The sequence below is a fragment of the Barbatula barbatula genome (assembly GCF_947034865.1).
Source record: "Barbatula barbatula genome assembly, chromosome: 17".
Classification (NCBI taxonomy): domain Eukaryota; kingdom Metazoa; phylum Chordata; class Actinopteri; order Cypriniformes; family Nemacheilidae; genus Barbatula; species Barbatula barbatula.
The window spans coordinates 21382459-21670816 of record NC_136780.1 but is presented as its reverse complement, the minus strand read 5'-3'; the positions used below and the strand labels follow the sequence as shown (position 1 = coordinate 21670816).

At 41.6% G+C, this 288358-nt stretch overlaps 2 protein-coding genes across 2 annotated transcripts; both read right to left on the bottom strand.

The window, feature by feature from the left end:
• Positions 1-110073: 110073 nt before the first annotated feature.
• LOC306907050 (putative nuclease HARBI1) lies at positions 110074-252112 on the bottom strand (the record flags this gene model as incomplete). The annotated part of the gene is made up of 3 exons (XM_079478876.1): positions 110074-110157; positions 110230-110399; positions 251122-252112. 3 exons carry the CDS (start codon positions 252110-252112, stop codon positions 110074-110076), a joined length of 1245 nt encoding a protein of 414 aa, XP_079335002.1.
• A 1459-nt stretch (positions 252113-253571) lies between these two features.
• On the bottom strand, positions 253572-255159 carry LOC306907037 (uncharacterized protein). The gene is made up of 6 exons (XM_079478864.1): positions 254980-255159; positions 254844-254889; positions 254576-254667; positions 254341-254451; positions 253989-254256; positions 253572-253863 (listed from the first exon to the last, which is right to left on the bottom strand). Exons 1-6 carry the CDS (start codon positions 255105-255107, stop codon positions 253648-253650), a joined length of 861 nt encoding a protein of 286 aa, XP_079334990.1. The 5' UTR covers positions 255108-255159; the 3' UTR covers positions 253572-253647.
• Between the last annotated feature and the right edge of the window lie 33199 nt (positions 255160-288358).

Genomic DNA, 288358 nt, shown 5'->3' with positions numbered 1-288358 from the left:
TATAATGGGGATGAACATGCAAGGAACGGATAGAAAGGCAGTAATAAAATTTGTTGTGAAGAACTCACATGAGGAAGAAAGAAATGAGACTGTAGCTGAGCTATTATCGGTACAACAAAAGAATGGAGTAGTAGAAATAGATTACACCATGTTAAAACCAGAAGATATGATAGAAAGAGCCACAGGGTATGGAGAAAATAATTTGTGGCTGGAATGGATAATTACCACAGCCAGAGAACAGAGAATAGATGATTGTGTAGGATGTGCTAATGCAAGACCCCATTTATATACTGAACCAGCACCGTTGTACCAAAACGATAAATGGGGGTATGAGTGTATGCTGGCACTGACAAGAATGGCCAGTCCAAAAATTGTAGTACACTAGCAGCAATATTCCCACCAATAACCAACCGTTCAAAGACAGGTCCATTTACACCACAGAAAGCAAATTATACATGTTATGATATTACACGTCAATCACCAACCATCAACCTGGGGGAGATAAACAAGGAGTGGTGTGATCAGATAATAGTAGATAATTGGACAAAAATAGGAACCTGGGCTAGAGCTGGATTGTATTATTATTGTGGCGATCGAAGATTGTTTACTAGGACACCCGAGGGAGGAAAGGGAGTGTGTGCTATGGTAAGATTGGGAGCCCCGATAACCCTGATAGGTGACAGAGCAGTCAGAACGGAAACCATGAATTCAGCAACTTTGGCTAGAAGACGTAGGAGACACATCCTCAAAAAGAGAGCGACAGATTCAATTATTGATTTATCATTGAATAGTCCAACGTATATCGACGCGATTGGAATTCCACGAGGAGTGCCAAATGAATATAAACTAGCAGACCAAGTGGCAGCAGGTTTTGAGAATATACCAATAATAGCTGCTATTTTTCCAGTCACCCCAAACAAGAATGTAGATAGGATTAATTATGTGCATTATAATGTGATGAGGTTAGCAAATATGACAAGGGATGCCGTTGATGGTTTAGCAGAGCAACTAGCGCCAACTTCCCTGATGGCCATCCAGAACCGTATGGCTCTGGACATGCTGCTGGCAGAGAAGGGAGGCGTGTGTTTTATGTTTGGTGATCTTTGTTGTACTTACATCCCTAATAATACCGCTCCAGACGGATCAGTGACCAGGGCATTGGAAGGATTGAAAACTTTGTCTATAGAAATGAAAGAACACTCTGGAGTTGACAGTCCGATTGGGGACTGGCTAGATAAGGCGCTGGGTAAATGGAAATCACTAATGATGTCAATTGTTGTATCAATAGCTGTGTTCGTGGGAATTTTGGTAACCTGTGGATGTTGTTGTATTCCCTGTATCAGATCATTATGTAATCGATTAATCGTAGCGGCTATAGAGGGAAAAGATCTCGCTCCTCCCCCTTACAGTATGCCATTGCTGTCTGGCGACCAATTGATAGACGATGATGAGGGTGATGACAACGATGAATGCAATTATGTGTGACCTTTTTTTTAAAGGTCAAGAGAGGGACTGTGGGGATTTTAATGTGTTTTAGAAGTGCTATTACATTTAATATGTTTCATATGCATTATTACTTTTATTCATTCATATGCTTCCTATGCAGTATTATTCCATATGCATCCTTACTTTTAGAAGTATTTTATTATTCTATTACTTGCGTACAATAACCCTTAACCTCAAATAATGTGTTGAAGTTAACCAAGAAAGAAGAAGTGGGGCGTGGGTGTCAAGAGCATGCAAAAGATAAGAGGAAGTTGCAGGAGACTGCTGAGGTCTCAGAATATATGCATGCAACTGAAAAAGATAAATATGCTCACACACACACATATTACATTGTCTGACCTTTTAAACTATGTTGTTGCTGGGCAGAATTGGGCTGTGTAGGTTGTCATTTAATGTTTTGCAGGCATTCTGAGAACGATGGGGTGAGAGCTGATTGGACTAATACCAGGCAACACGTCACCGGTCCACAGAGAAGATAGACGGCGTGAAATAACTATAAATATGATGCGGAACTGTTTTCCGGGGTTGTTTTCTGTAAAGACGCTTTGTCTAAGGCAACCCAACAGCTGTTGTATTTTTGAATCTTCTGATCAATAAACTTCAAGATTTACTTAGACTGGCCTCCCTCCAATTTTGAACACGCAGGGACACTTTAGAATGTCCTACATAAATGAATTAAAAGATCCGCAAATAACGGCCGGCACGAGACTCTAAAGGTGCGGATATAGATCGTCCGCATGCTTTCCGCATGACGCACATTTTGTCATCAGAGAGGTCCGCATCTGTCCGCGCGTACCGAATGCATACCACAATGGCGCCGTTCTGCGCATGCGTCAAACTCGTTCGTCCGCACCTTTGCGTGGCAGCGTGGGCGTCTGTGCGCTAGACGGAGGAGGAAAAAGAGGTATACCCAGGCATTAAGCGACAATGAGAATTGGATCAACAAGTATAAATGTAGAATAAGGCAGAAGTATCAAACATTGATGCAAATGTAAACTATATTATTCAACGAGGTTTCCTTTGTTTTAGAAAATTGCTCACTACACTCCAATTCTGCTTATTAATAAAATATAACTTTAAATAGATTGTTTAAGAAGAAGAAAGACATTTACTTCAATGCCTTAAGGTTCGATAAAACAAGGCAAATATTATTTATTTTTTACTTGAACATGCCTTCAATAAGACCATCAGATTTTATAAACAAACCTTAAAATTAACATATCCTTTCCAAGTGACACAATATATTGCATAACAGAAATTCATGAAATTAGTAACACAGATCCAGTATAATCAATATTATTGTGACTAACAGTGACTAACGTATAAACAGTGACAGTGACTAACGTATAAAGATTTTTTGGTAACTATTATTCTAAATAAGAATTAGAAAAAAACTTACCAGTTGCCGTTCACGAAGAGTTTTAATGAGTCTGTCTGAAACCTGAATTGATTAAAAAAAAAAATTGAAAGGTGTTACATTTAAATTTAGTCTTTTACCAGATGCTTTTATGCAAAGCGACTTGCAAATGAGGAACATTGAAAGCAATTCAAATGATTATACAATTGTTCAGTATATTGACATTTAGAGCAATAGTAATTGCTCACTTCTGCCAGGAAATGCAAGACGCTAATTCACAGAAATATGACTATTTAGAGGTTTCCTTACATATAAAAATTTATTCAATACACATGAACATCTTGATGTGTTTTCTTTGTTAAAGAAATAGTTCACCAGAAAAACCTATTTTTTGTTCTCTATAAAACACACAAAAAAGATCAATCTTATAAAACAAAGAACAAGTAAATCTAAAATATCAAACCTGATACAAGAAGAATTTGCAGAGACATCATGTGTTCTGTTTTAAGTGGATGTTTGATGAGTTGTTGGGAGAGAATATCAGCATCTGTCTTTGCTAAATCCTAAATCCAGATATTATCTTTGCATAATGGACTGACACATCTTGCAGTACTTACCTGAAGCAAGAACCACCGGACCGGATGAATACAGAGTGACGTTAATCACGCAGAGATCCGACTGTTGCCATTGGCAACTCAGTAATATACAACAAGGCATATATTATTTTTAATAAATGACCTTCAATCATTTTATTATGGAAACAACCCTCTATCTTATATAATACAGACCTAAATAAAATAAGTAAAATATATATTTTTCTTATTTTATTTTTTTTAATAAGGTTTTCGATATAGCCTAAAAAAAGAAATAAAAACACTATGACAGAAATGTTACAGTGTCATTTGCGAGGGAAATATAAATCAGCAGATGAATGATCTGTCCCAGATCAAACGTTAGGCTTACAGTTATACACCCTGTATTCATTAAAACAAGTAGTTGTTTAACATCTGTCTTTGCTGACTACAGTGCCGTATGTTCCAAATATTTTAGGTATTTTTGTAAATATAGTAGCCTAAATGTAGCCTATTCCAAGCCTGTGTCTGCTTTTATGTACTGTATCTCAAACAGCACGCAACTCTCGAAACGCACACAACCAAAAAAAATCATTTCTAATTGTTTATTTACAACACCTATTTTATTGATCATTTTCTGGCCTAAACTGTTAAGCAATAGCAATATATGTTATGTGGTCAGAAACAGAAGACCCAAGAGCTAGGTTGGTTCAATGGTGAGGTTTTAATGTTCAACAGAAATGCCAGACTCAATAGCTGCGCAAAAAACAGAACATAAATACTCTCCCGAGGAGGTAAGAATCAAAAGAGAAAAATTGCAACACAAAAATAATCCAAATGTCTCAGGGAACAATTCCCCTTAGATGCAGGAACCTCCGAGGAGGAGACTAGTACAGAGTCCAGTGAAGAGACCGACCTCAACAGATTGCTGGAGGCAAGGCAAGGCAAGGCAAGGCAAGGCAAGGCAAGGCAAGGCAAGGCAAGGCAAGGCAAGGCAAGGCAAGGCAAGGCAAGGCAAGGCAAGGCAAGGCAAGGCAAGGCAAGGCAAGGCAAGGCAAGGCAAGGCAAGGCAAGGCAAGGCAAGGCAAGGCTGCTCTATAAAACAAGACAGGGTAAATACAATGCCAGCAGACAAGAGCTTACTCACACAATAATCCGAGAAGAAACAGAAGAAACAAACGCTAGAAGTAGACAGACTAATCAAGACAAGACAAGACAAGAAACAGGTGTCACTGCAAAACAGCGCGAGCGCTGATTGTGACGAGCGACAGGTGATAACAGGGCTAATAAAAGAGTAGATGTTAATGCTACAGAGTGTATCAAAGAGAGATGAAATATAAATATGTATAAATGTGTGTGTAAATGGGTGAATGAGAGCGTTTGTGTAAAGGGAGAGACAGGGAGGATACCCAGATCCTGACAATATATATATATATATATATGTGTGTGTGTGTGTGGTTCGCAATCTATGTCTCAATTATTATTATCGTATATCCTAGGCTAGTTTTACATATATCATCTAAAAAATGACAAAAAAGCACTTAAATCATTCATCATATTGGTCAGACCAAGATGGCGACGCGTGAACATCGCGAGGCTCAGCGTCTCTCCAGTTTTAGCATTTATATAGTGTATTTCTTGCTCATCTCGGGTCTGTTCGTCCAGAACAGTTGTGCATTTACATCGTACACCCGGCAGGAGCTTTTGGATATCAGTTTACACATGTCCGGAAGTTGTATCAGCAAGATTCAACTCGTCCCTGAGATCGTCAGAACAACCGATGCTACACGGCCAGGCGGAAGTGCTCGTCGGCGGCGTCAAGATCGTAAACAAAGGCGGGGGAAGCGCGGAGGTCTAGGAGCTAGGCTAAAGCTAACACCACACCGGCTCTCTTTACCCAGCATTTTCCTTGCTAATGTTTAATCATTAGTGAACAAAATGGACGAGATTAGACTCCGCATCACCAACAGCAAAAGACTTTTGAACTGCAATATCATAATCTTCACGGAAACATGGCTACACAGCGGTATAACGGACAACGCTATTGAGTTAGCGGGCTACAACACACACCGGGCGGATAGAACGGCAGAGGAATCCGGTAAGACAAGAGGAGGTGGATTGTGCCCATCCCAAAACATTCGAACCCGACATGCCTTTACGACTACCGCCCTGTAGCACTCACACCAATTGTTATGAAATGCTTTGAGCGGCTGGTCCTGGCACACCTAAAGGTCTCCCTACCACCCACACTGGACCCATACCAATTTGCCTATCGCAACAATAGGAGCACGGATGATGCAGTGTCCATGGCGCTGCACTCTGTGCTCACACATCTGGACAATAAGGACACTTACGCACGCATGTTGTTTGTAGACTTCAGTTCTGCTTTCAATACCGTTATCCCTTCCAAGCTAATCGTCAAACTTGGAAACCTAGGCATTAACAACTCTACCTGCAATTGGATTATGGACTTCCTGACGAACAGGCCTCAGCTTGTTAGGTTAGGCCACATCTGCTCCACCACCACCACCCTCAACACTGGTGTACCACAGGGCTGCGTACTGAGCCCCTTTCTCTACACCCTTTTCACACTCGACTGCAGGCCTGTGAACGGATCTAACTCCTTCGTCAAGTTTGCAGACGATACAACAGTGATTGGTCTCATCAGCAACAACGATGAGACTGCATACAGGGAAGAGGTCCGGCACCTGGCCACATGGTGCTCAGACAACAACCTGCTCCTTAACACCTCCAAGACAAAGGAGATCATCGTGGACTTCAGGAAGGCGAAAGGAGGCACACAACGACCCCGGACCTCGGAGGACCTGTCCTGGACCACCAACACCTCATGCCTGGTCAAGAAGGCTCACCAGCGTCTCTTCTTTCTGAGGACACTGAAGAACTGTCTTCAACTATCCTGGTGAACTTCTATCGCTGCACGATAGGGAGCATCCTGACCAACTGTGTCAAAGTCTGGTACGGGATCTGTTCTGTTGCTGAGCGCAAGGCACTGCAGCGGGTGGTGAAAACAGCCCAGCGCATCACAGGGACTACACTTTCTGCCATTGAGGACATCCAGAAGAAACGCTGTCTGCGTCGAGCTCGCAGCATTCTCAAGGACTCCTCTCATCCCGCTCATAGACTGTTTACTCTCCTGCCTTCCGGTAGGCGCTTCCGGTGCCTCCGAACAAGAACCAGCAGACTAAGAAACAGCTTTTTTCCCAGAGCTGTTTCATTATTGAACTCTGCACCCCACTGATTCCACTACCTCTCATACCTTTAACTCCAATGCTGCTACAACATTGTTTACATTGCACTACAGGGCTGCATGCATGACTGAACTGTACACACCAGTACTTCATGTTATCTGCTCTACTGGACTGTTTACACACGCACAGCATCATTTGCACTCTATACTGCTCACTTGCACACCAGGAATATTTAACTGAATGCTCATGTGCACTAATGGACCACTTCCATAACTGCACCAACCTATCTACTGCACTGTAACTATTAACTGCATCTACTCTTCTATTGGACTGTAATTCGATTAACTGCATCTACTCATCTATTGCACGGTAACTTCTATAACTGCATCAACTAATCTACTGCACTGTAACTCTATTAACTGCATCTACTCATCTATTGCACTGTAACTTTAATAACTGCATTAACTAATCTACTGCACTGTAATTCTATTAACTGCATCTACTCATCTATTGCACTGTAATTCTATTAACTGCATCTACTCATCTATTGCACTGTAACTTTAATAACTGCATTAACTAATCTACTGCACTGTAACTCTATTAACTGCATCTACTCATCAACTGCACTGTAACTTTAATAACTGCATTAATTAATAGAATCTTCTCTTCGCTCTCTCAACGGAGGCAGTCGCATTTTCTCTTGCTCCAGTCCTCCCCTTTACTTTTCCTGCTGACCTTGTGTCTCGTCTCGTATCATCTATTGAGAGATTTTCTCTGCACTGCTCTACAACTGAAATTATGGATCTGATCAAATGGTCTCTCAACGCTATTGACACGATCTTCTCGACGAGAAGCTTGGGTTCGGGGGAACCTGCCTGCCCTGACGGAACGTTTGCAGCTGGCTACACGATGGACGCCTGGGAGAGATGGCGGATCGTGTGTCTGGCTCCTCTTTCCGTGGAGGACATTGAAGATGTCTACCTATTCGGAACCATGATAACAGGTATTATGCTGATTGGATTAGGCTGTGCCGTTTGTTATCGAGAAATTAAGAAAACGGTAACAGCTCTCAAAAGTCTCACAAGGCTGCCCGTTATGATGGAAGTCATGGGAAGAGCGGTCGGCTCTGGAAATGAGACTATTAACCGCAATATGGATTCTATCACGGAGAAGCTCACGACTTTGCAAAGAAAATTTGATATTCTTGGAGACCAAATTGGACAAAATGGACAAAGGGAGTAGCCGTGTAAATGGAATGCGGTTGCTCGCCCAAAGACCAAACAATCAATCTTATCTCTTTCGACCCCCGTATCAGCCTTGGCCAAGGCTGCTGCTGAAATTCAACCCTGAGTGGAGCAGTACGGAGAGACGCTCTTGCGTCCCTCCCCCATTCTACTGAAACACCTGCACAGACTCTTACACACAGACTTTTACACACAGACACAAACATAGGCCGCACCCAGATCCAATGCCTTCGTCGCTTTGACCCGCCAGCCTGACAAGTGGGTCTGCATGCGGCGCCATCATGGCAGCAGAATCAGATGCTGCTTGTCGGAACTGGATTACCAATCCCTGTTGCAAGTCTTGTCTTTGGTGTATTGTGTACATGTTTTTCTCCCCACCTTCCCCATGTTATGCTTTATCTTCTTCTAAAAATACATTTCGTTGCACTGTACTTGTATGTGTGTATGACAATAAATTGAATCAAATCAAAAATCAAACTAATCTACTGCTCTGTAACCTATTAACTGCATTAACTCATATACTGCACTGTAACTTTAATAACTGCATCAACTCGTATATTCCACCGTAACTTTAATAACTGCATTAACTCATCCACTGCACTGTAACTTCAACAACTGCATTAACTCACCTATTTCACTGCAACTTTAATAGCCAATGTCAATAATTTATGCATACCTAAGTCACTTGCACTATCCATCCATCCATCAATTTTCTATCGCTTATCCGGGGTCGGGTCGCGGGGGCAGCAGTCTAAGCAGAGATGCCCAGACATCCCTCACCCTAGACACTTCCTCTAGCTCTTCCGGGGGGACACCGAGGCGTTCCCAGGCCAGCCGGGAGACATAGTCCCACCAGCGTGTCCTAGGTCTTCCCCGGGGTCTCCTCCCGGTCGGACGGGCCCTGAACACCTTCAGGGAAAGGCGTCCAGTAGGCATCCGTAACAGTACCCAAACAGCTTAACCGACCCCTCTCGATGTGGAGGAGCAGCGGCTCTACTCCGAGCTCCTCCCGGGTGACCGAGCTTCTCACCCTATCTCTAAGGGATCGCCCAGCCACCCTGCGGAGGAAGCTCATTTCAGCCGCCTGTATCCGGGATCTTGTCCTTTCGGTCATGACCCAAAGCTCATGACCATAGGTGAGAGTAGGAACGTAGATTGACCGGTAAATTGAGAGCTTCGCCTTGCGGCTCAGCTCTTTCTTCACCACGACGGACCGGTACATCGACCGCATTACTGCAGAAGCTGCACCGATCCGTCTGTCAATCTCCCGTTCCATCCTTCCCTCACTCGTGAACAAGACCCCGAGATACTTAAACTCCTCCACTTGAGGAAGGAACTCTCCACCAACCTGAAGTGGACAATTCACCCTTTTCCGACTGAGGACCATGGCCTCGGATTTGGAGGTACTGATTTTCATGCCAGCCGCTTCACACTCTGCTGTAAACCGTCCCAGTGCATGCTGAAGGTCCTGGTTTGAAGGGGCCAACACGACAACGTCATCCGCAAATAGCAGAGACGAGATCGTGTGGTCCCCAAACCTGACACCCTCCGGCCCCTGGCTGCGCCTAGAAATTCTGTCCATAAAAATTACGAACAGAACCGGTGACAAAGGGCAGCCCTGCCGGAGTCCAACATGCACTGGGAACAAGTCCGACTTACTGACGGCAATGCGAACCAAGCTCCTGCTTCGGTCGTACAGGGACCTGACAGCCCTTAGTAAAGGACCACAGACCCCATACTCCCGAAGCACCCTCCACAGGATGCCACGAGGGACACAGTCGAATGCCTTCTCCAAATCCACAAAACACATGTGGATTGGTTGAGCAAACTCCCATGAACCCTCCAGCACCCTGTAGAGGGTGTAGAGCTGGTCCAGCGTTCCACGGCCTGGACGAAAACCACACTGTTCCTCCTGAATCCGAGGTTCTACTATCGGCCGTATTCTCCTCTCCAGTACCCTGGCATAGACTTTCCTGGGAAGGCTGAGAAGTGTGATCCCCCTATAGTTGGAACACACCCTCCGGTCCCCCTTCTTAAAAAGAGGGACCACCACCCCGGTCTGCCATCCCAGAGGCACTGTCCCCGACCGCCACGCGATGCTGCAGAGGCGTGTCAGCCAAGACAGCCCCACAACATCCAGAGACTTGAGGTACTCAGGGCGAATCTCATCCACCCCCGGTGCCTTGCCACTGAGGAGTTTCTTGACTACTTCAGTGACTTCGGGTTGGGTGATGGACGAGTCCACCTCTGAGCCCTCAGTGACGGTGACGGTGGGATTGAGGAGATCCTCGAAGTACTCCTTCCACCGTCTGACGACATCCCCAGTTGAGGTCAACAGCCTCCCACCTCCACTGTAAACAGCATTGGTAGGGCACTGTTTCCCTCTCCTGAGGCGCCGGACGGTTTGCCAGAATCTCTTCGAGGCCAGTCGATAGTCCTTCTCCATGGCCTCACCAAACTCCTCCCAGGCCCGAGTTTTTGCCTCCACAACTACCCGGGCAGCAGTCCGCTTGGCCTGCCGGTACCCGTCAGCTGCCTCAGGAGTCCCACAAGCCAACCAGGCCCGATAGGACTCCTTCTTCAGCTTGACGGTATCCCTTACTTCCGGTGTCCACCACCGGGTTCGGGGATTCCCGCCTCGACAGGCACCGGAGACCTTACGGCCACAGCTCCGAGCGGCCGCTTCGACAATGGAGGTGGAGAACATGGTCCACTCGGACTCTATGTCTCCAGCCTCCCTCGGGATCTGGTTGAAGCTCTGCCGGAGGTGGGAGTTAAAGATCTCTCTGACAGGAGACTCGGCCAGGCGTTCCCAGCAGACCCTTACAGTACGTTTGGGTCTGCCGAGTCTGTCCAGCTTCCTCTCTCGCCATCGGATCCAACTCACCACCAGGTGGTGATCAGTTGACAGCTCCGCCCCTCTCTTAACCCGAGTGTCCAAAACATACGGTCGCAGGTCAGATGAAACGACTACAAAGTCGATCATCGACCTGCGGCCTAGGGTGTCCTGGTGCCATGTGTACTGATGGACACCCTTATGCTTGAACATGGTGTTCGTTATAGACAAACTGTGACTAGCACAGAAGTCCAATAGCTGAACACCGTCCCTAGAGCTAGCTTCCGTATCCAGGGATCGGGCTGTCTAGGCACTCTCCTCCGACTGCCGCCCGATCCACTCTGCACTGACCCGCTATGGTCCCTCCCGCACGTGGTGAGCCCACGGGAAGGCGGCCCCACGTCGCTCCTTCAGCTCAGCCCGAAGGAGCACTTGCACTATTTTGGTCTAAATTATTATCTGTTCATATCCACCTGTACATTAATGTTCATAGTATATAGTCATCTGTATATATTGTTCATAGTATATACCTACTGTCATATTTTCATAGAATATTCCTACTGCAAAATATTTTTATAATCCATGCCCACTGTATTATATTCTCTCATATTGTATTCTGTATTTATTCTAACTGTATATCCTGCACTTGCTAACTGCACTTCTGGTTAGACCTAAACTAAATTTCGTTACACTGTACTTGTATATGTGTAATGACAATAAAGTTGAATCTAATCTAATCTATACTTCACTTTGTAAATATGAAGAAGGCTACAAATGACAAACACAAAAAGCTTCTCAAAGCAATCCCACAGAACCATTTTAGCACTACTCATTTCTTAGCAGTCTAAGGAACACTTTTAACTAACCTTTACTGAGGGAGAGTAAATGATGACTTCCATGTGTGACTGAACTACTCCTTTAAGTTCATTAAGACGCTCTCTCTATTTCTCTCCCTCACTCTAATTTAAGACATGGACAGGAAGAAAAAGAAGAGAGAGTATGACAGGGAATGGGTTACTTTCAAAAGACTTATTAAACAACAGAGAACAAAGGAAAATACACAGAGTGAAGAACTTTTATTGACGGACACAGAGAATGAAACTACTGACACGAATATGTGGGAAGCCATAGATAAACACAAGGAACATGAACCACTGGAAGATGTTGACATTGAAAACCCTTTCTTCTGAGAGTTTTCAGATCATGATTCTGCCATTATTGATAGTTCAACTTCAAATATGGCCAGTGACATTAAATATTGGAGCCTGGGAAATGGAATTGTCCGTAATGCTGTAGATAGTCTTCTGAAACTGCTGAGGAAACATGGATCAACTGATCTTCCATCCTGTTCCCGAACCTTGTTTGACACTCCAAAAACTGTGAATATTCAGAAGAAATCAGGAATGGAGTATTTCAACTTTGGAGTAGAGAAAATTTAAAAAACCACATGCAAAAATACAATGTAGAGATGACTGAAAGGATGGATGTCTTGGAGTTAAGACTTAATGTTGATGGCCTCCAACTATTTAAAAGTTCAAAAACATGCCTTTGGCCATTTCATTGTAGCACCAATCTGAAACCTGCCGATGTATTCCCAGTGGCATTAACATGTGGAAATTCAAAGCCCAGCAATTTGGACTTTTTATGTGACACAATTGAGGAAATAATGAAATTGGAGAAAGAGGGTCTGTGGTACAACGGAAAACACTTCCCAGTAAAAATGAACTGCATCATCTGTGATGCACCTGCCAAGGCCTTCATCAAATCCATTAAATACTTCTCTGGGTATTATGGATGTGACCGATGCATTCAGAAAGGTCAGTGGCTAGGGCGCATGACATTTCAGCAGGTGGAAACTCTACAGTTGCGTAACGACAGGTCTTTCAGACAGAGGCAGCAGGAGGAACACCATGATGGGGAACACGAAACTCCACTTTGCCAGCTAAATATTGATATGGTGTCCTGCTTTCCGATTAATTACATGCATTAAGCTTGCCTTGGAGTAATGAAAAAACTTATCCTGACATGGATGCGCTCTAACGAGGATGCTAAACACCGCAGCGTCTCTATTGGTTGGGGACTGAGATTTACACACTGCGCAGCTCTATACTAGCTTGCCTTCGCTACATAAGCATAGCAAGCATCATAGCAAAAAGGCTAACAAACGTAAGAGTTATTAAACCTACAATTAACATTAGCCCTTCAGATGACAACATTGATACAGAAATCATAACACAGAGAGAACATTATAGTTGCATACCTTTATCTTTACAGCATGCAGGGGCGCCAATTTGCCAATTCCTCACACAATGAATGAATGATAGATAATAGGAAACCGCTTCGCGGCTGCCCAGAGTTTTTTATTTTTTACTGCTCGTGCCGGTGCCGCCCCCATGTGACATTTAAAAATGCCGCCCCGGGCGACTGCCCGGTTCTCCCGTGCCTAAAACCGCTACTGATCACTCCTATGTAGGGTCTACGATAAGACGGGTCCCCTCTACACAGACCCCTGCGACTCTCGCATTGTTGGTTCATATGTTGGCAAAGCAAAAGAGACAACAATTCGGAGGGTATTCAAATCTGACCTTAAATCACAAGCAATCATGATTGACAGTGGTGAGGAGAACAAGATTATATTTCTCTACATATTACACACGGATCAAGGACAAAGCTCAATCCTGTGAAAATTATGAACGTGAATACCACAAGAAAATCATGCAACACCTCCGTCAATCAGTAAAATCTTAATCATGATTTTGTAAAATCCTTTACATTTTGAATATCATGACTTTATTCAGGAAATCTTGCAACCTTGTATCAAACATTTTTAAATCTATCAATTTAAACCATTCAACATATGCCCTACAAAATGTTAGTTTTGAATAACCAAATTATATTTTCTAGATGATTACCTATACTGTGGTTGAATTTGAAAAGGAGAAGACTGTTGCTGTTGTTTGCAGAAAATGGATTGTAGGAAATGGAAATAAAAATATTGTTATTTTTAGATTTTATGGTGAAAACAAAGAATATATACTGTATATATAGCGTAGAAGCAATTACACATTTTGAATGCTTTGTGGTACTTTTCCTAAATGACCAAACAGATTTTAGGCTGCTATTGGCCTCCATCTGAACCATCAAAGAAGGCAAAAAGGGAGAACTTCCAGATAAGACGACTTGGAAGCTCTTTAAGATAAGAATGATTGAAAATTAATTTACAAGTAAGAGTTAAAAGCTAATATTATATGTATGAGCAACACACAAAAAGTGATCAGTAAACGATTAAGTTTCTGATTAGATTGATGGCACACTAAGCACATGGCAAACTAGTCTATTAAATATAAAAGCTCTCCATGCCGTTAGGACACCATATGACAGGGCCAATTTATTTGATGGTCCCCGGACGTAGGTTCGTGGACACTGCGTGCCGGACCCCCAACATTTTTGTGGGGTGCCACCGCGACGTCCGTCCGTCCCCCACGCCCCAAGTGGTCCTGCGGACTCGGGTGGGCCGGCTGGCGCCCAGGCTAAGTGAACGGCGAGGGATCAGTTTTGCACCCAAAGTAATGCCCGTTCTTGCAGTTTAGCCATTATCGTCAGGGGGACATTGCACGTACCACCACAGGCTTAATTGAATGGTCCCGACGTGAGACGTTTCAATGGCTGGGGGTCTCGCGTTTCGACACGGTCCCCAATTACAAACTCACTCAAAATAGCGACATGGTCCGGTAACTGGGGGTGGCTCGACTCTGCCGACAGCTGGGAGGAGGAGGAACACGGAATTGCAGCGTCAGGCTGCACTGGAGAGGGCGGCGGCACATCGTCTTCCTCCTCATCCTCTTCACCGACCAGCAAAGAGGAGAGGACCTTCTTGGCAGCCTTCCTCACTTCCGAAGGCCTCCTTTGCGTGCGCCGCTGCAAAATGCGGAAGCACCGGGAAACTTCCTTGAGCGAAGACATGAGAGTGTCTACCTGGCAGTTAAGGTTGGCCACCTGTTTCCTTGCGAGGACACAAGCTCCATTCCTGCAAACTTGCTCCTCCGGCTCCTCCTCCGCAGAACACTCCGGGAATGCCGTTCCTCCTCCAGCAGGTCCAGTCTGGCCGCCATGGGCACCTCCGGGTCTGAGGCCAGCAGAGCAGCCAAATCAGCCAGGATATGCATCCTCTTCCGCTTTGACACCAGGTCCCTACGAGCTGCCACTGTTAGCTCAGTGTGTGCCTTCAGGTGGTGGTCCAGCAGTACCGACGCCTTGTTACAGGACAGGGCAACGTCCCTCACGGACGCTGACCCTGCCGAACTGCAGCGCCAGGAGCAGCTTCCTCTCGTGCTTATTTTTGACCTTGTGGGTCACCCTGAGATGCTGGCTTAGCTGGCTATATTCCCTGCTACAAACCTGGCACGTATCGATAGGCATGATGTTACGAAGATGATGATGACTAGTAAAGATGGGTAGTGGGAATAAGGCCTTTCTGGTGGCTTCGGGCATTATAACCCTAGGGAGCGAGGGATTTGCTTGACGTTTGTGGACTACGTGCAATTTCCTTGTCGTTTGTGGCCTACTCACGCCGACATTTCTAGACTACGCGCAATTTCCTTGTCGTTTGTGGACTGCCCACGTGCAATCGGAAAGAATGGCAATTGAAATGAGTAGGCCACAATAAAACTGAATGGGAATAAATTGCACGTGGGCTCGTCGCAGTAAACCCCCAGAATGCCCCAGGGTTCTGAAAACGCACACGTCGGTGCGACTAGGTCCCCCCGTCGGCATGCGCGAAGCTCAGGCGCATGCGATCAAAGTGCAACATCTCTAAGATCTTTCCATTGAGACCAATTCATTTGGCATTAACAGACCAATACATTTTAGCCTGCGCGTGCGTGCTAGGGTTAAGATTAGGGTTTGCGATTTGGTACGGGAACGCTCCAGATGCGTGTGCTTTTGCCATTGCCGACGAGACTAGGATGCGTGATGGAACCGAGCGACCTTTCGGAGAGGCACGGGAGAACATCCCAGTACGTGTTCGCGGACATGTCGGTTTTCTTTGGCCTTTACGACCCCTAAACGTTGTCGCAGGATAACGTTGTCGCAGGGGCTTCCGTCAGGGCTGCCAATGACAAACATACTTGAAAATCAATGCGATCGAAGCGGGTCTGCCAAGCCGCTACTCCAGCGCATGTCCGTAAATTGTAGGCAGGTTTTTCGCAGGAAGGATCCGCAGCCCCCAAACCGCAACCTGTGACTCGTCTGGACCCCCCGATCAACATATCCGCAATGCATGCAGAAAATGTGAAGAGAATGCCCATCCATCCATCCATTTTCTACCGCTTATCCGGGGCCGGGTCGCGGGGGCAGCAGTCTAAGCAGAGATGCCCAGACATCCCTCACCCTAGACACTTCCTCCAGCTCTTCCGGGGGGACACCGAGGCGTTCCCAGGCCAGCCGGGAGACATAGTCCCACCAGCGTGTCCTAGGTCTTCCCCGGGGTCTCCTCCCGGTCGGACGGGCCCGGAGCACCTTCCGGGGAAGGCGTCCAGTAGGCATCCGTAACAGATGCCCAAGCCACCTCAGCTGACCCCTCTCGATCTGGAGGAGCAGCGGCTCTACTCCGAGCTCCTCCCGGGTGACCGAGCTTCTCACCCTATCTCTAAGGGATCGCCCAGCCACCCTGCGGAGGAAGCTCATTTCAGCCGCCTGTATCCGGGATCTTGTCCTTTCGGTCATGACCCAAAGCTCATGACCATAGGTGAGAGTAGGAACGTAGATTGACCGGTAAATTGAGAGCTTCGCCTTGCGGCTCAGCTCTTTCTTCACCACGACGGACCGGTACATCGACCGCATTACTGCAGAAGCTGCACCGATCCGTCTGTCAATCTCCCGTTCCATCCTTCCCTCACTCGTGAACAAGACCCCGAGATACTTAAACTCCTCCACTTGAGGAAGGAACTCTCCACCAACCTGAAGTGGGCAAGCCACCCTTTTCCGACTGAGGACCATGGCCTCGGATTTGGAGGTACTGATTTTCATTCCAGCCGCTTCACACTCTGCTGTAAACCGTCCCAGTGCATGCTGAAGGTCCTGGTTTGAAGGGGCCAACACGACAACATCATCCGCAAATAGCAGCGACGAGATTGTGTCGTCCCCAAACCTGACACCCTCCGGCCCCTGGCTGCGCCTAGAAATTCTGTCCATAAAAACTACGAACAGAACCGGTGACAAAGGGCAGCCCTGCCGGAGTCCGACATGCACTGGGAACAAGTCCGACTTACTGCCGGCAATGCGAACCAAGCTCCTGCTTCGGTCGTACAGGGACCTGACAGCCCTTAGCAAAGGACCACAGACCCCATACTCCCGAAGCACCCTCCACAGGATGCCACGAGGGACAAAGTCGAATGCCTTCTCCAAATCCACAAAACACATGTGGATTGGTTGAGCAAACTCCCATGAACCCTCCAGCACCCTGTAGAGGGTGTAGAGCTGGTCCAGCGTTCCACGGCCTGGACGAAAACCACACTGTTCCTCCTGAATCCGAGGTTCTACTATCGGCCGTATTCTCCTCTCCAGTACCCTGGCATAGACTTTCCTGGGAAGGCTGAGAAGTGTGATCCCCCTGTAGTTGGAACACACCCTCCGGTCCCCCTTCTTAAAAAGAGGGACCACCACCCCGGTCTGCCATCCCAGAGGCACTGTCCCCGACCGCCACGTGATGCTGCAGAGGCGTGTCAGCCAAGACAGCCCCACAACATCCAGAGACTTGAGGTACTCAGGGCGAATCTCATCCACCCCCGGTGCCTTGCCACTGAGGAGTTTCTTGACTACCTCAGTGACTTCGGCTTGGGTGATGGACGAGTCCACCTCTGAGCCCTCAGCTTCTGCTTCCTCAATGGAGGACGTGACGGTGGGATTGAGGAGATCCTCGAAGTACTCCTTCCACCGTCCGACGACATCCCCAGTTGAGGTCAACAGCCTCCCACCTCCACTGTAAACAGCATTGGTAGGGCACTGTTTCCCTCTCCTGAGGCGGTGGACGGTTTGCCAGAATCTCTTCGAGGCCAGTCGATAGTCCTTCTCCATGGCCTCACCAAACTCCTCCCAGGCCCGAGTTTTTGCCTCCACAACCACCCGGGCAGCAGTCCGCTTGGCTTGCCGGTACCTGTCAGCTGCCTCAGGAGTCCCACAAGCCAACCAGGCCCGATAGGACTCCTTCTTCAGCTTGACGGTATCCCTTACTTCCGGTGTCCACCACCGGGTTCGGGGATTCCCGCCTCGACAGGCACCAGAGACTTTACGGCCACAGCTCCGAGTGGCTGCTTCGACAATGGAGGCGGAGACCATGGTCCACTCGGACTCAATGTCTCCAGCCTCCCTCGGGATCTGGTTGAAGCTCTGCCGGAGGTGGGAGTTAAAGATCTCTCTGACAGGAGACTCGGCCAGGCGTTCCCAGCAGACCCTTACAGTACGTTTGGGTCTGCCGAGTCTGTCCAGCTTCCTCTCCTGCCATCGGATCCAACTCACCACCAGGTGGTGATCAGTTGACAGCTCCGCCCCTCTCTTAACCCGAGTGTCCAAAACATATGGTCGCAGGTCAGATGAAACGACCACAAAGTTCCTCCCAATCACGCCCCTCCAGGTGTCACTGTTGTTGCCGACATGGGCGTTGAAGTCCCCCAGTAGGACGACGGAGTCCCCAGTCGGAGTACTTTCCAGCACCCCTCCCAGAGACTCCAAGAAGGTCGGGTACTCTGCACTGCCGTTCGGCCCGTAGGCACAAACAACAGTAAGAGACCTAACCCCGACCCGTAGGCGCAGGGAAACGACCCTCTCGTTCACCGGGGTAAACTCCAACACATGGCGGGAGAGCTGGGGGGCTATAAGCAGACCCACACCAGCCCGCCGCCTCTCCCCATGGGCAACCCCAGAGTGATGAAGTGTCCATCCTCTCTCGAGGAGTGTGGTTCCAGAGCCCAAGCCATGCGTAGAGGTGATCCCGACTATCTCTAGTCGGAACCTCTCAACCTCACGCACCATCTCAGGCTCCTTCCCCGCCAGCGAGGTGACGTTCCACGTCCCTAGAGCTAGCTTCCGTGTCCAGGGATCGGGCTGTCGAGGCACTCTCCTCCGACTGCCGCCCGATCCACTACGCACCGACCCCCTATGGTCCCTCCCGCACGTGGTGAGCCCACGGGAAGGCGGCCCCACGTCGCTCCTTCGGGCTGAGCCCGGCCGGACCCCGTGGGGAAAGGCCCGACCACCAGGCGCTCGCATACGAGCACCGACCCCGGGCCTGGCTCCAGGGTGGTGCCCCGGTTGCGCCATACCGGGCGACGTCACGGTCCTTGTTATATTCAACATCATAAAGGGTTTTTGAACCACTCTTAGTCTGACCCGTCGCCTAGGACCTGTTTGCCTTGGGAGACCCTACCAGGGGCATATAGCCCCCGACAACATAGCTCCTAGGGTCACTCGGGTACTCAAACCCCTCCACCACGTTAAGGTGGCGGTTCAAGGAAGGGTGAAGAGAATGCGCTTGAGACAAAAGCAATCAAATTCCTCTTCGCAGTCATCTCGTGCACTTGCTCACCAGGACCATCTCGTTCGGGCTCGAGATCGGGTGTCAAAGACATTCGGACAATGTAGGAAGACGGATCTTGACGTGTCAGCCATTCCCGTCAGCCATGCAAAAAGATCGGCGCAACGTACGCCAAACAACTATTGTGCCCGGCAAATGATTAACGAGGTCCGAATGGCGCATCCACTTTAAATGCGGTCGCAACTAAACCGGACTCTGTACGCCTCGCGTCGGGAATGCGACGGCAAACCTACGTCAAGCTTGGCTCGACAGCACCCAGCGGACCCCCGCGGGAGCCATCCCACTGTCTCATTAAACAAAGTCATTTCCCACTACCGGCTTGTGGACGTCGTATGAATGCTGTCGCAACTTCACCGAACTTTGTCTGCTGCATGCCGGGACAGTAACGGTACACATATGTTGAGTTTGGGCCGAAAGAAAACTTAAGGGGTCCTCGCGTATTGTGTGGACCACAGAAGTGTTCTTGCTCGAGGGGAAAGGTGGAGGGGTGTCACATTTTAATCATATATATACTCTGTGTGCAGAAGGAAAGAGCGCCTTTTCTCTGCACCATCTCATAGCTTATGAAGCAGATTAAACGACAATAAAATACTTTGCAAGGTACCTCACCTCTCTGTGTGTCGTGTTTGTCAAAGTTGCCTCAACCTAGTCTAAGGAATAAGAAAATTCCACAACAATTTGGTGACGAGGAGGGGATCACAAGGCTGACGGAGAACGGACTGGGCTTGACAGATCATCCTGGACATAGCAAATCCAGCTCTAACCCCATACAGGGACGAGAGAACTCTACTCCGGACTCCAAGCTGACGTGATCCCAAAAGAACTTAGTGAAAGGCACAAAAGTGAAAAACGGTGAGTCAGATGAATTTAATTTCTAAAGAGAGTGATGACTACTCAGAAATCGAGATAGATTTCTAAACAGTTCTGAAAGAGAGAGTGACGACTACTCAGAAAAATTTGAGATAGATTTCTAAACAGTTCTGAAAAAGAGTACTCAGAAATAAAAAATGGGACAAGGAAGATCCCATATGGAGATGGATAAACCAACATACAGAGAAATGAGGAAGAGGTGCGGAACGGGAGGTTTACAAGGTGTATTTAAAAGGAAAAAGCTAACTTTGTAGAAAACGTTACATTCAGTACCACAAAATTAGAGAAAATAAGAGAACACATGGAAAAAAAGACATATAAATGTGGTGGGTGGAAAGAGAAATAAAGCACACCCAGAAAAAGAAAAGTTATAATTTCAGGGTTTAATCTGACTGCTGTTTACAACAAGTATTACAGCGGTCGATGGGAGCAAAGAATCAACATAGAGTTTTACAAAATAAAAATAAAATCTAATCATCCAAAAAACATCAGTGGCTGAATGCAGAATCAGCACCCCTAAAACACTGGGTAAATCTCATATTTACAAAATAAACAAAATTAAAGCTGCAAGCAGCATTTAGCGGGTTCGAGAACTTTTAAGGCATCTAAAGCAGCTTTGCCTTCATCAAGTAGGCCGAGGACTCTCATCCTAAAACACCCAAGTGGACGATACTCCCAATGCCTGAAAAATTATAGATACGGTCAGCAACGGTTCATAGACACTACGCATGATTACACACATATGCACATATAGTACACTTGAGGGGAATCATCTTTTTAGGTTCATTTGGTCACATCCATTTAAGAAATGACCCTGAAGTTGCTGCCACGTGACTGGCTGAGTAGCTATTTGGGTTTACATGCAATTAAACTGGTGTACATAATAAAGGTGTTTGTTATGTTTAGCAAAACAGCATCTTACAACCACCCAGACATGTTCTATATTTATAGATGTGTAAATATGGAGCAACGTTTAATGTTTAATGCATTATATGTCTAACACCTTGTTCCTGTGAGACAGGAAACGTATCCCCTGTCCGATCACCATCATATTTAACATGCTTGTTTAGTGTAATAAGATGTATGGCAAGTCAATTGGATTATTTGTTAAGGAGTAGTGAGCTTTCAGGTACACAGTTCACTTGAATATAATAAAGGACCCTGTAATGTCCACGCAAATGAAAAACTTGAAGATGTTTTTGATAGTTATTGATCTAGAGAGTCCAGAGAATTGTACTGTGGTGGAAATGTTGAAATCACTTGAAAAACCTAGGACAAGTTCGCAAAAGCAGCTTCTTAACATCATCACAGATAACTCACAAACTGTTTGATCGACATCAATGGTTCAAGAGCCAAATTTGTTTGGAATTATGAGAGCTTTCATATGATATTGATAGTTTGTGTAAATGTCAAATGTCACGTGATACACAATTGTTAAGGCAACAAAAAATGTGTCAATTTTGCCATTTTTACTGTTATAGCGCCACCTAGTGTCCAAACGCCGCGGTATTTTGTAAGTCATCTCGGAGTGATGGTCTACACATATGTTCCAAGTCCCATGATGATATCTCTAATAGTGCTCGAGTTATGGGCATTTTAATGTAATAGGCTCCGCCTGTTAAAAATGTTTACGCCCCTAAGCGACCGTGAAAGAAAATTTCTACTTTTTTTCTATAATAATTTACATTCACACTCCACAGATGTTATCTGCATTGGATTGTATCCGATTGGTCGAATATTCAATTTTAGTTATGTTCTTGTGAAAACACAGGAAGATATTTGGAAGAATGTCGGATCTTATTGTTTAGTGCCATGGTAGTGAAAATAAATCATTTGGAATTCAATAGGAAATTAGATCTGACATTGGATGTTTCTGCAGAGGTCAGGCATGGATGCCATTCCCATAGGTCAATATCTCCAGCTGATGTTTCAGAGAGACTGGGTTACGAACAGTAACGTATTGTATTTCAGTTTTAAACTCTTATAATTTTTAAAAAATGTCATGGTGAGGCCCTACTTGCTTTGGATTTGATGGTTCTGGAATATTTTCAGTACAAAACTGAGTCATGGTTTAAAAATAAAAATTATGCTTTTACTATAGTTGAAAGGAACAATAATGGTTAAAGTATGGATTAAAAAACCTGGTTTTCAAAAATAAATTAAAATATAGTTACTAGCAGTGCTTGAATTGAAGGGGGGATCCGGGACCCCCTATTAGGCATTAGTTTCCGCAGATATTTTTATTTGATTAAAAATTATAATGACAAATGTGATTAAATTCATGAAATGGATATGGTCAATTTCGTGAATTCATTATTCTCAGTCGGGAAGAGGAAGCTTCTATTTTAGATGCATATTTTTCTCTTTATATCTTTCAACTATATTTATAAATTCCATGTCGGAGCTTTTGTATTCCTTGTGTAAATTATTATTATGCCTGGATCTGGGGTGCTAGGGATCTCGATGAAGCTCGTTGTGCGGTTGAGTTAAAACTTGTTTTTAATGCTTCTAAAACCAACTTCCACATACACGCTGCAAAGTTTTAGGAATTACATCCGCATATAAATGCGGGATTAAAGCAGACTCTTGGACTGAAATGGTTGTATAGTCTTCTGACTGACAGATTCACTAATAACGGTCCTTTGCCGCCACCCACTGGACTAACTATGTAAACTGCATTAGAATCGTTGAAAAATTCCCACAACACTAACACACAGACTTACAGCCGGTCTTGTCACCATTTATATTTTTAATATCTAATAAACTAGTTTCTTGCATTTAAAGTCTTTTGGAACAAACATAATTATTCAAAGTGACAATCATCCAGTTGGTTTAAGGGAAAATGGTCAATCCTACATCGGTAAATAATGCGTGAATTATTCTGTTGGACATAAACTACTGTTCAAAAGTCATTTCTGTTTGAATAAATATTATATAGTTATTTATATTGTGATCAAATTTATTAAGTATTTTGTATAAATTGTATATTGCGAGACTAACCCCCACCAAAAAGACTCAAGATTCAAGACTTGATTCAGTTCGAGCACTGTCACTAGGCCTGTAGTCAAATTAGTGTTTGTGTAATAAATGTACAAACAATTTAAACATCGGTAGATGAGCTTACAACAATAAAACGTTGTTAATTTTCGTAAGGCAGTTGAAGAAAATGTATTGCGTCTTAGCGATTATTGGACAAGAGTATTGCTTTGAAACGATTCAGTTCGAGTTAGCAATAGGTCATTCGTTCAATTAAATCAAACGATTCAAAAGAACGATTCCTTAATTAACCGGATGTTGTCGTTCAAGTGAAGTGGTTAGCACCGCGTGCTGTTATTTTCCATTGCTTGATAAATCTTTGTTAAGAAAACAGCGAATTTAGGATTGTCATGGCATCCTCATCGAAGAGAGCGAAGACTGAGCCTACAGAAAATATTTGCTGTTTTGTCCACAACGTAAGCCCATTTAAAGTTGGAATTCGTAGTGGTGGAAAGTATTTTAATGCGCTATTGCAAAGTAGCCGCGAGGACTACAGACATGTTGTGGTGTTTGCGGCTGAAAAACGAACAAGTTTTTTGCAGGCACAAAATAATAAAAGTCCCGTAAAACTTAATAGGATCAAAAGAGTTGTCAGTGAGTATGTTTTTGGTATTTGTATGAAGGTGAAAATTTGCATTGACGTTTTAATATTGTTGGTGCTTAATAAAGTTTTTATTTGAAAGGTTCAGGAGGCGGCGAGTTTGACATTCAGTGCGGAAAGTCGAGTGACATTCTGACAGTGTAACATTTCAATTCAGAGAGCCACCACAATATGTGAAGAAGACCGTTGCGGAGATAAAAGTCATGGCGCCTCGACAACAGGTAATTAACTTTGAAGACCGTTTACTTTAATTGTATATATGTAACTTGTGGAATATTCATTCATATGCTTCCTATGCAGTATTATTTCATATGCATTATTACTTTTAGAAGTGTTTTATTATTCTATTACTTGCGTACAATAAGGGCTGCTACTGTGTACTTGAAAGAGGAAGTGTGGGTGTAGCATGCAAAAGATAAGAGGAAGTGGCAGGAGACAGCTCAGGTCTCAGAATATATGCATGGAACTGAAAAAGATACACACACACATTACATTGTCTGACCTTTTAAACTATGTTGTTGCTGGGTAGAATTGGGGTGTGTGGGTTGTCATTTGGTGTTTTGCAGAAATTCAGAGAACAATGGACTAAGAGCTGATTGGACAAATACCAGACAACACGTCACTCAAAGGCACGAAGAGAGACCGGCGACAAATAATATAAATATATCCAGAATTGTAAAACTGGGCGTTGGTTGAGCCTTTGTTCTGAGGCAACTGACCCAACAGCTGATGTATTTTTTGAATCTTCTGATCAATAAACTTCAAAATTGGAGGGAGGCCAGTCAAAGTAAATCTTGAACATGCAAGAACACATTTAGAATGTTCTACAAACGCCATCGGTGAAAAGTCATCATTTAATATTTTATGCTGTTAATTTTAATTGTTATCGTAATGGTTTGGTTGAAAGATTGTTGCGATTTTTGTTGTTGCTTAAACGACTGTTTGTCGTAGCACGTGCATCGTGTAAAAGTCATCGAGAAAGTCAGTTTAAACAAAGCGAAGACTATCATGTTCAATTAAAAGTGTGTAGTGTTGTTTGAACTACATGATCAGAATTTGGAAACAATGTTTTAGAGATAAACTATAAAAAAACAGTGACTATAATGATTAGTTTTTAGTAATTTCATAAATCCCCATGACAATTTGCTCTGAAGTAGGGGTGCAACAAACAATTATTTTGATAAACGATTAGCTGGTCGATTTATTTCTTTGATAATCAGTTAAATTGTTTAATTGGATAATTTGCTTATAATGGCCAAATCAGAGAAGGGAAAAGCATATTGTACACAATTGAACTCATCTGCATGGAGGGATTTGTGCACCTTGTGTTGCAGGAAGAGACACTTTGATTTTAAAACTGTGTAGCTCATTCCTGCACAGGGACATTTAAAAGGGAAGACAACATGCTGGATTTATAAGTGCGCCGCTCACAAGTGATTTAACAGACCAGCTAATCGATAATGAAATTCGTTGACAACTATTTTCATTATTGACAAGATCGATTTGATTGATTGGTTGTTGCAGCCCTAGTTTCAAGTGTTCGTCTGCCCATAAATGAGAAATTCTGTCAAAATTTACTCACTATAGAACCAAGAGAAATACTTACGGTTGTGATGATTATTATGCATACATTATTTTGTTCATTTTATGAAATATAATTTAAGTTATCTAGGTTATGTTTCAAAGCCTGTGCTTTGTATTATGTACATTTATACTATTCTAGGTATATTTATAAACATGATGTCTGTATTGTCTTGTGGTTTTTGTGTTGTTAATCCTATTTTTTTTCTGTTAGGTTGTTTTGATTGAGGTTCAAGTGTATCATGTTAAAGCTGGTACGAAGATGGTCGATGTCCGGGGCTCGAATTCCGAGACACAGACTTGTTGTGTTCAGGACGGGACGGGATGCATAGATGTCAAGCTCTGGGAGAGCCAAATTGGTACGCTGCAGCCTGGCCACTCCTATCAAATTAGGAATTTGGCTACACGTGAATTTGGAGGATCTCTGTATCTGACATCGACCACTTCTACAGAAATTAAACAAGTAGAGAGTGATGCTGAAGCCATGTCATTTCCACCAGCTGAAGTTGGGGAGGAAGTTGTTACTTCGTTGACCGGCCAAATCACTCGAGCTGACATTGTGGTGACCAGAAGGTGCACCAAATGTCATGCCTGGCAACGCAATTTTAACACACAACATAAATGTCATCGCTGTGAGAAATGTGGCTTTCTACAAAAATGGGATATGTACCAACGTACAGCAAGTGGCAGAGTGTCGAATCTGTGGAAGAAATGGACTTGGCTGTATACAATTTTGTTATTAAGGAGTATTAACAAAAAGAGGGACTCATTGATTTGCTTTCAGAAGGGCAAAATATTGAGGAACATTTGCTTTCTGAAGACAATTGGACATTGAAAATAGAGAGTGATGTTGTTGTCAGTATTGAGAAAGTCGTTGGAAATGAAAAGGGAGCAGCATCCCAAATGGTAGAGTTAGATGAGGAGGAGGAGGTTGCTGGTGCTATTGCAGCTTTTTAAAATAGTGGTTTTTGAATTTCAAAAGCTGTATTTGTTAGTCTAGTTTAAAGAATAGTTGTAAAAGTTTTTTAATTAGGTTTTTTTTGTGACTATTTTTGTTGCTGTTGTATCCTCCTCCGAAGGCACTATAATTAAGAAAAGTTAGTTCAGTTTTATGGAAAATGTTATTCTATGCATATATTTTTTTGAATGAAAAAGGTTTATTTGACAGGCAGGTGTTTTTTTATAATAGTTTGATTATATATCTATCTTTGTTCTTATCTTTAAATTGTTCTTAAAATAAAGTTTCTTACATTTCTTGAAGATCAATTTTGGTTCTTTTTTAACATGTTTCATTATTTACAGTGTTTAGATTGAACACCGTGGTTAAAAACAAGGTTAGACCTATGGGCTGTTTGTCCCATCTCATGTCTAGTTGCCACAGATAGGCCCATTATAAATAAATTAGTTAATTATTTACATTGCATAATAAGAACAAATTAATGGTTGAGCCAAGGAAGGGTTTTATTATATTAATTACTGTTTATAATGGTCACTTCATTTTATTTTGTAAAGGTATCTAGTATGCATTTAAACATTTTTAAGCAATATGGTTTAGTGCGTTTATTTAGCTGTTAACGGTTCTTAATGGTAAAACCAGCAGATAGAAACACACATTTTCATTTATCTATTTGCCAGATGCTTTTTCAACAAGCTAAACAATATATGTCTCAGCAAGCTGGTAACAAGCTTTGTGATGGACAACCAGCCGTTTCTTATTTTTAGACTGAAGACAATTGGAGGGGCTGTAGACCTGAAGCAGTGAGTTAAGGTAAAGGTGTGAATTTGCTGTTATGGTTCTGAAGGCTAGTACAAGTAGTTTTTTACAGTATCACATTACAGCAGAGCAATCAGGGGTAGGGTGTCTTGCTCAAGGGCACTTCAGTCACGACCTGCTGGCACTGAGATTCAAACCTTTTGATCACAAGCCCAACGCTTGAACCACTAGGCCATGACAAACACATATGTATGCAGGCACGCAAATACAAAAATAATACAATAGGTTTCTAGCCCTACAGGCTCGAACCCTAATAAAATGTAAGTCTATATTACAGCAGCATTTCCATGTTTTTACCACTAGGTGGCGCATATATTGTTGTCAAAGAGCGTATTTCCGTTTTTTGACCGGAAAAGAAAGAATCCATATGCGTGCTAGCAGGTAAGTAGCATGGCGCTGTGTCTTTGTTTAAAATGTAATAACATCTTCATTAAACTACAAAATATATTGCTATTTTCTTTTAATATGTATGATGTTTTAATAGTTTTATTAGTTGTCTGGTATTGTGGGAATTTAGATCAATATATAGATCGATATAAAAATGGATGATTCATTTTGTTTAAATCAGATGTATTTTCCTACATGACATGATTGTGAACAAAAGCTTGAAGCTGAGAGTTCTACAGTTGCTAGATGTTGCCAGAGATCGGAATATGGTCACTAAGTGGGGGTTGCATGTTCTGCTTATGTGTGTCGGGGAACAAGAAGCATCTTCTTTTTGGGGGAAGAAATGTGTACACTGAAGGATCTTATTGTGGTATTAAACGTGCCTTTACATTTAATATGCTCTATGATTTCATTATTGTTTACTAACTGTGCATAATATGTTGAAAATATAACCAAGTGTGTGAGTTGAGTTAACCAAGAGTTGGGGATGATATTGAGTTGATTTCCACAGGAAACGGTGTGTGTGTGTAAAGATTAGATTACACAGGGAGCCCCATGGAATGTGGTGGATTGTGGGGCCTCTATATAATGTGTTACAGATGGTGATTTGAAAAACAGGGCAGTGAGCTGGTTGGCTGGAGACCAGACAAAGAAGAAAGAGCTGATTGGACCCCAGCTGAAGAAGAGACTCGGCGAGAAATACCATATAAAAGCTTGTGAATGTGTTTTTCGGGGGTCGGTTCTTTTGTATAAGACTTTACGTCTGAGAACTCACCCAGCGGCTGTTTTGTTTGAGACTTCTGATCAATAAATTTCAACATTTTCTTAACTGGCCTCTCTCCAATTTTGAACACGCAGAACATTGTTTTAATGTTCATCAGATGGTGACCCCGGACGCGATTGGAGAAAAAGGCATCTAAAGAGAATTGTAAAACTCGGGGATTGACCGAAAATCGGGACGAGACAACTTTTAATTCAACACACTGTTCGACAGAATAAGATAAGGTAAGCAGAGACCTGTTTAAACGAACTTCTGCAGATTGGATATTCCAAATTAATGTGTTGAGTTTGAAGTATATCCGTACCATTGATTAGAAATTAAAAATCATTGATATTTGTTGATCAGAATAAAAGACGATTTTATTTACATTAACAAGACCGGTGAAAGGCCGCGTCACGGTTTTATTTACATTAACAAGACCGGTGAAAGGCCGCGTCATGATTTTATTTACATTAACAAGACCGGTGAAAGGCCGCGTCACGATTTTATTTATAAAGGTACACTAAAAGCCGATTAAACTGTGTATATTGTGTATTGTATACTGTAATATAGTTCTGTAAAATGTCTGAATTTGAGAAGAAGTGTGTGATTTATGGGAATTCCCCTGTAATTATGCAATGGGAAAAAATTGTTGATATGCTAATGGCCCAATCAGAGCCGAAAACTCGTAAGAAGGACAGGAAAATCTGGGGAAAAAAAATGGAGTCAAATTTGCATGGAGAATGTGTGGAAGGAATCTGAGAAAGTGTTGATTAAGATCACTCCAAAAATCAGGGAAATGGAGGAAAAAGCGCATGCAAGTTTAAACAAACATGTAGAAGGAGGAAAAGATGTGAAGTGGTTAGAGAAAAATAAGCATAAAAAGGAGGAAGAGAAACTGAGAGAAGAATTACGCCTGTGGACACGCATTGCTTTGACTGCAATTGCTTTGAGTTCCCCTAGGGGGGGCACAGGACATGTGCAGTCGGAGGAGTCAGAGAAAGAAATTGTGAGAGAGTCAGGAAGTGCAGGAGCCAGTATCTCGTGTCATACTGAGACCGCCCCCTTATATCCTGATTTGAATAAGCTGTTGCCACCGCCCTATGTACCAGCATCACAGCAAGTGCAAGTGAATGTGAAAGATTCCAGGGTGGCGGTAGACATGCCAGATCTAGATGTTTCAAAGGATCAAATAAACGTGTTGACAGCACAATTAGAATTAATGGTAAATAAACAGGAAACCATACAAAGAAAGAATAGCATAACAAGCCAAAGTGCACGAGTACTGCACAATGAGGAGGAAGACAAAGACATGAAGGGACAGGGAGCATGTAATAACAGTGAGGATGGAGGGCCAATGCAGGTATGTAGGGACGTAGTTATTAAAGGAACTATGATGTCTACCCCAGTGTCACAGGGTATTAGGAGTCGTACCAGAGCCTCTCAGTACACTCCAGCCTGTCAATTCACTCCCCCTCAAGAGAGACAATGGGACAGTATGTGTCGCCCAGGTAGTGAGTATGATGAAAGGAATGTTAATGTGCCAAACGCCCAACTAATGTCAGGAGGGGCAACTAATATGCCTCTGATACAGGGCAACGGAGGGGTACTAAAGTACCAGCCCTGGAGCCATAGTGACATGACAGCTGTGCTGGCAAAATTGCCCCCCATTACATCTGGTGGAGGCAGATGGCTTACAAAGTTGATGGCATTGTGCCATGGCACCACCTTGGCGGTAGGAGACATAAAATGCCTTTTGGGCCAAATTTTTACTGTTTCTCAGATGGCAGAGTTTGAGAAGGATGCAAACCTTGAAGACGAACCCAATGACGCACGGTATACCACTGTCAGTACAGCGATCGCCAGGGCCCTCAGAGAAAAATTTCCAACACCCCCAACCGTATACCAAAACATTAAGTTCCGCATTAAGCCTGGTGAGACTGGAGCGAGTTACTATTTTAGATGTGCAGCTGAATGGGAGCAGATGGTAGAAGAAAATAGTCTAAATAATCCAATTACGCGTGATATATTTAGAACTGCCGTAATTACAGGGGCCCACAATGGTGTCAAGCAGGCAATGGAATGTAATCCTGACACTCCAGTTGCCAGCAACGAAATGTGGGAAAGACATCTGGTGTTCCATATAGATAGATCAGTCGATAAACAGGATAAAGAACAGGAGGAATTAGAAAAGACAAAGCAACAATTGTTAAAACTACAATTAGAAATGGCTAAGGCAGACAGTAAAAAACCAAAACAAATGCCACAACGTCCTGTGAGCAGCGGCTTTGACGGGCAGCCCGGGGTGAAGACCCCACCTTTTCCCATAGTCACACCTGAAACTTTTGGCTATGCTCAGGGAGGACATGTCCCTAATTTCCAATTAATAAAACCATGGGGAGGGTATAGGCCACGGGGCAGTAGCGGATGGGCTAGGGGGAAGCCGAATGGGGGAGGGATGCACCCAAGGGATGCATGTTATCAGTGTGGGGGGACTGATCTTTGGAGGAGACCTTGTCCCATGACAGGGGACAGCCAGTTAATGGGACCACCTGCGGGGGGATGGGATCCTCATAGAGGTGGGCCCAGTGGTCGTGGCAGAGGACCACAAACTCCAAAATACCCGGAGCAACACCCACCTGGCAGACCAGCATTGCCCATGAGCCTGTCACGCTCCGATTCAGGCGCCCTTGAACCCGACTTGGGGCCTGGGGTAGGCACGGATTGTTGAAGGGGCCAACAGAGAACAATCATGCGAGGTTTGGCTGAGCCTTCCATGATTTTAGTGGTCAACAACAGGCCACTAACAGCTTTGGTAGATACCGGAGCAACATACTCCACAGTAACGAGGGGCACAATCACTGACAAAGATCTAAGTGATAAGACTGTTGGAGTTACTGGATTTTCTGGAGGGTTAGAACATTGGCATCTTACTGTTCCTCTTACCACAAAAGTGGCAAATCAGTCCCTGTCACACTCATTTCTGTACTCCACAAAAGCACCTGTTCCCTTATTGGGCAGAGACCTGTTGATTAAATTGGGTGCAAACATTTTATGCTCACCAGAGGGTGTCACAGTCACGTTCCCGGACGGCACTAAAGTCGACTGTTCACAGGCACACAGTAGAGAGGGCCACCAGCAGGTTTTGTTGGGAGGACCCTTGCAGGAGATGGCAGACATATATTGGGTGGAATTAGATGATTCTCAATCAGGGGCCAGGGCACTGTATAAGAATCAGTGGCCCTAGATCAAAGACTTAGCTGTCTATTTGCCTCCCATCGACCCCCTGCATTGTACACTAGTTTATGACCGTAATGACACTGTCACATACCAGGAAATGTTCCATGACATTGAGGGCCAAATGTGGACACTCACAGGGGAGGGTCTATATGTAGGACAAGAGGGTGTAGTAGTTCCAGTTACACTGACACCAGAACAACAGATATGGTATGAAATGGCAGACACAGCTGAACCTCACATTTCTATGGCACTGCATCCAGGCCATGAAGCTCGAGAGTTAGGAGCTATGACAAAGAGATTGCGCTTGGTGACCGATTGGGAGCCCTTTGGCATTGTAGGGGTTTTGTATTCGCGTATGACAGATTCATATTGGGTACCACTAAAAACGGCCGATAGGGGCCAATTGACTCATCTCGAAATTACAAGAAGCCATGGTCGCGAACTAACAGACGGTCCCGGAGCTGAGCAGTTAATTAACAGCCAGCCACACGACCTCTGGTCACAAGGTCCAACGGACGTTGGCCTCTGTAACATTGAGCCAGTCACATTTCAGTTAAAATCGACAGAACCAGTTTGGGTCCCACAATATCCTAACAAAAAGGAGGCAGAGAAAGGCATTGCACCCACTGTTCAAGGTTTAATGGAGAAAGATGTCATTATTCCATGGCGATCGCCATGGAACACCCCGATCTTTCCTGTCAAGAAACCAGGCACAAACAAATATAGATTAGTCCATGATCTGCGTCGAGTAAACAGCCTGGTGGCAACACCAACAATGGCCGTACCAAACCCATATACTGCCATCTCAAATTTGACCCCAGCTCACCAATGGTTCACATGCATTGATTTGGCCAACGCTTTTTTCTGTATACCAATCTCAGAAGAATGTAAATCATGTCTGACTTTCACTTACCGAAAATGTCAATATTCATATAACAGACTTCCACAGGGCTTTATTTTATCGCCAGGTATATTCAATCAGGTCCTGAAAGATCAGCTGATAAATTGTGTGTTACCTGTAGATTGCGTTCTAATAATGTATGTTGATGATCTTTTGCTGGCAGCCGTAACCAACGAAGATTGCTTAAAAGCAACGGGCGCCATTCTGAGACAGCTGCATGCGTCTGGGTTCAAGGTTAGTAAAGAAAAACTGCAGGTCAGCAGGCCATCTGTTACTTTCATGGGCCGTTTAATCACAGGCCAAGGCACAACGTTGTCTGATCGCCAACGTGATGGCATTTTGTCACACCCAAAGCCACACAATGTGAAGGACATGCTTTCCTTTCTGGGATTGACAGGTTTCAGCAGAAACTATATCCATATGTATGTAGCAGTCACCAAGCCATTACGAGACATGGTCAAGGAACAAGGCATGAGAAATGTGCAGGCAAAGTTAACATGGACCCCTGAAGCAGAAACCGCGTTCATTAAATTGAAAGGGGAGCTGTCACATGCAGCATATCTGCATAGCCCTGATTACAGCAAGGCATTTTTCCTAGACGTTTCTGAAACAGGGAATAGCGCACATGGAGTACTTTTCCAGAAGCAGTCTAGTGCTAGACGTGTGCTCATGTATGTCAGTGTCCTAATGGACGCCATTGAACAACGCCAGCCGGCTTGTGCCAGGTACGCTGCAGGATTGGCAAAGATCATTGAAAAGACATCACACATTGTGATGGGTCATCAGTTAACGGTCCTAACCACGCACTCTGTCATGTCGTTTGTCAACTCTGAATCATTTACATTTTCACCGTTGAGGCAGAGAAAATTGTTCAAATGTCTAACGGCGCCAAACATATCATATAAACACGACGGCATTAACATGGCAGATTTGTTCACCAAAGGGGAACCACATGACTGTGCACCAATCACTGACCTGGTATCTCGTGTACGCCAGGACTTAACTGCAACCCCTATCCCTGAAGCCTCGGACGCGATTACACTTTTCACGGATGGGTGCTGTTTTAGAGCTCATGACGGCTCTTTGATCTCGGCATACTCTGTTGTGAACATGGCAAATGCACACCAGAAGAACTGTCAACGTGGACAGAGTATGGGGCCCTGTGTGCACCAGATGGTCTGTGGCAGGCCCCAGATGGCAGACCAGCATTGCCCATGAGCCTGTCACGCTCTATCATAATCCAAGCACACACTCTGTCACACGTGAGTTCGAAACAGATGATGAAAACATTGCAATATTGGTGGCATCCTTTTTTGACGGTTATGGTGTCTAACTTTGTACTTTCATGTGACATTTGTCAAAAAAATAACATAAAACCAACCTTAAAACAGTTAAAGGGCACATTTTTGCCATTGCGAGGCCCAGGAGAGGAAATCGTGATTGACTTTACAGACATGGTAGAGAGGGTGCAAGGGAAACGGTATTTGTTGGTGATAGTTGACCAATTCACAGGTTGGCCTGAGGCTTTTCCTTGTGGAAAAGAAGACAGTACTGCAGTCATTAAGTGTCTCATAAATCATTACATCCCAAATTACGGTTTTCCCAGACGTATCCGGTCAGATACGGATCGCATTTCAAAAATGAGCATTTAAAAATCGTAGAGAAATCGCTGGGCCTAACGCATGCGTTTGGAGCCGTCTATCATCCTGAATCGCAAGGTAAGGTCGAACGGATGAACCTGACGCTGAAACTTAAATTGGCTAAAATCTGTGCACAGACCAAATTATCATGGCTATCAGCTCTTCCGTTGGCTCTAATGTCTGTACGTTCCTCTGTTAACAGAATCACTGGCTTTACACCTTTTGAATTGCTTACAGGTAGATCTTTTCCAGGACCGTCGACGCCGCTGAAGCCGGACACCTGTGTGTATATTTTGACAAACTCCTGGAGCAGAAAGTGAGACACAAGCATCAACAACACTGGCACTAAAAAGCATCAACAACACCAGCATTAAAAATCCAGTGCAAAAAAGGTGACATTTTTAAAAAACAGGTACGGAGTGGAGAAAGAGAGAAGACAAAATAAAAGAACAGGTGATTGTGCAGTAACTCACGAGGAAGACTGTAGAACTATCTTCCATTTAGTCACAAAAGCAAGGTGCACAGACCATCCAACTTATGACGATTTCACCAAGAGCTTAAAGCAAATGAGAAACTGGTGTGTAGACAATAAGGTCAAGAGTGTTTCAGTACCCTGGTTGGGGTGTGGTTTGGACAATTTAGATTTTCAAAAAGTCAAGAGTATATTGAGACAGGTGTTCACAGGAGTACAGATAGTGATACAGATGAACATTTTCATATTAATTTTTATCGTAATCTCTATATCTTAATTTTCTTTCTAATTCTTTATAATCAATATATATTGTTGTTATTGTGATTTTTCATATTTTTATATTCAGTTTTTATATTTTTATAGTCAGTATTTTCCATATTTTCATATTTTTATGTTGCTATTGTGATTTTTATATTGTCATATTCATTAACGTATAACCATTTGTTCCTTACAATTAGGTACATTTTGTGTGATTTTAACCATATATTTTTCCTTAATCCCATATTCCCATTAAGTATACTGTGTGTTTAACTATTTAAATTTTTAAGAGTGTGTTTATTGTTCCTTTAAAGTCCAAGAGAGGGTAACGAGATGAGGCTGTGGGAAAATGGGAAGTGTGCGGGAGTACTCCTTGTCATCACCATCATCATAGTAGGAATAATTTCTAGCCTAACTGAGGGTCAGGAAAGCAACAACACCATATCGAAACCGAGACACAAAAGAGCCATAGCCGATACGAGGTTACCATGTGAACAACTCGTAATTAACTATGTTTGGGGTAAGACCACATCATTTACTTTTAACCTATGGCCTTTCATTAATTGCGGTGGAAAAAAATAGCTCATGGAGGGGGTACGAGGTACATGTATGTATGGACGGGAATATGGACAGTGTTTGTAAGGCATACCAGTCTAGGCAAACCCATAGGGCCGAATGGTGTCCGTCATGGAATAAGGTAATAGCATATACCGGTGGTTGGACCCCGAAAGAACCAAGCCTTTGGACCCGTACCTCGGCAAAATTTGATTTCAAAATGCAAAGAGATTACAGTGCAAGTCAAAATCCACTCACCCTTTCAATATCCACCAGAACAGGATCAGCCAATTATACAGGGGAATTTTTCCTATATAATGCACATGAAAGGAACAGATAAAAAAGCAGTAATAAAATTTGTTGTGGACAGTTCACCTGAGGAGGAAAGAAATGAGACAGTAGCTGAGCCATTATCGGTAGGACAAAAGAATGGAGTAGTAGAAATAGATTACACCATGTTAAAACCAGAAGATATGATAGAAAGAGCCAAAAGATATGGGGAGAATAATTTGTGGCTGGAATGGATAATTACCACAGCCAGAGAACAGAGCTTAGATGATTGTGTAGGATGTGCTAATGCAAGACCCCATTTATATATTGAACCAGCCCCGTTGTACCAAAACGATACGTGGGGCTATGAGTGTATGCTGGCATTGACACGGATGGCCAGTCCAAAAAATTGTACCACACTAGCGGCAATATTCCCACCAATATGGGAGACACATCATTACAAAGAGAGCAATAGGTTCAAGTGTAGATTTGTCATTGAATAGTCCCACGTATATCGACGTGATAGGAATACCAAGAGGTGTACCAGATGAATATAAGCTAGTGAACCAAGTGGCAGCAGGTTTTTAGAATATACCAATAATAGCTGCTCTTTTTCCAGTCACCCCAAACAAGAATGTAGATAGGATTAATTATGTGCATTATAATGTGATGAGACTAGCAAATATGACAAGGAATGCAGTAGATGGTTTAGCGGAGCAACTCGCACCAACTTCTCTGATGGCTATACAGAACCGTATGCTGTTGGCAGAAAAGGGAGGACTATGTGTTATGTTTGGTGATCTTTGTTGTACTTACATCCCTAATAATACAGCACCAGATGGATCAGTGACGAGGGCATTGGAAGGGTTGAAAACTTTGTCTATCGAAATGAAGGAACATTCAGGAGTAAATAATCCTATTGGAGATTGGCTAGACAAGGCACTAGGCAAATGGAAATCAGTATTAATGTCGATTGTGGTATCAATAGCTGTATTTGTAGGTATTTTGGTCTCATGTGGATGCTGTTGTATTCCCTGTATCAGATCACTATGTAACCGATTGATAGTGGCGGCAATAAAAAAGACAGATCTAACCCCTCCCAAATATACCATGCCTCTATTGTCGGGCGACCGATTCCTGGATGACGATAATTGTGATGATGTGTGACCACTTTCAGTGGTCAAGAGAGGGACTGGAGAGGCACTAATTGTGCATAATATGTTGAAAATATAACCAGTGTGTGAGTTGAGTTAACCAAGAGTTAGGGGATGATATTGAGTGTATTTTCCACAGGAAATGGTATGTGTGTGTGTAAAGATCAGATTACACACATAGCTCGTTGGAATGTGGTGGGGTGTGGGGTGTTTCCATGTGATGTTTTGCAGAGGCCCAGAGAGCAAAGCAGTGTGAGCTGGTTGGCTGAGGCAGAACAAAAGAGAGAAAGCTGATTGGATGAGTCCCAAGCATCCCCAACTGGAGAAGAGACACGTCGTGAAATATTATAAAAAGGCTGTGAAACTGTTTTTCAGGGTCGTTCTTTGTGTAAGACTTTGCGTCTGAGGACCCACCCAGCAGCTGTATTGTTTGAGACTTCTGATCAATAAATTTCAACATTTTCTTAACTGGCCTCTCTCCAATTTTGAACGCGCCGAACATAGCTGAAAATGTTCATCAGCGTGAGGTCGCAGACCATTTATATCAGAAATGCAACAGCTTGGGCAATCTTCTCAAAAAGAATATCACAATCAAAGAATCCAGATTGTATTTGTACACTAGCATTTACAAATCAGCTGTCAAAATTGCAATTAAACCTAAATAAAGACGTTATGAACATGTTTTATAAACACCATTATTGAATATAGACCTACTTGTTTATTTATAATATCCATTTTACATGCAGAATGACATATTTTTATAATGATGATATGAGCTGTTCACAGCTGTAAACTATATCTCAGTCGTGTTATTGACTACTTCAATGGATCTTTCAGTGATACTGTTTCAGCACATGAGATGAAGAAGAAAGGAATTAATGTGGAAAAAAACATAAGCGCTTTAACAAACTTGTTACCTCATTCCATTGTTGTGTGTGAGTTGTGAGGCGTCTGATTACGCAGCGCTTCTTAAAGTATAATGTGTAGGCTAAGCTTGTTTTTATCAACAAAAACACGTGATGCAATACGAACATGACAACCATATCGTGTGGACATTTATATAGACATGCTGCTTGTGGTTTTTACTTTTGCTTTGCGTGAGGTAAAATTTGCTTGTTCTGTAGCCTACTTTAGAAACGATCACGATCTATAAGATTCGCTTGAGAAGTAGACTGTGGATGTCTTTAGAATCGATCACGCCATAAAATCGTCAGATTGCAACACTAAACACCAGAGTACTTGATGCGTACTCAATCAAATACACGGTAATATTTGGCGGAAATATCCGCGGACGCGGATTCCGTCTGGCCTTGGTCATTACTAACTAAACTGTTGAGCACAGTGAATTTTGAATTTGCAGCTGCTTTTCACCAAATCAACACAACAAGAGGCAACATCTTGGAAAGTGCTATTATAGACTTTAAGCGCCAGAGATTTAACCCAACGGCAAAATCAGATATTGTGTTTAGATGATGACGATGATGGAGTAGGTGAAGGAGCTGCTGATGAAGGTGGTCCTACATGTGAATTTTTTACTTTGTTGATGAGGGAGATCCACTCATGTGAAATTTTCGAAGGGCAAGACTGGCAGAAAGCTCTGTAATGCAATTCTAGAGGGTTAGGCAATGTCTAATATTTATATTTATATTTTACAAAAACAGTGTAAACCACCCTCTTTATGATTGTGTGTGTGTGTGTGTGTTTTTCTTAGGTGCACCAGCACAAAATTTAGGTGCACCCAAATTTTCGACGGGATTCCATTTAACACCGCAGTTTTACAAGTTCACTTTTTTTTAATCGCTGTCCATAAGGCGATATTGACTTGTGTGGGGGAGAGTGGGGTACAAAGTTAAATCAGCGTTGCCTGGGAGATAATCCGGCAGCTAATGATGATCACGGCCACCTGGGGCCGATAGCCGGACATAAAAACCCAGCGAAAACACGCAGAGGGGGTGCCCGTTTACTTGTGAACACCCAAAGTTTTCTCTCTTCTGTCTCCAATCCAGTGACAGAGACAGACTCTAGCGCCTAGGAGTAATCCAAGCTGGCATCGAGACTCCGCAACTACGCTACCGCACTGCACGACGAGCACCCCGGAAGCTGAATAATTTCCCGTTTTCTCTTCGTTGAGTTTTTTGTTCATAAAACTTCCCCTCCGGGGTTGCTGTCCCAACATCGTGTGCTGTCGTGTCTCTTACCTTGCCACACTTGTTAATGATTTACTAACAATCCTGTAGAAATAACGTTTTTTATTTGAAGTACAATTCAACAAGAAAGGAAAAAGTATGCTTCACTGAACTGAAATATAAATTTACAACATCTGTGTCTCCGTTGATTAGGAATGCCATGTACGGTTGTAATGTAATGTAAGCATTTATATGTCAGGGACAATGCAACGCACATTATTACATACATAATTATCATAGACAACAATAAAAACATGTGTAAATGTGTTGCATAAAAGGTTTCTAGCCAATAGGCTAATTTGCAACCCCAGTCCCTGGTCAGACCTTTCTAAAAACATAATCCAAATATATTAATAGTGTAAAAATTGACACATTCACACAGCAAATACATTATAAGCACAAACATTGTCATTTTACAAAATAACAACCACATTGCGCAAAACATCACATCACTTAGTCACACGGTACAGACAAAGCATTCCAAACTGAATTCCTCAGTGGCAACATGTTTGATTTTCTTTCAGCCAGTGTTTCACTTTTCTATTAAAGGTTTTCAGGTCGGTTTCTGTTTTTAATTCCGTTGGTAAATCATTCCAAAAATGGGTCCCTATTACAGAAAAACTTGACTGGCCAAAAGTAGTTTTGCGACCCTCTGCTATGCAGTTGCCACCCACTGCTCTCCTAGTGGCCACTCTCCTTGTGTTTATTTTTGTCACACAAGGACAGAGTATGGCTGGAGCTAAATTATTTGTGCATTTAAAAATCAGTTTAAGAAAAGAAAACTTGATACCATGATATGATGGGTTTGACCGATGTCTGGGATGCTTGGCCCCATACAGTAACACAATAAGATAAATGGGAAAGTATCATAGCATGAAAAAACAGCAAAGCTGCCTTGCCAGAGATATGATGCCTAATCAATTTAAAACAATTCAGGTTTGTCCGGACAGTCTTACACAGTTTGTTAATGTGTTTATTAAATTTGAGTTGGGAATACAGAATAATACCAAAAAATTTTAATTCCTTAACTTCCTCTATGGCTTCTTGATCTAATTTAATAGTACATCTAGCTTTTCCTCTAATTGAAAAGCACATAGATACCGTCTTTTTGACGTTAAGCGTCAGATGATTTTCTTTAAGCCACTGGGATACACCCTCCATTTCCTTGGTCAGGGTCTCTGCTACTCCAGTTGGTGTCCTAGCTAATGCATAAATTACTGTATCGTCAGCATACATTTGGCAGTTGGCTGACTGACAGCATGTAGGTAAGTCATTTATATATAAACTAAAGAGCAGAGGCCCCAAAATGGAGCCTTGTGGAATACCCGTTGTCGATTGTAATGATGTCGAGAGTTCGGTGTTTATTCTAACCCGTTGCTCTCTATGCTCCAGATATGATGCAAACCAGCTGATAGCATGCTCGGAGAAGTTGAAGGTGGTAAGTTTATGCAAGAGTATGTTGTGGTTCACTGTGTCAAAGGCCTTTTTTAGGTCTATGAACACAGCTCCCACAACATTACCCTTGTCCAACCCACTTTTAATATTCTCGGTAAGGTAGCAATTAGCCATTTCTGTAGAATATCCTCCTCTGAAACCAAACTGTTTAGAATTGATAAGTTTGTTACCTTCAAGATGTTCTACTAGCTGTTCTATAATAATTTTCTCTAAAATTTTGGATAGAGCTGGCAATATTGAGATTGGCCTATAGTTGCTTGCTTGGTTCTTTGCACCAGCCTTGAAAATTGGTGTAATGATGGCTTGTTTCCAACTTTGTGGGAATCTACCCACTCTGATGGAAAGGTTTACAAGGTGGGTTACAGGTTTGATCAAGGCAGAGCAGTGAGTTATAATAAAGGCAGTATCCAACCCAAATACATCCTTTGCCTTCGATTTATTTAATTTATTAATAATTATATGTACTTTTTCCTGACTAACCTCTTTAATTTGGAAAAGATCTGATTGGTCAGACTTTGTGGTCTGTGATAGGATTGCTGGTTCAAAAGTCCCAGCTAGCTCCTCCACAGACTGAACAAAGAAATTATTAAATTCATTTGCAATAGCTGAACTGTGAGTGCTGATAACTCTATTCACTTCCAACTCATCTATTGTTTTTTGTTGACTAGGCTTAAGTTTAGTAAGGCTATTGAGGTGCTTCCAAAGGGATGCACTATTTCCTTCTGATTCCTCAATCAATTGCATATAATAGGCTGTCTTTGCTTTACGTAGTTCTCTGACTACTGCATTTCTCAATCCTTTAAAGATGAGCAAGTCTGTATTTGTTTTGGAAAGCAGCGATTTTTTCAATGCATAGTCTCTTTTTTTCATTAGCTGACGAGTGTCATTATTCAGCCATGGTAAGGAGGCTTTTCGTTGCGTGCATTTTAATTGTTTAGTATATTTCCCAATCAGACTTATGAGGTTTTCCATCAAGGAATTACAACAATTTTCCAAATCATTCGATTGTAAAACATTATTCCAGTCCAAATTATCTAAATCATTTTTAACTTGTGTCAATTTATTTTTGGGGATACCCAAGTACCCTAATTTTCTTTCATTCGTAAATTTGGGTAAACGGTGTTTAGTGAGTTTCCGTACAACCATGGTCATATTGTGATCAGAGAGCCCTGTTAATAAATTATAAGTTCTGATGATTCTCTGTGGTCTGTTAGTGACTATCAGATCTATCATAGTTTTACTCGCTCATGTGATCCTTGTTGGACCTTTAATCATCTGATGAAGATTGTGTTTTGACAACAGTCTCTTTAAGTTTTTCCTACGGCTTTTCTCTAGCCAGTTAATATTAAAATCACCGAGAAAAATAGATTCGGTGCGAGTATTTATACATTTAAAAATGTTGTCTAAATTATCATAAAATGAAACATCGTGTGATGGTGGGTTATACAGCACTATAATATTAAAATTCATCTTAGGGGATAATACAACATTTACAGCCAAACATTCTAATGGCGTATCCAGTTTGATTTCGTTACTTTTCAGAGTGTCTCTGACATAGAATAGTACTCCCCCTCCACCTTTTTTAGATGTTCTATCCTTTCTATGACAAATGTAACCAGGGACATCAATCATACTGGTCTGAATATTACTGTTCAGCCAAGTTTCACTCAACGCTAAGAAATCTAAATTAGAGTCAGTTAACAGATGTTGGATCTGATCCAATTTAGGCAGTATACTACGAATGTTCAAATGTCCACCTAGAATACCCTTAGGTTTAGACATAGGCTCCCATATTACCCGTGCATGATTTACAGTCTGAAAAAATCTAAATTCTCGTTGCTTCCTTACTGATTGGATATCGCCACCATATGATGGTTTCAGTACACGATCCGTTCCACCTGCATGATCCGCTCTGAGGATGCGCGTAATGACGTATTAGAAAACGTCATGGTTTTCCTACACTATTGGAACCGTCACACAGGCGATGAAACATTTGACGGCCAGGCAGCACAACTGGCGGCATATTTTTTGTTTTGTAGGCTAACGTTACATAGTTTAACTGTTCACGGCGAGTCTCTTTATGTTTTTAAATGTTGCTTATGTTACCATGATTACGATGTGTTTGTCGTTGCCAATCCAAAATAATAGAGTTGTTACATGAACATAGATGATTTTGGTTACATGTGGAATAAAGTTTTTTTATCGACTGCAAATCTTCAGTTTCCTCCAAACTCCATTTTGCAATTCATTGCTGTATGGCACGTCTATTTACCTTACCATGTTTCGATCTGAGGTCAGTAGTATTGTCAAAGAAAATCTGATAATACTAGTTAACTTTAAATGTAGTAATTTATTAGTATTGGTCTATAAAGGCTAATATATCTCTACATTTAATCTAAATTAGTAAAATAATCCCTTCAATGGGGTTTACAGAAGCCAATAAGAAACATAACACGTATGTCTAACTAGACTATATGAAGAAAGAACTACAAACTACAAAGTCATGGGAAACATTGCGTTCTGTCAATTCAGTTTGAAAACTGTATAGTGAAATGAGACCAAGTGGATAGCAGCGAAGTAAATTGAGTATTGTATTTTATTTAACAGTAAAAAATATAAACAAAGTAAAACAAAGCTGCGCATGCGTGGAACAGATTGTGCAGTGTCGTAAATCAAAATCATCATTTGCGCATGAGCGGTTTCTGCAACAGTAGTGATGTTGTATCATTTGGTTGACAGTTATCATGCTGGTGGTGTATTTCAAATACATTTCAGTGAACGGTGTTTTAAACGTAACGTTAACATCTGTCCGTCTGTGTTTCACATTTAGTTCATATTTTAGTGACATGATGTATGTTTTAGTTAGAGGAACCTATCAAGTCTGTGTGGCAGTCTTCAGTAACATTAGGGACTGGTGTGAATTGTAAACACTGTGTATCGATATATGGGGGAAATACACACATGTAAGGATAATATAACGTTACATCCAGACGGTTATAACAAAATAGCCTCTGACTGGATGATTTGACATCGACGCCAGCACAGGTATCATTAGTAAGGTTACGGTTATCCCGCTTACAGACTGTTTTCATCATGAGTGAGACAACAAGCTTATTTATGTGAAGTCTGTAATAGTAAAGAGAAGACAGATTGATATACATTTACTGGCTTGTCCAAGTGGTGTTCGCTGCAGAGCAAATGGGCGGACGTTAGACGTTGAAGGATTTTTATTGTGATTTTTATTGTGGTTTAAACGTGCTTTTATATTTAATATGCTTTATGATTTCATTATTGATCACTAACTGTGCATAATATGTTGAAAATATAACCAGTGTGTGAGTTGAGTTAAGGGCTGATTTTGAGTGAACTTTCTGTACCAGAATAATATGTGTGTGTGTTTAAAGATCAGATTACGCAGAGCTCGTCGGCATTTGGTGAGGTATGGGGTCTCCACAAATAGTCGGGAAAAGCAGTGTGAGCTGGTTGGCTGAGGCAGAACAAAGGAGAGAAAGCGGATTGGACGTGTTCCCAGGATTCCACGTCCGAGAAAGGACATCAGCTTCTCGAGCTAATAAAAGACACCAGAAGGATGTAAAATTGTTCTTCTGGGTCGGTCCTTTGTAAGACGTCGCTTCTTTGTGTGAGACGTGTGCGTTTGAGGCAACCCACCCAGCAGCTGTTGTATTTTTGAATCTTCTGATCAATAAACTTCAAGATTTTACGTCAACTGGCCTCTGTCCAATTCTGAACACGCAGAACATTGAAAAAAATGTTCATCAACGTCCAGCGAGGAGGAGCTAGATGAAAGCTTCACCTCTGTGGATATCGAAGCGCCGCACATTTTCATTCATGAAAGCTCTACGTCAGATCGTACTTAAGCAATCCTTGATACACATTAGATTGCCTGACCTGTGAATTTATCTCAATCGTTTAAACTTGGAAACTGCGTTGTCCTTGCGTGTGTGATATAAAAAAATAAACAAAATGACCCTATTAGCTTGTCTCATCCCGTTTCATCCCTTTTAAATGTATACAGGGTGGATGGGAATCTAATGTTTAAAGAATATCATTTTGGATGGACTCATAACGAATTGATTAAGAAGACAATCACATGTGGATCAAGTACCCTGTCCAGTAGTTTGAAACCAGCCACATCACACTAAAGAACAATAAAAACAAGAAGTGTGCTCTTAAGACTACCATTGCAGGAATATTTATTAGTAGACAGGGATTGTTACTTAATTTACAATTTATTAGTCACATACATCACTGCACTCAAATGTTACTGTATTTATTACCTTTAATAGCAAACTTCAGTCGAGTGATAGATCTGGATAGAAACTTTCATTTAATTATTCTATTTCATTTATCTCATTCATTACATTATTAATTTATCATATGTATTCATTCATTTCTTTCATCATTCACTTTTAGTCATATTATTTGTTACATTTCGTCCTTATTTTCAATATTGTTTTACCTCGTCTGGAGTTGTATTGTCTTGATATGAGTCTCCAATGGTCTCCATCTCAAGGTTCATAATAACATCAGGAGACAATATATTGATACTGTTATCTGGCATGGTTAACAACACCTATTGAACCTGTTTCTAGTCAGACTACGTTTGACAATCCTAGACTGAGCATTAAAGCAAAACTGAGATTATTCAATAAATAGTTTTCAGTTTATTTAACATTACTTCTTCTCCTGCCTGCTGTTCTTCCCTTCAGCTCTCCATCTCCATGGTTTCTATGTTTAGGTATTGTAGGACTACGGTATTCACTAGTCCTGCGTGTTCAAAAATTTGGAAGGATGAGGGGAACAAACTGTTTTAAAAGTAATAGAGTTTATTCATCAGATTTAAAAGCTTCTTTCCAGCTAGGGTTGCTTCTCACATACATGAGTAAAACAAAACAACCCCCAGCCTCGTGTGTAACAGATATTTAAACCATATGTGACGTTGTTTCTCTCTTCAGGCTCCTCCCCTGCCCTGGGGCGGGCGTTCATTCCTCTGAAACCAATCACCTCGGGAAACGTTAATCTGACTACAAACTGTTGGTTTTCTGCAAAACATGATTTGAGAACAGTCTGGCCTTGCAGCCGAAGTGATTAACGACAGGAACATTCTTTCGCACACACACACACGTTATCTTAAACTCAGCTCCTGCATTCCTCACAGCTCTTGTCTCTCACTTCAGCAAACTAGTTTTCAAGATTAAAAGCAAGCACAGCATAAGCATACTCATATCAATAGATTTGACAGTAAAACAACCGTAAATATAAACTTGTAATGCATAGAACATCGTAAACCCATCAGTATCGGAGTTGATATTCCCGCATTTAATAAGTTCCTGAAGGAGAGAGATCTAGTGAAACTGGACTCAAAAAAAAAAAAGTCCTTTGTGCAAAAAGATAAGACATTTCAATAATAATGTTAATATTCAATTGCTGCTCAAACACTTTTATGAAACAGGAAGGTAATTGCATAAATAAGTCAAACAATAGATAAACATATACATGGATTCTCGTAGTTGGGATGACGTCTGGCACAGTTGGGATGACCTCCATGACCTTATCCGGTTGGATCACTTGTTTGTTGACTGACATTTGGCTTTATAGAATTTGTGCAAAAACAGTACACTTTTTACAATGTGCATTATTTATGATAAATTACCTGCATACTGAGGAATGCTCATAATGCATATCTTCATTCAAAGTATAGTTATCAATATCATACCTTGCCAGAGGAAAAGCTTGTAATAAGTAATGGCACCACCACCTCCTGATTGCAGGCATGTCAGACTAATAAAAGATGCCAAGTGAAAATCCTACTCACGCTTGCGGCGCGAATGACGCGAATTGAGCGTTATTCGCGTGAGTTGAAAAATCTGAACTTTGGCGCAAATTCGCGCCACGTTAACCAATCAGGAGCCTGCTCTAGTAGTGACGTGATTATGACATATCGAGCGGAGGCAGAAATCTGAAACAACAATGAGGAACTGCGCTTCCGAAGGACCCAGACACGGTGCCGAACGAGTCTATATGTCTATCTTCAGCATTCCATAGCACATAACGCGCAGCTACACTCTCAACAAAATCCATGTCCGCCATTTTGCAATTAGACAATTGCAACAGCGAGACACGCTGCGCTGTAGAAATTGCTCTTTTAGTGAAGAAAACACCTCCGGAATCGCTGAAACGCCAGGGGAAGTCGCTAATCAGGGACAGTCTGCTGCACCACGTCAAGAAATTAAGCTTCTCTTGAAGATTTGTCATCCAATGCGTAGGCTTTGAAGAACAAATGGTGAATGAATGAGGTGGTTGAATGAACCCAGATATCCGGGGGCGGAGTCGGGCATGCAAATTTCATTCGGCAATTTCATTGGCCTTTTCTAAAATATTCAGAAGATGATAGCCTCAAGTCAAACCCAATCTGTCGGTTCGACACAACGTCGAGAGACCGACAGATAGGGAATGTTGGTTACCGAACAGCAGTGGCACCAACTGAATTGTAATTTTATGGACACAAAACCAATGCAAGTAAATGAGTGCCAGTTACCAACTTTCAAAATATCTTCTGTTGTTTTCTGTGCAAGAAAGAAAGTCATGACCATTTGAATGTCAAGAGGATGAGTACATGATGAGAGATTTATTTTTGGGTGAACTATCACTTTAATAACTACTTAAAATACTGTTGAGTTGTTCAGTTTGCAGTTTGATGAATGACTTGTGTGAACTGGCCACAGGCATTTGTGTTGAAGAAAAAACCTTCAGATGAAGCATTGCTTGTGTTATCGAAGACAATCTTGGATCCCACTATCTTGGGGGATTTACTGAAAACTTCAGTTGTGCAGAAAATGTTTGCAGGTTCTGTCACATAAGAGGAAATCCGATTTCTACATTCTCTGAAAGGACTCCAGCAAGTTACAGTGAGTCATTGCTGGAGTTACAAAATGACCCTGATTTTCGGTCCAACAGTGTTTTATACAAACTCAAATATTTTCATGTGTGTGCACCAGGACTTCCTTGCCCATGATTTATTTGAGGGCATCGTTGATTATGATTTGGCAATGTACTTGCAGTTTCTAGCTAAAACCAAGAAGTCGTTCAGCTATGACATCCTTTACAGCAGAATAATTTACTTTACAGTAGAGAGTCAGAACAAAGCCAATATTCTACCTGCGGCGCAAAACTGATGGCTACTCCGTTTTCTACCACTCTTGCTACATGACGGAGTAAAAAATCCTAAGGATGATGTTTGCCAATTAATACTACTACTTAGGCAGGTGGTAGAGCTTGTGTGTGCTCCCACAGTGTCAGAATCACAGGTTGCATACGTGAAGATCCTAATTGAGGTGTCATGTTCCTGCCTCTCCTTGTCTTGGTTTTCGAGTCTTGTGGCAGGATCATGTCAGTCCCATGTGTTTTGTGTGGAGAAAGAGCATTGTTTTGGTTTTTCACGCCATGCTCTCTCTCCGGTGTCGCGTCCTTTAGCCCCGCGCCCTTGTTTCCCTTTTAGCGAAACCGTTAGTGTTAGTCTTGTCACCGTCCCTGGTCCATCTTTCCCTTAGTGTTTCATTCCCCTCACCTGCCTCGTGCAATCCTCCTGTTAGCCTTCCTTTAGTATTTCATTCATGTCACCTGCCACCACTCCCTGTGTAATCAGTCCTCATTAGTGTTCCCCTTCATCTAGCCCCAGTTTCCCTCTGTCCCTTGTCGGTTTATTGTCATACCTGTTCGTATTCACTTGCCCTGTCGGATTATTCCTGTCCATGGATTATCGTTTTCTTTGTTCCTGTTTGAAGTTTGTGGATTATTGTTGATTTATTATTCATTATACATTTGGTTAAAAGCGTCTGCCAAATTAGTAAATGTAAATGTAAATTTGATGTCTCAGCATCAAATGCGGTAGTTACAGACAAGGCACATGTTATGCAAATGACACGCTTGTCATGTAAGAGAGAAGATCAGAAGCACACTGCCTTCACTCAAAGAAGAGCAACTGGAAACTGTTATCACGTAGTTGATGGACCTAGGAGTTACAAATGTGGACGACTGCAAATATCTAACAGCAGCAGACTTGGATGGGACTTTGCCACCAATACAGTCCAGACGATTGATCAGTGCATTCTGCTCAGGTATGTCTCCCAAACACACTCGTTTTTTGTCACTCTAACACACACTCATACACATTCTCTGTTTCTCTCTCTCTCTCCACACAAACACTTTTTTGTCTCTCTCTTACACACATACACAAACAAATTTTCTGCCTCTCATACACAGTCACTATATATTTTTCTTTCCCCTTCAGTCGGTCTCTCGACGTTGTGAGAGACTGACTGGGGCTTGATCTTGAGAACCTACCTTCTCCGAGATAATTAATTAATAAAACGCCAATGGGCTTGGCGAATGGCACGCGCACGCCAGTCTCCGCCCCGTGCATACGGGTATAAAGGAAGATGGCGGCGGTCATTCACTCATCCTTTGTTCTTCGGAACCTGTGTGTTTGCTGATGCTACACGCGATACTCGACTTCGAGAAAAACCTGCTGGATTTATGACGCGGAGCAGCGGACTTCTCCTTTCGGTGGACTTCCCCTGGGCGTTTCGGCAGAAGGCTACAGACCTTAAGAGGTAAGTCCCTCCGGCTACGAGCATGTTTCGTAGCTGTATCCTTGGGTGCGACAGACTCATCCCGGAGTCTGACGGCCATGATTCCTGTGTCACTTGCTTGGGGCTCAAGCATGCTGAGGCAGGTTTTCACTGATGCAATGTCCCGTGTGTGCGGACATAGCAATCAGGGTGTTGCGGTCACGGTTGGCTACGTTCTTTCGAGCGCTGCCACCACCCCGTCTGTTTCCCAGGCGTGTTCAGCTGCCGTTTCGGCGAGGTTGACCGCTTTGGCGAGCGGCGGGGGTGATTTAGGGACGCGATAGATGTCGCTCCGTCAGCTTCACGCTCGCGGACCATCTATACCTCTTCACGCTCACCTGGTTCGTCCCCTACGAGCGGCAGACGGCCGTCTCATAGTGGTAAGACTTCGCACACGGATGATGACGCTATCTCTGTCGCTGCGTCGGACAGCTGCCTGCTGGCATCGGATGCGGAAGAGAGCTCCGGAGGAGACTCAGGCTAAGATGTCGGCCATGCTTTCCCGGGCAGCCGCGTGCATCGGGTTGCAGGGTGTAACAACATCCTTGCCGGAACGCTCGCGGCTAGATGCGCGGTTTCGGGGGCGTGGTCAAAAGCCACGCCCCGCTCCGTTACCATTTTTCCCGGAGGTGCATGACGAGCTCGCCAAGTCCTGGAATGCGCTCCTTTTGGCGCGTTTCAGGCCGGAGGGCTCTGTGGCTGTGACTTCCCTGGTTGGTGGGGCGGCTAGAGTCTATGTTGACGTTCCCCGCGTGGAGCGTGCAGTCGCGGGCCACTTGTGCCCGCAGACAGCTGCCACTGGGGGGGGCTCGACCTAGACTCCCGTCCAGAGCACGTAAGCTCTTCGACACTCGTCAAAGACTTGCAGTGCTGCTGGACGAACCGCCTCCGCTCTCCACGCCATGGCGGTCCTCCGGGTTTTTCAGGTAAGTCCTGAAGGATTTGGACGACGGGAAGTTCGACCCAACTCGTATGAGAGCTACGTACTGCCACAGACCTCGCGCTACGAGCGACGAAGGCCACGGCACGTGCACTGGGTCGGTCGATGTCCACAATGGTGGTCCAAGAGAGGCATCTGTGGCTTAGTCTTGCGCAGGTGAGCGGCGCCCAGAACGTCGGTTCTGGATGCGCCCATCTCGCAAGCAGGGCTGCTTGGTGATACCGTGGAGGACGGCAGTTCTCCGCGGTCTGGCAGACTGAGGCGATCGAACAGATCCTGCCACGCGGCAACGTGCCCGCCAACAGGTCGGCATGGTCTCGGGCACAGTCTGGTTCCCAGCAGCCCTGCCCTCCCGCTGCGGCCCTCTGGTTAAGGAACCTCCCAGAGGACGACCCACCAGAGGTGGACCCCCGCGGAAGAGGGCATCTGTTCCCCGTCAGCAGCCCGCCAAGAGGTTCTTTAAAGCGGCCCTGACGGGACGAACCAGGGGGAGATTTTACTGGGCCCGAATCCCGGCCTTTCCAATGCCGGATCGGAAAAGGACGCTGCCTGCCGCGTTCCATCGAGTCTGGGCCCTTTTCAGGGTCCGGCGCCCACATACTCTCAAAGAGACAAATCTCCCCTGGGTTTTCCTCCACAACACTCTCGTCCAGACGGTGTATGGGATGGATCGGGCCGCCGACCGCAATCTCCTCCGGACATTGCGTTGGGCCGCCTGAAGCAGGTAAACATACAGAGCCGTCAACCTCCCTGGGGGTCCCCCCTGTGCGAGGTGACCGTACTGTCAGCCACCGAACCAGCCTCCCCCGGCACGGTGAGGCAGATTGTCCCTCTGGTCCCGTTGTCACGGTTCTTGGGCGCTTGGTAGTGCACTAGCCCGTCACACTGGATAGAGAGGACGGTCCGTCTCGGTTACTCGATCCAATTCGCCAGGCGCCCCCCCCCAAGTTTCGTGGCATTCTGTACACCTCGGGGCGAGGAGAGAATGCTTCCGTACTTCGGCAGGAGGTCGCCGCCCTTCTGGCGAAGGGTGCGGTCGAACCCGTCCCTATAACCGAGATGTCGTCCGAGTTTTACAGCCAGTACTTCATCGTGCCCAAAAAAGGGCGGGGGGCTGCGGCCCATTTTTGGATCTGCGGCACCTGAACAAGCACCTGCACAAGCTGCCGTTCAGAGTGCTGACGCAGAGGCGCATCCTGGGCTCGGTACGTCACCAGGATTGGTTCGTGGCGATCGACCTGAAGGACGGGTACTTTCACGTCTCTATTCTCCCCCGACACCGGCCGTTTCTACGGTTCGCGTTCGAGGGAAGGGCGTATCAGTACAGGGTCCTGCCAGTCGGTCTGGCCCTGTCTCCACGTGTTTTTTTTTTTTTTAAACAAGTGGAGGCTGCCTTGGCTCCTGTCAGGGAGCAAGGCGTGCGAGTGCTAAACTATCTTGACGACTGGCTTATCTTGGCACACTCGCGAGATGTGTTGTGCACGCACAGGGACCTTGTGCTTCGGCACCTAGACCGTCTAGGCCTCCGGGTCAACCAGGAGAAGAGCAAGCTCTCCCCCGCGCAGAGCACCTCTTACCTCGGTATGGAACTAGACTCTGTCCGTATGTCAGCACGTCTCACCAACGAGCGTGCACAGTCAGTGCTGCGTTGTCTGAGGTTGATCAGTCAGAATCCCTCGACGCCGCTGAAGAATTTTCAGAGGCTCCTGGGGCACATGCCGTCCTCGACGGGGGTAATCCCTCTCGGGTTGATGCACATGCGGCTGCTTCAGCACTGGCTACAGAGTCGGGTTCCCTGGACGGCGTGGCACGCCGGCACCAGGCGGATTACGGTAACGCCTCAGTGCCTTCGCACTCTCTTACCCTGGTCAGACTTGACCTTTTCTCCGAGCGGGACCCCCCCCTCGTGGGAACGACAGACGCCTCCCTGCAAGGGTGGGGTGCGGTGTGCAAGTGGGCACGCAGTATCGGGTCGGTGGACAGGTCCCCGACTGCGTTGGCATATCAACTGCCTAGAGTTGTTGGCAGTCCTTCTGGCACTGAGGAGGCTCCAGCCCCTCGTGCAGGACAAACACGTGCTAGTCCGGTTGGACAGCACGACTGCCGTAGCGTACATCAATCGCAAGGCGGCATACGCTCACCGCAGTTATCACAACTCGCCCGACGCCTCCTCCTTGGGAGTCAGCAGGTGAATCCCTGCGGGCCACGTTTCTTCTGGGCAACCTGAACCAGACAGCCGATGCGCTCTCTCGACAGTGTACTCCCCACGGAGAGTGGCGACTCCATCCCCGTGCAGCCCGGCTCATGTGGGAAGCGGTTCGGCAGGCACAGGTGGACCTGTTGCCTCCCCGGACTCCACCCATTACCCGCTATGGTATTCCCAGACCGAGGGTCCCCTCGGCACGGATGCCCTAGCACACAGCTGGCCGCGGGACAAGCGGAAGTACGCCTTCCCCCCCAGTGAGCCCCCAGGTCCTGTGCAAGGTTAGAGAAAGGGGCATCAGGTTCTGGTGAGTGGTGCCATACTGGCCCAACCAGACCTGGCTCTCGGATCTGGTAGATCTGACGACAGCCCCCCTGGCCCATTCCCCTGACGAAGGACCTTCCGTTGCAGGGGAAGGGCACGTTGTGGCACCCCAACGCAGGCCTCTGGAACCTCCATGCCTGGCCCCTGGCGGGACGAGGGCTTGCCCGTTAGCGGTCCGGGAGACTGTCTTACAGGCTAGAGCCCCGCCTCTAGGCGGTCATACGCTTATAAGTGGCGCCAATTGTCCTGGTGTTCTCCCCGGGAGGAGAACCCGCGGAGTTGCCTGATCGGATCAGTGCTGACCCGCAGGTAAGTATCCCCGTCAGCACAACCTGGTCACCAGGTTCCTCAGGAGCGCGAGAAGGGTGTGTCCACCCTGGCCGCGCTCCGTACCCTCTTGGGACCCTAATGGGGTCCTACAGGGCCTTGGTACGGCCCTGGTGAGCCCCTAAGTATTGCCAATCTTCCTCAGTCGGATGAAAGATGCACTCTTTGTGGCGCTCACCTCCATCAAGAGGGTGGGGGACCTACAGGCATTCTCTGTGTCCCAAAGGTGCCTGGAACTCGGGATCGGTAATTCTCACGTGGTCCTGAGATCCTATCCCGACAACGAGCCCAAGCTTCCCACTACTCCCTTCCGGGACCAGGTGGTGAACCTGCAGGCGCTCCCCTCCGGAGAGGAAGACCCAACCTTTCTATGTGTTGTGTCCAGTACGCGCGCTGCACCTCGGTCTGGACCGCACACAGAGCCTCAGAAGCTCTGAGCAGCTCTTTGTCTGTTCTGGGAGACGGCACCCGGGGGGGGGCTGTCTCCAAACAGAAGTGGCGCACTGGGTACCAATCCCAGGATCGCCGTGCCCGCTGGCAGTGAGAGCCCACTCCACTCGTGGGCACTGGCACAGGGCGCCTCTCTGGCAGACATTTGTAGAACTGCGGGTTGGGCTACGCCCAGTACCTTCACGAGATTTTACAATCTCCACGTGGAACCAGTTGCAGCACATCCCTTAAACGCCGCCAACGTTTAGGGTGGGCTCCTGGTTTGGGCGTACGCCTGCGAAAGCGCCTTCTCCCCTCACCAGGTGGGACTAGTGCGCTATTGTAGCCTACCTACTTTCCCCTCTCGGGCGAAGTATAGGCATTCCATCCATCACTAAGCATTGCACTTGGTAACAGACTGGGCGGAGCCGTCTGTTAGAACCAGGTCCGTTACAGGTAGAGTCATCCCTGCTCAGGCAGACCCCTGTATTAGGACTAGTGCCCCATACGTAGTGACTCCCCTTTGGGTCGTCCCGTGTGTTGAATTCCTCACTCAGGATTTCCCGATTGGTGAATCTGTGACCTCCCCGCCGGTGGTAATCCCACCTGGATTGTCCCCCTATTCGGGCTAACACCGTTCCGCATGTTGTTCTCCCCGCCGGGGAGACCATGTCATGTCTCCACATGTACCTCCCCTCCGGGTAGGATGTGGCCTCCGTAGCACACTCTTCTAAGAGGAGAGCAGTGTTTCCCCAGTGTTCGGCTCCGGACAGCTCCTCGCTACTAGAGGCGTACGCCACTGTCCGTGAGGCCGTCAGTAGAGGCTTCTCGGTATGACCAATACTATATGACTGGAAGATTACGTCTCGCGGTAGCACTCTGGGACTCGCTAGCCCAGTCAGGGTCGCTCCGCTAGAGGTCGTGATATCGGTGCAAGCGCTGTGGCGTTTAAGATTGATCCCCAGTCAGTCTCTCACAACGTCGAGAGACCGACTGAAGGGGAACGTCTCGGTTACGTCTGTAACCTCGGTTCCCTGATGGAGGGAACGAGACGTTGTGACTTCATGCCACAACGCTGCACCGAATCACTGCAGTGAACGGGAGTGCCCTCTCAGGTTCCTCAGTACAAAGGGTGAGTGAATGACCGCCGCCATCTTCCTTTATACCCGTATGCACGGGGCGGAGACTGGCGTGCGCGTGCCATTCGCCAAGCCCATTGGCGTTTTATTAATTAATTATCTCGGAGAAGGTAGGTTCTCAAGATCAAACCCCAGTCAGTCTCTCACAACGTCTCGTTCCCTCCATCAGGGAACCGAGGTTACAGACGTAACCGAGACGTTCTCACTCTCTTACACACAATTCCTTTCTGTCACACACACGTTTCTAATTTTCTCCCTCCCTCCAGCCCTCCTTACATTTGTACTGTGAACCAACATTGATATGAACATTTTATGAAATTACCATTAGAAACAACAAACATTTATTAACAATTGTTATTGAATATTGTAAAATTATTTCATGTTAGTTATATACATTGACTGTTCACAAATGAAACTTGTTGGGCTTTTAATTCAGCCCTGCATGTTCAAAAATTTGAGGAATCAAAGAGGTAATTTTCACAACAATACGTGAAGTTTATTATCAGATGTAAAAAGTTCTACAGCGCTGGTTTGCCTCTCGACAACGAGGGTACAACCAAGAAAGTATTCGCACACATTTATATATATGAATGTGAGTCGTTCCGTGTCTGCAATTTTCCTTAACTTTAACAAAACATATTTTCAATAGTTATATAGCATACACATGGTTACATAATTAAAACACATCTATTAAACTTCATAATATTGACACACACACACAAAAATGTACTGGTTAAAAGACAAAACACTCATTGATTTTATCCATTGATCTTAATTCCCACAATTCCCTCTCTTGACCTCGAAAGAGGTCACGCATCACCTTCCTCTTCTTAAGCTTCATCTCGTTACCCTCTCTAGTACTTTAAAGGGAACAATAAACACACTCTTAAAAAAAAAATGGTTAAACACACAGTATACTTAATGAAACTATGCGATTAAGAAAAGATATATGGTTACAATCACACAGAATGTACTTAATTGTAAGGAATAAATGGTTATACGTTAATGAATATGAAAATCACAATAGCAATAATGTATATTGATTATGAAGAATAAATGGTAATACGTATTTCCACATCAGTGAATATTTCACTCAAAATCCGTTGTACTTTCTCAAAGTCCAGTTTATCCAGACCACACCCCAGCCGGGGTGTTGAAATACCCTTTACATTATTTTCCACATACCAATCTCTCATGCATCTTATGCTTTTGGTGAAATTGTCATAGGTTGGCCTCTCGTTATAACATTCTTTAGTTATTAAGTGGAAAATAATTCTACCGTCCTTCTCTTTGGTCACAGCACATTCACCTGGTTGTCTGTTCTGTCCAATCACCTTTTCAGTACCTTACTTTTGTTTGAACTGCTTGGCTATACCTGCATCGTATGCACAGTTGGCACTTACACAGTGAGCCAATGGTTCTGTCTTTGGACTTTTGAACACGTCACCCGTTTTGTAAATTATTTGTGTGTTGGGTGCTGTTCTTGTTCTGAAGATGGTTCGGTACCTTCGGTCTCAAAAGCTTCAGCACCTTCCTTCTCTTGGACCTGACTCCTCAGGTCCACCCGTGTTTCAGCAAGATTCCTACAAGGGGGTGCACAAGCCACACAAGAGGTTAAGTGAAACCAGGTGCCTCCTTTTCCCTTGAGTTGAACACATTGTTATGGACGTGCTGTTACTCGGTCGGGTTATGACCAGCGTGGTTCATTCCATTTCCTTCGGAATGTTCTAATCCTGACCCAGTCTGCCGTTCAGCTGGAACAGGGTTGACCTGATGGGAAAAGGTTTTAATCAGATCAGTTAGTTTGTCAAAATATACAATGTGAGACAGTGGGCTAACAGGTTCCTCCGTCAGCGCTGTCGTGGGTGCTGGAAACTGGCGACCTGTAAGCAATTCAAAAGGAGTGAAACCGGTGATTCTATTAACAGATGAACGGATAGACATTAGTGCGAAAGGGAGAGCGGCTAGCCAATTAAGTTTTGTCTGTGCCCAGATTTTAGCCAATTTCAGTTTAAATGTGAGGTTCATCCGTTCGACTTTACCCTGGCTCTCAGGATGATAGACGGCACCGTACGCATGTGTAAGACCCAAAGATTGTTCCACTATTTTTAGGTGCTCGTTCTTGAAATGACTCCCATTGTCAGATCTGATACGATGGTGGAACCCATAATGAGGTATATATTGGTTAATTAAACACTTAACCACAGCCGTACTGTCCTCTCGGCCGACAGGATAAGCTTCCGGCCATCCGGTGAAATAGTCAACAATCACCAAAACATAGCGCTTGCCATTTACTCTCATAATCATGTCGGTGAAATCAATGACAATCTCCTCCCCTGGGCCACAGGTCAGAGGGAAGGAACCCCTTTTAGGCTTAATGGTGGGTTTCACATTATGTTCTTGACATATGTTACAGGTTGTCACATGCCCTGTGACCATGGCCTTCAAAAAAGGGTGTCACCAGTGTTCAAGGGCCCTCATCATTCGTTTATCACTGACATGACTCGCCCCATGAGCTTGTGTATGGATTGATGGGGACAATGTGACGGGAAGCACAGGGCATCCGTCGGGTGCTTGCCACAGCCCATCCGAGGCACACACCGCCCCGTGTTGAACCCATACTGATTTTTCTTCTGGGCTGCATTTTTGTTGTTCCATCTGCAAATATTCTCGTGTAAAACGTGGTAATAGGTCAGTGCTGGTTCTTTCAGATCGACATAACATCTGTGAGGTGATATAACCAGCAGCTGCCTTTGCTGCCAGATCTGCAGCATTGTTACCTTCAGTTAAAGGACCTTCCGTCTTAAGAGTGGCCAGTGCATTTAATTACTGCCACCTCCCTAGGGATCATCAGAGCCTCTAAAAGGTCTCTGGCTTCATGCGCATGCGTAATTGGTCGACCAGAGGATGTGATGAAGCCACATCGTCACCATAACGGCATTTCAACATGTATAGCTGTAACAACATAAGCTGAGTCAGAATATATGTTCACACGGTGTTCACCAGCATAGTGCAGAGCCCTAGTCACTGCTACCATTTCTGCTCTTTGAGCTGACTGCTTTCCTTCCAATTAACCTGCATCCCTAGTTACCAGTGCATCCCCCATCTGTGTACAGAGTCATAACCGGTGGTGGGGTTGTCAGTGGTTTAGCAGAAAGATCAAATCTAACCTTTGACGCCCTCTCTGTGATGGGCGCACAGTCATGTGGCTGACCGTCTTCCATCAAATCAGCCACTTTGATGCCCTCGTGTGTGTACACTATATGGTCAGCTAGTAAGACTGCTGCGATTCACCTATGGCGCAAGGGAGAAAATGTAAATGACTCTGAATTGACAAAATAAGCAATTGAGTGTGTGATTAGTACAACAAGGTGATGTCTCATAACAATGTGTGAGGTTTTCTTCACAATCTTTGCCAAACCTGCGATAAATCTACTACACGGAGGCTGCCTTTGTTCAATGCTGTCTAGCAATATACTCACGTACATCAGCACTTTCCCTTGCTCTTTCTGATAGAGCACACCATGTGCACTCGATCCTGTTTCAGACACATTTAGGAAAAATGGTAAAGTGTAATTCGCACAGTTTAGGTTGGCTGCATGGGCTAACTGGGTTTTAAGTGCTATAAATGTGCGCTCTGCCTCTTGTGTCCATTCTATTTCTGCCCTGAGATTTTTCATTCCATGTTCTCTGATTAGATCTCTTAATGGGGTTGTCAGTGTAACATACATCGGGATATAGTGTCTACTATAGCCCGTGAGACCCAAAAATGACAACATTTATTTAACCGTTGTTGGCCTTGGATGACTCAAAATACCTTTCCTTTGTGATGCAGTAAGCGTGGACCCCTGTGGGGTGATCATGCGACCCAAAAATGTAACACAAGGTCTGCATAGTTGCAGCTTTTCCTTACTTACTTTGAACCCACACTTGTGTAACTGTTGTAACACAAGCTGGCTCCCCTCCAGGCATGCCTGTTCTGTGGTGGCTGCAAGGAGTAGGTCATCAACGTACATGATCAGCACACAGTCTTCCGGCAGACTACAATCCTGTAACTGTTGCTTCAGTGCGTGATTGAAAATCCCAGGGGACAAAACAAACCCCTGGGGTAGCCTGTTGTAAGAATATTGACAACCCCTATATGTAAATGCCACGCAAGCCTTACATTCCTCTGCAATGGGTATACAGTAAAATGCATTAGCTAGATCAATACACGTGAACCATTTATGGTTTGGAGATAACATTGAAAGAGCAGTATATGGGTTTGGTACTGTTAACGATGGTGTAGCCACAACAGCATTGATTGCTCTCAAATCATGTACCAACCTGTACTTGCTTGTGCCTGGTTTGGGCACCGGAAAAATAGGTGTGTTCCACCTCAACTTATATGGTGTAACACCTCTCTCTAGGAGATCTTGTACTGTTGCGGCCACACCCTCGTCCGCCTCAGGTTTGTTGCGGTACTGCGGTATCCAGATGGGGTCAGGTGTTTTCAGCTGAAAGTAAACTGGAGACATATTACAAAAACCTACATCTGTTGGTCCCTGGGACCAAAGATCCTCAGGTAAATTTCTAATGATGTCTGCTGCGCCTTCACTATCTGATTGCTCTTTGCCATGGAATCTAGAAATTTGTTCGTGAAGTAACAACCCAGTGTCTTCTGTGTGTTCTTTTACCCAATAGGCTTTTTGTGTCTTTGAATATGAGATTCCCTGGTTTTCAGTGGGTTCCCAGTCATGGGCTGCCAACAATCTTTTGGTCATTTTGCCTAATTCCCTAGCCTCATGGTTTGGATGTAACGCTAAAGAAATGTGTGGTGCTGCCGTGTCTGACATTTCATACCATTTCATTTGTTCTTCTGTCAATAGGATTGGTGCTACGACTCCTTCCTTTCCTACCATAATACCAGATCCCCTCAATACCCATTTACTACCCTCTATTTCCTGAAACATATCTTGATAGGGCGTGTTGTCATCCCTATCGTAATATAGTGTGCAATGAAGGGGGTTAATGGGTGGCAAAAAGATGTCTAAACTGGTAATCCACTTGTTAACAGGATGACCCAAGCAATGGGCATGGACAGTGACCGAAGGCTTTTGAGGTGGAAAGAGATTGATTTATTGTTTCCTCTTCTCCAAAGTGCAAAAAGAATCCAGCAAAACAGTGTAACAAAGTGACAAAAAAACAAAAGAAAAAATAAGCTGTACAATATCTACAGGCTTGTTCAGCTAAATCCTATAGACCCGATCAGCTTCTATAGTTTCCAGTTCAAACTGTCTTTACAATACACACCAACCTACTTCAACCACCCCTGAATGAGTGTTTGGGAGCCATTTTATATTCTAGGCCCCGCCCTTGGATCATACCATGTTCAAGAAAATGGAGGTAGGTATACTAAGTACATATAACATTCAAACATTCTAAATTATTAAACCAAATACAAGCTAATAAAATAAACACACACTTTCACATATAACTAACCATCCAACACATATGCATATAAAAACTAACAAATTACTTGTACAGGTATGAACCTGGTAGACAAAACAGCAAACACATCACATGGGCACAAAGCAACAAAGTAAATCAATTTACAGACATTAAACATATATTCCTTACACCAACACAACACAAGTCCATATTTGTATGTGGGTAAATGGGTCCGAGTGTGTGTGTATAGTCACAGTCTCAATGTAGCACTGTGACACCACTGACGATGCTCGTTATACCTAGATACAACACTATTTGGGGCTACACTATGGTCTAATATTACCCAATATATATCTGCGTTTTCCACCTCCCCACAGGATGTTAGCATCCACTGGCTGTCTGTGGTGTGACCTGAAAGGGAACAATTTGTCTTTGTACCATCTGGAAATGTGACTATAACTCCTTCTGCTGAACACAATATACTTGCTCCTAACTTAGTCAATAAGTCTCTCCCTAAAAGGGGAATGGGAGTGTTACAGGAGAACAGGAATGAGTGCGACAAGCACTGATTTGCAACTCACACTTGTAATGATTTTGTCATAGACCATCTCTCTACTCCACCAGAGAACCCTATCACCCCCACCATTTTGTTACTTAAGTCTGTACTTTGAATCACGCCCTCAGTAACAGTGGAGTAGGTGGCTCCAGTGTCCACCAGAGCCTGCAGTGGTCTATCTTTAACCACGATTTACATAAGGGGCTCGGCCCTTCCCCTCATGGTGGTTCTCTGTGTGCCCCTTCAACATTCCTCCGCCCCATCCTCCAGGCCCCATGTTGGGTGTATGGGCGCCTGTAGGTTGGAGAATGGCAGGAGATGTTGCCCCTGGTTGTTTGGGGTCTGTGGTCCCCTGCCTCGACCACCGGATCCACCTCCTCGGGGACCCCATCCCCCCGTAGGTGGACCGTTGTGCTGACCTTGACCTTGTGCCAGTTGTGGACAATCTCTTGCCCAGTGTCCATGTTCGCCGCACACAAAACACTGGTCCCTGCTTACCTGCATTACCCCTCCTCTTTGCCTATTGCCGTGTCCCCAAGACGGGTTAGGCTGCGGGTATGGTTGTGATGCGTTAGGCTGTCCCTCAAAATGGGGTGCCCCATAAGGGGGTCCTGTATACCCCCCTTCAGTTTTTGCCTTTTCTAACTGCAGTTTTAACAATTGTGTCTTCACCTTCTCAAGTTCCTCTGTCTCCTTTACAGCCTTCTCTACTGCTCTGTCAGTGTGATGTACTAAATGCTTTTCCCATACCTCGTTGCTTGCTATTGGGATGTCTAGGTTATTTTCCATCATTTGCTTGACACCATTTGGGGCACCTGTCATAACCATACCATGACTGAGTGTTGTTAATTTACTCAGCCACCTGGAGCCCCCTGAGGTAATCGGTGGGAGCTTACTAGCGATTGATGTCATGTCGCTGTGTGACCAGGGCTGATATTGTGTCCCTCCCCCACTCCTCACCATTAATGGGGCCTGTACTCCCGGATACAGCTGACTCATTGGGCCTGTTCTCTCACCGTTAACGGGTGTTGTGTCCCATTCTCGCATTCCACTTCTGGTTCTGCTTGCTATAGATTCCTCAGGTCGTTTAATGACCATTTAACCTGTAATAAATACCTGGTGCACACCATCTCCTTCTACACAAGACCTCTCTTCATATACACTCTCTTCCTCTCCATTACCTATCTTCTTCCTCTTCCCTGTTTTGCTCACTTGCTTGCTCGCCTTGTCCACCAATGTGTGCTATAGAGACATCTACTGTGTTTATCGCGGCTTTTAATTCATTCTGTACTATCCTATTCAGGTCTCTTACTTCCTCCCTCATTAACTCTACCACAGGGATGTCAACATTTATTTCTCCCCTGTTCAGAGACATCAGCACTTGTTGGTCTGGGTGAGCTGGGCTGGGTGAGGCGTATGGAGGGGGCTGGCTCAGGGTTGGGTACAGAGGGCTGGTCTTTTCAGGGGGCGGGGCGGATGGTCTACCCTGACTGCTTCCTTTTTCAACTTCCTTTTTCATTCTAGCCTCAGAGCTGCTCACTTCTCTCTTTGTCATCCATTTTTGCTAAATTAATTGCTGTCGCAATTGCTGCTATTCGACTCCACATTCTTAGCTTTTTCTGCAATTCTTCTTCTTCCGCCTTATATTTCCTTGCACTATACCACTTAATTTTGTCCTTCTCGTTCCTACGTCTATTCAACCTGCAATGTGCTTTCCTTTCCATGTTCCTAATTTTAGGTGCTAAAAGCACCCTTAATTTCTCTGTCTCCCCACGCGCAGTCTTCACACAATGCTATCCAACATTTATCAATCTTCTTCTGTCTCTGCTTCTTATCTTTCGGCTCGGTCTGTGCCATTAACATGCCTGTAATGTTTTGCCACTGCACCAAAACCAGAGGACACCCGCACTCATCACATTCCTTCTGAGATTCCGCCATTATTAACACTTATAAAATAAAATACACTCGTTTTCCAAACGTCCCTTATCAAAACACATATATGTAATTATTATACAATCATGGCCTTTTCCTATTATACACAATAAACAAGTAAAATAAATTTATGGCTTCACACAGCCACGGGACTTTAACCCACAGATTTTATTGTTCCCAGACCAAAGGAATTTTTTTGTTAACCCAAAGCCTTTATAGTCCCAGACCAGAGGGGTTCCAAACCCAAGGCATTTATGTTTCCTTTTAAATCTGATTTCTTTCACTTAAGTATCTTAATTATAGTTTTACTCGATCGAGATGTTCATCAAATTCACCACAGAAATTTAGTATGTTCAATAGCAGAATTCGAATGAACAGGTTTCTGCTTACTTTTTTTACCTGCTTACCTTTTGTGTTGAACCTTAATCCGTCTCGAGGTTTCCCTCGACCCGCAGAGTCCGCGAAAATGTAATGCCGAAATTCTCTTCTCCTCAAATCACGTCGGGAATCACCAATTGTTGGACTTTTAATTCATCCCTGCAAGTTTAAAAAATTTGAGGAATCAAAGAGGTAATTTTCACAATAATACGTGAAGTTTATTATCAGATGTAAAAAGTTCTACAGCGCTGGTTTGGCTCTCGACAACGAGGGGAACAACCAAGAAAGTATTTTCGCACAATTATTTATACAGTAAGGACATTTAGAGGGTTCGTGGGATTTTGGCCCATGTTAATAAATTACCCAGGGACGGATAGTGGTGCGAAGGGATCGTAACCTCCATAATGACGCCCGATTGCCATCAGGATAAATGGTCGTCGATTTAGTGCGGTAATGGGCAGATGGGCTCTACTCTAGGGGTACCGTTGAGCCATGAGGGTCTTTAGTGGGCCCTCGAAGATGGTTTTCTGCCCACCTCACATCGAAGCCATAGGGGTAAACGCCCACTCGTCCCGACAAAGTACTATATTGCCCCCTGACCACATGTGACTCACTAAGCCACGCCCCCTGCCCACGAAACACCTATTTTGCCCCCTGACCACATATATAACACCATCCTGTCGCCCGTTGAAGCACTATTGTGCCCAGTGACCCATTTAGCTCCACCCTCTCGCCCACGAACCCACTATTGTGCCCCCTGACCACATAGGGGTTGCCCATGAAACCACTTTTGCGCCCAGTGACCCATTAAGCATCACACCTCGCCCACTGACCAACTATTGTGCCCCCTGACCACATAAGGGTTGCCCACGAAACCACTATTGTGCCCCCTGACCCCATATGTATTGCCCACGAAACCACTATTGCGCCCAATGGCCCATTAAGCACTGCCCCCTCGCCCACCAACCAACTATTGTGCCCCCTGACCACATATGTTTTGCCCACAAAACCACTATTGTGACCGGAGGCCCATTAAGCAGAGCCTCCTAGCCCACCAACCAACTATTGTGCCCCCTGACCACATATGTTTTGCCCACGAAACCACTATTGTGCCCCCTGACCACATATGTTTTGCCCACAAAACCACTATTGTGACCGGAGGCCCATTAAGCAGAGCCTCCTAGCCCACCAACCAACTATTGTGCCCCCTGACCACATATGTTTTGCCCACGAAACCACTATTGTGCCCGGAGGCCCATTAAGTAAAGCCTCCTAGCCCACCAACCAACTATTGTGCCCCCTGACCACATATGTTTTGCCCACGAAACCACTATTGTGCCCCCTGACCACATATATTTTGCCCACGAAAGCACTATTGTGCCCGATGGCCCATTAAATACAGCACCCTCGCCCACCAACCAACTATTGTGCCCCCTGACCACATATATTTTGCCCACGAAAGCACTATTGTGCCCGATGGCCCATTAAACACACCACCCTCCCCCACCAACCAACTATTGTGCCCCCTGACCACATAAGTGTTGCCCACGAAACCACTATTGAGCCCGATGGCCCATTAAGCACTGCACCCTCGCCCACAAACCAACTATTGTGCCCCTTGACCACATATGACGTGCCCTTGCAGGCACTATCACGCCCACTGACCCACTAAGCTCCAGCACTGACCACGTTTTAACCTTAGAGCCATCAAGACAACTCGTCGCCAACGTGAAAGCGCTTGGTCCTGTGGTTCTGAATTTCGTATCGTACGAACTATGACATGTGAGCGTTGGGTGGGCGGACGCGAGGGTCTTTCTGTGACCAAGATTAGCAAGACGTGGCCCTGTCGGCCCACACGAGCACCGCTGTGGTCGCAACACACAACGGACGAAATGTGGTGTGGTTTTGGGTCCAAGCGCGCAAGAAATGCACACTTGACCACGGACCTGGTATGGAAGATGAATGGCTTTAATGGGGGAATGGGATGGCTTTCCGTGCTGAGCAGCATGCTCAAAAAGATTTGCTCTGACAATATAAGAACGTCCAAAAACGTATCTCCTTGCAGACTCTTGGTTCCAATGCAAAGTCAATGCAAAGTCAATGAGGACTGTTTGATATGAATGGGAAACTCTTTGAGGTGTTGCATGTTGAGCTTCGATCGCACACGCCCGAGATTTACGTATGCCAATGGGGGGACATAGTCGCATCGACGTGTGCTTTTTCGGGTCTTCTGGGGTCTTACTGGGATGAGCCCACATGCAGTTTATTCCCATTAATCCTATTTGTGGCCTACTCAAATGGAAGCCCATTAATTTCAATGGAAACTCTTTCCGATTGCACGTGAGAGGCTCCCCGCGTGGCTACGCAGTATTCTTTCAGCCCAAACTCGACATATGTGTACCGTCACTGTCCCGACATGCAGCAGACAATGTCCGGTGCACTTGCGTATGCGTTAAAGAAGGTCAGTGAACGGACTCTTGAATAATGATCTGATGTGGTAAAATGACTAAGTGTGAATGGGAAACTCTTTGAGGTGTTGCATGTTGAGCTTCGGTCGCACACGCCCGAGATTTACGCATGCCAATGGGGGGACCTAGTCGCCTCGACGTGTGCTTTTTCGGAACCCTGGGGTCTTCTGGGGTCTTACTGCGATGAGCCCGGATGCAGTTTATTCCCATTAATCCTTTTTGTGGCCTACTCAATGGAAGCCCGTTCATTTCAATGGCCATTCTTTCCGATTGCATGTGGGCAGTCCACAAACGATGAGGAAATTGCGTGTAGTCCACAAATGTCGGAGGTGAGTAGGCCACAAACGACGTGGAAATTGCGCGTAGTCCACAAATGTCGGAGGTGAGTAGGCCACAAACGACAAGGAAATTGCACGCAGTCCACAAACGTCAGGCACATCCCTCGCTCCCTAGGGTTAAAATGCCTGAGGCCACCAGAAAGGCCTCATTCCCACTACCCATTTTCACGCGTTGACGTCATCTGCATTGCATCATGCCTGTCGAGAGGTGCCCGATCTGTAGCAGGGAATACAGCCAGCTAAGCCAGCATCTCAGGGTGACCCACAAGGTCAAAAATCTGCAGGAGAGGAAGCTGCTCCTGGCGCTGCAGTCCGGCAGGGTCAGTGTCCGGGAGGGACGTTGCCCTGTCCTGGGCTGTAACAAGGAGTCGGTCCGGCACCTGAAGGCACACACTTAGCTAACGGTGGCAGCTCGTGGGGAGCTGGTGTCGAGGCGCAAGAGGATGCACATCCTGGCCGATTTGGCTGCTCTGCGGGCCTCAGACCCGAAGGTGCCCATGTTGTCCAGCCTCGACCTGCTGGAGGAGGAACGGCATTCCCCGAAGTGTTCTGCAGAGGAGGAGGAGGAGCAGGTTTGCAGGAATGGAGCTTGTGTCCTCGCTAGGAAACAGGTGGCCGACCTTAACTCCCAGGTGGACACTCTCATGACCTCGCTCAAGGAAGTTTCCCGGCGCTTCCGCATTTTGCAGCGGGGCACGCAGAGGAGGCCTTCGGACGTAAGGAAGGCTGCCAAGAAGGTCCTCTCCTCCTTGCTGGTCGGTGAAGAGGATGAGGAGGAAGACGATGTGCCGCCGCCCTCTCCAGTGCAGCCTGACGCTGCAATTCCGTGTTCCTCCTCCTCCCAGCTGTCGGCAGAGCCGAGCCACCCCCAGTTCCCGGACCATGTCGCTATTTTGAGTTAGTTTGACTTTGCCCCTGTGGCCCCTTGAAAGTTACGTGCTGTTTTGTGTGTGCTTTGAGTTAACCTGTCTCTTTTTTGTTGTTTCTCTTTCCAGATCAACTGATGGAGCAATACGGTGCACACCAAGAGGGTCCGGACCCCACCCCGAAGCTGCGCGATAACGTTGCCAGCAAGGTGTATAGAATCAAGAAGTTTATTGCGTACATGGCCGAAGGAGGGGGCAAGCTCCAGACCCTGGAGTTCCTTAATGACACCGAGAGGATGCGTAGGTGAGTCCAGTTGCACACGTTTTTTGTGTGACAAAACAGTGTTTCGCGATTGCCGACTGACCGTTTGTCTGTCTCTTTGTTTCTCTGTCTGTCTGTCTGTCTGCAGTTGTTTGAAGAAGCTGAAGGTAATGGAGATCAAAGACACGACCATCAACCACTACCTCAAAAATGTCGCGCAGTTTCTCGACTACTTGGCCGCCACACCCCCTCCGAACTGCCGCCTGTCCAAGAGGGTCTTGTTTGCCATCCGAAGGGAGTCGAGGATGATGCTGCGGTGCATGAAGCGCCCGGTCACATTGCACCAGATGGCCGTGAAACGGGCCAAAGACGGGCACCTCATCTCCAAGGCCCTCTTGGAGAAGTGCAGGGAGGAGGCCAAGAGGAGCATTCCTAAGATTCTCTGTAAGTCGATGTCCTTAGTTGTTAGTTACAGTTCACTAACCTTTACTAACAGTGCTGTTTTTGTGTGTTTCCACAGATGAACTGGAAACGGACAAGACATAAAAAACCCAGTTCAGACTCTACTGGTATGTCACTGCGTTCCTGGCCTCCATCTATGGTCACCGCTGTGGGGTGTTCCAGAACATGACCATAGACGAGGTCAGGAACGCTACCAAGACTGCAACAACGTACTTGATCAATGTAAGTGATCTACCTCTGTGTCTGTGTGTGTTTCTCTTCTCATGCCACGTCTCCTCTCGACTCAATTCTGACACGTTTTCTTGTATATTGTTTCACAAGTCAACATGCACAAGACGAATCAGGCCTTCGGACCCGCCCAGGTCGCACTCTCCACGGAGGAGTTCAAGTGGTTCGAGCGGTTCCTTAACTTGAAGGACGATTTGGTTGGCGGGAAGGAGGCAATTTTTTTTTACATCGACCCCGAATCCGTGCAAGAACCTGAACAATTATTTTCAGGCGGCTTGTGCGGAGATGGGGCTTCCTAAGACATCGAAGGGGCTTCCGACTTTCACCGACCTCCGATCGGCCATCGCCACCCACGTAAGTTGCGGTTCCCACTATGGTTGACCTTCTTTCTGTTTCTGTGTGGTTATTGTGTCTAAATCCTCTTTTCTTCTCTCTTCAGGCAAGGAACAGTGGGAGTGTTGAGGAGAGATCAAAGGTGTCTCGGTTCATGTGCCACGATACGAGGACGGCAGACAAATTTTATGCCTGCAACCTTACCAGCAAGGAGGCGTGGGAACATCGGCAGCTCTTTGAGAAGGTGCTGGAGGGTGCCGATGTGACAAAGGGGCAAAGTCTGCTGGCGTGCAAGGTCGCCAAGAGGCCTTGCAAAAGGAATCGAGATGACGACGATGCGTCTTCCCTCACCTCAAAGAGCACCAGCAAGGACGAAGCCGAGCCTGAATACCAGGAGTCGGGCGTGTCTGCTTTAGAGTTGGAGGAGGTAGGTTTGTCTCCTGTCACAGTCATCATGTCTGTTGCTAATTTTGCCTCCTGCCTGTTGCTAACCTCTGTCTCTCTTTTTTTCACGTAGAGATCGTCCGAAGGGGAGCCATCCTCATCCCAGCGCTTAAGGAAGCTCGCCATTATGTTGACGCCACTGAAAGGGAGGTGGTCCCCAGCAGAGTCTCGGGTCCACCGACACCCCGACGATCGCCCCTCCAGCGCCTGATCGCATGCCTGAGCTGCCACCCTGCACCAGTGTTCTTGCCGACTCGTCTGCCCCTGTTGCCCCACTTACAACACCCCTGTCAGGAACGCGGAAAGAGAACCCAAGTGCAGGCAGCGAAAACGGGGTTTAAACAGGATTTTAATAAATAATAAACAGGAAACAAAACAAAAACCCACGAGGGGGTAAACAGGGAACACAATAAACTGAAGACTAACACTTGACAAGAACTACAACTACAAAAACACCTAGACTAACAAAACACTCACACTGACTTGACTAGACTAGACTATCAATAACAATGACAAAGACTCCAAGACATGGCATGGCAAAAAGCATGAAACATGTACAACGAACGAGCACAGGACAATGAACACGAGGATGTTTTATAGGGGAAACAAACACAGGATAATTGACAAGGGTCAGGTGCGGGTAATGAAACACTCAGGGAAGGTTAACGAGGAAACGAGATGGCGGGAACAAAGACACGGACCAGAGAGAGAGCATAGAAAGCCGATAGCCAATATCTCTCTCTCACATAAAACATAAGACTTTGTCATGAATCTGCCTCAAGACCAAGAATAGACATGACATGAAGGCAGATTCATGACAGAAGCCCCCCCTTTAACGAACACCTCCAGGTGTTCATCAAGGGGTAGACTAACAAGACAAGGCAGACTGGGAACACGACAAGACAAGGCAAAACATACTAAACAAGATCAAGGGCAGACACGAATACATTACAAAAGGGTTGGGGTGAAATAATAAAAATAACAAACAAGGGAGGTGGGGAGGGGGAACAACAAAGTTCATGGGGGGAACACCTGAGTCCATGGGAGGAAGTCCAAAGGCAGTGGGACAAGGGGAAACAGTCCTAGTTCCCGGGGGCGCTCGTGAGCGTGGAGTCCCCGGGGACTTGATGGGAGAAGTCCTCGGGAGAACTGTTCTTGTTCCCGGCATAACTGCCGGACTGGGCACCGGCTGGAAGGCAGGACTTGGCGCCGGCTGGAAGGCCGGCAGGGCAGGACTGGGTGCAGGACTTGGCGCCGGCTGGAAGGCCGGCAGGGCAGGACTGGGTGCAGGACTTGGCGCCGGCTGGAAGGCCGGCAGGGCAGGACTGGGTGCAGGACTTGGCGCCGGCTGGAAGGCCGGCAGGGCAGGACTGGGTGCAGGACTTGGCGCCGGCTGGAAGGCCGGCAGGGCAGGACTGGGTGCAGGACTTGGCGCCGACTGGAAGGCCGGCAGGGCAGGACTGGGTGCAGGACTTGGCGCCGGCTGGAAGGCCGGCAGGGCAGGACTGGGTGCAGGACTTGGCGCCGGCTGGAAGGCCGGCAGGGCAGGACTGGGTGCAGGACTTGGCGCCGGCTGGAAGGCCGGCAGGGCAGGACTGGGTGCAGGACTTGGCGCCGGCTGGAAGGCCGGCAGGGCAGGACTGGGTGCAGGACTTGGCGCCGGCTGGAAGGCCGGCAGGGCAGGACTGGGTGCAGGACTTGGCGCCGGCTGGAAGGCCGGCAGGGCAGGACTGGGTGCAGGACTTGGCGCCGGCTGGAAGGCCGGCAGTGCAGGACTGGGTGCAGGACTTGGCGCCGGCTGGAAGGCCGGCAGGGCAGGACTGGGTGCAGGACTTGGCGCCAGCTGGAAGGCCGGCAGGGCAGGACTGGGTGCAGGACTTGGCGCCGGCTGGAAGGCCGGCAGGGCAGGACTGGGTGCAGGACTTGGCGCCGGCTGGAAGGCCGGCAGGGCAGGACTGGGTGCAGGACTTGGCGCCGGCTGGAAGGCCGGCAGGGCAGGACTGGGTGCAGGACTTGGCGCCGGCTGGAAGGCCGGCAGGGCAGGACTGGGTGCAGGACTTGGCGCCGGCTGGAAGGCCGGCAGGGCAGGACTTGGCACTGGAGTGGACGCCTGGGCAGGACTTGGCACTGGAGTGGACGCCTGGGCAGGACTTGGCACTGGAGTGGACGCCTGGGCAGGACTTGGCACTGGAGTGGACGCCTGGGCAGGACTTGGCACTGGAGTGGACGCCTGGGCAGGACTTGGCACTGGAGTGGACGCCTGGGCAGGACTTGGCACTGGAGTGGACGCCTGGGCAGGACTTGGCACTGGAGTGGACGCCTGGGCAGGACTTGGCACTGGAGTGGACGCCTGGGCAGGACTTGGCACTGGAGTGGGTGCAGGCGGGACCACCGGACTCGGGACCACCGGACTCGGGACCACCGGACTCGGGACCACCGGACTCGGGACCACCGGACTCGGGACCACCGGACTCGGGACCACCGGACTCGGGACCACCGGACTCGGCGGGACCACCGGACTCGACGGGACCACCGGACTCGACGGGACCACCGGACTCGACGGGACCACCGGACTCGACGGGACCACCGGACTCGACGGGACCACCGGACTTGGGACATCAGGAGGCCCGCTAGACGATCGGGCCCTCCTGCTCCTACGGCGCCCCCCCAAAAAATATTTGGGCTGAGTCCCGGTCTTCTCCTCCGGCTGGAGCTTCGGGCTGGACAAGTCAAAGGGTGCAGAGGGTGAGGAGAGGCACACGGTCCCGATCTGCAAAACCCGACCCTCAGGGCCCGAGTCCAAGAGGGCCGTGGAGTTGGGATGGGTTGAGACCCTGGGCGAATCCCGATCGCAAATCCAGCTGACCAGATCCGTGAAGCCCAGGGGTCTCAGCCTCCTCATCTCCGACTGGGAGAGCGGTTCTGCGAGGCAGCGGTTGAATATGCTCTTCAACTCCTGCTCCGTGAAGCAGCCTCGTTTGGATGTTGCTAAGAACTGGTGTGCAAAGTCCCAAATATAGGTGTTGCCCTGCCGGAGGCCAAAGAGGAGGTGCGCCTCCTTTACCCGGTCTCCCGGGTCCATGCTGCCTGCTGGGTTCGGTTGTGGCTCGTTCGTTCTGTCAGGAACGCGGAAAGAGAACCCAAGTGCAGGCAGCGAAACGGGGTTTAAACAGGATTTTAATAAATAATAAACAGGAAACAAAACAAAAACCCACGAGGGGGTAAACAGGGAACACAATAAACTGAAGACTAACACTTGACAAGAACTACAACTACAAAAACACCTAGACTAACAAAACACTCACACTGACTTGACTAGACTAGACTATCAATAACAATGACAAAGACTCCAAGACATGGCATGGCAAAAAGCATGAAACATGTACAACGAACGAGCACAGGACAATGAACACGAGGATGTTTTATAGGGGAAACAAACACAGGATAATTGACAAGGGTCAGGTGCGGGTAATGAAACACTCAGGGAAGGTTAACGAGGAAACGAGATGGCGGGAACAAAGACACGGACCAGAGAGAGAGCATAGAAAGCCGATAGCCAATATCTCTCTCTCACATAAAACATAAGACTTTGTCATGAATCTGCCTCAAGACCAAGAATAGACATGACATGAAGGCAGATTCATGACAACCCCCCCACCCCACTTACACCACCCCTCCCACCTCCACTTGTTCCGTCCCTGTTCTTTATTGTTTTTGTTCCCGACCTTCCCAGAGACCCTTCACCTCACACACACCCTTGTTTTTCCCTTGTTGCTGTTTTTTAATGTTCATTGATGTTCTGTAAATAGTTTGATTGCCATGTTTGTTCTAATAAATTTTACACTTTGAGTTTTAAATGTCCATTTGCCTCTGACTCACTTGATTCTCCTAAAGTTGCTTAATTTAAAGAGTAGGCCAAAATATTCACTTAAGGTTAACTTAAAGTAACTTGCAGTTGTTCAACTTAAATGGGATTAACCAATAACTTAAGCTACAATAATTTAATGATAAAATAACTTAGAAATAAGAAATCTACTTTTACCTGCTCCACTTACCTGTCTCCGGCCGATTCTAAAAATAGTGCTTGCAAAATCACTTAATCTGTAACAGAGACAATTTAATGTCAGAGTCATTACATGATAATACTGCGGCAATAAGGCAAGGCAAGGCAAGTTTATTTGTATAGCACATTTCATACACAATGGCAATTCAAAATGCTTTACATAGAAGAAATTAAAAATATCCATTTGATAAAACAGTTAAGAAATAAGAAAAATAAAAGTAACCAGTTAAGAATAAAAAATAAAATTACAAAGTTTAGAACAAATAAGAAAAATAAAAATAATAATTGTATAATAACTTATACAAAAGATGAAAAGTGACAAAAGACTTTATGATCTGTTCACCTAAGCATAATGTGCATGCACGGCTTGCGTCAGATGCTATAACATTCATACTCTGTACAAAAAATAGCTAAGAATACATAGAGTCACATATTAATTAATGTATTATAGTGTAGAATGTGGTAAATGTATGCAAAAGGCCAAAATGCATTGCATTCTGCAGAGGTCACAGGCCAAAATGAGCTCACATACATAAAGGGCCTTCCTCAGATGCTGTAAAAAGACACTAATGACAATGCAAACACGTGCTCTTTAATGTATTATAGTGTAGAATGTGGTAAATGTATGCAAAAGGCCAAAATGCATTGCATTAGAGAGGCTACTCGCTGCAGAGCTTTTTTGTAGCTCCTCCTCGCTAGAGGTCCAGCGAGGAGGAGCTACAATGTCCAGCGAGGAGGAGCTACAACCTCGAACTACACCACTGTGCAGCACGTGATTCGGCCCACATGGGAAGATGGCGGAGAGTCATAGACAGTTCGAGGTAGTCGGAGTATGCAAAAAATGATCTTTAAAGACAAAAGTTGTTTGTAAATGCTTTCTTAGAGTAGACCTGTCTCGAGATAAATGTTAGCTGTTTTTGAGTCCCTGAATGTGCAATCGTGCATAGTTTAACGTTAGCGTCAAAAACCCAAGAACCTAACTAACGTTTCATGTCACGTTAATTTGCGGTTAGTGTAGCATTGTAAGTTTTGTTTGAGCTATTGTTAACGGTGTATATTATAATCGATCCATGTATATAATATGCCTTAACATATGGACACCAAATATTTTTTTATCAAATGTGCCTTACTCGTTGTCATATATGTTAGTATCTGTTTGTTTAACTTGCACAGATGCATCGGACAATACTTAAGAAAGGACGTGATGCCATTCTCTCTATTGAGAAATGCAAATCTGCGGCAGAAGATAACCACTGTACATACTGTAAATTGGTATATAACCATTTAAATGAGGTACAAAATCACGTATTAGAACATGTTCGAGTTGCAGTTCATCACGAAGGTATGTGTGTGTGAATTATTGTAAGTTTTTCTTATACAGTTAAACGTGTGTGTGATTGTATTTGAAAGTTATGAACCCTTTTGACTTCCACATGTTTTGGCCTTGGTTATTTCTCCCTAGATTTTGAGAGTAAAACAGAATTTCAGTTAACATTTTCTTTTGGGAACTCTGACACTCAAATGTTCTCATACTTCTGCACACAAGGTTTAGTTTACTTTATATAGTAATTACAAATATATTCAACCTATATGTGATTTCTGTTAATCCTGACATATTTCTATCATAAAATGTAGCACAGAATATGACATAATGCAATATGTGAAAAACAGACTTTCAAGGGCATTTATAAATTGTTTAATTTAATCACTACATGTAATTTGTAGATTGCTCAACAAATGATTAATATTCCCTAGATCCACTGTTACTCGTTATTTTTCGTTAGTTTTTTATTTGTATTTAAGTATGCCCTGTATGTGACCCTTGGGAAGCCTTTTGATTTTGTGACGGTGAGTCTTTATCCATTGCTAGTTATTTGATCACCAAAATGATCTACAAAAGTGATTTGAATTTTATGACTAAGATTTTCACTTTTATTAGTCTGACATGCCTGCAATCAGGAGGTGGTGGTGCCATCAGTTACTGCAAGCTTTTCCTCTGGCAAGGTATGATATTGATAACTATACTTTGAATAAAGATATCGGTTATGTAAATACCTCAATATGCCGGTAATTGGTCATAAATGATGCTCACTGGAAAAATTGTACTGTTTTTGTACTCCTACTAAGCCAACTGTCAGTAAACCAACAAGGAGGTAACATCATGGAGGTAACCACATCTGTGCCAGACGTCATGGAGGTCACCCCAACTACGAGAATACATGTATGTACAAGGAATGTTTACCTATTGTTTGACTTAATTATGCAATGACCTTCCTGTAGTGTTTGAGCAGCAATTGAATATTGACATTATTATTGAAATGTCTTATCTTTTTGCACAAAGGACTCTGCTGTTATTAAACGAATTCAACTCGCAAGTGACTGGGTGGAGGAGAACCGAACACGCTTTAATGGGAAAGTTCACTTACCACAGATCACAAGTATGAGTGAAGATGATGCATTGTTGGCCATAACAATGCGGGATCTGTTTTTTGACACCATTTTTTTTGATGGTGACATGGATGAAGAAAAAGTACGGCCTCCCTTCCTTTTCACATTCGAAAGAATGGAGGACATGGAGTTTTTCATGCAGGAAATGTACGACAGAAGAAATCTGCGTGTGTCTTGCCTGCATAAACCTGACATTTGACTGGCTAACTGATAGATCTGTTGAAATATTTTTTTGTAAATGGTTTTGTTTTGTATTGTTTTGTGGTTTTAGGTATAGCAAAAATGTCTTGTTTTTCAACAAATAAAACTTTTTTATTTAAGTTATATGGGGAAAGATTTCTTGCCTCTTTGTTTACTAATTTTCAATTTTGTTTTTTACAATTTGTTGCTAGTGATAGATCCAACTATGGAATATGGCTTGCCGATCTTATAGATAAAACATTTTAGTCCAGTTTCACTAGATCTCTCTCCTTCAGGAACTTATTAAATCCGGGAATATCAAATCCCTTGTGAGTCGATACCTTAACCTAGCCACCAGGGAGATACAGAGCTGAAGGGAAGAACAGCAGGCAGGAGACGATGTGATGTTAAATAAACTGAAAACTATTTATTGAATAATCTCAGTTTTGCTTTAATGCTCAGTCTAGGATTGTCAAACTTAGTCTGACTAGAAACAGGTTCAATAGGTGTTGTTAACCCTGCCAGATAACAGTATCAAAATATTGTCTCCTGATGTTATTATGAACCTTGAGATGGAGACCATTGGAGACTCATATCAAGACAATACAACTCCAGACGAGGTAAAACAATATTGAAAATAAGGACGAAATGAAACAAATAATATGAATAAAAGTGAATGATAATGTAATGAATGAGATAAATGAAATAGAATAATTAAATGAAAGATTCTATTCAGATCTATCACTCGACTGAAGTTTGCTATTAAAGGTAATAAATACAGTAACATTTGAGTGCAGTGATGTATGTGACTAATAAATTGTAAATTAAGTAACAATCCCTGTTTAAAAGGATGAAACGGGATGAGACAAGCTAATAGGTTCATTTTGTTTATTTTTTATATCACACACGCAATTGAGATAAATTCACAGGTCAGGCAATCTAATGTAAGTACGATCTGACGTAGAGCTTTCATGAATGAAAATGTGCGGCGCTTCGATATCCACAGAGGTGAAGCTTTCATCTAGCTCCTCCTCGCTGGATGTGAACAGTAGCTCCTCCTCGCTGGATCTGTAGCTCCTCCTTGCTGGACGTCTAACTGTGTGTTCACACCGAGCGCGAATGAGGCGTCAAGCGCGAGTGATTTACATGTTAAGTCAATGCAAAGACACGATAGACTCGCTTGCGGCACGAATGACGCAAATTGCGCAAATTGAGCGTTCGCCGCGCGAGTTGAGAAATCGGAACTTTGGCAAAAATTTGCGCCGCGTCAACCAATCAGGAGCTTGCTCTAGTAGTGAGGTGATTAAACGACGTAGCGAGCGGAGGCAGAAATTCAAAATGGAAGAGAAAATAATTATCGCCGTTTGTGGACACCCGGAGCTGTATGATTCTGGTTCCTATTTTTACAGAAACAGGAATTAAAAGGATCTTGCTTGGAAGAAAGTGAGTGAGGAGGTTGGAGAATCTGGTAAGTTGTAAAAACACTCTTAACTCAATTTGAGCTATATATAAACGGGAGCCGCTTGCCAGAAGCCCCTCCCATGACGCGCGAATGAAGCGAGTAAACACAAAATGTTCAAGCGTCCAACTACTCGCGAATAGCACGTTTTTGACGCCTCATTCGCGCTCTATGTGAACACACAGTAATGCTCTGCAGCAAGCACCACTTGTTGCATTATGCAGAGCTCACAGGCCAAAATGAGCTCACATCCATAAAGGGCCTTCCTCAGATGCTGTACACAATGTAAAATAATTTTAACTAAGCATTTTGTTCATAAAGGGCATAAATAAGAATCATTGATGCATAATGTGATGTATAAGTATCCAAAAATGTCATTTATAAGGCATTTAATGTAGTTTTCTGTGTGCATGAATGAATTTCCTTTGAAGCTCAGGTGAGTATGTGAGGGTGTGTCAGAGCAAGATGTTTGTAAATAAATGGCCTCGAGCAGCCATCATAGTTTTCAGTGAAAGCACATGGTTTTATCCAGCCTAGCAAGCATGCCGCATGTGAGTATGACTTTGCTCCATGTAAATGTCTCTTAATTCAGCAAAACTTGTAGCCCAGTGTGCAATGCAAAGTATTTGTGTCTTTTGCATGTGCTCATCACGCTCTGCAATGTATTACATTTAAAAAGAAAGTGTTTGCATTCTCATAAGTGTCTTAAACTGCAGATGATGAAGGCCTTTTTTGTATATGAGCTCAGTTTGGCCTTTGACCTCTGTACAATACGATGTATTTGTGTCTTTTGCATATGCTCATCATACTCTGCAATGTATTACATTCAATGGCATGTGTTTGCATTCTAACTTGTGTCTTTTTATTGCATCTGATGTTTGCCCTGCATGCATGTCAGCTCATTTGAACCTTGTGCTTTTTTGTTCCCCAGGTTCAACAGTCTTCCTGTCCCCTGTGCAACAGGGAGATCACAAATTTTAAACAGCACCTGAGTGGATTCCACAGAATCCGAAATGTACAGGAGCGCCAGCTATGGCAGAAGTTGGCAAGGGGCAGGGTCTATCTCGGAGGACAGACCTGCCCCTTGTGCAAAGGTTTTTATCGACAATTTGAAAAACACTTCAAAGCGTCACATAGAGACACATCTGTAAGTCATTCATAAAACACATGTCATTGCTTCCTTTGTGCTTTGTTTTCTAAAACGTTATTTGTCAATTTGTCTTTTCCAGTCCAATACGAAGAAACGTCTCATAAGAAAAATGGAGAGAGAGGTCACCATGGAGAAGTTGCAGCAGCTGAAGGCCAGCAACCCTGCCATCCCCATGGTGACCAGGATAGATGAGCTGCCATTCCATGCAGGTAGGTGTTAGGTTGTCAATTAAAAGTCTGTAGACTACTCAACTGCTGTCCCATGACATAATACATCTGAAGTGTTCTGTGACACTGTTTTTTTTCCAGGATACCCCATCGCTCCTGAGACCCTTACCCCCAGCGTAAGCTCAGACAGCTCGACCGCCCTCCCTTCTTCCCCTGCCTCACCTGCCACCAGCTGTCCCTGTGTGACTCCTGAGCGCACCACCCCTAACCTCAGCCCTCCTGGCAGTGCCGTGCCTCAGCTCAGCCCCTAACCTCAGCCCTCCTGGCAGTGCCGTGCCTGCCACCCCTCCCTTGAGCACTTACACCTGAGCGCACCACCCCTTACCTCAGCCCTACCGGCAGTGCCTCCCCTGCCATGCCGACACCCCTTCCTTCAGCCCCTCTGTTACACCTGAACGCACCATCCCTTACCTCAGCCCTCCCGGCAGTGCCTTCTCTGCCGTGCCGACCGCCCCTTCCTTTAAGCCCTCCCCCCCAAACATCTTCACTCCCATTGCTGCCTCTGCAGCCTTTGCCAGCGAGGGTAGTTTTTTCAGTCCCCTCCTGTTCAGCGAGGATGAACTGGACATGCTGGAAAACCTCGGTATGTCTTAGGCCGTCACTGTAATCTTATTTAGTTTGTTAGTGAGTTAGCATTCCAACGCTCAAAACTAAACCAATGCTTTGTTTTATAACAGATATTCCCACCATCACCCTTTCTGAGGAAGAGACCATTCGAGAAGCTATGGGTAGGTGTTCTATTGTGCTTTCGATGCTTCTATGGTGGAAGAAAAGTCAGCAATTTAACTAACTCTCTCCTTTTTCTTTCAGGTCACAACTTCACCATCAGCGAGGTCCAAGACCTGGGTTTTAGTTTTTTAATGGATTTATAGGTTGTTTTTTTGTTCTGAGTTCTTCTGTTATGTGTTAATATGTGTAAATAGTTATAATATATATAATATAAAATATATTATACTTTGTTCAATGGTAAATATTGTAGATTTGTAGTTTTAAAATGATTGTATATAGTTTGTTTGCATACGTTTATGATGACCCATCCATGTAATAAATAAAATGTGATTTTTATTAATGCATTGTCTCTTTTATATGACTGCACAACTATTGCTTAAGTTTGCTACCCGAGTCTTCCAAGCAGGCCTCTTCGTTCCTGTTCCCACGGCAACCTGGAATTGGACATCAAGATCAACTTTACTAGCTGCTCTATTCAAATATGTCACATTTCTGTTTCAGAATAATGTCAACCTTGTCACCATGTAAATTACAGAATATATACTTAGCTGTACACTGATGCTGGGCACAATAGTGGTCTTATGGCCAACTGCCCTTGATATAAACTGATTGTGAGCAAAATAGTGGTTTCGTAGACACTTGGCTACGTACCAGCACCTGGGCAGAATAGTGGTTTCGTGGGCACTTGGCTACGTACCAGCACCTGATCAGAATAGTGGTTTCGTGGGCACTTTGCTTCTAATTGGCACCTGGGCAGAATAGTGCTTTCGTGGGCACATTGCTACGTACCAGCACCTGGGCAGAATAGTGGTTTCGTGGGCTCTTTGCTTCTAATTGGCACCTGGGCAGAATAGTGCTTTCGTGGGCACATTGCTACGTACCAGCACCTGGGCAGAATAGTGCTTTCGTGGGCACTTGGCTACGTACCAGCACCTGGGCAGAATAGTGGGTTCGTGGGCACTTTGCTACTAATTGGTAACTGGGCAGAATAGTGGTTTCGTGGACACTTTGCTACTGTAGTGTCAAATGGTCATAATAGTGGGCTTATGGTCAACTGCCTTAGCTGTAAACTGATGCTGGGCAGAAGAGAGGGCTTATGGTCAACTGCCTTTGCTGTAAACTGATGCTGGGCACAATAGTGGGCTTATGGTCAACTGCCTTAGCTGTCAACTGATGCTGGGCACATTAGTGGGCTTATGGTCAACTGCCTTAGCTGTAAACTGATGGTGGGTAGAAGAGTGGGCTTATGGTCAACTGCCTTAGCTGTAAACTGATGCTGGGCACAATAATGGTTTTATGGCCAACTGCCCTTGGTATGAACTGATTGTGAGCAAAATAGTGGTTTCGTAGACACTTGGCTACATACCAGCCACTGGGCAGAATAGTGGGTTCGTGGACACTTGGCTACGTACCAGCCACTGGGCAGAATAGTGGTTTCGTGGGCACTTGGCTACGTACCAGCCACTGGGCAGAATAGTGATTTCGTGGGCACTTGGCTACGTACCAGCACCTGGGCAGAATAGTGGGTTCGTGGACACTTGGCTACGTACCAGCACCTGGGCAGAATAGTGGTTTCGTGGGCACTTCTCTACTAATTGGCACCTGGGCAGAATAGTGGTTTCGTGGGCACTTTTCTATTAATTGGCACCTGGGCAGAATATTGGTTTCGTGGACACTTTCCTGTGTATTGGCACCTGGGCAGAATAGTGGTTTTGTGGGCAATTTGCTACTAATTGGCACCTGGGCAGAATAGTTGTTTCGTGGACACTTTGCTACTAATTGGCACCTGGGCAGAATAGTGGTTTCGTGGACTTCTTAAAAGAAAGGCCCACCGACATTAAACTTGTTATAGGGCGCTCCGGGCGACGTCCGTATCGGTGCCCACGTGACCCCCTGCCTCTCCCGGCAGGACTTTGACAAGACAGCGAGACAGGGGGCCATAAAGCGGGTACGTGGGCCGGGGGGCCGTGGACAGTGTGCCCTGGCGACCCCGCCGCTCCCGGGCGGAGTTTGACGCAAAAGTTAGCTAGAGGGCAGAATACTGGGTCTGCGGGACGGGGGGGGGGGGTGGCCAGTGGTCCCACGCAAACCCAGCCTCTCCCGGGCAGAGATTGCCAAAATAGGTGGTCAGGTTGCAGAATAGCGGGACCGCCTCTCATGAGGGGAGGTAGAGGGGGAGGACGGGGGCACACCGGGTCGAGCCGCGAGACCCCCAGCCATCGACACAAGGGGCTTCATTTACATTTATTCATTTGGCAGACGCTTTTATCCAAAGCAACTTACAAGTAGTTTTTTTTTATACAGTGGCACATTACTGCAGAGCAATCAGGGCTAAGGTGTCTTGCTCAAGGGCCCTTCAGTCATGACCTGCTGGCACTGAGATTAGAACCGGCAACCTTCTGATCACAAGCCCAATGCTCTAACCATTAGGCCACAGCTGACCCTTGTGGGGTCAATGTCCCCCTGGTGTGTAGTGGCTAAACTGCAAGAACGGGCATTACTTTAGGTAAAAAAGTGAGCAAAACGGCGCGAAGCGTCCATGAACCCACGGCCTCGGACCCTCAAATAAATTGCCCGTGTTTTATGGTGTCCTAACGGCATGGAATGTGAGTCGTTCCGTGTCTCCTGTGTCTCCGTCTCGGGTTGCATCTTGCCTTAGCAACCAATCAGGTCCTGTTAAACTCCTGCTGGCAACATTCCATTCCCTGAAAAAACAACATTCTTACAGCTGGGGCACTTTTCTGAAACCAGCCTTTGTCTGCAATTTTCCTTAACTTTAACAAAACATCTTTTCAATAGTTATATAGCGTACACATGGTTATATAATTAAAAGACATCTTTTACACTTAAAATACTTCATAATATTGACACACACAAAAATGTACTGGTTAAAAGACAAAAAACACTCATTGATTTTGTCCATTGATCTTAATTCCCACAAACTGACCCCATTTATAGTTAGTTTTTTGCAGTATCTGATTTGGTTTCTATGACAAGAACTTTATGCGCCGCTGTGCAAACCGACAATACCGTGAGAACGATTCCACAGCACACTGGTTTGTCGCTCTCGTAGTATGGTGAAGTCATGCGCTGATCAGTCAGAGCAACACTGTATAGAGTTGAACAATGTACATTTTTCGAACAAAATGATGACGTGTAGCCGATGCGCTGGATTACTATGTCTAATGAACCTGCTGCTGAAGCGTATGAGGCTGGAATACGTGGCTCAATTCAGTAATCCTATCTCCTCCAGCGGACAGACAACAATATATGCATTGACATCTGACATGCTTACGATTAAATCATGGGCGTAAATCCCGGGGGGAACGCAGAGGACATGTCCCCCCAAAAAACCTTTTTTTTAATCTCAATGTCTATTGTGAAAAATATTTATTTATGTATACCTAAAATAATTGTGTGGACAGAAAAAATACAAACGCAATGAAAGCGTTTAAGTTTTGAAACAGTTGAGTTTCCCCTCCCCAGCCTCACAGTGGTTTGGCCCACTCCCCACGTATCTCAACTTCGCTACACCCAACGTCGAAGCCGTTTCCCATGCGTTGTTTTATTTGAGGCAACCTGTCATAATGTTAACATTAACGGCCACAATTAGCCACCGCACCTTGCCATTCCAGTTGCGCTTTCGCATATGCCGGCAGTTAAGTGACTATGGCAATATATTTCGGATTTCAGACCCCTTTTGTCCACAAAAGGTGCACAGCTTTCATTCAGTGGGAAAAGGTCGTTTTCTCAGCATCTATTTTGTGCAGTGTGCGCTAAACCAGCGCTTATCCAGGACTCCCATAAGAAGTAAAAAATATTTAGGGGTAGGGTGGCCATACGTCCGGCTTTTGGCCGGACAGTCCGGATTTTAAGCCCTCTGACCGGCGCAGCCTCAAGCCGGACACTCATTTGTCCTCCTTTTCGGAGTTGCGCTGAATCGGCCTTTAAAAACGCGCTCTAAAACCTTTACTGGGACGCAGCAGCATAGCGTCTGACGCCGTAAGATCTCCGGTCAAACAAATGATTGGCTGAAAGAGGTGTCAAATAAATACCTGATATTTCATTGGTTAAAAACATAAACAAGCCTCCACGTGCTGGCTACGTCACATCACAACGTTAACATGACGAAATGTAAGACATCCTTTAATCCGGAATGGAGAAAAGACCACGAATTTATGTCGAAAAGCAGTAGAGATTCTTTCCACGGATTTTGCACACTATGTCGCTGCGAAGTGGACGTCAGTAGTAAAGGGAAAGCCGCCACTGAACGACATGCCAGCACTGAAAAACATCAAGGTAACCGACGAGCTGCTGGTACGTCATCCCTTAGGTCTTTTTTTCAAGAGGCAACATCACCTAAGGATGACAAAATCTCTGCTGCAGAGCTTTGCAAAGTATATCATGCAGTCAAGCATCACCAGTCATACAGGAGTGTAGACTGTGGAGTAAAAGTTGACAGAGAGATATTTAGTGAATCATCTACAGCTAAGGGGATGACCTGTGGGAAAACAAAAGCTAAGGCTTTGTGTGAGAATGTCCTAGCGACCTACTCTGTACATATACATTCAGATTACATCAAATTAAACAATCTGCCTTTTTCAGTGGCAGCAGGTGCATCAAACAAAGGTGCGACAAAGTGTTTCCCGATTGTACTGAGATATTTGCACTTTGAGGAAGGCGTGCAACATGCACTGTTAGATTTTTATAGTGACAGCAACGAAACTTCAGAGGCTATAACAAACCAGCTGCTGGCTAAACTAGAGATGTCTGGTCTTGATGTGAAAAACATGTCTGCATATGCAGCAGACAACGCCAGTGTCAACTATGGAAAACACAACAGTGTTTATCAGAAATTGAAACTGGCTCAGAAGGATGTGCTACCTGCAAACTGTTTAGCCCATATCCTACACAATGCAACAAGATATGCAGCAGGCAGCTTGGATTTTGATGTTGAAAATGCTGTGCTGAAGGTTTACAGTCATTTTAGCATGTCAGCAAGCAGAACAGCACAGTTGAAGGAATTCTGTGAGTTTGTGGAAGTGGAAGAATGCAACCTGCTACGGCATGTCGTCACAAGGTGGTTGTCCCTGCTTCCATCTATTGACAGAATACTGAATTATTGGAAGCCCCTGACCAGCTACTTTCAGAGTGAAGGTGAAGAGAAATGCTCCCAGTTTTTGTGGAAATGTTTTAGAGAGGAACGCATTGAAGTGGCTGAGACATATTTTCTCTTCCTCAGTCACATTCTAAAAGTGTTCTCAGACACCATTGAAGCACTTGAGGCCAAATCGTTCAGCATAACATGTGTGTTTAAGAACTGAAACAGAAACTTGAGAGAAGGATGACAGACAGCTTCTTTGGCTTCAATGTGAACAGCAAACATAAGCAGCTACCCCCTTACCTGGCCAATAAATGTGTGGAGGATTTTCTTGGTTTCTATGAAAGAGCCAAGAAATACATAAGTGAAAGATATGACTTCTCTGATAACAGCTTTCATAGCAAAGTGGCAAAGCTTGACCTCACATCTGCTGTTTCATATGAAGAATACAGTGATGCTGTCCAGGCCTGCAATCTGAAATCCATTGATATGGATGGACTGTATGAGGAATATGCCATGGTGGAAGCTTCCTTCACCTCTCCGGAAATGTATGGCTGCCACAGTGAGGAGTGATATCTGAAACTGTTTTCCAACGCAGACGTGCCACTTGTGAATCTCAGGAAGATCAGCGCCTATATTTTCTCCATCCCATGCAGCAATGCACACACAGTCTTTTCAATGATGACATCTGCATGGAGAAACGAGAGGAATCGTCTGGTTGTGGACAGCGTCAAGGCTGAGCTCCAAGTTTGTGTCAATTTCACCTTTCCCTGCACAGACATGTACAATAAGTTCCTTGGAAACAAAAAACTCTTGGATGCAGCCAGGAAAGGGCAGAAGTATTGCAGATAGACAATCAACTATTTGGTGAGTACACTAGTCTTATGTGTTCACAAATGTAGTTAACTGATGCAGTTAGTTTGCTGTGTATTGTATATTGTAATTAAGCAAATATAGGTTGCACTCATTTCCTGTATGAAGCTCTTAAGCCAAATAGATCTCTAATGCAGCATTTATATTTTATTAATGGGCTATATGAATTAAGAATATAAATTTGGTTTAAAACAATACTGATTTTTGAAGGCTGGTGTGTAACTATGTGTTTATGTGTACGACCTCCTGCAGGAGATGAACGAGCCCAGGGGCAATGGGGGCTTGGTGGCCATGATGATTCTAGAGGTGCTGTTGTCGCCTGAGCTTCTTTGTTGTGAACTTATTTGTTAAGAACTGAAATGTGTTTTAATTAATTTTCTCGCATTCATTATTTGTTTATTTATGTATTTAGGTTATTTGCAGAAGTCCAGAAATGTTATGTTTTCAGGCACTTTGCAAGACTCTCAGTAGTCAGTTTTTGAAACAGACATCAAAATGTCTGGAAATAAATACAAATACTGTGAACTAACACTTTTTGGCCTCTTCTGTTACACATTGTCTACATCAAGATATGTCGTAGATCAAATTGTCTGGTAATGAACAGAGTAGGCTCTTTCTGAATCACTGTATCATGATACCATAGATATGATAGACAAAATTGTATTGTATTTGCGAGTACACCAGATGCAGTTATTCTTGCCTCACTAAATGCCGCAAAGTGTCCTCCTTTTTGGTGTTATGGAAATGGCCACCCTATTTAGGGATCCCTCGGATATTTTCATTTCAGTAAAAATGATAAATGTGATTAAATTCACGCAATGGATATGGTACATTTTGTGAATTCATTATTTACAATAACTTGTATAACGTTTGTGTATGGGCTAGTTGTCATGTCTCACCCCACGTCTAAAGACCGTTAAGCGCAGGACATCGTTGACATGACTGTTTGATTGGTGTCGCTCAGGTGGAGCTAACTTCAGCTAAAATATGGAGAATCTTTCCACTACACTTATCAACTCCATGTCGGGACTTTTGTATTCCTTGCGTAAATTATTATTAGGCCTGGTTCTGGGGTGCTAGAGATCTCGATGAAGATGAGTGACAGCTTTCTAGTAATTATAAAGGGAGTGCTCGTTGTGCGGTTTCTATATATAATCTATTCAGAATGTGATAACTTGTTTTTCATGATGCCAAGACCAACAGCCACATAAACGCTGGCAATTTTCGGGAATTACAGTGGCATATAAATGCGGGATTCACTCTTGAAATAGCTATGTAAATGACCAAGATGGCGGCGCGTGAACATCGCAAGGCTCAGCGTCTCTCCAGTTTTAGCTTTTATATAGTGTATTTCTTGCTCATCTCGGGTCTGTTTGTCCAGAACAGTTGTGCATTTACATCGTACACCTGGCAGGAGCTTTTGGATATCAGTTTACGCATGTCCGGAAGTTGCATCAGCAACATTCAACTCGTCCCTGAGATCATCAGAACATCCGATGCTACGCACCTCACACGGCCGGGCGGAAGTGCTCGTCGGCGGCGTCGAGATCGTAAACAAAGGCGGGGGAAGCGCGGAGGGCTAAGAGCTAGGCTAAAGCTAACACCACACCGGCTCTCTTTACCCAGCATTTTCCTTGCTAATGTTCGATCACTAGTGAACAAAATGGACGAGATTAGACTCCGCATCATCAACAGCAAAAGACTTCTGAACTGCAATGTCATAATCTTCACGGAAACATGGCTACACAGCGTTATACCGGACAACGCTATTGAGTTAGCGGGCTACAACACAAACCGGGCGGATAGAACGGCAGAGGAATCCGGTAAAACAAGAGGAGGTGGATTGTGCATTTACATCAACAAAGCTTGGTGCACGAACTCTGTTATTGTCTGGAGACACTGCTCGGCTAACCTTGAGTTTCTTATGGTTAAATGTAGACCGTTTTATCTGCCACGGGAATTCACTTCCACCATTATAACGGCAGCTTATATTCCACCGGATGCTGATGCCAAGCTTGCTATGAAAGAACTTCATGCAGCCATCAGTAAACAACAGACTGCTCACCCGGAGGCTGCATTTATTGTTGCGGGAGATTTTAATCACTCAAACTTAAAGACAGTGCTCCCTAAATTTCATCAGCATGTTTCCTGCCACACAAGAGGAAACAAAACTTTGGACTTTACAAGACTTTACACTCCAGGAAAGGTTTCTACACACAGACTGGAGTCTGTTTGCTTCTCAGGCCACCAGTGGCTTTCACACGGACATCAACAGCTACACCTCTTCTGTATTGGACTACATAAATTCCACCATTGATAGTGTCACAACCCAGAAGCAGATCACCACGTACCCTAATCAGAAGCCATGGATGAACAAGGAAGTGCGCCTCCTGTTGAAAGCACGTAACACTGCCTTCCGATTGGAAGATGCACAGGCCTATAGTACTTCTAGGGCAAATCTGAAGAGGGGCATCAAAAAGGCCAAGCACTGCTATAAGCTGAAGCTAGATGAGCATTTTTCCAATTCTGACCCTCGACGCATGTGGCAGGGCATCCAGGCCATCAGTGATTACAAACCCAACCACTCCACCCCCATAGCCACAGATGCCGTCTTCCTGAACGAGCTTAATGACTTTTATGCTCGCTTTGAGAGAGACAACAAGGAAACAGCTACCAAGCTCACACCCTCTGCTGACCACCCAATCATCACACTTAACTCCACTGATGTTCACAATGCACTAAGTCGAATCAACGCGCGCAAGGCTGCTGGCCCAGATGGCATCCCTGGTCGCGTACTCCGGGCATGTTCAGAGCAGCTCGCTGGGGTCTTCACGGACATCTTCAACCTGTCCCTCGCCCATGCAGTGGTTCCAGCATGTTTTAAATCCACCTCCATTGTGCCCATTCCAAAAAATTCTAACCCGACGTGCCTGAACGACTAACGCCCGGTAGCACTCACACCAATTGTCATGAAGTGCTTTGAGCGGCTGGTCCTGGCACACCTTAAGGACTCACCCACACTGGACCCATCCCAATTTGCCTATCGAAACAATAGGAGCACAGATGATGCAGTGTCCATGGCGCTGCACTCCGTGCTCACACATCTGGACAATAAGGACACCTATGCACGTATGCTGTTTGTAGACTTCAGCTCTGCTTTCAATACCGTCATCCCTTCCAAGCTAATCGTCAAATTTGGAAACCTAGGCATCAACAACCCTACCTGCAATTGGATTATGGACTTCCTGACGAACAGGCCTCAGCTTGTTAGGTTAGGCCCCATCTGCTCCACCACCACCACCCTCAACACTGGTGTACCACAGGGCTGTGTACTGGGCCCCTTTCTCTACTCCCTTTCACACTCGACTGCAGGCCTGTGAACGGATCTAACTCCTTCATCAAGTTTGCAGACGATACAACAGTGATTGGTCTCATCAGCAACAACGATGAGACTGCATACAGGGAGGAGGTCCGGCACCTGGCCACATGGTGCTCAGACAACAACCTGCTCCTTAACACCTCCAAGACAAAGGAGATCATCGTGGACTTCAGGAAGGCGAAAGGAGACAGTCCTGGGGACTCACATTTCGGAGGACCTGTCCTGGACCACCAACACCTCATGCCTGGTCAAGAAGGCTCACCAGCGTCTCTTCTTTCTGAGGACACTGAAGAAGAGCCAACTGTCTTCAACTATCCTGGTGAACTTCTATCGCTGCACGATAGAGAGCATCCGGACCAACTGTGTCACAGTCTGGTACGGGAACTGTTCTGTTGCTGAGCGCAAGGCACTGCAGCAGGTGGTGAAAACAGCCCAGTGCATCACAGGGACTACACTTCTGCCATTGAGGACATCCAGAAGAAACGCTGTCTGCGTCGAGCTCGCAGCATTCTCAAGGACTCCTCTCACCCCGCTCATAGACTGTTTACTCTCCTGCCTTCTGGTAGGCGCTTCCGGTGCCTCCGGACAAGAACCAGCAGACTAAGAAACAGCTTTTTTCCCAGAGCTGTTTCATTATTGAACTCTGCCCCCCACTGATTCCACTACCTCTCATACCCTTAACTCCAATGCTGCTACAACATTGTTTACATTGCACTACAGGGCTGCATGCATGAGTGAACTGTACACACCAGTACTTCATGTATCTGCTCTACCGGACTGTTTACACACACTCAGAATCATTTGCACTCTATACTGCTCACTTGCACACCAGGAATATTTAACTGAATGCTCATTTGCACTAATGGACCACTTCCTTAACTGCATTAACCTATCTACTGCACTGTAATTCTATTAACTGCATCTACTCATCTACTGCACTGTAATTCTATTAACTGCATCCACTCATCTACTGCACTGTAATTCTATTAACTGCATCTAGTCATCTATGGAGGGATTATTGGGTCAGATTGTAAACTGAAAATCTAAAACTAAAAGTCTTAATCTAAAACTAAAAGTCTTAAACCAAAACTAAAAGTCTAAATTTAAATGAATTTGGTATTTAGGATTGGGCATTTGGTATTTAGGATTGGGTATTTTGTATTTAGGATTGGGTATTTTGTATTTAGGATTGGGCATTTTGTATTTAGGATTGGGCATTTAATCATTTAGCCATTTAGGATAGAGGATTTGGGGATTTAGGATTGGGAATTTGAGGATTGAGGATTGGCCATTTAATCATTTAGGCATTTAGGTTTGAGGATTTAGGATTGGGCATTTGAGGCTTGAGGAGTGTATGCAAATTAGGAGGCGTGGCCCGGATACTGGAGGCTGGGTTTGAAATGGCTTTTGCGCAGAGGCACTTTATGGACGCTAGAGGGAGCTCCCAGTGCTAAAGGAGCACAGTGGCAGAGCGTCCTCTTCAAAGTTAAAGTTGTCGTGCTCTGCGATCCACGTTGGCTGCCATATTAACAATGGCAAAGCCAGAGCTAGCATCTTTGTTGAGATGGGCGCTGGACGTTTTGGACAAAGAAAAGGATTCCAGTAACGGTGGAGAGGCTTCATCCTCGACCAACAGCTTGTCCATTTTACCAACACCGCAAGTGTTCGGTCTAAACGCAACCACGACACGCGCCCACCATGCTGTTCAAGGTAAGTTACGTTAATGTTAGAAAAATATTAAGTGCAATGTGTATTTTTCCTGTCAAATTCAAGTTAACGTAACAGTTAAATATGATGATCGGATCGGAACCGCGTGCGAGTCACACAATGGCGAGCGCTAATAGAGCCGATGTTATGTAAGCTTATTACATGGCTACCAAATAAATCATTACTTTGACACAAAATAATGATTTAAAAATAAATTTATTGATTTAAAAACTATTCTATTGCTTCAGCTAAACAGAACTGCGTCCATAGCAAGGCTATTATTTTTCTTGGCAACGGTCAGTTATCTTTGCAGCGGTCTAACAGGCCGCATTCTACATTGGAATTCAACCAAAGCAAGCCATGTTATATTACTTAAAATTTAAAATCATGTAATAGGCTACGTGTTTTGTATACAGTCCCATCTAGACTTCTTTGTCCAGGGATGGAACAACCACAGCATCCGAACTGCCAGGAATATGTCTCCCCTGCAAATACCTCTGCTGCACATCCACTCACTCCACAGGGTAACTGCTGTGTGGCGACTGGGCCTATTCTTGCAAGAATAAATACATCTCTTTTTATAAATTTGAATTTTAAAATGTTTTTTTTGCCTCAACACAACACTAGCTGTGGTTACGCTGTTACCAAGATTAGAGATATTTCAATGTCAACAATAATGTTTTCCCTGTTGAAAAAATATTACATTAGAGAATGTTCCTGTAGTTGAATGATTCTTAAGTTGTCACTGGAATGCATTGTTGCAACTCATAAGCTTGCATTTACACTCTGATTCTTGGCTTTTATTTGTACTGTTTAATTTTTTAAATAGCCATTTTGCTCATCAACAGGTCAGTGAAGAATATGGGACTGACTGGAGTGGACCAAGTGCAGCAGGGGTGGACACTCATCTTGAGATTCCAGAGATTGAGCTTCCAAGGCAGCTTACTAAAGCAGACTTTGCCCTTCTACCTCAACCAAGCGCAGAGCAACGTGACACTGGTGTTCGAATTTATTGTGAAACTGTGGATGTATTGTCAAGATTATTGTAAGGAGAACCAGGGCATGTTCAAGATACAGCACAACTACAACTACAGTAATTCAACCCCCCTAACAGACCGGAAGTAACTTACAAATGACCCTTCTCCTCGTAGTCCTTTCCTGACAAAATGCATATAAGGACACAGACCATTATTAAAATGGAAGTCCTTAATTGAGATTCATTTACTGTAACATGCCTGTATATTGCTTTACTACACGACTTGTATTATACCAAAAAAAGATAAAGTGTCAAGATAAGATTATAAAGAATTTATTCATTTTCTATGGGGCACCACAACAACAATTACAGGAAGAACAGAAAAGTAATTTAAAGATATAACAAACAAAATAAAACCATGTAATTATAGGTCATATAATAAAAAACTAGGAGAAAATAAACTACAATATTGAGAATAAAGGGACTTTGTGTCTTAGTGAGTGAAAAAGTCTTGAGTCCAGGGGTGTCTATTGATCCAGTTTTTGCAGAATGAGCCATAGCTTTGGCTGTGACACAAAGTGGTCCTCCATGTCCAGGTGAAACATCTCTATCTGCAAGAAGGATGACAAGTCAGTGGGTGGGTTGTATATTGTATTAAGATAAGTTACTGAAACATGGCCTTAACGGTTCAACAGTCCCCTCTAGTTCCTTCAGGTGAGTGGCACAACACTGAACTGCTGTGATGGTTACAAGATAATATTGTAACAACCGCACGAAATACAAAGGATGCAGATCTGGGACCCGTTTCAATAAGGAGGTTCAAGCAACCCTGAGTTAAAATATGAACTCTGAGTTGATTTACTCAGATAATCTCTACTCTGAGTTTTCTGTTTCAGAACAGCTGGTTTCAATGAGTTCAATCCACTCTGAGTAAGTTTACTCGAGGTTACGCGTGTTCATCGCGGCTTTAAAAAGACATCATCAATTGAGCGAAGATAACACGATTCACCATGGCAACGGCACGTGACAAAAAGCGCTCCGTTTATTTCTCACCAGTCGAATTGTAGGCACTATATATCTATCTATATATATATATATATATATATATATATATATATATATATATATATATATATATATATATATATACACACATATAAACATATATACCTACGACTTTTGTCATGTAGGTGCAGTCCTTCTGCAATAAACAGAACATGGCAGCAGCTGGAAATGAAATATAAAAACATCATTCAGTCCGGTGAGTTTAAATGTTCTTGCTAGTAGGATGCCTGACTGGGAAATGTTTGATATATTTAATAAACTGCCTTGAAAGTTATGAGGATATGAGAACCGAGCACTGTGGCTATAGAAGACAAAAAACTGGCCATGCTCGCCCCTGCTCCAGCTATGTGTAACGGAGGCCAGCTAGAGTCACTCCCCGACCAACATAGATGCTCTGGCGACGGACGTTATAGGGACTGCGATCGTTAGGCTCGTTGTTAGAGCGCCTGTCTCTCATTCTGACCGACGGCAGTTCGAAGCCCGCTCGGGGCGAGTTGGACCTTTTAAATTAGCACCCAATCACATTGGGAAACCCTAAAGGGTATTTGAATTATTAGAGTTTGCAGCGAGACCACATTTATTTGATCAGCTTATTCAGAAAGACGTACACCATTCACCTGCAATCTTATGAAACTCCTCTTTGATGACTCTCACAGGAAACTTAACACAAATGTATATAAAGTGCTTGAGAGCGATGCACACTTATCTAACTGCTCTACATACAGTTGCCTTGCTAACGTGTTCTGCATCCCCGGTGTTATAAAGAAAGCTTTCATTAGTAAAGAAACGTAAAGCCATACAGAGAATCTGCTCAGATGTAAGAGCGCGACCCCGACGAGTGAGGTTTGTGATGTAAGGATGAAGCAGATTGTGGATATATTTAATGGACTGTAAAGAAAAACGGTATCGCTCAAATAAAGAATCCTCCGCATATGATAAAACATCCAAACGGGGCTTCATCATATACTCTCCCGACGTAAATGTAACTCTCTCTGAATGAATGCAGCTTCCTCGTCTACGGGTACTGAATAAACGGACATTTAATGTCTGTGTTACGAACTTGTGCGCGATTAAGGAAAACGAATGAAAAAACAAACTGCGAAGGCAATTTGAACACCACTCGCGCTTCTAAAAGGGGCGGAGATTGTAACAAACCTCAGGTTAGTGTAATAAAACCTGCTCCCGACCAGGTTAGGTTCACAGAGTAGGTTACTATGGTTACTCACTCTAAGTATAAGATACCTTGATTTCTGAAACGAGCTTGACTTACCCCGCGGTCACGGGTTTGATATACCTCGCGTTCTGAAACTGAAAACCCAGAGTATCCCGTTTTCCGGGGTTAACTTACACTGAGTTTGCACTTACCCTACTTTCTGAAACGGGTCCCAGCACACTTGGACGGCAGTTAACACACACAATTATATATGTATATATATATATATATATATGACATCAAAGTACCACGAGAGCGATTAGAGAGTAGACGCTGACACGATCCTTATGCTTTTGAATCGCTCTCGAGGTGCTTCGATGTCATAAACCGATCGGTCTTGCAGTGTGCAGTGCCGGTTCAAGTCGAACAAGCCTAATTTCTATTCCCTCACAATCTGTATGATATATATATACGCTATATAGCAACAAGCACATCTACTGGCAATGTGAAAGGAGTGTATCTACTACTGTCTGAGAGGTTAACCGCAGTTTAAAAACAAAACAGCGTGTCCCAATATAATAATACCCTACTAAAGCATGTTAGCAATATCAGCTAACATAACTAGTAGCTAATGTTAGCTTCTTACCTGCTGCTTTCTCGTCGTCAGACCGATAGCACTCGTTTCACTGGTGACTCTGTGTTTGAGGCCACACATGTCCACAGCATCCATAAAACGCTGTCATTAAATTGAAGCTATCACACAGTCCTCGCTCCAGCCACTCACTCGCTCTGTTTGGTTACATTACACTGTGCTCCTTAGCACTGGGAGCTCCCTCTAGCGTCCATAAAGTGCCTCTGCACAAAAGCCATTTCAAACCCAGCCTCCAGTATTCGGGCCACGCCTCCTAATTTGCATACACTCCTCAATCCTCAAATGCCCAATCCTAAATCCTCAAACCTAAATGCCTAAATGATTAAATGGCCAATCCTCAATCCTCAAATTCCCAATCCTAAATCCCCAAATCCTCTGTCCTAAATGGCTAAATGATTAAATGCCCAATCCTAAATACAAAATACCCAATCCTAAATACAAAATGCCCAATCCTAAATACAAAATGCCCAATCCTAAATACCAAATTCATTTAAATTTAGACTTTGTTTTGGTTTAAGACTTTTAGTTTTAGATTAAGACTTTTAGTTTTAGATTTTCAGTTTACAATCTGACCCAATAATCCCTCCATAGTCATCTACTGCACTGTAACTTCAATAACTGCATTAACTAACCAACTGCACTGTAACTCTAACTGCATCTACTCATCAACTGCACTGTAATTCTATTAACTGCATCTACTCATCAACTGCACTGTAACTCTATTAACTGCATCTACTCATCAATTGCACTGTATCTTCAGTAACTGCATTAACTAATCTACTGCTCTGTAACCTTATTAACTGCATTAACTCATCTTCTGGACTGCAACCTATTAACTGCACTAACTCATATACTGCACCGTAACTTTAATAACTGCATCAACTTCAACAACTGCATTAACTCACCTATTGCACTGCAACTTTAATAGCCAATGTCAATAATTTATGCATACCTAAGTCACTTGCACTATTTTAGTCTGAATTATTGTCTGTTCATATCCACCTGTACATTAATGTTCATAGTATATAGTCATCTGTATATATTGTTCATAGTATATACCTACTGTCATATTTTCATAGAACACACCTACTGCAAAATATTTTTATAGTCCATGCCCACTGTATTATATTCTCACTATTGTATTCTGTATTTATTCTAACTGTATATCCTGCACTTGCTAACTGCACTTCTGGTTAGACCTAAACTACATTTCGTTACACTGTACTTGTATATGTGTAATGACAATAAAGTTGAATCTAATCTAATCTAATGACATATTGATAGCCATAGTTATTTCCTGAATAAAGCAGACTTTTGGCCTGAAACGGTTGAATGGTCTGCTGACTGACAGACTTGCTCATAACGGTCCCTTGCCCAATGTTAACTGCACTGAAATCGTTGAAAAATCCCCACAACACTAACACACAGACTAACACCCAGTCTTGTCACAATTCATATTTTTTATATCTAAAAAAATTGTTTCTTGCATTTAAAGTCTTTCGAAACAAACATTATTATCACATAGTAAATACTACATAGATTATTAATGCTAGAATTATTCTGTTGGATGTACACCACTGTTCAAAAGTCATTTCTGTTCACCAAGCCTGGATTGATTTGATCCAAAATACAGTAAGAGAAGCCTGTTCCTTTATGTAAGCCTGATTTTAATAAATTGGATATAGTTATTTACATTTACTCATTTGGCAGACGCTTTTATCCAAAGCGACTTACAAGTAGTTTTTTTTTTACAGTGACACATTACTGCAGAGCAATCAGGGGAGACTAACCCCCACCAAAAAAAAGTCTTATGGTGGGCATCCACGGAAGACTTGATTTAATTTGAGCACTGAGCTAAACATTCAGTTGACTGAAACTCAATGATTTTTTTAACTGGATTATTTGTGTCCCCTTCAAAAATTGCTCTTGAGAAATGTTATGTTTAATGTCCCCCCCTACTGTTAAATGAGATTTACGGCCATGGTTTAAATGTGTTGTTTCACGTGGAGCAAGAACGTAACGTTAGCCAAAAGAAACTCAAACTCAATCTTTCTTTTTCGGACTGAAACTGATTTCCAGAAATGCAATTAGAATAGGATTTTAAACCACATATTAATGTAGCTTGAAACCGATTATGCACAAAAATCTGATTTAAACTGACAGACTATACGTAGTCTAGTCATCGTGGCACATGTGCTATAGCTCTATAGAGTCACATGCTGCCACAGATGAGAGATGTCCAATTAGAATAAGAATGAATATACTTGAACAACAATCAAACAAGGAGATGCTCAATTTCACACCATCAAAATTACTTGAATTAATAATAAATAAATCAATAAAAATATTTATTAATAAAACATAATTTCATTTTCGTTTTATAAATAAATTATTTGATAAATATATATTTTTAATAAAAATGTTTAACTGTTGCCTGTTGTTTTTTGTCATTCAGAACGGGGAGTGTTTGCAAATACCCTTATTTTAAAAGGTTCCTTCATTCTTGAATACAGAGGAACTTTAATTGAGAAAGGGGATTTTGATGACATATTAAATGAATATGCATACTTTTTTCACCACCTAGGCCATAACTACTGGTAAGTAGCCTGAATTTTACTGTATGTTAACAATTCTGCATCATGATGCATTATTTAAAAACATATTTCTTTGCTCTGAAAACAATTTAACATTCGGTTGTCAATGTTTTTTCCCTATAGCATTGATGCCTCTTATGATAATGGCTCACTCAGTCGACTTGTTAACGATGATGAGAGGCCAAATGAAAAATGAGGAAAATTCTAGATGTTGATGGAAAGCCACATCTATGTTTGTTTGCAATCAAGGACATCGATGCAGGTGAAGAAATATCGTACGATTATGGAGGACATAACTTGCCATGGCGTTCTCGCCATTATTGGGGTTACGATGTTCTATGTATTATAAGTTTATGTTTACTGTTGTTTTACTGTTAAATATAATGATGAGTATGTCCATGCTGTGCTGGGTTTTTGTCTTGAAAACTAGTTGGCAGAAGTGTGTAACACGACCTCTGAGGAATGCAGAAGCAGGGTCTCAGATAACAAGTGTGTGAGTGTGTTTGTGCGTCAATCGCATCTTTCGGCAGGACCGGCTATTTTCAAAATGTTTTGACCAATGGTTGGGGGAGAATGGAGTCAGATTAACATGTCCCGAGGTGATTGGTTCCGGAGGATTGAACGCCCGTCCAATGAAGGGGAGGAGCCGAAGAGAGAATCGACGTCACATATTTTATAAATACTTGTAACCCAGAAGTGTGTATTCAGTTGTTCGTCTCATATATATGTTGAGAAACAACCACAGCTGGAAGAAGTTTTTACATCTGATAATAAATTCTACTTAAACTTAAACTTATTGGGGAAAACGATCTCTTTGACTTTCTTTAAATTTTTTAACACGCAGGACTCAAGCGAAAAAGTCCGTTAAGACCCAGTGTGTTGCCAGTGTAATATACCTAAAATTTGAACTGAAAGAGAGCAGCGCGGCAGCACGTTGTTGCCCTGTGTGTTTACACTTTGCCAAGTGAAGATTTCATTTTATTTTCAAGATGTTGTAATACTCACAGCAAACTCCTTGAAAAGGTCCTCTGTCTCTCCAAGGTAGACAACAAGGCAGCGGATAGCTACTTCTCTCCGTACTTCAATTGTATTGTGATATTTAATAAAAATGAAAATAGAATAAAGAGAAAGTGCCAACAGTAAATAAATATACTTTAATCTGAACAGGTGAATGACAACAACTTGACATTTTAAACACAAATCTAAATTATTCTAGTGTGATGGTCTAAATAATTTACAATACCTCGAGAAGCATGTACCTGATCTTTCTGATTCTTTCTGCTTTAGCTCCTCCCTTTGATGAGGCCAGGTCCATCAGTTTTGGGGTACACTTGTCAAGTTTGGCCATAAAGGTGGCTTCAAGATTTACAGTGGTTATTCTTTTAAATTATCATCATCTTGACCATCATCAGGCAGCTCCCTATCTTGAATTTCCACATCACTGTGTTGATCTGTGATGGCTGAACTTACAAACCTTTTTATTATGTCTTCCTTGAAGTCCGTCAATGAGTGAGGAGTATGTTTTCGGCTTCTGTGGGAAGCAAATGTACCATAAATATTAGTGCTGAAATTGCAGTTCTGAAATACACAGATGACAGTCTCATGTTTTTTCAAATGCCGACCCAGGTGTTCAAATAATTCTCTTTCTGTGGAGATTGTCTTGGCATTGCAACAAGGACAAGTAGAAGAGATACTTTCTGCAGCTCTGAATCTTTCCTGAGCGATGTCTTGATAAATGTGATCTAAGGCTACCCCATGTTCTGAAAGAACAAAAACAGTCTTGATAAAGGCATGGCAGTGGTTGCCCACCATGACCATGGTATAGCCTGTAATGTTTTAGCAACGCTATTTGTGTTTTGGTTTCAAATTTACAAATTTTACACACCAAACCCATTTTTAGATATGGGCCAACTTAAAAAAATACTGATCATCCTTGAATGTCATAGTACATTTGCAATAACTGTTCATGCAAATCTCAGCAACCAGTAGAAATTCACTAAATGATAATTTAACCGTAGTTTACTGTATGCCTTTAAGTGCAGAAAAATAAAATACAAATTTTAGGTTACATAACAGTGACCAAAATCCAGAATATCTATTTCTGCAGGTTGTACTAACACAAAAACACACTGTATAAAAAAAACTGCCTCTACTATCTTTTTTACAGAGATCAAAAGTCTGTTAATATTGGTCAAACAGCAAACTGCCTACAATAAAACTTGAATGCCATCTGTGTGAATGACGACAGATGTTTAAAAATGTGGCTGTGCATTCAATTATTTTCCTATTTACAGCACAAATGAAATTCCCTCTCTGGCTGATCATATTTTTCAATGAAACCGTTTTTTACATTCTTATCCACTGCTATCCTGGTCAAATTACACTGCTAACATCAACTATATTACCAGGTGTAGCTAAACCTCTAGTTAAATGGAGAGAATTTATTTGTGTCAAGTTGTGTGTGTTTTTTGACCAACCACAGCTCTGCCCAAACTTGAAAAACTGCTTTATCCTTAATGAACGCAAAGGACAACTCAAAAGTGTTCACTTTATGATTATTTATTTCCATAAGGGTTGAACAGAATAGGTTGATAACCTATAAAATACACAAACAAAAACCATGAATTAATTACAAATATATCTCAATTACACTTTCTCAAAATAAGCATAAATAAATGTTACTAAATCCTCAAACCCAACATTCATTTAGTCATTTAGATCAACCTAGGATCTTTACAAGTTAATAATTAACATATCAATATCATAATTAAACTTATTTAATGATTCACCAATACACATGTTTAGAGTAACGTTACTGTCAAGTTTTATGTTCACATAAAGTATTCACTATTTAATTGAAATTGTATGTTACAAACAAACAAAAAATCATATAGAAGAATGAATTCAACACATTCAATCACATTCTGTCCTACCAGTTGCGTCTTTGGATTATCAGGAGCTGTGGTCATCAGCATCTCTTTTCAGGAATGAGTGAGAGCCAAGTAAGTCCTTACCAAACATTTCAATGCCATGCACATGCACTGCTTGTGGGTGCACAGGTTAATATGGTCCCAAGAGCACTTCCTGGTAGTTGGTTTAAACAGCTCGGGTTGCATTGTTGCTGCCCTGTGTGAATTTAGGCTTGAGTGCTCAGTATAGCTTGTAATCATGAATTGACACAACAATTTGTAAATGAAATAAAACTCAGATTACTCACCTTGAAATGTTCTTTGTGTCATTCTGGTCAGCATAAAACATGTCTGAACTTGCTCCTTGCTCGTTAAGTGGGGGAGGGGCTTTGAAATCCTGAACTCAAATGGTGTGGAAAAATTAAGTTCTCAAGCCAATTTCATTGGGTTGCTACAAAGTAAATATTGTTTTAAACTAATCAACACATATATTTATTTTTAAATTACAATCATTTTTAAATTGATGTAATTATCAACATTATTCTGTCATGACAACTCATTAAAATAATGCTGGCAACTTAAAAGGTTTAATCAAATTAACAATTTAGAATTTTTTATTTACAACAATGTATTAAATTATGTAGTGGTAACAGATCCCTTGAATTATTTTTTACAGTGTGGATTTTGCCGATTTGGGGGTTTTAGATGGTATTGTGCATGTTACAGTTATGTTTTTCATTTGTTACAACATAAGAAAATACACCTCTTTTTAAGAAATGTCCTTCATTAGATTAAGATTGCAGAATTGACATTAACTTAATTGGCATTTTGCCCAATTATTTGTCTTTTTTATGTTTATAAAATACCTAACCTTCAAAATAAATAATGTAATAATGTGAGCCACATGAAGGAATAAATGACTTCCCAAAACAAGTACATCTTATTACAAATAATTCAGATTTTACATGATATTATTGTCTGTGCAGGTGGACAATGAAGTCACGTGTCTTGCCATGAGTCACAATAACGAAGATGCACCAGAGGAGAGTGCCATGTTTGAACCTGCTGCCTCCGATTAATTTCTTTCATAATGTTTTTTATAATAGTTAATAATTTTTCATAGTGTTTCTATGCTGTTTTATTTTATTGTTGTAGTTTTTATTCCTACAGTTTACCCATTAAAATGTTCAATATAAAAATGGCTTTTTTTATTTCACTTTGAAAATTATAACAATGTTTATATGTTTAATGCGCACATTATTTTAAGAGAGTAACTCATTGTTCTGTTGAAGCGAGTACATTTTTGTTATTAAAGGATTATTTGTGTAAACATGTTTGTGTATGTTATTAAAGCATGTACATTTAAAAAAATGTCTGGAGGGCATTAATGTTCCAGCAATGTTACCCAAAAGATAAAAGGTTACAAATAATAAAGGTCCAAATAGTTTTCACTAAATATTTTTAAATGTTAACCCGTCATTTCACTTCACATACTTTAAATGTTGCTCTACCTTTTAAAATAACACTCTGGGAACATAAATAGAACGATCTGTTGAAAATATTAAAATTATGTTATAACAATGTTGTCACTAAGCATTTTTTGAAGGTTTTGAAAATAATGTTAGCCTACCTTATAAGATAACGGTCGGCGAATAAAAATAAAACTACCTGTAGAAAATTTTCAAAGAACATTATAGAATGGAATGTTTTAACAATGTTTCAATTAACATCCTTTGAATGTTGCACTCTTTTAAAAGAACGTTTTTGGAACATAAATATAATTACCTGTTGGAAACATTAAAAGAACATTAGCAAAGTATATTATAATAATGTTGTCACTAAACCTTTTTGGAATGTTTTTAGAGAATGTTAACCTACCTTACAAGAGAATGTTCTGGGAACTAAAATAAAACTACCCGCTGAAAATGTTATAAGAATGTTACAGTGTAATGTTCCAAAAATGTTTACACTAAACGTGTTTACGATGTTTTTTGAAAATGTTTTCCTATCATTCAAGTGAACGTTCTGGGAACTAAAATAAAACTACCCGCTGAAAACAGTAAAGCAACATTGCTTGGTAATATTCTCAGAACGTTTTTAGAACAAAAAAATTCTAGCTGGGATGGCTGCATGTGACATCACGTCTCCTACAAAGGTTTGTTTATGGTTTAGTCATTTTTTGCACTGAATGAGGGTCAAACTAAGAAGGATTCTCTAATATTTGTATTCTTGCATGGTAAACTGTACATAACTGAGATTTTGTGTCATTTGTGATGCTAGGTGTCCCTTAACTAGAACTACTGAGCTGCATCATGAATAATCAAAGCAAAACTAATAATCCAAAAGTAGTCAGATTACTTAACCTTATAATTACGTTACTGACTTCAAATTTTGTCACGTAATCTGTTATCAGTAACTGTTTACAATTCATAAGTAATCTACCCAGTAACCAACTGGTAACCAACTAATCTTTACACGCAATTGCAATAGAAAACATCAAACTTTGCACGTCTCTAACCACTTTCCTTTGATCGGCCTACTGTTTAATTATAATTATTATTATTTGTCTTTGCACTTGATTAGATTTGTAATAGAGTTCAATATGTTCGGGGCACTATTATAAATAACTGTTGCTTATATCAGTGTGTTTTATATATTAAGAGAGCTCAAGGTTAGCCCTTCATTTTTGTTTGGGAAGGAAGTGTGACTGCGAGCTATTCGTTTCTCAATGGTTGTGATAGTTCTGGTTCAGCAGCTTCAGTAGGGTTTCTGTGTTTATATGTGGTTTTTTTTCTATTTCTTTTTTGGAGAGATACATGTCAACATTTAATATACAGGAAGACAGTGGATCAATCAGGATAATGCTAGTTTTTTACAAGGATTTTTTTATGTGGTGAGCTTGATACCATAGATTATGCATGACAACAAAACCTTTGAAATTTGGGACATTTAATACCAAAGATCTACACAGCCCAGTTAAAATGAAAAAAGCATATATGTACCTTAAGAAGTTGGGGGCAGAAATAGTTTTCCTGCAGGAAACCCATTTGTCCAACTCTGAGCATAAAAAACTAAAAAGGGAATGGGTGGGTCAAGTGTTTGCATCCTCGTTTAATTCTAAATCAAGGGGAACAGCTATACTGATAAATAAAAATATCCCTTTTACAGTTACAAAATCGGTACTCGACCCTTCGGGAAGATATGTAATGATACAAGGACATATGTATTCTGAACAGTGGACAATGATAAATATATATGCTCCAAATATCGATGATCAGTTGTTTATTCAAAATGTTTTCCTTCAAATCGCTCAATCATCGGGCTCACTCTTGGTAGGTGGGGACTTTAACTTTTGTCTTGACAATGTACTTGATGGATCTTCAACCAGACCATTGCCTCTTTCTAAAGCAGCTCAATCAACCGAGGCTTTTATGAAAGATTTAAATCTAACTGATGTTTGGAGGCATGAACATCCACAAGATAGAGATTATTCTTTTTATTCACACCCTCATGACACACACACTCGTATAGATTATTTTTTGTTATCCACCCAACTTTTATACTGTGTGATGGATGTTGAATTACTTCCTCGTCTATTGAGCGACAACTCTCCCCTTATAATGTCATTGTCCATCCCAGAAAAAACAGGACGAATTTATAGGTGGAGGCTAAATCCAATTCTTCTTTAGACAATTGGAATTCCAAAAATTTATTAGAGAACAAATCAATATTTTTACATCTACGAATAAACCTTCTTGTGAAGGACTTTTATTGTGATTTTTATTATGGTTTAAACGGGCTTTTACATTTAAAATGCTTTATGATTTTATTATTGATCATTAACTGTGCATTATATGTTAAAAATATAACAAGTGTGTGAGTTAACCAAAGGACTTATTTGGAGTGAACTTTCTGTACCATGTCTGTGTGTGTGTAAAGATCAGATTACGCAGAGCTCATCGATATTTGGTCTCCACAAATAGTCGGGACAAGCAGCGTGAACTGAGGAACAAAGGAGAGGCAGCGGATTGGACGTGTTCCCAGGATTTCACATCCGCAAAAGGACATTAGCTTCTCGAGCTAAAAACGGACACCAAAAAGGATTATAAATACGATGAAATATTGTGCTTCGGTGTGAGTCCTTTGTGAGATATCAGTTATCTTGTAAGACTGAGTCTGAGGCAACTCACCCAGCAGCTGTTGTATTTTTGAATCTTCTGATCAATAAACTTCAAGATTTTACTTTGACTGGCCTCTCTCCAATTCTGAATACGCAGAACATTGAAGAATTGTTCAACACTTGTTCCAATAACTTTATATTATGGGACACATTAAAGACTTATCTTAGGGGCCAGTGTATTGCATATACAAAGGGGGTAATAAAATAAAAAAAGCCAAATTGAATGAGCTAGAATCTGAAATATTAGCACTTGAAAAAATATACCATAAGGATAAGAATAAGGATATTCATAGGGAATTACTTCATAAAAAAATGGAGTACAATAAAATGGATACCTAGCAGAGAGGGCTATTATTAGTTCTAACCAGCGTTACTATGAGTTGGGCGAGAAAGCACATAAAGTTTTGGCCTGGCAACTGAAACGTGATGAACAGAAACAAACGATAAATGCTTTAAATACAGGTAACGCAGAAACATATAATCCTGTAGAGATTAATGATGCATTTAGGCATTATTACACTGAGTTATATACTTCTGAGGCAATTACAGATAATACAGAAATGGATTCTTTCTTATCCTCAATCCAGTTACCATGTCTTTCAGAGGAGGGAGGCTTGATTTGGATTAACCTTTTTCTACCTCTGAGCTGACCGAAGCCATTCTTTTAATGCCTAACAATAAATCTCCAGGTGAAGACGGCTTCCCATCCGAATTTTATAAAATATTTAAAGATTTGCTTGTGCCATATTTGATGGAAGTACTTCACCAGGCTAGGAAGGACAAGTGTTTCCCAGACTCTTTCTCCAATGCAATAATTTCGGTAATATACGAAGAAGGTTAAGATCGACTGAAATGTGCTTCCTATAGGCCAATTTCTCTCCTTAATGTGGATTTTAAATTAGTTACTAAAATGATAGCCAAGAGGTTAGAAACTTGTCTTCCTCTGCTGATTAACCCAGACCAAACTGGTTTTATAATGGAGAGACTTTCAGCAAATAACCTGAGGAGACTATTCAATGTCATTCACACTGCTAAAGTAAAACGCATACCGGGAGTAGCTGTTTCTCTGGATGCCGAAAAGGCTTTTGATCGGGTAGAGTGGCCATATCTTTTTGAAGTGTTGAAAAAATTTGGATTTTGAGCTGCATATATTGACCAAATTTATTCACTTTATAAATCTCCCAAAGCAAAAATAGTAACTAATGGAATTACTTCTGCTACATTTCCCTTTTACAGAGGATGTAGATAAGGATGCCCTTTAAGCCCATCTCTCTTTGCATTGGCTATCGAACCTCTAGCTGAGGCCATTAGATGTAACTCGGATATAAAGGGCTTTGGAATCGGCCCTGAAATACATAAAATATCACTATTTGCAGATGATGTTCTTTTATTTCTTACTGACCCCATAGACTCGTTGTCGAATCTACAGAATGTGTTACAATTATATACCACTTTCTCTGGATACAAAGTTAATATTGACAAGAGTGTCATTTTGCCATTATCAGGGTTCGACTATACTGAACTGGACGGCTCTTCCTTTAAGTGCTCTCCTACTGGATTTAAATACTTGGGTATTCAGGTAGACGGTGACTTAAAGAATCTCTATAAACTTAATTTAGCTAGCCTCTTAGAGAAGGTGGGTAGAGACTTAACCAAGTGGATGGATTTACCACTCACATTACTCTGTAGAATAAATGCTGTTAAAATGAATATTTTGCCCAAATTTTTATATATGTTTCAATCTCTCCCAATACCAATCCCTAATTCATTTTTCACCTCTCTAAATAAGTTAATAAGATCATTTATTTGGCATCGTAAAACACCTAGGGTCAGCCTTGATAAACTATCTTGGGATTATAAACAAGGAGGACTGAGACTCCCCAACTTTAAGATGTATTATTGGGCAGCCCAATCCAGGGGCCTGTACCATGAATGTAGCTGAACAAACTCAGGGTAGTTGGATTAGTTTGGGGTTGACAAAATCAAACCAACGTGATCAAGCTTTGTTGGTACCATGAAGCAGCTCATGGAGTTTCTTTGTCAACTCAAGCTTTGATCCTGAAGCTAAGATTAGTTTGCGCGCGCGTGCACATGAACGAGTGACGTCAGCATGGCTAAACCAATCGCATTATAAATGGATAAAGCGATTTCCACAATATGAACACAAACATGAATTTCAGCCATGGACTGATATGTTTCTGCTGTCTACGCAAGAGAGAAGTGTTTCAGAAACACTGCTGATTGCGTTAATGCGCAAGTTAAAAGACTATATAGTACACATATTTACTGTAGTGCTGTAGGGCAAACAGGATCCGCGGGGTCCTCGGTGGAACTACAAGGGGTCCGTGTCCTTGCGGGCAACTTTTGTATGTAAGGCATGGGTACAGAAATATTACAACAAATGTTCATTGAAGCTCCCGCATATTGGAATTTTAACCTGCGTGCGGACAAAAAACATCCATTCAGGCAGCAGAAGCAGTTAACCTTACATCTGCTTCATCATTCCCTTCCGAGTACACATGAGAGGAGTCGCGTGCAAATAAAGTTCATTCTCATATATTTTTGAACTTCTGTACAAATTTGTTAAAGCTGCAAACGGCTAATTTGACAGGCAAATGACACGCACCGCTTCTGCATTGTAAACTCTGACATCTTACGTGTTTAAAATCAATAAATGCACCGTGTACTGATGGTTCATGTCAAACAAGTTGCCCAAAAAATAACGCGGACTGGTTGCATGTTGGTCTCCTTTTAGTCTGATATGATAAAAACTAGTTTTTTTTTGCAGAAAGAAGACGGAGCTCAGAATTATAAAATAGGGGTGTGTTCTGCAACACAGAGAAGCGGAAGAAAATATAAGAATTACACTTAATAAAACGGCCTGCTTTTACAACAGAATGCATAAGCCTCTACCTTTTATAGACTAGTCTTTGCGCCATTAACCAGGGTCAGTCATTTCATTGAAGCCTTAATAAAAACTACTGTTCAGGACAAAGAAAAATGTCCTAATACAGTGAAACTGAAAGTGTTTCTAGATGTTCTGCACCACAGACAAGAATGTAAAAACTGCAATGCAAATACATGTGATACAATAAAAGTGGAATATAAGTAAGTAAATTGAATTTCATGTGAGTGTAAGGGAAAGCAAGTAAAATCAGATTTTACCTATATAGTTAACAATATTTGATTTTATATTTGTAATATATATATTTATATTTGTATTTTCATTTGATTAAACCGTATAAAAAATAACTAGCCATTCTAACACGCACTGTGAGTCAGTTACGTCACCTATATGTTTCTTTGCTCACAGCTGATTGGTCAAACTTCAGTCTGAGATCCTGAATCCAGAACATAATCTGCCCCGGAGCAGGTTAGCCGTGCAGCGTAAGATACCATGGTGACGAAAACCGAAGAAAGCCGAGCGACTCTCATGGTACCTAAAACCCAAGGTTGTCACAAACTAAACTGAAACATAGCTCGCTAGCCACCTAAACCAGCTTCATGGTACAGGCCTCAGGTACCTAGCTCAGATGTTAGCTATTTCCCCCTCTCCCTCTTGGCTGAATATGGAGAAATCAGAGCTAAAGGAAGAATGTACTGTCAATATTTTGACAAACTAATTAAAACAAGAACGAATAATCCCATAATTAGACACTCAGTTCAGACTTGGTATAAACTGTGGTCTCTCCTGGGGCAGGAGAATTTTCTTTCCCCTAAAACACCTTTATGGGGTAACAGATTGCTACCAATGTGTCATCAAAACAAAAATTTTAATATATGGGCAGATAAAGGAATTACACTATTAGAGCACTGTTTTGATGGTGACGTTGTAATGTCGTTTGAACAGTTAAAGAATAGATATAATTTGAGTAATAAAGAATTCTTTAGTTATCTACAAATACGAGTTTGTTTAATGGTTAAAGCAAAAACTTATCCTAAAATACCGGGTTTAATGTTTATTGAGGAACTTTGTTACTCTAATAAACCACTATATAAAACAATGTCTAGAATATATGAAGCTCTGATCTCAAATCAGCCTTTAGATGATCCAGATAAATCCAGAAAGAGATGGGAGCAGGATTTGGGGGTAAGAATAGATGCAGACCTGTGGGGTCAATTATGCAAAGATGGGGTCACATCAACCTTGAATTCCAGGTATAGATTAATTCAGTATAATTTTTTACACCGGCTTTACTACACTCCAACTAGATTACATACATTTAATAACAGTATTTCACCCTTATGCTCCAGATGTGGTACAGAAGAAGGGACATTTTTGCATTCTACCTGGCTGTGTCCTAAAGTTAGGGTGTTCTGGGTACAAGTATGTGATAGTATATCACAGATTCATGGAACTGACTTTCCAATGGATCCAGAGGTATGTTTATTAGGCAATTTTACCAACTCTAACCTCCGAAATAGACATGCTATTAAGCTTACTGAAATGTTGTTAATAATAGCCAAGAAATGTATTGCTCTGAAATGGAAAGCACACACTGAGGTGCCTATTGGAATGTGGTTGTCGGAGATTTGCAACTGTGTACCCTTAGAGAAGATCACATATTCAATGAGAAGCAGGGGTGAATTATTCTATAAAATCTGGAAACCCTTTTTGAATTATATAAATATTGTACCACATAACTTGATTTGATACTCAATCCTCTAAAAGGCTTATATTGTATCTCCATTTGTAATATATATATTGTGGCGAGCGGGCCAGTGGCCAATCAGCGTCGCCATGGCAACGGTGCAATCAAGCCGCCACACCTGCGGATCGTCAACACCTGGTCCCAATCAAGCTCACTCTTTATAACCAGAGGAAGAAGAGGAAAGGGTGAGCTTGTTCCTCCATTAATGTGTGGTTTTGGCCATGTTTCAGAGACCAGCGGCTGATGAGCCCCAGGCACACTTCACGGAACACGCAACACTTGACAACTTTCACCTACGAGGCACGAGCACCCCACAACCCGGACGTACGCCGAGGAGCTAATTCCCCACGACTCCTCTCACCTACAATTACTCACTGTGCCTCAATAAATCACCCTTCGAGGCTCAAAGTCGGAAGTTCTGTGTCCGTCTTGTTTTATGCTTGCCACAGTGGTGGAGAACGTGGACTTATTGACGAGACACAGACACCCTTACAGCCTGTCTTGTTCACAGGAAAGCCTCTCTCTCTCTCTCTCTCTCTCTCTCTCTCTCATCCCCTGCATCGCAGCGAGTTAGGATGGAGGGAATTCTTCATCGCCTGACCGAGATCACCTCACAACAGCATCTATTTGCGGAACAGCTCAACCGGCAGCAGGAGCGGTTGGAACACCAGCTTCAGACGATGCGAGACACAGCAGCCCAGGTGCCCCTCCCAGCACGGCGCCACGGCTCACCAACACCTCACAAAGCTGACAGACTTGGACGACATTGACGCGAACCTCCACACTTTCGAGGTTATCGCTCGCCGAGAGGCCTGGGACAAAGGGGACTGGGCCAGGCTACTGGCTCCCTTCTTAACTCTGACTCCGAGATCTTGACGGACCAAGGCACCCCGTTCATGGCCCGGCTGATAACCGACCTCTGCCACCTCCTTAAGGTGAAACAGCTCCGCACATCCGTGTATCACCCCCAGACCGATGGATTGGTAGAGAGGTTCAACCAGACCCTGAAGAGGATGTTGCGGCGGGTCGTGGCAGAGGATGGGCGCGACTGGGACCTTATGCTCCCCTATGTCCTGTTTGGCGGGAGAGAGGTGCCCCAGGCGTCCACAGGGTTCACCCCGTTTGAACTCCTCTTCGTCAGCCCCGTGGTCTACTGGATGTGGCCCGGGACGCCTGGGAGCAACAACCTGCCCCACACCGGAGTGTGATTGAGCATGTCCAGCAGATGAGGGAACGCATCGAGCGAGTGATGCCGCTCGTGAAAGAACACCTGCTGGAGGCCCAGCGCGCCCAGAAGCGGTTGTATGACCGGCCTACCCAACCTCGAGAACTCCAGCCAGGGGACCGGGTTTTAGTGCTGACCCCCACCGCTACGTCAAAGTTCCTCGCTTCCTGGAAGGGTCCATACACCGTCCTGGAAAAAGTGGGGCCAGTTAACTACCGGCTTCGTCAGCCGGGCAGACGGAAGGTGGAGCAGTTATACCACGTAAATCTGCTAAAGAAGTGGGTAGACCCGCCACAACAGATGGCCGCGTTCGCGGCGACTGAACCTCCTGTCGTTCACATGGGGGAACAGCTCTCTCCCGACCAGAAGGTGAACCTAGAGGCCTTGGTCCGTCAATTCTCTGATGTCTTCCAGGAACGGCCCGGGCAGACTCGGATAATTCAGCACGAGGTACGGACGGAACCGGGAGTCATCGTCCAACAGCGGCCCTACCGGATCCCAGAGGCTCGTCGGCTGGCTATTGAGAAGGAAATTACCCGGATGAAAGAGCTGCAGGTGATTGAACCCTCACGTAGCCCCTGGTCCAGCCCTATCGTGATGGTGCCGAAACCAGATGGTTCCTTACGCTTTTGTAATGACTTTCGACGCCTCAATGCAGTGTCCGCCTTTGACAGCTACCCCATGCCCCGATTGGATGAACTCCTAGATCGGTTAGGTAAAGCGCGGTTTATATCAACCCTGGACCTCACCAAGGGCTACTGGCAGGTGCCCCTGTCTCCGGAAGCCAAAGAGAAGACGGCCTTCAGTACGCCCTCGGGCCACTGGCAGTATAGAGTGCTGCCCTTTGGGTTACATGGGGCACCGGCCACCTTCCAGCGCATGATGGATATTCTATTACGGCCCCATTAAACCTATGCTGCTGCCTACCTAGATGACTTAGTGGTCCACTCGGGGTCCTGGGAGGAACATCTCTCGAGGCTTCGGAGGATCTTCCTCGACTTACGGAAGGCAGGGCTGACCGCAAACCCAAGGAAGTGCCACCTGGGTCTAGCCGAAGCCCACTACCTCGGATTCCGTGTTGGACGAGGGATCATTCAACCACAGTCCCAGATGGTAGATGCAGTACAGAATGCTCCCCGACCGACCACCAAGACTCAGGTGCGTGCTTTCCTCGGGCTAGGGGGCTACTACCGGTGTTTCATCCCTGCTTTCTCCTCTTTAGCCAGCCCCCTGACCGACCTGACCAGGAAGGGGCAGCCAGAGAAGGTAGACTGGAATGAAGAGACACAAGCGGCTTTCCAGACCCTGAAGCAAGCCCTCTCCTCCGACCCTATTCTTCATACCTCCTGGGCAGGAGCTTCTCCTTGGTCACAGACCACGCACCCCTGACATGGATGGCAAAAGCCAAGGACTCTAATGCCAGAGTGACCAGGTGGTTCCTCGCGCTCCAGGACTACCACTTCACGGTAACGCATCGGGCGGGAGCCTCCCATGGCAATGCCGATGGTCTCTCCTGGATGTGGTCAGGTTGGGCATCACGGTCAGGGACACAAAACCCCCCGGAGTCCCCAAATCCCGTACCAAGTGGATTGCCGTACCACACCGACGCTTAGGGGGGGGAGTGTGGCGAGCGGGCCAGTGGCCAATCAGCTTCGCCATGGCAACGGTGCAATCTAGCCGCCACACCGGCGGATCGTCAACACCTGGTCCCAATCAAGCTCACCCTTTATAACCAGAGGAAGAAGAGGAAAGGGTGAGCTTGTTCCTCCATTGAATCTGTTGATGTTTAATGTGTGGTTTTGTCCATGTTTCAGAGACCAGCGGCTGATGATCCCCAGGCACACTTCACGGAACACGCAACACTTCACAACTTTCACCTACGAGGCACGAGCACCCCACAACCCGGAAGTACGCCTAGGAGCTAATTCCCCACGACTCCTCTCACCTACAATTACTCACTGTGCCTCAATAAATCACCCTTCGGGGCTCAAAGTTGGAAGTTCTGTGTCCGTCTTGCTTTATGCCTGCCACAATATATATATAAATATATATTTCTTTTACTTTATTTATTAAGTTATAGGTTTTTACTGCTGCTTCAGTTGTGTTCTGTCTGATGTATGTTGTTGTATTTAGAAAAAGTTAAATAAAATTGTCAAAAAAAAGAGACTCGGAGGAGTGAATTGCCGAAGGCCTCAGGGATTCATATGTCCCTCTCTGTCACATGCGGCCTCAACCTGCTTCTTCTTCATGGCCAAGAAGGATGGGGTTTAAGACCCTGTATAGATTATTGAGCAGTCAACAAGATAACAGCAAAGTTTCCCCTCATCCCGGCAGCAGTCGAACAGCTGAGATGTGTGTGCATATTTACCAAGGTTGACTTCTGCAGCACCCAAAATCTGGTGTGGATAAGAAAAGGTGACGAGTGGAAATTAGCTTTTTTGACTCTTACCGGTCATTATGCATACATTATAATGCCTTATGGACTGGTTTATGTTCCTTTGCTTAAGATTTAATGCACGAGGTAGAGGCTTTTTGCACTCAACTGCACTTGTGTTTATAGATGGTTTATTCTTTGAACCCTCATGATCACCAGCGCCATGTTGCAGAGGTCCTTGAACGTCTTCGATAGCACCACCTCTACCTCAAGGCAGAAAAATCCTCCAAACTCTGTTAAAACATCTCCAAAGATGGCATTTCCATGGACAAGGTGGGAAGGTGGCAGCTGTACCCAACTGGCAAACATCCACTCCATTCAAAGATCTCCAACGCTTCCAGGGCTTCCTCAACTTTTATGGCCACTTCATCAAGATCTACAGCTCCGTCATCCTACCCCTCACATACCTCCTCCCAAACAAACCTAGGTTTTGTCACCATATATGGATTATGGAAAGTTTTCCGAATGAAAATGACCATGAACATGGACGAGCATGAGGATTAAAAACATCTGGGATTTATCAATAATGATTAGGCTACGCATCTATAAGAACTGTGTACATACGTTTGGTAAATACAGATTGTTTGGGTTCTTAGACACATAAAACATATAGAACCTTTTCTACACACTGTAAATGAGGCCCCAGGTCTCCCTTGATACCTTCAAACATCTGAAGAAAAAGTTCTCCTCAGGCACCCTGATCAGTGTCAGACCATCATCATCGGGTTAGACGCCTCCTCTTCGGGGGTAGGAGGGTTGATATCGTAGCTTGTGCTGATACCCTCTCACGTATGTTTACTCCCCAGGGAGATAACTCATTGTCAATCCCATCCAATGAAGCAGTCACCTCCGCCATTGCCCCCAACAACTGACCGCTGGGCTGTCCTTCTAACCTTCGTACCGCTACCAGAACGTGCTAAAATCATCGACTCTATTCATAGCTCACTGTACACTGGCCACCTGGGATTAATGGAACTTTCTTGCTTCTCAAGGAGAGCTTATGGTCTGGGATGGCACCAGAAGTAAGACAGTTTGTTTAAGCCTGTCGAGCATGTGCCATCAAGAGCTCCAGGTATCTGCCCGAAGGAAGCTCCATCCTCTTCAGATTCCTTGCTGGTCATTGTCATGCATATTTGTAATTGGACTAGTTGGCATGACATGGAAAATCTACCGTCTCAAAGGCCTTCCCACAGCAACGGAATCATCTCCTACTCCCTGTATACCAGTGCTATGGTATCCCGAGGACATCGTCTCAGATCGTGGACTCCTGTTAATTTCCCGGGTATGGCGTGAACTCTAAAGTGGAGAATTTGGTCGACTGGGAGGGCTACAGACCAGTGAAACGCTCTCGGGCCCTGAGGGATAACATACTGGATCCCGCTCTTCTCAACACTTTCTACGACAAGCATCCCAGTCGACCCGCACAATTTGACAACGACAGACCACAGACGCCAGGGTCCTCTGCCCTCAGGAGCAGGCTGTGGGCATGGCACTGTGACGGAGACATCAGTCTCTCATATCACACCTCCTCCAGCTCACACACATCAGTTTTAATCCTCTGTCACTCATCTTCTCACCAATCAGCACCCGTATAAAGTCACCAAACACTCAGTCAGCATCTGGTCTCATCTAAGATAACAGACTCTAAACTTGCTATACTCACCTAGTGAGATACCTGGATTTAACATAATTTAAGATGTTTAATCATTGAAGTTCATTGTAGTCATTCTTACCTTGAAATTTAACAGCTGCCTTTATAAAATAAAACCCTCAAATATTTAACCACAACACCATACACACATTTGATCATTTTATTTTATATCTAACATTTTTAAACCGTATTAATAAAGATATGATCTGTTTGTTACTGGTCTCTAGCAGAGGAAGGCGGATGCACAAAAGGAGACCGTGGACCAAACCTGAGGTGAACGCTGTGATGAGACACTTCAAAATGCACATCAGCAAAGCTCACTGGGCAACAATGAGGGAATGTGAGGTCTGCAAAAGGTGCGAGCATCCAGTCCTTCAAAACCGGTCCGTCCAAAATATACGTGATTTTGTATGGAACCGAGGGCTAAATTTGAAATGCGTGGAAAATTAAGTCGAAATTCGTAGTCCAAGGGGCTAATTATCTGTTCAACACATTTCACTTCTACTCTTGTAACTTGTAATTGTTTTGTTAAAAAATTATGTTTTTATTAGTTTCAAAATAGAAATTTTAAGAAAACATGTTTTATTCTTCTGCTGGTAGCTTTGATCATTTTAGCATATATGTTAATGGGGTTACGATGTTCTATGTATTATAAGTTTATGTTTACTGTTGTTTTACTGTCAAATATAATGATATGAGTATGTCCATGCTGTGCTGGGTTTTCTAAATCTTGAAAACTAGTTGGCAGGAGTGTGAAACGAGAGCTTTGAGGAATGCAGAAGAATTGACTTTTCTTCAAATTTTTGAACATGCAGGACTGAAGCGAAAAAGTCCGTCAATGTTTAATCTGAGGGACTATAGACCTCTGTTGATGTTTTTTTAACTTTAACATTTGCGATGTTACGTCATTTTATGAAGTTGGGCTATGTTTTCCATTCCAGTCCCTTAAAGGCAATGTTTTGTACCTGTCACAGTACAATATTTGACAATATGTTGTTGAAGATTCAACACTTGCAACATTATAATAAAATATAGCTGCAAGCAGCAATTATCGGGTTTCGAGAAGTTTAGGTAAATAAACGTCGACCAGTCTCAGGGATGGCAAACTAACATGTCAACAATCGACAATACAACCCCACACCCAGAAAAATGAGTCAGACGGTCAGCATTGGCTCATACAGACCCAGGCATGCTCACACACACATGCACATATAGGACATAGATTACATTTTCTCATATCAAGTCATTCGGACAATTCAGTAGCGAGACTCACGTTATCAGGATAAATTAGTCAAATCCATTTCAGAAATGGCCCTAACACACATCCTCAATGAATGATAGGCCTTTAGACTTAGGTGATCAGTAATGGTCTATGCAGACTACGCATGCTTACAAAGACATTGAATTAATATTTCACCTTTTGGACTTTTATGAAGGCACGCCTCTTCTGATGAGCATGCTTGTTTTGAGTCATAATATGTATAATACTACTTAATTGCAAGTCAGTTGGATTATTTATTAAGGAGTAGCAACCTTTAACGTACATTATTCACGTTAATATAATAAAGGACCCTGTAATGGTCACACAACAAAAAAAACTCAACATGTTTTTGATCATTATTGACCTAGAGAGTCCAGAGAGTACTATAGGAATCAGCTATCAGGAGTACTTCCTCGAATTTAGCATTTTCCAGCATAATTTGTTATTTAAATCTCTCTGTAGCGTCAGGGGAAGGATATTGTCAACAGATGTTCGAAGCCCTGCAAACTCTTGCGGATCATCACTGGTGAAACTTGGGATTAAAGGCTAAATTTACATTTAAAAAAGGCTAAAAAAAGGCTAAAGGGATTACATTTCTCATGGCTGTGTTGTCCTATATTACCAATGTTGTAATCTCTTAGTGGCGGCAATGGAGGGTTACCCATGTTATGTGAGTTTGCCCATGACTCTGACTCCTTATCACCATGGCTGTTTATACCTTGCTTTGGAGGAGGAAGATGAGCCTTTCAGTTCTAAGAAGCAAACACGTTCCTATATCTCCTCCATAACCTCTGTAAAACCAGACTATGTCAGTGTCTCATTCAAAGTCACTGGAGGGTGTGGCCAGTATTCAACGTCACGTAAAGGTTGGTTAACAGACTAAGGTGCTATACTGAAAGTGGCTTAATGCATCATACTTGCACTTAATGTAGGGACAAGTGTTTGTTCTGGAGCAGGGTTTTTGGGAAAGGCTCTGCCAGCGTCTTTTTGTATCTGTTTATCCAATATGGTGTGATGTAACCGCTTGTTATCCTCCTGCATTTACATAAGAACCCCCATTGTGGAGTTAACCATGAAACTACAGGGGTGCTCTTGTAACAGGGGACAGGTTGTGATGTTTAATTCATTCCACTTGTAACTTCTGAGCTCCAGTTGTGTGGACTGTAGGGCTGGAAGAGACGTAATTCCTAGTCCAGACAGGAGGAATCTGTTGTCGTCGTGGACGAAAATCCTGTAGAGTCTTTGCTAAATGGAGTGTAAGCTATCCTATTGATGCAGAAATTAGCTATTTGCCTCGAAGGACCAATGTGTAATAGAGTTTGTTGCTAGTGTAAAGATGTGATCACTGTGAAGCATATGTTAGAATCCAAACGTCTCCATTCTCCTTTAATCCAACTTTTTTGTATTTTAATTTATATTTACAGAGCAATTCACTGGCTTCTGTTAATATAACCTGTAAGGTTTGAATTGTGGGTCTCATTTTATTCAATATTTCTAAACAAAAGACAAAAAGGCCTAAGTAACACAATTAAAGAAATATATACTCAAATAGGCAACATATTAATTAATAAAATAAACCAATTATTGTGGTATGACATGTTGTATATTCATAGATATTCTGGTATTTATTATTGTCATAAAATATGTCATGTTTGTTTATTGTTATCAAGTGTGTGATTGATTCTTCATCAAAGCCACCTAAATGAAAATATGGTGAGTGCAAGCCCGTAGGCAGGGGGGGTTCGGGTAGTTCGAACGAACCCCCCTCACTGCCAAAGGTCCAGAATTTAAGTCTGTTTTTTTTCATGTGATTATTGTCATCATTGTTTTAATCAATGCTTGTGACAAATTTCTGGGTTGCTGTTTCAAATTAATATGATTATTGTCGCAGGACGCGTGTGCGTGTGTGCGCGCGCAGACAGAGAGAGTTCCTCGCAATACACTTTTCAAAGCAACGTGAAGAAGCATCGCCTCTGAATGATGCGGGGGGAGGGGTTATATATATATATGAATGTGGCCCGCCCACAGATTTGAACCGGCCCTCTGAACAATGTCATAGTGTGTTCACACCAAACGCGAATGAAGCGTTAAGTGCGATGACCTACTTGCGGCGCGATTCGCGCTAATGACGCGAATTGAGCGTTCCCGTGATACGCGCGAGTTGAAAAATCTGAACTTTGGCGAAAATTCGTGCAGCATTAACCAATCAGGAGCTTGCTCTAGTAGGGCCGTGAGCGAGCATCAGAATATTGGCTTTCAGACCCAAATTTCTCTAATTTACTCGCATAGCCTAATAATTTGTTAAATTCATAATGTACCATTGCGATAAAACTGACGCGCGAACCATCGAAAAAAAGAGACGACAAAATGGCCAAGCGGTTGGGAAAGAGAAAGGTTAATTAATATGCATAAGAAAATGTTTTGAATTTGAGTAGCACTAAACTATTAACTATTAATAAACTATTATACCATTAGGAGGCATAATAAATACATTTCAAATCATAATAAAATCTCCACAATAATTCAAGTAGTACCTCCGGCCCATGTAGTTTTCTGTTACAAACCGACCCGGCCCCCCATTAAAGACAGGGAGAATTATGTGGCCCTTGCAGAAAAAAGTTTGGGGACCCCTGGTCTACAATATAATAGCCATATAAACGTAGCGTAATTATAATAATAAAACATAGCAAATAGGCATTGACAGAGAGTCAAGAAATTATGATGAGAATAATTATTATTAATATTTCAGTTAAGTTCATTAAATCTATTCTGTTGTTAGTGAGGGCTTTAAACTTATGAACTGTGTATGGACTGACAAAAGTGTTACATGAGGAAGCAATTTGACAACAATGCAATAAATATTTTAGGTGCATCAAAAAGCGTGCTGGTTAAGATACCAGCAAACAAGCTAATCCAGCACAAATTAGTGCATAAAAGGTCACCAAAATGAAGTATTTGAACCTCGTAATTAAATACAAAAGGAGGAGAAAAACTGCAAAAAGGTCCACTTTTAAAAAAAAGAACCTCCCCTTTCAACTGGCTTGCTACGGACCTGGAGTGTGTAGGCCTTTGGATTACAATGAGTTCAGTGTCATGTTCAAGATACCAGTTTGAGATCATTTGAGTTTTCTGACATATTGTATTATCCTTTAGGAATCAAATGATCGGTATTGTAACATATTATGTGAATTATGCATATATGAGGTTATGAGGACATCTAGTGGTCATCTAATATACTGAGATCCATAGTCACGTAGGCATGTTTGGGGACGACAGGGGTCATAATAAAGATATATAAGGCGTGCTGGAGTTCGTCGGTCTGTATAAAGAACAGAACAGGTATATAAATAGTCATTAAGAAATACAAATGGTCAGAAATAATCCTCAGGTACGCAGATGACAGTTAAAAAATCTAAAAGTGACTCACAACTTAATGTTTTTTTAAGCAGGGATTGTTTTTGCAGTAACTCCACAGTTTCCACAAATGTATCCTTTTATCTATATGGTAATCCTATTTCAATACAAATATAGATGAATATATCCTATTATGGTAATCCTATTTCAATAAAGAAACTATTTTTCATTATAGTAGCTAGTTAATTTTTGTACGTAAAGTATGATATAAGTTTTTTCCACTAGGTGTCGCAAATGTTGTTGAAAGCCTATATCCGTTTTTGTTGGGAAGAGAAGGAATCCATTTTGGATGTTTGCAAGTGGTAAGTCACGCGATGCCAATGCTCCGGTGTAAAATGTTAAAACATGTTCATTAGAGAAAATAATACATCGATTTATTTTGACAGTATGTTTGTTTAGTAATAGTGTTACCGTTCGTGTTTTGCTCAGTTGGTAATGTTTGACTGTATTACGCGTTTTGTCCTTATTTTTTTATGATATCACATTAACGTTTTAAGGATAATTCCGTCATGTGTTCATTATTTTTTATATTCAGGTCGAATTGTGATTTATATTTATAGATATATTATGACATCGTGTACGCTTGTTAGAAGTTTAATGTTGTATAAGACGGATATGCAGCCTCGAATAATGTAAAAAGATTTGTAGTGGAGTGTAATTGTATACAAGTTCGCTTATTTGCAATGTCTAAATCGACACGGATCACAGTTTAAAACTTTATGTCTGTTTTGATGCGACGCATGACAGGTTAGCAGTTATGGACCGTCTACGAACTACTTCATACGGAAAAAACGAAGAATGGTTCCCATTATTTTTATTTCTTAAAAAATATAAAAATAATGAAATTGTGCATCTACATTTTAAGGTGTATATGCTCACTGGAGCAGTATTAAAAATAAATACTATAAAAATAAGGCAAAGTCGTAGTATATTACTGTATTTTCCTTTTCACTTTGCCGGACAGGGATTTTATTTTTCCCCATTCCCTTGTTGACCATGCGTACAATGGTACTGATATTATTGATCTAGTTATATGATAGCAAAACAAAGGTAAACGGCTTATTATGCTTTACGATAGTACTTTATTACAATAAAAGTGATTATTATATACATTTATGTTAGCTGTGGTGGGTGTTGTGACACACATTTACACGTGTATGTGTGTTTGCTTTATAGATGTATCGTAAAGTGACATACATGATTAATGTTCAAATAAACTAAACTGACATTTCTTTAAAAGTCAGCACTTTATAATAAGCTAAAGTGTAATGTTGTATGTTGGTTATTAAATGTTTTTCACTTTTATGTTGCAGAAGACGGTGAAAGTGAATCTGAGGTAAAAATGTAAGATTTGTCTTTTGTTTATAAATATTTTTAAAATGTAACTAGAAGTTAAGTCTTATTATGTTACAAAGTGTTGTTTAGTCAATGGTTATTTTTATTTTGTATTTCACTAAATGTCTCTTATGTGAATATTGTTTTGAGCTGATACTTTAGATTTGAAGTTGCGCAGTAGTATTCAGTTACTAGATCAGCTATGTAGTAGTAGTATCATCAAATAATTTCATTGCTCAGGGAAAGTGACCATATGTGCTTGTTCCAAGGGACATAATCAGTACAGTACGCTGTGTCCATATCTGGGTATGCAAAATGCAAAATATGTTTTTGGTGACTTATGTGAATCTATGTGTATCGAGTATCATGTGCGTAATGATCTTGTGTAATGTACTACTTAATATCATTCAATATCTTTTTTTAGGTAATGATTAGGGCACCATTATTGTTTCAAAAGAGTAGTATAAAAAAAATCCCAAACAGTACCCAACCCTATGCCAAAAACACATAAGTTGGCACATGATGTAGCAAGTACATTTTGCATGCATACTCAGAAACATAGGTGATATCCTGGGCAGGTGGTGTTCCTGCGACAGGCCCATCTGGTCACCTTATACTTAAAACTACACAAAATGGAAACAAATACTGTCATTAATAATATAAGACCTTGTTGTAATATGAAAAAAATTGAAACTAGTTTTTTTGATATTGTATTGCATTTGTAACTAATCTTTAATTTTATTTATTTTTGTGTGCAGAATGCCCCGTACTAAGAAGAGCCTGCGTTCGCAGGTAGCCAAGAAAAGGATGGTGGACCGGATGGCTGCTTATCCTGCAAAGGATGTGCCTGCTGTTAAAAAAGTGGCACAATCAACTGAATGTTTCGGACATCATGACAGTTCTGCACAAATACCTTCCAAAATGCCTAATCATGAAACCATCTCTGAAACCAGTCCTGAACCAACGTGTCAATCAAACTATGAGCAAAAAACTAAAATAACCATGAATGCTGTTTTTGATTTGTTTCCTCAGAAATACTACATCACTGGGTCTTTCCATCAAGGAGATCCTCGTTATGTCCAGAATTATGGGAAGCAATGTGCCGTTAACAGTTGAACTGCAATTCTGATGTGTAAATTGAAAAATGTTTTTCAGTGGAGCACCAGTGATATTAATTCTGTGTTATTGCATGGTGATCAATTCTATTCAGACATCTAATGTGACAGATGTGGTGAATGTCTTACCAAGATCAGAAAATGATGATTTGATGATTCGTGTGAAGCTAAAGAGGAAATTAACATATAAAGGACATTATGAGTATAAATATGTACATACTGATAAGATAAAGACAGCGCTGGCATACTTAAAGGATAATAACAAGTGGTATTCAGATGTGGACTTTAATGAAACTTGGATTAATCCTCTAAGTAAAACAGAAGAAGAAATTGTTGAGGAAATTGACAATAATGAGCAACATTCAGAGAATTGTCAGGACATGTGTGTTGAGACAGAGAACAAAACTGAGAATGAAGATGATGAGATGACTGATGAGACACTTCATGATAGACAACAGCATGGATTATATATGGACACATGCCTTCAACCAGTGGATATTGGACAAGAAATCTGTGATCAGCATTTTGATGGCATTATGTCTGTTGCACCAGCAGAGGGCAGTAGTCCATTGAGAATGTTAATGGATGAAACGAATGAAGCCAAATGTTTTCCAGTTCTCTTCCCAAAGGAACAGGAACATTTCATGACTCAAGACAGGAAAAACTAACAATTTGTAAATACTTGAAAAATAGAATCCTAAACGCAGATGGACGATTTGCTCAAAACCTAGATTACATATTTTATGGCCAATATTGGTCTGAGCTGAATCAAGTTATTTCAAATGTATCAATTGCTTTAAGGAAAGGTTATCATACTGATAACAAAACAAAAATTACTCCAGAGAATCTGACAAATAAAGAATCACTTCAAAAGATTTTGAATTTTGATCGGGGTTACAAATTCTTAAAGCCAATAAGAGGATCACCGAGTTTCTGGAGCTCCTGCCAACGAGACCTTTTCGCAATTTTGCGTCAACAAGGCCTTCCATCTTTTTTTGCGTCATTTTCATCAGCTGACTTGCGCTGGCCAGAGCTAATGCAGACTATTGCGAGACAAGAGGGCTGTGAAACTCCTATTGATGAACTGGACTGGTCTGAGAGATGTGGAATGCTTAAACGTAATCCAGTAACCGCTGCTCGTATGTTTGATCATAGATTTCACTGCTTTCTGAAAGATGTGATTATGTCACCAGCTCAACCAATCGGAAAAGTCATTGATTATTTCTATCGAATTGAATTTCAGCAGCGTGGATCGCCTCATACACACTGTTTGTTTTGGGTTGAAAATGCACCTCAAGTGGACAGAGATGATGATAAAGATGTTGTAGCATTTGTTGATAAGTATGTCACTTGTGAAATGCCATCTGAGGAAGATGAACTGTATGAAATTGTGAGCAGTGTCCAACAACACAGCAAAAGACATTCAAAAACATGTAGAAAGAAAGGAACTGTGTGTAGATTTAACTTTCCACGTCCACCGAGCAAAAATACCTTCATCACAAGAAGCAGTAATACTGACAAGGATAAAAAGGGAGTTGATGATAAAAAACATGAAAATACAAACAACTGTAAAGAAATATCAAGTGAGCTAGCTGAATCTATATTAAAACAAGTAAAAGAATGTTTGTTGAATAGTGATGCTGTGTTTGACTCCGTTGACTCTTTGTTTGCATGTCTTGGTATAAATCAAGAAATATTTGAAGCAGCGTACATCAAACTGACGAAAAAAACAAGTGTTCTGTTGAAGAGAAAGCCAAGTGACGTGTGGGTGAATCAGTATAATCCTGATCTTTTACGCTGCTGGAATGCAAACATGGACATACAGTTTGTTGTTGATGCTTACTCTTGTGTTGTTTATATCATTTCCTACATTTCTAAAGCAGAGAGAGAAATGGGATTGCTGCTGGCTAATGCTCAGAAAGAAGCACACAGTCAAGGTAATATGGATGCAAAGCAGGCTTTAAGAAAACTTGGAAGTGTATTTTTACATAATCGAGAGGTCTCGGCTCAAGAAAGTGTTTATCGGTTGACAAACATGAGATTAAAAGAAGCATCAAGGAAAGTGGTCTTCATTCCAACTGGTCCTAATACAGTAAAAATGAGTTTACCTTTAAATGTAATGCAGAAAAAAGCTGAATGTGCAGAAAACGACAGTGATGACATATGGATGAAAAGCATCACAGACAGATACAGAGCTCGACCAAACACAAAAATTGAATTTACTGGAATGTGTTTAGCAACTTTTGCATCAGAATACAGAGTTTTGTGTAAATCTGAAACCTCGTGTTCAGACAGAGTAAGACTGGAAAATGACATGGGCTTTGTAAGAAAAAGAACTCGCACAGACTTTGCTGTTGTACGATACGCACGTTTTTCACCCACAAAAAATCCAGAAAATTATTTTCAAAGTATTTTGGAATAATTTTTGCCTCATTATTCTCAAAGCCAACTGAAACCACCAAATTTCACTTCCCATAAAGATTTTTATGAGACTGCATATGTAACCATTAATGACGAGCTTGAGTCAGTGAAAATGATAGTGGACACAAACATGGCAAAATTTGAAAAAGAAGCAGAGACAATACAGAGAGCTCAAGATGATCTAGAACAACATGGACCAATAGAGGATGCTTGGGCTGAAATGTGTCCTGAAGCTGAACTTGAGCGTTTAGAATGTCTTGAGAATAAACAACAAATAGAAACAGAGGGAGGTGATGATGTCATACCCGATCTATTACCAAACGCAGGTGTTTCCAGAATAGAAAACAATCCATCTGCTATGACAAAACAAGATGCAATGGCTTTGCTGCGTTCATTGAATGAAAAACAGTCACAAATCTTTTATAAAGTACGTCAGTGGTGTTTAGCAAAAGTACAAGGTGAAAACCCAGATCCATTTCATGTGTTCATATCTGGTCCAGGAGGTGTTGGAAAGTCTGTACTGATTAAAGCAATGTATTATGAAACGTCTCGCATCCTCTCACAGCTGTCAGAGAATCTAGATGAGACACACGTGCTGTTAACAGCTCCGACTGGTGTTGCTGCTTATAATATCAATGCCGCTACAATCCACAGCACTTTCTCTATCGGAACAACTGCTTCACTGCCGTATCAACCACTTGGAGATGAAAAAATTAATTCCTTGAGAGCCAAATTTGGAAAATTGCAAATTTTGATAATTGATGAAATTTCAATGGTTGATCATAAACTTCTAGCATATATTCATGGAAGATTGAGACAGATCAAACAAACTGGGGATTATTCTGCATTTGGAAAAGTCTGTGTCATCGCAGTGGGAGATTTTTATCAGCTGTCACCTGTCAAAGGAAAACCACTTTACACTGAACCTGTGAATAGTGTGAATCTTTGGGAAACTAACTTCAGTTTCGTTGAGCTTACAGAGATTATGAGACAGAAGGACAAAACGTTTGCAGAATTATTAAATCGTTTAAGGGTACATAAGAAAGGAGAACCAATGCTTGAAGCAGATGTTACAATGCTTAAACAATGTGAAACTGGTGATGGAGGTGAAAGCACAGCTATCCACATTTACGCAACTAACAGAGAAGTTGATGATCATAACATAAAGAAGTTGTGTAAATTGTGCTCTGACACAGTTACTGTAAATGCCAAAGACTTTGAGAGAAATGCTAAAACTGGCCGAATGGAAAGAAAAGATGGGTTTCATGTCAGAATTCAGAACAGTTCTTTGGAGAAATCTCTTGAGTTAGCTGTTGATGCTCGAGTAATGCTGCTGAAGAATATTAATGTTTCTGATGGGCTTGTGAATGGTGTTTTTGGGACAGTTAAAGAATTCTGTTATGATGATGATGAAACATTTCCAGCAAAAATTTATATTGATTTTGATGATGAAAGAATTGGTAAAGAAGCCAGAGGTAAAAACCCATGTTTAAAACTAGGGATGAGCGAGTACAGCATTATCTGTATCTGTATCTGTATCTGTTAACCATATGAATTATCCGTATCTGTATCTGTACTCGGACTGGGCGGGGCCTAACATGGAATTGGGCGGGGTTTAACCAGGAAGTGGTCGGGTTGTCTTGAAAGGGGCGGGGCTTTAACCAGTATGTTATTTTTAATCATGCAATTGCTATGGGTTGATCAGAACCCGTTGATCAGAATACGCATTTATACCACTAACTTACTTACTTTATTTTTTTGCTTGAAGTCAAAAAACTGGTTAGAATCAGCAGACGGTTAAAAAAAGAAAAAAAATCTCAGACAGGCAGAGACGCAACGCTAGTCGCGTTCTACCAAGCACCACGTCTGAACAAACCCTACGTTTACCAGAACTCTGTTAATAAGTACTGCAAAAAAAAACGAAATAAAAAACAAACCTGAAGCTGAAGAAACCCTAAACGTTAACGGAAAAGACCCGCGAACCTGAGTGACTGAGGGAGAGACAGAGAGAGAAAGAGAGCTGTTCTCTTCTCAGCATTCTGTGTGTGAGTGAGTGAGCAGAGCAGAGCGGGACACAGCAAATCTGTATGTGTAAGGGAGGGGCGCTGTGACTAGCCTATCACAGAACGCAGACACAGTCAGCTACCCAATGAGGATTTTTATTCCATCCGAGCACAGATATTGACTCGTATTACTCGTATAATACTTGTACTCGGCAAATATGCTTTATCCGTACCGGATACTCGTTTCAGCCGAGTATCCGGCTCAACTCTATTTAAAACCTGGACTGGAGAAATGTACACCAATTGAACCTTCAGAAGAAAAAGTCACAAGCGCTGGGGGCATCAGAATACAGTATTCACTGAAACTTGCTTACGCATGTACAGTTCACAAAGTACAAGGTCTCACAGTGAACAAAGCTGTTATATCATTGAAAAAGATATTTGCTCCAGGACAAGCTTATGTTGCTTTAAGTCGTGTGACTTCTCTTGATGGACTGATAATAGAAGATTTCAAGGAGAAAGTTATTTTTGCAAAAGATAACATTGCACAAGCTTTGCAGAGTATGCCACCATTCATTCTTCCATGTGAAACAACAGAAAGTTCAACATTTCAAATGATGTTACACAACGTGCAAGGGCTCATTCCACATATCACAGACATTCGACATGACAGTAGATATTTTCAAGCAGATATGATTTGTGTGACAGAGACATGGCTAAAACCAAACTATTATGAGAATGATATCAGTCTTGCTGGATACTATATTCATGACAAAACACGAAGTGATGCATATGACACAAGCCAAGATGTTTTTACTAAACTAAAGGAGGAAGATCATGGTGGTGTGGGTGTATATCACAGAGAGAATGTAGAAGTTACTGTACTTGATCTACCATGTATTAACATTGAATGTGTAATGTGCAGGGTTGAACATTTAAACACAACAGTGGCAGTCGTGTACAGACCTCCATCATATAATGTACCGTTGTTTAGAGAAAACTTGATTCACTTGATCAATGAAATCAACTGTTTTCCAGGAGGCAAAATCATTCTTGGAGATTTCAATGAAAACCTTCTCAATAAATCAACTATTCATGATGTCATGCAGCAGTTTGGCTTCAGACAAATAGTTAACAGTGCAACAACTGAAAATGGGACATTGATTGATCATGTTTATGTAAAAGATGTTGAGTTGGATAAAATAAAGATTGACATAATGCCCACATACTTCAGCTATCATGACTGCATTGTGCTGAAGTGGCTATTTTAATGTGCTAGAAGGAGAAACATTGATGAAATCGCATAAAACTAAACAAAAAAGTTGACTAATAAAGTAAACAGTGATGCATATTTACTTACATTATAAATGTATTGCACTGACATTTTTACAATAAATAAATCGTCCAACAGTATGGGGGGAGGGGGATACAGGGGCAGGGCTTAAATATGGACGGCCCCTGTGGGACTTTTTGCTGCCTTCACATGCTATCGGAATTATTGTGAGTATGAATTTAATTAATTCATTTTTTTATTTAGTTATATATTGTTGTATTATTCTTTTTAAGAAAATATTTTTAGTCAATTTATCTTAAACTACAAAATATAAGAATATTTTCTAAAGAAATAGCTAAAAACCATCCTTCCCTTCATTAAGATGGCAATATTACTGGACAACTAAACAATCAAACATGCCTAACTGTTAAAGTTCCAGTAAATGAAAGATGACATGCACTCTATCTGAGGTGAGAACAGTTAGACAACTTGAGCAGATCATCCATTAACTGTTCTCCAGTATCCTGCCAGTTCATTACATATCATGTGTCTGTTGTTGCTAAGTAACCATGAGTTATAAATCTGGCAATAACTCTGATTTATTTAAGCTTTGATCATCTGTGTCTTCATCTTTACTAAGTTTATCATTCTGAGAACTTGACATATTCTTATGGTAATGTGCTGCTGATGCACCTAAACAACTCTGCATTTAAAAGACACGAAATGTGAAAATCTTTTCACTGCACATAACAAACCACAACAGATAGAACAAAAGTCATTCATTATAAAACATCACATATGAGCTTGTGTGATGACTAACTGCATATGTGAACATTGTGGATCTGATCAGATTTTTGGATGTATGTACAAAAACTGCACGTAAGCAACTATACTGCATACGATCAACCAACCATAAGAAATGTATTTCCTGTACTACAATCAAATAATCATATGATCAAATGATCTTTGGATGTGACCTATATAAACTTCAGTAATTATACTGCATAGGCCTACAATCCGCTGACCAGAAGTAAACTATTTTCCTCTACTGCAATTAAATGACTATATTACATAATACTTTTTGGTTAAACACGTGCAGTGAAAAGATAGCAGAAGCAGCACATTTCTGGTAGCATGTGAAAGCAGCATTGGGATTTTTTTGTTTCTATGATTAATGGTTGTTAGGGTCATGTAGATTTTTATTTTTCCTAACTGAATATTATATTTTTTTAACCTAATATAATAAAGTAGTTTATTTAATAACCTTTTCACGTATTTACATACTACTCAAACATTGTACTACTATCCATTGTACTCATTTTTATTTTTGTTAATTATTTAATTTTTATTTGTGTTTTTTCATTTACTTATTCATTCATTCATTCATTTAAGTATTATCTTTATTAATTTGTTTTATTTATTTTATTCTTCAAAATGTATGTGTAATGTCTATCTACATATCATGAATGTGTATGTAGTCTTAAATCAGAACAGTAACATCAATATATAAAGGAAAAAGGAAGGAGAAAAACAAAAGGAGAAATTGTCAAAATCTGCTGGTTCATTGGCATCTATATCCCAACACTTCAAATAGTAATACACAGGTGAAAATATATTTTATCTTTTGGCCATGACTTTTATTATATTAACATGTCCAATGTATAACATACGTTTGTGTTACAAATATATTGTGAAAAATTCTTTATGTTGACCATGTATTAATGCAACATAGATGTGTATAGTAGGCTTTACATAAAACAATTTTCTAATCAGAATCTCATTTTCTACAGATACACCAAATCTTCTATGCTGCTTTGATGACAACATCATCTTTGTTATAACAATATTCCACTGTTCTCAACTCCATGACCAGCAGACATTGCCAGTTTCTATAAAATCAAGAAAGAAGACTTTGATTGTATATTGGACGTATCAATTAATCACCACCATCATCTTGGACTGTTGACTGAAGGCAAGTTTGGTTGATAGATTTACATTCCAGTTACAAAATATTGACTTTATAGTACATTTTTGTGACTCCGTTTAGTAGCAGAAGACAAACCTACGTTTTTTCAAAACTATCTGAATGAATGACTTTGCTCTCATTGCAGCTTTTGATTTTTATTCATGACTCTCAGAAGAGGAAACCAGCATAATTTTGTCCCGTTACATTATTACATTTTAGTGTGATATGTCAAATAATCTGAAATGTTAACTGCTCACTGACTTTTATTCATCTAAATTTTATTCATTTTTATTCACAGTCTCCATTGATTCAAACCAGTTCCAATGCATCTTCAGCTGTGCCGGTTTAGCACAGTCCCAACTCATCTTCAATGCCACTGGTCACACTAGGTATCAAGATATCTTACCCAGGTCCAACTGTCATTCACCATAACGTTCATTTAGAACAACACTGTTCTCAACTTTACTTACATCACACAGAGCTGTGTTTACATCCTACCGTACCTCTAATCTGCATCATGTCTGCAATTGGCCTTCATCCTGGTACTCCTCTGAGTAGCTCTTTACTTTCTTCTTGCTTTCATCATGTATCTGTTTGCTTTGGGGTTGTGTATTTATGTGTACTTTTAATTTTTTCAATATATTGAAAATGAATGAATGAATAAAATGCATTTTTTTTATTTCATCCAATGGGGTACCTCCATATGGGTATATGATGTACATCCAGTTAAATATTAACCACATATCTATCTATTAAAACAAACACTTTACTATGTCAATACATGAACAATTAAAATCATTGATACTTTTTTGTTACTTTTAAATACTTATATACGCTTTGTTTAAAATATGGCTAGCCTATATGTTATTGTGTCCTTTGATGTACCAGCAGTTTTGTTAAGATACCTTTAATACTATTTAAATTATTTATTTTTTGCTTCACAAAAAAAGTACAAAAAAATGCATTAATTATTGGGGTTTTTTGCAATTAGATTTATGTATTTATATAAATAATATTTGAATATATCCCTTTTTTTAAGTAACAATACATTTGGTGGGCTGGATTGTGTCCAGAAACACATGCGTATAGAAGAATAGATTTGAAAGAATGTTGGTAACCAAAAGTGTTCGCTTCCTATTGACTTGCATCAGTTTTGTGTTCATACAATGAGGACCAACTGGTTTTAAATATTAACATTCTTCAAAATACCTTCTTTTGTGTTCTGAAGAAGAAAAACCAATGGTAAAGTAAGTTAGTGCTACTCTGCTGCCATCTATTGGCTAAAATACAACATTAAAATTTGTACTGTTATAAAATGTTGCATGGTTGTTTATCTCAACTCAAGTTTATTTATATAAAGCTTTTTTTATATAATTTTTATTGTAAGAAAGCAGCTGAACATGAGATAAAATGTCTATAAGCAAAACAATACATTTATGAAAGGAAAGTAAGAACAGCATATTGGAAGATTACACACATTCATTAAACTTACTCACGCACGCACGCACGCACACACACACACTAGCACACAAGCTAAATGATGCTGTTGCTTTATTATTATAAACCCACCAGGTTGTGCATGCACGTCACTTTGGGGGTCCTGAAAGTGTCACCTTTTATCAAAATGTGAAATAATCTATTTTATTTAAATAGTGTTTGTCACAATGTGGATTGTTTCAAAGCAGCCTTACAGAAGAATAGAAAACCGAAAAAAATTAAATTAAAAAAACCAAGGTAATTTAATAAAATGAAAGCAGTCTAGTGAGCAAGCCTACATGGTCTTATGGCAAAGAACCCAAACTCCAATGTCCTATTATAAATATATTGAGAGAAACACTGAGAGAAGACAGTCTCAGTCGAGAGGGACAGGTCTCCTCTGATGTATCACAGCCGCACTCAGTGACTTTAATAATAAATATAGCTGCAAGCAGCAATTATCGGGTTTCGAGAAGTTTAGGTAAGTAAACGTCGACCAGTCTCAGGGATGGCAAACTAACATGTCCACAATCGACAATACAACCCCACACCCAGAAAAATGAGTCAAAGGGTCAGCATTGGCTCATACAGACCCAGGCATGCTCACACACACATGCACATATAGGACATACATTACATTTTCTCATATCAAGTCATTCGGACAATTCAGTAGCAAGACTCACGTTATCAGGATAAATAGGTCAAATCCATTTCAGAAATGGCCCTAACACACATCCTCAATGAATGATAAGCCTTTAGACCCAGAATTTTGACTTAGGTGATCAGTAACAGTCTATGCAGACTACGCATGCTTACAAAGACATGTATGAAAAGCCCATTTGAATGAATATTTCACCTTTTGGACTTTTATGAAGGCACGCCTCTTCTGATGAGCATGCTTGTTTTGAGTCATAATATGTATAATACTACTTAATTGCAAGTCCTTTGGATTATTTATTAAGGAGTAGCAACCTTTAACGTACATTATTCACCTTAATATAAAAAAGGACCCTGTAATGGACACACAACAAAAAAAAACTCAACATGTTTTTAATCATTGTTGACCTATAGAGTCCAGAGAATTGTACTATGGTGGAAATTTTGAAATTGCTTGAAAATCAAAGAACTAGTTTGCAAAAGTACGATTTTAACATCATCAGCAATAACTCCTGAACCGTTTGATTGACATCAATAGATCAAGAGGCAAATTTGTTCAGAATGAGAAGAGCTATCATATGATATCAATAGTTTGTGTGTATGTCAAATGTCACGTGATACACAATTGTTTAAGTAATGAAATACGCGTCAATTTTGCCATTTCTATTGTTTTAGCGCCACCTAGTGTCCAAACGGCACCTTCTTTTGTAGGTGACCTCGGAGTGATGGTCTACACATATGTTCCAAGCCCCATGATGATGTGTTAATCCGTTCTGGATTTATGGCCATTTTAATGTGATAGGCTCCGCCCAGTTCAGTTTTTGCCCCCCCCCACCGTGTATGAATATAAATTTCAACTTTTTTTCAATGATTATTTACATTCACACTCCACAGAAGTCATCTGCATTGGTTTGGTTCCGATCGGTTGAAAAACCAAGGACTAGTTCGCGAAAGTAGATTTTTGACATCGTCAGCGATAACTCACGAACCGTTTGATCGACAGAAGCGTGTCCAGAGGCAAAGTTGTTCAGAATGTGAAGAGCTATCTTATGATGTAAATAGTTTGAGTATGTGTCAAATGTCACGTGATACAGAATTGTTTATGCACTCTAAAACCGTTACTTCGCCCCCTAGTGGCCGAATGAGTTCATATTTCTCACAGACATTCAGGACCACGAGTCGAACAAGCCCAGCGAGTGTCGTTTCGATCGGCCTGCGTTAACCCTGTGTAATGAGTGCTCAAAATTCATTGGCCGATGGCGGCCATGTTTTTTGAGAAACCCCAAAGTCCTTTTATACAGTCATGGTGCATGACACAAAGACACACCATACCAAATAATAAGTCGATCGGGCCAACAGTTGGGTAGTTATTGCCGTTTTCGAGATATTTGCTATTATAGCGCCACCTAGTGGCCAAACACAGAGTCTTTTTTATTATGACCCCGGACTGAGGGTCCTCACATATGGTCTAAGCCCCGTGAAGATAGCTCAAACCGTTCTCTAGGTATAGCCATTTTAGCGAAATAGGCAACTTTCGGTTCGGATGTTTTGATGCCCCCTAGCGACCCTGAATCGAATTTTCAACTTTCTTTTATGATTATTTATATTCACACTCCACAGAATTCATCAGCGTTGGTTTGGTTCCGATCGGGCAAAAATCCAGGGACTAGTTCATTTTTTTTTTTTTCATAAAATGCAAATTAGCGAAAAAATTTGCATACCGGAAATGAAATCGGAGATATACGTTTTTTAAGTTTGGAGCCAAGGATTCCAATGACACCAAACACTTTGTTGTGTGACATCCGGTTTACGAGCATTGAGCCCAAACGCATTGGCCATCGCTATAGCGCCACCTATGGACCGACATGGCTGGCTCCGAGTATCTGAGTAGCGTGCAAGACTACTACCATCTGACCAAGTCTCGAGTTTCTACGACTTACGGTTTGGGCTGGGCGACGCGTTTTATGGCGGAATAATAATAATAAATATAGCTGCAAGCAGCAATTATCGGGTTTCGAGAAGTTTAGGTAAGTAAACGTCGACCAGTCTCAGGGATGTCAAACTAACATGTCCACAATCGACAATACAATCCCACACCCAGAATAATGAGTCAAAGGGTCAGCATTGGCTCATACAGACCCAGGCATGCTCACACACACATGCACATATAGGACATAGATTACATTTTCTCATATCAAGTCATTCAGACAATTCACTAGCGAGACTCACGTTATCAGGATAAATTAGTCAAATCCATTTCAGAAATGGCCCTAACACACATCTTCAATGAATGATAAGCCTTTAGACCCAGAATTTTGACTTAGGTGATCAGTAACGGTCTATGCAGACTACACATGCTTACAAAGACATGTATGAAAAGCCCATTTGAATGAATATTTCACCTTTTGGACTTTTATGAAGGCATGCCTCTTCTGATGAGCATGCTGGTTTTGAGTCATAATATGTATAATACTACTTAATTGCAAGTCAGTTGTATTATTTATTAAGGAGTAGCAACCTTTAACGTACATTATTCACGTTAATATAAAAAAGGACCCTGTAATGGTCACACAACAAAAAAAATCAACATGTTTTTGATCATTATTGACCTAGAGAGTCCAGAGAATTGTACTATGGTGGAAATTTTGAAATTGCTTGTAAAATCAAAGAACTAGTTTGCAAAAGTAAGTTTTTAACATCATCAGCAATAACTCCTGAACCGTTTGATTGAAATCAATGGATCAAGAGGCAAATTTGTTCAGAATGAGAAGAGCTATCATATGATATCAATAGTTTGTGTGTTTGTCAAATGTCACATGATACACAATTGTTTAAGTAATGAAATACGCGTCAATTTAGCCATTTCTACTGGTCTAGCGCCACCTAGTGTCCAAACGCCACCTTCTTTTGTAGGTGACCTCGGAGTGATGGTCTACACATATGTTCCAAGCCCCATGATGATGTGTTAATCCGTTCTGAATTTATGGCCATTTTAATGTGATAGGCTCCGCCCAGTTCAGTTTTTGGCCCCCCCTACCGTGTATGAATACAAATTTAAACTTTTTTTCAATGATTATTTACAGTCACACTCCACAGAAGTCATCTGCATTGGTTTGGTTCCGATCGGTTGAAAAACCAAGGACTAGTTCGCGAAAGTAGGTTTGTGACATTATCAGCGATAACTCAAGAACCGTTTGATCGACAGAAGCGTGTCCAGAGGCAAAGTTGTTCAGAATGAGAATAGCTATCATATGATGTAAATAGTTTGAGTATGTGTCAAATGTCACGTGATACACAATTGTTTATGCACTCTAAAACCGTTACTTCGCCCCCCGGTGGCCGAATGAGTTCATATTTCTTACAGACCTTCAGGACCACGAGTTGAACAAGCCCAGCGAGTGTCGTTTCGATCGGCCCCCGTTAACCCTGTGTAATGAGTGCTCAAAATTCATTGGCCGATAGCGGCCATGTTTTTTGAGAAACGTCAAAGTCCTTTTATACAGTCACGGTGCATGACACAAAGACACACCATACCAAATAATAAGTCGATCGGGCAAACGGTTGCGTAGTTATAGCCCTTTTCGAGTTCTTTGCTATTATAGCGCCACCTAGTGGCCAAACGTAAACTCCTTTTTACTGTGACCCTGGACTGAGATTCTACACATAGGGTCCAAGCCCCGTGAAGATAGCTCAAACGGTTCACGAGTTATGGCCATTTGAGTGAAATAGGCTACTTCCGGTTCAAACGTTTTGATGCCCCCTAGCGACCCTGAATAGAAATTTCAACTTTTTTTCAATGAATATTTACATTCACACTCCACAGAATTCATCAGCGTTGGTTTGGTTCCGATCGGGCAAAAATCCAGGGACTAGTTCATTTTTTTTTTTTTTCATAAAATGCAAATTAGCGGAAAAATTAGCATACCGGAAATGAAATCGGAGATAGCCATTTTTTAAGTTTGGAGCCAAGGATTCCAATGACACCAAAAACTTTGTTGTGCGACATCCGGTTTACGAGCAATGAGCCCAAACGCATTGGCCATTGCTATAGCGCCACCTATGGGCCGATTTGGCTGGGTCACTGTATCTGAGTAACCTGCACATATACAACCAATTGACAAAGTCTCGAGTTTCTACGACTTACGGTTTGGGCTGGGCAATGCGTTTTAGCGTGGAAAAATAATAATAAGAAGAAATATAGCTGCAAGCAGCAATTATCGGGTTTCGAGAAGTTTAGGTAAGTAAACGTCGACCAGTCTCAGGGATGGCAAACTAACATGTCCACAATCGACAATACAACCCCACACCCAGAAAAATGAGTCAGATGGTCAGCATTGGCTCATACAGACCGAGGCATGAGCACACACACATGCACATATAGGACATACATTACATTTTCTTATATCAAGTCATTCAGATAATTCAGTAGCGAGACTCACATTATCAGGATAAATTAGTCAAATCCATTTCAGAAATGGCCCTAACACACATCCTCAATGAATGATAGGCCTTTAGACCCAGAATTTTGACTTAGGTGATCAGTAACGGTCTATGCAGACTACTCATGCTTACAAAGACATGCCCATTAGAATGAATATTTCACCTTTTGGACTTTTATGAAGGCATGCCTCTTCCGATGAGCATGCTTGTTTTGAGTCATAATATGTATAATACTACTTAATTGCAAGTCAGTTGGATTATTTATTAAGGAGTAGCAACCTTTAACGTACATTATTCACGTTAATATAAAAAAGGACCCTGTAATGGTCACAAAACAAAAAAAACTCAACATGTTTTTAATCATTGTTGACCTAGAGAGTCCAGAGAATTGTACTATGGTGGAAATTTTGAAATTGCTTGAAAATCAAAGAACTAGTTTGCAAAAGTACGATTTTAACATCATCAGCAATAACTCCTGAACCGTTTGATTGACATCAATAGATCAAGAGGCAAATTTGTTCAGAATGAGAAGAGCTATCATATGATATCAATAATTTGTGTGTATGTTAAATGTCACGTGATACACAATTGTTTAACTGATGAAATACACGTCAATTTAGCCATTTCTACTGGTCTAGCGCCACCTAGTGTCCAAACGCCACCTTCTTTTGTAGGTGACCTCGGAGTGATGGTCTACACATATGTACCAAGCCCCATGATGATGTGTTAATCCGTTCTGGATTTATGGCCATTTTAATGTGATAGGCTCCGCCCAGTTCAGTTTTTGGTATTTCCTACCGTGTATGAAAACAAAGTTCAACTTTTTTTCAATGATTATTTACATTCACACTCCACAGAAGTCATCTGCATTGGTTTGGTTCCGATTGGTTGAAAAACCAAGGACTAGTTCGCGAAAGTAGGTTTTTGACATTATCAGCGATAACTCACGAACCATTTGATCGACAGAAGCGTGTCCAGAGGCAAAGTTGTTCAGAATGAGAGGAGCTATCATATGATGTAAATAGTTTGAGTATATGTCAAATGTCACGTGATACACAATTGTTTAAGCACCCCAAAAACGATTTTTCGCCCCCCGGTGGCCGAATGAGTTCATATTTCTTACAGACCTTCAGGACCAGGACACGAACAAGCCCAGCGAGTGTCGTTTCGATCGAGTTCCGTTAACTCTGTCCAATGAGTGCTCAAACTTCATTGGCTGATGGCAGCCATGTTTTTTGAGAAACGCCAAAGTCCTTTTATACAGTCATGGTGCATGACACAAAGACACAACATACCAAATAATAAGTCGATTGGGCAAACGGTGGAGTAGTAATAGCCCTTTTCGAGATATTTGCTATTATAGCGCCACCTAGTGGCCAAACACCGAGTCGTTTTTATTGTGACCCCGGACTGAGGGTCTTCACATATGGTCTAAGCCCCGTGAAGATATCTCAAACCGTTCTCTAAGTATAGCCATTTTAGCGAAATAGGCAACTTGCGGTTCGGATGTTTTGATGCCCCCTATTTACCCTGAATCGAAATTTCAACATTCTTTTATGATTATTTATATTCACACTCCACATAATTCATCAGCGTTGGTTTGGTTCCGATCGGGCAAAAATCCAGGGACTAGTTCATTTTTGTTTTTTTTCATAAAATGCAAATTAGCGGGAAAATTTGCATACCGGAAATAAAATCGGAGCCATGAGGGTTTTAAGTTTTGAGCCAATGATTACAATGATATAAAACACGTGGGTGTGCGACAAACGGTTTAGGAGTTACGAGCAAAAAGGCGCTTTTCCTCGCTGTAGCGCCCCCTATGGACCGACATGGCTGACTCCGAGTATCTGAGTAGCGTGCAAGACTACTACCATCTGACCAAGTCTCGAGTTTCTACAACTTACGGTTTGGGCTGGGCGACGCGTTTTATGGCGGAATAATAATAAGAAGAATAAAAATCCTTACAAAAACAATAGGTTTTCAGCACTTCGTGCTCGAAACCCTAATTAAAGCTGCAAGCAGCATTTAGCGGGTTTCGAGGTTTAAGGCAGTCAAAAGCAGTCGTGCATTCATGAAAAGTTTAGGGGGTCAAACCTCAACACACGCATGAAGGATCAAAGTCCATACACACACACACGCACACAGAAAAATCACAGGTGTCAACTCATAGAAACTATGCATGCTTACAGAAACATGCACGTCTATTACAAGCATGTCAAATAATTTGGACAATCCGTTAATGAGTATCAGATTTTCATTCTTGGCCTTTAAATTGGAGAGAAGGTGCTTTCAAACTGAAGAAGTCTGAAGTTCCTGGGCCGAGACGTTTATTTTCAAAGCGTATCAGAGCCTGTAGATGTATAACCGTTGCATAATTACAGTATTTAGTGCCATTGTTCATGTTATAGCGCGACCTAGTGTCCAATCACAGTGTTATTTTTACCGTGAGCTCAGAGCGATGGTCTACACATATGTGTAAAGCCCTGTGAAGCTATCTCAAACCCTTCTCTAACAACGTCCGTTTAAGTGTCTTAGGCTCCCCCCAGTTCAGTTTTGGCCCCCCTTACCGTGTATGAATAGAAATTTCTATTTTTTTTCAATGATTATTTACATTCAAACTCCACAGAAGTCATCTGCATTGGTTTGGTTCCAATCGGTTGAAAAACCAAGGACTAGTTTGCAAAAGTAGGTTTTTTACATTATCAGCGATAACTCACGAACCGTTTGATCGACAGAAATGGTTCTAGAGGCAAAGTTGTTCAGAATGAGAAGAGATATCATATGATGTAAATAGTTTGAGTATATGTCAAATGTCACGTGATACACAATTGTTTTTAGAATTGAAATGCGCGTCAATTTTGCCATTTTTACTGGTTTAGCGCCACCTAGTGTCCAAACGCCACTTTCTTTTGTATGTGACCTCGGAGTGATGGTCTACACATTTGTTCCAAGCCCCATGATGATGTGTTAATCCGTTCTGGATTTATGGCCATTTTTATGTGATAGGCTCCGCCCAGTTCAGTTTTTGCCCCCCCCTACCGTGTATGAATACAAATTTCAACTTTTTTTCAATGATTATTTACATTCACACTCCACAGAAGTCATCTGCATTGGTTTGGTTCCAATCGGTTGAAAAACCAGGGACTAGTTCGCGAAAGTAGGTTTTTAACATCATCAGCGATAACTCACGAATTGTTTCATCGACAGAAGCGTGTCCGGAGGCAAAGTTGTTCAGAATGAGGAGAGCTATCATATGATGTAAATAGTTTGAGTACATGTCAAATGTCACGTGATACACAATTGTTTAAGTACTGCAAAAACGTTTTTTCGCCCCCCGGTGGCCGAATAAGTTCATATTTCTTACAGACCTTCAGGACCACGAGTCGAACAAGCCCTGCGAGTGTCGATTCGATCGGCCCCCGTTAACCCTGTCTATTGAGTGCTCAAAATTCATTGGCCGATGGCGGCCATGTTTTTTGAGAAACGCCAAAGTCCTTTTATACAGTCACGGTGCATGACACAAAGACACACCATACCAAATAATAAGTCGATCGGGCAAACGGTTGCGTAGTTATAGCCCTTTTCGAGTTCTTTGCTATTATAGCGCCACCTAGTGGCCAAACACCGAGTTATTTTTACTGTGACCCCGGACTGAGGGTCTACACATACGGTCTAAGCCCCGTGAAGATAGCTCAAACGGTTCACGAGTTATGGTCATTTTAGTCAAACTGGTTACTTCCGGTTTTGATGTTTTGATGCCCCCTAGCGACCCTGAATCGAAATTTCTACTTTTTTTCAATGAATATTTACATTCACACTCCACAGAATTCAACAGCGTTGGTTTGGTTCCGATCGGGCAAAAATCCAGGGACTAGTTCATTTTTTTTTTTTTTCATAAAATGCAAATTAGCGGGAAAATTTGCATACCGGAAATGAAATCGGAGATAGCCATTTTTTAAGTTTGGAGCCAAGGATTCCAATGACACCAATCACTTTGTTGTGCGACATCCGGTTTACGAGCATTGAGCCCAAACGCATTGGCCATCGCTATAGCGCCACCTATGGACCGACATGGCTGGCTCCAAGTATCTGAGTAGCGAGCAAGACTACTACCATCCGACAAAGTCTCGAGTTTCTACGACTTACGGTTTGGGCTGGGCGACGCGTTTTATGGCGGAAGAATAATAATAAGAAGAAGAAGAAGAATAAAAATCCTTACAAATACAATAGGTTTTCAGCCCTTCGGGCTCGAAACCCTAAATATAGCTGCAAGCAGCAATTATCGGGTTTCGAGAAGTTTAGGTAAATAAACGTCGACCAGTCTCAGGGATGGCAAACTAACATGTCCACAATCGACAATACAACCCCACACCCAGAAAAATGAGTCAGACGGTCAGCATTGGCTCATACAGACCCAGGCATGCTCACACACACATGCACATATAGGACATACATTACATTTTCTTATATCAAGTCATTCGGACAATTCAGTAGCGAGACTCACGTTATCAGGATAAATTAGTCAAATCCATTTCAGAAATGGCCCTAACACACATCCTCAATGAATGATAGGCCTTTAGACCCAGAATTTTGACTTAGGTGATCAGTAACGGTCTATGCAGACTACGCATGCTTACAAAGACATGTATGAAAAGCCCATTTGAATGAATATTTCACCTTTTGGACTTTTATGAAGGCATGCCTCTTCTGATGAGCATGCTTGTTTTGAGTCATAATATGTATAATACTACTTAATTGCAAGTCAGTTGGATTATTTATTAAGGAGTAGCAACCTTTAACGTACATTATTCACGTTAACATAAAAAAGGACCCTGTAATGGTCACACAACAAAAAAAACTCAACATGTTTTTAATCATTGTTGACCTAGAGAGTCCAGAGAATTGTACTATGGTGGAAATTTTGAAATTGCTTGAAAATCAAAGAACTAGTTTGCAAAAGTACGATTTTAACATCATCAGCAATAACTCCTGAACCGTTTGATTGACATCAATAGATCAAGAGGCAAATTTGTTCAGAATGAGAAGAGCTATCATATGATATCAATAGTTTGTGTGTATGTCAAATGTCACGTGATACACAATTGTTTAAGTAATGAAATACTCGTCAATTTTGCCATTTCTACTGGTCTAGCGCCACCTAGTGTCCAAACGCCACCTTCTTTTGTAGGTGACCTCAGAGTGATGGTCTACACATATGTTCCAAGCCTCATGATGATGTGTTAATCCGTTCTGGATTTATGGCCATTTTAATGTGATAGGCTCCGCCCAGTTCAGTTTTTGCCCCCCCCCCTACCGTGTGTGAATATAAATTTCAACTTTTTTTCAATGATTATTTACATTCACACTCCACAGAAGTCATCTGCATTGGTTTGGTTCTGATCGGTTGAAAAACCAAGGACTAGTTCGCGAAAGTAGATTTTTGACATCGTCAGCGATAACTCACGAACCGTTTGATCGACAGAAGCGTGTTCAGAGGCAAAGTTGTTCAGAATGAGAAGAGCAAACATATGATGTAAATAGTTTGAGTATATGTCAAATATCACGTGATACACAATTGTTTATGCACTCTAAAACCGTTACTTCACCCCCGGTGGCTGAATGAGTTCATATTTCTTACAGACCTTCAGGACCACGAGTCGAACAAGCTCAGCGAGTGTCGTTTCGATCGGCCCCCGTTAACCCTGTGTAATGAGTGCTCAAAATTCATTGGCCGATAGCGGCCATGTTTTTTGAGAAACGTCAAAGTTCTTTTATACAGTCACGGTGCATGACACAAAGACACACCATACCAAATAATAAGTCAATCGGGCAAAGGGTTGCGAAGTTATAGCCTCTTTCGAGTTCTTTGCTATTATAGCGCCACCTAGTGGCCAAACACCGCGTCTTTTTTATTGTGACCCCGGACTGAGGGTCTACATATACAGTCTAAGCCCGGTGAAGATAGCTCAAACGGTTCACGAGTTATGGTCATTTTAGTGAAACTGGCTACTTCCGGTTCGGACGTTTTGATGCCCCCTAGCGACCCTGAATCGAAATTTCAACTTCTTTTTATGATTATTCATATTCACACTCCACAGAATTCATCAGCGTTGGTTTGGTTCCGATCGGGCAAAAATCCAGGGACTAGTTCATTTTTTTTTTTTTTTACAAAATGCAAATTAGCGAAAAAATTTGCATACCGGAAATGAAATCGGAGATATACGTTTTTTAAGTTTGGAGCCAAGGATTCCAATGACACCAAACACTTTGTTGTGCGACATCCGGTTTACGAGCATTGAGCCCAAACACATTGGCCATCGCTATAGCGCCCCCTATGGACCGACATGGCTGGCTCCGAGTATCTGAGTAGCGTGCAAGACTACTACCATCTGACCAAGTCTCGAGTTTCTACGACTTACGGTTTGGGCTGGGCGATGCGTTTTATGGCGGAATAATAATAAATATAGCTGCAAGCAGCAATTATCGGGTTTCGAGAAGTTTAGGTAAGTAAACGTCGACCAGTCTCAGGGAGGGCAAACTAACATGTCCACAATCGACAATACAACCCCACACCCAGAAAAATGAGTCAAAGGGTCAGCATTGGCTCATACAGACCCAGGCATGCTCACACACATGCACATATAGGACATAGATTACATTTTCTCATATCAAGTCATTCTGACAATTCAGTAGCGAGACTCACGTTATCAGGATAAATTAGTCAAATCCATTTCAGAAATGGCCCTAACACACATCCTCAATGAATGATAGGCCTTTAGACCCAGAATTTTGACTTAGGTGATCAGTAACGGTCTATGCAGACTACGCATGCTTACAAAGACATGTATGAAAAGCCCATTTGAATGAATATTTCACCTTTTGGACTTTTATGAAGGCTTGCATCTTCTGATGAGCATGCTTGTTTTGAGTCATAATATGTATAATACTACTTAATTGCAAGTCAGTTGGATTATTTATTAAGGAGTAGCAACCTTTAACGTACATTATTCACGTTAATATAAAAAAGGACCCTGTAATGGTCACACAACAAAAAAAACTCAACATGTTTTTAATCATTGTTGACCTAGAGAGTCCAGAGAATTGTACTATGGTGGAAATTTTGAAATTGCTTGAAAATCAAAGAACTAGTTTGCAAAAGTACGATTTTAAGATCATCAGCAATAACTCCTGAACCGTTTGATTGACATCAATAGATCAAGAGGCAAATTTGTTCAGAATGAGAAGAGCTATCATATGATATCAATAGTTTGTGTGTATGTCAAATGTCACGTGATACACAATTGTTTAAGTAATGAAATACGCGTCAATTTTGCCATTTTTACTGTTTTAGCGCCACCTAGTGTCCAAACGGCACCTTCTTTTGTAGGTGACATCAGAGTGATGGTCTACACATATGTTCCAAGCCCCATGATGATGTGTTAATCCGTTCTGGATTTATGGCCATTTTAATGTGATAGGCTCCGCCCAGTTCAGCTTTTGGCCCCCCCTACCGTGTATGAATACAAATTACAACTTTTTTTCAATTATTATTTACATTCACACTCCACAAAAGTCATCTGCAGTGGTTTGGTTCCGATCGGTTGAAAAACCAGGGACTAGTTCGCGAAAGTAGGTTTTTGACATTATCAGCAATAACTCACGATCCGTTTGATCGACAGAAGCGTGTCCAGAGGCAAAGTTGTTCAGAATGAGAAGAGCTATCATATGATGTAAATAGTTTGAGTATATGTCAAATGTCACGTGATACACAATTGTTTATGCACTGCAAAAACGTTTTTTCGCCCCCCGGTGGCCGAATGAGTTCATATTTCTTACAGACCTTCAGGACCACGAGTCGAACAAGCCCAGCGAGTGTCGTTTTGATCGGCCTCCGTTAACCCTGTCTAATGAGTGCTCAAAATTAATTGGCCGATGGCGGCCATGTTTTTTGAGAAACGCCAAAGTCCTTTTATACAGTCACGGTGCATGACACAAAGACACGCCATACCAAATAATAAGTCGATCGGGCAAACGGTTGCATAGTTATAGCCCTTTTCGAGTTCTTTGCTATTATAGCGCCACCTAGTGGCCAAACACCGAGTCTTTTTTATTGTGACCCCGGACTGAGGTTCTACATATACGGTCTAAGCCCCGTGAAGATAGCTCAAACCGTTCACGAGTTATGGTCATTTGAGTAAAATAGGCTACTTCCGGTTCAGACGTTTTGATGCCCCCTAGCGACCCTGAATCGAAATTTCAACTTCCTTTTATGATTATTCATAATCACACTCCACAGAATTCATCAGCGTTGGTTTGGTTCCGATCGGGCAAAAATCCAGGGACTAGTTCATTTTTTTTTTTTTTCATAAAATGCAAATTAGCGGAAAAATTTGCATACCGGAAATGAAATCGGAGATAGCCATTTTTTAAGTTTGGAGCCAAGGATTCCAATGACACCAAACACTTTGTTGTGCGACATCCGGTTTACGAGCATTGAGCCCAAACGCATTGGCCATCGCTATAGCGCCACCTATGGGCCGATTTGGCTGGGTCACTGTATCTGAGTAACCTGCACAGATACAACCAATTGACAAAGTGTCGAGTTTCTACGACTTACGGTTTGGGCTGGGCGATGCGTTTTAGCGCGGAAAAATAATAATAAGAAGAAGAAGAAGAAGAAATATAACTGCAAGCAGTAATAACGGGTTTCTCGTCATCTGAGCCATCCAAGGCACTGTGACATCATTGAACAAGCTCAGGGGTCACTCCCCAACACAACCACGACAGATCAAAGTCCTGCACGCACAGAAAAATGACAGGATTAAGCAGCAATCCTCGGGTAGATGAGACGGGAATCACGCGAAGCTCAGAAGTGTGCGGTGTCAAACATTCCTTCAGGGTTCTTCATATGTATTATACTACTTAATTGCAAGTCAGTTGGATTATTTATTAAGGAGTAGCGACCTTAAACGTACATTCTTCATGTTAATATAATAAAGGACCCTGTAATGGTCACACAACAAAAAAAACTCAACATGTTTTTGATCATTATTGACCTAGAGAGTCCAGAGAATTGTACTGTGGTGGAAATTTCGAAGTTGCTTGAAAATCTAAGAACTAGTCTGCAAAAGTAAGTTTTGAACATCGTCACCGATAACTCGTGAACCGTTTGATTGACATCAATGGATCAAGAGGCAAAGTTGTTCAGACTGTAGAGAACTATCATATGATATCATTAGTTTGTGTAAATGTCAAATGTCACGTGATGCACAATTGAATAAGAAATGAAATAAGCGTCAATTTTGCCATTTTTACTGTTTTAGCGCCACCTAGTGTCAAAACGGCACCTTCTTTTGTAGGTGACCTCGGAGTGATGGTCTACACATATGTTCCAAGCCCCATGATGATGTGTTAATCCGTTCTGGATTTATGGCCATTTTAATGTGATAGGCTCCGCCCAGTTCAGTTTTTGCCCCCCACTACCGTGTATGAATATAAATTTCAACATTTTTTTCAATGATTATTTACATTCACACTCCACAGAAGTCATCTGCATTGGTTTGGTTCCGATCGGTTGAAAAACCAAGGACTAGTTCGCGAAAGTAGATTTTTGACATCGTCAGCGATAACTCACGAACCGTTTGATCGACAGAGGCGCGTCCAGAGGCAAAGTTGTTCAGAATGAGAAGAGATATCATATGATGTAAATAGTTTGAGTATGTGTCAAATGTCACGTGATACACAATTGTTTATGCACTCTAAAACCGTTACTTCGCCCCCCGGTGGCCGAATGAGTTCATATTTCTTACAGACCTTCAGGACCATGAGTCGAACAAGCCCAGCGAGTGTCGTTTCGATCGGCCTCTGTTAACCCTGTCTAATGAGGGCTCAAAATTCATTGGGCGATGGCGGCCATGTTTTTTTGAGAAACGTCAAAGTCCTTTTATACAGTCACGGTGCATGACACAAAGACACACCATACCAAATAATAAGTCGATCGGGCAAACGGTTGCGTAGTTATAGCCCTTTTCGAGTTCTTTGCTATTATAGCGCCACCTAGTGGCCAAACGCCAACTCCTTTTTACTGTGACCCTGGACTGAGAGTCTACACATAGGGTCCAAGGCCCGTGAAGATATCTCAAACGGTTCACGAGTTATGGCCATTTGAGTGAAACTGGCTACTTCCGGTTCGGACGTTTTGATGCCCCCTAGCGACCCTGAATCGAAATTTCAACTTCTTTTTATGATTATTCATATTCACACTCCACAGATTTCATCAGTCTTGGTTTGCTTCCGATCGGGCAAAAATCCAGGGACTAGTTCATTTTTTTTTTTTTTCATAAAATGCAAATTAGCGAAAAAATTTGCATACCGGAAATGAAATCGGAGATAGCCATTTTTTAAGTTTGGAGCCAAGGATTCCAATGACACCAAAAACTTTGTTGTGCGACATCCGGTTTACGAGCAATGAGCCCAAACGCATTGGCCATCGCTATAGCGCCCCCTATGGGCCGATTTGGCTGGGTCACTGTATCTGAGTAACCTGCACATATACAACCAATTGACAAAGTCTCGAGTTTTTACGACTTACGGTTTGGGCTGGGCGATGCGTTTTAGCGCGGAAAAATAATAATAAGAAGAAGAATAAAAATCCTTACAAATACAATAGGTTTTCAGCCCTTCGGGCTCGAAACCCTAAATATAGCTGCAAGCAGCAATTATCGGGTTTCGAGAAGTTTAGGTAAGTAAACGTCGACCAGTCTCAGGGATGGCAAACTAACATGTCCACAATCGACAATATAACCCCACACCCAGAATAATGAGTCAAAGGGTCAGCATTGGCTCATACAGACCCAGGCATGCTCACACACACATGCACATATAGGACATACATTACATTTTCTCATATCAAGTCATTCGGACAATTCAGTAGCGAGACTCACGTTATCAGGATAAATTAGTCAAATCCATTTCAGAAATTGCCCTAACACACATCCTCAATGAATGATAAGCCTTTAGACCCAGAATTTTGACTTAGGTGATCAGTAACGGTCTATGCAGACTACACATGCTTACAAAGACATGTATGAAAAGCCCATTTGAATGAATATTTCACCTTTTGGACTTTTATGAAGGCATGCCTCTTCTGATGAGCATGCTTGTTTTGAGTCATAATATGTATAATACTACTTAATTGCAAGTCAGTTGTATTATTTATTAAGGAGTAGCAACCTTTAACGTACATTTTTCACGTTAATATAATAAAGGACCCTGTAATGGTCACATAACAAAAAAAACTCAACATGTTTTTAATCATTATTGACCTAGAGAGTCCAGAGAATTGTACTATGGTGGAAATTTTGAAATTGCTTGTAAAATCAAAGAACTAGTTTGCAAAAGTAAGTTTTTAACATCATCAGCAATAACTCCTGAACCGTTTGATTGACATCAATGGATCAAGAGGCAAATTTGTTCAGAATGAGAAGAGCTATCATATGATATCAATAGTTTGTGTGTTTGTCAAATGTCACATGATACACAATTGTTTAAGTAATGAAATACGCGTCAATTTAGCCATTTCTATTGGTCTAGCGCCACCTAGTGTCCAAACGCCACCTTCTTTTGTAGGTGACCTCGGAGTGATGGTCTACACATATGTTCCAAGCCCCATGATGATGTGTTAATCCGTTCTGAATTTATGGCCATTTTAATGTGATAGGCTCCGCCCAGTTGAGTTGTTGGCCCCCCCTACCGTGTATGAATACAAATTTAAACTTTTTTTCAATGATTATTTACATTCACACTCCACAGAAGTCATCTGCATTGGTTTGGTTCCGATCGGTTGAAAAACCAAGGACTAGTTCGCGAAAGTAGGTTTGTGACATTATCAGCGATAACTCACGAACCGTTTGATCGACAGAAGCGTGTCCAGAGGCAAAGTTGTTCAGAATGAGAATAGCTATCATATGATGTAAATAGTTTGAGTATGTGTCAAATGTCACGTGATACACAATTGTTTATGCACTCTAAAACTGTTACTTCGCCCCCCGGTGGCCGAATGAGTTCATATTTCTTACAGACCTTCAGGACCACGAGTTGAACAAGCCCAGCGAGTGTCGTTTTGATCGGCCTCCGTTAACCCTGTGTAATGAGTGCTCAAAATTCATTGGCTGATGGCGGCCATGTTTTTTGAGAAACGCCAAAAGCCTTTTATACAGTCACGGTGCATGACACAAAGACACACCATACTAAATAATAAGTCGATCGGGCAAACGGTTGCGTAGTTATAGCCCTTTTCGAGTTCTTTGCTATTATAGCGCCACCTAGTGGCCAAACGTAAACTCCTTTTTACTGTGACCCTGGACTGAGATTCTACACATAGGGTCCAAGCCCCGTGAAGATAGCTCAAACGGTTCACGAGTTATGGCCATTTGAGTGAAATAGGCTACTTCCGGTTCAAACGTTTTGATGCCCCCTAGCGACCCTGATTCGAAATTTCAACTTCCTTTTATGATTATTCATATTCACACTCCACAGAATTCATCAGCGTTGGTTTGGTTCCGATCGGGCAAAAATCCAGGGACTAGTTCATTTTTTATTTTTTTCATAAAATGCAAATTAGCGGAAAAATTTGCATACCGGAAATGAAATCGGAGATAGCCATTTTTTAAGTTTGGAGCCAAGGATTCCAATGACACCAAACACTTTGTTGTGTGACATCCGGTTTACGAGCATTGAGCCCAAACGCATTGGCCATCGCTATAGCGCCCCCTATGGACCGACATGGCTGGCTCCGAGTATCTGAGTAGCGTGCAAGACTACTACCATCCGACAAAGTCTCGAGTTTCTACGACTTACGGTTTGGGCTGGGCAAAGCGTTTTATGGCGGAATAATAATAAATATAGCTGCAAGCAGCAATTATCGGGTTTCGAGAAGTTTAGGTAAGTAAACGTCGACCAGTCTCAGGGATGGCAAACTAACATGTCCACAATCGACAATACAACCCCACACCCAGAAAAATGAGTCAAAGGGTCAGCATTGGCTCATACAGACCCAGGCATGCTCACACACACATGCACATATAGGACATACATTACATTTTCTCATATCAAGTCATTCGGACAATTCAGTAGCAAGACTCACGTTATCAGGATAAATAGGTCAAATCCATTTCAGAAATGGCCCTAACACACATCCTCAATGAATGATAGCCTTTAGACCCAGAATTTTGACTTAGGTGATCAGTAACAGTCTATGCAGACTACGCATGCTTACAAAGACATGTATGAAAAGCCCATTTGAATGAATATTTCACCTTTTGGACTTTTATGAAGGCATGCCTCTTCTGATGAGCATGCTTGTTTTGAGTCATAATATGTATAATACTACTTAATTGCAAATCAGTTGGATTATTTATTAAGGAGTAGCAACCTTTAACGTACATTATTCACGTTAATATAAAAAAGGACCCTGTAATGGACACACAACAAAAAAAAACTCAACATGTTTTTAATCATTGTTGACCTATAGAGTCCAGAGAATTGTACTATGGTGGAAATTTTGAAATTGCTTGAAAATCAAAGAACTAGTTTGCAAAAGTACGATTTTAACATCATCAGCAATAACTCCTGAACCGTTTGATTGACATCAATAGATCAAGAGGCAAATTTGTTCAGAATGAGAAGAGCTATCATATGATATCAATAGTTTGTGTGTATGTCAAATGTCACGTGATACACAATTGTTTAAGTAATGAAATACGCGTCAATTTTGCCATTTCTACTGTTTTAGCGCCACCTAGTGTCCAAACGGCACCTTCTTTTGTAGGTGACCTCGGAGTGATGGTCTACACATATGTTCCAAGCCCCATGATGATGTGTTAATCCGTTCTGGATTTATGGCCATTTTAATGTGATAGGCTCCGCCCAGTTCAGTTTTTGCCCCCCCCCCCACCGTGTATGAATGTAAATTTCAACTTTTTTTCAATGATTATTTACATTCACACTCCACAGAAGTCATCTGCATTGGTTTGGTTCCGATCGGTTGAAAAACCAAGGACTAGTTCGCGAAAGTAGATTTTTGACATCGTCAGCGATAACTCTCGATCCGTTTGATCGACAGAAGCGTGTCCAGAGGCAAAGTTGTTAAGAATGAGAAGAGCAAACATATGATGTAAATAGTTTGAGTATGTGTCAAATGTCACGTGATACAGAATTGTTTATGCACTCTAAAACCGTTACTTCGCCCCCTAGTGGCCGAATGAGTTCATATTTCTTACAGACCTTCAGGACCACGAGTCGAACATGCCCAGCGAGTGTCGTTTCGATCGGCCTCCGTTAACCCTGTGTAATGAGTGCTCAAAATTCATTGGCCGATGGCGGCCATGTTTTTTGAGAAACCCCAAAGTCCTTTTATACAGTCATGGTGCATGACACAAAGACACACCATACCAAATAATAAGTCGATCGGGCCAACGGTTGGGTAGTTATTGCCGTTTTCGAGATATTTGCTATTATAGCGCCACCTAGTGGCCAAACACCGAGTCTTTTTTATTATGACCCCGGACTGAGGGTCCTCACATATGGTCTAAGCCCCGTGAAGATAGCTCAAACCGTTCTCTAGGTATAGCCATTTTAGCGAAATAGGCAACTTTCGGTTCGGATGTTTTGATGCCCCCTAGCGACCCTGAATCGAATTTTCAACTTTCTTTTATGATTATTTATATTCACACTCCACAGAATTCATCAGCGTTGGTTTGGTTCCGATCGGGCAAAAATCCAGGGACTAGTTCATTTTTTTTTTTTTTCATAAAATGCAAATTAGCGAAAAAATTTGCATACCGGAAATGAAATCGGAGATATACGTTTTTTAAGTTTGGAGCCAAGGATTCCAATGACACCAAAAACTTTGTTGTGTGACATCCGGTTTACGAGCATTGAGCCCAAACGCATTGGCCATCGCTATAGCGCCACCTATGGACCGACATGGCTGGCTCCGAGTATCTGAGTAGCGTGCAAGACTACTACCATCTGACCAAGTCTCGAGTTTCTACGACTTACGGTTTGGGCTGGGCGACGCGTTTTATGGCGGAATAATAATAATTAAAGCTGCAAGCAGCATTTATCGGGTTTCGAGTTTTAAGGCAGTCAAAAGCAGTCATGCATTCATGAACAGTTTAGGGGGTCACACCACAACAAACGCATGAAGGATCAAAGTCCAACACACACACGCACAGAAAAATGACAGGTATCAACTCATAGAAACTATGCATGCTTACAGAAACATGCACATATACTACAAGAATGTTATTTTTCTGACTGTCAAATCATTTGGACAATTTGTTAATGAGTATCCGATTTTCATTGTTGTTGCCTTTTAAATTGAAGCGAAGGTGCTTTCAAACTCAAGAAGTCTGAAGTTCCTGGGCCGAGACGTTTGTTTTCAAAGCGTATCAGAACCTGTAGATGTATGTCACGTTATACACAATTGTTTCGCCCCCAGTGGCCAAATGAGTTCATATTTCTTACAGACCTTCGGGACCAGGACACGAACAAGCCCTGCGAGTGTCATTTTAATCGGCCTCCATTAACCCTGTCAATTGAGTGCAAAAATTTCACTGGCCGATGGCGGCCATGTTTTTTGAGAAACGCCAAAGTCCTTTTATACAGTCAGGGTGCATGACACAAAGACACACCATACCAAATAATAAGTCGATCAGGCAAACGGTTGCGTAGTTCTAGCACTTTTCGAGTTCTTTGCTATTATAGCGCCACCTAGTGGCCAAACACCGAGTTATTTTTATCATGACCCCGGAATGAGGGTCTACATATACGGTCTAAGCCCCGTGAAGATAGCTCAAACCGTTCTCTAGATATAGCCATTTTAGTGAAATAGGCAACTATCGGTTCACACGTTTTAGAGCCCCCTAGCGACTCTGAATCGAAATTTCAACTTCCTTTTATGATTATTCATATTCACACTCCACAGAATTCATCAGCGTTGGTTTGGTTCCGATCGGGCAAAAATCCAGGGAGTAGTTCATTTTTGGTTTTTTTTATAAAATGCAAATTAGCGGGAAAATTTGCATACCGGAAATAAAATCGGAGATAGCCATTTTTTAAGTTTTGAGCCAATGATTACAATGATATAAAACACTTGGGTGTGCGACAAACGGTTTAGGAGTTACGGATGCAAACGCGTTGAGCATCGCTATAGCGCCACCTATGGGCCGATTTGGCTGGGTCACTGTATCTGAGTAACCTGCACAGATACAACCAACTGACAAAGTCTCAAGTTTCTACGATTTACGGTTTGGGCTGGGCGACGCGTTTTATGGCGGAATAATAATAATAATAATAATAATTAAAGCTGCAAGCAGCATTTATCGGGTTTCGAGTTTTAAGGCAGTCAAAAGCAGTCATGCATTCATGAACAGTTTAGGGGGTCACACCACAACAAACGCATGAAGGATCAAAGTCCAACACACACACGCACAGAAAAATTACAGGTATCAACTCATAGAAACTATGCATGATTACAGAAACATGCACATATACTACAAGAATGTTATTTTTCTGACTGTCAAATCATTTGGACAATTTGTTAATGAGTATCCGATTTTCATTGTTGTTGCATTTTAAATTGAAGCGAAGGTGCTTTCAAACTCAAGAAGTCTGAAGTTCCTGGGCCGAGACGTTTATTTTCAAAGCGTATCAGAGCCTTTAGATGTATGTCATGTGATACACAATTGTTTAAGCACTCCAAAAACGTTATTTCGCCCCCAGTGGCCAAATGAGTTCATATTTCTTACAGACCTTCAGGACCAGGACAGGAACAAGCCCAGCGAGTGTCATTTTGATCGGCCTCCGTTAACCCTGTCTAATGAGTGCTCAAATTTCATTGGCCGATGGCGGCCAGGTTTTTTGAGAAGAGCCAAAGTCCTTTTATACAGTCACGGTGCATGACACAAAGACACACCATACCAAATAATAAGTCAATCGGGCAAACTGTTGGGTAGTTATAGCCCTTTTCGTGTTCTTTGCTATTATAGCGCCAACTAGTGGCCAAATACCGAGTTATTTTTATTGTGACCCCGGACTGAGGGTCTACACATATGGTATAAGCCCCGTGAAGATAGCTCAAACCGTTCTCTTGATATAGCCATTTTAGTGAAATAGGCAACTATCGGTTCAGACGTTTTAGAGCCCCCTAGCGACCCTGAGTCGAAATTTCAACTTTTTTTCAACGAATATTTATATTCACACTCCACAGAATTCATCAGCGTTGGTTTGGTTCCGATCGGGCAAAAATCCAGTGAGTAGATCATTTTTGTTTTTTTTGAAAAAATGCAAATTAGCGGCAAAATTTGCATACCGGAAATGAAATCGGAGATAGCCATTTTTCAAGTTTTGAGCCAATGATTACAATGATATAAAACACTTGGGTGTGCGTCAAACGGTTTAGGAGTTACGAATGCAAACGCGTTCAGCATCGCTGTAGCGCCCCCTATGGGACGATTTGGCTGGGTCACTGTATCTGAGTAACCTGCACAGATACAACCAATTGACAAAGTCTCAAGTTTCTACGACTTACGGTTTGGGCTGGCCAACGCGTTTTATGGCGGAATAATAATAATAATAATAATAATAATAAAAATCCTTACAAAAACAATAGGTTTTCAGCCCTTCGGGCTCGAAACCCTAATTAAAGCTGCAAGCAGCATTTATCGGGTTTCGAGTTTTAAGGCAGTCAAAAGCAGTCGTGCATTCATGAACAGTTTAGGGGGTCACACCACAACAAACGCATGAAGGTTCAAAGTCCAACACACACAGACACAGAACAATGACAGGTATGAACTCATAGAAACTATGCATGCTTACAGAAACATGCACATATACTACAATAATGTTATTTTCCTGACTGTCAAATCATTTGGACAATTCGTTAATGAGTATCCGATTTTCATTGTTGTTGGCTTTTAAATTGAAGCGATGGTGCTTTCAAACTCAAGAAGTCTGAAGTTCCTGGGCCGAGACGTTTATTTTCAAAGCGTATCAGAGCCTGTAGATGTATAACCGTTGCATATTTACAGTATTTAGTGCCATTGTTCATGTTATAGCGCCACCTAGTGTCCAATCACCGTGTTATTTTTACAGTGAGCTCAGAGCGATGGTCTACACATATGTGTAAAGCCCTGTGAAGCTATCTCAAACCCTTCTCTAACAACGTCCGTTTAAGTGTCTTAGGCTCCGCCCAGTTCAGTTTTGGCCCCCCTTACCGTGTATGAATAGAAATTTCTATTTTTTTTCAATGATTATTTACATTCAAACTCCACAGAAGTCATCTGCATTGGTTTGGTTCCAATCGGTTGAAAAACCAAGGACTAGTTTGCAAAAGTAGGTTTTTTACATTATCAGCGATAACTCACGAACCGTTTGATCGACAGAAGCGTGTCCAGAGACAAAGTTGTTCAGAATGAGAAGAGCTATCATATGATGTAAATAGTTTGGGTATATGTCAAATGTCACGTGATACACAATTGTTTTTAGAATTGAAATGCGTGTCAATTTTGCCATTTTTACTTGTTTAGCGCCACCTAGTGTCCAAACGCCACTTTCTTTTGTATGTGACCTCGGAGTGATGGTCTACACATTTGTTCCAAGCCCCATGATGATGTGTTAATCCGTTCTGGATTTATGGCCATTTTTATGTGATAGGCTCTGCCCAGTTCAGTTTTTGCCCCCCCCTACCGTGTATGAATACAAATTTCAACTTTTTTTCAATGATTATTTACATTCAAACTCCACAGAAGTCATATGCATTAGTTTGGTTCCGATCGGTTGAAAAACCAGGGACTAGTTCGCAAAAGTAGGTTTTTAACATCATCAGCGATAACTCACGAACCGTTTCATCGACAGAAGCGTGTCCGGAGGCAAAGTTGTTCAGAATGAGGAGTGCTATCATATGATGTAAATAGTTTGAGTATATGTCAAATGTCACGTGATACACAATTGTTTAAGCACTGTAAAAACGTTTTTTCGCCCCCCGGTGGTCGAATAAGTTCATATTTCTTACAGACCTTCAGGACCACGAGTCGAACAAGCCCTGCGAGTGTCGATTCGATCGGCCCCCGTTAACCCTGTCTATTGAGTGCTCAAAATTCATTGGCCGATGGCGGCCATGTTTTTTGAGAAACGCCAAAGTCCTTTTATACAGTCACGGTGCATGACACAAAGACACACCATACCAAATAATAAGTCGATCGGGCAAACGGTTGCGTAGTTATAGCCCTTTTCGAGTTCTTTGCTATTATAGCGCCACCTAGTGGCCAAACACCGAGTTTTTTTTATTGTGACCCCGGACTGAGGGTCTACACATACGGTCTAAGCCCCGTGAAGATAGCTCAAACGGTTCACGAGTTATGGTTATTTTAGTGAAACAGGCTACTTCCGGTTCAGACGTTTTGGCGCCCCCTAGCAACGGTGAATCGAAATTTCAACTTTTTTTCAATGAATATTTACATTCACACTCCACAGAATTCATCAGCGTTGGTTTGGTTCCGATCGGGCAAAAATCCAGGGACTAGTTCATTTTTTATTTTTTTCATAAAATGCAAATTAGCGGAAAAATTTGCATACCGGAAATGAAATCGGAGATAGCCATTTTTTAAGTTTGGAGCCAAGGATTCCATTGACACCAAACACTTTGTTGTGCGACATCCGGTTTACGAGCATTGAGCCCAAACGCATTGGCCATCGCTATAGCGCCACCTATGGACCGACATGGCTGGCTCCAAGTATCTGAGTAGCGAGCAAGACTACTACCATCCGACAAAGTCTCGAGTTTCTACGACTTACGGTTTGGGCTGGGCGACGCGTTTTATGGCGGAAGAATAATAATAAGAAGAAGAAGAAGAATAAAAATCCTTACAAAAACAATAGGTTTTCAGCACTTCGTGCTCGAAACCCTAATAATAATAAAAATCCTTACAAAAACAATAGGTTTTCAGCCCTTCGGGCTCGAAACCCTAATAAGAAGAAGAAGAAGAAGAAGAAGAATAAAAATCCTTACAAAAACAATAGGTTTTCAGCACTTCGTGCTCGAAACCCTAATAAGAAGAAGAAGAAGAAGAATTAAAGCTGCAAGCAGCATTTAGCGGGTTTCGAGTTTTAAGGCAGTCAAAAGCAGTCATGCATTCATGAACAGTTTAGGGGGTCACACCTCAACACACGCATGAAGGATCAAAGTCCAACACACACACACACAGAAAAATGACAGGTATGAACTCAAAGAAACTATGCATGCTTACAGAAACATGCACGTATACTACAAGAACGTTATTTTTCTGACTGTCAAATCATTTGGACAATTCGTTAATGAGTATCCGATTTTCATTGTTGTTGGCTTTTAAACTGGAGAGAACGTGCTTTCAAACTCAAGAAGTCTGAAGTTCCTGGGACGAGACGTTAATTTTCAAAGCGTATCAGAACCTGTAGATGTATAACCGCTGCATAATTACAGTTTTTAGTGCCATTTTTCCCGTTATAGCGCCACCTAGTGTCCAATCACCGCGTTCTTTTTACCGTGACCTCAGAGCGATGGTCTACACATATGTTTTAAGCCCCGTGAAGCTATCTCAAACCCTTCTCTAACAACGTCCGTTTAAGTGTCATAGGCTTTGCCCAGTTCAGTTTATGGCCCCCCCTACCGTGTATGAATACAAATTTCATATTTTTTTCGAGTACTTTTGATGTTCACACTCCACAGAAGCACTCTGCGTTTGTTTGGTTCCAATAGGGCGTAAAACCGCGAAGTAGTTAGCAATAGTAGGTTTTTAACGTTATCATCGATATCTAATGGACCGTTTTATTGACAGCAATGCTTCAAGAGGCAAAGTTGTTCAGAATGAGAAGAGCTATCATATGATGTAAATAGTTTGGGTATATGTCAAATGTCACGTGATACACAATTGTTTAAGAATTGAAATGCGCGTCCAATTTGCCATTTTTACTGGTTTAGCGCCACCTAGTGTCCAAACGCCACCTTCTTTTGTATGTGACCTCGGAGTGATGGTCTACATATATGATCCAAGCCCCATGATGATGTGTTAATCCGTTCTGGATTTATGGCCATTTTAATGTGATAGGCTCCGCCCAGTTCCGTTTTTGGCCCCCCCCTACCGTGTATGAATACAAATTTAAACTTTTTTTCAATGATTATTTACATTCACACTCCACAGAAGTCATCTGCATTAGTTTGGTTCCGATCGGTTGAAAAACCAGGGACTAGTTCGCAAAAGTAGGTTTTTGGCATCATCAGCAATAACTCACGATCCGTTTGATCGAAAGAAGCATTTCAGGAGGCAAAGTTGTTCAGAATGAGGAGACCTATCAAATAATGTAAATAGTTTGAGTATAAGTCAAATATCACGTGATACACAATTGTTTAAGCACTCCAAAAAAGTTGTTTCGCCCCCAGTGGCCGAATGAGTTCATATTTCTTACAGACCTTCAGGACCACGAGTCGAACAAGCTCAGCGAGTGTCGTTTCGATCGGCCTCCGTTAACCCTGTCTAATGAGTGCTCAAAATTCATTGGCCGATGGCGGCCATGTTTTTTGAGAAACCCCAAAGTCCTTTTATACAGTGATGGTGCATGATACAAAGACACACCATACCAAATAATAAGTCGATCGGGCAAACGGTTGGGTAGTTATAGCCCTTTTCGAGTTCATGTATATTATAGCGCCACCTAGTGGCTAAACGGCAATTCCTTTTTACTGTGACCCTGGACTGAGAGTCTACACATAGGGTCCAAGCCACGTGAAGATATCTCAAACGGTTCACGAGTTATGGTCATTTTAGTGAAAGAGGCAACTTCCGGTTTTGATGTTTTGATGCCCCCTAGCGACCCTGAATAGAAATTTCAACTTTTTTTCAATGAATATTTACATTCACACTCCACAGAATTCATCAGCGTTGGTTTGGTTCCGATCGGGCAAAAATCCAGGGACTAGTTCATTTTTTTTTTTTTTATAAAATGCAAATTAGCGGAAAAATTTGCATACCGGAAATGAAATCGGAGATAGCCATTTTTTAAGTTTGGAGCCAAGGATTCCAATGACACCAAAAACTTTGTTGTGCGACATCCGGTTTACGAGCAATGAGCCCAAACGCATTGGCCATTGCTATAGCGCCCCCTATGGGCCGATTTGGCTGGGTCACTGTATCTGAGTAACCTGCACATATACAACCAATTGACAAAGTCTCGAGTTTCTACGACTTACGGTTTGGGCTGGGCGATGCGTTTTAGCGTGGAAAAATAATAATAAGAAGAAGAAGAATAAAAATCCTTACAAAAACAATAGGTTTTCAGCACTTCGTGCTCGAAACCCTAAATATAGCTGCAAGCAGCAATTATCGGGTTTCGAGAAGTTTAGGTAAGTAAACGTCGACCAGTCTCAGGGATGGCAAACTAACATGTCCACAATCGACAATACAACCCCACACCCAGAAAAACGAGTCAAAGGGTCAGCATTGGCTCATACAGACCCAGGCATGCTCACACACACATGCACATATAGGACATAGATTACATTTTCTCATATCAAGTCATTCGGACAATTCAGTAGCGAGACTCACGTTATCAGGATAAATAGGTCAAATCCATTTCAGAAATTGCCCTAACACACATCCTCAATGAATGATAGGCCTTTAGACCCAGAATTTTGACTTAGGTGATCAGTAACGGTCTATTCAGACAACGCATGCTTACAAAGACATGTATGAAAAGCCCATTTGAATGAATATTTCACCTTTTGGACTTTTATGAAGGCATGCCTCTTCTGATGAGCATGCTTGTTTTGAGTCATAATATGTATAATACTACTTAATTGCAAGTCAGTTGGATTATTTATTAAGGAGTAGCAACCTTTAACGTACATTATTCACGTTAATATAAAAAAGGACCCTGTAATGGTCACATAACAAAAAAAACTCAACATGTTTTTAATCATTATTGACCTGGTCTAGCGCCACCTAGTGTCCAAACGCCACCTTCTTTTGTAGGTGACCTCAGAGTGATGGTCTACACATATGTTCCAAGCCCCATGATGATGTGTTAATCCGTTCTGGATTTATGGCCATTTTAATGTGATAGGCTCCGCCCAGTTCAGTTTTTGGCCCCCCCTACCGTGTATGAAAACAAAGTTCAACTTTTTTTCAATGATTATTTACATTCACACTCCACAGAAGTCATCTGCATTGGTTTGGTTCCGATCGGTAGAAAAACCAGGGACTAGTTCGCGAAAGTAGGTTTTTGACATTATCAGCGATAACTCACGAACCGTTTGATCGACAGAAGCGTGTCCAGAGGCAAAGTTGTTCAGAATGAGAAGAGCTATCATATGATGTAAATAGTTTGAGTATATGTCAAATGTCACGTGATACACAATTGTTTATGCACTCTAAAACCGTTACTTCGCCCCCCAGTGGCCGAATGAGTTCATATTTCTTACAGACCTTCAGGACCACGAGTCGAACAAGCCCAGCGAGTGTTGTTTCGATCGGCCTCCGTTAACCCTGTCTAATGAGTGCTCAAAATTCATTGGCCGATAGCGGACATGTTTTTTGATTAACGCCAAAGTCCTTTCATACAGTCAGGGTGCATGACACAAAGACACACCATACCAAATAATAAGTCGATCGGGCAAACGGTTACGTAGTTATAGCCCTTTTCGAGTTCATGTATATTATAGCGCCACCTAGTGGCCAAGCGCCAACTCCTTTTTACTGTGACCTTGGACTGAGAGTCTACAGATAGGGTCCAAGCCCCGTGAAGATATCTCAAACGGTTCACGAGTTATGGTCATTTTAGTGAAATAGGCTACTTCCGGTTTTGATGTTTTGATGCCCCCTAGCGACGCTGAATAGAAATTTCAACTTTTTTTCAATGAATATTTACATTCACACTCCACAGAATTCATCAGCGTTGGTTTGGTTCCGATCGGGCAAAAATCCAGGGACTAGTTCATTTTTTTTTTTTTTTCATAAAATGCAAATTAGCGGAAAAATTTGCATACCGGAAATGAAATCGGAGATAGCCATTTTTTAAGTTTGGAGCCAAGGATTCCAATGACACCAAACACTTTGTTGTGCGACATCCGGTTTACGAGCATTGAGCCCAAACGCATTGGCCATCGCTATAGCGCCACCTATGGACCGACATGGCTGGCTCCGAGTATCTGAGTAGCGTGCAAGACTACAACCATCTGACCAAGTCTCGAGTTTCTACGACTTACAGTTTGGGCTGGGCGACGCGTTTTATGGCGGAATAATAATAAGAAGAAGAAGAAGAAATATAGCTGCAAGCAGCAATTATCGGGTTTCGAGAAGTTTAGGTAAGTAAACGTCGACCAGTCTCAGGGATGGCAAACTTACATGTCCACAATCGACAATACAACCCCACACCCAGCAAAATGAGTCAAAGGGTCAGCATTGGCTCATACAGACCCAGGCATGCTCACACACACATGCACATATAGGACATAGATTACATTTTGTCATATCAAGTCATTCGGACAATTCAGTAGCGAGACTCACGTTATCAGGATAAATTAGTCAAATCCATTTCAGAAATGGCCCTAACACACATCCTCAATGAATGATAGGCCTTTAGACCCAGAATTTTGACTTAGGTGATCAGTAACGGTCTATGCAGACTACGCATGCTTACAAAGACATGTATGAAAAGCCCATTTGAATGAATATTTCGCCTTTTGGACTTTTATGAAGGCATGCCTCTTCTGATGAGCATGCTTGTTTTGAGTCATAATATGTATAATACTACTTAATTGCAAGTCAGTTGGATTATTTATTAAGGAGTAGCAACCTTTAACGTACATTATTCACGTTAATATAAAAAAGGACCCTGTAATGGTCACACAACAAAAAAAACTCAACATGTTTTTAATCATTGTTGACCTAGAGAGTCCAGAGAATTGTACTATGGTGGAAATTTTGAAATTGCTTGAAAATCAAAGAACTAGTTTGCAAAAGTACGATTTTAACATCATCAGCAATAACTCCTGAACCGTTTGATTGACATCAATAGATCAAGAGGCAAATTTGTTCAGAATGAGAAGAGCTATCATATGATATCAATAGTTTGTGTGTTTGTCAAATGTCACGTGATACACAATTGTTTAAGTAATGAAATACGCATCAATTTTGCCATTTTTACTGTTTTAGCGCCACCTAGTGTCCAAACGCCACCTTCTTTTGAAGGTGACCTCAGAGTGATGGTCTACACATTTATTCCAAGCCCCATGATGATGTGTTAATCTGTTCTGGATTTATGGCCATTTTAATGTGATAGGCTCCGCCCAGTTCAGTTTTTGCCCCCCCTACCGTGTATGAATATAAATTTCAACTTTTTTTCAATGATTATTTACATTCACACTCCACAGAAGTCATCTGCATTTTATTGGTTCCGATCGGTTGAAAAACCAAGGACTAGTTCGCGAAAGTAGATTTTTGACATCGTCAGCGATAACTCACGAACCGTTTGATTGACAGAAGCGTGTCAGGAGACAAAGTTGTTCAGAATGAGAAGAGCTATCATATGATGTAAATAGTTTGAGTATATGTCAAATGTCACGTGATACACAATTGTTTATGCACTCTAAAACCGTTACTTCGCCCCCCGGTGGCCGAATGAGTTCATATTTCTTACAGACCTTCAGGACCACGAGTCGAACAAGCCCAGCGAGTGTCGTTTTGATCGGCCCCTGTTAACCCTGTGTAATGAGTGCTCAAAATTCATTGGCCGATAGCGGCCATGATTTTTGAGAAACGTCAAAGTCCTTTTATACAGTCACGGTGCATGACACAAAGACACAACATACCAAATAATAAGTCAATCGGGCAAACGGTTGCGTAGTTAGAGCCTTTTTCGACTTCTTTGCTATTATAGCGCCACCTAGTGGCCAAACACCGAGTCTTTTTTATTGTTACCCCAGACTGAGGGTCTACATATACGGTCTAAGCCCCGTGAAGATAGCTCAAACGGTTCACGAGTTATGGTCATTTTAGTGAAACTGGCTACTTCCGGTTCAGACGTTTTGATGCCCCCTAGCGACCCTGAATCGAAATTTCAACTTCTTTTTATGATTATTCATATTCACACTCCACAGAATTCATCAGCGTTGGTTTGGTTCCGATCGGGCAAAAATCCAGGGACTAGTTCATTTTTTTTTTTTTTATAAAATGCAAATTAGGGAAAAAATTTGCATACCGGAAATGAAATCGGAGATATACGTTTTTTAAGTTTGGAGCCAAGGATTCCAATGACACCAAACACTTTGTTGTGCGACATCCGGTTTACGAGCATTGAGCCCAAACGCATTGGCCATCGCTATAGCGCCCCCTATGGACCGACATGGCTGGCTCCGAGTATCTGAGTAGCGTGCAAGACTACTACCATCTGACCAAGTCTCAAGTTTCTACGACTTACAGTTTGGGCTGGGCGACGCGTTTTATGGCGGAATAATAATAAGAAGAAGAAGAAGAAATATAGCTGCAAGCAGCAATTATCGGGTTTCGAGAAGTTTAGGTAAGTAAACGTCGACCAGTCTCAGGGATGGCAAACTAACATGTCCACAATCGACAATACAACCCCACACCCAGAATAATGAGTCAGACGGTCAGCATTGGCTCATACAGACCCAGGCATGCTCACACACACATGCACATATAGGACATACATTACATTTTGTCATATCAAGTCATTCGGACAATTCAGTAGCGAGACTCACGTTATCAGGATAAATTAGTCAAATCCATTTCAGAAATTGCCCTAACACACATCCTCAATGAATGATAGGCCTTTAGACCCAGAATTTTGACTTAGGTGATCAGTAACGGTCTATTCAGACAACGCATGCTTACAAAGACATGTATGAAAAGCCCATTTGAATGAATATTTCAACTTTTGGACTTTTATGAAGGCATGCCTCTTCTGATGAGCATGCTTGTTTTGAGTCATAATATGTGTAATACTACTTAATTGCAAGTCAGTTGGATTATTTATTAAGGAGTAGCAACCTTTAACGTACATTATTCACGTTAATATAAAAAAGGACCCTGTAATGGTCACATAACAAAAAAAACTCAACATGTTTTTAATCATTATTGACCTAGAGAGTCCAGAGAATTGTACTATGGTGGAAATTTTGAAATTGCTTGAAAATCAAAGAACTAGTTTGCAAAAGTACGATTTTAACATCATCAGCAATAACTCCTGAACCGTTTGATTGACATCAATAGATCAAGAAGCAAATTTGTTCAGAATGAGAAGAGCTATCATATGATATCAATAATTTGTGTGTATGTTAAATGTCACGTGATACACAATTGTTTAACTGATGAAATACACGTCAATTTAGCCATTTCTACTGGTCTAGCGCCACCTAGTGTCCAAACGCCACCTTCTTTTGTAGGTGACCTCGGAGTGATGGTCTACAAATATGTTCCAAGCCCCATGATGATGTGTTAATCCGTTCTGGATTTATGGCCATTTTAATGTGATAGGCTCCGCCCAGTTCAGTTTTTGGCCCCCCCTACCGTGTATGAAAACAAAGTTCAACTTTTTTTCAATGATTATTTACATTCACACTCCACAGAAGTCATCTGCATTGGTTTGGTTCCGATCAGTTGAAAAACCAAGGACTAGTTCGCGAAAGTAGGTTTTTGACATTATCAGCAATAACTCACGAACCGTTTGATCGACAGAAGCGTGTCCAGAGGCAAAGTTGTTCAGAATGAGAAGAGCTATCATATGATGTAAATAGTTTGAGTATATGTCAAATGTCACGTGATACACAATTGTTTATGCACTCTAAAACCGTTACTTCGCCCCCCGGTGGCCGAATGAGTTCATATTTCTTACAGACCTTCAGGACCAGGAGTCGAACAAGCCCAGCGAGTGTTGTTTCGATCGGCCTCCGTTAACCCTGTGTAATGAGTGCTCAAAATTCATTGGCCGATGGCGGCCATGTTTTTTGAGAAACCCCAAAGTCCTTTTATACAGTCATGGTGCATGACACAAAGACACACCATACCAAATAATAAGTCGATCGGGCCAACGGTTGGGTAGTTATTGCCATTTTCGAGATATTTGCTATTATAGCGCCACCTAGTGGCCAAACACCGAGTCTTTTTTATTATGACCCCGGACTGAGGGTCCTCACATATGGTCTAAGCCCCGTGAAGATAGCTCAAACCGTTCTCTAGGTATAGCCATTTTAGTGAAACAGGCTACTTCCGGTTCGGACGTTTTGATGCCCCCTAGCGACCCTGAATCGAAATTTCAACTTCCTTTTATGATTATTCATATTCACACTCCACAGAATTCATCAGCGTTGGTTTGGTTCCGATCGGGCAAAAATCCAGGGACTAGTTCATTTTTTTTTTTTTTAATAAAATGCAAATTAGCGGAAAAATTTGCATACCGGAAATGAAATCGGAGATAGCCATTTTTTAAGTTTGGAGCCAAGGATTCCATTGACACCAAACACTTTGTTGTGCGACATCCGGTTTACGAGCAATGAGCCCAAACGCATTGGCCATCGCTATAGCGCCACCTATGGACCGATTTGGCTGGTTCACTGTATCTGAGTAACCTGCACAGATACAACCAACTGACAAAGTGTCGAGTTTCTACGACTTACGGTTTGGGCTGGGCGACGCGTTTTATGGCGGAATAATAATAATTAAAGCTGCAAGCAGCATTTATCGGGTTTCGAGTTTTAAGGCAGTCAAAAGCAGTCATGCATTCATGAACAGTTTAGGGGGTCACACCACAACAAACGCATGAAGGATCAAAGTCCAACACACACACGCACAGAAAAATGACAGGTATCAACTCATAGAAACTATGCATGCTTACAGAAACATGCACATATACTACAAGAATGTTATTTTTCTGACTGTCAAATCATTTGGACAATTTGTTAATGAGTATCCGATTTTCATTGTTGTTGCCTTTTAAATTGAAGCGAAGGTGCTTTCAAACTCAAGAAGTCTGAAGTTCCTGGGCCGAGACGTTTATTTTCAAAGCGTATCAGAGCCTGTAGATGTATGTCACGTGATACACAATTGTTTAAGCACTCCAAAAACGTTATTTCGCCCCCAGTGGCCAAATGAGTTCATATTTCTTACAGACCTTCAGGTTACCTCGGAGCTAGTTCTTGAGTTATGGCCATTTTATTGTAAAAGGCTCCGCATAATTAGAACTTTTGGCGTGCGTCCCTTATCGACCTTGAAAGGAAATTTCAACTTTCTTTCGATAATTATTGACATTCACACTCCACAGAAGTCATCTGAATCGGTTTGGTTCCGATTAATCGAAAAACCTAGGACTAGTTCGCGAAAGTAGGTTTTTGACATCATCGGCGATAACTCACAAACCGTTTGTTTGACAGAAGCGGTTCCAGAGGCAAAGTTGTTCAGAATGAGAAGAGCTATCATATGATGTAAATAGTTTGATTATATGTCAAAGGTCACGTGATACACAATTGTTTTTGCAACCAAAAACACGTCAATTTAGCCATTTTTACTGTTATAGCGCCACCTAGTGTCCAAACGCCGCGCCCTTACGTATGTGACCTCTGAGTGATGGTCTTCACATATGTTTCAAGCCCCATGATCATATCTCTAATAGTTATTGAGTTATGGCCATTTAAATGTCATAGGCCCCGCCCATTTTTTTATTCTGATGCCCCTAAGCAACCTTGAAAGGAAATTTCAACTTTCTTTCGATAATTATTGACATTCACACTCCACAGAAGTCATCTGAATCGGTTTGGTTCCGATTAATCGAAAAACCTAGGACTAGTTCGCGAAAGTAGGTTTTTGACATCATCGGCGATAACTCACGAACCGTTTGATCGACAGAACTGGTTCCAGAGGCAAAGTTGTTCAGAATGAGGAGTCCTATCAAATAATGTAAATAGTTTGAGTATATGTCAAATGTCACGTGATACACAATTGTTAAAGGACTCCAAAAACGTTATTTCGCCCCCAGTGGCCGAATGACTTCATATTTCTTACAGACCTTCTTGACCATGAGTCGAACAAGCCCAGCGAGTGTCGTTTCGATCGGCCTCCGTTAAGTCGGTCTAAGGAGTGCTCAAACTTCACTGGCCGATGGCGGCCATGTTTTTTTAGATACGCCAATGTCCTTTTCTAGAATCATGGTACATGACACAAAGACACACCATACCAAGAAATTAGTCGATAGGGCAAACTGTTGGGTAGTTATTGCCCTTTTCGAGAAAATGTATATTATAGCGCCACCTAGAGGCCAAACGCCGACTTTTTGACAATATGAGCTCGGACTGAGAGTATAAACATATGGTCCAAGCCCTGTGCAGATAGCTCAAACGGTTCATGAGTTATAACCATTTTAGTAAAATTTGCTCCTTCCGGTTCCGACGTTTTGGCGCCCCCCGGCCACCGCAAATCGAAATTTCAACTTTTTTTCGATAATTATTTACATTCACACTCCACAGAATTCATCAGCATTGGTCTGGTTCCGATTGGTCAAAAATCCAGAGACTAGTTACATTTTTTTATTTTTGCATAAAATGCAAATTAGCGAAAAAATTAGCATACCGGAAATGAAATCGGAGATATACGTTTTTTAAGTTTTGAGCCAATGATCACATGTATCTAGAACACTGGGGCGTGCGACAAGCGATTTAGGAATTATGAGCGCAAACGCATTCAGCATCGCTGTAGCGCCACCTATGGGCCGACATGGCTGGCTCCGAGTATCTGAGTAGCGAGCAAGACTACTACCATCTGACCGAGTCTCAGCTCTGTCGGACTTACGGTTTGGGCTGTACGATCAGTTTTAGCGGAGAAAAATAATAATAAATATAGCTGCAAGCAGCGATTCCCGGGTTCGAGCGGTCTAAAGCGTCAAGATTGTTCAGAATGAAGAGAACTAGCGGCCAAAAGGCGCTGCCTTTAGTAGGTTACCTCAGAGCTAGTTCTTGAGTTATGGCCATTTTATTGTAAAAGGCTCAGCATAATTAGAACATTTGGCGTGCGTCCCTTATCGACCTTGAAAGGAAATTTCAACTTTTTTTCGATAGTTATTGACATTCACACTCCACAGAAGTCGTCTGCATTGGTTTGGTTCCGATCGGTCAAAAAAACAAGGACTAGTTTGCGAAAGTAGGTTTTTGACATCATCGGCGATAACTCACGAACCGTTTCTTTGACAGAAGTGGTTCCAGAGGCAAAGTTGTTCAGAATGAGGAGAGCTATCATATGATGTAAATAGTTTGAGTATATGTCAGATGTCACGTGATACACAATTGTTTTTGCAACCAAAAACACGTAAATTTAGCCATTTTTACTGTTATAGCGCCACCTAGTGTCCAAACGCCGCGCCCTTACGCATGTGACCTCTGAGTGATGGTCTTCACATATGTTTCAAGCCCCATAATCATATCTCTAATAGTTATTGAGTTATGGCCATTTAAATGTAATAGGCCCCGCCCATTTTTTTATTTTGGTGCCCCTAAGCGACCTTGAAAGGAAATTTCAACTTTTTTTCGATAATTATTGATTTTCACACTCCACAGAAGTCATCTGAATCGGTTTGGTTCCGATTAATCGAAAAACCTAGGACGAGTTCGCGAAAGTAGGTTTTTGACATCATCAGCGATAACTCAAAAACCGTTTGATCGACAGCTATGGTTCCAGAGGCAAAGTTGTTCATAATGAGGAGACCTATCAAATAATGTAAATAGTTTGAGTATATGTCAAATGTCACGTGATACACAATTGTTTATGCACTGCAAAAACGTTATTTCGCCCCCAGTGGCCGAATGACTTCATATTTCTTACAGACCTTCTTGACCATGAGTAGAACAAGCCCAGCGAGTGTCGTTTCGATCGGCCCCCGTTAAGTCGGTCTAAGGAGTGCTCAAACTTCATTGGCCGATGGCGGCCATGTTTTTTTAGATACGCCAATGTCCTTTTCTAGAATCATGGTACATGACACAAAGACACACCATACCAAGAAATTAGTTGATAGGGCAAACTCTTGGGTAGTTATTGCCCTTTTCGAGAAAATGTATATTTTAGCGCCACCTAGAGGCCAAACGCCGACTTTTTTATACTGTGACCTCAGACTGAGAGTATAAACATATGGTCCAAGCCTCATGAAGATAGCTCAAACGGTTCACGAGTTATAACCATTTTAATCAAATATGCCCCTTCCGGTTCAGACGTTTTGTCGCCCCCCAGCCACCACGGATCGAAATTTCAACTTTTTTTCGATAATTATTTACATTCACACTCCACAGAATTCATCAGCGTTGGTTTGGTTCCGATCCGGCAAAAATTCAGAGACTAGTTCATTTTTTTTTTTTTTCATAAAATGCAAATTAGCGGAAAAATTTGCATACCGGAAATGAAATCGGAGATAGCCATTTTTTAAGTTTGGAGCCAAGGATTCCAATGACACCAAAAACTTTGTTGTGCGACATCCGGTTTATGAGCAATGAGCACAAACGCATTGGCCATCGCTATAGCGCCCCCTATGGGCCGATTTGGCTGGGTCATTGTATCTGAGTAACCTGCACAGATACAACCAATTGACAAAGTCTCGAGTTTCTACGAGTTACACTTTGGGCTGGGCGATGTGTTTTAGCGCGGAAAAATAATAATAATTAAAGCTGCAAGCAGCATTTATCGGGTTTCGAGTTTTAAGGCAGTCAAAAGCAGTCGTGCATTCATGAACAGTTTAGGGGGTCACACCACAACAAACGCATGAAGGTTCAAAGTCCAACACACACAGACACAGAAAAATGACAGGTATGAACTCATAGAAACTATGCATGCTTACAGAAACATGCACATATACTACAATAATGTTATTTTCCTTACTGTCAAATCATTTGGACAATTCGTTAATGAGTATCCGGTTTTCATTGTTGTTGGCTTTTAAATTGAAGAGAAGGTGCTTTCAAACTCAAGAAGTCTGAAGTTCCTGGGCCGAGACGTTTATTTTCAAAGCGTATCAGAGCCTGTAGATGTATAACCGTTGCATATTTACAGTATTTAGTGCCATTGTTCATGTTATAGCGCCACCTAGTGTCCAATCACCGTGTTATTTTTACAGTGAGCTCAGAGCGATGGTCTACACATATGTGTAAAGCCCCGTGAAGCTATATCAAATCCTTCTCTAACAACGTCCGTTTAAGTGTCATAGGCTCCGCCCAGTTCAGTTTTTGCCCCCCCCCCCTACCGTGTATGAATATAAATTTCAACTTTTTTTCAATGATTATTTACAGTCACACTCCACAGAAGTCATCTGCATTGGTTTGGTCCCGATCGGTTGAAAAACCAGGGACTAGTTCGCAAAAGTAGATTTTTGAAATCATCAGCGATTACTCACGATCCGTTTGATCGACAGAAGCGTGTCCAGAGGCAAAGTTGTTCAGAATGAGAAGAGCTATCATATGATGTAAATAGTTTGAGTATATGTCAAATGCCACGTGATACAGAATTGTTTATGCACTGCAAAAACGTTTTTTCGCCCCCAGTGGCCGAATGAGTTCATATTTCTTACAGACCTTCAGGGCCACGAGTCGAACAAGCCCAGCGAGTGTCGTTTTGATCGGCCCCCGTTAACCCTGTCTAATTAGTGCTCAAAATTCATTGGCCGATGGCGGCCATGTTTTTTGAGAAACGCCAAAGTCCTTTTATACAGTCACGGTGCATGACACAAAGACACACCATACAAAATAATAAGTCGATCGGGCAAACGGTTGCGTAGTTATAGCCCTTTTCGAGTTCTTTGCTATTATAGCGCCACCTAGTGGCCAAACACCGAGTATTTTTTATTGTGACCCCGGACTGAGGGTCTACATATACGGTCTAAGCCCCGTGAAGATAGCTCAAACCGTTCTCTAGATATAGCCATTTTAGTGAAATAGGCAACTATCGGTTCACACGTTTTAGAGCCCCCTAGCGACCCTGAATCGAAATTTCAACTTTTTTTCAACGAATATTTATATTCACACTCCACAGAATTAATCAGCGTTGGTTTGGTTCCGATTGGGCAAAAATCCAGGGACTAGTTCATTTTTGTTTTTTTTTATAAAATGCAAATTAGCGAGAAAATTTGCATACCGGAAATGAAATCGGAGATAGCCATTTTTTAAGTTTGGAGCCAAGGATTCCAATGACACCAAAAACTTTGTTGTGCGACATCCGGTTTACGAGCAATGAGCCCAAACGCATTGGCCATCGCTATAGCGCCACCTATGGGCCGATTTGGCTGGTTCACTGTATCTGAGTAACCTGCACAGATACAACCAATTGACAAAGTCTCGAGTTTCTACGACTTACGGTTTGGGCTGGGCGATGCGTTTTATGGCGGAAAAATAATAATAAATATAGCTGCAAGCAGCAATTATCGGGTTTCGAGAAGTTTAGGTAAGTAAACGTCGACCAGTCTCAGGGATGGCAAACTAACATGTCCACAATCGACAATACAACCCCACACCCAGCAAAATGAGTCAAAGGGTCAGCATTGGCTCATACAGACCCAGGCATGCTCACACACACATGCACATATAGGACATAGATTACATTTTCTCATATCAAGTCATTCGGACAATTCAGTAGCGAGACTCACGTTATCAGGATAAATTAGTCAAATCCATTTCAGAAATGGCCCTAACACACATCCTCAATGAATGATAGGCCTTTAGACCCAGAATATTGACTTAGGTGATCAGTAACGGTCTATGCAGACTACGTATGCTTACAAAGACATGTATGAAAAGCCCATTTGAATGAATATTTCGCCTTTTGGACTTTTATGAAGGCTTGCCTCTTCTGATGAGCATGCTTGTTTTGAGTCATAATATGCATAATACTACTTAATTGCAAGTCAGTTGGATTATTTATTAAGGAGTAGCAACCTTTAACGTACATTATTCACGTTAATATAAAAAAGGACCCTGTAATGGTCACACAACAAAAAAAACTCAACATGTTTTTAATCATTATTGACCTAGAGAGTCCAGAGAATTGTACTATGGTGGAAATTTTGAAATTGCTTGAAAATCAAAGAACTAGTTTGCAAAAGTACGATTTTAACATCATCAGCAATAACTCCTGAACCGTTTGATTGACATCAATAGATCAAGAGGCAAATTTGTTCAGAATGAGAAGAGCTATCATATGATATCAATAGTTTGTGTGTTTGTCAAATGTCACGTGATACACAATTGTTTAAGTAATGAAATACGCGTCAATTTTGCCATTTTTACTGTTTTAGCGCCACCTAGTGTCCAAACGCCACCTTCTTTTGAAGGTGACCGCAGAGTGATAGTCTACACATTTGTTCCAAGCCCCATGATGATGTGTTAATCCGTTCTGGATTTATGGCCATTTTAATGTGATAGGCTCCGCCCAGTTAAGTTTTTGCCCCCCCCTACCGTGTATGAATATAAATTTCAACTTTTTTTCAATGATTATTTACATTCACACTCCACAGAAGTCATCTGCATTGGTTTGGTTCCGATCGGTTGAAAAACCAAGGACTAGTTCGCGAAAGTAGATTTTTGACATCGTCAGCGATAACTCACGAACCGTTTGATCGACAGAAGCGTGTCCAGAGGCAAAGTTGTTCAGAATGAGAAGAGCTATCATATGATGTAAATAGTTTGAGTATATGTCAAATGTCACGTGATACACAATTGTTCATGCACTCTAAAACCGTTACTTCGCCCCCCGGTGGCCGAATGAGTTCATATTTCTTACAGACCTTCAGGACCACGAGTCGAACAAGCCCAGCGAGTGTCGTTTCGATCGGCCCCTGTTAACCCTGTGTAATGAGTGCTCAAAATTCATTGGCCGATAGCGGCCATGTTTTTTGAGAAACGTCAAAGTCCTTTTATACAGTCATGGTGCATGACACAAAGACACACCATACCAAATAATAAGTCGATCGGGCAAACGGTTTCGTAGTTAGAGCCTTTGTCGACTTCTTTGCTATTATAGCGCCACCTAGGGGCCAAACACCGAGTCTTTTTTATTGTGACCCCGGACTGAGGTTCTACATATACGGTCTAAGCCCCGTGAAGATAGCTCAAACGGTTCACGAGTTATGGTCATTTGAGTGAAACTGGCTACTTCCGGTTCGGACGTTTTGATGCCCCCTAGCGACCCTGAATCGAAATTTCAACTTCCTTTTATGATTATTCATATTCACACTCCACAGAATTCATCAGCGTTGGTTTGGTTCCGATCGGGCAAAAATCCAGGGACTAGTTCATTTTTTATTTTTTTCATAAAATGCAAATTAGCGGAAAAATTTGCATACCGGAAATGAAATCAGAGATAGCCATTTTTTAAGTTTGGAGCCAAGGATTCCATTGACATCAAACACTTTGTTGTGCGACATCCGGTTTACGAGCAATGAGCCCAAACGCATTGGCCATCGCTATAGCGCCACCTATGGACCGATTTGGCTGGTTCACTGTATCTGAGTAACCTGCACAGATACAACCAATTGATAAAGTGTCGAGTTTCTACGACTTACGGTTTGGGCTGGGCGATGCGTTTTAGCGCGGAAAAATAATAATAAGAAGAAGAAGAAGAATAAAAATCCTTACAAAAACAATAGGTTTTCAGCACTTCGTGCTCGAAACCCTAATTAAAGCTGCAAGCAGCATTTAGCGGGTTTCGAGGTTTAAGGCAGTCAAAAGCAGTCGTGCATTCATGAACAGGTTAGGGGGTCACACCTCAACACACGCGTGAAGGATCAAAGTCCAACACACACACACACACACAGAAAAATGACAGGTATGAACTCATAGAAACTATGCATGCTTACAGAAACATGCACGTATACTACAAGAATGTTATTTTCTGACTGTCAAATCATTTGGACAATTCGTTAATGAGTATCCGATTTTCATTGTTGTTGGCTTTTAAATTGAAGAGAAGGTGCTTTCAAACTCAAGAAGTCTGAAGTTCCTGGGCCGAGACGATAACCGTTGCATATTTACAGTATTTAGTGCCATTGTTCATGTTATAGCGCCACCTAGTGTCCAATCACCGTGTTATTTTTACAGTGAGCTCAGAGCGATGGTCTACACATATGTGTAAAGCCCCGTGAAGCTATCTCAAATCCTTCTCTAACAACGTCCGTTTAAGTGTCATAGGCTCCGCTTAGTTCCGTTTTTGCCCCCCCTACCGTGTATGAATATAAATTTCAACTTTTTTCAATGATTATTTACATTCACACTCCAGAGAAGTCATCTGCATTGGTTTAGTTCCGATCAATTGAAAAAGCAAGTACTAGTTCGCGAAAGTAGGTTTTTGACATTATCACCGATAACTCACAAACCGTTAAATCGACATAAATGGTTCTAGAGGCAAAGTTGTTCAGCATGAGAAGAGCTATCATATGATATCAATAGTTTGTGTGTTTGTCAAATGTCACGTGACACACAATTGTTTAAGTATTGAAATACGCGTCAATTTTGCCATTTCTACTCGTCTAGCGCCACCTAGTGTCCAAACGCCACCTTCTTTTGTAGGTGACCTCGGAGTGATGGTCTACACATATGTTCCAAGCCCCATGATGTTGTGTTAATCCGTTCTGGATTTATGGCCATTTTAATGTGATAGGCTCCGCCCAGTTCAGTTTTTGGCCCCCCCCCTACCGTGTATGAATACAAATTTCAACTTTTTTTCAATGATTATTTACATTCACACTCCACAAAAGTCATCTGCATTGGTTTGGTTCCGATCGGTCGAAAAACCAGGGACTAGTTCGCAAAAGTAGGTTTTTGACATCATCAGCGATAACTCACGAACCGCTCGATCGACAGAAGCGTGTCCAGAGGCAAAGTTGTTCAGAATGAGAAGAGATATCATATGATGTAAATAGTTTGAGTATGTGTCAAATGTCACGTCATACACAATTGTTTAAGCACTGCAAAAACGTTTTTTCGCCCCCAGTGGCCGAATAAGTTCATATTTCTTACAGACCTTCAGGACCACGAGTCGAACAAGCCCAGCGAGTGTCGTTTCGATCTGCCCCCGTTAACCCTGTCTAATGAGTGCTCAAAATTCATTGGCCGATGGCGGCCATGTTTTTTGAGAAACACCAAAGTCCTTTTATACAGTCACGGTGCATGACACAAAGACACACCATACCAAATAATAAGTCGATCGGGCAAACGGTTGCGTAGTTATAGCCCTTTTCGAGTTCTTTGCTATTATAGCGCCTCCTAGTGGCCAAACACCGAGTATTTTTTATTGTGACCCTGGACTGAGGGTCTACATGTACGGTCTAAGCCCCGTGAAGATAGCTCAAACGGTTCACGAGTTATGGTCATTTTAGTGAAATAGGCTACTTCCGGTTCAGACGTTTTGGCGCCCCCTAGCAACGGTGAATCGAAATTTCAACTTTTTTTCAATGAATATTTACATTCACACTCCACAGAATTCATCAGCGTTGGTTTGGTTCCGATCGGGCAAAAATCCAGGGACTAGTTCATTTTTTTTTTTTTTCATAAAATGCAAATTAGCGGAGAAATTTGCATACCGGAAATGAAATCGGAGATAGCCATTTTTTAAGTTTGGAGCCAAGGATTCCAATGACACCAATCACTTTGTTGTGCGACATCCGGTTTACGAGCATTGAGCCCAAACGCATTGGCCATCGCTATAGCGCCACCTATGGACCGACATGGCTGGCTCCAAGTATCTGAGTAGCGAGCAAGACTACTACCATCCGACAAAGTCTCGAGTTTCTACGACTTACGGTTTGGGCTGGGCGACGCGTTTTATGGCGGAAGAATAATAATAAGAAGAATTAAAGCTGCAAGCAGCCTTTAAGCGGGTTTCGAGGTTTAAGGCAGTCAAAAGCAGTCATGCATTCATGAACAGGTTAGGGGGTCACACCTCAACACACGCGTGAAGGATCAAAGTCCAACACACACACACACACACGCACAGAAAAATCACAGGTATCAACTCATAGAAACTATGCATGCTTACAGAAACATGCACCTCTATTACAAGCATGTCAAATAATTTGGACAATACGTTAATGAGTATCCGATTTTCATTGTTGTTGGCTTTTAAATTGAGGCGAAGGTGCTTTCTAACTCAAGAAGTCTGAAGTTCCTGGGCCGAGACGTTTATTTTCAAAGCGTATCAGAACCTGTAGATGTATAACCGTTGCATAATTACAGTATTTAGTGCCATTGTTCCCGTTATAGCGCCCCCTAGTGTCCAATCACCGCGATTTCTTTTGATGTGAGCTCAGAGCGAAGGTTTACACATATGTTTTAAGCCCCGTGAAGCTATCTCAAACCCTTCTCTAACAACGTATGTTTAAGTGTCTTAGGCTCCGCCCAGTTCAGTTTTGGCCCCCCCTACAGTGTACGAATACAAATTTTAATTTCTTTTCAATGATTATTTACATTCACACTCCACAGAAGTCATCTGCATTGGTTTGGTTACAATCGGTTGAAAAACCAGGGACTAGTTTGTGAAAGTAGGTTTTTGACATTATCAGCGATAACTCACGAACCGTTTGATCGACATAAATGGTTCTAGAGGCAAAGTTGTTCAGAATGAGAAGAGATATCATATGATGTAAATAGTTTGGGTATATGTCAAATGTCACATGATACACAATTGTTTAAGTAATGAAATACGCGTCAATTTAACCATTTCTACTGGTCCAGCGCCACCTAGTGTCAAAACGGCACCTTCTTTTGTAGGTGACCTCGGAGTGATGGTCTACACATATGTTCCAAGCCCCATGATGATGTGTTAATCCGTTCTGGATTTATGGCCATTTTAATGTGATAGGCTCCGCCCAGTTCAGTTTTTGCCCCCCCTACCGTGTATGAATACAAATTTCAACTTTTTTTCAATGATTATCTACATTCACACTCCAGAGAAGTCATCTGCATTGGTTTGGTCCCGATCGGTTGAAAAACCAGGGACTAGTTCGCGAAAGTAGATTTTTGACATCATCAAAGATAATTCACGAACCGTTCAATTGACAGAAGCGTGTTCAGAGGCAAAGTTGTTCAGAATGAGAAGAGCTATCATATGATGTAAATAGTTTGAGTATATGTCAAATGTCACGTGATACACAATTGTTTATGCACTGCAAAAACGTTTTTTCGCCCCCAGTGGCCGAATCAATTCATATTTCTTACAGACCTTCAGGACCACGAGTCGAACAAGCCCAGCGAGTGTCGTTTCGATCGGCCCCCGTTAACCCTGTCTAATGAGGGCTCAAAATTCATTGGGCGATGGCGGCCATGTTTTTTGAGAAACGCCAAAGTCCTTTTATACAGTCACGGTGCATGACACAAAGACACACCATACCAAATAATAAGTCGATCGGGCAAACGGTTGCGTAGTTATAGCCCTTTTCGAGTTCTTTGCTATTATAGCGCCACCTAGTGGCCAAACACCGCGTCTTTTTTATTGTGACCCCGGACTGAGGGTCTACACATACGGTCTAAGCCCGGTGAAGATAGCTCAAACGGTTCACGAGTTATGGTCATTTTAGTGAAATAGGCTACTTCCGGTTCGAACGTTTTGATGCCCCCCAGCGACCCTGAATCGAAATTTCAACTTTTTTTCAATGAATATTCATATTCACACTCCACAGAATTCATCAGCGTCGGTTTGGTTCCGATCGGGCAAAAATCCAGGGACTAGTTCATTTTTTTTTTTTTTCATAAAATGCAAATTAGCGGAAAAATTTGCATACCGGAAATGAAATCGGAGATAGCCATTTTTTAAGTTTGGAGCCAAGGATTCCAATGACACCAAACATTTTGTTGTGCGACATCCGGTTTATGAGCATTGAGCTCAAACGCATTGGCTATCGCTATAGCGCCACCTATGGGCTGATTTGGCTGGCTCCGAGTATCTGAGTAGCGTGCAAGACTACTACCATCCGACAAAGTCTCGAGTTTCTACGACTTACGGTTTGGGCTGGGCAACGCGTTTTATGGCGGAATAATAATAAAGAATAAAAATCCTTACAAAAACAATAGGTTTTCAGCACTTCGTGCTCGAAACCCTAATAAAAATCCTTACAAAAACAATAGGTTTTCAGCACTTCGTGCTCGAAACCCTAAATATAGCTGCAAGCAGCAATTATCGGGTTTCGAGAAGTTTAGGTAAGTAAACGTCGACCAGTCTCAGGGATGTCAAACTAACATGTCCACAATCGACAATACAATCCCACACCCAGAAAAATGAGTCAAAGGGTCAGCATTGGCTCATACAGACCCAGGCATGCTCACACACACATGCACATATAGGACATAGATTACATTTTCTCATATCAAGTCATTCAGACAATTCACTAGCGAGACTCACGTTATCAGGATAAATTAGTCAAATCCATTTCAGAAATGGCCCTAACACACATCTTCAATGAATGATAAGCCTTTAGACCCAGAATTTTGACTTAGGTGATCAGTAACGGTCTATGCAGACTACACATGCTTACAAAGACATGTATGAAAAGCCCATTTGAATGAATATTTCACCTTTTGGACTTTTATGAAGGCATGCCTCTTCTGATGAGCATGCTGGTTTTGAGTCATAATATGTATAATACTACTTAATTGCAAGTCAGTTGTATTATTTATTAAGGAGTAGCAACCTTTAACGTACATTATTCACGTTAATATAAAAAAGGACCCTGTAATGGTCACACAACAAAAAAAATCAACATGTTTTTGATCATTATTGACCTAGAGAGTCCAGAGAATTGTACTATGGTGGAAATTTTGAAATTGCTTGTAAAATCAAAGAACTAGTTTGCAAAAGTAAGTTTTTAACATCATCAGCAATAACTCCTGAACCGTTTGATTGAAATCAATGGATCAAGAGGCAAATTTGTTCAGAATGAGAAGAGCTATCATATGATATCAATAGTTTGTGTGTTTGTCAAATGTCACATGATACACAATTGTTTAAGTAATGAAATACGCGTCAATTTAGCCATTTCTACTGGTCTAGCGCCACCTAGTGTCCAAACGCCACCTTCTTTTGTAGGTGACCTCGGAGTGATGGTCTACACATATGTTCCAAGCCCCATGATGATGTGTTAATCCGTTCTGAATTTATGGCCATTTTAATGTGATAGGCTCCGCCCAGTTCAGTTTTTGGCCCCCCCTACCGTGTATGAATACAAATTTAAACTTTTTTTCAATGATTATTTACAGTCACACTCCACAGAAGTCATCTGCATTGGTTTGGTTCCGATCGGTTGAAAAACCAAGGACTAGTTCGCGAAAGTAGGTTTGTGACATTATCAGCGATAACTCAAGAACCGTTTGATCGACAGAAGCGTGTCCAGAGGCAAAGTTGTTCAGAATGAGAATAGCTATCATATGATGTAAATAGTTTGAGTATGTGTCAAATGTCACGTGATACACAATTGTTTATGCACTCTAAAACCGTTACTTCGCCCCCCGGTGGCCGAATGAGTTCATATTTCTTACAGACCTTCAGGACCACGAGTTGAACAAGCCCAGCGAGTGTCGTTTCGATCGGCCCCCGTTAACCCTGTGTAATGAGTGCTCAAAATTCATTGGCCGATAGCGGCCATGTTTTTGAGAAACGTCAAAGTCCTTTTATACAGTCACGGTGCATGACACAAAGACACACCATACCAAATAATAAGTCGATCGGGCAAACGGTTGCGTAGTTATAGCCCTTTTCGAGTTCTTTGCTATTATAGCGCCACCTAGTGGCCAAACGTAAACTCCTTTTTACTGTGACCCTGGACTGAGATTCTACACATAGGGTCCAAGCCCCGTGAAGATAGCTCAAACGGTTCACGAGTTATGGCCATTTGAGTGAAATAGGCTACTTCCGGTTCAAACGTTTTGATGCCCCCTAGCGACCCTGAATAGAAATTTCAACTTTTTTTCAATGAATATTTACATTCACACTCCACAGAATTCATCAGCGTTGGTTTGGTTCCGATCGGGCAAAAATCCAGGGACTAGTTCATTTTTTTTTTTTTTCATAAAATGCAAATTAGCGGAAAAATTAGCATACCGGAAATGAAATCGGAGATAGCCATTTTTTAAGTTTGGAGCCAAGGATTCCAATGACACCAAAAACTTTGTTGTGCGACATCCGGTTTACGAGCAATGAGCCCAAACGCATTGGCCATTGCTATAGCGCCACCTATGGGCCGATTTGGCTGGGTCACTGTATCTGAGTAACCTGCACATATACAACCAATTGACAAAGTCTCGAGTTTCTACGACTTACGGTTTGGGCTGGGCAATGCGTTTTAGCGTGGAAAAATAATAATAAGAAGAATTAAAGCTGCAAGCAGCATTTAGCGGGTTTCGAGGTTTAAGGCAGTCAAAAGCAGTCGTGCATTCATGAAAAGTTTAGGGGGTCAAACCTCAACACACGCATGAAGGATCAAAGTCCATACACACACACACGCACACAGAAAAATCACAGGTGTCAACTCATAGAAACTATGCATGCTTACAGAAACATGCACGTCTATTACAAGCATGTCAAATAATTTGGACAATCCGTTAATGAGTATCAGATTTTCATTCTTGGCCTTTAAATTGGAGAGAAGGTGCTTTCAAACTGAAGAAGTCTGAAGTTCCTGGGCCGAGACGTTTATTTTCAAAGCGTATCAGAGCCTGTAGATGTATAACCGTTGCATAATTACAGTATTTAGTGCCATTGTTCATGTTATAGCGCGACCTAGTGTCCAATCACAGTGTTATTTTTACCGTGAGCTCAGAGCGATGGTCTACACATATGTGTAAAGCCCTGTGAAGCTATCTCAAACCCTTCTCTAACAACGTCCGTTTAAGTGTCTTAGGCTCCCCCCAGTTCAGTTTTGGCCCCCCTTACCGTGTATGAATAGAAATTTCTATTTTTTTTCAATGATTATTTACATTCAAACTCCACAGAAGTCATCTGCATTGGTTTGGTTCCAATCGGTTGAAAAACCAAGGACTAGTTTGCAAAAGTAGGTTTTTTACATTATCAGCGATAACTCACGAACCGTTTGATCGACAGAAATGGTTCTAGAGGCAAAGTTGTTCAGAATGAGAAGAGATATCATATGATGTAAATAGTTTGAGTATATGTCAAATGTCACGTGATACACAATTGTTTTTAGAATTGAAATGCGCGTCAATTTTGCCATTTTTACTGGTTTAGCGCCACCTAGTGTCCAAACGCCACTTTCTTTTGTATGTGACCTCGGAGTGATGGTCTACACATTTGTTCCAAGCCCCATGATGATGTGTTAATCCGTTCTGGATTTATGGCCATTTTTATGTGATAGGCTCCGCCCAGTTCAGTTTTTGCCCCCCCCTACCGTGTATGAATACAAATTTCAACTTTTTTTCAATGATTATTTACATTCACACTCCACAGAAGTCATCTGCATTGGTTTGGTTCCAATCGGTTGAAAAACCAGGGACTAGTTCGCGAAAGTAGGTTTTTAACATCATCAGCGATAACTCACGAATTGTTTCATCGACAGAAGCGTGTCCGGAGGCAAAGTTGTTCAGAATGAGGAGAGCTATCATATGATGTAAATAGTTTGAGTACATGTCAAATGTCACGTGATACACAATTGTTTAAGTACTGCAAAAACGTTTTTTCGCCCCCCGGTGGCCGAATAAGTTCATATTTCTTACAGACCTTCAGGACCACGAGTCGAACAAGCCCTGCGAGTGTCGATTCGATCGGCCCCCGTTAACCCTGTCTATTGAGTGCTCAAAATTCATTGGCCGATGGCGGCCATGTTTTTTGAGAAACGCCAAAGTCCTTTTATACAGTCACGGTGCATGACACAAAGACACACCATACCAAATAATAAGTCGATCGGGCAAACGGTTGCGTAGTTATAGCCCTTTTCGAGTTCTTTGCTATTATAGCGCCACCTAGTGGCCAAACACCGAGTTATTTTTACTGTGACCCCGGACTGAGGGTCTACACATACGGTCTAAGCCCCGTGAAGATAGCTCAAACGGTTCACGAGTTATGGTCATTTTAGTCAAACTGGTTACTTCCGGTTTTGATGTTTTGATGCCCCCTAGCGACCCTGAATCGAAATTTCTACTTTTTTTCAATGAATATTTACATTCACACTCCACAGAATTCAACAGCGTTGGTTTGGTTCCGATCGGGCAAAAATCCAGGGACTAGTTCATTTTTTTTTTTTTTCATAAAATGCAAATTAGCGGGAAAATTTGCATACCGGAAATGAAATCGGAGATAGCCATTTTTTAAGTTTGGAGCCAAGGATTCCAATGACACCAATCACTTTGTTGTGCGACATCCGGTTTACGAGCATTGAGCCCAAACGCATTGGCCATCGCTATAGCGCCACCTATGGACCGACATGGCTGGCTCCAAGTATCTGAGTAGCGAGCAAGACTACTACCATCCGACAAAGTCTCGAGTTTCTACGACTTACGGTTTGGGCTGGGCGACGCGTTTTATGGCGGAAGAATAATAATAAGAAGAAGAAGAAGAATAAAAATCCTTACAAATACAATAGGTTTTCAGCCCTTCGGGCTCGAAACCCTAATAATAATAAAAATCCTTACAAATACAATAGGTTTTCAGCCCTTCGGGCTCGAAACCCTAATAAAACCAACAAATACAATAGGTTTCTAGCGCTTCGCGCTCGAACCCTAAAAAACCTACAAATACAATAGGTTTCTAGCCCTACGGGCTCGAACCCTAATAAAACCTACAAATACAATAGGTTTCTAGCCCTTCGGGCTCGAACCCTAAATATAGCTGCAAGCAGCGATTCCCGGGTTCGAGCAGTCTAAAGCGTCAAGATTGTTCAGAATGAAGAGAACTAGCGGCCAAAAGGCGCTGCCTTTAGTAGGTGACCTCAGAGCTAGTTCTTGAGTTATGGCCATTTTATTGTAAAAGGCTCCGCATGATTAGAACTTTTGGCGTGCGTCCCTTATCGACCTTGAAAGGAAATTTCAACATTCTTTCGATAGTTATTGACATTCACACTCCACAGAAGTCATCTGAATCGGTTTGGTTCCGATTAATCGAAAAACCTAGGACTAGTTCGCGAAAGTAGGTTTTTGACATCATCGGCGATAACTCACAAACCGTTTGTTTGACAGAAGTGGTTCCAGAGGCAAAGTTGTTCAGAATGAGGAGAGCTATCATATGATGTAAATAGTTTGAGTATATGTCAAATGTCACGTGATACACAATTGTTTTTGCAACCAAAACTCGTAAATTTAGCCACTTTTACTGTTATAGCGCCACCTAGTGTCCAAACGCCGCGGCCTTAGGTTTGTGACGTCGGAGTTATGGTCTTCACATATGTTTCAAGCCCCATGATGAGATCTCATATAGTTATTGAGTTATGGCCATTTAAATGAAATAGGCCCCGCCCATTTTTTTATTTTGGTGCCCCTAAGCGACCATGAAAGAAAATTTCAACTTTCTTACGATAATTATTGACATTCACACTCCACAGAAGTCGTCTGCATTGGTTTGGTTCCGATCGGTCAAAAAACCTAGGACGAGTTCACGAAAGTAGGTTTTTGACATCATCGGCGATAACTCATGAACCGTTTGTTTGACAGAAGTGGTTCTAGAGGCAAAGTTGTTCAGAATGAGGAGAGCTATCATATGACGTAAATAGTTTGCGTATATGTCAAATTTCACGTGATACACAATTGTTTTTGAAACCAAAAACACGTCAATTTAGCCATTTTTACTGTTATAGCGCCACCTAGTGTCCAAACGCCGCGCCCTTACGTATGTGACCTCTGAGTGATGGTCTTCACATATTTTTCAAGCCCCATGATCATATCTCTAATAGTTATTGAGTTATGGCCATTTAAATGAAATAGGCCCCGCCCATTTTTTTTATTTTGGTGCCCCTAAGCGACCATGAAAGAAAATTTCAACTTTTTTTCGATAATTATTGATATTCACACTCCACAGAAGTCATTTGAATCGGTTTGGTTCCGATTAATCGAAAAACCTAGGACGAGTTCGCGAAAGTAGGTTTTTGACATCATCAGCGATAACTCACGAACCGTTTGATCGACAGAAGTGGTTCAAGAGGCAAAGTTGTTCAGAATGAGAAGAGCTATCATTTGATGTAAATAGTTTGAGTATTTGTCAAATGTCACGTGACACACAATTGTTAAAGGACTCCAAAAACGTTATTTCGCCCCCAGTGGCCGAATGACTTCATATTTCTTACAGACCTTCTTGACCATGAGTGGAACAAGCCCAGCGAGTGTCGTTTCGATCGGCCTCCGTTAAGTCGGTCTAAGGAGTGCTCAAACTTCATTGGCCGATGGCGGCCATGTTTTTTTAGATACGCCAATGTCCTTTTCTAGAATCATGGTACATGACACAAAGACACACCATACCAAGAAATTAGTCGATCGGGCAAACTGTTGGGTAGTTATTGCCCTTTTCGAGAAAATGTATATTATAGCGCCACCTAGAGGCCAAACGCCGACTTTTTTATACCGTGACCTCGGACTGAGAGTATAAACATATGGTCCAAGCCTCGTGAAGATAGCTCAAACGGTTCACGAGTTATAACCATTTTAATCAAATATGCCCCTTCCGGTTCAGACGTTTTGTCGCCCCCCAGCCACCACGGATCGAAATTTCAACTTTTTTTCGATAATTATTTACATTCACACTCCACAGAATTCATCAGCGTTGGTTTGGTTCCGATCCGGCAAAAATCCAGAGACTAGTTCATTTTTTTTTTTTTGCATAAAATGCAAATTACCGAAAAAATTTGCATACCGGAAATGAAATCGGACCTATACGTTTTTTAAGTTTTGAGCCAATGATTACAATGATATAAGACACTTGGGTGTGCGACAAACGGTTTAGGAGTAATGAGCGTAAAGGCGCTTTTTATCGCTGTAGCGCCACCTATGGGCCGACATGGCTGGCTCCGTGTATCTGAGTAGCGAGCAAGACTACTACCATCTGACCGAGTCTCAGCCTTGTCGGCCTTACGGTTTGGGCTGTACGATCAGTTTTAGGGAAGAATAATAATAGGAAATATAACTGCAAGCAGTAATAACGGGTTTCTCGTCATCTGAGCCATCCAAGGCACTGTGACATCATTGAACAGGCTCAGGGGTCACTCCCCAACACAACCACGACAGATCAAAGTCCTGCACGCACAGAAAAATGACAGGATTAAGCAGCAATCCTCGGGTAGATGAGACGGGAATCACGCGAAGCTCAGAAGTGTGCGGTGTCAAACATTCCTTCAGGGTTCTTCATATGTATTATACTACTTAATTGCAAGTCAGTTGGATTATTTATTAAGGAGTAGCGACCTTAAACGTACATTCTTCATGTTAATATAATAAAGGACCCTGTAATGGTCACACAACAAAAAAAACTCAACATGTTTTTGATCATTATTGACCTAGAGAGTCCAGAGAATTGTACTGTGGTGGAAATGTTGAAGTTGCTTGAAAATCTAAGAACTAGTCTGCAAAAGTAAGTTTTGAACATCGTCACCGATAACTCGTGAACCGTTTGATTGACATCAATGGATCAAGAGGCAAAGTTGTTCAGACTGTAGAGGACTATCATATGATATCATTAGTTTGTGTAAATGTCAAATGTCACGTGATGCACAATTGAATAAGAAATGAAATAAGCGTCAATTTTGCCATTTTTACTGTTTTAGCGCCACCTAGTGTCCAAACGCCACCTTCTTTTGTAGGTGACCTCAGAGTGATGGTCTACACATATGTTCCAAGCCCCATGATGATGTGTTAATCCGTTCTGGATTTATGGCCATTTTAATGTGATAGGCTCCGCCCAGTTCAGTTTTTGGCCCCCCCTACCGTGTATGAATACAAATTTCAACTTTTTTTCAAAAATTATTTACATTCACACTCCACGGAAGTCATCTGCATTGGTTTGGTTCCGATCGGTTGAAAAACCAAGGACTAGTTCCGAAAGTAGATTTTTGACATCGTCAGCAATAACTCACGATCCGTTTGATCGACAGAAGCGTGTCCAGAGGCAAAGTTGTTCAGAATGAGAATAGCTATCATATGATGTAAATAGTTTGAGTATGTGTCAAATGTCACGTGATACACAATTGTTTATGCACTCTAAAACCGTTACTTCGCTCCCTGGTGGCCGAATGAGTTCATATTTCTTACAGACCTTCAGGACCACGAGTCGAACAAGCCCAGCGAGTGACGTTTCGATCGGCCCCCGTTAACCCTGTGTAATGAGTGCTCAAAATTCATTGGCCGATAGCGGCCATGTTTTTTGAGAAACGTCAAAGTCCTTTTATAAAGTCACGGTGCATGACACAAAGACACACCATACCAAATAATAAGTCGATCGGGCAAACGGTTGCGTAGTTATAGCCCTTTTCGAGTTCTTTGCTATTATAGCGCCACCTAGTGGCCAAACGCCAACTCCTTTTTACTGTGATCCTGGACTGAGAGTCTACACATAGGGTCCAAGCCCCGTGAAGATATCTCAAACGGTTCACGAGTTATGGCCATTTCAGTGAAACAGGCTACTTCCGGTTCGGACGTTTTGATGCCCCCTAGCGGCCCTGAATCGAAATTTCAACTTCTTTTTATGATTATTCATATTCACACTCCACAGAATTCATCAGCGTTGGTTTGGTTCCGATCGGGCAAAAATCCAGGGACTAGTTCATTTTTTTTTTTTTTTGTAAAATGCAAATTAGCGGAAAAATTTGCATACCGGAAATGAAATCGGAGATAGCCATTTTTTAAGTTTGGAGCCAAGGATTCCAATGACACCAAAAACTTTGTTCTGCGACATCCGGTTTACGAGCAATGAGCCCAAACGCATTGGCCATTGCTATAGCGCCCCCTATGGGCCGATTTGGCTGGGTCACTGTATCTGAGTAACCTGCACATATACAACCAATTGACAAAGTCTCGAGTTTCTACGATTTACGGTTTGGGCTGGGCGATGCGTTTTAGCGCGGAAAAATAATAATAAGAAGAAGAAATATAGCTGCAAGCAGCAATTATCGGGTTTCGAGAAGTTTAGGTAAGTAAACGTCGACCAGTCTCAGGGATGGCAAACTAACATGTCCACAATCGACAATACAACCCCACACCCAGAATAATGAGTCAGACGGTCAGCATTGGCTCATACAGACCCAGGCATGCTCACACTCACATGCACATATAGGACATACATTACATTTTCTCATATCAAGTCATTCGGACAATTCAGTAGCGAGACTCACGTTATCAGGATAAATTAGTCAAATCCATTTCAGAAATTGCCCTAACACACATCCTCAATGAATGATAGGCCTTTAGACCCAGAATTTTGACTTAGGTGATCAGTAACGGTCTATTCAGACAACACATGCTTACAAAGACATGTATGAAAAGCCCATTTGAATGAATATTTCACCTTTTGGACTTTTATGAAGGCATGCCTCTTCTGATGAGCATGCTTGTTTTGAGTCATAATATGTATAATACTACTTAATTGCAAGTCAGTTGGATTATTTATTAAGGAGTAGCAACCTTTAACGTACATTATTCACGTTAATATAAAAAAGGACCCTGTAATGGTCACATAACAAAAAAAACTCAACATGTTTTTAATCATTATTGACCTAGAGAGTCCAGAGAATTGTACTATGGTGGAAATTTTGAAATTGCTTGAAAATCAAAGAACTAGTTTGCAAAAGTACGATTTTAATATCATCAGCAATAACTCCTGAACCGTTTGATTGACATCAATAGATCAAGAGGCAAATTTGTTCAGAATGAGAAGAGCTATCATATGATATCAATAATTTGTGTGTATGTTAAATGTCACGTGATACACAATTGTTTAACTGATGAAATACACGTCAATTTAGCCATTTCTACTGGTCTAGCGCCACCTAGTGTCCAAACGCCACCTTCTTTTGTAGGTGACCTCAGAGTGATGGTCTACACATATGTTCCAAGCCCCATGATGATGTGTTAATCCGTTCTGGATTTATGGCCATTTTAATGTGATAGGCTCCGCCCAGTTCAGTTTTTTGCCCCCCCTACCGTGTATGAAAACAAAGTTCAACTTTTTTTCAATGATTATTTACATTCACACTCCACAGAAGTCATCTGCATTGGTTTGGTTCCGATCGGTAGAAAAACCAGGGACTAGTTCGCGAAAGTAGGTTTTTGACATTATCAGCGATAACTCACGAACCGTTTGATCGACAGAAGCATTTCAGGAGGCAAAGTTGTTCAGAATGAGAAGAGCTATCATATGATGTAAATAGTTTGAGTATATGTCAAATGTCACGTGATACACAATTGTTTATGCACTCTAAAACCGTTACTTCGCCCCCCAGTGGCCGAATGAGTTCATATTTCTTACAGGCCTTCAGGACCATGAGTCGAACAAGCCCAGCGAGTGTTGTTTCGATCGGCCTCCGTTAACCCTGTCTAATGAGTGCTCAAAATTCATTGGCCGATAGCGGACATGTTTTTTGATTAACGCCAAAGTCCTTTCATACAGTCAGGGTGCATGACACAAAGACACACCATACCAAATAATAAGTCGATCGGGCAAACGGTTACGTAGTTATAGCCCTTTTCGAGTTCATGTATATTATAGCGCCACCTAGTGGCCAAGCGCCAACTCCTTTTTACTGTGACCTTGGACTGAGAGTCTACACATAGGGTCCAAGCCCCGTGAAGATATCTCAAACGGTTCACGAGTTATGGTCATTTTAGTGAAATAGGCTACTTCCGGTTTTGATGTTTTGATGCCCCCTAGCGACGCTGAATAGAAATTTCAACTTTTTTTCAATGAATATTTACATTCACACTCCACAAAATTCATCAGCGTTGGTTTGGTTCCGATCGGGCAAAAATCCAGGGACTAGTTCATTTTTTTTTTTTTTCATAAAATGCAAATTAGCGGAAAAATTTGCATACCGGAAATGAAATCGGAGATAGCCATTTTTTAAGTTTGGAGCCAAGGATTCCAATGACACCAAACACTTTGTTGTGCGACATTCGGTTTACGAGCATTGAGCCCAAACGCATTGGCCATCGCTATAGCGCCACCTATGGACCGACATGGCTGGCTCCGAGTATCTGAGTAGCGTGCAAGACTACAACCATCTGACCAAGTCTCGAGTTTCTACGACTTACAGTTTGGGCTGGGCGACGCGTTTTATGGCGGAATAATAATAATAAGAAGAAGAAGAATAAAAATCACTACAAAAACAATAGGTTTTCAGCACTTCGTGCTCGAAACCCTAATAAAAATCCTTACAAATACAATAGGTTTTCAGCCCTTCGGGCTCGAAACCCTAATAAAACCTACAAATACAATAGGTTTCTAGCCCTACGGGCTCGAACCCTAATAAATATAGCTGCAGGCAGCGATTCCCGGGTTCGAGCAGTCTAAAGCGTCAAGATTGTTCAGAATGAAGAGAACTAGCGGCCAAAAGCCGCTGCCTTTAGTAGGTGACCTCAGAGCTAGTTCTTGAGTTATGGCCATTTTATTGTAAAAGGCTCCGCATAATTAGAACTTTTGGCGTGCGTCCCTTATCGACCTTGAAAGAAAATTTCAACTTTTTTTCGATAGTTATTGACATTCACACTCCACAGAAGTCATCTGAATCGGTTTGGTTCCGATTAATCGAAAAACCTAGGACTAGTTCGCGAAAGTAGGTTTTTGACATCATCGGCGATAACTCACGAACCGTTTGTTTGACAGAAGCGTGTCCAGAGGCAAAGTTGTTCAGAATGAGGAGACCTATCAAATAATGTAAATGGTTTGAGTATATGTCAAATGTCACGTGATACACAATTGTTTTTGCAACCAAAAACACGTCAATTTAGCCATTTTTACTGTTATAGCGCCACCTAGTGTCCAAACGCCGCGGCCTTAGGTATATGACCTCTGAGTGATGGTCTTCACGTATGTTTCAAGCCCCATGATGATATCTCTAATAGTTATTGAGTTATTGCCATTTTAATGTAATAGGCCCCGCCCATATTTTTATTTTGGTGCCCCTAAGCGACCTTGAAAGGAAATTTCAACTTTTTTTCGATAATTATTGATATTCACACTCCACAGAAGTCATCTGAATCGGTTTGGTTCCGATTAATCGAAAAACCTAGGACTAGTTCGCGAAAGTAGGTTTTTGACATCATCGGCGATAACTCACGAACCGTTTGTTTGACAGAAGTGGTTCCAGAGGCAAAGTTGTTCAGAATGAGGAGAGCTATCATATGATGTAAATAGTTTGAGTATATGTCAAATGTCACGTGATACACAATTGTTTTTGCAACCAAAAACACGTCAATTTAGCCATTTTTACTGTTATAGCGCCACCTAGTGTCCAAACGCCGCGCTCTTACGTATGTGACCTCTGAGTGATGGTCTTCACATATGTTTCAAGCCCCATGATCATATCTCTAATAGTTATTGAGTTATGGCCATTTAAATGTAATAGGCCCCGCCCATTTTTTTTATTTTGGTGCCCCTAAGCGACCTTGAAAGGAAATTTCAACTTTTTTTCGATAATTATTGATATTCACACTCCACAGAAGTCATCTGAATCGGTTTGGTTCCGATTAATCGAAAAACCTAGGACGAGTTCGCGAAAGTAGGTTTTTGACATCATCGGCGATAACTCGCGAACCGTTTGATCGACAGAAGCGGTTCCAGAGGCAAAGTTGTTCAGAATGAGGAGACCTATCAAATAATGTAAATTGTTTGAGTATATGTCAAATGTCACGTGATACACAATTGTTTAAGGACTCCAAAAACGTTATTTCGCCCCCAGTGGCCGAATGACTTCATATTTCTTACAGACCTTCTTAACCATGAGTCGAACAAGCCCAGTGAGTGTCGTTTCGATCGGCCCTCGTTAAGTCGGTCTAAGGAGTGCTCAAACTTCATTGGCCGATGGCGGCCATGTTTTTTTAGATACGCCAATGTCCTTTTCTAGAATCATGGTACATGACACAAAGACACACCATACCAAGAAATTAGTCGATCGGGCAAACTGTTGGGTAGTTATTGCCCTTTTCGAGAAAATGTATATTATAGCGCCACCTAGAGGCCAAACGCCGACTTTTTTATACTGTGAGCTCGGACTGAGAGTATAAACATATGGTCCAAGCCCCGTGCAGATAGCTCAAACGGTTCACGAGTTATAACCATTTTAGTAAAATTAGCTCCTTCCGGTTCCGACGTTTTGGCGCCCCCCGGCCACCGCAAATCGAAATTTCAACTTTTTTTCGATAATTATTTACAATCACACTCCACAGAATTCATCAGCATTGGTCTGGTTCCGATTGGTCAAAAATCCAGAGACTAGTTCAATTTTTTTATTTTTGCATAAAATGCAAATTAGCGGGAAAATTTGCATACCGGAAATGAAATCGGACCTATACGTTTTTTAAGTTTTGAGCCAATGATCACAATGATTTAAAACACTTGGACGTGCGACAAACGGTTTAGGAGTAATGAGCGTAAAGGCGCTTTTCATCGCTGTAGCGCCACCTATGGGCCGACATGGCTGGCTCCGAGTATCTGAGTAGCGAGCAAGACTACTACCATCTGACCGAGTCTCAGCTCTGTCGGACTTACGGTTTGGGCTGTACGATCAGTTTTAGCGGAGAAAAATAATAATAATTAAAGCTGCAAGCAGCATTTATCGGGTTTCGAGTTTTAAGGCAGTCAAAAGCAGTCGTGCATTCATGAACAGTTTAGGGGTCACACCACAACAAACGCATGAAGGTTCAAAGTCCAACACACACAGACACAGAAAAATGAGAGGTATGAACTCATAGAAACTATGCATGCTTACAGAAACATGCACATATACTACAATAATGTTATTTTCCTGACTGTCAAATCATTTGGACAATTCGTTAATGAGTATCCGATTTTCATTGTTGTTGGCTTTTAAATTGAAGCGAAGGTGCTTTCAAACTCAAGAAGTCTGAAGTTCCTGGGCCGAGAGGTTTATTTTCAAAGCGTATCAGAACCTGTAGATGTATAACAGTTGCATAATTACAGTATTTAGTGCCATTGTTCCCGTTAAAGCGCCACCTAGTGTCCAATCACCGTGTTATTTTTACCGTGAGCTCAGAGCGATGGTCTACACATATGTTTAAAGCCCCGTGAAGCTATCTCAAACCCTTCTCTAACAACGTTTGTTTAAGTGTTATAGGCTTCGCCCAGTTCAGTTTTTGGGCCCCCTTACCGTGTATGAATTTAAATTTCAACTTTTTTTCAAGTACTTTTGATGTTCACACTCCACAGAAGCAATCTGCGTTTGTTTGGTTCCAATAGGGCGTAAAACCGCGAAGTAGTTAGCAATAGTAGGTATTTAACGTTATCATCGATATCTAATGGACCGTTTTATTGACAGCAATGCTTCAAGAGGCAAAGTTGTTCAGAATGAAGAGAACTATGATTTGATGTAAATATTTTGGGTATAAGTCAAATGTAACGTGATACACAATTGTTTAAGAATTGAAATGCGTCTAAATTTTGCCATTTTAACTGGTTTAGCGCCACCTAGTGTCCAAACACCACTTTCTTTTGTAGGTGACCTCAGAGTGATGGTCTACACATATGTCCCAAGCCCCATGATGATGTGTTAATCCGTTCTATATTTATGGCCATTTTAATGTGATAGGCTCCGCCCAGTTCAGTTTTTGGCCCCCCCTACCGTGTATGAATCGAAATTTCAACTTTTTTTCAATGATTATTTACATTCATACTCCACAGAAGTCATCTGCATTGGTTTGGTTCCGATCGGTTGAAAAACCAAGGACTAGTTCGCGAAAGTAGGTTTTTGACATTATCAGCGATAACTCATGATCCGTTTGATCGACAGAAGCGTGTCCAGAGGCAAAGTTATTCAGAATGAGAAGAGCTATCATATGATAACCATAGTTTGAGTATATGTCAAATGTCACGTGATACACAATTGTTTATGAACTCCAAAAACGTTATTTCGCCCCCAGTGGCCGAATGAGTTCATATTTCTTACAGACCTTCAGGACCATGAGTCGAACAAGCCCAGCGAGTGTCGTTTCGATCGGCCTACGTTAACCCTGTCTAATGAGTGCTCAAACTTCATTGGCCGATGGCGGCCATGTTTTTTGAGAAACCCCAAAGTCCTTTTATACAGTGATGGTGCATGATACAAAGACACACCATACCAAATAATAAGTCGATCGGGCAAACGGTTGGGTAGTTATAGCCCTTTTAGAGTTCATGTATATTATAGCGCCACCTAGTGGCCAAACGCCAACTCCTTCTTACTGTGACCCTGGACTGAGAGTCTACACATAGGGTCCAAGCCTCGTGAAGATAGCTCAAACATTTCACGAGTTATGGCCATTTTAGTTACATTTTCTACTTCCGGTTCGGACGTTTTGATGCCCCCTAGCGACCATGAATCGAAATTTCAACTTTTTTTCAATGAATATTTACATTCACACTCCACAGAATTCATCAGCGTTGGTTTGGTTCAGATTGGGCAAAAATCCAGGGACTAGTTCATTTTTTTTTTTTTTTATAAAATGCAAATTAGCGGAAAAATTTGCATACCGGAAATGAAATCGGAGATAGCCATTTTTTAAGTTTGGAGCCAAGGATTCCAATGACACCAAAAACTTTGTTGTGCGACATCCGGTTTACGAGCAATGAGCCCAAACGCATTGGCCATCGCTATAGCGCCCCCTATGGGCCGATTTGGCTGGGTCACTCTATCTGAGTAACCTGCACATATACAACCAATTGACAAAGTCTCGAGTTTCTATGACTTACGGTTTGGGCTGGGCGATGCGTTTTAGCGCGGAAAAATAATAATAAGAAGAAGAAGAATAAAAATCCTTACAAAAACAATAGGTTTTCAGCCCTTCGGGCTCGAAACCCTAATAATTAAAGCTGCAAGCAGCATTTAGCGGGTTCGAGCACTTTAAGGCGTCTAAAGCATCTTTGCCTTCATCAAGTAGGCCGAGGACTCTCATACTAAAACACCCAAGTGGACGATACTCCCAACGCCTGAAAAATTATAGATACGGTCAGCAACGGTTCACAGACACTACGCCTGATTACACACATATGCAGATATAGTACACTTGAGGGGAATCATCTTTTCAGGCTCATTTGGTCACATACATTGAAGAAATGACCCTGTCTAAATGCATTGAGTTGCTGCCATGTGACTGCTGAGTAGATATTTGGGTTTACATGATATTAAACTGGTGTACATAATAAAGGTGTGTGTTAAGTTTAGCAAAAAAGCATCTTACAACCAGCCAGACATATTCTATATTTATAGACGTGTAAATATGGAGCAACGTTTAATGTGTAGTGCTTTATATGTCTAACACCTTGTTGCTGTGAGAGAGGAAACATATCTCTTGTCCGATAACCATCGTATTTTACATGCTTGTTTAGTGTAATAAGATGTATGATTGTACTTAATGGCAAGTCAATTGGATTATTTATTAAGGAGAAGCGAGCTTTCAGGTACACCGTTCATTTGAATATAATAAAGGACCCTGTAATGGTCACGCAAATAAAAAAGTTGAACATATTTTTGATAGTTATTTATCTAGAGAGTCCTGAGAATTGTACTGTGGTGGAAATTTTGAAATCGCTTGAAAAACCTAGGACAAGTTCGCAAAAGTAGGTTCTTAACATCACAGATAACTCACAAACTGTTTGATCGACATCAATGGTTCAAGAGCCAAATTTGTTTGGAATTATGAGAGCTTTCATATGACATCGATAGTTTGTGTAAATGTCAAATGTCACGTGATACACAATTGTTAAGGCAACCTAAGATGTGTTCATTCTGCCATTTATACTTTATTGCGCCACCTAGTGTTCTGACACCGTGGTATTTTGTAATTCACCTAGGAGTGATGGTCTTCACATATGTTCCAAGCCCCATGATGATATCTCTAATAGTGCTCGAGTTATGGGCATTTTAATGTAATAGGCTCCGCCTATTTAAAATGTTTACGCCCCAAAGCAACCGTGAAAAGAAATTTCAACTTTTTTTTGATAATTATTTACATTCACACTCCACAGAAGTCATCTGCATTGGTTTGGATCCGATCAAGTGAAAAACCAAGGACCAGTTCGCAAAAGTAGCTTTTTAACATCATCAGCCATAACTCACGAACCGTTTGATTGACAGAAGCGTGTCCGGAGGCAAAGTTGTTCAGAATGAGGAGTGCTATCATATGATGTAAATAGTTTGTGTAAATGTCAAATGTCACGTGATACACAATTGTTTATGCAACCAAAGACACGTACATTTTGCCATTTTTACTGTTATAGCGCCACCTAGTGTCCAAACGCCGCGGTATTTTGTAAGTCATCTCGGAGTGATGGTCTACACATATGTTCCAAGCCCCATGATGATATCTCTAATAGTGCTCGAGTTATGGGCATTTTAATGTCATAGGCTCCGCCTATTTAAAATGTTTACGCCCCTAAGCAACCGTGAAATAAAATTTCAACTTTTTTTTGATAATTATTTACATTCACACTCCAGAGATGTTATCTGCATTGGTTTGGATCCGATCGGTCGAAAAACCTAGGACTAGTTCGCGAAAGTAGGTTTTTGACATCGTCAGCGATAATTCGCAAACCGTTCAATCGACAGAAGCGTGTTCAGAGGAAAAGTTTTTCAGAATGAGAAGAGCTATCATATGATAACAATAGTTTGAGTATATGTCAAATGTCACGTGATATACAATTGTTTATGCACTCCAAAAGCGTTATTTCGCCCCCCGGTGGCCGAATGAGTTCATATTTCTTACAGACCTTCAGGACCATGAGTCGAACAAGCCCAGCGAGTGTCGTTTCGATCGGCCTCCGTTAACCCGGTCTAATGAGTGCTCAAACTTCATTGGCCGATGACCGCCATGTTTCTTTAGATACACCACTGTCCTTTTAGACAATCATGGTGCATGACACAAAGACACACCATACCAAATAATAAGTCGATCGGGCAAACGGTTGGGTAGTTATAGCCCTTTTCGAGTTCATGTAAATTATAGCGCCACCTAGTGGCCAAGCGCCAACTCCTTTTTATTGTGACCCCGGACTGAGAGTCTACACATAGGGTACAAGCCCCATGAAGATTGCTCAAACGGTTCACAAGTTATGGCCATTTTAGTCAACCATGGCACTTCCGGTTCAGACGTTTTGGCGCCCCCTAGCAATGGTGAATCGAAATTTCAACTTTTTTTTGATAATTATTCACATTCACACTCCACAGAATTCATCAGCGTTGGTTTGGTTCCGATCGGGCAAAAATCCAGGGACTAGTTCATTTTAATTTTTTTGCATAAAATGCAAATTAGCGGAAAAATTTTCATACCGGAAATGAAATCGGAGATATACGTTTTTTAAGTTTTGAGCCAATGATTACAATGATATAAAACACTTGGGTGTGCGACAAACGGTTTAGGAGTAAAGAGTGCAAACGCGCTTTTCATCGCTGTAGCGCCACCTATGGGCCGATTTGGCTGGGTCCATGTATCTGAGTAGCGACAAGGACTACTACCATCTGACCAAGTCTCAGCTCTGTCGGCCTTACGGTTTAGGCTGCCCATGTAGTTTTAGGGAAGAATAATAACGAAGAAGAATAATAAAACCCACAAATACAATAGGTTTCTAGCCCTACGGGCTCGAACCCTAAATATAACTGCAAGCAGTAATAACGGGTTTCTCGTCATCTGAGCCATCCAAGCCACAGTGACATCATTGAACAGGCTCAGGGGGCATGCCCCAACACACCCAAAACAGATCAAAGTCCTAGACACACAGAAAACTACAGGATTAAGCAGCAATCCTCGGGTAGATGAGACGGGAATCACGCGAAGCTCATAAGTGTGCGGTCTCAAACATTCCTTCAGGGTTCTTCATATGTATTATACTACTTAATTGCAAGTCAGTTGGATTATTTATTAAGTAGTAGCGACCTTAACCGTACATTCTTCACGTTAATATCATAAAGGACCCTGTAATGGTCACACAATAAAAAAAACTCAACATGTTTTTGGTCATTATTGACCCAGAGAGTCCAGAGAATTGTACTGTGGTGGACATTTTGAAATTGCTTGAAAATCTAAGAACTAGTTAGCAAAAGTAAGTTTTTAACATCGTCACCGATAACTCGTGAACCGTTTGATTGACATCAATGGATCAAGATGCAAAGTTGTTCAGAATGTAGAGGACTATCATATGATATCAATAGTTTGTTTGTATGTCAAATGTCACGTGATACACAATAGTTTAAGTAATGAAATACGCGTCAATTTTGCCATTTTTACTGTTTTAGCGCCACCTAGTGTCAAAACGGCACCTTCTTTTGTAGGTGACCTCGGAGTGATGGTCTACACATATGTTCCAAGCCCCATGATGATGTGTTAATCCGTTCTGGATTTATGGCCATTTTAATGTGATAGGCTCCGCCCAGTTCAGTTTTTGCCCCCCACTACCGTGTATGAATATAAATTTCAACATTTTTTTCAATGATTATTTACATTCACACTCCACAGAAGTCATCTGCATTGGTTTGGTTCCGATCGGTTGAAAAACCAAGGACTAGTTCGCGAAAGTAGATTTTTGACATCGTCAGCGATAACTCACGAACCGTTTGATCGACAGAGGCGCGTCCAGAGGCAAAGTTGTTCAGAATGAGAAGAGATATCATATGATGTAAATAGTTTGAGTATGTGTCAAATGTCACGTGATACACAATTGTTTATGCACTCTAAAACCGTTACTTCGCCCCCCGGTGGCCGAATGAGTTCATATTTCTTACAGACCTTCAGGACCATGAGTCGAACAAGCCCAGCGAGTGTCGTTTCGATCGGCCTCTGTTAACCCTGTCTAATGAGGGCTCAAAATTCATTGGGCGATGGCGGCCATGTTTTTTTGAGAAACGTCAAAGTCCTTTTATACAGTCACGGTGCATGACACAAAGACACACCATACCAAATAATAAGTCGATCGGGCAAACGGTTGCGTAGTTATAGCCCTTTTCGAGTTCTTTGCTATTATAGCGCCACCTAGTGGCCAAACGCCAACTCCTTTTTACTGTGACCCTGGACTGAGAGTCTACACATAGGGTCCAAGGCCCGTGAAGATATCTCAAACGGTTCACGAGTTATGGCCATTTGAGTGAAACTGGCTACTTCCGGTTCGGACGTTTTGATGCCCCCTAGCGACCCTGAATCGAAATTTCAACTTCTTTTTATGATTATTCATATTCACACTCCACAGAATTCATCAGCGTTGGTTTGCTTCCGATCGGGCAAAAATCCAGGGACTAGTTCATTTTTTTTTTTTTCATAAAATGCAAATTAGCGAAAAAATTTGCATACCGGAAATGAAATCGGAGATAGCCATTTTTTAAGTTTGGAGCCAAGGATTCCAATGACACCAAAAACTTTGTTGTGCGACATCCGGTTTACGAGCAATGAGCCCAAACGCATTGGCCATCGCTATAGCGCCCCCTATGGGCCGATTTGGCTGGGTCACTGTATCTGAGTAACCTGCACATATACAACCAATTGACAAAGTCTCGAGTTTTTACGACTTACGGTTTGGGCTGGGCGATGCGTTTTAGCGCGGAAAAATAATAATAAGAAGAAGAATTAAAGCTGCAAGCAGCATTTATCGGGTTTCGAGTTTTAAGGCAGTCAAAAGCAGTCATGCATTCATGAACAGTTTAGGGGGTCACACCACAACAAACGCATGAAGGATCAAAGTCCAACACACACACGCACAGAAAAATGACAGGTATCAACTCATAGAAACTATGCATGCTTACAGAAACATGCACATATACTACAAGAATGTTATTTTTCTGACTGTCAAATCATTTGGACAATTTGTTAATGAGTATCCGATTTTCATTGTTGTTGCCTTTTAAATTGAAGCGAAGGTGCTTTCAAACTCAAGAAGTCTGAAGTTCCTGGGCCGAGACGTTTGTTTTCAAAGCGTATCAGAGCCTGTAGATGTATGTCACGTGATACACAATTGTTTAAGCACTCCAAAAACGTTATTTCGCCCCCAGTGGCCAAATGAGTTCATATTTCTTACAGACCTTCAGGACCAGGACAGGAACAAGCCCAGCGAGTGTCATTTTGATCGGCCTCCGTTAACCCTGTCTAATGAGTGCTCAAATTTCATTGGCCGATGGCGGCCATGTTTTTTGAGAAAAGCCAAAGTCCTTTTATACAGTCACGGTGCATGACACAAAGACACACCATACCAAATAATAAGTCGATCGGGCAAACGGTTGGGTAGTTATAGCCGTTTTCGTGTTCTTTGCTATTATAGCGCCAACTAGTGGCCAAATACCGAGTTATTTTTATTGTGACCCCGGACTGAGGGTCTACACATATGGTATAAGCCCCGTGAAGATATCTCAAACCGTTCTCTTGATATAGCCATTTTAGTGAAATAGGCAACTATCGGTTCAGACGTTTTAGAGCCCCCTAGCGACCCTGAGTCGAAATTTCAAGTTTTTTTCAACGAATATTTATATTCACACTCCACAGAATTCATCAGCGTTGGTTTGGTTCCGATCGGTCAAAAATCCAGGGACTAGTTCATTTTTGGTTTTTTGTATAAAATGCAAATTAGCGGGAAAATTTGCATACCGGAAATGAAATCGGAGATAGCCATTTTTTAAGTTTTGAGCCAATGATTACAATGATATAAAACACTTGGGTGTGCGACAAACGGTTTAGGAGTTACGAATGCAAACGCGTTGAGCATCGCTATAGCGCCACCTATGGGCCGATTTGGCTGGGTCACTGTATCTGAGTAACCTGCACAGATACAACCAACTGACAAAGTCTCGAGTTTCTACGACTTACGGTTTGGGCTGGCCAACGCGTTTTATGGCGGAATAATAATAATAATAATAATAATTAAAGCTGCAAGCAGCATTTATCGGGTTTCGAGTTTTAAGGCAGTCAAAAGCAGTCATGCATTCATGAACAGTTTAGGGGGTCACACCACAACAAACGCATGAAGGATCAAAGTCCAACACACACACGCACAGAAAAATGACAGGTATCAACTCATAGAAACTATGCATGCTTACAGAAACATGCACATATACTACAAGATTGTTATTTTTCTTACTGTCAAATCATTTGGACAATTTGTTAATGAGTATCCGATTTTCATTGTTGTTGCCTTTTAAATTGAAGCGAAGGTGCTTTCAAACTCAAGAAGTCTGAAGTTCCTGGGCCGAGACGTTTATTTTCAAAGCGTATCAGAGCCTGTAGATGTATGTCACGTGATACACAATTGTTTAAGCACTCCAAAAACGTTATTTCGCCCCCAGTGGCCAAATGAGTTCATATTTCTTACAGACCTTTAGGACCAGGACAGGAACAAGCCCAGCGAGTGTCATTTTGATCGGCCTCCGTTAACCCTGTCTAATGAGTGCTCAAATATCATTGGCCGATGGCGGCCATGTTTTTTGAGAAAAGCCAAAGTCCTTTTATACAGTCATGGTGCATGACACAAAGACACACCATACCAAATAATAAGTCGATCGGGCAAACGGTTGGGTAGTTATAGCCCTTTTCGTGTTCTTTGCTATTATAGCGCCAACTAGTGGCCAAACACCGAGTTATTTTTATTGTGACCCCGGACTGAGGGTCTACACATATGGTATAAGCCCCGTGAAGATATCTCAAACCGTTCTCTTGATATAGCCATTTTAGTGAAATAGGCAACTATCGGTTCAGACGTTTTAGAGCCCCCTAGCGACCCTGAGTCGATATTTCAACTTTTTTTCAACGAATATTTATATTCACACTCCACAGAATTCATCAGCGTTGGTTTGGTTCCGATCGGGCAAAAATCCAGGGACTAGTTCATTTTTGGTTTTTTTTATAAAATGCAAATTAGCGGGAAAATTTGCATACCGGAAATGAAATCGGAGATAGCCATTTTTTAAGTTTTGAGCCAATGATTACAATGATATAAAACACTTGGGTGTGCGACAAACGGTTTAGGAGTTACGAATGCAAACGCGTTGAGCATCGCTATAGCGCCACCTATGGGCCGATTTGGCTGGGTCACTGTATCTGAGTAACCTGCACAGATACAACCAACTGACAAAGTCTCGAGTTTCTACGATTTACGGTTTGGGCTGGGCGACACGTTTTATGGCGGAATAATAATAATAATAATAATAAAAATCCTTACAAAAACAATAGGTTTTCAGCACTTCGTGCTCGAAACCCTAATAATAAAAATCCTTACAAAAACAATAGGTTTTCAGCCCTTCGGGCTCGAAACCCTAATAAAAATCCTTACAAATACAATAGGTTTTCAGCCCTTCGGGCTCGAAACCCTAAATATAGCTGCAAGCAGCAATTATCGGGTTTCGAGAAGTTTAGGTAAGTAAAAGTCGACCAGTCTCAGGGATGGCAAACTAACATGTCCACAATCGACAATACAACCCCACACCCAGAAAAATGAGTCAAAGGGTCAAGCATTGGCTCATACAGACCCAGGCATGCTCACACACACATGCACATATAGGACATAGATTACATTTTCTCATATCAAGTCAAAAAACTCAACATGTTTTTAATCATTGTTGACCTAGAGAGTCCAGAGAATTGTACTATGGTGGAAATTTTGAAATTGCTTGAAAATCAAAGAACTAGTTTGCAAAAGTACGATTTTAACATCATCAGCAATAACTCCTGAATCGTTTGATTGACATCAATAGATCAAGAGGCAAATTTGTTCAGAATGAGAAGAGCTATCATATGATATCAATAGTTTGTGTGTATGTCAAATGTCACGTGATACACAATTGTTTAAGTAATGAAATACGCGTCAATTTTGCCATTTCTACTGGTCTAGCGCCACCTAGTGTCCAAACGCCACCTTCTTTTTTAGGTGACCTCAGAGTGATGGTCTACACATATGTTCCAAGCCCCATGGTGATGTGTTAATCTGTTCTGGATTTATGGCCATTTTAATGTGATAGGCTCCGCCCAGTTCAGTTTTTGCCCCCCCCCTACCGTGTGTGAATATAAATTTCAACTTTTTTTCAATGATTATTTCCATTCACACTCCACAGAAGTCATCTGCATTGGTTTGGTTCCGATCGGTTGAAAAACCAAGGACTAGTTCGTGAAAGTAGGTTTTTGACATTATCAGCGATAACTCACGAACCGTTTGATCGACAGAATCGTGTCCAGAGGCAAAGTTGTTCAGAATGAGAAGAGCTATCATATGATGTAAATAGTTTGAGTATGTGTCAAATGTCACGTGATACACAATTGTTTATGCACTCTAAAATAGTTACTTCGCCCCCCGGTGGCTGAATAAGTTCATATTTCTTACAGACCTTCTGGACCACGAGTCAAACAAGCCCAGTGAGTGTCGTTTCGATCGGCCCCCGTTAACCCTGTCTAATGAGTGCTCAAAATTCATTGGCCGATAGCGGCCATGTTTTTTGAGAAACGCCAAGGTCCTTTTATACAGTCAGGGTGCATGACACAAAGACACACCATACCAAATAATAAGTTGATCGGGGAAACGGTTGCGTAGTTATAGCCCTTTTTGAGTTCTTTGCTATTATAGCGCCACCTAGTGGCCAAACACCGAGTTATTTTTACTGTGACCCCGGACTGAGGGTCTTCACATACGGTCTAAGCCCCGTGAAGATAGCTCAAACGGTTCACGAGTTATGGTCATTTTAGTGAAACTGGCCACTTCCGGTTTAGATGTTTTGATGCCCCCTAGCGACGCTGAATCGAAATTTCAACTTTTTTTCGATAATTATTTACATTCACACTCCACAGAAGTCGTCTGCATTGGTTTGGTTCCGATCGGTCAAAAAACCAAGGACTAGTTCGCGAAAGTAGGTTTTTGACATCATCGGCGATAACTCACGAACCGTTTGTTTGACAGAAGTGGTTCCAGAGGCAAAGTTGTTCAGAATGAGGAGAGCTATCATATGATGTAAGTAGTTTGAGTATATGTCAAATGTCACGTGATACACAATTGTTTTTGTAACCAAAAACACGTCAATTTAGCCATTTTTACTGTTATAGCGCCACCTAGTGTCCAAACGCCGCGCCCTTACGAATATGACCTCTGAGTGATGGTCTTCACATATGTTTCAAGCCCCATGATCATATCTCTAATAGTTATTGAGTTATGGCCATTTAAATGTAATAGGCCCCGCCCATTTTTTTATTTCGGTGCCCCTAAGCGACCTTGAAAGGAAATTTCAACTTTCTTTCGATAATTATTGACAATCAGACTCCACAAAAGTCATCTGAATCGGTTTGGTTCCGATTAATCGAAAAACCTAGGACGAGTTCGCGAAAGTAGGTTTTTGACATCATCGGCGATAACTCACGAACCGTTTGATCGACAGAAGCGGTTCCAGAGGCAAAGTTGTTCAGAATGAGGAGTCCTATCAAATAATGTAAATAGTTTGAGTATATGTCAAATGTCACGTGATACACAATTGTTTATGCACTCCACAAACGTTATTTCGCCCCCAGTGGCCGAATGACTTCATATGTCTTACAGACCTTCTTGACCATGAGTCGAACAAGCCCAGCGAGTGTCGTTTCGATCGGCCTCCGTTAAGTCGGTCTAAGGAGTGCTCAAACTTCATTGGCCTATGGCGGCCATGTTTTTTTAGATACGCCAATGTCCTTTTCTAGAATCATGGTACATGACACAAAGACACACCATACCAAGAAATTAGTCGATCGGGCAAACTCTTGGGTAGTTATTGCCCTTTTCGAGAAAATGTATATTATAGCGCCACCTAGAGGCCAAACGCCGACTTTTTTATACTGTGACCTCGGACTGAGAGTATAAACATATGGTCCAAGCCCCGTGAAGATATCTCAAACGGTTCACGAGTTATAACCATTTTATTCAAATTAGCTCCTTCCGGTTCCGACGTTTAGGCGCCCCCCGGCCACCGCAAATCGAAATTTCAAATTTTTTTCGATAATTATTTACATTCACATTCCACAGAATTCATCAGCGTTGGTTTGGTACCGATAGGTCAAAAATCCAGCGACAAGTTCATTTTTTTCTTTTTTGCATAATATGCAAATTAGCGAAAAAATTAGCATACCGGAAATGAAATCGGAGATATACGTTTTTTAAGTTTTGAGCCAAAGATTACTATGACGCACATTCAATTGATTTATATCACACGGTTTAGGAGTAACGAGCGAAAACGCACTTTTCATCGCTGTAGCGCCCCCTATGGACCGATATGGCTGGCTCCGTGTATCTGAGTAGCGAGCAAGACTACTACCATCTGACCGAGTCTCAGCTCTGTCGGACTTACGGTTTGGGCTGTACGATCAGTTTTAGCGGAGAAAAATAATAATAAATATAGCTGCAAGCAGCGATTCCCGGGTTCGAGCAGTCTAAAGCGTCAAGATTGTTCAGAATGAAGAGAACTAGCGGCCAAAAGGCGCTGCCTTTAGTAGGTGACCTCAGAGCTAGTTCTTGAGTTATGGCCATTTTATTGTAAAAGGCTCCGCATATTAAGAACTTTTGGCGTGCGTCCCTTATCGACCTTGAAAGGAAATTTCAACATTCTTTCGATAGTTATTGACATTCACACTCCACAGAAGTCATCTGAATCGGTTTGGTTCCGATTAATCGAAAAACCTAGGACTAGTTCGCAAAAGTAGGTTTTTGACATCATCGGCGATAACTCACAAACCGTTTGTTTGACAGAAGTGGTTCCAGAGGCAAAGTTGTTCAGAATGAGGAGACCTATCAAATAATGTAAATGGTTTGAGTATATGTCAAATGTCACGTGATACACAATTGTTTTTGCAACCAAAAACACGTCAATTTAGCCATTTTTACTGTTATAGCGCCACCTAGTGTCCAAACGCCGCGGCCTTAGGTATGTGACCTCGGAGTGATGGTCTTCACATATGTTTCAAGCCCCATGATGATATCTCTAATAGTTATTGAGTTATTGCCATTTTAATGTAATAGGCCCCGCCCATATTTTTATTTTGGTGCCCCTAAGCGACCTTAAAAAGAAATTTCAACTTTCTTTCGATAATTATTGACAATCACACTCCACAGAAGTCATCTGAATCGGTTTGGTTCCGATTAATCGAAAAACCTAGGACGAGTTCGCGAAAGTAGGTTTTTGACATCATCGGCGATAACTCGCGAACCGTTTGATCGACAGAAGCGGTTCCAGAGGCAAAGTTGTTCAGAATGAGGAGACCTATCAAATAATGTAAATTGTTTGAGTATATGTCAAATGTCACGTGATACACAATTGTTTAAGGACTCCAAAAACGTTATTTCGCCCCCAGTGGCCGAATGACTTCATATTTCTTACAGACCTTCTTAACCATGAGTCGAACAAACCCAGCGAGTGTCGTTTCGATCGGCCCTCGTTAAGTCGGTCTAAGGAGTGCTCAAACTTCATTGGCCGATGGCGGCCATGTTTTTTTAGATACGCCAATGTCCTTTTCTAGAATCATGGTACATGACACAAAGACACACCATACCAAGAAATTAGTCGATCGGGCAAACTGTTGGGTAGTTATTGCCCTTTTCGAGAAAATGTATATTATAGCGCCACCTAGAGGCCAAACGCCGACTTTTTTATACTGTGAGTTCGGACTGAGAGTATAAACATATGGTCCAAGCCCCGTGCAGATAGCTCAAACGGTTCACGAGTTATAACCATTTTAGTAAAATTAGCTCCTTCCGGTTCCGACGTTTTGGCGCCCCCCGGCCACCGCAAATCGAAATTTCAACTTTTTTTCGATAATTATTTACATTCACACTCCACAGAATTCATCAGCATTGGTCTGGTTCCGATTGGTCAAAAATCCAAAGACTAGTTCAATTTTTTTATTTTTGCATAAAATGCAAATTAGCGGAAAAATTTGCATACCGGAAATGAAATCGGAGATATACGTTTTTTAAGTTTTGAGCCAATGATTACAATTTTATAAAACACTTGGGTGTGCAACAAACGGTTTAGGAGTAATGAGCGTAAAGGCGCTTTTCATCGCTGTAGCGCCACCTATGGGCCGACATGGCTGGCTCCGAGTATCTGAGTAGCGAGCAAGACTACTACCATCTGACCGAGTCTCAGCTCTGTCGGACTTACGGTTTGGGCTGTACGATCAGTTTTAGCGGAGAAAAATAATAATAAATATAGCTGCAAGCAGCAATTATCGGGTTTCGAGAAGTTTAGGTAAATAAACGTCGACCAGTCTCAGGGATGGCAAACTAACATGTCCACAATCGACAATACAACCCCACACCCAGAAAAATGAGTCAGACGGTCAGCATTGGCTCATACAGACCCAGGCATGCTCACACACACATGCACATATAGGACATAGATTACATTTTCTCATATCAAGTCATTCAGACAATTCAGTAGCGAGACTCACGTTATCAGGATAAATTAGTCAAATCCATTTCAGAAATGGCCCTAACACACATCCTCAATGAATGATAGGCCTTTAGACCCAGAATTTTGACTTAGGTGATCAGTAACGGTCTATGCAGACTACGCATGCTTGCAAAAGTACGATTTTAACATCATCAGCAATAACTCCTGAACCGTTTGATTGACATCAATAGATCAAGAGGCAAATTTGTTCAGAATGAGAAGAGCTATCATATGATATCAATAGTTTGTGTGTTTGTCAAATGTCACGTGATACACAATTGTTTAAGTAATGAAATACGCGTCAATTTAGCAATTTCTACTGGTCTAGCGCCACCTAGTGTCCAAACGCCACCTTCTTTTGTAGGTGACCTCGGAGTGATGGTCTACACATATGTTCCAAGCCCCATGATGATGTTTTAATCCGTTCTGGATTTATGGCCATTTTAATGCGATAGGCTCCGCCCAGTTCAGTTTTTGGCCCCCCTACCGTGTATGAATATAAATTTCCAAATTTTTTCAATGATTATTTACATTCACACTCCACAGAAGTCATCTGCATTGGTTTGGTTCCGATCGGTTGAAAAACCAAGGACTAGTTCGCGAAAGTAGGTTTTTGACATCATCAGCAATAACTCACGAACCGTTTGATCGACAGAAGCATTTCCAGAGGCAAAGTTGTTCAGAATGAGAAGAGCTATCATATGATGTAAATAGTTTGAGTATATGTCAAATGTCACGTGATACAGAATTGTTTATGCACTCCAAAAGCGTTACTTCGCCCCCTAGTGGCCGAATGAGTTCATATTTCTTACAGACCTTCAGGGCCACGAGTCGAACAAGCCCAGCGAGTGTCGTTTTGATCGGCCTCCGTTAACCCTGTGTAATGAGTGCTCAAATTTCATTGGCCGATGGCGGCCATGTTTTTTGAGAAACCCCAAAGTCCTTTTATACAGTCATGGTGCATGACACAAAGACACACCATACCAAATAATAAGTCAATCGGGCCAACGGTTGGGTAGTTATTGCCGATTTTGAGATATTTGCTATTATAGCGCCACCTAGTGGCCAAACACCGAGTCTTTTTTATTGTGACCCCGGACTAAGGGTCTACACATACGGTCTAAGCCCCGTGAAGATAGTTGAAACGGTTCACGAGTTATGGTAATTTGAGTGAAACAGGCTACTTCCGGTTCAGACGTTTTGATGCCCCCTAGCGACCCTGAATCGAAATTTCAACTTCTTTTTATGATTATTCATATTCACACTCCACAGAATTCATCAGCATTGGTTTGGTTCCGATCGGGCAAAAATCCAGGGACTAGTTCATTTTTCTTTTTTTAATAAAATGCAAATTAGCGGAAAAATTTGCATACCGGAAATGAAATCGGAGATAGCCATTTTTTAAGTTTGGAGCCAAGGATTCCAATGACACCAAAAACTTTGTTGTGCGACATCCGGTTTACGAGCAATGAGCCCAAACGCATTGGCCATCGCTATAGCGCCCCCTATTGGCCGATTTGGCTGGGTCACTGTATCTGAGTAACCTGCACTTATACAACCAGTTGACAAAGTCTCGAGTTTCTACGACTTACGGTTTGGGCTGGCCAACGCGTTTTATCGTGGAAAAATAATAATAAGAAGAAGAAATATAGCTGCAAGCAGCAATTATCGGGTTTCGAGAAGTTTAGTTAAGTAAACGTCGACCAGTCTCAGGGATGGCAAACTAACATGTCCACAATCGACAATACAACCCCACACCCAGAATAATGAGTCAAAGGGTCAGCATTGGCTCATACAGACCCAGGCATGCTCACACACACATGCACATATAGGACATACATTACATTTTCTCATATCAAGTCATTCGGACAATTCAGTAGCGAGACTCACGTTATCAGGATAAATTAGTCAAATCCATTTCAGAAATGGCCCTAACACACATCTTCAATGAATGATAAGCCTTTAGACCCAGAATTTTGACTTAGGTGATCAGTAACGGTCTATGCAGACTACACATGCTTACAAAGACATGTATGAAAAGCCCATTTGAATGAATATTTCACCTTTTGGACTTTTATGAAGGCATGCCTCTTCTGATGAGCATGCTTGTTTTGAGTCATAATATGTATAATACTACTTAATTGCAAGTCAGTTGTATTATTTATTAAGGAGTAGCAACCTTTAACGTACATTATTCACGTTAATATAAAAAAGGACCCTGTAATGGTCACACAACAAAAAAAATCAACATGTTTTTGATCATTATTGACCTAGAGAGTCCAGAGAATTGTACTATGGTGGAAATTTTGAAATTGCTTGTAAAATCAAAGAACTAGTTTGCAAAAGTAAGTTTTTAACATCATCACAATAACTCCTGAACCGTTTGATTGACATCAATGGATCAAGAGGCAAATTTGTTCAGAATGAGAAGAGCTATCATATGATATCAATAGTTTGTGTGTTTGTCAAATGTCACATGATACACAATTGTTTAAGTAATGAAATACGCGTCAATTTAGCCATTTCTACTGGTCTAGCGCCACCTAGTGTCCAAACGCCACCTTCTTTTGTAAGTGACCTCGGAGTGATGGTCTACACATATGTTCCAAGCCCCATGATGATGTGTTAATCCGTTCTGAATTTATGGCCATTTTAATGTGATAGGCTCCGCCCAGTTCAGTTTTTGGCCCCCCCTACCGTGTATGAATACAAATTTAAACTTTTTTTCAATGATTATTTACATTCACACTCCACAGAAGTCATCTGCATTGGTTTGGTTCCGATCGGTTGAAAAACCAAGGACTAGTTCGCGAAAGTAGGTTTGTGACATTATCAGCGATAACTCAAGAACCGTTTGATCGACAGAAGCGTGTCCAGAGGCAAAGTTGTTCAGAATGAGAAGAGCTATCATATGATGTAAATAGTTTGAGTATGTGTCAAATGTCACGTGATACACAATTGTTTATGCACTCTAAAACTGTTACTTCGCCCCCCGGTGGCCGAATGAGTTCATATTTCTTACAGACCTTCAGGACCACGAGTTGAACAAGCCCAGCGAGTGTCGTTTCGATCGGCCCCCGTTAACCCTGTGTAATGAGTGCTCAAAATTCATTGGCCGATAGCGGCCATGTTTTTTGAGAAACGTCAAAGTCCTTTTATACAGTCACGGTGCATGACACAAAGACACACCATACTAAATAATAAGTCGATCGGGCAAACGGTTGCGTAGTTATAGCGCTTTTCGAGTTCTTTGCTATTATAGCGCCACCTAGTGGCCAAACGTAAACTCCTTTTTACTGTGAACCTGGACTGAGATTCTACACATAGGGTCCAAGCCCCGTGAAGATAGCTCAAACGGTTCACGAGTTATGGCCATTTGAGTGAAATAGGCTACTTCCGGTTCAAACGTTTTGATGCCCCCTAGCGACCCTGATTCGAAATTTCAACTTCCTTTTATGATTATTCATATTCACACTCCACAGAATTCATCAGCGTTGGTTTGGTTCCGATCGGGCAAAAATCCAGGGACTAGTTCATTTTTTTTTTTTTAATAAAATGCAAATTAGCGGAAAAATTTGCATACCGGAAATGAAATCGGAGATAGCCATTTTTTAAGTTTGGAGCCAAGGATTCCAATGACACCAAAAACTTTGTTGTGCGACATCCGGTTTACGAGCAATGAGCCCAAACGCATTGGCCATTGCTATAGCGCCACCTATGGGCCGATTTGGCTGGGTCACTGTATCTGAGTAACCTGCACATATACAACCAATTGACAAAGTCTCGAGTTTCTACGACTTACGGTTTGGGCTGGGCGATGCGTTTTAGCGCGGAAAAATAATAATAAGAAGAAGAAGAAGAAGAAGAATAAAAATCCTTACAAATACAATAGGTTTTCAGCCCTTCGGGCTCGAAACCCTAACAAGCAGCGATTCCCGGGTTCGAGCAGTCTAAAGCGTCAAGATTGTCCAGAATGAAGAGAACTAGCGGCCAAAAGGCGCTGCCTTTAGTAGGTGACCTCAGAGCTAGTTCTTGAGTTATGGCCATTTTATTGTAAAAGGCTCCGCATGATTAGAACTTTTGGCGTGCGTCCCTTATCGACCTTGAAAGGAAATTTCAACATTCTTTCGATAGTTATTGACATTCACACTCCACAGAAGTCATCTGAATCGGTTTGGTTCCGATTAATCGAAAAACCTAGGACTAGTTCGCGAAAGTAGGTTTTTGACATCATCGGCGATAACTCACAAACCGCTTGTTTGACAGAAGCGGTTCCAGAGGCAAAGTTGTTCAGAATGAGGAGAGCTATCATATGATGTAAATAGTTTGATTATATGTCAAAGGTCATGTGATACACAATTGTTTTTGCAACCAAAAACACGTCAATTTAGCCATTTTTACTGTTATAGCGCCACCTAGTGTCCAAACGCCGCGCCCTTACGTATGTGACCTCTGAGTGATGGTTTTCACATATGTTTCAAGCCCCATGATCATATCTCTAATAGTTATTGAGTTATGGCCATTTAAATGTCATAGGCCCCGCCCATTTTTTTATTCTGATGCCCCTAAGCAACCTTGAAAGGAAATTTCAACTTTCTTTCGATAATTATTGACATTCACACTCCACAAAAGTCATCTGAATCGGTTTGGTTCCGATTAATCGAAAAACCTAGGACTAGTTCGCGAAAGTAGGTTTTTGACATCATCAGCGATAACTCACGAACCGTTTGATCGACAGAAGCGGTTCCAGAGGCAAAGTTGTTCAGAATGAGGAGTCCTATCAAATAATGTAAATAGTTTGAGTATATGTCAAATGTCACGTGATACACAATTGTTTATGCACTCCAAAAACGTTATTTTGCCCCCAGTGGCCGAATGAGTTCGTATTTCTTACAGACCTTCTTGACCATGAGTCGAACAAGCCCAGCGAGTGTCGTTTCGATCGGCCTCCGTTAAGTCGGTCTAAGGAGTGCTCAAACTTCATTGGCCAATGGCGGCCATGTTTTTTTAGATACGCCAATGTCCTTTTCTAGAATCATGGTACATGACACAAAGACACACCATAGCAAGAAATTAGTCGATCGGGCAAACTGTTGGGTAGTTATAGCCCTTTTCGAGAAAATGTATATTATAGCGCCACCTAGAGGCCAAACGCCGACTTTTTTTATGCTGTGACCTCGGACTGAGGGTATAAACATATGGTCCAAGCCCCGTGAATATATCTCAAACGGTTCACGAGTTATAACCATTTTAGTAAACTTAGCTCCTTCCGGTTCCGACGTTTTGGCGCCCCCCGGCCACCGCAAATCGAAATTTCAACTTTTTTTCGATAATTATTTACATTCACACTCCACAGAATTCATCGGCATTGGTCTGGTTCCGATTGGGCAAAAATCCAGAGACTAGTTCAATTTTTTTATTTTTGCATAAAATGCAAATTAGCGAAAAAATTAGCATACCGGAAATGAAATCGGAGATATACGTTTTTTAAGTTTTGAGCCAATGATCACATGTATCTAGAACACTGGGGCGTGCGACAAGCGATTTAGGAATTATGAGCGCAAACGCATTCAGCATCGCTGTAGCGCCACCTATGGGCCGACATGGCTGGCTCCGAGTATCTGAGTAGCGAGCAATACTACTACCATCTGACCGAATCTCAGCTCTGTCCGACTTACGGTTTGGGCTGCACGATCAGTTTTACGGCGGAAAAATAATAATAATAAATATAGCTGCAAGCAGCAATTATCGGGTTTCGAGAAGTTTAGGTAAGTAAACGTCGACCAGTCTCAGGGATGGCAAACTAACATGTCCACAATCGACAATACAACCCCACACCCAGAATAATGAGTCAGACGGTCAGCATTGGCTCATACAGACCCAGGCATGCTCACACTCACATGCACATATAGGACATACATTACATTTTCTCATATCAAGTCATTCGGACAATTCAGTAGCGAGACTCACGTTATCAGGATAAATTAGTCAAATCCATTTCAGAAATTGCCCTAACACACATCCTCAATGAATGATAGGCCTTTAGACCCAGAATTTTGACTTAGGTGATCAGTAACGGTCTATTCAGACAACACATGCTTACAAAGACATGTATGAAAAGCCCATTTGAATGAATATTTCACCTTTTGGACTTTTATGAAGGCATGCCTCTTCTGATGAGCATGCTTGTTTTGAGTCATAATATGTATAATACTACTTAATTGCAAGTCAGTTGGATTATTTATTAAGGAGTAGCAACCTTTAACGTACATTATTCACGTTAATATAAAAAAGGACCCTGTAATGGTCACATAACAAAAAAAACTCAACATGTTTTTAATCATTATTGACCTAGAGAGTCCAGAGAATTGTACTATGGTGGAAATTTTGAAATTGCTTGAAAATCAAAGAACTAGTTTGCAAAAGTACGATTTTAATATCATCAGCAATAACTCCTGAACCGTTTGATTGACATCAATAGATCAAGAGGCAAATTTGTTCAGAATGAGAAGAGCTATCATATGATATCAATAATTTGTGTGTATGTTAAATGTCACGTGATACACAATTGTTTAACTGATGAAATACACGTCAATTTAGCCATTTCTACTGGTCTAGCGCCACCTAGTGTCCAAACGCCACCTTCTTTTGTAGGTGACCTCAGAGTGATGGTCTACACATATGTTCCAAGCCCCATGATGATGTGTTAATCCGTTCTGGATTTATGGCCATTTTAATGTGATAGGCTCCGCCCAGTTCAGTTTTTTGCCCCCCCTACCGTGTATGAAAACAAAGTTCAACTTTTTTTCAATGATTATTTACATTCACACTCCACAGAAGTCATCTGCATTGGTTTGGTTCCGATCGGTAGAAAAACCAGGGACTAGTTCGCGAAAGTAGGTTTTTGACATTATCAGCGATAACTCACGAACCGTTTGATCGACAGAAGCGTGTCCAGAGGCAAAGTTGTTCAGAATGAGAAGAGCTATCATATGATGTAAATAGTTTGAGTATATGTCAAATGTCACGTGATACACAATTGTTTATGCACTCTAAAACCGTTACTTCGCCCCCCAGTGGCCGAATGAGTTCATATTTCTTACAGGCCTTCAGGACCATGAGTCGAACAAGCCCAGCGAGTGTTGTTTCGATCGGCCTCCGTTAACCCTGTCTAATGAGTGCTCAAAATTCATTGGCCGATAGCGGACATGTTTTTTGATTAACGCCAAAGTCCTTTCATACAGTCAGGGTGCATGACACAAAGACACACCATACCAAATAATAAGTCGATCGGGCAAACGGTTACGTAGTTATAGCCCTTTTCGAGTTCATGTATATTATAGCGCCACCTAGTGGCCAAGCGCCAACTCCTTTTTACTGTGACCTTGGACTGAGAGTCTACACATAGGGTCCAAGCCCCGTGAAGATATCTCAAACGGTTCACGAGTTATGGTCATTTTAGTGAAATAGGCTACTTCCGGTTTTGATGTTTTGATGCCCCCTAGCGACGCTGAATAGAAATTTCAACTTTTTTTCAATGAATATTTACATTCACACTCCACAAAATTCATCAGCGTTGGTTTGGTTCCGATCGGGCAAAAATCCAGGGACTAGTTCATTTTTTTTTTTTTTCATAAAATGCAAATTAGCGGAAAAATTTGCATACCGGAAATGAAATCGGAGATAGCCATTTTTTAAGTTTGGAGCCAAGGATTCCAATGACACCAAACACTTTGTTGTGCGACATTCGGTTTACGAGCATTGAGCCCAAACGCATTGGCCATCGCTATAGCGCCACCTATGGACCGACATGGCTGGCTCCGAGTATCTGAGTAGCGTGCAAGACTACAACCATCTGACCAAGTCTCGAGTTTCTACGACTTACAGTTTGGGCTGGGCGACGCGTTTTATGGCGGAATAATAATAATAAGAAGAAGAAGAATAAAAATCACTACAAAAACAATAGGTTTTCAGCACTTCGTGCTCGAAACCCTAATAAAAGCTACAAATACAATAGGTTTCTAGCCCTTCGGGCTCGAACCCTAAATACCGGAAATGAAATCGGAGATAGCCATTTTTTAAGTTTGGAGCCAAGGATTCCAATGACACCAATCACTTTGTTGTGCGACATCCGGTTTACGAGCATTGAGCCCAAACGCATTGGCCATCGCTATAGCGCCACCTATGGACCGACATGGCTGGCTCCAAGTATCTGAGTAGCGAGCAAGACTACTACCATCCGACAAAGTCTCGAGTTTCTACGACTTACGGTTTGGGCTGGGCGACGCGTTTTATGGCGGAAGAATAATAATAAGAAGAATAAAAATCCTTACAAATACAATAGGTTTTCAGCCCTTCGGGCTCGAAACCCTAATAAAACCAACAAATACAATAGGTTTCTAGCCCTACGGGCTCGAACCCTAATAATAAAAGCTACAAATACAATAGGTTTCTAGCCCTACGGGCTCGAACCCTAAATATAGCTGCAAGCAGCAATTATCGGGTTTCGAGAAGTTTAGGTAAGTAAACGTCGACCAGTCTCAGGGATGGCAAACTAACATGTCCACAATCGACAATACAACCCCACACCCAGCAAAATGAGTCAAAGGGTCAGCATTGGCTCATACAGACCCAGGCATGCTCACACACACATGCACATATAGGACATAGATTACATTTTGTCATATCAAGTCATTCGGACAATTCAGTAGCGAGACTCACGTTATCAGGATAAATTAGTCAAATCCATTTCAGAAATGGCCCTAACACACATCCTCAATGAATGATAGGCCTTTAGACCCAGAATTTTGACTTAGGTGATCAGTAACGGTCTATGCAGACTACGCATGCTTACAAAGACATGTATGAAAAGCCCATTTGAATGAATATTTCGCCTTTTTGACTTTTATGAAGGCATGCCTCTTCTGATGAGCATGCTTGTTTTGAGTCATAATATGTATAATACTACTTAATTGCAAGTCAGTTGGATTATTTATTAAGGAGTAGCAACCTTTAACGTACATTATTCACGTTAATATAAAAAAGGACCCTGTAATGGTCACACAACAAAAAAAACTCAACATGTTTTTAATCATTGTTGACCTAGAGAGTCCAGAGAATTGTACTATGGTGGAAATTTTGAAATTGCTTGAAAATCAAAGAACTAGTTTGCAAAAGTACGATTTTAACATCATCAGCAATAACTCCTGAACCGTTTGATTGACATCAATAGATCAAGAGGCAAATTTGTTCAGAATGAGAAGAGCTATCATATGATATCAATAGTTTGTGTGTTTGTCAAATGTCACGTGATACACAATTGTTTAAGTAATGAAATACGCATCAATTTTGCCATTTTTACTGTTTTAGCGCCACCTAGTGTCCAAACGCCACCTTCTTTTGAAGGTGACCTCAGAGTGATGGTCTACACATTTATTCCAAGCCCCATGATGATGTGTTAATCTGTTCTGGATTTATGGCCATTTTAATGTGATAGGCTCCGCCCAGTTCAGTTTTTGCCCCCCCTACCGTGTATGAATATAAATTTCAACTTTTTTTCAATGATTATTTACATTCACACTCCACAGAAGTCATCTGCATTGGTTTGGTTCCGATCGGTTGAAAAACCAAGGACTAGTTCGCGAAAGTAGATTTTTGACATCGTCAGCGATAACTCACGAACCGTTTGATTGACAGAAGCGTGTCAGGAGACAAAGTTGTTCAGAATGAGAAGAGCTATCATATGATGTAAATAGTTTGAGTATATGTCAAATGTCACGTGATACACAATTGTTTATGCACTCTAAAACCGTTACTTCGCCCCCCGGTGGCCGAATGAGTTCATATTTCTTACAGACCTTCAGGACCACGAGTCGAACAAGCCCAGCGAGTGTCGTTTTGATCGGCCCCTGTTAACCCTGTGTAATGAGTGCTCAAAATTCATTGGCCGATAGCGGCCATGTTTTTTGAGAAACGTCAAAGTCCTTTTACACAGTGATGGTGCATGATACAAAGACACATCATACCAAATAATAAGTCGATCGGGCAAACGGTTGGGTAGTTATAGCCCTTTTCGAGTTCATGTATATTATAGCGCCACCTAGTGGCTAAACGGCAATTCCTTTTTACTGTGATCCTGGACTGAGAGTCTACACATAGGGTCCAAGCCACGTGAAGATATCTCAAACGGTTCACAAGTTATGGTCATTTTAGTGAAAGAGGCAACTTCCGGTTTTGATGTTTTGATGCCCCCTAGCGACCCTGAATAGAAATTTCAACTTTTTTTTATGATTATTCATATTCACACTCCACAGAATTCATCAGCGTTGGTTTGGTTCCGATCGGGCAAAAATCCAGGGACTAGTTCATTTTTTTTTTTTTTTATAAAATGCAAATTAGGGAAAAAATTTGCATACCGGAAATGAAATCGGAGATATACGTTTTTTAAGTTTGGAGCCAAGGATTCCAATGACACCAAACACTTTGTTGTGCGACATCCGGTTTACGAGCATTGAGCCCAAACGCATTGGCCATCGCTATAGCGCCCCCTATGGACCGACATGGCTGGCTCCGAGTATCTGAGTAGCGTGCAAGACTACTACCATCTGACCAAGTCTCAAGTTTCTACGACTTACGGTTTGGGCTGGGCAACGCGTTTTATGGCGGAATAATAATAAGAAGAAGAAGAAGAAGAAGAAGAAGAAATATAGCTGCAAGCAGCAATTATCGGGTTTCGAGAAGTTTAGGTAAGTAAACGTCGACCAGTCTCAGGGATGGCAAACTAACATGTCCACAATCGACAATACAACCCCACACCCATCAAAATGAGTCAAAGGGTCAGCATTGGCTCATACAGACCCAGGCATGCTCACACACACATGCACATATAGGACATAGATTACATTTTCTCATATCAAGTCATTCAGACAATTCACTAGCGAGACTCACGTTATCAGGATAAATTAGTCAAATCCATTTCAGAAATGGCCCTAACACACATCCTCAATGAATGATAGGCCTTTAGACCCAGAATTTTGACTTAGGTGATCAGTAACGGTCTATGCAGACTACGCATGCTTACAAAGACATGTATGAAAAGCCCATTTGAATGAATATTTCACCTTTTGGACCTTTATGAAGGCATGCCTCTTCTGATGAGCATGCTTGTTTTGAGTCATAATATGTATAATACTACTTAATTGCAAGTCAGTTGGATTATTTATTAAGGAGTAGCAACCTTTAACGTACATTATTCACGTTAATATAAAAAAGGACCCTGTAATGGTCACACAACAAAAAAAACTCAACATGTTTTTGATCATTATTGACCTAGAGAGTCCAGAGAATTGTACTATGGTGGAAATTTTGAAATTGCTTGAAAATCAAAGAACTAGTTTGCAAAAGTACGATTTTAACATCATCAGCAATAACTCCTGAACCGTTTGATTGACATCAATAGATCAAGAGGCAAATTTGTTCAGAATGAGAAGAGCTATCATATGATATCAATAGTTTGTGTGTTTGTCAAATGTCACGTGATACACAATTGTTTAAGTAATGAAATACGCGTCAATTTTGACATTTTTACTGTTTTAGCGCCACCTAGTGTCCAAACGCCACCTTCTTTTGTAGGTGACCTCAGAGTGATGGTCTACACATTTATTCCAAGCCCCATGATGATGTGTTAAGCCGTTCTGGATTTATGGCCATTTTAATGTGATAGGCTCCGCCCAGTTCAGTTTTTGCCCCCCCCCTACCGTGTGTGAATACAAATTTCAACTTTTTTTCAATGATTATTTACATTCACACTCCACAGAAGTCATCTGCATTGGTTTGGTTCCGATCGGTTGAAAAACCAAGGACTAGTTCGCGAAAGTAGATTTTTGACATCGTCAGCGATAACTCACGAACCGTTTGATCGACAGAAGCGTGTCCAGAGGCAAAGTTGTTCAGAATGAGAAGAGCTATCATATGATGTAAATAGTTTGAGTATATGTCAAATGTCACGTGATACACAATTGTTTATGCACTCTAAAACCGTTACTTCGCCCCCCAGTGGCCGAATGAGTTCATATTTCTTACAGACCTTCAGGACCATGAGTCGAACAAGCCCAGCGAGTGTCGATTCGATCGGCCCCCGTTAACCCTGTCTAATGAGTGCTCAAAATTCATTGGCCGATAGCGGCCATGTTTTTTTAAAAACGCCAAAGTCCTTTTACACAGTGATGGTGCATGATACAAAGACACATCATACCAAATAATAAGTCGATCGGGCAAACGGTTGGGTAGTTATAGCCCTTTTCGAGTTCATGTATATTATAGCGCCACCTAGTGGCTAAACGGCAATTCCTTTTTACTGTGATCCTGGACTGAGAGTCTACACATAGGGTCCAAGCCACGTGAAGATATCTCAAACGGTTCACAAGTTATGGTCATTTTAGTGAAAGAGGCAACTTCCGGTTTTGATGTTTTGATGCCCCCTAGCGACCCTGAATAGAAATTTCAACTTTTTTTCAATGAATATTTACATTCACACTCCACAGAATTCATCAGCGTTGGTTTGGTTCCGATCGGGCAAAAATCCAGGGACTAGTACATTTTTTTTTTTTTTCATAAAATGCAAATTAGCGGAAAAATTTGCATACCGGAAATGAAATCGGAGATAGCCATTTTTTAAGTTTGGAGCCAAGGATTCCAATGACACCAAAAACTTTGTTGTGCGACATCCGGTTTACGAGCAATGAGCCCAAACGCATTGGCCATTGCTATAGCGCCCCCTATGGGCCGATTTGGCTGGGTCACTGTATCTGAGTAACCTGCACATATACAACCAATTGACAAAGTCTCGAGTTTCTACGACTTACGGTTTGGGCTGGGCGATGCGTTTTAGCGTGGAAAAATAATAATAATAAGAAGAAGAAGAATAAATATAGCTGCAAGCAGCGATTCCCGGGTTCGAGCAGTCTAAAGCGTCAAGATTGTTCAGAACGAAGAGAACTAGCGGCCAAAAGGCGCTGCCTTTAGTAGGTGACCTCGGAGCTAGTTCTTGAGTTATGGCCATTTTATTGTAAAAGGCTCCGCATATTAAGAACTTTTGGCGTGCGTCCCTTATCGACCTTGAAAGGAAATTTCAACTTTTTTTCGATAGTTATTGACATTCACACTCCACAGAAGTCATCTGCATTGGTTTGGTTCCGATCGGTCAAAAAACCAAGGACTAGTTCGCGAAAGTAGGTTTTTGACATCATCTGCGATAACTCACAAACTGTTTGTTTGACAGAAGTGGTTCCAGAGGCAAAGTTGTTTAGAATGAGGAGAGCTATCATTTGATGTAAATAGTTTGAGTATATGTCAAATGTCACGTGAAACACAATTGTTTTTGCAACCAAAAACACTTAAAATTAGCCATTTTTACTGTTATAGCGCCACCTAGTGTCCAAACGCCGCGCCCTTACGCATGTGAACTCTGAGTGATGGTCTTCACATGTGTTTCAAGCCCCATGATCATATCTCTAATAGTTATTGAGTTATGGCCATTTAAATGTAATAGGCCCCGCCCATTTTTTTATTTTGGTGCCCCTAAGCGACCTTGAAAGGAAATTTCAACTTTTTTTCGATAATTATTGATATTCACACTCCACAGAAGTCATCTGCATTGGTTTGGATCCGATCGGTCGAAAAACCTAGGACTAGTTCGCGAAAGTAGGTTTTTGACATCGTCAGCGATAACTCACGAACCGTTTGATCGACAGAAGCATTTCAAGAGGCAAAGTTATTCAGAATAAGGAGAGCTATCATATGATGTAAATAGTTTGAGTATATGTCAAATGTCACGTGATACACAATTGTTTATGCACTCCAAAAACGTTACTTCGCCCCCCGGTGGCCGAATGAGTTCATATTTCTTACAGACCTTCTTGACCATGAGTCGAACAAGCCCAGCGAGTGTCGTTTCGATCGGCCTCCGTTAAGTCGGTCTAAGGAGTGCTCAAACTTCATTGGCCGATGGCGGCCATGTTTTTTTAGATACGCCAATGTCCTTTTCTAGAATCATGGTACATGACACAAAGACACACCATACCAAGAAATTAGTTGATAGGGCAAACTCTTGGGTAGTTATTGCCCTTTTCGAGAAAATGTATATTTTAGCGCCACCTAGAGGCCAACCGCCGACTTTTTTATACTGTGACCTCAGACTGAGAGTATAAACATATGGTCCAAGCCTCATGAAGATAGCTCAAACGGTTCACGAGTTATAACCATTTTAATCAAATATGCCCCTTCCGGTTCAGACGTTTTGTCGCCCCCCAGCCACCACGGATCGAAATTTCAACTTTTATTCGATAATTATTTACATTCACACTCCACAGAATTCATCAGCGTTGGTTTGGTTCCGATCCGGCAAAAATTCAGAGACTAGTTCATTTTTTTTTTTTTGCATAAAATGCAAATTACCGAAAAAATTTGCATACCGGAAATGAAATCGGACCTATACGTTTTTTAAGTTTTGAGCCAATGATTACAATGATATAAGACACTTGGGTGTGCGACAAACGGTTTAGGAGTAATGAGCGTAAAGGCGCTTTTTATCACTGTAGCGCCACCTATGGGCCGACATGGCTGGCTCCGTGTATCTGAGTAGCGAGCAAGACTACTACCATCTGACCAAGTCTCAGCTCTGTCGGCCTTACGGTTTGGGCTGCCCATTCAGTTTTAGGGAAGAATAATAAGAAGAAGAATAAATATAGCTGCAAGCAGCAATTATCGGGTTTCGAGAAGTTTAGGTAAGTAAACGTCGACCAGTCTCAGGGATGGCAAACTAACATGTCCACAATCGACAATACAATCCCACACCCAGAATAATGAGTCAAAGGGTCAGCATTGGCTCATACAGACCCAGGCATGCTCACACACACATGCACATATAGGACATACATTACATTTTCTCATATCAAGTCATTCGGACAATTCAGTAGCGAGACTCACGTTATCAGGATAAATTAGTCAAATCCATTTCAGAAATGGCCCTAACACACATCTTCAATGAATGATAAGCCTTTAGACCCAGAATTTTGACTTAGGTGATCAGTAACGGTCTATGCAGACTACACATGCTTACAAAGACATGTATGAAAAGCCCATTTGAATGAATATTTCACCTTTTGGACTTTTATGAAGGCATGCCTCTTCTGATGAGCATGCTGGTTTTGAGTCATAATATGTATAATACTACTTAATTGCAAGTCAGTTGTATTATTTATTAAGGAGTAGCAACCTTTAACGTACATTATTCACGTTAATATAAAAAAGGACCCTGTAATGGTCACACAACAAAAAAAATCAACATGTTTTTGATCATTATTGACCTAGAGAGTCCAGAGAATTGTACTATGGTGGAAATTTTGAAATTGCTTGTAAAATCAAAGAACTAGTTTGCAAAAGTAAGTTTTTAACATCATCAGCAATAACTCCTGAACCGTTTGATTGAAATCAATGGATCAAGAGGCAAATTTGTTCAGAATGAGAAGAGCTATCATATGATATCAATAGTTTGTGTGTTTGTCAAATGTCACATGATACACAATTGTTTAAGTAATGAAATACGCGTCAATTTAGCCATTTCTACTGGTCTAGCGCCACCTAGTGTCCAAACGCCACCTTCTTTTGTAGGTGACCTCGGAGTGATGGTCTACACATATGTTTCAAGCCCCATGATGATGTGTTAATCCGTTCTGAATTTATGGCCATTTTAATGTGATAGGCTCCGCCCAGTTCAGTTTTTGGCCCCCCCTACCGTGTATGAATACAAATTTAAACTTTTTTTCAATGATTATTTACATTCACACTCCACAGAAGTCATCTGCATTGGTTTGGTTCCGATCGGTTGAAAAACCAAGGACTAGTTCGCGAAAGTAGGTTTGTGACATTATCAGCGATAACTCACGAATCGCTTGATCGACAGAAGTGTGTCCAGAGGCAAAGTTGTTCATAATGAGAAGAGCTATCATATGATGTAAATAGTTTGAGTATGTGTCAAATGTCACGTGATACACAATTGTTTATGCACTCTAAAACCGTTACTTCGCCCCCCGGTGGCCGAATGAGTTCATATTTCTTACAAACCTTCAGGACCACGAGTTGAACAAGCCCAGCGAGTGTCGTTTCGATCGGCCCCCGTTAACCCTGTGTAATGAGTGCTCAAAATTCATTGGCCGATAGCGGCCATGTTTTTTGAGAAACGTCAAAGTCCTTTTATACAGTCACGGTGCATGACACAAAGACACACCATACTAAATAATAAGTCGATCGGGCAAACGGTTGCGTAGTTATAGCCCTTTTCGAGTTCTTTGCTATTATAGCGCCACCTAGTGGCCAAACGTAAACTCCTTTTTACTGTGACCCTGGACTGAGATTCTACACATAGGGTCCAAGCCCCGTGAAGATAGCTCAAACGGTTCACGAGTTATGGCCATTTGAGTGAAATAGGCTACTTCCGGTTCAAACGTTTTGATGCCCCCTAGCGACCCTGAATAGAAATTTCAACTTTTTTTCAATGAATATTTACATTCACACTCCACAGAATTCATCAGCGTTGGTTTGGTTCCGATCGGGCAAAAATCCAGGGACTAGTTCATTTTTTTTTTTTTTCATAAAATGCAAATTAGCGGAAAAATTAGCATACCGGAAATGAAATCGGAGATATACGTTTTTTAAGTTTGGAGCCAAGGATTCCAATGACACCAAACACTTTGTTGTGCGACATCCGGTTTACGAGCAATGAGCCCAAACGCATTGGCCATTGCTATAGCGCCACCTATGGACCGACATGGCTGGCTCCGAGTATCTGAGTAGCGTGCAAGACTACTACCATCTGACCAAGTCTCGAGTTTCTACGACTTACGGTTTGGGCTGGGCGACGCGTTTTATGGCGGAATAATAATAAATATAGCTGCAAGCAGCAATTATCGGGTTTCGAGAGGTTTAGGTTAGTAAATGTCGACGGGCTTCAGGGATGGCAAACTAACATGTCCACAATCGACAATACAACCCCACACCCAGAAAAATTAGTCAAAGGGTCAGCATTGGCTCATACAGACCCAGGCATGCTCACACACATGCACATATAGGACATAGATTACATTTTCTCATATCAAGTCATTCTGACAATTCAGTAGCGAGACTCACGTTATCAGGATAAATTAGTCAAATCCATTTCAGAAATTGCCCTAACACACATCCTCAATGAATGATAGGCCTTTAGACCCAGAATTTTGACTTAGGTGATCAGTAACGGTCTATGCAGACTACGCATGCTTACAAAGACATGTATGAAAAGCCCATTTGAATGAATATTTCACCTTTTGGACTTTTATGAAGGCTTGCCTCTTCTGATGAGCATGCTTGTTTTGAGTCATAATATTTATAATACTACTTAATTGCAAGTCAGTTGGATTATTTATTAAGGAGTAGCAACCTTTAACGTACATTATTCACGTTAATATAAAAAAGGACCCTGTAATGGTCACACAACAAAAAAAACTCAACATGTTTTTAATCATTGTTGACCTAGAGAGTCCAGAGAATTGTACTATGGTGGAAATTTTTAAATTGCTTGAAAATCAAAGAACTAGTTTGCAAAAGTACGATTTTAAGATCATCAGCAATAACTCCTGAACCGTTTGATTGACATCAATAGATCAAGAGGCAAATTTGTTCAGAATGAGAAGAGCTATCATATGATATCAATAGTTTGTGTGTATGTCAAATGTCACGTGCTACACAATTGTTTAAGTAATGAAATACGCGTCAATTTTGCCATTTTTACTTTTTTAGCGCCACCTAGTGTCCAAACGGCACCTTCTTTTGTAGGTGACCTCAGAGTGATGGTCTACACATATGTTCCAAGCCCCATGATGATGTGTTAATCCGTTCTGGATTTATGGCCATTTTAATGTGATAGGCTCCGCCCAGTTCAGTTTTTGGCCCCCCCTACCGTGTATGAATACAAATTTCAACTTTTTTTCAATGATTATTTACATTCACACTCCACAAAAGTCATCTGCATTGGTTTGGTTCCGATCGGTTGAAAAATCAGGGACTAGTTCGCGAAAGTAGGTTTTTGACATCATCAGCGATAACTCATGAACCGTTTGATCGACAGAAGCATTTCAATAGGCAAAGTTGTTCAGAATGAGAGGAGCTATCATATGATGTAAATAGTTTGGGTATATGTGAAATGTCACGTGATACACAATTGTTTAAGCACCCCAAAAACGTTTTTTCGCCCCTGGTGGCCGAATGAGTTCATATTTCTTACAGACCTTCAGGACCAGGACACGAACAAGCCCAGCGAGTGTCGTTTCGATCGAGTTCCGTTAACCCTGTCTAATGAGTGCTCAAACTTCATTGGCTGATGGCAGCCATGTTTTTTGAGAAACGCCAAAGTCCTTTTATACAGTCACGGTGCATGACACAAAGACACACCATACCAAATAATAAGTCGATTGGGTAAAAGGTGGCGTAGTAATAGCCCTTTTCGAGATACTTGCTATTATAGCGCCACCTAGTGGCCAAACACCGAGTCTTTTTTATTGTGACCCCGGACTAAGGGTCTACATATACGGTCTAAGCCCCGTGAAGATAGCTCAAACGGTTCACGAGTTATGGTCATTTGAGTGAAATAGGCTACTTCCGGTTCAGACGTTTTGATGCCCCCTAGCGACCCTGAATCGAAATTTCAACTTCCTTTTATGATTATGCATATTCACACTCCACAGAATTCATCAGCGTTGGTTTGGTTCCGATCGGGCAAAAATCCAGGGACTAGTTCATTTTTTTTTTTTTTCATAAAATGCAAATTAGCGGAAAAATTTGCATACCGGAAATGAAATCGGAGATAGCCATTTTTTAAGTTTGGAGCCAAGGATTCCAATGACACCAAACACTTTGTTGTGCGACATCCGGTTTACGAGTATTGAGCCCAAACGCATTGGCCATCGCTATAGCGCCACCTATGGGGCGATTTGGCTGGTTCACTGTATCTGAGTAACCTGCACAGATACAACCAATTGACAAAGTGTCGAGTTTCTACGACTTACGGTTTGGGCTGGGCGACGCGTTTTATGGCGGAATAATAATAATAAGAAGAAGAAGAATAAAAATCCTTACAAAAACAATAGGTTTTCAGCCCTTCGGGCTCGAAACCCTAATAAGAAGAAGAAGAAGAAGAAGAAGAATAAAAATCCTTACAAAAACAATAGGTTTTCAGCACTTCGTGCTCGAAACCCTAATAAAACCAACAAATACAATAGGTTTCTAGCCCTACGGGCTCGAACCCTAAATATAGCTGCAGGCAGCGATTCCCGGGTTCGAGCAGTCTAAAGCGTCAAGATTGTTCAGAATGAAGAGAACTAGCGGCCAAAAGGCGCTGCCTTTAGTAGGTGACCTCAGAGCTAGTTCTTGAGTTATGGCCATTTTATTGTAAAAGGCTCCGCATTATTAGAACTTTTGGCGTGCGTCCCTTATCGACCTTGAAAGGAAATTACAACTTTTTTTCGATAGTTATTGACATTCACACTCCACAGAAGTCGTCTGCATTGGTTTGGTTCCGATCGGTCAAAAAACCAAGGACTAGTTCGCGAAAGTAGGTTTTTGACATCATCGGCGATAACTCACGAACCGTTTGTTTGACAGAAGTGGTTCCAGAGGCAAAGTTGTTCAGAATGAGGAGAGCTATCATATGATGTAAATAGTTTGAGTATATGTCAAATGTCACGTGATACACAATTGTTTTGCAACCAAAAAACATAAAATTAGCCATTTTTACTGTTATAGCGCCACCTAGTGGCCAAACGCCGCGCCCTTACGCATGTGACCTCGGAGTGATGGTCTTCACCTATGTTTCAAACCCCATGATGATATCTCTAATAGTTATTGAGTTATTGCCATTTTAATGTAATAGGCCCCGCCCATTTTTTTATTTTGGTGCCCCTAAGCGACCTTGAAAGGAAATTTCAACTTTTTTTCGATAATTATTGATTTTCACACTCCACAGAAGTCATCTGAATCGGTTTGGTTCCGATTAATCGAAAAACCTAGGACGAGTTCGCGAAAGTAGGTTTTTGACATCATCAGCGATAACTCACGAACCGTTTGATCGACAGAAGCGGTTCCAGAGGCAAAATTGTTCAGAATGAGGAGACCTATCCAATAATGTAAATAGTTTGAGTATATGTCAAATGTCACGTGATACACAATTGTTTATGCACTCCAAAAACGTTATTTCGCCCCCAGTGGCCGAATGACTTCATATTTCTTACAGACCTTCTTGACCATGAGTCGAACAAGCCCAGCGAGTGTCGTTTCGATCGGCCTCCGTTAAGTTGGTCTAAGGAGTGCTCAAACTTCATTGGCCGATGGCGGCCATGTTTTTTTAGATACGCCAATGTCCTTTTCTAGAATCATGGTACATGACACAAAGACACACCATACCAAGAAATTAGTTGATAGGGCAAACTCTTGGGTAGTTATTGCCCTTTTCGAGAAAATGTATATTTTAGCGCCACCTAGAGGCCAACCGCCGACTTTTTTATACTGTGACCTCAGACTGAGAGTATAAACATATGGTCCAAGCCTCATGAAGATAGCTCAAACGGTTCACGAGTTATAACCATTTTAATCAAATATGCCCCTTCCGGTTCAGACGTTTTGTCGCCCCCCAGCCACCACGGATCGAAATTTCAACTTTTTTTCGATAATTATTTACATTCACACTCCACAGAATTCATCAGCGTTGGTTTGGTTCCGATCCGGCAAAAATTCAGAGACTAGTTCATTTTTTTTTTTTTGCATAAAATGCAAATTACCGAAAAAATTTGCATACCGGAAATGAAATCGGACCTATACGTTTTTTAAGTTTTGAGCCAATGATTACAATGATATAAGACACTTGGGTGTGCGACAAACGGTTTAGGAGTAATGAGCGTAAAGGCGCTTTTTATCACTGTAGCGCCACCTATGGGCCGACATGGCTGGCTCCGTGTATCTGAGTAGCGAGCAAGACTACTACCATCTGACCAAGTCTCAGCTCTGTCGGCCTTACGGTTTGGGCTGCCCATTCAGTTTTAGGGAAGAATAATAAGAAGAAGAATAATAAAACCAACAAATACAATAGGTTTCTAGCCCTACGGGCTCGAACCCTAATTAAAGCTGCAAGCAGCATTTAGCGGGTTCGAGCACTTTTAAGGCATCCAAAGCATCTTTGCCTTCATCAAGTAGGCCGAGGACTCTCATAGTAAAACACCCAAGTGGACGATACTCCCAACGCCTGAAAAATTATAGATACAGTCAGCAACGGTGCACAGACACTACGCATGATTACACACATATGCACATATAGTACACTTGAGGGGAATCATCTTTTCAGGTTCATTTGGTCACATCCATTTAAGAAATGATCTTGCATTGAGATAAATGCATTGAGTTGCTGCCATGTGACTGCTGAGTAGATATTTGGGTTTACATGCAATTAAACTGGTGTACATAATAAAGGTGTGTGTTAAGTTTAGCAAAACAGCATCTTACAAGCAGCCAGACATGTTCTATATTTATAGACGTGTGAATATGGAGCAACGTTTAATGTGTAGTGCTTTATATGTCTAACACCTTGTTCCTGTGAGAGAGGAAACATATCTCTTGTCCGATAACCATCATATTTTACATGCTTGTTTAGTGTAATAAGATGTATGATTGTACTTAATGGCAAGTCAATTGGATTATTTGTTAAGGAGTAGCGAGCTTTCAGGTACACTGTTCACTTGAAAATAATAAAGGACCCTGTAAGGGTCACAGAAATGAAAAAGTTGAACATGTTTTTGATAGTTATTCATCTAGAGAGTCCAGAGAATTGTACTGTGGTGGAAATTTTGAAATCGCTTGAAAAACCAAGGACAAGTTCGCAAAAGCAGCTTCTTAACATCATCACAGATAACTCACAAACTGTTTGATCAACATCAATGGTTCAAGAGCCAAATTTGTTTGGAATTATGAGAGCTTTCATAAGACATCGATAGTTTGTGTAAATGTCAAATGTCACGTGATACACAATTGTTAAGGCAACCAAAGATGTGTCAATTTTGCCATTTTTACTGTTATAGCGCCACCTAGTGTCCAAACGCAGCGGTATTTTGTAAGTCATCGCGGAGTGATGGTCTACACATATGTTCCAAGCCCCATGATGATATCTCTAATAGTGCTCGAGTTATAGGCATTTTAATGTAATTGGCTCCGCCTATTTAAAATGTTTACGCCCCTAAGCAACTGTGAAAGGAAATTTAAACTTTTTTTTGATAATTATTTACATTCACACTCCAGAGAAGTCATCTGCATTGGTTTGGATCCGATCGGTCGAAAAACCTAGGACTAGTTCGCGAAAGTAGGTTTTTGACATCGTCAGCGATAACTCACGAACCGTTTGATCGACAGAAGCGTGTCCAGAGGCAAAGTTGTTCAGAATGTGAAGAGCTATCATATAATGTAAATAGTTTGAGTATATGTCAAATGTCACGTGATATACAATTGTTTATGCACTCCAAAAGTGTTACTTCGCCCCCCGGTGGCCGAATGAGTTCATATTTCTCACAGACCTTCAGGACCATGAGTCGAACAAGCCCAGCGAGTGTCGTTTCGATCGAGTTCCGTTAACCCTGTCTAATGAGTGCTCAAACTTCATTGGCCGATGGCGGCCATGTTTTTTCAGAAACCCCAAAGTCCTTTTATACAGTCATGGTACATGACACAAAGACACACCATACCAAATAATTAGTAGATCGGGCAAACGGTTGGGTAGTTATAGCCCTTTTTGAGTTCATGTATATTATAGCGCCACCTAGTGGCCAAACGCCAATTCCTTTTTACTGTGACCTCGGACTGAGAGTCTACACATAGGGTACAAGCCCCATGAAGATTGCTCAAACGGTTCACAAGTTATGGCCATTTTAGTCAACCATGGCACTTCCGGTTCAGACGTTTTGATGCCCCCTAGCAATGGTGAATCGAAATTTCAACGTTTTTTTGATAATTATTCACATTCACTCTCCACAGAGTTCATCAGCGTTGGTTTGGTTCCGATCGGGCAAAAATCCAGGGACTAGTTCATTTTATTTTTTTTGCATAAAATGCAAATTAGCGGGAAAATTTGCATACCGGAAATGAAATCGGAGATATACGTTTTTTAAGTTTTGAGCCAATGATTACAATGATATAAAACACTTGGGTGTGCGACAAACGGTTTAGGAGTAAAGAGTGCAAACGCGCTTTTCATCGCTGTAGCGCCACCTATGGGCCGATTTGGCTGGGTCCATGTATCTGAGTAGCGACAAGGACTACTACCATCTGACCAAGTCTCAGCTCTGTCGGCCTTACGGTTTAGGCTGCCCATGTAGTTTTAGGGAAGAATAATAACAAAGAAGAAGAAGAATAAATATAGCTGCAAGCAGCAATTATCGGGTTTCGAGAAGTTTAGGTAAGTAAACGTCGACCAGTCTCAGGGAGGGCAAACTAACATGTCCACAATCGACAATACAACCCCACACCCAGAAAAATGAGTCAAAGGGTCAGCATTGGCTCATACAGACCCAGGCATGCTCACACACATGCACATATAGGACATAGATTACATTTTCTCATATCAAGTCATTCTGACAATTCACTAGCGAGACTCACGTTATCAGGATAAATTAGTCAAATCCATTTCAGAAATTGCCCTAACACACATCCTCAATGAATGATAGGCCTTTAGACCCAGAATTTTGACTTAGGTGATCAGTAACGGTCTATGCAGACTACGCATGCTTACAAAGACATGTATGAAAAGCCCATTTGAATGAATATTTCACCTTTTGGACTTTTATGAAGGCATGCCTCTTCTGATGAGCATGCTTGTTTTGAGTCATAATATGTATAATACTACTTAATTGCAAGTCAGTTGGATTATTTACTAAGGAGTAGCAACCTTTAACGTACATTATTCACGTTAATATAAAAAAGGACCCTGTAATGGTCACACAACAAAAAAAACTCAACATGTTTTTAATCATTGTTGACCTAGAGAGTCCAGAGAATTGTACTATGGTGGAAATTTTGAAATTGCTTGAAAATCAAAGAACTAGTTTGCAAAAGTACGATTTTAAGATCATCAGCAATAACTCCTGAACCGTTTGATTGACATCAATAGATCAAGAGGCAAATTTGTTCAGAATGAGAAGAGCTATCATATGATATCAATAGTTTGTGTGTATGTCAAATGTCACGTGATACACAATTGTTTAAGTAATGAAATACGCGTCAATTTTGCCATTTTTACTGTTTTAGCGCCACCTAGTGTCCAAACGGCACCTTCTTTTGTAGGTGACCTCAGAGTGATGGTCTACACATATGTTCCAAGCCCCATGATGATGTGTTAATCCGTTCTGGATTTATGGCCATTTTAATGTGATAGGCTCCGCCCAGTTCAGTTTTTGGCCCCCCCTACCGTGTATGAATACAAATTTCAACTTTTTTTCAATGATTATTTACATTCACACTCCACAAAAGTCATCTGCATTGGTTTGGTTCCGATCGGTTGAAAAACCAGGGACTAGTTCGCGAAAGTAGGTTTTTGACATCATCAGCGATAACTCATGAACCGTTTGATCGACAGAAGCATTTCAATAGGCAAAGTTGTTCAGAATGAGAAGAGCTATCATATGATGTAAATAGTTTGAGTATATGTCAAATGTCACGTGATACACAATTGTTTATGCACTGCAAAAACGTTTTTTCGCCCCCCGGTGGCCGAATGAGTTCATATTTCTTACAGACCTTCAGGACCACGAGTCGAACAAGCCCAGCGAGTGTCGTTTTGATCGGCCTCCGTTAACCCTGTCTAATGAGTGCTCAAAATTCATTGGCCGATGGCGGCCATGTTTTTTGAGAAACGCCAAAGTCCTTTTATACAGTCACGGTGCATGACACAAAGACACGCCATACCAAATAATAAGTCGATCGGGCAAACGGTTGCATAGTTATAGCCCTTTTCGAGTTCTTTGCTATTATAGCGCCGCCTAGTGGCCAAACACCGAGTCTTTTTTATTGTGACCCCGGACTAAGGGTCTACACATAGGGTCTAAGCCCCGTGAAGATAGCTCAAACGGTTCACGAGTTATGGTCATTTGAGTGAAATAGGCTACTTCCGGTTCAGACGTTTTGATGCCCCCTAGCGACCCTGAATCGAAATTTCAACTTCCTTTTATGATTATTCATATTCACACTCCACAGAATTCATCAGCGTTGGTTTGGTTCCGATCGGGCAAAAATCCAGGGACTAGTTCATTTTTTTTTTTTTCATAAAATGCAAATTAGCGGAAAAATTTGCATACCGGAAATGAAATCGGAGATAGCCATTTTTTAAGTTGTAAGCCAATTATTACAATGATATAAAACACTTGGGTGTGCGTCAAACATTTTAGGAGTTACGAATGCAAACGCGCTCAGCATCGCTGTAGCGCCCCCTATAGACCGACATGGCTGGCTCCGAGTATCTGAGTAGCGTGCAAGACTACTACCATTCGACAAAGTCTCGAGTTTCTACGACTTACGGTTTGGGCTGGGCAACGCGTTTTATGGCGGAATAATAATAATAACGAGAAGTTTAGGTAAGTAAACGTCGACCAGTCTCAGGGATGGCAAACTAACATGTCCACAATCGACAATACAACCCCACACCCAGAAAAACGAGTCAAAGGGTCAGCATTGGCTCATACAGACCCAGGCATGCTCACACACACATGCACATATAGGACATAGATTACATTTTCTCATATCAAGTCATTCGTATAATTCAGTAGCGAGACTCACGTTATCAGGATAAATTAGTCAAATCCATTTCAGAAATGGCCCTAACACACATCCTCAATGAATGATAGGCCTTTAGACCCAGAATTTTGACTTAGGTGATCAGTAACGGTCTATGCAGACTACGCATGCTTACAAAGACATGTATGAAAAGCCCATTTGAATGAATATTTCGCCTTTTGGACTTTTATGAAGCTATGCCTCTTCTGATGAGCATGCTTGTTTTGAGTCATAATATGTATAATACTACTTAATTGCAAGTCAGTTGGATTATTTATTAAGGAGTAGCAACCTTTAACGTACATTATTCATGTTAATATAAAAAAGGACCCTGTAATGGTCACACAACAAAAAAAACTCAACATGTTTTTAATCATTGTTGACCTAGAGAGTCCAGAGAATTCTACTATGGTGGAAATTTTGAAATTGCTTGAAAATCAAAGAACTAGTTTGCAAAAGTACGATTTTAACATCATCAGCAATAACTCCTGAACCATTTGATTGACATCAATAGATCAAGAGGCAAATTTGTTCAGATTGAGAAGAGCTATCATATGATATCAATAGTTTGTGTGTTTGTCAAATGTCACGTGATACACAATTGTTTAAGTAATGAAATACACGTCAATTTTGCCATTTTTACTGTTTTAGCGCCACCTAGTGTCCAAACGCCACCTTCTTTTGAAGGTGACCTCAGAGTGATGGTCTACACATTTATTCCAAGCCCCATGATGATGTGTTAAGCCGTTCTGGATTTATGGCCATTTTAATGTGATAGGCTCCGCCCAGTTCAGTTTTTGCCCCCCCCCTACCGTGTGTGAATATAAATTTCAACTTTTTTTCAATGATTATTTACATTCACACTCCACAGAAGTCATCTGCATTGGTTTGGTTCCGATCGGTTGAAAAACCAAGGACTAGTTCGCGAAAGTAGATTTTTGACATCGTCAGCGATAACTCACGAACCGTTTGATTGACAGAAGCGTGTCAGGAGACAAAGTTGTTCAGAATGAGAAGAACTATCATATGATGTAAATAGTTTGAGTATATGTCAAATGTCACGTGATACACAATTGTTTATGCACTCTAAAACCGTTACTTCGCCCCCCGGTGGCCGAATGAGTTCATATTTCTTACAGACCTTCAGGACCACGAGTCGAACAAGCCCAGCGAGTGTCGTTTCGATCGGCCCCTGTTAACCCTGTCTAATGAGTGCTCAAAATTCATTGGCCGATAGCGGCCATGTTTTTTGAGAAACGTCAAAGTCCTTTTATACAGTCACGGTACATGACACAAAGACACACCATACCAAATAATAAGTCAATCGGGCAAACGGTTGCGTAGTTAGAGCCTTTTTTGACTTCTTTGCTATTATAGCGCCACCTAGTGACCAAACACCGAGTCTTTTTTATTGTTACCCCGGACTGAGGGTCTACATATACGGTCTAAGCCCCGTGAAGATAGCTCAAACGGTTCACGAGTTATGGTCATTTGAGTGAAATAGGCTACTTCCGGTTCAGACGTTTTGATGCCCCCTAGCGACCCTGAATCGAAATTTCAACTTCCTTTTATGATTATTCATATTCACACTCCACAGAATTCATCAGCGTTGGTTTGGTTCCGATCGGGCAAAAATCCAGGGACTAGTTCATTTTTTTTTTTTTTCATAAAATGCAAATTAGCGGAAAAATTTGCATACCGGAAATGAAATCGGAGATATACGTTTTTTAAGTTTGGAGCCAAGGATTCCAATGACACCAAACACTTTGTAGTGCGACATCCGGTTTACGAGCATTGAGCCCAAACGCATTGGCCATCGCTATAGCGCCACCTATGGACCGACATGGCTGGCTCCGAGTATCTGAGTAGCGTGCAAGACTACAACCATCCGACAAAGTCTCGAGTTTCTACGACTTACGGTTTGGGCTGGGCAACGCGTTTTATGGCGGAATAATAATAATAAGAAGAATATAGCTGCAAGCAGCAATTATCGGGTTTCGAGAAGTTTAGGTAAGTAAACGTCGACCAGTCTCAGGGATGGCAAACTAACATGTCCACAATCGACAATACAACCCCACACCCAGAAAAATGAGTCAAAGGGTCAGCATTGGCTCATACAGACCCAGGCATGCTCACACACACATGCACATATAGGACATACATTACATTTTCTCATATCAAGTCATTCGGACAATTCAGTAGCAAGACTCACGTTATCAGGATAAATAGGTCAAATCCATTTCAGAAATGGCCCTAACACACATCCTCAATGAATGATAGCCTTTAGACCCAGAATTTTGACTTAGGTGATCAGTAACAGTCTATGCAGACTACGCATGCTTACAAAGACATGTATGAAAAGCCCATTTGAATGAATATTTCACCTTTTGGACTTTTATGAAGGCACGCCTCTTCTGATGAGCATGCTTGTTTTGAGTCATAATATGTATAATACTACTTAATTGCAAGTCCTTTGGATTATTTATTAAGGAGTAGCAACCTTTAACGTACATTATTCACCTTAATATAAAAAAGGACCCTGTAATGGACACACAACAAAAAAAAACTCAACATGTTTTTAATCATTGTTGACCTATAGAGTCCAGAGAATTGTACTATGGTGGAAATTTTGAAATTGCTTGAAAATCAAAGAACTAGTTTGCAAAAGTACGATTTTAACATCATCAGCAATAACTCCTGAACCGTTTGATTGACATCAATAGATCAAGAGGCAAATTTGTTCAGAATGAGAAGAGCTATCATATGATATCAATAGTTTGTGTGTATGTCAAATGTCACGTGATACACAATTGTTTAAGTAATGAAATACGCGTCAATTTTGCCATTTCTACTGTTTTAGCGCCACCTAGTGTCCAAACGGCACCTTCTTTTGTAGGTGACCTCGGAGTGATGGTCTACACATATGTTCCAAGCCCCATGATGATGTGTTAATCCGTTCTGGATTTATGGCCATTTTAATGTGATAGGCTCCGCCCAGTTCAGTTTTTGCCCCCCCCCACCGTGTATGAATATAAATTTCAACTTTTTTTCAATGATTATTTACATTCACACTCCACAGAAGTCATCTGCATTGGTTTGGTTCCGATCGGTTGAAAAACCAAGGACTAGTTCGCGAAAGTAGATTTTTGACATCGTCAGCGATAACTCACGATCCGTTTGATCGACAGAAGCGTGTCCAGAGGCAAAGTTGTTAAGAATGAGAAGAGAAAACATATGATGTAAATAGTTTGAGTATGTGTCAAATGTCACGTGATACAGAATTGTTTATGCACTCTAAAACCGTTACTTCGCCCCCTAGTGGCCGAATGAGTTCATATTTCTTACAGACCTTCAGGACCACGAGTCGAACATGCCCAGCGAGTGTCGTTTCGATCGGCCTGCGTTAACCCTGTGTAATGAGTGCTCAAAATTCATTGGCCGATGGCGGCCATGTTTTTTGAGAAACCCCAAAGTCCTTTTATACAGTCATGGTGCATGACACAAAGACACACCATACCAAATAATAAGTCGATCGGGCCAACGGTTGGGTAGTTATTGCCGTTTTCGAGATATTTGCTATTATAGCGCCACCTAGTGGCCAAACACAGAGTCTTTTTTATTATGACCCCGGACTGAGGGTCCTCACATATGGTCTAAGCCCCGTGAAGATAGCTCAAACCGTTCTCTAGGTATAGCCATTTTAGCGAAATAGGCAACTTTCGGTTCGGATGTTTTGATGCCCCCTAGCGACCCTGAATCGAATTTTCAACTTTCTTTTATGATTATTTATATTCACACTCCACAGAATTCATCAGCGTTGGTTTGGTTCCGATCGGGCAAAAATCCAGGGACTAGTTCATTTTTTTTTTTTTTCATAAAATGCAAATTAGCGAAAAAATTTGCATACCGGAAATGAAATCGGAGATATACGTTTTTTAAGTTTGGAGCCAAGGATTCCAATGACACCAAACACTTTGTTGTGTGACATCCGGTTTACGAGCATTGAGCCCAAACGCATTGGCCATCGCTATAGCGCCACCTATGGACCGACATGGCTGGCTCCGAGTATCTGAGTAGCGTGCAAGACTACTACCATCTGACCAAGTCTCGAGTTTCTACGACTTACGGTTTGGGCTGGGCGACGCGTTTTATGGCGGAATAATAATAATAAGAAGAAGAAGAAGAAGAAGAAGAATAAAAATCCTTACAAAAACAATAGGTTTTCAGCACTTCGTGCTCGAAACCCTAAAGAAGAAGAAGAAGAATAAAAATCCTTACAAAAACAATAGGTTTTCAGCACTTCGTGCTCGAAACCCTAATAAAACCCACAAATACAATAGGTTTCTAGCCCTACGGGCTCGAACCCTAAAAATCCTTACAAATACAATAGGTTTTCAGCCCTTCGGGCTCGAAACCCTAATTACAAAAACAATAGGTTTTCAGCACTTCGTGCTCGAAACCCTAATTATTGAGTAAATATTTAAGAATATCAGAGGGAGCTTATTACAGTTCTTCTCGATTGTTTACACACAAATATTGATACTTGAGACACAATGACCACAAGATGTAACTCATGCACCAACCCCCTGAACCAATTCTGCTAAACTACAAGCACAATTCCTGCTTTACACTCACATTGTAGATCTAAAACACACTTTTTTCAAAACACTACACACAATTCTCTGCATTTGGCCCAATTTTCGGGCAGAAAAATCTCTTGTTTTCACAAGGAACACACTGCCATTCAAACATGAACACTGACTCATCACATGTGTAAACACCTGTCACAAACGCCTATACCCCTTCTCCAAGCTATGGAAGATGCATGTGGAGATATAGCAGCTGATGCTTTTCATGGCTGGACTGAAAAACATTGCTTGTGATGTGTTTGAGGTTCTGTGGCCAGACCCAAACCGAAGAGAAGATGCAGCATCGTTTTTTTACTGTAACTGTATACAGTCAATTCTTCTGTTGTTTTGTTTTCTACACCACTGTATGTGCCACTTTGCGTTGGTTGGGATGTACACTGTACATTGTTTTTGTTGAAAAAATAAAATGTATTTGTTATCGTGTTTTTGTGTGTTCTGACTATAAAAAATATTGTATATATATATATATACAAAAAATATTTTACAACACACTTATATATGTACTGTCTGTAGTAAGTGTAACACTGAACCAAATAAAGAGCAAAGTCATTATGATGAACGGAGAAGTGTTTTACATTCATTTTAGTGTTTTATAAAGAGCACATCAGTGTTCAAGTGGTTCTTATAAATGTTTATTCATATGATGGTTTGTGTGTGTCATTTGAAACAAAATACCATTTTGAGAAGAAAGAAGATTGTTTTGAATGTAAAGTTTAATTTTGCAGGAGAATTGAGGGGTTTTGCCCATTGTGTTTGTGTTTTTTGATTTGTGTGTAGAGTTCTGAGAATATGAGGCATGCTTTCAGAAAATGTGTGTAAACAATTGAGAAAAACTGTAAATGAGATAAAACAAATTAATTTGTTAAATATGGTGAAGATAAATCATTTCACTTAGAAATTGTTAACATAGAAAAATGACACGAATTATCAGTATCGTCTCATGCAATGTACGCATGCTTAAACACACATGCACATATACTAAAAGCATCTGATGTTCCTAAATGTCCCAAGTTCAAAAAGCCTGTAAAAATTTAATTCATAGATGTGAAAGACTATAGCCAATATAGACAATCTACTTCAGAATATCTTTTTTAAAAGTGATCTTGACCATAGGTTGTGCTATAAGACCACAAATGAGCCAATTAGTGATTCTCTGCTTCCATCTAGTGGTTATGATGGAAACAATGCAGGCTGTCACTGTCACCAAGACATGCTGATGATGATACCTACAAATTGCAGTGCTCCTGTGGCAAGATTTGTAAATTTTGAAACCTCAAAGAGCCAAAGGAGTTGTTGGTTTTTGTAAAGTGGGCAAGAGTGTTTTTAAATCAAGTAGTCTGAAGTTCCTGTACCTGGACGATTATTTTCCAGTTGTCCTTGAGCCGTGAGAATTGTCAGATTTTGGAGAAAGGAGAAAAAGTGCTTTCATATGCAAGTTATTTGAATAACCAGCGAAGATCCAGTGCTTAGATATTTATTTTTCAATTGAATACGTATTGTTGTTTACTAAGAGCGACTTAGTGAATCTGTGCTGTCATCTAGTGGCTATAATGGACACAAGACCATGTATGTATTAACACCCCCTAGCGACCCTGAATTGAAATTTCAACTTTTTTGCAAGTACTTTTTATGATCCCACCCCAAAGACTTCATCTGCATTGGTTTGATTCCGATCGGTTGAAAAACCAAGGACTAGTTAGCAAAAGTAAGTTTTTAACATCATCAGTGATAAAACGTGAACCGTTTGATTGACATCAATGGATCAAGAGGCAAATTTGTTTAGAATGAGAAGCGCTATCATATGATATCAATAGTTTGTGTGTATGTCAAATGTCACATGATACACAATTGTTTAAGAATTGAAATACGAGTCAATTTTGCCATTTCTACTGGTCTAGTGCCACCTAGTGTCCAAACGCCACCTTCTTTTGTAGGTGACCTCGGAGTGATGGTCTACACATATGTACCAAGCCCCATGATGATGTGTTAATCCGTTCTGGATTTATGGCCATTTTAATGTGATAGGCCCCCCCATCTCAGTTTTGGCCCCCCCTACCGTGTATGAATACCAAATTCAACTTTTTTTTAATGATTATTTACATTCACACTCCACAGAAGTCATCTGCATTGGTTTGGTTCCAATCGGTTGAAAAACCAAGGACTAGTTTGCGAAAGTAGGTTTTTGACATTATCAGCGATAACTCACGAACCGTTTGATCAACAGAAGTGGTTCCGGAGACAAAGTTGTTCAGAATGAGAAGAGCTATCATATGATGTAAATAGTTTGAGTATATGTCAAATGTCACGTGATACACAATTGTTTAAGTAATGAAATACGCGTCAATTTAGCCATTTCTACTGGTCTAGCGCCACCTAGTGTCCAAACGCCACCTTCTTTTGTAGGTGACCTCGGAGTGATGGTCTACACATATGTTCCAAGCCCCATGATGATGTCTTAATCCGTTCTGGATTTATGGCCATTTTAATGTGATAGGCTCCGCCCAGTTGAGTTTTTGGCCCCCCCTACCGTGTATGAATACAAATTTCAACTTTTTTTCAATGATTATTTACATTCACACTCCACAGAAGTCATCTGCATTGGTTTGGTTCCGATCGGTTGAAAAACCAGGGACTAGTTCTCAAAAGTAGGTTTTTGACATCATCAGCGATAACTCACGAACCGTTTGATCGACAGAAGCGTGTCCAGAGGCAAAGTTGTTCAGAATGAGAAGAGCTATCATATGATGTAAATAGTTTGAGTATATGTCAAATGTCACGTGATACACAATTGTTTATGCACTCTAAAATCGTTACTTCGCCCCCCGGTGGCCGAATGAGTTCATATTTCTTACAGACCTTCAGGACCACGAGTTGAACAAGCCCAGCGAGTGTCGTTTCGATCGCCCCCCGTTAACCCTGTCTAATGAGTGCTCAAACTTCATTGGCCGATGGCGGCCATGTTTTTTGAGAAACGCCAAAGTCCTTTTATACAGTCAGGGTGCATGACACAAAGACACACCATACCAAATAATAAGTCAATCGGGCAAACGGTTGCGTAGTTATAGCCCTTTTCGAGTTCTTTGCTATTATAGCGCCACCTAGTGGCCAAACACCGAGTATTTTTTATTGTGACCCCGGACTGAGGGTCTACACATACGGTCTAAGCCCCGTGAAGATAGCTCAAACGGTTCACGAGTTATGGTCATTTTAGTGAAACTGGCTACTTCCGGTTTTGATGTTTTGATGCCCCCTAGCGACCCTGAATCGAAATTTCTACTTTTTTTCAATGAATATTTACATTCACACTCCACAGAATTCATCAGCGTTGGTTTGGTACCGATCGGGCAAAAATCCAGGGACTAGTTCATTTTTTTTTTTTTTCATAAAATGCTAATTAGCGGAAAAATTTGCATACCGGAAATGAAATCGGAGATAGACATTTTTTAAGTTTGGAGCCAAGGATTCCAATGACACCAAACACTTTGTTGTGCGACATCCGGTTTACGAGCATTGAGCCCAAACGCATTAACCATCGCTATAGCGCCCCCTATGGGTCGATTTGGCTGGTTCACTGTATCTGAGTAGCCTGCACAGATACAACCAACTGACAAAGTCTCGAGTTTCTACGACTTACGGTTTGGGCTGGGCGATGCGTTTTATGGCGGAATAATAAAAAAGAAGAAATATAGCTGCAGGCAGCGATTCCCGGGTTCGAGCAGTCTAAAGCGTCAAGATTGTTCAGAATGAAGAGAACTAGCGGCCAAAAGGCGCTGCCTTTAGTAGGTGACCTCAGAGCTAGTTCTTGAGTTATGGCCATTTTATTGTAAAAGGCTCAGCATAATTAGAACTTTTGGCGTGCGTCCCTTATCGACCTTGAAAGGAAATTGCAACTTTTTTTCGATAGTTATTGACATTCACACTCCACAGAAGTCGTCTGCATTGGTTAGGTTCCGATCGGTCAAAAAACCAAGGACTAGTTCGCGAAAGTAGGTTTTTGACATCATCTGCGATAACTCACGAACCGTTTGTTTGACAGAAGTGGTTCCAGAGGCAAAGTTGTTCAGAATGAGGAGAGCTATCATATGATGTAAGTAGTTTGAGTATATGTCAAATGTCACGTGATACACAATTGTTTTTGTAACCAAAAACACGTCAATTTAGCCATTTTTACTGTTATAGCGCCACCTAGTGTCCAAACGCCGCGCCCTTACGAATGTGACCTCTGAGTGATGGTCTTCACATATGTTTCAAGCCCCATGATCATATCTCTAATAGTTATTGAGTTATGGCCATTTAAATGTAATAGGCCCGCCCATTTTTTTATTTTGGTGCCCCTAAGCGACCTTGAAAGGAAATTTCAACTTTCTTTCGATAATTATTGACAATCAGACTCCACAAAAGTCATCTGAATCGGTTTGGTTCCGATTAATCGAAAAACCTAGGACGAGTTCGCGAAAGTAGGTTTTTGACATCATCGGCGATAACTCACGAACCGTTTGATCGACAGAAGTGGTTCCAGAGGCAAAGTTGTTCAGAATGAGGAGTCCTATCAAATAATGTAAATAGTTTGAGTATATGTCAAATGTCACGTGATACACAATTGTTTATGCACTCCACAAACGTTATTTCGCCCCCAGTGGCCGAATGACTTCATATTTCTTACAGACCTTCTTGACCATGAGTCGAACAAGCCCAGCGAGTGTCGTTTCGATCGGCCTCCGTTAAGTCGGTCTAAGGAGTGCTCAAACTTCATTGGCCTATGGCGGCCATGTTTTTTTAGATACGCCAATGTCCTTTTCTAGAATCATGGTACATGACACAAAGACACGCCATACCAAGAAATTAGTCGATCGGGCAAACTCTTGGGTAGTTATTGCCCTTTTCGAGAAAATGTATATTATAGCGCCACCTAGAGGCCAAACGCCGACTTTTTTATACTGTGACCTCGGACTGAGAGTATAAACATATGGTCCTAACCCCGTGAAGATATCTCAAACGGTTCACGAGTTATAACCATTTTATTAAAATTAGCTCCTTCCGGTTCCGACGTTTAGGCGCCCCCCGGCCACCGCAAATCGAAATTTCAAATTTTTTTCGATAATTATTTACAATCACACTCCACAGAATTCATCAGCGTTGGTTTGGTACCGATAGGTCAAAAATCCAGCGACTAGTTCATTTTTTTCTTTTTTGCATAATATGCAAATTAGCGAAAAAATTAGCATACCGGAAATGAAATCGGAGATATACGTTTTTTAAGTTTTGAGCCAAAGATTACTATGACGCACATTCAATTGATTTATATCACACGGTTTAGGAGTAACGAGCGAAAACGCACTTTTCATCGCTGTAGCGCCCCCTATGGACCGATATGGCTGGCTCCGTGTATCTGAGTAGCGAGCAAGACTACTACCATCTGACCGAGTCTCAGCCTTGTCGGCCTTACGGTTTAGGCTGCACGATCAGTTTTAGGGAAGAATAATAGGAAGAAATATAGCTGCAAGCAGCAATTATCGGGTTTCGAGAAGTTTAGGTAAGTAAACGTCGACCAGTCTCAGGGATGGCAAACTAACATGTCCACAATCGACAATACAACCCCACACCCAGAATAATGAGTCAGACGGTCAGCATTGGCTCATACAGACCCAGGCATGCTCACACTCACATGCACATATAGGACATACATTACATTTTCTCATATCAAGTCATTCGGACAATTCAGTAGCGAGACTCACGTTATCAGGATAAATTAGTCAAATCCATTTCAGAAATTGCCCTAACACACATCCTCAATGAATGATAGGCCTTTAGACCCAGAATTTTGACTTAGGTGATCAGTAACGGTCTATTCAGACAACACATGCTTACAAAGACATGTATGAAAAGCCCATTTGAATGAATATTTCACCTTTTGGACTTTTATGAAGGCATGCCTCTTCTGATGAGCATGCTTGTTTTGAGTCATAATATGTATAATACTACTTAATTGCAAGTCAGTTGGATTATTTATTAAGGAGTAGCAACCTTTAACGTACATTATTCACGTTAATATAAAAAAGGACCCTGTAATGGTCACATAACAAAAAAAACTCAACATGTTTTTAATCATTATTGACCTAGAGAGTCCAGAGAATTGTACTATGGTGGAAATTTTGAAATTGCTTGAAAATCAAAGAACTAGTTTGCAAAAGTACGATTTTAATATCATCAGCAATAACTCCTGAACCGTTTGATTGACATCAATAGATCAAGAGGCAAATTTGTTCAGAATGAGAAGAGCTATCATATGATATCAATAATTTGTGTGTATGTTAAATGTCACGTGATACACAATTGTTTAACTGATGAAATACACGTCAATTTAGCCATTTCTACTGGTCTAGCGCCACCTAGTGTCCAAACGCCACCTTCTTTTGTAGGTGACCTCAGAGTGATGGTCTACACATATGTTCCAAGCCCCATGATGATGTGTTAATCCGTTCTGGATTTATGGCCATTTTAATGTGATAGGCTCCGCCCAGTTCAGTTTTTTGCCCCCCCTACCGTGTATGAAAACAAAGTTCAACTTTTTTTCAATGATTATTTACATTCACACTCCACAGAAGTCATCTGCATTGGTTTGGTTCCGATCGGTAGAAAAACCAGGGACTAGTTCGCGAAAGTAGGTTTTTGACATTATCAGCGATAACTCACGAACCGTTTGATCGACAGAAGCATTTCAGGAGGCAAAGTTGTTCAGAATGAGAAGAGCTATCATATGATGTAAATAGTTTGAGTATATGTCAAATGTCACGTGATACACAATTGTTTATGCACTCTAAAACCGTTACTTCGCCCCCCAGTGGCCGAATGAGTTCATATTTCTTACAGGCCTTCAGGACCATGAGTCGAACAAGCCCAGCGAGTGTTGTTTCGATCGGCCTCCGTTAACCCTGTCTAATGAGTGCTCAAAATTCATTGGCCGATAGCGGACATGTTTTTTGATTAACGCCAAAGTCCTTTCATACAGTCAGGGTGCATGACACAAAGACACACCATACCAAATAATAAGTCGATCGGGCAAACGGTTACGTAGTTATAGCCCTTTTCGAGTTCATGTATATTATAGCGCCACCTAGTGGCCAAGCGCCAACTCCTTTTTACTGTGACCTTGGACTGAGAGTCTACACATAGGGTCCAAGCCCCGTGAAGATATCTCAAACGGTTCACGAGTTATGGTCATTTTAGTGAAATAGGCTACTTCCGGTTTTGATGTTTTGATGCCCCCTAGCGACGCTGAATAGAAATTTCAACTTTTTTTCAATGAATATTTACATTCACACTCCACAAAATTCATCAGCGTTGGTTTGGTTCCGATCGGGCAAAAATCCAGGGACTAGTTCATTTTTTTTTTTTTTCATAAAATGCAAATTAGCGGAAAAATTTGCATACCGGAAATGAAATCGGAGATAGCCATTTTTTAAGTTTGGAGCCAAGGATTCCAATGACACCAAACACTTTGTTGTGCGACATTCGGTTTACGAGCATTGAGCCCAAACGCATTGGCCATCGCTATAGCGCCACCTATGGACCGACATGGCTGGCTCCGAGTATCTGAGTAGCGTGCAAGACTACAACCATCTGACCAAGTCTCGAGTTTCTACGACTTACAGTTTGGGCTGGGCGACGCGTTTTATGGCGGAATAATAATAATAAGAAGAAGAAGAATAAAAATCACTACAAAAACAATAGGTTTTCAGCACTTCGTGCTCGAAACCCTAATAAAAGCTACAAATACAATAGGTTTCTAGCCCTTCGGGCTCGAACCCTAATAATAAAAATCCTTACAAATACAATAGGTTTTCAGCCCTTCGGGCTCGAAACCCTAATAAACTATGGGATGAATTCCGACTCAAAATGATTAACAAATGCACGCACAGTCATCCGTGAACGTGATACACGTTTCATTTGTATTTTACGATTCACAAACAAATGCCTTATGATTTGATTCTGTGAAATTTAGATTTGAATAAACACGAAGCGATTTGTACAAATAGAGGCAGATTTGTGATCGCAATGTTTTATTTTGTGTTCATGTATATTGATTTTGCGCATACCAATGTGAAGTTGTGCATTTGTGGATCCTGTGACGCGCGTTCATACATCCTGTTCGGTTCATTTGAATTTTGAGACTTTCTTTACGCGGTTTTTGACATTACACCAACATGTACAAACAACTATCGACGAATAAACCGACGCTCATGTGTTATGATCCAAATACAAATGTCTTTCATTTCGTATTGGCAAAATTCGTAGTTAAATGAATCTGCACGGGTTTGTACAAACAGAGATATATTTGTGAATACGGATGTTCTCTCTCGTATTCATTTATCTTAGTGCATGTCAATAACAATGTGCGCATTTGTGGATCCTGTGACGCGCGTTCATACATCCTGTTCGGTTCATTTGGATTTTGAGACTTTCTTTACGCTGTTTTGCGTTGGACAATCCACACACACGCAACTGCAGATCTATGCGCAACCGTGCAGAAAATAACAACTACCACTAGATGGCAGGCTTACGGAAACCATAGGTGCTGGAGGAAGAAACTGCTGTTGTACAGTCAATCCGGAGGATACTGCAAAGTAAGTAAAACTAATTTAATTTACAAAACAATTAGTGGAAAAACTGTAGTTACCATTGTGTGACCAGCTAACGTAACGTTTGTAAAAACAATGTTAATTTGTTACTTTATTCGAATCAATGGAAATCGCAGCATATATAAAGAAGAAAATCATGGCGGGACAACCACCACCAACTGCCGCTACGGTAAGTGAAGTGCATCTATTGTTCCATGTTTATTTATAAGTTGAATTATTTTGTTGTTATAAATAGAAACAGTAACCACTAACGTTAATTCAAGTACAGGCCGCAACTCTTCTTAGCAAACAAACTTATATTAAACTCTTTTAATTAATGTAGTGACTATGGTACACTTACTTGCAGAATCAAGTTATATTTTAAGTAAGAGTAATTTTTAGTATAAACAATGTTTATTATTCCAAATCCATGGTTTATTACCAAAATCATAGCTAAACCCAGTGACTGTAGCAAAACCAATTTTAATCACTTTAAAAAGAAATATTCTTTCATTTATAGAATGTTGTAGAAAGTATGGCTCAGGCTCTAGTAACAGCCATCTCTAGGGAGTTGTCATCTGGTCGCAACACCCCTGTTTCTACACCAGCTAGGCCTCCATGTGGCTTCCTTAACAACACCCCCTCCTGCAGCAACAGTACTGTCCAAACCTCTAACACCATCACTGATACCCCTACCAGAGTGAACGAGGCTTTAAAGAGGTACAACATTTAATTTATATTACAATATGGGTTAATTTATATTATAATATTCATATTATAAAATGGGTCAGCTGTGGCCTGGTGGTTAGAGAGTTGGGTTTGTGGTCAGAAGGTTGCCAGTTCTAATATCAGTGCCAGCAGGTCATGACTGAAGTGCCCTTGAGCAAGACACCTTACCCCTGATTGCTCTGCAGTAATGTGACACTGTAAAAAAGTACTTGTAAGTCGCTTTGGATAAAAGCGTCTGCCAAATGAATAAATGTAAATGTAAATAATACCAGTAAAAGCAGTACCTAAAAGCACAACCATGAGTCCAGTTGCCAAAAGATAGATGCTAAGTTAAGACTGTCTTAACAACTGAGGCCTGTTTCAGAACCCTGAAATGAGGGAAACTCTGGGTTTTCCATTTCAGAATGAAAGGTATAGCAAACCAAAGAATGTGGGTAAAGTTAAGCCTGTTTTTATAAGAGAGGTAACTTAGAGTCAGTAACCATAGTAACTTACTCCATGAACCTAACCTGGTTGGGAGCAAGTGTTCTTCGGTAAACCCAGAGTTTCTTTCGATCTCTTCCCCCTTTTAAAGCACAAGTTTTGTTTTTATTAATTTATTAAATACATTCTTTTTTGCACACATTTTTAATCACACAGAGACGATCTGAACCAGCTGTTCTGAAACCAAAAACTAAAAGTTTCTCATCACAGAGTAAATCAACTCAGAGTTTAGGTTTTAACTTGGAGTATGTTAAACTTCCTTATTGAAATGGGCCTCTGGTATATAAATCTGTGAAATGTTGGAGTAGTGAAGAGGACTTCTAAGTCACAAAGACCAACTCGCAACAATCTTAAAATGACAGCAGTCTGTCTTGAAACATGAAAATTTTAGAATGATTTCATGACAATAAGCTAAACGATAACTACTACTAATATCTGCTAGTTGTTTATGAGATGCAGACAGGCAGGATGTTGACAACAAGCAGAACATATACTTTATATGTACCTAATTTAAACTCACTACTGGTTGTAATTCTATATAACTGTGTATGTGACAAATAAAAATCGTGAATCTTGAACTCAAAGTGACCAAATCATTTAAAATTATACAACAACTAAGTGTGATTTCACTAGGATTTCAATCTTTGACATATCCTTATTAAGTTGATATTAAAGATAATAAGGATATATTCTATACATTATGAATGGTTTTGATTTTATGTAGAAAACAGGAACTAAAAAAAGACGACTTCAGCTTTATTTTCACAAACTCACTCACATTTTTACTTTGTTTTATGTGTCTTGCTTGTTTTTAGGCAGTTTCCAAATATGTTCAAATCCAAAACTGAAGCGAAGAAAGGCAAAGGTCGATTCGCCCGGACAGTCCCTATCAAACATACAGACCTTACAGTTTGCGTCTTACCAGCACCCACAACTGTAACCCCAAAAGCTACTGCTGAACTGGAGCTGAGTCAGGCAGGGCTTGGAAAAAAAGTTGTGTCTGTTTTAGAGGACTGCAAACATGAAGATGTATGTGATATAATACTGCTGTTTATATAGTTATTTTGTGAGAAAGCCTATTTGTTATGTTACATTTCTATACATTTCTAGATAGTCACAATTATGGAGGAAGAATTGTCCAAACTCCACCAGATTCAAGGCAGGTGGATGCTCTACAAAGCAACTGGTAAAACTGATTGTTGATGATCATTTGTTGAAGAGCTTAGTTCAGTGCTGTTCAGATTAGTTGCTTGAGATATACCATTAATTATCTACTTACAAATTCTGTTGTAGGAGGAAGCGGACAAAGAAAATTATCTTTAATCCCAATGGAATCGGAGGGTTACTCTGGCCGGCAACTTCGATCTGTCTCAAATAGTGGCAAAAATTTTATTTTTCTGGTGCCTCTTCAAGAGGAATTGGATACCCAGCCTCTTCCCTACAATTCAGCTGAATTTGCAAAGATGCCAAAGGTGCCCTGTGTCACCTGTAATACTACCATGCCACTGCAATTGTTGGCACTACATGCTGAGGAGTGCAAACTGAATTCAAATGTAAGTTGTGTATACTTTTTGTATTGCATTGCCACAAAGTGTGTGTGTGTTGAAGCAACTTTTGAAGCAACGTTTTGATGTAATAGAGCTTTTATATATATATATATATATATATATATATATATATATATATATACATATTGCTAAACAGGCAGAGCACACAATATACTTAACAGTTGAATTTCATAATAAATAAAAATTTAACACAATAAAGTGTTTCTCATATGTGCTTCAACCAGTATTTACAAAACAATGTCAGAGAGATGTAGATTTTGCCAGTTGTTGATTAATAACAGCTGTGAATATTACAACGGGTAACAGGAAAACAAGGAACAGTGTCCCAATGTGAAGTAAGCCAGTGTTCTTTCCAGTGCCCAAACCCAAACCTCGGAAGCTGGGGAGCTAATCAAGACAGGTTCTAAGTGATGTTACTTCATGAAAGTTACATTGATACTTCTTTTTACCTTAATATTCTTATTGTCTGTGTAGGAACTGTTTTATAAAAGCAGTAAGGTACTTGTAGCTCATGTAGCTTACTTGGATTTGACTTTAAAATATAATTAAAATGCAACTGCTATAAGAACGAGGGTGTTGTTAGGTACAACACAAAGCCTGCAACCATTTTTTTTATGATGAAGCACAGCATCTCGTATTAATTACAGTTGCATGGTGGATTATGTTCTTTTGAAGTTTTTGCTTTCTGGTTTTAATTTAGTTTTTAAATCAAAATACATTACAGCTAGAAAGATTAACATACAGCCATTTCAAAATTACAGGAGAAGACTGATGTGGTCATTGTGGAGGACGAAAATGAAGATTACAACATAGAGGAAAATGTTACAAACACTCCTGACAGAGAACTACCTGAAGACAGTCTTGGAGTAATGCATATTCCTCAAATCTAATGTTATTTTATGTAAATCAACACTTACTGTCCCACTTATATTCTATTTATATTTATCTTCTGTTAATTACAGATGTGCCCTATATGCCAAAACGAGTTGCCGTTGTCAATTCTACCTTATCATGGAAGCGTATGTGCTGAGAGGTATAATCTTGTTTTTTGAAAGTACAATAAGTGTGTTTAAGTACAATAATATTTGCCGTTTATTTTAGTGTTTGTCAGAGATTTATGACTTATTTAAATAATTCAAAGTGTTTGTAAAGTAAATGTATTGTCTTGATTTCAGATCATTCCGTAATGACACATTGTTGGAAGACTACTTAGACCAACCAGGGCCATCATCTATGTCTCATACATCTCAGCTCAGCCCATCTTCAGAACCATCAACAGAAGGTGAATTATGTGTGTCAATTTTTTATGTTATTTATATTTTTTTGTAATAATAGGTTATGTCTTGTAATAATAGGTTAGATGGAATTTTAACATGATAATTGCTTGGTAATTGATTGATTAAACAATAAAACTTAAACATTCTTAATAAAAATAATCACAGATATTGAAGATTATTGTTTTTCGGTTTACCGTACCAACTCACTGTGTGTAAAAATATATATATATATATATATTTCCTATTAGTTTGGAAAACTGTGGAAAACCCTCAGGAGGCTATCAGACTCTTCTTTGAGCGACTGCGTGAAGGAGGTAAAAGGCACCCATCACTTTTGTTGTCACTAGATGCTAGAGACACTGATGAAGAGAGGGACAGATCCCTCATTTCATTCTACAAACAAAGACGTGAAAAGGAACAGTGGGCCGCCCCTCTTCGCTGTCATATTCAAGGTAATTCAACAAAACCAATAGATTGTGATTCAAAAAAACATTTTAAGGAATTTTAGCCTTCTGATTTAACCACATCTATATTTTTATTATTTCTTTATCCAATATAGGATAAAAACAGCAGGTGAAATCCAAACAATTGATCACTGATTTATTTAATTATATGCATTTACTTTTAATAACCATTTTTATTAAAGAAGAAATCTTGAAACAAGATATGAAATGGTAACAAAATACTGAGTGTACTTTTAAATAGAACATTTACTGGAAACAGAAATGAATTGTACTGATTGTTGGTGGTGGTGTTTGTTTCCTAATTTTTGTGGATACTTTGTATTTTTGTAGGGGATGCTGCAATTGGCATTGGTGTGACTAGACACATCCTGTCAACAACAATTGCTAAGTTAAAACATGGATTCAAACTGAACTGTGGTATGATATATTATTGCATAATTTTGCAAATTTACATTCATAAATAAGTACTTTATTTGATTGATTTTTTTTATTGTCCTTAAAGATAAGTTATGTTCAATAAATGTTATATTATAATTCTTATTTAACTAACTGAGGGACTCTAACAATTACTAGCAAGCAGACAGAAAATTCTGTCAAAATAATTTGCATAATCTGGGTTATTATGTGTTATTGGTTTTAAGCAGTTATCTGGTAATAACAAACCTGCAAATGTCAATAAAAATCAAGTATTTTAATGAGCCATGTAATTATTCTGAAATATAACCAGCTGCTTGTACATTATCCCTTACATAAACATCTAACAATCTGTAAATTTTCTGTCAAGCTAACTGATTATAAGACCTTTAACACCAGACAGTAAACTAAAACTCATATACTTCAAGTTCTTTAAAAGTTATTTTTAGATTGAAATGGCCTTGTTAAGTCAAAATTAGATCCTTTTGTTATGATCTTAATTGTCTATTCTTTCTCATTAGGAAATGCAGCAGAGACAACTCTGTTTGAAGGGGAAACCGACCACCTTTTGCCCACTGCATCATCTGTAATTCTTGAGAGTGATCTTTTGGTCATGGCTGGAAGAATGATTGGCCACTCATTAATCAATCAAGGTCCTGCTTTAGCAGGGCTAAGCCTGGCAATAGTATATTCTTTGACAAGTGAGACCAAGGACACAGCCACCACAAAGCTCTGTTTAGAGGACTGCCCTGACATTGAACATCGGCAGACAATTGCTCTAGTGAGTACAAAAAAATATATATTTTATTTGTGATAAAATTCAAAAATGTAATAATGATTGGATATCTGAGTAGATGATGGTGTAATGGCAATGTTCTAATGATTTCGTAATTCATCAAAACCCATGCATAAACAATAGGTAATTTGAGTGTGTGACACATAGGTCAATTGAGCTGCTATTTAAAATACGTATTTTGTTACTAGTACATTGTCCATTACACCGTCATCTCCTCAGATATCCAATCAAGTGACAGAAATGTTTGTTTTTATATGTACTTTTTTTTAAGTTATTAAAAAAAGGAAACTAATCCTCAATAATTCATAAAATATTTGTTTATTGATGTGTAAATAGTAATGTACATTTAATGTTTGTATATTGCAGCTTTTGAAAGATCAATTGACTGAGGATGACAACTTACGAGTGACCAACATGTGTTTGGAGTGGTACTTTACGGTGCCAAACAAGATGACTAACAAGATGTTGCTCTTCCAACAGCTTCTCACTCATGCTGTAATATATTGTGTATATATACAGACACTGTGTGTGTGTGTGTGTGTGTGTGTGTGTGTGTGTATATATATATATGTGTGTGTGTGTGGGTGTATAAGTATTTGTATGTGCTTAAGTATTTTTTCAAAATGATCTTATAGAGAATATCCTGGTACATTATAGAAAGTAATGTTTTATATATAGTAAAGCATGACAATCTTCAGTATTATAAAATCATTTGAATGTATTTTCTGATTGCTAATTTTTTTAATGTACAGGTCCTTGGTCGACTCAGTGCTCAACTGAAGCAGTTAAAAAAGGGATTTAAAGAGACTGGTGTTTGGCCTCTTCTCAGCTTTAGACCAGATGCGTTACCCCTGCTGTTCCCAAGAGAAAGTGAAGCTGAAATCACACCTCAGGTAAATTGACCAATAAAGCAGACATTTGAATTCATTTAAGAAATATTATTTTCCTAATACCATGACTATAAGCCTAACATTTTATGTTTGAATGGATTGCAGATGATCTTGCAAACGATTCAGTGGCCACAACTACAACATTCAGCTGACAGTGAAGACAGCGAGTCTGATGATTTGCAGCCTGAAAAACTAAACCTTATTAGTGGATTTGTGAGAACCTTTGTTGAACATGGTAACATTTTTGTATTACATGGTATTTTCTAAATATTTTTTCCTCAATAACCTTTTTCTGCCCAGATATTAAAGCTCTTTTTCTTTTTATCTCAGCATCACCGAAAAACTTAAGGAAACTTATGAAATTTTGGGTTGGTTGGGAAGTTGTGCCACGTACCCTTAACCTGGAAATTGTTCTGTCCACTGGACAAAATCCGTTTCCAAAGGCATATACCTGTTATGAGCGCCTGCGCCTGCCAGATCACTACACATCTCTTTCAGCATTTACTGCGGACATGATGGTATGTCTACGGTCTGTGGAGAGTGGTTTTGGCCTGGTTTAAATTCAATTAAATTTTTGATTTAAAATGTTTCTATTGATTTAGTGGCATTAAACATGCCAGCATTATTATTATTTCATTTAAAAGTACGTTTGGGGTCATCAATCACCCCCAGTTGTACCATTTAGCTCACCTGAACCTTGCTGAGACATTGTTTAGTCCCTGGGCCCAGTTTTTCAAAAGTAATCCAGTAGGATTTTGGATAACGGATTGGATCAAATCTTGAAAATGTGTTTTTCAAAAGAAAAAACGGATCACATAATCGGATTAGATCACGTAATCCAATCTTGGTTTTGATCCTGATCAAACCTTTAGTTTGGGTTTTTCAGAACTTTTTTGTAGGATTTGGATCACCTTGATCCAAAAAATCTGGATTAAATTGATCCCATCAGAAGGGTGGATTCAGCGTGGATTTCATGCCCAAATGTAATGAAAACTTTAAAAAAAGTATCAAATGATACTATATTTGGATCATGCAGTATTTTACAAGATATCCTATTTATTCATAAGGTTTTATTTTTATTTGTTCATCCGTCAGGCTACAGTGATTAGGTAGGCTTTAACGTATTCAGCCTTTCAGTATAGGCCTACAGCAAAGTAGAAAGAGTTTGTCCAAACAGCTGTCAAAATTGACCAAAAACAATAAATTTTATTCTGTCAATAATTGATATATATATTCATCACAATCAAAATTATTTTTGTTTTTAGAATATTTATTAGTGATGCATGCAATGATTACAGAATAACCAAAAAATGCAAAGAATGGCAATCACAATGATTTTTGAAATACAAAACAAATCCAAATCAGAAATAGTGTCTAACTATTGCGTCCCTTGTTGCACGTCCTGTTTGCTCGTTCTGGCAGAATGCAGGCGGTTGGTTAGTGTCTCCAAGGGGCTCAGGTGCATCATTGTCAGCACAGAGAGGGACATTGCGCTTAGTAGCGATGTTGTGCAGGACAATACAGGCAAGGGTTATGTTGCATGCTTTCTGTGGTTCCGCTCTCAGGTAGTTAAGGCATGCAAAGCGCCTCTTAAGAACTCCATTTAGACGCTCAATTGCACATCTTGCTCTGCAATGAGCAGTGTTGAAGCGTGCCTGCGCCGGTGTATTTGCTGTTAGAAAAGGAGTCATCAGCCATGGTAGGAGTGGGTAGGCACTGTCTCCTAATATTATGCCATCCGGTCGGTTGGTTTGGAGGTCTCTATATAGAGCGCTCTCCCTCAGGATGCGTGCATCATGGACAGACCCAGGCCACTTGACAACGCAGTTGGTGATGATGAGGTCAGCATCACACACAAGTTGGACATTGATGCTGTGCCTCCCCTTTCTGTTTATAAACTCCCATTCATTCTCACAAGGTGCTTGTATATGCACATGTGTGCAGTCGATTGCTCCAATAGTATTGGGCATATTCCCCAAAAGAAAAAAGCTGCGCTTGGCCTGGGCAATCTGGTTGTCCTTTGGAAAAGAAACAAATTCATTGACCAGGCTGGCCAGTGCGATTGACACATCTCTCACCACATCACACACAGCTGATTTCACCACTCCCATATAGTCACCAACAACTTGATAGAAAGTCCCACATGCATAAAATCGGAGCGCAATAAGGATCTGGTCTTCCACAGACAGACCGTGACTCCTTTGGGTTCTGTGTTGAAGTTTTGGCCTGAGAAGGTTTACAAGGTACTCTATATCAGCCTTCCCAAAGCGGAACCGGACATACAGCTCCTCAGTGGTGTATTGTTCCAGTGGTTTGGTACGTTCAACATACACCCTTTGACGGTATCCTCTCCTGGCAAAGTGGTGGTGGCGGTGGACAACACCGGCCATTTCACTGTCTCTCTGTGAATCCTCTGAGAAAGGCTGATTTATATGGCTGTGTAGTTGGTCTTTTCAAACACACCTATTCCAACTGATTAGTTTTGGCTTGTGTTCAATTGAGGCAATTGGACCCAAGGCCTATAATTGATGAACAATGTTCACTATAGTAAAGCAATGGAACCATGGACTCAAGAAGCTTTAACTTCACTGCTGCTGAAACCAATGCACTACTAGAGGGTGTTCGGTGCCATTATGGAGCAATAGTGGGAAGTTTTAATTCTGCTAAGGATACCAACAAAAAGAAAAATTATGTTTGGATTTTAATCACAGAAAATGTGAATGCCATAGGGTCTGGCCAGAGGAGGACCACAGACCAAATCAAATGGCGGTGGAAGAATCTTAAGGCCAGGGCAACAAAGGACCATGCTGAAGCCAAAAACCCACAAACAGGCAACAAGCCATTTAAGAGGGGAGACTACACAGATGTGGTCCTCGACATCATTGGAGGTGAGAAGTCGCAAGCTCTCCATGGTATTCAAGGTGTTGTAGGGGATGGCGAGCCTTGGATTGAGGAGACGAATCTGCCATTTCCTCCTGAGGCTGATCCAGAGAGCGTATTTATATTGAATCTCAGCTCTGTTCCTGAGGAAGAAGCTGGATCCTCATTGGTTGAGCCAGTGGTAGTTGCCACAGGATCTCAGAGGAAAGGCTTGAAGTGCCCTTCATCAAACAAAGATGATGATTACAAGGCACTTCTGCAAAAAGAGACTGAAAGGGCAGAAGCACAGCTTCGTCTGGCAGAGGAACAACTGACTCTGACCAAACTGCAGCAAACCAAGGCCAGACTTGAGATCCGCATCCTAAAGGCTACGCTCAGACAAGCTGGTCTCTCCACATCAGATGAGGAAGTCTGAAATTATTGTGGAGTATTTGACAGTAAGTCTTTTTTGTAATCAATATATCTGTACTTGATACTTGTTATAAATATCCTCAATGTACAGTGTTTGTGTTGAAGGTCTCAGATGAGCGGACTGCAGGAAGAGGATGGGGTGGGGTTTTTCTTGTTTTTAGTTTTTTTTAAATGTGTGTGTTTTCATTTCAAATCAAAATAAACTTATATTGACCCCACACTGGCTATTCTACTTGTTGCTCTTTACATATCTATAGTTCTACATTGTGAGTTCCTATCCTGTTTGAGCACTGGTTATCCAGATTTGGTGATCCTGAAAAGTTCCTATCTGGATCAGATTGATCCAATCCGATGTTGCTTTAAAAAACTGGCTCCAAAAGTAAACTGGATTACGTGATCACGGATCGCAAAAAAGGGATTACTAAATCCGGATCAAGTTTATCCGGATTAAACCTTTTGAAAAACTGGGCCCTGGATATCATTTGATAAGACCTGATTTGAGACTTTTGTATGTTCAATAGTAAAAAACATCACTGTTACATGTTCAATAAAACGTTTGGCCAACAACTGTTATTTATTCAATGACATCTTTTGGTACAAAAAAACAGTTGAAAGCACGTTACATCTAAAAAGATTAACTTTCCATTAGTAAAGTTTGCACATATTGAACTGTGCTCAAAAATATGTCCATGCCATTGGACTCAGAGAGTTGTAAAGGATCGATGTGTTGTCTCAACTGCTCCATTTGTTCTGAAGTTAGAGGGCTCTCAAAGTGTGGAACAGTCACCACAGTGTGCGCATCTACAGAGTACCCACTATCCTCCCAGTCAATATAAGGAATGTTCATCTCCTAGCATAAAACATACAAGATAAATGGGTCAATTATTTAACCATGACATCATTAGATAACATCAGGAGTAAATTTCTGGTTACTACAGTATAACAAAACTTTCTGAATGACAATTGCTTCAATACCTCTGGATTGGTAATGTGATTTTCCATCTGCCCCATCTCCCACAGCTGGTTTGGTGTGAGATTTTGCTCTGTTCTCAATGGGTGGTTGTCCCATCCTTCACAGAACACATCAAGATTTGCTTGAAGTCGGGGCAAAAATACATAATGGCAGCAAAACAAGTGAAGAGTGCTTCTTATATCCAGCATGTCCTCTTCCTCAAGTGTGTGCAATATTTGGTAGAACAAGCTGGTGACACCTATCCAGAGGTCACGCCAGAGTCGCTCAACTCTTTCAAAAAAATAAGACAAGTTACATTACAAGTCTATCAAATAAATATGAAATTTTTTCTTTAAAGAAAATAATCAACCTTACCTCTGATTGTGGACACTTTTGCCTGCTATAAAGCAGTTACTGTCTGGCCCACGCACAGTAAACATCAGACGAGCCACTCCAACATTCTCTCCTCCTTGATCAGCTCGAACTCTAAGTAATGAAACATTAACACTAACTGTCTGGCTCTTTGCTGTGTATATCTATAATTGCAATCATATTCAATGTAAATGTTTGCTTTGAAATAGAGTTAGGTTGTCTGAGATTTTTTTTTTACTTTAGCGGGTATCCAAATTCCTCAACAGCCTGACTGAAGAAACACAGGGTTGTGTCAGATCGGTTGTTGTCTGCAGCTCTCAGATACATTATCTAAAAAAGCATAAAAACATTTTAATGCTTTTTTAGAAGCATCTATCTGCACAAAGAGATAATGTGTTACCCAGTAAACATATGACCCACAAGTTATAAAATTAGGTATACGTCATAATGCCAATTTTCAGATGTTCATTTGAACAATACTTGAAATATTTCGAAATGTTGCTCACCTTACGTGAAAAGCCATCAATCCCAGCAAATGTCACAATATTGTACCTAAAGAAAAGTAATTATGTTAAACAATGTTTGAAATTACGTCATAAAGATACAAAGCAGGTTAAAAATAAAGTAACAAACCGAGGTTACCTGATAAGTTTATGGTTTGTGTCAATATGTACTAAGTACTTTGGGCATGGCACAGAATATGTCCGTCTGATGACACACCCCAACTGAGTCATTCTTGACAGAATCCCAAGACTATCTATCCGGTGCATTGCAGCTTTGACTCTGTTCCACTGTAGCCGATGACCTTGTGCTTTCAGTGCTCCTTTCATCAATCTGTAGCCAGCATGTGGCATTCTTTCCTTGACTTGTAAAACAAGTTGATCGAGTTCTGCATCAGTGCAGGTACTGAACAGTCCTCGAACTGTAATGCGGTTATCTGCCATTCTCCTGAAGAGTGTAGCACGGGAAACTCCAAGCAAATTAGAAATCGTTGTAACAGGGAGTCCAATCTCCAGTAGATGAGCAATGTGCTCTATGGATATTACAATCCTTGGACGCCCCCTTACACTTTGTCTATCCACTTGAACTTCTGGATGTGTCAATTGTGCAACTCTTTGAATCTGGATTGTGTTATGTAGGTCAGTTAGTCGTTCTGTCACATCCTGAGACATATGAATGTGCTGTGCTACAGCATCAAGAAACACAATTTCTTGCCTGCATACAAAATCTAAATAGTCTATATCCAGTCGGGGTTGTTGAAGAGCATGCGTAACCCGTGTAAGAAGTCTTTCTAGTATGTAATGTTTTAATAAATCCTACAGAGAAATGGAAAATTTAGGAAAATAATGTGAAATTAATACAAACATGAGAATCAGGCTGAACATGAGTTACACCATGTTTACAAATAATACATGTAGTGGTAAATCTTCGGCTTGGAATTGTAAGGTTCTATCTGCTGTGAGCAGTTTTGTGATAACAGCTTTTTGCGTTTCATTTGAGTTTGAACATAAAACCTTTTTGTTTTCTTAATAAAAGTTTAAAAATGTACACAATATGAAGAAAAAACATCACATAAATAAACAAGTTGCAACAGAATACGAATATGTGAAGAACTCAATTCTGACCTTATAATTCCAAGGCGACGAAATATTTACAAATGCCCCTTCAATGAATACCTAAACCAGAGGTGTTCAAACTTTTGGTGGCCTACAGTTCTGTAGAGTTCAGTTCAAACTTGTTTCAATACACCTGTGTGGATGTTGCTAGTAGTATCCCTAGCAAGACCTTGATTAGCTTGTTCAGGTGTGTTTGATTAGTGTTGCAATTTAGCTTGTTGCTATACAACCCACTAGCTTAGCAAATTGCTAAGTAACTTGCTATATCTACTGACTTTAAATTCAGTTATAGTAACAGATAACGTAACTATAATGCCACAGAGAATTGATACAAATATATTAATATAACAATGTTCATATTCAAAATCACACACTGATGATCTCAACTAGTTCTAAGTAAGCTCGCAAATCGGTTAACATCACTTACCCATCCAGTTTCGAGGTTTACATTTACATTGTCCATTTGATGCGGTTAAAGATGCGTCCAACAGCAGTTTCTTACTCCAACTTTAACTGCGGTCAGGCCAGCCTGAGCCTCCACTTTTAAAAAAACGGTCAAGCCAGCGCTCACGTCTTTTTCAAAATAAAAGCGATTTTCTTTTTTTTCTACTTTTTAATACAAATGATGTTGCTAGGGCAGTGAAAGACGATGTAAAATAGGTTTTTACACAGTTTCTATGCTGTTCGTGGTGGTTTTGCTTAGATTTACTAAATTTAGTGGTTTAATTTAATTTATTATATAAAAGCTCTCCAAGGGTCTCATAAATGCGGTTTTATTTTATATGTTTGGATCTAGGAACTAGAGTGAAGTTTAAGACTGTTTAAGTTTAAGTTAAGACTGCTGACTGTTTATGCTGCCTGCGTCCATAATATTGTTTCATGTGTTCATATTGTACCTTGTTCATTTGTAATTATTATTTGTTATTATTTCTCTCTTGTAGACCACATTTCATTATACAGTTTACCGACAAATGAAATATATCGGATGACCAATAAATACTAAATACTTCAAAGATCTTTCTCCTTCACTCTTGATTCTCTGACCGGAATCTGGTGCATACTTGGCCGCCTCAACCAGTAATACACTGAATGTAGTAAAGTTTACCACATGTTAAAAAGCTACCTGTTTCCAGGAAATAAAACCACCTCACAATTATAGTACACCATCCCAGATTATAACTCATAAAATTTCAGTACTGTCTGGTCTGATATTTTTTATATAAAAGCTCTTCTAATGTCCCATATGCTGGTTTATTCTATATGTTTCGGTGCATGTTAAAAAAACTTAATAATTTAAACAATTTGAAGTGAGGCGATTGTCTCAGCACACCAAGGTGACTAGAAACATGATGTTGTCCAGTCACGACTTCTTGTTGCACAACATCAGGGCAAAATTAAAAAAAAAAATATTGATCAGAAAACTTTGGAGAAAACAGTAATGCATCTTAAGTCCTCAACATGCAACCTGGACACACTCCCCACATCCTTTTTCAAAAAAGTGTTTAACTGTTTAGAAGCAGATCTTTTAAAAATAGTAAATACTTTATTTCTCTCAGGAACTTTCCCAGAGTCCCTAAAAACTGCATTAGTCAAGCCTTTACTTAAATAAGAGCAATCTAGACAAAAACTTACTGTCTAATACAGACCAACAAATCTTCCTTCATAGGCAAGATCATTGAAAAGGTTGTCTTCAATCAGCTGAACAAATTCCTAAACTCAAATGGCAATCTGGACAATTATCAGTCTGGTTTCCGTCAGCATCACAGCACAGAAAAGTAAATGATATTAAATTCAATTCTGATTCAGGCAAGATATACATACACATACTGCATAATTTGCACTACAGAACTGTGTACTGGTACTGCATTAACTCATCTACTGCACTGTAACTTTAATAACTGCATCAACTCATCTACTGCACTGTAACTTTAATAACTGCATCAACTCATCTACTGCACTGTAACTTTAATAACTGCATTAACTCATCTACTGCACTGTAACTTTAATAACTGCATTAACTCATCTACTGCACTGTAACTGTAATAACTGCATTAACTCATCTACTGCACTGTAACTTTAATAACTGCATCAACTAATCTACTGCACTGTAACTGTAATAACTGCATTAACTCATCTACTGCACTGTAACTTTAATAACTGCATCAACTCATCTACTGCACTGTAACTTTAATAACTGCATTAACTCATCTACTGCACTGTAACTTTAATAACTCCATTAACTCATCTATTGCACTGTAACTTTAATAACTCCATTAACTCATCTACTGCACTGTAACTTTAATAACTGCATCAACTCATCTACTGCACTGTAACTTTAATAACTGCATTAACTCATCTACTGCACTGTAACTTTAATAACTGCATCAACTCATCTATTGCACTGTAACTGTAATAACTGCATTAACTCATCTACTGCACTGTAACTTTAATAACTGCATCAACTCATCTACTGCACTGTAACTTTAATAACTGCATTAACTCATCTACTGCACTGTAACTTTAATAACTGCATCAACTCATCTACTGCACTGTAACTTTAATAACTGCATTAACTCATCTACTGCACTGTAACTTTAATAACTGCATTAACTCATCTACTGCACTGTAACTGTAATAACTGCATTAACTCATCTACTGCACTGTAACTTTAATAACTGCATCAACTCATCTACTGCACTGTAACTTTAATAACTGCATTAACTCATCTACTGCACTGTAACTTTAATAACTGCATCAACTCATCTACTGCACTGTAACTTTAATAACTGCATTAACTCATCTACTGCACTGTAACTTTAATAACTGCATCAACTCATCTATTGCACTGTAACTGTAATAACTGCATTAACTCATCTACTGCACTGTAACTTTAATAACTGCATCAACTCATCTACTGCACTGTAATTGTAATAACTGCATCTATTAACTTTATGAGAAAATGCTTTGTCTTTTAAATTAAAACGCCTTATCAATTTGGGATTTTCATTAGTTGTCAGTTATAATCATCACAGTTAAAATAAATAAACATTTGAAATATATCAGTCAGCGTGTAATGAATTCATATAATTTACAAGTTTCCCTTTTTTAATGGAAATAGTGAAATGCATCAACTTTTTGATGATATTCTAATGATATGACCAGCACCTATGGTTTCCGTAAGCCTGCCATCTAGTGGTAGTTGTTATTTTCTGCACGGTTGCGCATGGATCTGCAGTTGCGTGTGTGTGGATTGTCCAACGCAAAACAGCGTAAAGAAAGTCTCAAAATCCAAATGAACCGAACAGGATGTATGAACGCGCGTCACAGGATCCACAAATGCACAACTTCACATTGGTATGCGCAAAATCAATATACATGAACACAAAATAAAACATTGCGATCACAAATCTGCCTCTATTTGTACAAATCGCTTCGTGTTTATTCAAATCTAAATTTCACAGAATCAAATCATAAGGCATTTGTTTGTGAATCGTAAAATACAAATGAAACGTGTATCACGTTCACGGATGACTGTGCGTGCATTTGTTAATCATTTTGAGTCGGAATTCATCCCATAATAAACCAGTGCACCCGACAGACAGCGCTTCGTGAGGCGGTGGCAGCAAGAAATAACACAGTGGCAGCCACCACCGAAATCTCTATGGAGGTAAAACCCTGCATATGTAAGAAATTGACAAAAATGGCCAAAATGGGTTTAATAAAATATCCACCCAGATTCTGAATACTTTAGAGCCCTCATCTCCCTGATTGGGAACTTTTATCAAATATGAAATGTAAACAATATCAGTTGTGGACTGCACCTCTGCTTTTGAAATGAGAATATCCTGGCTAAACTACTGTGATATAAGCATTTGAAATTAACATAATTTGTCAATGTCTTGTAACATATCAGGAGCATTTAAAGGAAACTTTAAGGTCAATGTATGAAAACTTACGCCATATTTATGAACAACAGGGTACACCTCCTCCTGTCGCTCTCCTGGCTGGCAAGACCTTAATGAAAATAGACAAAAATTTAGCAAATCAGTATTCAACAGGAGCTTTCAATCAATAAAAAGATAAATGACAAATGAACATAAAATAACCAGCTTACATGACATTAAGTGTGTGTGTGTGTGTGTGTGCAGAGCACACAGGGACATTAGTGTGTGTAAGCGTCCACGATAAGCAAGGCCCAAGGGAATCTCACTGGATGAGTTTCAGCGGACCGATTATACTGGAGCACCAATTAGCGTTCACGAATTCAGACAACAACAAACCACAGTGAACATGAACGAAGAAGCTGACGAGACCGCTTTGATTGGCCCCGTGGATGGGAAATTTTGTTATAAAAAAGAAACAGATGGAAGCGTCAATGTTTTCTAATAGTCAGGGTTTCCAATGTTCTGAATGCACTTGCAAGTATTCTGTTTTACTTAAAAAAAAACATAGTTTACAGAAGGTCTACCTACCTATAAGCTACCTGAATTTCTGAAATGTAACGTTACTATATTTCTAAATATGCTATTGCTACACTTAATGGCAAAAATTGCACTGGTCTGCTGGACTTGGTTGAACAGAAATAAACAATATTTTGTTGCTTAAGCTTATGTATTCAGTCATTATTCAATGGTATACAAAAAATCCATGTGAAAAAAATTACTACTTACTGTTCTCAGGTCAAATATTTATATGCAATTAAAATGCGATTAATTAATTACAAGCCTCTAATTAATTAGATTCATTTTTAATCGTCCCGGCCCTATTTTTTTATATTAAAGGGATACTCTACTTTAAAATGAAAATTCTGTCATCATATACTCACCCTCCTGTTGTTTCAAACCTGTATGAATTTCTTTCTTCTGGTGAACAGAAAGTAAGATATTTAGAAGAATGTCAGTGACCAGTTGAAATAAAAACATACACAAAGACATATACTTCTCACTAGATCTCGCAGCGATGTTATGTTGTGGTCGCCCCGGCGTCTCTTAGCCTACATTATGAGCGCGCTCGCTGTGTTTACACCTGCAGACGCAGCGCAAACCACTTCCGGCGAAAATGTAACGCATTCGTTTAGAGTAATGGCGCCGCCTGTGATTTGGCGAGTTAACTTGTGTATATAATATATGTCTATGCTGAGCACAGCGAACTGCTGCTGGGCGCCTGTCTGTGGTGTATGTCATCAATCACGTAGCCAATGTGTTGCGGCCACTGATTGATGACATACACCACAGACTAAAGACAGGAGTTTATAAAAAATATATATATATACTACTCAGATTATTAGCTACTGTTACGGAATTATGTGTATGACATACAGCACAATTATTTGTAGGGATGCTTGACATTGATTTTGTACTGATATCCGATATACATATTGTCCAATGCTTAATTTCCGCCAGTCAATGAAACGCTGTAATATACTAATTTGTATATCGAAATATCGGAAATGTGTTTAAAACTCATATCAACGTTATTGAATAAAAGGATATCGTGATATATTAATTATTGTCCAACCTCTTTCGCTGTTTTTCCTTTTGGTTATTCTACATCAGATTAAACAGTACAAACCAAAAATACAGACCACTGTACAATGTGCAGTGTTATTTTTCTGGCAACATAATATTTCAACTTACCTCAATTTGTGATGAATTTCTCCTCGAAGTCACAGCTAGCAGCAGCTTTCCGAATGAGCAGTTAACGTTTTGAGCGCGAAACAAGGTCTTTGCATTACAGGCCCCTTATAGATGTCCTAAGAACTGCCTGACCAAATAACAATTAAATATTTTTACGCGTAAGTGTTTACGAGCGTCAGCTGTACGCGAACCGTCTCGTATCACGGAGGAGATTGTGGAGCATATAAAAGGATGAACGATCGGACCGTCAGTGAGAGAGGAACAGGCCTGGATTTTATGGTGTGGTAGTTACGTTTGAGTTTATTTATTAAAAGTTTATGTTCGCCGGTTCCCGTCTCCTTCCTTTTATGGAACTTTGTTACAGTGGTGCCGAAACCGGGAGGAAGGAGAGAGGACCGGGCCCGGAAATGTTACGTTTGTGTTATGTGTATTTACGTTTGATTTTAAAGTTACTTTATGTTCGCGTGGAACTTTGTTACATGTATGTTTATTGACTTTAAAACACTGTTCATGTATAAAAATAGATACATGTTAATAGATAAACACCACAGTCTTTAATCACATTTTTATTGTTTTCTTTGCTGCGTATGTGTTGCTTGGCAGCCGCACCTGTTTCTGAGGAACTACTTTGTTTGGCGGAAGAATATATTTCTATTAAAATAATTGCATAATACTTGTGTTTTACTTCATGAAACTTTACCATGCACATGAATTAACCGCTTCGCGTCGTGCCTAAAAACGCCCCTTAGCTGTTATAAAATGCACTGTAACCCACGGCTTCTTGGGGCTTATTGCTTTAATAGAAACACATGTTACTCCTTGGTCCAAGGACATCTGACAAGATTGATGATGCCTCCTGCAAGTCCTTTTCTAACAAATATTGAATTAAAGTTTCCTAAGAGGTAATAATATATGCAACATATTCGTGTCCATAAAGGGACTAGCTGTATGTGAGCTATTTGGCCTCATCTTCAAAAATGAAGTACCATAAAACTTCGAATAGGATCCCAGAGTTTTATTTGACCAAATAGACCATTGGGACAGGCATCTATGGGATATAGATAACCGTATGGGGTTATTTGTAGGGATGCTTGACATTGATTTTGTACTGATATCCGATATACCAATATTGTCCAATGCTTAATTTCCGATACCGATATTAGCCGATACAGATACATATGATCGTTTATAGGCTTACTGCCCACTGTTCCATGACTCCCTTGATACTGGGGATTTGAATGTTTTGAAGGACTAACCAGCAACTGGGGTGCAGTGCTTACAACCCCTTCGAGAGAAGACGCCAACGGAACATTTCTTTGCCTGAGGTAAACTGAAAACAAATAGCCACACAAGAACAAAAATTCAACTCATTCCACTCATTGGGGGTTAGATCTGCCCTGCTCAAGATTTTATTTACTCTACAAACCCTGTGTTTATCCTGGTTGGCCAACAGCAACACCTAAATTTTGTCTGCATTCGCTTTGAGAGGAAACGAGCTTTCCAATAAGGTATAAAATGACATACTTTAGTCATTTTAAACCATTTCAAAAACCGATTTCGATATTTACCGATATTGAGTTTTAAAGCCAATATCGGCCGATAATATCACGCATCCCAGTTATTTGTCTAAATATGTGTGGACAGGCGTCTGGGACTGGGCTATTATTTGAAGTGTTACGGTAGACCTGCAACCTTTCTGAGAGTCCACTAATCACAGCGTAAACTTTGACCTATTTTGATGCCATGACCTCTGCCATGCAGGACCCATGTGTTCCCAGTTCAAACCCAACTTAGCACATAAATATGCCATGCAGGACCCATATATGTGTTCCCAGATCAAACCCATGCCCACTCGGCCCATAAATGTGCCATTCAAGACCCATATATGTGTTCCCAGATCAAACCCATGCCCACTCGGCACATAAATATGTCATGCAAGACCCATATATGTGTTCCCAGATCAAAACCATGCCCACTTGGCCCATAAATATACCATGCAGGACCCATATATGTGTTCCCAGTTCAAACCCATGCCCACTTGGCCAATAAATATGTCATGCAAGACCCATATATGTGTTCCCAGTTCAAACCCATGCCCACTTGGCCCATAAATATGTCATGCAAGACCCATATATGTGTTCCCAGTTCAAACCCATGTCCACTTGGCCCATAGATATGTCATGCAAGACCCATATATGTGTTCCCAGTTCAAACCCATGCCCACTTTGCCCACAAATGTACCATGCAGGACCGATATATGTGTTCCCAGTTCAAACCCATGCCCACTTGGCCCATGAATATGCCATGCAGGACCCATATATGCGTTCCCAGTTCAAACCCATGCCCACTTTGCCCACAAATGTACCATGCAGGACCGATATATGTGTTCCCAATTCAAACCCATGCCCACTTTGCCCATAAATGTACCATGCAGGACCGATATATGTGTTCCCAGTTCAAACCCATGGGCACTTGGCCTATAAAAAATCTATGCAGGACCCATATATGTCTTCCCAGTTCAAACCCATGCCCACTCGGCCCATAAATGTGCCATTCAAGACCCATATATGTGTTCCCAGATCAAACCCATGCCCACTCAGCCCATAAATGTGCCATGAAGGACCCATATATGTGTTCCGAGATCAAAACCATGCCCACTCGGCTCTTAAATATACCATGCAGGACCCATATATGTGTTCCCAGATCAAAACCATGCCCACTTGGCCCATAAATGTGCCATGCAGGACCCATATATGTGTACCCAGATCAAAACCATGCCCACTTGGCCCATAAATATACCATGCAGGACCCATATATGTGTTCCCAGTTCAAATCCATGGCCACTTGGCCCATAACAATGCCATGCAGGACCCATATATGTGTTCCCAGTTCAAATCCATGCCCACTTAACCCATAAAAATGCCATGCAGGACCCATATATGTGTTCCCAGTTCAAATCCATGGCCACTTGGCCCATAACAATGCCATGCAGGACCCATATATGTGCATTTACATAGTACACCCGGCAGGAGCTTTTGGATATCAGTTTATGCATGTCCGGAAGTTGTATCAGCAACATTCAACTCGTCCATGAGATCGTCAGAACAACCGATGCAACGCACCCTACACGGCCGGGCGGAAGTGCTTGTCGGCGGCGTCGAGATCGTAAACAAAGGCGGGGGAAGCGCGGAGGGCTAAGAGCTAGGCTAAAGCTAACACCACACCGGCTCTCTTTACCCAGCATTTTCCTTGCTAATGTTCGATCATTAGTGAACAAAATGGACGAGACTAGACTCCGCATCACCAACAGCAAAAGACTTTTGAACTGCAATGTCATAATCTTCACGGAAACATGGCTACACAGCGGTATACCGGACAACGCTATTGAGTTAGCGGGCTACAACACACACCGGGCGGATAGAACAGCAGAGGAATCCGGTAAAACAAGAGGAGGTGGATTGTGCATTTACATCAACAAAGCTTGGTGCACGAACTCTGTTATTGTCGGGAGACACTGCTCGGCTAACCTTGAGTTTCTCATGGTTAAATGTAGACCGTTTTATCTGCCACGGGAATTCACTTCCACCATTATAACGGCAGCTTATATTCCACCGGATGCTGATGCCAAGCTTGCTATGAAAGAACTTCATGCAGCCATCAGTAAACAGCAGACTGCTCACCCGGAGGCTGCATTTATTGTTGCGGGAGATTTGAATCACTCTAACTTAAAGACAGTGCTCCCTAAAGTCCACCAGCATGTTACCTGCCACACAAGAGGAAACAAAACTTTGGACCATGTCTACACAAACATGGCTGCAGCTTACACCGCGACCCCCCTCCCCCACTTGGGTCAATCTGATCACCTTTCTTTGTTCCTCACCCCCAAGTACATTAATCTCATCAATCGTGTGAAGCCATCAGTGAAGACCATCAAGGTGTGGCCTGCGGGGGCAGACTTTTCACTCCAGGAAAGGTTTCTACACACAGACTGGAGTCTGTTTGCTTCTCAGGCCACCAGTGGCTCTCACACGGACATAGACAGTTACACCTCATCTGTATTGGACTACATCAATTCCACCGTTGATAGTGTCACAACTCTGAAGCAGATCACCACATACCCCAATCAGAAGCCATGGATGAACAAGGAAGTGCGCCTCCTGTTGAAAGCACGTAACACTGCCTTCCGATCGGATGATGCACAGGCCTATAGTACTTCCAGAGCAAATCTGAAGAGGGGCATCAAAAAGGCCAAGCACTGCTACAAGCTGAAGCTAGAGGAGCATTTTTCTAATTCTGACCCTCGACGCATGTGGCAGGGCGTCCAGGCCATCAGTGATTACAAACCCAACCACTCCACCCCCATAGCCACAGATGCCGTCTTCCTGAACGAGCTTAATGACTTTTATGCTCGCTTTGAGAGAGACAACAAAGAAACAGCTACCAAGCTCACACCCTCTGCTGACCACCCAATCATCACACTTAACTCCACTGATGTTCACACTGCACTAAGCCGGATCAACGCGCGCAAGGCTGCTGGCCCAGACGGCATCCCTGGTCGTGTACTCAAGGCATGTGTGGAGCAGCTCGCTGGGGTGTTCACGGACATCTTCAACCTGTCCCTCGCCCAAGCAGTGGTTCCAGCATGTCTTAAATCCACCTCCATTGTGCCCATCCCAAAACATTCGAACCCGACATGCCTTAACGACTACCGCCCTGTAGCACTCACACCCATTGTTATGAAGTGCTTTGAGCGGCTGGTCCTGGCACACCTAAAGGTCTCCCTACCACCCACACTGGACCCATACCAATATCGCAACAATAGGAGCAGGGATGATGCAGTGTGCATGGCGCTGCACTCTGTGCTCACACATCTGGACAATAGGGACACTTACGCACGCATGTTGTTTGTAGACTTCAGCTCTGCTTTCAACACGGTCATACCTTCCAAACTAATCCTTCCTGGGGACTCACATTTCGGAGGACCTGTCCTGGACCACCAACACCTCATGCCTGGTCAAGAAGGCTCACCAGCGTCTCTTCTTTCTGAGGACACTGAAGAAGAGCCAACTGTCTTCAACTATCCTGGTGAACTTCTATCGCTTGCCGTTAGAGAGCATCCTGACCAACTGTGTCACAGTCTGGTACGGGAACTGTTCTGTTGCTGAGCGCAAGGCACTGCAGCGGGTGGTGAAAACAGCCCAGCGCATCACAGGAACTACACTTTCTTCCATTGAGGACATCCAGAAGAAACGCTGTCTGCGTCGAGCTCGCAGCATTCTCAAGGACTCCTTTCACCCCGCTCATAGACTGTTTACTCTCCTGCCTTCCGGTAGGCGCTTCCGGTGCCTCCGGACAAGGAGGCCCATAAATATGCTATGCAGGACCCATATATGTGTTCCCAGTTCAAACACATGCCCACTCGGCACATAAATATGTCATGCAGGACCCATATATGTGTTTCCAGATCAAACCCATGCCCACTTGGCCCATAAATATACCATGCAGGACCCATATATGTGTTCCCAGTTCAAACCCATACCCACTTGGCCCATGAAAATTCTATGCAGGACCCACATATGTTTTCCCAGTTCAAACCCATGGCCACTTGGCCCATAACAATGCCATACAGGCCCAATATATGTGTTCCCAGATCAAACACATGCCCACTTGGCCCATAAATAAACCATCAAGGAAGACATATATGTGTGTTCCCAGTTCAAACCCATGCCCACTTGGCCCATAAATATGCTATGCAGGACCCATATATGTGTTCCCAGATCAAACACATGCCCACTCTGCACATAAATATGTCATGCAGGACCCATATATGTGTTACCAGATCAAACCCATGCCCTCTTGGCCCATAAATATGTCATGCAGGACCCATATATGTGTTCCCAGATCAAACCCATGCCCTCTTGGCCCATAAATATGTCATGCAGGACCCATATATGTGTTCCCAGATCAAACCCATGCCCTCTTGGCCCATAAATATGCTATGCAGGACCCATATATGTGTTCTCAGTTCAAATCCATGCCCAATTGGCCCATGCCCGTCCCTTATGGGGCCCATGTAATTAGCTCATATGGGCTTCCTATGTGGGACTCATACTAAAAAACTTACATGGGACCCGCTGATTTCACCCAGCCAAAGCCCATGCCCACACGGTAACCATGCAACCCGTACTTAACCCATCTGGGCCCCACATGTCATTGCTGGCTGGGGAGTGTGTGTGTGTGCGTTCCTGTCGTAAATCACATTTTTCGGCAGGCCCGAGCTGTATTCATATTATGTGTTGCAGAGAACCAACAGTTTGGGGAGAATGGAGTCAGATTATCGTGTCACGAGGTGATTGGTTCCAGAGGATTGAACGCCCGCCTAAGGAAGGGGAGGAGCCTGAAGAGAGAATCGACGTCACATATATTATAAATATCTGTAACCCGGAAGTGTGTTTTTCAGTTGTTCGCTCATATATATGTTGAGAGGCAACCCCAGCTGGAAAGAAGCTTTTACATCTGATAATAAATTTTACTTAAACTTATTGGGAAAAACTGTCTCTTTGACATTTCTTCAAATTTTTGAACATGCAGGACTGAAGCGAAAAGTCCGTCATTACTCTCATAATACAATGGATAACTACACAATTATATTACACAAGATAAATGTTTTAAAATGCTTATTGTACTGTAACTGTACCTTCATGTATCATTATAACATGTATAAAGTATGACGTTTCGTGTGTAATAAAAACTCAAAAATCTTAAAACTAAACTCCGTAAACTCCGACCCTTGTGGGTTATTATGGTGTCTGTGACAGTTATAACTCCGCCCCTCACTTCCGGTGCTGGCGGCGGGGCTCTGGTGGCGCTGCGGGTCTGCAGCTGGATACTATTGGAACAAGTTGCAGAATATTATTCTAACCACAACGAACTCAATCCAACACTTTAATTCAATATCATATGCGTGTGGTTGTTTCACACCTATTATCAGGCAAGATGATCGTAAAAAGGAGTAAAACTGTTTAAAAGATAAATGGCCGAAATTTTTATTTTATTTTTTGTTCTCTTATAAATTCCATTTATTCCTCCAGATTCGGCATGAAGTTTTGCTGGCCATTTGGCAACAACAGCTACAACAAAGGGGATCCAACTTTTCTCACTTTAAATATACAAGCAACCAAGGCTTACATAATGTGGGAATTAAGATCAATATATAGATGATTAATTTTGTTTTAATCAAATGTATTTTCCTAAGTGACATGATTCAAGTTTAATAGATATGTTTTAATCATATAACCGTTTGTGTGCTATATAACCAAAGGATGTTTTGTTTAACTTGCAAACTTGTGAACAAAAGCTTGAAGCTGAGAGTTCTCCAGTTGCCAGATGTTGCCAGAGATCTGAATGTGGTCAGTATGTGGGGGTTGCTAAGAGAAGAGGCTACCTGAAGATGGGGGATGGTAGCGCAGATCGGCTCCCAAAGAAAAACGGCCCAGAACTGAAGGGAAAAGCATGTTCTGCTTATGTGTGTGTAACAAGAAGCATCTTCTCTTTGGGTGAAGGGATGTGCACACGAAAGGAAGCACACACACACAACATATTTTGTGGAACATGTTGATTTACAGATGTGGAAGGTGGAGTCAGATCGAGGTGGCGGCACTGATTGGCTGCCGAAAGAAAGAAGAACCGCCCAGAACTTGAGGAGGTTGGCTAGGAGGGAACAAAGAAACCAGAAGAGAGATCGACGTCATATTCTGTATTTAAATGTTTTCCTGTGAAACTTTCTGGGTTGGTCTGCTTGTTGTTGAGAGGCAACCCCGCGAGCTGTGAAACTTTTAAATCTGATAATAAACTTCACTTATTTTTGTGAAAAATTGTCTCTTCGATTCCTCAAAATTTTGAACATGCAGGACTGAATGAAAAGTCCAACAATAACAAAATCCGAATAAATACAAATTCACAAGACAAATAAATAAATAAAGAAAAACGCTTTATCAGTCAAGACTCTACCCTTAGGAACATAGGTGGTATGGCCTTGTTTTCTGTGACAGTACAAATATGGGACTTGAACACCGAATCTCCCTTTTGTTTGTTGATACGTGGAATGCATTGAGTAACCTCCATGGATCAGCGTACCTTAAACCTCAGGTATCCTAAACAGCATTTAAGTGTGGACATACTTTCTACATACTTAATAAACTGTTTAACTTGGCTTGTGTATTTGTTTGTTTTTAAGTGGGTGTCTGTAAAATGCAAATTACAAAATTAGAGTGCAGTTGTTGAGGTCAAATGTGTGACATTGCCATAGACTCACCCCTTAACTACAAAAAAGACATATCTTACAAATCTTCATGTTGGAAATTCAAGAGTGTCAGATTGGAAAGTAAAGTACATATTGCATCAGGTAATTTAAATCATTGAGGCCTCATGACTGCTTGGTTGGGGTAGTAGTGTTTTTATGTTTCGCATCAAATAATTAGATGAGTGGTTCTCAACCCAGTCAATCTTGCACACCTGATTCAGCTCTTGCAGTTTATACTAATGAGCTGAATTAGGTGACAGATTGAAGGCATCTTCACGCAAGTACATGGGAAGTGCACGAAGGACAAGGGCCCATCTCATATTTACTGTACATCACATTGTTCCTAGATGGCCAAAAAATATCCATTACAATAGTAATTACACAAATGAAGAGCAAACACTTTATCGAAGTTTTAAATAAATCCATATTCTGATGGTGGTCATTGCTATAGATGGTAGATTCAGTATTTTGGGGTCACCAACACATTTTTTAAGTTTTGTGTCGTGTACAACTCTCTTGAAAAAAATGTGATTACCCTCAAACCTCATTGTCCACAAGTGTAGAAGCGGCATACAAGGTCAGGATAGTGTTCAATGTAGTGATGCTTAGGACGGAGTTTGAAATCTGGAAAGGCATCTTTCAGCATCTCTCTATGATCCTGTATCCTGGACTGCAAATACTGGATGGACTCCTCTGTGAATTCTGAGCACAGCGATAACTCTACTTCGTCTTTGAAGTCCATTAGCACAGTCCAAGCTCCATCCTCTTCAGGAACTGTTTTCCCAATAATCAAAGGGAGCAGTCTAAGCAATGTTTTTCTTTACAGCGAAGGTCTGTGGTATTTTATGAGGTTTGTCAAGCTTGTCTGTGTGCTGGTATGGAAACGATAGAATTCTAACGTTGAAATATTCAAGTGTTATAACAAATATTTGCGACGGATCATCTCACCGATACACAGGACGAGCTCTACGGGCACAAAACCCTCAAAAAGATCGTGGAGGACAACAGGTGGAAAGCCAGTGACAGTATGAAAATGCTCTAGATCAGGGGTGTCAAACTCATTTTAGGGTAAGGGCCGGATGGAGAGAAAAGTGACAATGTGCGGGCCGAATCACCTTTTTTAAACCATATTGCACCAAATTACAAATGAATTAGCAAAAAAACTAGAAAGACATACTGTTCTGTAAAAGGTGCATTTAATAAATCCTCAGAACGGTTCAATAACACTCTTATTCCTCTTTGAAAAAACTATTTTGTTTAGGTAAAGGCAATCAAAACCCTTTCCTTTGAATATGAATATTTTTTGTCAGATACTTTTTAAACTAGTAATGACAAAAATGCAACAGACTCTATTTGTGTACAGACGGTCACATTAAATATGAACCATACAAGCTATACAATATAATTCACTAATAGGAAAAACTGCCTTAACATATTTAACAATTAGTACAGTAGTACAACTTCACTTTGGATATGAACATTAAATATATACTAGAAATTTCCTTTAACAACAAAAGATCTAGATCGCATCTGCATTATGATTTTAATTCCTGACATCTCTTTTCTTCAACCACATCAATCTCATGATGTCATTTAGCTGTCTGTTTGTGAGTCGAGAGCGCAGGTTGGACTTGTTAATGTTCATTACCGATTCTTGATGAATTCTCCCTCTGAAAACGGCTTTGATCCCGCTGCGATTTCGTTGGCAATCAAATAGCGTTACAGCTTCATCAGTCCCTCTTGTTTTTGTGATCATTGACTGCTTTTTTCCGAGGCTAAAGTTAAATTATTGACTTTTCGAAGTTGTCCAGTGTATTTCTCATATTTCTTTGCGTGTGTGCCGTTTAATATTCTACTCGTTTTGCACAGCCACGGCTTGTGAGCAGATTAAACATACCAGCCTACCGTTGAACTCACAGAAGAAATACGTCTTCTTCCGTCAGTTTTCTTTATTTGGACATTTTAAAATCACTAGTCCTTGCCGCACAACTTAGCCGACTTTGTTTTCGAAATGTAGGCGGCGCTTTAGAATGCGCATGCTTGTTAGGGGTTCCGGCAGAAGCCCAATTAAATGATCAATGATAAAATAAAAAATTTAATAAAACAAAACATAATATGGCAGCGAAAACCTGATTGTATTAATAAACTTTAAATTAATTAAAATAATAATAAACTTTTATTTCATATTTGTATTATTTTTCAAATCTTCCCTCGGGCCGTATTGGACGCCTTATCGGGCCGGATACGGCCCGCGGGCCGTATGTTTGACACCCCTGCTCTAGATGCTGGCTCAGGACACAATCTGCCCGAACACCATTCTGACTCTGACTATCCCCATGCATTACAGCATGCACATCACTATTATGGCTGTCTTTTGTCTTAAGACTGAACTCGCCACTTGAACTACATGAGTCTGAAGTTAAGATTGTGTTGCTGTGCAGAATCTGCAAAAAAATCAGCTCTAAAAGACTTTGAAAAGCCTGCCAAATCAATAGTTTGTGTTTAAAAAGAAAAAGCTTTTTCTGTATGTAATGTTCCTTTAATAATGCGTAATGCGTCACATGACTAAGAGAGGGAGAGAAGAACTGTGGGTCAGAGAGCAATGGATGCGAACAGGTCGTAACACGTGCAGCTTCTTCAAAATGTGTAAACTCTGCATACGGTCCAAGAGGTGCACACGGTATTTGTTTATATTTGTTTCTTGTTATAATTTTTGTGTTTGAGTGCTTTCATGCGTGTAATGTAACGTGTTCTGTATTGTAACAATGAGGCAAATTGGACTATTTGTTAAGGGATTGTGTTTGTAAAAGAGGCGTGTTTTAAGTTGTTTATGTCTTTATTTTGTAGTTTTTACGGTGTCTTGACCGTGACATCTTCGGATTCGACACAGGAAAGAGAGCAAAAGAAAAGTCTAGAAGACATCTGTATGATTCGTGGCTGTCATGAATTATGTGACTTTTCCTTTTTTGGCCATGTGAGGTCCTCATAGTTTCCTTTTTGTCACATGTTCTCGTTATTGATTTGTTGGTTTCACCTGAACCTTGTTTAAGCTGCCTATTTAATACCCCTGTCATTTTGAGTTCCTTGCTCAGTCTTGAGTTGACAATGGTGAAGTCATGTTGACTAAACATGTCCGTGAGTAGTGTCAGAGTATTCTCACTGTGTTTGATGCGGATTACTTTTGTTTTGCCTGTTCCTTGCTGGATACTTTTGACCTGCCTTTTCAAGTAAAACCCTTGAACTGAACTATTGTGTCGGTCTCTGCATTTTGGGTCTAAACACACCACCTTGTGGCACCTAAGTAATGATTTCGCCTGCTACACGGGAGACCCGTGTTCTAATCTCAGTTGGACATAACAGCAAGACTGAGCAATGGAAGAAGACTCAGCAGAGACTCAACTGACACAGCAGACACTTCCCCATTCTTCATCATTGGACCAGATATTGGCAGCAGTGGTAAGTCATGATTCTACAGTACTTCGCCACGAGGAGCGACTCCGCAGTCATGAGAGTGCCTTTAGCCGCCATGAACGACTTCTTCAGGAGGTCCACCAGACTCTGACCACCTTAGTTAATCGTCCTTCTCTTTCTACACCACTAGCTCCAGCCCCCTCTGTGCCTCCAGCTCCACCGAACCCAACCCAGCCTGCCTGCGAGCCTCGTCTACCATCTCCTGAGAGATTTGATGGAAACCCAAGAGACTGCAGAGGTTTCTTGACCCAGTGCTCGCTTACCTTCGAGCTCCAGCCCTCCACCTTTCCTACAGATCGTGCTAGGATCGCTTACATCATCACACTCCTGACAGGAAAAGCCATTTAAGGAAATGTATCCTTTTAAGGAAGCATATATCATCTAAGGAAACATATATTATCCTCCTAAGTTACTTGTAACAAGAACATGTATGGGAACCATGGGATTCATGGGAACCATCAATGACCAAGATTCTAGAATCTCACACCTGTCTAATTGCATTAGAGACGAACTGGCGACAAAGGACCCTGCCACAGATCTTGAGTCCCTGATCGACCAGACTATTCGTCTTGACAACCGTATGCGAGAGAGGCGACGAGAACCGGAGCTTCAATCCACCCACGGAGCCAGTGCTTCAGCCTCGAGTTCACTGCAGTGGTCACAAGAGATCCGGAACCTGTCCCCTTCTCCTAAGGAACCTATGCAGCTAGGAGGCACCCAACTTTCTCAAATCGAACGAGCCCGCAGGATGAGGGAGAGATGTTGTCTCTACTGTGGGAAGCCAGGTCACTTTCGTTCGTCTTGTCCTGAGCTTTCGGGAAAAGTGCAGTCCTGTCCAGGAGGGGGAGTACTGTAACAGGAGCAACCCGTATGCCCAAAACTTCTATCACATGCCTGCAGATTCCTGTCACGATTTCCTGGGGACATCAACATCACCACACCCTGCAAGCCCTTGTGGACTCTGGTGCTGCTGGTAACTTCTTTGATTCCTCCCTAGCTAGTGACCTTCATCACCCTGTAATCAACCTTGACCACCCTCTCACTGTGACTGCCCTTGATGGAAAACCCTTGGGAAAGGGTACTGTTGACCATATTACTACTCTTCTTTTGTCTGTGGGTGAAAGGCATCATGAGAATATCCAATTCAACCTCATTCAGTCTCCCGAGTTCCCAGTCGTGCTGGGTTTTCCCTGGTTGGCTCACCATAGTCCTCACATCAATTGGGCTTCAGGGAGGGATGTTGAGTGGGGGCCTACTTGCCAAGCTACCTGTCTTCTCTCCAGAGTCTTACCCTCTGCTCCCAAGTCTCTTAGTCTTCTTGAGCTATCCCGAGTTCCTTCCGAGTACCATGACCTGAGTGAGGTTTTCAGTAAGAAGAGAGCCACATCACTGCCTCCTCACAGACCCTACGATTGTGCGATTGACCTCCTCCCAGGTGCCTTTCCTCCACGTGGTAGAATCTTCTCTCTCGCATCCGCTGAGACCAAAGCCATGGAGGAGTATATCACAGCCTCCCTAGAAGCTGGAATTATTCGTCCATCGTCTTCCCCTGCTGGAGCTGGATTTTTTTTTTGTTGTTAAAAAAGATGGTGGTCTCCGACCCTGCATCGATTACCGCGGGCTGAACAAAGTGACTGTGAGGAACCGCTATCCTTTACCCCTAATATCATCAGCCTTTGAGTTGCTTCAGGGGGCAACTATATTCACCAAGCTAGACCTTCGCAATGCCTACCATTTGTTTAGAATCAGAGAGGGGGATGAGTGGAAGACAGCCTTTAACACTCCAACAGGACATTACGAGTACTTGGTTATGCCCTTTGGGTTAACCAATGCTCAAACTGTCTTCCAAGCACTCATCAACGATGTCATGAGGGATATGTTGAACAGGTCCGTTTTTGTTTATTTGGATGATATCCTAATTTTCTCAAAATCCCTACATGAGCATGTACATCATGTCAGACTCGTTCTCCAGCGTCTTCTTGACAACAACCTGTTTGTGAAGCCAGAGAAGTGTGAATTTCACGTTCCCGGGGTGTCCTTTCTGGGATTCATCCTGTCCAAAGGGAATCTTTGCATGGATCCCAAGAAGACTCTGGCAGTACGTAACTGGTCTCAGCCCAACTCTGTCAAGGAGGTCCCGCGCTTTCTTGGTTTCGCTAATTTCTATAGGAAATTCATAAGAGGGTTCAGTTCAGTAGTGGCACCACTGACCAACCTAACCAAGAAGCGATTGGGTCCTTTTGTCTGGTCTCCAGAAGCTGAGCAGGCTTTTCAAGCACTAAAGGTGAGGTTTACTGCAACAACAAAAGGGAGACGAGGATCAGGTAAGGTAAGGATTAGATCTGAAGTAGATGCTTCAGATACGGCAGTGGGTGCGGCCCTCTCCCAGCGTCTTGGGGACGGCAAGCTCCACACTTGCGCCTTCCTCTCCCGTCTCTCTTCTGCTGAGAAGAATTATGATGTGGGTGATCGAGAGCTTCTAGCAATCAAGATGGCTTTGGAAGAGTGGCGGCATTGGCTTGAGGGGGCCCAGCACCCTCTCCTGGTGTGGACGGATCATACAAATTTGGAATATGTGCAAAAAGCTAGACGTCTCAATCCTAGACAGGCAAGGTGGGCCTTTTTCTTCAATCGTTTTGATTTTGTGCTGTCTTATCGCCCTGGCTCTAAGAATCAGAAACCAAGATCAGAAACTTTTTCAGAACACTGACCATGAGAACACACCAGCAACGATCCTTCCAGATTCCAAGATTGTGGCTCCTGTACGTTGGGGAATTGAGACTGTGGTACGACAAGCCCAGAGGAAGGAGCCAGATCCTGGTTGTGGTCCTTTGAGACGACTTTATGTTCCGACCTCTGTGCGCACACCGGTTCTTCAATGGGGACATTCCTCTCAGGTAACTAACCATCCTGGCATAGGCAGAACATTAGAGTTTTTGAAGAGACGGTTCTGGTGGCCCAGGATGAATACTGATGTCAAGTCCTTTGTTGCTGCTTGTCATGTCTTTGCCCAAAACAAGAGCCCCCACACCCGCCCCCAAGGCCTGCTTCACCCCCTGCCCATACCGAAACGGCCCTGGTCCCACGTCTCCATGGACTTCATTACGGGACTTCCCCCCTCTGAGGGACACAGTCATTTGGTTATTGTGGACCGTTTTTTCCAAAGCCTGCCGTTTTATTCCTTTACCCAAACTTCCCTCCGCTAGTTTATGTGCCAGCAGATTTTCAGAACATTTGGCCTCCCTCTGGACATAGTCTCAGATCGTGGACCCCAATTCACTTCTTGCTTCTGGAAGGCTTTTTGTAAACTGATTGGCCAATGTCAGTCTCTCTTCTGGCTTTCATCCAGAATCTAATGGTCAAACAGAGAGGCTCAATCAAGACCTCGAGACTACCCTCTGGTGCCTAGCCTCCACAAACCCATCATCCTGGAGCAGGTATGTCATCTGGGCATAATATGCTCATAACACCCTGTGTTGCTCTTCTACAGGTCTCTCACCCTTCGAGTGGCAGTTTGGGTTTCAGCCTCCACTGTTTCCAGACCAAGAGGCAGATGTTGGGGTCCCTTCAGCCCAGAACTTTGTCCGACACTGCAGACGTGTCTGGCGTAGGGTCCGGTCAGCTCTTCAAAGGTCTGCACGACGTTACCAGCTTCAGTCCAACCGCCATCGCAGACCTGCTCCACCACAACGCACTGGGCAAAGAGTCTGGTTGTCGACACGAGACCTTCCCCTGCGGGTGCCGTCCCGTAAGCAGGCGCCCCGGTTCGTGGAGCCTTTCAAGATCTTAAGGAGAATTAATCCCGTCTCCTACCGGCTTCAACTTCCCCGGGCCATGTGGATTAACCCTACCTTCCATGTCTCCCGTTTTAGGCCTGTTGTCACCAGCCCATTAGCACCAGCAACAAGACCTCCACCGCCCCCTAGACTCATTGATGGTGAGCCAGTTTTCACAGTTAAGTGCATTTTGGATTCCCGTTGAGTTCAATGTAGCCTACAATATCTTGTGGACTGGGAGGGGTATGGCCCCGAGGAACGATCATGGGTCCCAGCTCGAAACATTCTGGATCCGGACCTCATCACAGACTTCCATCGGAGACATCCTGATCATCCCAGAAGGAACGTCAGGAGACGTTCGTAGGGAGAGGGGTCCTGTCAGGAATTATGTGACTGTTCCTTTTTTGGCCATGTGAGGTCCTCATAGTTTCTTTTTGTCACATGTTCTCGTTATTGATTTGTTGGTTTCACCTGAACCTTGTTTAAGCTGCCTATTTAATACCCGTGTCATTTTGAGTTCCTTGCTCAGTCTTGAGTTGACACTGGTGAAGTCATGTTGACTAAACATGTCCGTGAGTAGTGTCAGAGTATTCTCACTGTGTTTGATGTGGATTTCTTTTGTTTTTGCCTGTTCCTTGCTGGATACTTTTGACCTGCCTTTTCAAGTAAAACCCTTGAACTGAACTATTGGCACCTAGGTAATGCTTTCGCCTGCTACGCGGGAGACCCGGGTTCTAATCTCAGTTGGACATAACAGTGGCCATTATTTATTGGATCAGTGCAGCTACAGTTCCAAAAAATTAAGGCCACCCGGGACCCACTATGTCTATAAGGCATTTAAAATCAAGAATCCCTGTTGCACTCTGTCTTTTAAATATCAGAACAATAAAGCTGCCCACAGCAGGAAAAGAAACAGTCCATATTAACACATTGTGGCAATTTGCAAATTCCCATCATGCAATGCAAAATACAACTTCAAACTGGAAAACAAGTCAAACAAAAATGGTGAATTTACTGGTCATTCAACGTGGAGAAATAAAGCACAAAGTTAGTGAGAAAAAGTTTAGGCCAGCTACAAACCTCAAAAGAGGAAAGCTGGCTAGAGCTATTATGCATGTACCCATTTACATTTAGTCATTTAGCAGACGCTTTTATCCAAAGCGACTTACAGATGAGGAAACATTGGAAGCAATTATAACAACATAGGCAACAAAATGCATAAGTGCATCAAACTAGTCCACTAAAGCTTAGCACAGTATACAAAGCTAAGAATAGTGAGGTTAGTAAGTGTTTTTTGTTGTTTTTTTTAAAGAAGGAAAGGGAAGAGAATTAGGAAAAATCAATCAGCGACGTGTTGACGGAAGAGTTGCGTTTTTAGGCGTTTTTTAAAGATGGCAACCGAGTCTGCTGATCTTGTAGCAGCTGGTAGATCATTCCACCAATTTGGAACAGATCCAGAGAAGGTACCAGAGAGTGACTTTTTTCCTTTTTGTGCAAAAGTGATGTACCCATCCATCATTTCTATAGAACTCTAAAAACCACACACAAAGCAGAATTTTTGTCTGGAAATATGTCAAGATGCCTCAACAGGAATGTGTTGAAGGTTATCACATCGGAAGTTAGGAAAAAGAAGCATCTTCACACTGATGTGTTACTGGAAATGCATCTCCTTCAAGGCATACTAAGGGTAGTTGACACCAGATATTTCAAACTACCTGGATACATCCAGCATTTCAGCCTGGACCCTTTTGGTGTTCATATGTACATGAGCTTGGAATGAGTATTCTTGTGGACCACTTATGCAGGAGGCTTCCTGTGTCCCTGTATCTCGATGCAACTGGAGGAGTGGTCTACATCAACCAAAGCAAGTGTTGTACTATACACTCACTCTTCCAGGAAGGGGTCGGGATGCACCCCCTTTGCCAGTGTTCGAAATGCTGCCAAATGATCATTCAGTACCTCCCATTACATATTGGCTCATGCAATTTACATTGCATCTGTCCAAATATACAAAAATGCACATTGACCTGGTTGAGACAGACTATAGTTGGGCTCTCATGCAAAGTGTTCTGATTCAATGGGGAGAAAATCACTCTTGTTTAGGCACTGCCCCGTTTCCTGTCTGTGTGTCTTCTGTGTTACAGGTCGACAGCCCTGACTTGGCTGGAGTCCCCGAGGAATATCATGATCTGCGTCCGGTGTTCAGCAGGTTGCGAGCCACCTCTCTCCCTCTGCATCGCCTCTACGACTGTGCTATTGACCTCCTTCCAGGCACTTCTCCGCCTAAGGGGGCCTCTACTTATTGTCCGGTCCGGCGAGAGGCCATGGACAAGTACATCCAAGAAAGTTTACAATCTGGACTCATTCGCCACTCCCCCTCCCCGGTGGGTGCTGGTTTCTTCTTTGTCCAGAAGAAGGATGGCTCTTTGCATCCCTGCATTGATTATCGAGGCTTGAATGAGATTACTGTTAAGAATAAGTACCCCTTACCTCTCATGTCAACTGCTTTCGAACTCTTGCAGGGTGCTCAGGTCTTTACTAAGCTAGACCTGCGCAATGCCTATCACCTGGTTTGTATCCGGGGGGGATGAGTGGAAATCGGCATTTAATACACCTTCTGGACATTTTGAGTATCGGGTTCTCCCTTTCGGTTTGACCAATGCTCCTGCTTTTTTCCAGGGCCTCGTAAATGCTGTGTTGGGGGACATGATTAATCGTTTTGTCTTTGTGTACCTGGATGACATTCAAATTTTTTCCCACTCTCTCCAGGAACACACCCGACACGTCAGAGAGGTTCTCCAGCGGTTATTAGAGAACAAACTTTTTGTCAAGGCGGAGAAGTGCAAATTCCACACGGTCACAGTTTCATTCCTTGGCCATATAGTTTCTCCCAAGGGCATCCAGCCAAGATCAGAGCTGTGGCCAGTTCCCGACTCTCATAAAGCTCTTCAGCGGTTCCTGGGTTTCGACCAGATTGCCGCTCCGCTCACAGCATTAACTTCCACCAAGGTTCCGTTCAGATGGAATGCCGTAGCACAGGTAGCCTTTGATAATCTCAAGTCCCGTTTTGTCTCTGCTCCTGTGCTTTGTTTTTCAGAACCTGAACGGCAGTTCATTGTCGAGGTTAATTCTTCCGATGTCGGGTAGGCGCAGTTCTGTCTCAGCGTTCTAGTCAGGATAGGAAGGTGCATCCGTACGCTTTTTACTCCCATCGCCTCAGCCCTGCCGAGCGAAACTATGACATCGGTAACAGAGAGCTCTTGGTGGTCCGGCTGGCTTTTGGAGAGTGGCGTCACTGGCTGGAGGGAGCAGCGCAGCCATATTTGGTCTGGACGGATCACAAGAACCTGGAATATATCCGTTCAGCCAAGAGTCTTAACTCACGCCAGGCTCACTGGGCCCTCTTTGGTCGGTTTCGCTTGTTTTAACTTGTTTTAATCAATGGCATTGTAACACGGGTGGCACACTAAACCAGCAAATATATGTTTGGTGGATATTTTTGTGTTTTTTCCCTTGTTTTATGTAAATTACACCTTATATTGGTGATTAGAAGGGACGGGGTGTCCGCCATTTTTGCTTCGTGCTGCAATACTAATGTCTATATCTTGACTGCACTTTTACACTCACCTATAGGATTATTAGGAACACCATACTAATACTGTTTTTGACCCCCTTTCGCATTCAGAACTGCCTTAATTCTACATGGGATTGATTCAACAAGGTGCTGAAAGCATTCTTTAGAAATGTTGGCCCATACTGATAGGATAGCATCTTGCAGTTGATGGAGATTTGTGGGATGCACATCCAGGGCATGAAGCTCTCGTTCCACCACTTCCCAAAGATGCTCTATTGGGTTGAGATCTGGTGACTGTGGGGGCCATTTTAGTACAGTGAACTCATTGTCATGTTCAAGAAACCAATTTGAAATGATTCAAGCTTTGTGACATGGTGCATTATCCTGCTGTAATAGCCATCAGAGGATGGGAACATGGTGGTCATAAAGGGATGGACATGGTCAGAAACAATGCTCAGGTAGGCCGTGGCATTTAAACGATGCCCAATTGGCACTAAGGGGACTAAAGTGCTAAGTAAACATCCCCCACACCATTACAACACCACCACCACCAGCCTGCACAGTGGTAACAAGGCATGATGGATCCATGTTCTCATTCTGTTTACGAAAAACTCCACCATCTGAATGTCTCAACAGAAATCGAGACTCATCAGACCAGGCAACATTTTTCCAGTTTTCAACGGTCCAATTTTGGTGAGCTCGTGCAAATTGTAGCCTCTTTTTCCTATTTGTAGTGGAGATGAGTGGTACCCGGTGGGGTCTTCTGCTGTTGTAGCCCATCCACCTCAAGGTTGTGCGTGTTGTGGCTTCACAAATGCTTTGCTGCATACGCCGGTTGAAACGAGTGGATATTTCTGTAAGAGTTCAACCCTGGACGATAGATTTCTTCATGAATCCAAGAGCAGAGTCAGCAAACGAGTCAAGAGTCAAAAACAATATTCTAAAACAATAGACCACTTCAATATAGCTAGGTGCAAACAATGGGTAACATAGGCTCAAGACTGAACAAAGGGTAGATAACATGAGTCCCTTTAAATAGGGTTAAGTTCAGGTGTAGCGCATCAGGCTTGATTAGGGCGGTGTTGAGGTTGGATCCAGAGTAGATCGCCCCCTGCTGGTCCGGAGGCAAGGAGTGATCTTGTGGTAGATCCTTTACAATTTCAGTCAAAGTAGCTCTTCTATCAGCTTGAATCAGTCGGCCCATTCTCCTCTGACCTCTAGCATCAACAAGGCATTTTCGCCAACAGGACTGCAGCATACTGGATGTTTTTCCCTTTTCACACCATTCTTTGTAAACCCTAGAAATGGTTGTGCGTGAAAATCCCAGTAACTGAGCAGATTGTGAAATACTCAGACTGGCCTGTCTGGCACCAACAACCATGCCACGCTCAAAATTGCTTAAATCACATTTCTTTCCCATTCTGACATTCAGTTTGGAGTTCAGGAGATTGTCTTGACCAGGACCACACCCCTATATGCATTGAAGAAACTGCCATGTGATTGGCTGATTAGATCATTGCATTAATGAGAAATTGAACCAGTGTTCCTAATAATCCTTTAGGTGAGTGTATATATTTGTTGGGCAGAGAAGAGGCTCCTTCTCTCTGCACCATGCTCATTGCTCGACAATAAAATTATTTGCAAAGAAACGTCATGCCTCTCTGTGTGTTCCATTTGTCTGGGCTGACTCACCTAGTTTAAGGAATAAGAAAATTCCAGGACAGTAACAATTTACTTTAGCTAAACTAATGTTCTATACACAGTTGATAACTCAGTGTGGCAAATGTAGATCACCTGATATCTCACCGGTTCTTTTCTCTTCCCCGTTTAATCACAGGTCCAATGACCAAAACAGAAACAACTCACAGAGAAAAGGCCAGAGTGAGCCTGTCTTTCAAAGTTCTCAATGAACACTAGATTTCACAACAGTACAGGGCAAAAGTGCATTACAGAACGATAACAGAAAGCCAACACAGGTGCGCTCTTATAGGTCACATCGCGCGCCCTCATTGGTGGAGCCGTGATGTATCATCACCGAGCATCCCGATGATTGACAGATGGATTAGCCAATCAGGTGGCCGTATCGTCCCACTAAGAGCGAAAGAGAGATAAAAGGAGGGAGGAGAAAAAAAAAACATCGACCCCAGGCAAATAACATCATAGGATGTAACAATGCATAAAACCTCCTTCATATTCATGACATGTGTCATGAAGCAAATAAATAGCAAAGGTTATGTTCGTCTTTGAAACTACCTACAGATTTGAAAATGATTTTTGCTCATTAAAGGGCCTAACGTTAACCTAACTGATGGAAATCAGTAAAAATAATAACTGAACATGTAACAGTTTTGTTGCAAAGCACAATATTATGGTGAAATTATTGACTTGTTTGTTGACTTAAAACCAAATTTGTTGTATAAGCATAGCAAGCATCATTGCAAAAAGGCTAACAAACGTAAGAATTATTAAACCTACAGTTAACATAAGCCCTTCAGATGACAACATGGATACAGTAATCATACCACAGAGAGAACATTATAGTTGCAAACCTTTATCTTTTGCTCTTCTTCTTTTCTTTTTTTTTCTTAATTGTGCACCTGATGACTTTGACCTTTTTCCTGTCCATCTCTGTTGATTTACTGGAGTCACGCCATCTGCGGTTCGGATAAGTGCGGTCACGCTATCTACGCTCAAAAGTACATTGCGCGTCTACACAGGGTTGTACGGTAGTGATCCTCTTGAAAAGTCGAATTGTGAAAAGTAACCGCTGTCTGGACATTTCATTATAGTGATAGAGGTTATGATCGTGCTTTTACAGCAAACAATAAGTGTATATTCCCATTTTTTTTGGTTTGCCTATGCAATCAGATCATTTGGATCCGGAACCGGCATATGGCCTTTTATATATGGTATGACATATTCTAGAATATGACTTACAAGAAAAACCATAGCCCCTTGTTTAATTATTTATATATTTTATTTTTATTAAAAAATATATTTTTGTTTGTTTATTATAATTGTATTTATTTTATGCACATGTACTGTATTTTCTATTACATTTTGTAATGCCATGTTGTGATGAACATTAAAACAATGTTCTGCTTGTTCAAAATTGGAGAGAGGCCAGTTAAGAAAATGTTGAAATTTATTGACCAGAAGTCTCAAACAATACAACAGCTGTTGGGTGGGTTTCTCAGATACAAAGAACCGACCACGAAAAACAGTTTCACAGCTTTTTAATATTTCACGTCGCGTCTCTTCTTCAGCTAGGGTCCAATCAGCTCTCTCTCCTTTGTCTTCAGCCAATCAGATCACACTGCTTTGCTCTCGAATCATCTGCAACACATTATATAGAGGCCACCACATTCCATGGGGCTCCTTGTGTAATCTAATCTTTACACACATGCATACCGTTTCCTGTGGAAACACACTCAATATCACACTCAATGTCCTGGACTCTTGGTTATCCCAACTCACAGACTGGTTATATTTTTAACATATTATATGGTTAGTTATCAATAATGAAATTGTAACAACCGCACGAATTATAGGAAGGCAGAGATCAACACACTCGGATGGCAGTTTACAAACAATTCTTTATTAATTATAAATAGTATTACTCAGCATTTAAAACACGTTACCCCCCTTAAATAGTATTACTCAGCATTTAAAACACGTTACCCCCCTTTTCTCGGGCACAGGCGAGATTGGTCCACAGTCAGAACAGCCGCACATCAGGCAGGCACAGGGATCCGCCGTGGATATCCAAGGACTTTGCGGTATCGTCCTTCGACCGGCAGGATCACCCTCTACAGTCTCCGTATGACACGAGTATTCGGATACCTTGGTCAGCAGCTCTCCTAATTCCAAGTCGTACACCTCACTATCTAACACAGGAAGCCCCCACTAACTGTCTGTCTTCAACCCCGGAGATACTGGTTATCCCGAGCGGCCGTTTAACGTTTCCCCACAAGTGAGAGCTCGACCCAATCTCCTTTTTTCGAGTAGAACTCAAGCCATACTTAAATAATGATCCTCTCCTCTCGAATCAGCTGTAAACACTCATTTAATTAACCACGTCCATTCCTTCAAATTAAGGGGCGTGTCCATCAATATTCATCACACTATCATAAAGCATATTAAATGTAAAAGCATGTTTAAACCACAATAAAAATCACAATAAAAACTCTACAGTTGTTTTGTATACAAATAATTGTTAAAAAAAAAAATATATATATATATGGTGTGATGTCAGGCTTAACAAGTGTGTTCAACTTAATAAAAATATTCTATAAGATAATCATTTAGTGGGAAAGTTTTATTTTGATTCAGAATCATGTTCCGTATCAAATGACATTTAAAAACATTGTATTCAATTATACACAATGGCGGATTTTATATGAAGTTTTCATCCTGTTTACCCGTTTCAAAAAATTGGTCCCTCATACAGACATTTAAAAAAATCATAAAAATATCAAATCAAATTGTTTTCTGGAAATTCCACCAGATTCTTGTTCTATGTTTCCCCAAGTACCATTGTGGTGATTTTTGGATCTTTCACTGTTTCATTTTTTAATAACTGCACACCAAAGTCATGACCAATCTTTCTCAAAGGCATATTTAAAAAATCATAAAAATATCAAATCGAATTGTTTTCTGGAAATTCCACCAGTTTCTTGTTCTATGTCTCCCCAAGTACCCTTGTGGTGATTTTTGGCTTCTTTCACTTTTTAATTTTTTTAAAAACTGCACACCAAAGTCATGACCAATCTTTCTCAAAGGCATATTTAAAAAAATCATAAAAATATCAAATCGAATTGTTTTCTGGAAATTCCACCAGTTTCTTGTTCTATGTCTCCCCAAGTACCCTTGTGGTGATTTTTGGCTTCTTTCACTTTTTAATTTTTTTAAAAACTGCACACCAAAATCATGACCAATATTTCTCAAAGGCATATTTAAAAAATCATAAAAATATCAAATCGAATTGTTTTCTGGACATTCCATCAGAAAATTATATGGATATCTATTATGCTTATTCTTTTGTAGGTCAACAACAAAGATCACAGGGTGGAAGACAGTGACAGTTGGAGTTACACCGTTGATGATGTCAGTCTTGAAAGAGAAGATGAATTCTTTACAGAGAGTGTTCCTGCACCACCTTCTTTTTTTATTCCTCAAACTGCCTGGGAAACACTAAGAAAAAATCTAAACAATGATCACTTTAAGGGGTTGCAGTGGACTAACGTTATCTCTTCAGGCATTCGCACAGTCCATCCATATTGCAGTTTTGCTTTTACAGGCCACAGGGTTAAAATACAAGGACAACCAGGCCAGGTATGCACCTGTTTTTAAATGCTCTGGCCATTGCATGTTTACTGACTGCCCAGTAGAAGTTGAAGTTGTTGTGCACAGTGAGAAAACACTTAAAGCACATGTGTCCTTCAGAGGTGACATGTCAGTGCACAATAAAAGAGAGCTCCAAAGGCGACCTGTCAGAGCTGATGCCCAAAAGGAAATAAGTCAGCAATTGCAGACAACACTACCAAGGGCACTCTACCTCCAGAAAATGGAAATCCTTAGGGAATCTGTGGTAGAATCTGGCTGTCGAGACGAGGCACCTTCGCCAGGTGTTTTGAAATCCATTTCCTGTAGACAAAGAATGAAGGACCGGAAACATAAAAATTAAACTCTTAGTCTCCAGATGTTGGTAAACGAAAAATGAGATGAATCGGATGAGGTAATACAGAAAGTGATCCTTCATCCGAAGGGTGTGATGCTTTGGTCCAAGAAAAGCATTGATATATTCCAACAAAGATTGTATATCTTGACGCAACAGGAAGCATTGTGAAGAAAAGTAAACAAAGCACAGGTCCTTTTTACATATATGAGCTAGTGGTCAGAAACCCAAATAAAGGTTCCTCTCCTTTTCCAGCAGCTACCTATGTGACCTGTGACCACACAACCTCATCTATTCTGTATTTTCTCAGTGCTTTCCAAACAGATCATGCCAAGCAATATGGTCACAAAAACATCCGTCCACTCATGATAATATGTGATGGATCCATGGTCCTCATGCATGCCATTTCACTCGTCTTCTGCCAAACCAACCTCAATGCATTGCTCCAAAGTTATTATAGAATTTTGACAGGGAAAGGCACTGCTGAAGACTTTGATCTTCCGGTCCTCCACCGCTGTCTAAGTCATATAATGAAAAATGCTAAATCCCTGTGCAAAAAGCAGTAAGTAAAATCTTTTTTTTAAAGCAGATATTCATCATAAATTTGTTGTCATTAATATGGTTGTTATAATTTTATTCTCTTTCAGTGCACCAAAGAACTACAAGCTGGCCATGCATATTTTTGGACTTCTTGTCAAGGGGTGTGGACAGAACCCAAGCGCAGGCAGCAGAGTTAAATTACAAAACTTTATTTAAACAAAGACCCTCGATGGGGAAAACATTAACTAACACAAGACAAGAATGTAAACTAAAACTTCCCACAAGGGGGACAAAACAACAGGGTAATAATAATAATAAATAAACTAGAAGTCCACAAACTTAGAACGGGAACAAGATAATCCACGAACAGGTACAATCCAACAAGGTGACTTCAACAGGGATGACGATAACATATAATGACAATGAACCGACCAGGGACAGAGGGAAACTGGGGCTAGATAAAGGGAAACACTAACAAGGACTGATGACACAGGGAGAGTGGCCACAGGTGACAAGGATGAAACACTAAGGGAAAGCTAACAGGAGGATTGCACGAGGCAGGTGAGGGGATTGAAACACTAAGAGAAAGATGGACCAGGGCTGGCGACAAGACTAACACTAATGGACTGCTAACCGGGGAAACAAGGGGGCGGGACTAAAGGACGTGACACGGGAGAGAGAGCATAGCTTCTCAAACCAAAACAATGCTCTTTCTCCACACAAAACACATGGGACTGACATGATCCTGCCACAAGACTCGAAAACCAAGACAAGGAGAGGCAGGATCATGACACTTCTGACCACAGCAAGTTCCATTGCTGAGTTTGATGAAATGCTCATGAGCTGTACTGTCATCTTCTCAAGCCCATGCAGCTCTGAAAATGTTGAAAAACACTTCAACAACATTCAGGCTTTGTTGACCACTATTGGTGATTCCATTGTTGATGACAACAGCATAGTTCCTGTACTTAGTAAACACATTAAAAAAGTCTTGAAATAATTTATTCTGCTAACCTAGTTAGAATCATTCATGTAAGCATCATGTAAATTTCATATTTTAGGACACCTTCAGTCAAACGCCTTTTCAAAGACATTTCATGGAGGTTATAGGCACTGCACTAGAGGGCTGCATTGGGATTGAGTCCCAAATCTCGCGGGAGCGGGCGGTTTGAACTTTGCTGCGGGCGGGAACGGGCGGCTAAAAAAAACACCGGGGGATAGGGAGGGATCTGGCTTTGGCTAATAATTGTAAAACTGCTGTTTTTCATGTAGCCTAGTTTATCATATTGTATTTTTTTTAAAGCAGTCTATTTTTATGTGCCGTGTGATGGTGCCAAGTTTTTGATAAAAACGAAATTATATTTCAATGTATTGTGTGTTTTGTCTTTTTGTTTTTAATTAGATTTAAACTTGAATAGCCAAAATCAAA

What these genes read in the sequence shown, in the direction of transcription:
- LOC306907037 (XM_079478864.1), bottom strand. Translation starts at nt 255,107, where the DNA reads ATGCACCGGATAGATAGTCTTGGGATTCTGTCAAGAATGACTCAGTTG. An exon ending in TTGATGGCTTTTCACGTAAG is followed by an intron (nt 254,668 to 254,843) that starts GTGAGCAACATT and finishes ATGCTTTTTTAG; the next exon opens with ATAATGTATCTGAGAGCTGC. An exon ending in ATCACATTACCAATCCAGAG is followed by an intron (nt 253,864 to 253,988) that starts GTATTGAAGCAA and finishes GTTTTATGCTAG; the next exon opens with GAGATGAACATTCCTTATAT.